We start from the raw sequence: 235,190 nt of genomic DNA, 5'->3' as shown, positions 1-235,190 counted from the left end.
GCAATGAGTGTATGTGGTATATGATGTCCATCCAGAGACAGATTGCTGTTGTGGCACCATGCAGACAGCCGTTCCACCTGCTCTCTGTACATCCCTGCTTACCAGTCCCAGCACAGTCGTATCATACGCAAATTTGATGATGTGGTTGGTGGTGTGTGTGGCTGTGCAGTCATGAGTCAGGGTTAAGAGCTGGGGACTAAGCACACATCCCTGTGGTGCTCCTGTGCTCAGTTTCATGATGGAAGAGGTGTGGTCACCCAGCCAAACTGCCTAGGTCCTGTTTGTGAGGAAGTCCAGGACCCAGTTGCAGAGAGTGGTGTTCAGGCCAAGCCCACTCAGTTCTACAACCAGCTTTTGAAGGATGATTGTGTTGAATGCAGAGCTGAAGTCTATGAATAGCATCCTGACATATGAGTCTTTCTAGTTAAGATGTGTTAAGGAGAGGTATAGGGCAGAGGATATGGCATCCTCAGTTGACCTGTTGGGATGGTATGCAAGTTGAAGTGGATCCAGAGAGGTGGGGAAGTTCTTCATGATGACTGGTTTGAGTGCAATGGGTCTGTAGTTGTTGTGGCACGTCACTGCAGACTTCTTCGGCACTGGTATGATGGTGGTGGTCTTGAAACATACCAGGACCAGTGACTGGCTCAGAGACATGTTGAGATGCCAACTGATCAGCACAATCTTTGAGCACCCGGCCAGGTATGTTGTCAGGTCCTGCGGCCTTGTGGGGGTTAACTCTGAGAAGAGTACTTGGTCATTGGGGGGAGGTGATTGCCCTTTGTTGTGTCCATCAAAACATGCAACAAAGTCGTTCAGTTTGTCTGGAGGGAGACATCGCTGTCGGTGATTTGTGGATTGGGTTTCCTTGCTTGCTGGACTTTCTTGGTGTTACATCCTGGTCTAGGTCAGGAACGTAAACAATCAGAAAGAGGGAGGGCTTTAGAAGTAAGAAGCATCTTTAACCGCCTCACTCCAACGGGAGCGCAAATCAGTGCCAGGTATGTCAGTCAAGTTTTGTAAATTACAGGCTCCTCCTACAAAAAGGAGAACACAGACAACACATCACACGACCACAAGACGTAACACCCCCACCACCAAGAATCAACATCACGTTTTGACATAAACTGGCTGACTACATCATAACCCTGGATAGCCTTTCTATCTCACCAAGTATTGAAGTAAAGGATCTAGGGGTCATCATTGATGCAGGTCTCTCATTCAATTCACATGTAGATAATGTCACTAGAATAGCATTCTTTCACCTTAGAAATATTGCGAAAATAAGAAATATAATTTCAATGCATGATGCAGAAAAGTTGTTCCATGCATTTATTACATCAAGGTTAGATTACTGCAATGCATTATTGTCTGGATGCTCTAGTAGGTGCATGAGTAAACTCCAGCTAGTACAGAATGCTGCAGCCAGAGTTGTAACTAGAACCAGGAAATTTGACCACATCACCCCAGTCTTACAATCACTGCACTGGTTACCCATCAAATTTAGGATTGACTACAAAATCCTACTTCTGACCTATAAAGCTCTAAATGTTTAGTTCTTTACGACACGCCACGCCTCCTTCGATCAACGGGAACGGGATGGTAGTAGCCTAGTGGGAAACACATTTGCCTATGAACCAGAAGACTACAGAGTCACAGGTTCAAATCCCACTTACTACCATTGTGTCCCTGACACTTAACCCTAAGTTGCTCCAGGGGGGACTGACCCTGTAACTACTGATTGTAAGTCGTCTGATAAATGCCATAAATGTAAATGTGCGGGGTCACTACTGGTACCCAAAGTACAGAAGGTCACAGCTGGGAGAAGATCCTTCTCATACAGAGCTCCCCGCAGTTGTGGAACGGCTTGCTGGTCAGTGTCTGAGTCCCGAACACTGTGTCAGTGTTTAAATCTAAACTGAATCTGTTTTCTCTAGACTTCTGTTAAAGTCCCAGACACAGTGTAAATTATTAAGTCCACTTTATCACACAGTCCCCCTGTTAGACACAGACTGTGTTAAATTCACCCTAGTTAGGCTGTCCTAGTTAGGGTACCGGGCCACTGTAGCACCAATATACCACTATAACCACATATTTCAGTATCGGTCGTACAGTGCAACCGTCTGCCGCTGCTTCTGTTTGTTTTTCTCAGAGACACGGAATCAAGCACCCAGACTACTGGCAGACCCCAGTGATCAGACCAGCAAATAAATCCTGAACTACACTGGACAACACTTTGGACCTCTCCAACCCTACAACTGTAGGACATTTTCTTCTATTTGACAATCCCCAGCCCTGCACTGACACCATTTGCAGGCTCACTCTACCCTGGAAGGGGGTCCCTCTCTGTATCACTCCTTCCCAACGTTTCTTCCTTTCTTTTTTTCTCTCTCCTAGAGTTTTTTGTGTGTGGAGTTTTTCCTTGTGTGCAGAAGGGTCAAGTGTGGGGGGTGTCAACTGCAGGACCTGTCAAAGCCCATTGAGACATACTGTATGTGATTCTGGGCTAAATAAGAAATAGAACTTGTTGTTGATGTCCTGGTATAGGTCAGGAACGTAAACAATCAGAAAGATTAACGCAAAATATGCTTTAACCATTTCATTTCATTAATAGTAAGAAGTATAATTGAAGCCTTGACACAAAGACAACACAGCAGTCAGGCCATGAAAAAGCACAGAGTAGATTACTGTGAACAGGGTATCTGTCTGGCCGTATTTCCCCCCACGCCATCTTTAACAGTCTCACTCCGACGGGAGCGCAAATCAGTGTCAGGTATGGTAGGATTTCCATAAATTACAGACTCCTCCTACAAAAGGAGAGGATCAATTCAATGATCTCAGCAGGTCCTTTTGTGGCAGGGCTGAAATACAGTGGAAATACAGGCTTTTGTGATGGCAAAGAGGGAAACATACTGAAGAGTTACCTACAGCAAGTTAGATCTGATTTGTTATTTTGGGTCTGATCAATACCATGTTTTGTAATGAATATATCTTTGCAAAAGTGAAAGTGATTAGTTGTCACATGACACACAGTGGGCAGCCATTACCCGCTAAGCCACCACTGCCCCCATCTGGGAATGCCCTGGGATGTGGACGAATCTTCGCGAGACGAATTCTGTAAGAAACAAATCTAGCTGTGGCCATAAGCACTAGATTATGAGAACTCCTGAGAGGAAAATAGTCAGTGATGTCAGCAAGGAGCCCTGGACACATCACACATCAGAGCCCGACTGAGCCCAGTCCGTAAACATTGAAAGTTTTGGAAGTCTGTGATTTGGTCTGATGAGACTGAAATGAAAATGCTGGCCACATGGATGTTTGGCAAAAAAAATGGAGAGGCCTTCCATTTACATTTACGGCATTTGGCAGACGCCCTTATCCAGAGCGACTTACAATGCTACCATCGATGAAGAGATCAATTCCGGTTCACTAGGACCCCCAACTATAAATACAATCTTTTTATTTACTCTGTTGTAGATTCTGCACACAAGTTCGACAACAAGAAAATTACAATTTAATCTAAATATTCTCTAAAGAGGAAGGTCTTGAGCTGCCGTGTGAAGGTTCTCAGTGACTGAGCTGGAAGTTCATTCCACCACCGAGGGGCCAAGACGGAGAAGAGTCTAGATGAGCGTCTTCCTCGTACCTTCAGAGATGGAGGGACCAGGCGAGCAGTACTGGAGGCTGAGTATACGAGGTGCAGTGCGAGGTGTAATAAGGGCTGTGAGGTAGGATGGTGCTACTCCATGTTTGGCTTTGTAGGCCAGCATCAGTATTTTGAATCTGATGCGTGCAGCTACTGGGAGCCAGTGGAGGGAACGTAGCAGAGGGGCGGTGTGGAGAACTTGGGAAGGTTGAAGATCAGTCGTGCTGCTGCATTTTGTATTTGTTGTAGGGCCTTCAACCCTAGGAACACTGTTCCCACAAATGGGGGTGGGGAGCATCATGCTGTGGGGCTGTTTTGCCGCCTCAGGAACATGAAGCCTTGTTTGGGTCCATGGCATCATGAAAAAAAAAAAAAATAATCTATATATATTTTGACATTTTGAGGGAGAATAAGGGGGGTAATAATTTTGGCCTCATTGTTGATAGGTAAAACAATGCATTTTAGAAATAATAAATGTCACAGAAAAAATCATGGGATACCCCACTATTGTCTTCATTTATGTTTTATCTACTTTGGGATGTGGGCTTGTCTAGGATTTCTAAAAACTGTACAATTAACCAGCATAAGCCACCATACATTTCTTTATAATATCTAAAAATAATCATATGAATCTATAGTACATTAGACAGAACATATACTACAATAGACATATTACAATACATTTTGTATTAGGAATAACAAATACATTTGTATTTGTTGTTAAAAGGATCGATAAAAATATTCCTCTGGATTGAAATCCACTGCCATAACACAAGTAGCAAATACAGATAGAGCAAATACAAACAGCACTGGATTTTATTTGTGCTTAAAATATAGGTCCGTTTTTTCCCCCCTAAACCCTATACAAAATGCAACTGGACTATCATTCTGAAATGACAGGTGAAGTTTTAGAGTCCAAAATAAGTTAATGGACTTACATCAGAAGTAACAAGTTTCAGAAATACATACAGTTTAGTATGGCATAGACACTAAAATCACTAACTAGAAACCAAGTTTATAGTCAAAGAAGTGGTAGGATAAAGGCTGGCACCTTCATACACCTTCCATCTGATTTGCAACTGTTTGGTTTGGTGATCCTGATGGTTGCACAGACTGGTCTTGTGTCTGTTGTAGAATACACAAACAGAGTTAGGTTGGTTTAGATGGGAATGGATGAAACAAAGAGACTGGTGTTTTGCTCAATGGCACCTGTACATTTACATTTTTACATTTACAGCATTTATCAGACGCCCTTATCCAGAGCGACTTACAATCAGTATTACAGGGACAGTCTCCCTGGAGCAATTTAGGGTTAAGTGTCTTGCTCAGGGACACAATGGTAGTAAGTGGGATTTGAACCCGGGTCTTCTGGTTCATAGGCGAGTGTGTTACCCACTAGGCTACTACCACCTCAGTGGAACCATGGGATTCGAATTGGATCGGGATTCGAACCGGTAACCTTCTGATTACAGGGCCGCTTCCTTAACTGCTAACTGCCCTTTTTATACTATCTCACTGCAAATACATTCAGTGGTGGGGCAGCGGTGGCCTAGCAGGTAAAGAAATGGACCAGTAATCAGAAGGTTGCCAGAAGTATCGATTCTTTTCCTGATCCCGGAACAACGAAGGTAACCAATAATTTCCAGAATGTTTGGCATGTATAACTTGGAGATTAGCTATATAGCTAATAAGATAATACACGGGGCAGTGGTGGCCTAGCGGTTAAGGAAGCGGCCCCGTAAACAGAAGGTTGCCGGTTCGAATCCCGATCCGCCAAGGTGCCACTGAGGTGCCACTGAGCAAAGCACCGTCCCCACACACTGCTCCCCGGGCGCCGGTCATGGCTGCCCACTGCTCACTCAGGGTGATGGGTTAAATGCAGAGGACAAATTTCACTGTGTGCACTGTGTGCTGTGCTGCTGTGTATCACATGTGACAATCACTTCACTTTGACTTTGACACCGGTGGAAAATTACAGGTATTTGCATTTCATGCTGGTGGATCATAACCAGGTTGCAAGGAAAAGTTCAAAATGCAAAAAGAGGAAAGAGGAACGAGAGGCAAATGAGGAGGAGGATGCTCCCCATATTTTGGTGCCCACCATATTAGGTTGTCCCATTCCAAATTTGTAGTATGGGAGGAGATTCTCTGTAAGGATTCCCAGTAAGATTAATGCAGGTCATTTTTTTCCAGATCTACCAGGACCCAAGAAATTTAACATGGCTGTCTTACAGTGCCCAACCCCGCCAGTGATGCCTTTGCCATCAGGAGGTCATGACAGTGTCAGACAGCCTGACAGAAAAAGCCAGAAAGACAGATTCTGAAAGACATTAGATTCTGTCTTTTAAAGGCTGTGGTGGAGGCAGTGGTGGCCTAGCGGTTAAGGAAGCGGCCCCGTAATCAGAAGGTTGCAGGTTCGAATCCCGATCCGCCAAGGTGCCACTGAGCAAAGCACCGTCCCCACACACTGCTCCCCGGGCCTCATGTTATAAGAATTTGATCAGCTGATGAACAGTATGTTTGAGTTTAAACACAGTTTTCAGTAAATTGCCTACTCTCTATTTTTTGCAATTTAATCTTGTACTTAAACCCTGGTTATGATCCACCAGCAAGAAATGCAAAAGGATTGTTCAGGATTGTATAATTAAGTTCAGTTTAAAGCCTTTCAATTCTCTCTTTCCATGAAATTTAGGAAAGATGTTAAGTACTTAAGAAAACTAGGATGCATGTGTGTCCAATTTAAGTATTAAGAGTATTAGAGTAAGAATTACATTGTACCATGTTCACTGTACTTATTGTACACATGACAAAACTGGACAGCTGAGTAATACCTCTTCTCTGTGAAATTTCTCGTGAATTTGAGCTTGGACCAGTTTTTCCATCAGCAATGCAACCTGTTAATAATCAAAAACATCAGTCAAAAAGAATGTACAACAACAACTACAACAAAAAAGATAAGCTCTCTTGATATCTCACACCTGCTTTTCTTTCTCATTCAGTTTACGTTCTGTCTGTTCCAGAGCATTCTGCAGACCAAGAGCTTTTTCCTCCAAGTCCTGTTTATGTTCCTTAAGGGCCAGAGCTAGCTGATGAATCTGAAAGAATAGAAGTAACATTAATTCACAAATGGAGCCACAAGCAGCAAACGCATCTGCTTGCACCTCCGGTTCACTGTGGCCTGTAACAATTCATCATCAGTGCACATATCAGAAGTGTTCATTAACATGTTGAAATCCAGTACAGGAAAAGCTGATATCCATAAAGAAAAGCAGGTGGTTTGCATTGGAATCACTGGGAATCACTATAAACATTCAGACTTTTTCTAGCTACTTCTTCTCATGCTTTTCTTACTTCTTTTGATTGGCCAGGTCTACTGGCAGAACCACAGCATCCAATGATGGAAAGCAACTGTGTCTGAATTCACACTGAACAGTAAGTTGAAGTTGAGATTTATTGTCTTTTCAGCTATATACATGTTAGACCGTACATAGTGAAATGAAATAATGTTTCTCCAGAACCTGGTGCTACATGTAACATTTGAACGATTAAACAAAGTTCCATACTGACATAAAGTACACGTGTGCAACACAGACAAACTGGGCGACAAAGTGCAAACGGGACACGGGCAGTGCAAGAATAACGTTTAACAAAAAACATGTAGACAACATTGAGACAGACAGCACTACACTAGTGAAATGAATAAGAAATGTGCAAATTAAAATACTGCGAATCTTACTGTGCAAAATGGAACAGTGCATTTATAGATGATATTACAGATAAATAATCATACAGTATAACAGATAAATGTGTTCCATTTCCATACAGTATAAATGTGTGTGTGTGAGTTTTCAGGTGTCTGATGGCCTGTATAATGAAGCTATTGCAGAGTCTGGCAGTGAGTCCCCAAAGGCTTCGGTACCTTTTTCCAGATGGTAGGAGGGTGAAAAGTGCTTCACAGCGCATTAAAATAAGCCCTTTGAGACATACTGTATAGGATTTTGGGCTATATAAGAAATAAATGTTGTTGTTGGTGGCTTTCTGATGCAGCATATGTGGTAATTGTCCATTACGGAGGGAAGAGAGACTCAGATTATCTTCTCAGCTGTCCTCACTATCCACTGTAAGGTCTTGTGGTCTGATCCGGTGCAGTTCCCAAACCAGACAGTGATGCAGCTGGTCAGAATGCTCTCAACGCTTCCTCTATAGAAGGTGTTGACGATGGGTGGTGGGAGCCTCCACAGGAAGTAGAGACGCTGCTGGGCTTTCTTAGCTGTTGAGCTGGTTTTGAGATTCCAGGAGAGATTCTCCTCTAGATGAACATCAAGGAAATTTGTGTTCTTGACTATCTCCACAAAAGAACCATCGATGTTCAGTGGAGAGTGGTCCCTACATTGTATTCTGAAGTTAACAATAATCTCCTTCGTTTTGTCCATGTTCAGAAATACATTGTTGTTCCTTGCACTGGCTTGGTCCAGTTTACCTTAGTAATTTACTAGTCTCATATAACCCACCACACAATGCCTTCATTTGACAGAAGCAGGCTTACTTGCTGTCCCACACATAGACAAAGCCACAGCTGGAAATAGTACCCCAAAACTATGGAGCAACCTTCCAATGAGTCAATATTTAAATCTAAACTAAAAATATATCTATACAGTTGAACTTTTAATCAACACTAACGTCACCCTTAGCAAAGCGTCACAAGTCATACGCTGATACCTGCATTAAAATGCTCTCATTTAATACTCAATGGACTTTAAATCTGGACACTGCTAATTTTTGACTCTCTGGACAACACCCAGATTCAGCTCACACTGCACTACATCTGTGACCTGACATGTACAGCCGAGGGTAGTCTAGTGCTGAGCAGAGGAGGATGGGTTCCACTTGCTGAGCCTTGGTTCCTCTCAAGGTTTTTCCTTTTCAGAGAGTTTTAACAGGCTGCTGTTGCCATTGGCTGCTCACTAGGGGCCTTCAGCACTGATCTAATGTGAGGCACTTTGTGTGCTGTACAAATAAAAATTAATTGATTGAATTGAAGAGCACATACAATGTGTTAAAGCTGGTAACCCGTGAGGTCATGGGCTAGCTGGTAGAGTTTGGCATAAAAATATTTAGTGTCAACTTTGGAAAATCTAGATGCAAGAAGTGAAATCTGTAGTGTCTGAGTGCTGGACAAATATGCTGATGAGCTTGATATCAGCTAAAGTTTGGTGTATAGAGGTCCAAATCAATGGAACAACCTTCCAAGGAATATTCAGGTATCAGACACAGATTCAATGTTTAACCCTATGATTACAACCTACGCATACAGTCAAGCTCTTCACCAACACTCCCTTCACACTATACTGGCAATTATTAGACATATTGCACACCTCACTACAACTGTGGCCTGACATGAGCAATCCAGGGTACCTTGCTCAAGGGGTCAGAGGACACACCAATCATTTTCACATGGTTTTGAAATACTAATCCTTGGTGCATGGTTGGATTCCATCCAAACATAACACATTAAAAAAAAAGTTCATAAGACAAAGTTGTGAAATAATTTGTGATCTCGTGTGGTCTTCAGGGCTCTAGATTGTGACCACTTTGTCACACATGCGACCAAATTTCTCAATGGTGTGACACCCAAGAATCGGAGGTCTCGCTGGTGCACCCAGCAATTCTCTGCAAACTCCATGTGGTTCAACGCATGGTCCAGATATTCCTGCACATTTGAAAGTGCATGTGCTGCAGTCAGACAGAGAGGTGAGTAGCCTGGACTCTTCAGATAGACAGAGTGGATGTAGCCATGGATTACAGCTTTAAATGGGCCTTACAAGTTAGACCAGAGCCCAAAATTATTGTGGCAGCAGATGTCAGCCAACATGACTGTACCAAAATACTTTGTGTGCATTATAAGTATTTTTCATGGTCAAAGTTTTTTTCCACACCTCAGACTAGTTTCCAGAAGCTAGCCTCCGTTTCACCGCATCAGCTTCTAATTTAGTGGTAATTGAATCGAATCACCTGACTGCCCAAGTAAAATGAAAAAACACAATAAATCTATAAAACACATGCAGCAATAAATGTACTGGCCCAGTGTCCCCTCTCCCTGCTTCCTTTCAGCAACAGGCAGCAGCAGCAAACCGATCATCAGACTGACATGATAATCAAGTTCAAGCCACAAAAACATTTTGCAACATCAAGCATGTTTTCCAAAATCTCCATGCATTCCTGTGAAAAAAAACAAAACCAAAACCCACAAAAAAAGAGAACTATTCAAGATTCAGAGAATCAGGGACGGCTCAACAAGCAACTGGTTACTTACAGTGTTCATTTCAGGCCCGAAAAGACTACCTACATCTCAATTTACTACTCTAAACTTAACCACAAAAAAACTGTCCTTCACTGTTTACCTAAATTCGCATCACATGGACAGTACACGATGAATATGTTTCTGTTACCAGCTGTGCTCTTTGCTGAAGCTCCCTTTCACATTCCTTCAATGCAGCAGCCATGGTGTAAAGTTCATTGTTTCGCTGCTCCAATTCTCTGTGGCTTTCACTAAAACACACAGACACAGGATACATGCATCACACATTTTAAATTCCCAAAGTACACATCCCATCCAAATTAAGAGATTTAATTCCTTAATCCCTGAGCTACTAGGGAATGGGTGCTGATTACGGATGCACCGATACCAGTTTTTCTGTGGCTGACTGTGGCCGGTCCGGGGCTTTTGTCCCTGGAGTCTCACCTGATCAGGTCTGTAAGATGTGCTGTCTGCTGTATGGCCACACCTGCTTCTGATATTTCTCTCTTTTGCTTCACTTCCTGCATTGAGGACCAGTGCCATACCTGAAATAATCACACAGAGAAATAAACGTAAAGGCATCATAATTACAAACTCTGGCACACACTGACACATTTGCATTTTATTCAGTGTACATACACTGCTCACCATAAAATTAGGTTCGACCATCTTTAACAATTTAGTACAGCATTATGGCATAAACTGATGTCACTACATTGAAGCACGTGATTACAATTAAAACCAGAGGAATCCTGGCAGAGGATGCCCATGCCATCCAGGGGAAAAAAAACATTGATGGAAAAGTGGTCATTTGGTATATTGACGCCTTACTATTACAGTTATCTTCACTAACACGTGGCAACTCACCGCGTCAGTTACAATTTAACAATACGTGTCCAGCTCAAACGAAGATAGGTAGGTAGGACACGGCCATGTGGAGGGATGTTTTACTGAAACATTTACGTTAGTAGACAATTCTGTGGTCAATTCTGTGGTCTCTGTTCACACGATTATACACCCAGCTATCTCCGGACCTTAAAGAAGATGCTATTGTGTTGCATAGAGAATATTTTTCAACTAGGTGGTGCTACAACTACTAGTGGGTAACACACTCGCCTATGAACCAGAAGTCCCAGGTTCAAATCCCACTTACCACCATTGTGTCCCTGAGCAAGACATTTAACCCTAAGTTGCTCCAAACTACTGTTTAAGTCACTCTAAACAAGGGTGTCTGGTGACAGACATAAATGTAAACTATTACATAATCTTAATGCAATAAGATTTAAGCCAGGACTATCAATATCAACCATATCAATCATATGATGTTTCGTTCAGATTGGATGTTGAATGTGGACAGAAACTTCCCATTACATTGTGAATCATCAAAATTGATTGGCCATAATGTATTGGGTGAGCAATACAATGTCTCAAATGTAATCTTAAGGATATCCAGATGAAATCTGAGATATCTATGAATCAGCTCATGTGGAACAATTTATTCAAATGTAAACCTGTTAACATTTTTGAGAAATATGGCACAGCAACCTCTTGTTATATGACGCATCATCAAATTCAAAGCACTTCCACGGGAAAGCCATGTTGTTAATTGTGTAACTCACCAATTTAAGATGATGTGGTTCTGATTGTTGGGTTAAGGACAATTTTTGTAGCATGAATTGACAATTTCCCTCAATCATTAGGTGACCAGAACATCCTGGAATGCCACTTCCAGCGGAGGAGTATGATACCTAGTCCAGAATGTCCTATCCCACTACAACCCGTGGGTTACACCAGAAACGGGAGTCAAAGTGGAACACACAAACAGAAGCATGTCACATCTGGATTTCTATGTGTCTGTCTGCGGATTGGGAAAGCTCCATAATTAATAAAATAAAAGTCAACCCATGATAATATTTACATTTACAGCATTTCTCAGACGCCCTTATCCAGATTGACTTACAATCAGTAGTTACAGGGACAGTCCCCCCCTGGAGCAACTTAGGGTTAAGTGTCTTGCTCAGGGACACAATGGTAGTAAGTGGGATTTGAACCTGGGTCTTCTGGTTCATAGGCAAGTGTGTTACCCAATAGGCTACTACCACCCTTGTTAACCTTGTATAACCCTGTACTGCCATATCAAGATAGATTTGGGAACAAAAACAATAATCACAAAATATCTCTTGAAATATTTATCGATCACATCGATAAGGTTGGTGGTTGCAGCGTAGCATGTGATGTGAATGGAGTAGAAAAAAAGTCTTTGAAACTACTAAATGAATGGCAAATTATTAATCATATACATTAAAAATTCATAAACATTCTAGAGATTTGACAAGAACAAAGCAGTAAAAATAAATCTAATACAAATGATACAGCTGAAAGAATCAAATTAATAAATGCATTAATACCATAAAAAAAAAAATAAAAAAAAACCTCACCATCTCATTCTCGATTTCTTTACACTTTTCAGTGTGTGCCTTCTTGACTTTCTCCAGATCTCTCTGAAATTCCTGCTGTCTTTTGTGCAACACAGCATGACAGTGCTGTAGACTGTTAGACCTCTCCTAGTAAATGATGAAGACCATGATGAAGTCGGAGTGTGCTAGTGTGAAAGAGTAAAAGAGTGAATAAGTGAGAGATACCAGAAGTTCTTTCTCTAGCTGGCTAATCCTTCTTAAAGCTCTTCTATCCCCCATCTGTTTGTCCAGGAGGGCAGTATGCGAGTTCTTCATTTTCCCCTGCAAACACACACTCAAACACACTATTACAATGTACAGATAGAAAAAAATTATATTTGATATTTCATTACAGCAATTAGCAGTGACTACAAGCTGCCTCATGTCCAGTTCTATTTCTGGGGAAGTATTAGCAAAGCACTCAAAGTATTCCAAATGTTAAATGTTATTCTGCACTGCCCGTGTCCCGTTTGCACTTTATGTCGCCCAGTTACATGTAGCACCAGGTTCCGAAGAAACGTTATTTTATTTCACTATGTACAGTCTAACATGTATATAGCTGAAATGACAATAAAGCTCAACTTCAATCACTTTACAATTTAGAACTGACTGGCCGCAGTAATTGGAGCTTTTTTCACTGTACACAAGGTCAGAATAAAGCCTGCAACATTTGACCAAGCAGAAAACATCCATGCTTTCACGTGGTACCCCACCGCTTGTTTCTTGTTTCAGACGAAAGGTTCTTTGGCTTAAATGCCTTTGAGTAGAGCTGGTTGTGATGATCTTGGTGATCAGCTTTGGCTATTTTTCATTATTTCTAAAGAGAGACATGTGGCTGCTGAGACACTGGAATACAGAAGCAATGCACAAAGTACCAAGTGACGTAGTAAAGCTAGCAAAGAGCGGAATGGCTGAAAAAAGAGTTGCAGTTACGTGGAGATATTGCTAACAGGAAAAGTTACATATAATTTGTTTGGAAATGGTTTGGTGGGTATGGTCAAAGCATTCACGAGAAGGAGGCATGCCCGGTCTGCCTGGGAAGAGTCTATACTAGACTGCCGTTATCCCAGCCGGGAAAGTTCTGAGCAAGTTCTGAGCAAGTTCTGTAGGCAGCTCAGATGAGCGACGCTTGAACGGCGCATGTGCTGGGCGATTCATGGTGGAGCATGATGACTCTCTGCTCTGTGACACTACTGGGCCTGCAGTTCCGGCCTGTTTGTGGACCTCTGTTGTAAGGGATGTTTTGGAGTGTGGTATAAAAACTGCAATAAACGGTTTTGCCATTTTGTCATCCGCTCCTGGGGGGACCATCTTCTTTGGGCTGCCTTGCTACCCAGCTGGTCAACTGGCGCACATGGGGACACACATTCACATTTGTACGATCCGGTGGTGATTGAAAGCGCAGCAGCAGATAGTAACTGTCGTGTCACACCTGCAGCTTTTGGGGTTTTGAGTGAATGTGAAAACATCTTGTCTGGGTCAGGAGATCTGTCCACGTTTATTTAAAAAAAAAAAAAAGTGAATTGATTGTCACATGTGATACACAGCAGCACAGCACACGATGCACACAGTGAAATTTGTCCTCTGCATTTAACCCATCACCCTGAGTGAGCAGTGGGCAGCCATGACAAGCGCCCGGGGAGCAGTGTGTGGGGACGGTGCTTTGCTCAGTGGCACCTCAGTGGCACCTTGGCGGATCGGGAATTGAACCTGCAACCTTCTGATTACAGGGCCGCTTCCTTAACTGCTAGGCCACCACTGCCCCAGAGTGGTTGCACTGCGTTACTGTCTCGCCCAGATTCAAACTGCGCTTTCAAATTTACCTGCATCTACTGGGTCTGCAATAGCAGTGGTTTCAGTACTGATGCTGTCCCACAGTTTAAATATTTATTCCTGATCAAATTGAAACTAGAACCATGAATTATTCATCAAATTCAAACAAGAAACCTGTTGACTGCAGAGTTGAAAGTGGTGGCTGTGCTTTGACGTTTTCTTCAAGTAAGATGTGGTCTTGTGGTGCACACGTGGAGGAATGTCTCATTTCAAAGTGTTAAAGTCCACCCCATGGACTTATTTTATAGTTTTAGCTGTAAAAGTGTCCTAAAGCTGCTGTGGGTATGTGTCTCTGTCTCTTTTTTCACTATGAATAAAATATGTTAGATTTTTTTTTAGAATCTTTAGCACCTCCACAAAGCACTTCCTCTCAGGTTGTCAGCAGAGGTAGGGAAACTCGTATTAATCTTACATTTTCATGATTGGGGACCTTTAAATGTTAATTATGGATAAAATGTTAATTTGATTTCTAATTCTTGATGATGTGTTTTAATTATAGTAAGAGAGATTTGAAAATACTGAGGAGGAGGAATGGAAGTTAGCCTCTGGCAATTTCTTATCGCTCTTAAGACTAGTCTCCATAGCATGTGCAAAGAAAGCAGACTTTTAAAAGATGTACTTGTTGGGTCGGGAGTTGTCAGACTTTCTTTCCTGAACGTCTGGTAGCACCGGTGCAACCTCAGATTTTTTTTGTCACACCATTGAGAAATTTGGTCACTCTAGAGCCCTGTGGGAGGAGGGTGAGTGGGCATGGAGGCAAGGAGCAAACTCATTTGGCCCGTTTCCGGTGGATTTTTCAGCTACTGTAGTAAATGTTGTAGTAGGTGCTGCCCCCTTTTGCCCCAGTCCCCATGGCAGGTAAATAGAGTCAGCAATGGAAATATTACATAAATATTATACACAGCTGAAATGAAACTATTCAGAGCTCTAATGCTTCCTCAACCAGGGAAGCCAGCATGAGGCCAGCCTCTGTTAAAGCAGCGTCATCTCCTTGACTTATAATAAAAGGGGACTAGTTATTAACACGTGCAGTCATGTGGCTAAACTTTGTGATGACACTAAGGTCATGGCCCACAACCCTTACACTTGGCCAATATCTCCAGGAATGTGGAACTTAAATAATGGCTGCAAAATGTGCTTACCAGCTGTGGTACTTTACAAGGACGAATTACTAAGTATTGTAAGTACTGATTATGTTAGGTACCCAAACCTTTATTTTGTATGTGTAATTGATTGATGTAAAAATGGAATCTTGCTGAAAATTTTAAAGATGCATCATCTTTAACATTTTTTGTCTTTTGTGATCAGCTTATTCAATAAATTACAGTATAGAAACATGACTGTAATAACCTGATCACATGCTACTTAACAATGAATGTCTATGTTTGCATTTCTTATTGAGTTACAACTGAAGCTATAAAGAAAGATGTATTCTCAGCTTAAATCAGAAAATGTAGTTTTCTTTTACATGAATGTATTGCTGATGTTCCAACCTGTTGGTGATGAAGGCTACTGAATTGCTGAATGTGCTTCTGTTGGTGAAACAACTCCTCCTGCAGTCTATGCACCTCTCCTTCAGCCTTCTGTAATCGTTCCTGTAGCTGTTTTGACTTCACATTGATGATCTCAGCACCACCACACAGTTCTTTCATCTGACTGAAGAGAAGAATATATTGAAATATCTAATCAAGTGTTTAAATATGTGAAGTGTGTATCTAATGAGGAACTTACTTCATGTCCTGGAACATGTCTTCTTTCTCTTTCTCTAATTGTAAACATGTTTTTTGTAAGTTTCTTTTTTCCTTATGACACGCTATGAGATTCTCCTTTAGTTTGCATTCACTCTCCATGAGCTATACAAATGGATTTATATATTAACAGGTATGAAATAGAAAAGTTACAACATCAATGATTTTGCATGATCTGACCTTTTGTAGTTTCTCAGTAATGGCTCTTCTGTATTCCATGAAAGTCATTGTCAGTTTCTTAGCACTAGACAGGGCCTGCTTTTTCTCCTCCTCAGCACTTTTTTGAAAACAGAAGAGACACCAAATCTGGTTACAAACTGTGAACAACCTGGATGAATATGCAGAATGCTCAATCTTTAACGTTACAGTGGAAAAAACACTACTCTCTCATGATGCATGGCCCACAACCTTCACTGGTGCTCTAATGAGGGATCAACAATTTTTCAGTCATCTAAAATGGATTCTGTTTGACCTTTCCTGATATAGCTGTTAGGAGGAGTACTTCCAGATATTAAAAACTGGAACCTAGATTAAAACAACAGTACCATTTAACCTGACAAGTTCTTTCAAAGAGTTCAGCTTTCACCACCAACAACTCTTCTTTTATTTCCTTCAACTGCTCACTGCTGTGAAGTGCTTCTTGCTCACTTTTCTTCTGCTGCTTTTCAGCTTTTCTGAGGAAAAGGTCACAACAAGTTAGATGTATTCAGATGACATGGAAGTAGGACACAGACAGTTTATCAAAAGAGCCTTACAGCAGAGCTCTCGTCTTGGAAGCAACTTCTGCCTTAAAAACCAATATCTGTTCCTCCATGGTGAACACATTCATGGAATTCAGTAAAGTAACCTAAGAGAACAAAGAAAAAGAATTAATGTTCATACTCACAATACACAACTCCTCTCAACAACAACAGTACATAGAACTCCAGCACTTTCACCTTCAATCACTCCGGACTCCTTGCACAAAATCACTCTGCGCTTTTTACTTTACTGCTCTTTTTTTTTTTTTATGGCTCTTTTCTTTAAATATTGTCTTTCACTCATTTCACCCTACCTGTTACACATATTTTATGTTAAAGACATAAAAGTGTAATATTTGGTTATGTTTGCAATATTTGCATATTGGTTCATTGTTTACTTGCAGCATTTGCAATACTGTGGTCTGTAGCAGTCGCAAAAAGCATTTCACTGCATAACATACCGTGTATGACTATGTATGCGACCAATAAAATTTGAATTTGAATTATATAAGGTAATAAAATAATTAGGATTTAACCTAATCACAGAAACCAGAATAAACTGAATGAAATGCATTTAATGTCTGCAGGTGTATCTACCATGTAGGGAGCACAGGAGCAGGGACAAATCAGGGTTTAACCTGACTGGTAGGGTGTACCTTAGGGCACAAACTTCACAGAATATTTTACAGGAATGTTATTTTACAAATTAGCTTACATTTCATTGCAACATTTTTTCTAGTTTCTCCAGACTTTTCTCCCAGCGTTAGAAAATATATATCGCCCAGCCCTTTAATGTGAGCGTTCAAAATAAATGAATGTCTGATTTAAAGAAGACCCACATAAACATTTATCGGCAGAAGGACACCGTAAAAATGTTACCCAAACCAATTCGAATGAAAAAGAAAGATTAAAAAGCTACGTCTTTCAGCGCTGATTCGTGTTTCCAGTCCGAAGTCATTTCTTTGAAAGTTGGTTAAGAAAGTTGTCCGTCTTTTGTTCCGGGGCGACGGCGACTGTTTACCTTCTTTTCCTGCTGATTCGACTTCAGCAGATTCGTCAAACACGTCCACGCGAAACAGCATGTCACACCAATATTGCGCTGTAAAACGGAGCATACGGTGAACTAATGTCGATCTTCATAACTAATCGTTCAACAGAAAAAATGTAAATGCAACAGAGTATGACACTGTTATTTTATTTCATATATATTAAATATATCGTTTATATGTCGTTAACATCCTTTAACTGTTGCTCATTACAAAGCGTCATTGCTCCTCTGCTTTTAACCATCACCCTGAGCTAGCAGTGGGCACCATGACAGGCACCCGGGGACCAGTGTGTGGGGACGGTGCTTTGCTCAGTGGCACCTTGGCAGATCGGGCAACCTTCTGATTACAAGGCCGCTTCCTTAACCGCTAGGCCACCACTGCCCATTAGTCAAGTGTAGACAAGTGTAAAGACTGTACAAAGCATCATAAAGCAAAAAAGCGACCTGCCTTGGATAATATCTGCCCCTCCCGTTGTCAGCAAGAGACACACAGCATCCTCAAGGATCTGTTAGATCTTTATTTGCTAGTTGTTAGAAGACTGTGGCACTAAACAACACAGTCAGATGCCTAAAAAGAGATGGCAAGGCAACTGAAGTGCTGCACAATGGGATCTGTAGTTTTTGTGTTATCAGCGCATCCCTGTGCCATTTTAATACATTTGTATAAAGTAAGATTGCACTTCTGAAATATTTTATAATTCATAGCAACGTTTTCATGAGTTTTGCTTGCTTACAGTAGTCTATTATTAACCAACAAGCCAACCAGCCCATATTTCGGGACGTCCCAGACGAATCGGGACGGCTGGCAAGCCTATGCACCACACCAAACCACCACACCACGTATCAGATACGAACTGAGGCATCACTTCTCCAAGAACCACTTCAGCCACTGTGAGGCGTGGAGCCCCAAGTGCCCGAAAATTGAATTTTCCTCCTGGTAATAATAATATCTGGTTGTGCTGCACTTATTAGCAACAACTGCAATCAAGCATTTGTGATAAGTCTTTTTCAGTGCATGAACTGCCTTTATAAGGTCAGGCCACAGCATCTCAATATCATTCAGGTCAGGACGTTGACTAGGCCACTACAAAGTATTTATTCTGTTTTTCTTCAGCCAACCAGAGGTGGACTTTCTGATGTGTTTTGGATCATTGTCCTGCTGCAGTTTGTTTCAGCTTGAGGTCACGAGCACTTGGCTGGACATTCAGGATTTTTTGGTAGACAGCAGAATAAATGGTGGAGTCATGAACACTTCTCATGTAAAAAAAAAATACTTAAGAGGAGAGAGGAGGAAAAGTGAATAGAATAAATAATCTGAAGTGAACCTTCATTCCCCAACATCTCAGTAGTTGTGGCTAGGGTTGCCAACTTTTCAAACAGCCAAACGTGTCCTCAGAATTCACCCTTGATCATTGGGCAGCCATGAAAGGCACAAGGGGAGCAGCGTTGGGGGACGGTACCTTCGTCAAGGGGACCTTCCAGTATCGAGTCCACTTCCTTACCTGTTAGGCCAAGACTGTACCAAGTGTAAAACAGACTCCAAAAACAAAGCCAAAATGGAGAAGCCTTGTCTGAAAAATGTTCATCTTTATGTGGCCGATAAATACCTTTAAGTAGCCATTTTTTTAAATTAATTTATAGTTTGGCCCACTGTTCTTTAAAACATTGCTTCAGTTCATTTTGGGTTTGCAGGCATTCATTTATTCCTCTGTTCTGGCGTACATAGGATCATTGTCCTGTTGCATGACCCAGTGCTGTCCAGCTGTCAGACTCCGGTCCTATAGCTGCAAACAAGCCCAAATCATTACCGCTTCCCCACTGTGCTTGACAGTTGCTATCATGTGGTTTAAAGGTCGCTTTTATAAATGCCTTGGTACCACGCTATTCAGAATGCCTCTTGCCAATAAAATATGAATGTTTATCGGATTGTACTTCATTTTTCAGACAAGGCTTCTCCATTTCAGCTCTGTTGTTCTAAAATAAATAATCACACAAAATCTGTTGCGTGTTTTTCGTACAGTTAGGGTTAGGTAATTTTTTTAATGTTAGATCACTTTAAAATCTGGTAAAGTGCTGATTTGTAAAACCGTATTATTGAAGGAGGGTGTGGTCTTTGTCCTATGACTGCATATACTTGAGTTATAAGCAGAATGCAGGAACTGTGGTTGTATTCTAAGAGGCTGTAATCGGAAGGTTGCCGGTTCGAAACCCACACACTGCTGTCATGGCTAGCCACTGCTCACCAAGGTGAGGGTTAAATACAGAGGACACATTTCGTTGTGTCACAATGACAACAAATTCACTTCAACTTTTTTAAAAATGCCCATCAGTTGTGGCACAATTTGGCTTTATGATGAATTGACTAGGTAAATAAATATTACAACCTTTTTTCAATAGGTATAAGAGGTCAACCAACTGTTTAAGTCTGGTAACCTTGATGGCCAGATAAATTCATATGAATGTGCTTTTTTATGTGGAAAAATATGGTTGCTAACACCCCTAATTATATAACAGTAGCAAATATCATCAAAGATTTGCTTCTTATTTTTTATTGATTTACTTATTGTAAGAACATAAATCAAATTGTGACATATCTTTCAAATATTTCAACATGTATGGCCCTAAACATGAGGGAAGAGGACAACTAAATAATATAACTAAAAGTTCTGTCACGTTTAGTTAAATGTATCAGGATTGGGGGCACCTGAGGACGCACCTGGGCCCAATCAGGACTGCCGTTATAAGGCGCTTTGGTTCTGCCCATCGGGAGCCTGCAACTGTTCTGTAGTGTTGGTTTTCACTTCTGACAATCGCCACATGCCTGCGGGTTTGTTTATGTTTTTCCCATTTTGTTTCCTGCTTTTGGCCCTCGTGCCGTTTAATTTGTATTTAATGAATCACTGTTCACAGTACGTCCCGCCGCTGGCTTCCTTCCCCTGCCAGCTTGCGGACATGACACGTTTATTGTAAATTTCCCACTTGTGTGACTAATAAAGGATCATCTCTTATCTTATTTTGCTTTGGTTCACTGCTACTGGATTTGTGAATGATTTGTGATTATGCCACAATCGTACTGCTGGACCTTAGAGCATTAAATATGGTTAATTTCCCAACTGGAGCATTGTGTGGGTATTAAATGGACTGTCCTTGAGTGGTTTATATCCTACCTCTCTGACAGAAGTTTTTCTGTCCTGGGCTCCTTTTAACTATGGGGTGCCCCAGGGCTCTTTACTTGTCCATTTGCTGTTTTCTTTATACACACTCCCACTAGGAACCATTTTAAGAAAGGAGGTCCACTGACTGACAGACTGGTGTAAGGTCAACAATCTATTTCTGAACGTGGAAAAAAAAAAAACAAAGGATATGATTGTTGACTTCAGAATACAACGTAGGAACATTGATGGATCTTGTGTGGAGATTGTCAAGAACACAAAGTTCCTCTATGTTCATCTAGAGGAGAACCTTTCCTTGGCTCTCAACACCAGCTCAACAGCCAAGAAAGCCCAGCAGCGTCTCTAATTCCTGCAGAGGCTGAGGAAAGACCATCTCCCACCATCCATCCTCACCACCTTCTATAGAGGGACCTTTGAGAGCATTCTGACCAGCTGCATCACTGTCTGGTTTGGGAACCTCACCATATCGGACCGCAAGACCCTACAGCGGACAGTGAGGACAGCTGAGAAGGTCGCCAGAAAGCCACCAGCATTGTGAAGGACTCTACATGCCCCTCACATGTACTCTTCACCCTCCTACCATCCAGAAAAAGGTACCGAAGAACTTGGGCCCTCACTGCCAGACTCTGCAACATCTTCATCCCACAGGCCATCAGACACCTGAACACTCTGGACTCTCTCTCTCTCACACACACACACTTGCACTACCTGTTATAGTATAATATTATCTATCTGTAATATTATCTATTAATGCACCATTTCATTTTTTCACAGCAATATTTGCACATTTATAATTCATTTCAGTAGTTTAGTGCTGTCTGTCTCAATGTTGTCTACATGTTTTATTGTTAAATGTTATTCTTGCACTGCCCGTGTCCCGTTTGCACTTTATGTCACCTCGTTTCACTATGTACTGTCTAACATGTATATAGCTGAAAAGACAATAAATCTCAACTCAATGACTGGCGAAGGAGAGAGGCAGGACTTGCTGTTTATTATATTATTCCTTATTCCTCAATGTATTGATTTTATTTATTTATATATTTGTCGAACTATAATTTAATAAACAGAGCCCATTTTGGAGCTTCCAATTGACAACCCTGCCACCATCACTGCTCCTCAGGTCTCCCTTACAAGATAGGACCTCATCCACAGCTCTGTCATGGTAAATGCTACCTTTTTAAACCGAGAGTTTCTGAAAGCACAGTATTGTACTCCATCCTCAGAAAGAGCGGTGGCCAGCTCCTTTACTTTATCACTGTTACACTCAGTCAGTGGTGGGCTGTGTCCCGATGTAGAGCCTTGCAGAGAGGAAGCATTTTGGAGGCGGTGACAGCTGAAAAAGAGAAAAAAGAAAATGTGAAAAAAAAAGATTTTGCAATGCAATACATTGCCTTTTTATAATTAATAAACCATTTATCTGTAATACATAGTATTTTCTATAAAGTAAAGTAAAAGATACCTTTCTGCACTTATCTCCACCAGTCACCTCCTCAAAGGGCTCTAGAATGGTGCAGTCCTCTTTCACAGTCTCCCATTCCTCTTGACTTAAAGTTTCAACAGGAGCGTTGATTACAGTCAGGGTGGAGATGATGGCTTCTTTTGACTCCAGGATGCGTTTCAACATATAACATGTCCTGTAAAGTCTGTATGTCAAATGGACCTTTGATTTTCATACCATTGGCAACATTCTGTGGTCTTCGGATGTCTTCATAATTACAATGGCCTAAAACCTCATGCCACGTCTGTATATCAAAACAACCATTACATTCATCATTCCATTCATGTACAGTGTCAGTGTAAAATAGTCTATTAAGTTCATGTATTGGGAATCTCGTCCCGTCTTTGTGTCTCAAAAAGTTGTCACCCTGCTTGAAGACCACAGTGGCCCCATTCCCGGTAGAAGCTTTCACAGAAAAAATGTCTTGTGGGTATGTGGGTATGTACAGTGCCTGTTTCAGTGTTACCTTATGATGGTGTCCCTTGCTGTCCATCACACATACCACTGCATCCCCTCGTTGCTTTGCTGCTCCTTCACTCCTCGTACCTTCAGCCAGCTCCACATAGTGAGTCTCGGGGTGAAAGGTGCTGTCGAACGTCTTAAACAACTCAATCTCCGTAATGATATGTGTCGTCGGTCCTGTGTCCACCAACAGCCCTCCAGCCACCTGTTGTTCATCTTGAATGTGTAGTCATGGCTGTCGTCCTCCTCCGTGATTCCTCGTGCAGGTTGTATCTCTGTGCGTGTTGCTTCTGCAGTAACCGCACACTTTATAGCGACACGTTCTCGCTGCCCGCACCTGAAGCATGTAATATCTGCAGCACTCGGTCCTCTGTCACCTGCCCTTGCTGTGGTGACACTCCGGCTAGGCTGCATTCGGGCCTTCATAACGTTGTCGTCTGACACAGCTGCTCGCATCTTCTCAGTATCTTCAGAACTCCGCAGCTTGGCTTTAAACTCGGAAAAAGAGATTGTGGTGTCACTTTGTGTCATGTGGACGATTAGAGGTGTAAATGTCTCTGGTAGGCCTTTCATAGTCATCGCTACGAGTAAACCGTCACTCTTCAGTGCCGTGATAATGCGCGTATAACGTAATCGGTCACACTTTCACCGCGCTCTTTCTAAAGTGACCACTTCTGTGTAAAGGCTTATGATTCGTGGTTTGCCTGTACCTGCATAATAACTAAAGGATTCTCAGAGCTTTCCGTCCCGCATTACCATCTAGGAACTGGATCATCTCTGCATATGCTTCCGCGTTCTTAGCACCTCCCTCTCCGTCATCGTCCTCTTCCTCCATAAGGATCGTACGCTTCAGTCCTTGCAACTGGAGATGGCCCAAAAACTTCAGTTCTCCCTCAGTTCATAATTCCTTTGGTCGCCGTCGAAAAGCCGACTCGGTAGGCCGTCTGCTCATGGTGCCGGAAACGCGGCTTCACCATATCCTAACAGTAAGTAACGCAGAACACCACTTTATCATTTACTTGCCATTCTTTTACCATTTAGTAGCTCATCTGCTAGGTTTTCTGCTGGATGTCTCTCAAAAAACCCAAAACAGTCAAGAAGGCAGGATGTCACCTTAAAGTTTTCAATAAGGCGACAAGTGACAAACATGTGTGAGCATGTTGTTCTGGATGTTCAGCAGTCAGTTGGAAGGCCTGGTCTTGCCAGAATGCACGCTCCTTGTTGTGTAGATAGTTGTGTAATAATAGTTAGGGAGAACATGCTGTAGGCCTGTAGAAAAGTTGTAAATCCTCTATCCTCCAATGGAAAATGGTTGAAAGTCACTAGCTATCATTTTAGCCAGCTCCTTGTTTGTCTGGCGTCATTAGTTTTGGAATATATGTGCTTATACATGGTAATCCATGGTCTGTACGGTGTTCTCCACACAGTAATGTTAATGTAGTCCATGACGGAGGTGACAAGGCTGTCGATGTCCTCCCCGTGGTCCCACACGTGGCTCGTACCCCAGGACAAGTTGTACCGGGTTGTGGTCTGGAGGGGTGATTAACAATATGCCTCTTTTGTTGGCATATACTAAGTCCAACGTTTTATTGTCTGCTTTAATGGTAAATGATAATGATGAAGGGTTCTTCAAAGTCAGTCAACTTTAATTTCATCTCACCATATAAAAGTGAAGAACTGGTTATAAGCAATGGATTCAGCGACATCACTGTAATATAAAATATTACAAGTATATAAATGGTAGGTGCAAATAAAAAAACTCTCAATAACAATATATATTACACATTGTACAGTACAATGATCATTGTTGAAATCTGACCTTGATGGCTCATTAAGCTCATTTGCACATCCACATTATTTACATCCTAGTTTTCTACACATCATACTGTAATTTCCTTGTCACTGTATTTGTTTTTATTTTTATCTCCACTTTAGTCTTCACCAACATTTTATCTTATTTATATTAAACTTAACTTGCCATTTGTATGTGTACAGCAAAGAAAGAACTTCATTCTACAGCGATATGTCATTTCTTCCATACACATGACCAACACAATCGTTGAATAATTCAGTTTAAGAAAATATGACCGTTTTGGGAATACATTAAACCTGGCTCTGCAGAATCTCTTCTTGGATGGGAGGATCTGAGGGGTGAGAATACTGCAGACCCTGCGAACACTGCTTACGGGATGGGTCCTGAAGTGAGGGGAGAGGCACTCCAATAATAATCTTCAGTAAAGAAATATAAGAAAACTAATTCTTCTGAATAATGAAATACAAAACATATTAGGAAACTGTCCTCTGCAATATAACTAACTTGACTACTTCTACTTGTTTTTCCCCAAATGCTGAAAAAAAAAAAAAACATTAGTTCATTGGCCAGTATCCCGGTAGACACCAAATTTGTTAAATTAACACTGTGTGACCTCTGAATTTGAACACTTTGCACAGTTCAGTGTCATTTAACAATACAGTACCTTACATTACCTACAGTAATAGCAGCATTGTGTTATTAGCATTTGTGCTGTTCATTTACTGTAAAAAGCCTGGCCAGGCAAGTCTATATGTCAGACACCAGTGGGTGCTGGGGGGAGTCTTCATCAGTCCACCACAACACCAACCTATATTTTCAGTAGTATGTGTGCAGAGCACCAGTGGATGAGTAATATTAAGTGACAGGTCATGCGCAATGAATGCGCCATGTGATCGGTCATTTGCCTGCTGAGCCAGACTAAAATGATAGCAATTGAGCCTGAACACACCAAGATTAGTATCCTGTATCCAAGCCAGCGCCATTTATTCCTTATGTCTTTATCGACATGTTTGGTGTCTTCCCTGGCTTTATAAACGTGCCAGTATGGTTAATACATTGGCAGATGGAGTGCCTGTACCATTTTGGCCAAGACCCAAAGCCCACCCCCTGCCATATATCTCATTGGTCTCTGAATGCACCTCTTATGCAAAACTTATTTAGGCCTACTTAAAAAAAAAAAAAAAAAAAAAAAGACATACCTGACAATAGCTAAACATCTTAACCCTTGTGCCCTCTTCAGGCATTTTTTTTTTTTTTTTTGCCAATCATTCTGGTTGTGTTAGAGCGTGTGGCATGAATTTCTCTACGAAATCATATTTCTAGCCAAATATTTGAAATCCAGTTTTTTTTTTTTTAAACTCTTACATGTCTCTGGGGATGCACACCTCTGGCACTCATGTACATGTATAAAATCATCAATATATATATATATTTTTTCCTAAATCACAACTTACCTTTCATAAATCACATAATGAACTTGAGCCATTTACAAAATGATCACATATTCAGTAACGTCAGGACTTTAATGAACAAGGGTTTACACTTACTTACAGCCCAGAAATTGAACAAACCCTTTGAGGTCTGAGGTATTATGTTGTTAGCACAATGACAGTATTTCGTGCCAAATGTAACGTTTTATTAAACACATTTAAAAAAACAAATCAAGTAGTATTGGTAGCATGTTGGTTCAAAGAGTTTAATGCTGCCACTTCACTCAAAAGAACACCCAATTTCCAGTTCTGGACTACTGAATTGTATGATAGGATGTGATTCTGAACTGGATTTAAAAAAATGCTATTTCAAATTATGAGTCACTACTCTAGAGAACAGTTCTGCTCTTTGTCTTTGGCCTCCTTGGACATAGAGGTCACTTCAACCATTACTGCTCCAGAATGGGGTAGACCAGTTTTCATTATATGCCTCTGCAAATGTTTTATCCAGTCCTCTTGAACAGAAAGTGGACCCTGAAACACCAAATCACAAAACCTGCACAGAAGAACAGGTCAATCAGAAAATCCATAATCCAACAGTTTTATGTAACCTTTTAAAATGAGCTATTTGAACATAGAGAATATTACTGACGTTATCTATAAACCAAAAATCCAGAAGAAATTGATGGGCCTGTTTGGGTTTCGGTCAGAGGAGCGAAATGTGTCCTCTGCTTTCAACCCAAAACCCTTAGTGAGCAGTGGAAAAGTGTGTGGGGACGGTGCTTTGCTCAGTGGCACCTCTGTGGCACCTTGGCGGCTCGGGATTCAAACCAGCAACCTTTTGATTATGGGGCCGCTTCCTTAACCACTAGATCATGGGGCAGGCCCATGGTGCATCGAGTGAAATTAGCTGACAATTGGGATTTTTTCACATATAAGCATGCTAAAGTGAACATGTTAGCATGCTAATGCTAGAACCAGAGGAGAGATCCAAATTTTTGCTAATGCTACAAGCAGGGGGTGTTTTAAAATGCTAACAACGCTAAAAGAAACTTTCCTATGGAGATTTGACCCTGTTTAAACATTAATAGCAGGGCTACTTGGATAGGTTATAAATGTAAAAGAACACATCATTAAGTATTACTTTTGATATATATCTTGTGTACGTGCTCCAGTATGAGCCACAATAAGTGCCAAAAAAGGGACTATAATTAAAACAAAGAACTAAAACCTTCTCACCATTGACAACCCAGGTGTAAATGTCGAGCTTGACAAGGTCTAGAAGTCGACATTAAATATAAACTGCTCAAAACACTAAAGGGAATACAAGAATAAGACATCCTAGATCTGAGTGAATGAAATATTCTTATGAAATACTTTGTTCTTTACACAGTTGAATGTGCTGACGAAATCCCACAAATTATCAATGGAAATCTAATTGATCACTTAACCATGGAGGTCTGGATTTGGAGTCACACTCGGTGAAAAACACACTACAGGATAATCCAACGGTCATGCTGCAGGAAACATCAGTCTTCTCCTGAGCTGGAAGTTATTCCACAGTCGGACACTAATGCTGGGTATGAGATGAATGAGGGACGAGATGACTCCATCATTTCGGAAACTGTCCGAAGGGACATAACGGTGGCTCTGGAAGTTTTTGATGGCAGGCTGGCTGCACAAGGAGAGACAATTGCTAATCTCAAATGTTCTGCGATTGATCATGGTGGTAAGATAACCGAGCTCCAAGCTAATGTTAGCATGCTAACAGGACAGGTCGATTACCTGTCCAGGAGATGTGAAGACCTGGAAAGTCGCTCCAGATGGAATAATGTTCGCTTGGTGGGACTACCCGAGGGTAACTGGGTGAGAAACCTGTACTGGATCGTGCCCACCATACCTTACATCCCAGATTTCTTCTTTGTTCAACCTTATATTGAAATTTAGATTTTGTGTGTAGTTATTTTTTATGAAGATATACTGTGCCAACTTTTAGGTATTGTGCATGTGAATTAATATTGCCGGTGTGTTCAAGTTGTAGGTTTATGTTTCGTTTACTAATCCGGTATTCCTACTGAGGGTTAGTGTCATTTGTTATTCAGGGTTAGTTTTATTATATTTATTTTTGTGCACGGTTATTGGATTTACAATTTGTTACTCTTCATTAGGAACATCTTGTAGTGATGGGCAGTTGGTTACTTGCTAAGAAGATGGTGTGTTATGGGGTGGGTGGTGCGCCTCCAGTTTTGGAAGAGGTGTACTGTAGTATCTGACCCTAATGGGAGATGTGTTATTGTTACTGGCCAAATTCATAATACTTGTGTGGCTCTAATCAATATATATGCCCCGAATTAAGACAATGAGCGTTTCTACAAACGTCTCTTTCAATGATTCCCGATTTGTCTTCACATTATCTAATATTAGGGGGTGACTTCAATTGCTGGCTTAATCCCCACTTGGACCGCTCTTCTTCTGCAGTTTGTGCTCCTTCTAGGTCGGCTATGGTTATTTTATCTTTTATGAAAGAATATGCTGTTTCTGATGTCTGGTGCTTCTTTAATCCTACTAAACGGGAATAGTCCTTTTTTCTCAAGTTCACCATACATTTACACGTATCGATCTTTTCTTGGTGGATAAATTACTCGCATCTATATCAGACCTTAAATATGATGCCATTGGCTTATCAGACCATGCATCAATCTCAATTAATATATTTTTCAAAAAACATAATTACACTAGAACACCGTGGCGACTTAATACTCCGCTTCATTTCACGACAGATTGACTCATTTGTTAGCTTGAATAAAACCCCTGACATATCAGCATCTCTGTTGTGGGAAACCCTGAAGGCTTATATAAGGGGGGAGATTATCTCTTACTGGACCAGATGGACTTCCTTGTGAATTTTTTAGAAAGTTCTGGGATAAACTCGCCCCATTATTAACATGTTTAATGAATCTTTTGACTGGCTGCCACCATTTCACTCCTTTCGTCCTAGCGCCCAATCAGCTTGTTGCTGATTTTAAACTGTTAGCAAAATTGTTGGCTTTAAGACTGGAACCTACCCTTCCGAGCATCATCTCTGCAGACCAGACAGGACTTATCCGAAATAGACACTCTCACCTTAGATGTCTGTTTAATACAATTTATAACACTCCGGATCCCGAATATCACTGGATGCTGAAAAGGCTTTTGATAGAGTGGAATGGCCCTATCTTTTTCATACACTGGTGGAGGTTTGGCTTTAAAACAAACTTCACATTTACATTTACATCATTTATCAGACGCCCTTATCCAGAGCGACTTACAATCAGTTGTTACAGGGACAGTCCCCCTGGAGCAACATAAGGTTAAGTGTCTTGCTCAGGGACACAATGGTAGTAAGTGGGATTTGAACCTGGGTCTTCTGGTTCATAGGCGAGTGTGTTACCCACTACCTCAATCTTTGGTTGATGATCTATTGTGGTCAAAAGCTGGCATTCACTGTTTTAAAGACCTATACATAGACAATGTCTTTGCCTCTTTCTCAAAACTGCTTCATAACTATTCTCTTCCTCAGCATCATTTCTTTAGATACTTGCAGGTGCATAGCTTTGCTCATCATACTTTTCCCACATTTCCCAGTCTACCCCCAGACTCTGTTTTAGATGACCTTCTTAAATTACCAACTCCATCTCTTAAAGGTTTCTTATATTTATAATCAAATTATTAATTCATGCACTAATCCACTAACCCCTCTGAAGACACTTTGGGAGGAGGATTTGGGACCGGAAATTCATGATGAGGTTTGGGAGGAGGACAAATTTCACTGTGTGCACCATGTGCTGTGCTGCTGTGTATCACAAGTGACAATCCCTTCACCTTAAGGTGTGGTTGTCACCAATCGATGAAGACGTCAGTCCATTGTGTGACCGATGTCAGCAGTCCTCGGCCAATATTATTCATATGTTCTGGCTTTGCCCTTCTTTACACCAGTACTGGACCGAGATATTTGACATGTCAGAAGTTTTGGAGGAAAAGAGTAGAGCCCAACCCGCTTGGGGCATTGTTTGGGGTTTTCTCCACACCTCCTTCATGGTCTGCTCATCAAAGGGACGTGCTGGCCTTTTCTACCTTACTGGTGAGATGATTAATTATGACAAACTGGACATTCTCTCAACCTCCCAGCCAAATTCACTGGATATGGGATAATCTTTATTACGTTAAACTGGAAAGGATAAGACTTTCACTTAGGGGTTCCCTTAAGACATTTAAATTTCCCTTCTGTTCCTGGGTGATAAAGTTAATGTGTGTGGGTGGAGCTCTGCAGTGGTGGTTTTCATTTTTATTGATTTATTTTGTATAGGTTGATTGCATCTGCCAACTCCTGGACAGTCTGTGGTGCACCATGGTGTTGGTGGAGTAAGACATGATGTCCCAGTGCTCAATTGGATTTAGGTCTGGGGAACAAATACCTTCGTCTTGCAGGTATTGCTGACACACTAGCATTGTCTTGCATAAAGGGGGCACCAAAGGGCCAATCGCACCAGCATATGCTTTCACAAGGGGTCTTAGGTCATCTCAGTACCTAATGGAAGTCAAGCTACCTCTGGCGAGCACATGGAGGGCTGTGTGGCCCCTCAAAGAAATGCCACCCCACACCATTACTGACCCACTGCCAAATCGGTCATGCTGGAGGATGTTCCAGGCAGCAGAATGTTCTCCATGTTGTCTCCAGGCTCTGTCACATGTGCTCAGTGTAAACCTGCTTTCATCTGTGAAGGGCACAGGACACCAAAGGCAAATTTGCCAGTCTTTGTGTTCTCTGGCAAATGCCAAATGTGCTGCACAGTGTTGGGCTTTAAGCACAACCCCTACCTGATGTTGGGCCCTAATACCACCCTCATGGAGTCTATTTCTGACCGTTTGAGCAGACACATGCACATTTGTGGCCTGCTGGAGGTAATTTTGCAGTTGTCCTCCTGTTCCTGCTAGGTTGTTGCCCTTCTACGGCCTCCTCCATGTCTCCTGATGTACTGACCTGTCTCCTGGTAGCGCCTACATGCTCTGGACACTACGCTGACAGACAACAGACCTTCTTGCCAATGCTCGCATTTCTGTGCCATCCTGGATGAGCTGCACAACTTGAGCCACTTGTGTGGGTTGTAGACTCTCATGCTACCACTAGAGTCTGGGGAACGAATATCTTCATCTTGCACCACCAGCATTCAAAAGTGACCAAAACATCAGCCAGAAAGTATAGGAACTGAGAAGTGGTCTGTGGTCACCACCTGCAGAACCACGCCTTTATTGGGGATGTCTTGCTAATTGTCTATAATTTCCACCTTATAATTTCTATTCCATTTGCACAACATATGAAATTGAGCGTCAATGTAGCTTCCTAAGTGGACAGTTTCTGTCTGAAATCAGTTTGATTTCACAGTAGTGTCTTTGACTTGGAGATACATGGTGTTGTCCCTTTATTTTTTGAGCAGTGTATCTTTGTATATCTAACAATCTGGCCATAAAAAAAAAAAAAAAAAACACCCCAAACCGAACTACAATAATAACACGTTCCGAATTTTTTTTTGGGGAATTGTCCACAACCTAGTAGACCCCATTGGGACAAGCCATGTGGAAAAGACATGGCAAGACATCCTGATCTGTGTCTCAACCATATAAGCGCAAAGAAACATGTTTCTTTACCCACTTTTCCAAATTTGGTTCCGATTTGTGGACAATTGTGTCACCTTCAGCCTGGTTTCTCCTATGTTTCTGTGTGTTACAAGTGCTTGGCATGGTGGACTTCAACGTAACTTTTTTTTTTTGTGCTTTTGTCTTGGTTTTCCAGACCCCTGTTGGTGACATTGACACATCCGCCTCGACCCCTGGCTCGCTGGATCCTTGCCAAGGGTCTCACAATACGATACATAGGTCATGATATAATGTGATACTGTACTGTATTCAACAGGTCACTGAGAATGCAATGTTTTGCAATTTCACTCTGCCTGAAATGCCAGGCAGTAACTCAAACCACCCTGTTGTACAGCGCCATCTACAGGAGTCACATGCACACTGAAGAAAACACTCAAAAGCACCACCCCGTGGACTATATTTGTAATGTCCCTGTACCAATACAATACCACTGCATTAAATATCGCAATATGTTGCTGTATTGCTATTTAACAGCTGCAACAGCTTTCCGCAGTGGGGTAAAAACATGTTCCCAGGACAATAGTAAGTGGCTCTGGTATACTGGCTGGTATACCCAATTATAATATTATATTATATAGCAAGGCAGATTTATTTGTATACTGTACCTGCAGGTCAATCGATAGAGTTCTTCAGGTGAATTTGATGAAAAGATCTTTTTCTTGGTCCCAGACCTGCACCTCTGCTTTCTTTGTTTACAATCATATCCTGAAATTAAGATAAAAAAAAAAAGACTTCTGACCATTGTATGGTCACTGGCATGACACCTTTTTTGGGGTAGAATGATTAAACATGAATGATTTGAGAAAAAAAAAGATTTTTAAGTTTTGTAAAATCCACCTAGGATCCAATTACACACTCAGGCCCAAATATATAGATAAAGATTTTATGAAAGCCATTCCAGCCAAGATCAGGTCTAAGAGATGCACCCTGAAAGAGATGAATCAAGGCCAAGGCAGTGATGTATGGGGGAGAAATCTAACTTAATTTCCATAGCACTTTTCATACCACATGATTTTCATACAGCAAGAATTTAAAATTATGGAGAAAAGAGCAGAGGAAGCGAAAGATTAGGGTCACAGAAAAGATCAAATTAAGTATTACATCTAAATATTATAAGTATAAATTATATAAAACTATAAATAATAGGATCAAACAAATCAAGAAACATTGTTTTAATGTGCAGACAGACCCCAGACTGTAAGAGATTTGAGATATTATAAATGAACAGATTTGTTCTACTCCCAAAATAAACTAAACACTGCAATTAATCAAATGTAGTTTCAACAATTTATTTCAAATATTAATTTATGGAAACCTACTTGCATATATTAACTTTTTTTTGGCTTTTTCCAATATGTGTGGATTTTGCCATTAAAAAATTGGGCACCATTTAATTGGGCACCATTGGGCACCATTTTCCAATCCCAGAAAAGGCATAGTTTTAGTAAATTACAATGACATTCATGCCTGAGTACGTAAACCTGGGACTGCAATCAACCAGTCATATACCAATGAATTAAGAGAGGATTGACTTACTTGTACCATTATGTATGGCAGCTCTTTTCCGTCGTTCATAAGCTCGGAGGTGATTGGACAAACTAATGCCACTGTGAAATGTTGTGTTACAATGGACACACACTTTTCCATTCAATTCTGCTTTTTCTGGACAGAGAAAGAGCACAAATTAAAGAGCAGCATCTCAATACAAGCATTACAAAACACTAGAGGTGTGAACCTTCACTGGTCTCACGATTTGATTACGATTATCAGTGCCTTGATATCGATGCATCGCAATGCATCCATGAAATACGACCTTCGTCTGCCCCAGACTTCGAGAATTGCCAGACCCCCTTGAAACCACGAAAAAACCCCGACTGGAACTTCCTGGCCATGACCTCTGCCTGCTCCTGACCTTGAGCCTGCCTGATCCTTCGGTTAAGACGTGAATCCATGCCCCCCTACCTTCCTGCCGACCAATACGTCCATTCCACAAGTCCAAAGATGTCGGACCACCCTATTAGAACCCTTCTTCAGAGCGACTTAAAATCAGTAGTTACAGGGACAGTCCCCCCTGGAGACACTCAGGGTTAAGTGTCTTGCTCAGGGACACAATGGTAGTAAGTGGGGTTTGAACCTGGGTATTCTGGTTCATATGCGAGTGTGTTACCCGCTAGGCTACTCCACCCTTTCGAACTAACGCTCCAAACCCCAGTCAGGGAATCGGACTGTTAATTCCTCCACAGCCAAAAACATGCAGGAGAATATGAAATCGCACAGAGCAGTTTAGTGAGTCCCTCAGAGGGAGATATTTTAAACAGTATTCTTTACAGAATTCCAATTTTTTTTTTCCAAATTCAACTGAATTAACTAAACATCCCATTTTACACGACTTATTTACAACTTTGGGACTGTGTACAGTTAAAGCGCGGCGCTGTTTTCCTAAATGTCGTGTCGTAGATCTCTGGACACTCAGAAGAGGGTCCGTTTCTCCTCCGTTCCCGCTTCGTGTGTGTGTGTGTGTGTGTGTTTCGAAGTGGCAGAAAGAAAACGCGGCCGCTGGGGTTCTGTTTGCTGCGCGGCGTGCTCTATAGATCAGGCCACCACAGTCACTACTGGCACTACTTTTTTAACGAGAACCTTTATGCCGCCGCCAGAAAATCCCCAAGCAACATCATTATGATGGGATCGATTATGTTCTGCACTGCATCGATGCAATGTGTGCACTGCGATGCATCGATTATACGATTATTTTCAACACCCCTACAAAACACTGTATTCCTGGAGTTTTAATTGTAGGACTATTTCTATCAGGGACCTGCACAACACACGATCATGCTGTAAAAATAATAATCAGAGTGTGAAAGTGTATCATTGTGTATATCATGTTAACCAGTGTTGGGCATGTAGGGATTGGTGATTTTGTTAATAGATCACATAGATTATTCTAAAAGTACTGTATTGTAAATACTTCTTTGTTTCCAAATAAAAGAAAAGTAATGAAAAGAAAAGTGTGTGCGCGCACATAGACAGGGGGGAAAAAAAAAAAAAAAAAAAAAAAAAGGAAAAAGTGGTGGCCTAGTGGGCAAGGAAGTGGAACAGTCCCCACACACTGCTTCCTGGGCACCTTTCAAAGCTGCCCACTGCTCACCAAGGTGATTGTTAAAAATGGACTACATATTTCATAGTGTCATCGTGTGTTGTGCTTCTCAAATCACTTCACAAATCCTGCGTTTGGTTTACTAGGGCCTGATGTAGATTTTTCTGTAGATTTGCTTAAATCAGAACCAAACGTTTTATATATAATAATAATAATAATAGCCCTAAATGTACATTGATTAAGGGGACCTTAGTGGCACTTCGGCGGTATGGAATTTAGAACGTGAAAGTGAAGTGATTGTCATTGTTAAACACAGCAGCACAGCACACAAAAAGAAATGAGTCCTCTGCATTTAAAAACCACCCTTAGTGAGCAGTGAACAGGCCCGGGGAGCAGTGTGTGGGGACTGTAATTTGCTCAGTGGCATCACAGTGGCAGCTTGGTGGTTCAGGATTAAAACTGCCAACCTTTCGATTACAGGTCACTGCCCTCGGATACAAGTACGCTTCCTTACCTGCTAGGCCCCAAGCATACATTGGTAGATAGCAGTCAATCTGCCCTTTACGTGGATGTGTGACATGTACAGGTCTGTACAGGAAGTGAATCCGGAAAGTATTCACAGCACAGAAAAGTTCATACGAAGTCAGAGAGACTAGATTGTACTTGTTTTGTGACCCCTAACGGGAGAACCAGGAAGCTCAGCCTATAAAGTTGAAATAAGAGAACCAGTCAAGTCAAACACATCTAGAATTGAATAAATGGACTCCTACCTTTTCCTGCTGCCTGACAAATACTTTTAACTTCATAACATTTCCTCTTCTTAAGCATTCCAATGAGATCACTGGAAGGGGAAAATTTTCCTACTTCCTTAGATGGTGTTGGGCTGTCCCATGCCTTGTCTCCCAAAAAGACCCTTTGATCTCTGGAACCTTGGAAACTGTTGAGGTGCTTTTTTCCATATGTTGAAATGGATGAGAGGAAGCGATCATTGCCAGTACTAATACGCTTTGAGGTCATGTGCTTCAGCTGAAATGCCTCTACTCTCTGATTAAACTCTTTTTTGTTACTCATCAACTGCTTTAGCATCTCCAGTGGAGATTTGATGGTTGAAGTGCATGCCTTTCCCAGTCTCATGAGATGTCCTCGTGCATGATTGGAAAGTCCTCTCCTTGATTCCAAGCAGTCCCCACACAGCGGACAAGTGAGATCAATTTGTAGATTGGCTTTCTGTGCTGTAAGAAATAAAAAAGTTTTAGGTTAGCAATGTTTTTTTAATTACCATTAGTCTAAAATGACTATGGCTAGGCAGCAGTTCAATGACTTATTTCAAACTTATTTCAAAGGTCTGTGCTGTAATTATGCATTTCCTTACCATTTACTGCTACTTACAATCAGTAGTTACAGGGACAGTCCCCCTGGAGCAACTTAGGGTTAAGTGTCTTGCTCAGGGACACAATGGTAGTAAGTGGGATTTGAACCTGTGACTCTGTAGTCTTCTGGTTCATAGGCAAGTGTGTTACCCACTAGGCTACTACCATCCCTATGGTGTATATGCGTAGTCTAAAGATTTCAAATACCAGACAACGGTCACTATCACTCCACTCGCAAAGTAGCACAAATTAAGAGAGACTGTAGATCTCTTTAGGTAGGGAGGACAGATGATTACCACAGTGGCTGGGAGGGAAAAAATAGAGCAGAATAACAAAAGATGTTGCAATTGCAATAGTCCAATTGGATGGACTATTGAGAGAAGCGCACTTTGGGCTTGATTTACAATGATTATCATGCAACCTAAGCATAAGGTTATCTTAACTTGTAAAATTTTTGTTTCTTGTTTGTACACTGAAATTAATTGATTGGAAAACATTACCTGGCGCATTTGGTGGTGCATTTTCAAGATGCATTCCATCACTCCTTTCATCTTTTTCTGCTTTCTGGCATGAACTTTCTCTTTCATGAGATCTCCGTTTCTTCAGCATTCCAATGAGATCAATTGTAAGGGCACATTTTCCTACTTCCTTAGTTGAAACCTGTTGGTCATGTAGTTCATCTCCTAGAAAGACTGTCTGCTCTCTTCTACTTTTGCAATGGTTCTGTAGCTTTGTAGCATATGCTGATATTGATGAGAGAAAGTGATCCTTGCCAGTCCTTATGCGTTTTGCAATCCCTGGTTTCTGGTAAAGTAACAGTACTCTCTTATGGAACTCTTCCTTGTTACTCATCAGCTGCTTAAGCATTTCCAGTGGAGATTTGATTGTTGCTGAAGTGCATGCCTTTCCTAGCCGTTTTAGATGACCCCGTGCATGATTGGACAGTCCTCTACTTGATTCCAAACAGTCCCCACACAATGGACAGGTGAGATCCATCTGTAAATCTCTGTTCTGTGCTGTAATAACCAAAAGAAAAATTTATTTTGAATAAAACAAAAAAAAAAAAAAAAAACTAGGGCTGAGCAGAGAAATTTAAACTGTAATCAGATTCTGCTATAAAAAATCGAATTATGAACAGTTAAACATTCAATATTTAATCAATGCAATATAAAAAGGACTTGCTTAAATAATATATAACAATATAATAACTGTCATGAAAAATTACAATCCTGATACCAACACACAAATACATGTATGTATGCATTATATGAATATGTATGAATGGTAGTTGTGAAAAAAGGTTTTGTGTGTCTAGTAGGTGGGATTTGAAAGTTATTAAAACTGTTAAAGGGGCTTTCCAACTTCAATGTTAAACAGTATAGTATAAAAAAAACAAAAAAAAAAACAGATTCTTTCACTAGTCTGTGTACCCTATCCTGCCTATGCTTATAAAAGCTTGTAGAAACCTCCATTATAAGGCAAAAAAAAAAAAAAAAAAAAAAAAATCCACAAAGAGCCCTAAACTAACACAAGATGAAAGGACTTATATGCTTTAATCTGCCAAACATATAAACTTTTTTCCAAATAAGGTGCCACCTGAGCTGCCAGAACAATAAATAATTTATAAAAAACAAAGAACACCACAAATCAGATAATTTCTCTCTTTCGCTCCCCCTCCCCCCCTTAGTGGTAACACACTCGCCTATGAACCAGAAGACCCAGGTTCGAACCCCACTTACTACCATCGTGTCCCCGAGCAGGACACTTAACCCTGAGTGTCCCCGGGGGGGGGGACTGTCCCTGTAACTACTGATTGTAAGTCGCTCTGGATAAAGGCGTCTGGTAAATGCTGTAAATGTTCAGACACTTTTCCTTGCAGTGCTCCTGGCTCTTTTCTTTAATGCTATGTTGCCTGCTGCAGAAAACAGCCGCTCAGACGGTGTTGATGTGGCAGGGATGCAGACGTAAGAAGTGAAGTGATTGTCATTGTGAAACACTGCAGCACACGGTGACAAGGAAATGTGTCCTTTTAACAATCCGGGGAGCAGTGTGTGGGGACAGCAACTTGGTGGATCGGGATTCGAAACGGCTTCCTGTCATGGCTGCCCACTGCTCACTAAAGGTGATTGGTTAAAAGCAGAGGACATTTCGTTGTGTGCATGTGTGCTGTGCTGCAGTGTTTCACAATGACAATCACTTGTCTTTTCACCAGCGCCCCACTTGGCTACGCGTGACGCCTAATCCAGAGCGAGCGCTGTAGACCAGGAGTCATGCAAAGTCTGTTTTAGCGCATAAAAAAAAAAAAACGTGTTTTTAAATCGATTTTTATTGATTTAATCCATTCGTAGTTTCAGCCCTACTTTATTAATCTGTTATTAGTCTGGCTCGCTGTACTTGTTTAAAATGCCTGGTTTATTAAAATTGGATAAAGTATGAGAAACGGGAGGTAGCATTACCCCACATGATGTCACCATTCCAGTTCAAGCCATCTGAGCTGTCCTTCTCTGAATGGCGGACGGAGCAGAGTGACCAAAGCACTCTTTACATCTATCATCATTTCTAGCCCGTGCAGGGGAACTCTCAGAACTCTCCCCGTGCAGGGGAACTCTCAGTAGGGTCAATAACGTGACATATGCTGTCGGCTGTATTTAAGTAAAAAACAAACAAATAAATTAAAACAAAAGGTTTAAATGTCCAGAAATAAACTATCTACATGTAGTATCTCTCCAACATATGTACGCACTTCAACTTTTGGAAAAAAAAAAAAATTATAATAAATTCTGTAACTATTCTGTAATTTCATGTGGTGATTCCATCCAGCCATGACTGCTGTTCTAAAAACTTTTCAAATAATTCAAAGTCTACTACAATTTAGTTTCTGCCATATTTGGCATAATTTACCAAGTATTTGCTGTTAGACACTGCTCAAAAAATTAAAGGAAACACTTAAACAACCCAACAAGCAACACTGATTGACACTCAAATTCATATGTTGTTGCGCAAATGTAACATTAATAATAAGGTGGAAATTAGACAATTAGCAAGACATCCCCAATAAAGGCGTGGTTCTGCAGACCACTTCTCAGTTCCTATACTTTCTGGCTGATGGTCACTTGTGAATGCTGCTGGTGCTTTCACTCTAGTGGTAGCATGAGAGTCTACAACCCACACAAGTGGCTCAAGTAGTGCAAATTTGAACCTGGGTCTTCTGGTTCATAGACGAGTGCATTACCCACTAGGCTACTACCAGCCACTACTGTTGAAATTAATCAGGGGAGCGCGGACTGAACACAGAATGTTCTGTTCATTGTAGCATAGCAGGTACAGAAGTGGACCTGTAATCAGAAGGTTTAGTTTTAATCACCGAACAATTAAGGTGCCACTGAGGCACAACTGAGCACAGGACCGTCAATGGACAATCACTTCACTTTCAAAGCGTCCATACAGCAGTACGAGACCTTAACTCTATTTGGAAAAAAAATCATCTGACCATGTTGAAAATGTATGGCATGCATTGTGATGCATCAATATCGAGGCACTGATAATTGTAATGGAATCGTGAGGCCAGTGAAGGTTCACACCTCTATATGCTACTACTACCCACTTGAAACGCTTGATCTAGTGGCTCCAGCCCTGGTTAAATGACATTATTAGTGCTGCCAGACATGAATGTAGGAGAGCAGAGTGCAGGCAGAAAAGGGATAAACTGCAGATGTCATTTGAATGATTGAGTGCTATCAAAACACTGTAAAAACTGAAAACAGTACGACCACTTATTAAAAAACATGGTCTGGACCCTTCAATTCACCCAAATTTTCATGTCAAACATTTAGAAGAACGTTGTTTTAAATTCAACTAACTGCATTTTTAGAAAATAATGATTGTCATTTCCAAGCCAAATGAAGCCAATCCTAATAAAATACTGTAGTCTAAAACAAGGTTTTTCAGATTCACTGTCATATCTGAACAAAATGATTTTAATATTAAGTAATTAACATACCCATCTAAGAACCAGAAGACACAAAGTCGCAGTAATTCCCTTACTACCTTTGTGTCCCTGAACAAGACACTTAACCCTGAGTGTCTCCAGAGGGACTGCAGCTGTCTGTACTGACTGTGAGGTCATCTGGATAAATATTGTTAATGTAAATTGTCCACCAAAACACTAACCTTCATGTGAAGCCAAAGATGAGTCTTTGGGTACAGTAGCCAGCCTCTGATTGACTTGTGCTACTGATGCAGGAGAGACATTTGGACTCTGTACCTCCTTGGTCAGATCTCCTGGTTCGGGACCTGATAGTCCAGCTCCTGACTCAACCCCTTTTGTGTAGTGAGGTAAGCAAATGCTGGAGTCAGAGTCTTCAAACAACTCTTCCTGAGAATCGCTTTCATTTTGTAAGCCAGAGTCTTCTGCACACATTTCAGAGGAAATTTGATTTGCCAGGTAATCAGGCAATCTTAAAGAATAGTTTTCCTGTGGTTCCAATGTGCCAAACCTTACAGATTCCATATTCATGTTATTGAGCAACCTGACGTTCTTTGTTCTAGGCTGATGAATTGGTACATCTGAAAATTCATCACGAGCCAGCAGGTTATTCTGCAAACCTGGCATATTCATTTTTAAATGAGACCGAGGGGCATCCTGCTTCAAAATGAAAAGGCTTTCTTCATCATGGTTCAAAGCATCACCAATGTGTTTTTTGGAGGATTCAGAACCTTCTGGAATGAGAGAGTTGTGTGTGGTATACTCACAAAAAATCTCTTCTGATTGGTATTCTTCACTATACACTGGGAGGTTTTTCAATCCAACAGATTCATCCTGGCAAGAATCTGGACTTCTTCTTGTGTAACCTTGCACAGAAATAAATGTCGACTGGCCCCCCTTGCTATTCTGTGTATTGCTCTTCTGTTCAAGTGAGTCAGAACAGATAAATGCTTTTTTTTCCTTAGACATTTCATTTGTGGCTTTCCACTTATACGTGTGTGGTTTTCCAACACGATTCTGCCCAGCTGGATGTGCAACCACTTTACGGTGTTTCTGACTTTTGTGGAAACCTTTGTACGACTGCCGAGAAGAGAATCCTGTACATACAAAGCCTGTCAAGTCAACTTCGGGTAGTCCTTTCATTTTCTGGTTTTTGGACATGTCATGCTCTGTAAATTGACGTTTCTTCAGGTCATCTTCAGTGTCTGCTACAAAGCCACACTTATTGGTGTCCTTTTGGTGAGCCTTTGCATTCTGGACTAGACTTCCAAGGCAGTTAGTTTTAAAAACACAGCAAGGACACAGCGACTCCAGCACCCTGCCTTCATATGTCTTATTGAGCCTATCCTGTCTTTCTTTGAGGACAGTCATTGGTCCTTCCTTGCATATTGATGAGTATGTACCCATTTGACACATTGGATCCAAATGACTATGCCTATGCAAATTAGCTTTCTCTTTAAATGTGACATTACATTTTGTGCAAGATAACAACAAGAACTCTTCACACCCAGAATCTGTTACTGGTGGTTCTTTCAGCAATGAATGCTCATCTGTCTCATGTATATTTGTATGTATTCTGCCATAACTACACCCCTCTCCCATTACTTCAGTTGTCATTTGTGCAGAACATTTCTCTTGGGACTGATCCCTTTCTGGAATAAGATTTAAATCAGATGAAGGATCATTTGAAATTCCTGCTAAAACAGGTTCATTAATGTCCTCCCAAAGAAACCTTCTGAACTCTTGCTGAGGATCCCACTTTAAATCCTCAGGATTGGGAAAATGTCCTAAAGCTTTAGATTCAATATTGCATCTCATTGTTTGGTCAGAGTGTCCATTTGTGGTGGTTACAGAGTGTGCCTCTGTGCTTTTCCTGGATTTTGGTCCATTCATTTGCCCTTTAGAAACACTGTAGGTCTTCAGCAATTTGGGTCTCAACCGTTTGAAAAGATCTTCTGATAGATCAGTCATAACAACCATATCCATTTTTCGTTTCCTTTTTCTTTCATTGTTTTTTTTAGGCACTTTTTTCCCCAAATCCTGGAAGGTACATTTTTGTCGCACTGGCCCCGGCACCACCTCATCATGTTTCAAATCTTCATTTATAATAACTGGTACTGAACTTGAAGCAATTATTCCCATCGAAGTGTCATCGCTCTTAACTAGTTTGCGTGACCTGGAGTTGTTTAGAAGCCTTTCCCCATCAGTCATGGGGAACTGAGACCGCTCAGGGCGCTTCTGGCTACTTTGTCCCTGAGAAAGGTCTATGCAGACTGATGTGGTCTCTTCATATTCTCCCACCTTCACATTCATTTGTAGATCTGTCATTTTCCTAGAGAAAAACAAAAAAAAATAAAAATTAATCTTGATATTGGCTTGTTGTGGAGTTTCCACCTTACATAATTCATACTGTTAAAATCATTCTGTTCAGTTTTAATCCTAAAATTTGGAAGATAAAATGCCATTCTTTCCATTAAAGGTTACGCACTAAAATGACACCACTATAGTTTATGAATACTTTACTTTATTTTGCAGACGCTTTTATCCAAAGCGACTTACAGGAGGAAGACACCAGCAATTCTCATTTGATTTCTATAGAATTTTCAGTTTACAAAACTAAGAGCCCTGATAAGGCCTAACTTGTCAGCAAAGAGCATGCTCGGAGATTAAGTGCTAGATGAAGAACTTTTTTTTTTCATGTATTTATTTTGTGCAGTGTGTGTGCATGTGCTTGTGTAAGTGTTAGATATGTCTGAAATACTTTTTGAATAAGTGGGTTTTCAACTGCTTCTTAAAGGTGGAAGTAGTCTCATAGATATAATGTTTGTGTGCGTAACAGGTCTGTACTGAAAAAAAACACACAACTTCAAGTTTAACAAGCAGTTTTAAAAAACCTTATAAAAAAAAAAAACTGAAGGTTTTGTAGACATTTGAAACACTGTTAGCGCTACCAATTTAAATGAAATTTAAGGCAAATTATTACCCAGACGGATATTTATGTTATATTGAAATTGCATCAGGCATAATTAAAATATTAATACAATGGGCCACATTTGAACTCTTAGTACTGGCTATTATATGTTTAACAGCATTCAGTGACATTCTTGTCCCGTGCATTACACCATCTTAGTCGCTTTAAATTATTTATTGCATTATATTTGGTGCAATAGTTTTGTTTGAATGCTTGTAGAGTTGACAGAATATTATTGTGGAAGTTTGTTTTAACAAGTGAGACTAGTTTTCTGGGTCCCGTGCATCACATGGCAAGTTTTCAAACTGCTTAAATGGTTGTCAGAACTTTATAATGAAGTACCCAGCAGTCAGGGACAAGTATTACACACAGGTCACACTTGTTCATAGTTCTGAACACTAGTTATGGGGATAACGCAACGTGTGTTATCAAAATGTCCAACACCTCATTACCGTCTTAGCAGGAGTTTAGAAAACCAACTGGCTTTTACTCCGCTGTACTTCCCCTCAGACTCCAGCATGTCTGCACATGCATCAGAGTCTGGGGTGGCAAATCTTGGTTCGATTTCGATATATCCTTCAGCTCTGATAAAGTTCGGTGCCAAATACCTGTCATTACAGCTCAGGTAAGAACTCAGACCTTTACAAAGAGGGGAAGAGTACAGTGGAGGACTAGCAGGTAAAGAAATGGACTCTTAATCGAAAGGTTGCCAGTTCGAATCCTGGACCAAGGTGCCACTGAGCAAAGTACCGTCCCCACACACTGCTCCCCGGGCGCCTGTCATGGCTGCCCACTGCTCACTCAGGGTGATGGGTTAAAAGCAGAGGACACATTTCAAGGTGTCACTGTGTGTTGTGCTGCAGTGTTTCAAAATGACAATCACTTCACTTTCACCTCATTTGGAAAAAGGGAAAGCCAACCTGGACTTCAGAAGACAGGGTAGATCCACCCCCATTCTACATCAAGCATGACTGTGTTGAGAGGATGCACATCCTCATCTTCCTGAGCACCACAATCTCTGCAGACCTCTCCTGAGATGCTAGCACCACAGCGGTCATTCAGAAGGCACGGCAGCATCTGCACTTCCTGAGTGCGCAGGAGAAATAACATCAGTGAGAAGCTGCTCAAGCTTCCTTCTACTAGAGGTGAACATTCACTGGGCTCATGAGTCGATTACAATAATCAATGAATCGTAATGCATCCCATACATTTTCATCACGTTTTCAAATACAGAGTGTAGTCATGAAAAACCCTCCCCTCATTGAAAGAAACTCACAACTTCCACTGCCTCAACAGAGCCGAGGAAATAATCAGAGACTCATGGCCTGTTCAACCTCCTGCCCTCAGGGGTCATCACTGCACTAAATACACACAAACTCATATCATTACCAGTGTCTGACATTGTCAAATAACTCATGCAGAGCAATAATCTAAACTATATAATACGCGATTCTAAATATTACTCTGTTCTATTGTACAGACACACACACACACACATAAGCACAATGATACGGACCTATAAACTGCATGTCATTGTTGTCTATAACTTCATGTTCAGTACTTACCCAATATAATGGGTTGTACTGTGTATACAGTGTATAAAGTCTGCATTGTCAAGTAGCCCCTACAGTTTTGTTGTATATGTAGCATCCTGCTTCAGTACAATGACAAAGGCATTCTAACATCAAGGTGTCAATCATCCAAATTATCCAATTCTGTGCCTTGTTATCCCTATGCAGAATCACTGTTCAACTGTTTTATAATAGGAGGAGATCTGCTTAATTTTCCCTTTCAATAATGTTATATTAATGGAATTGTAGCTATTACAATGATTTATGATTGTTAATTTGTCCCATTAAATTTGGGAAGAACTGATATGTTGGATGTAAATAACTTTTGTGGTGCTGTATATAGCCAATTAGAATTGTGTCTATGTCCCAATATTTATAGAATGTACACAGATAATGATATAAAATCATTCTATTATAGAATTATTAGATTGTAATCCCCAAAGCAGCTGTAACAGATGGAGTGAATAACTATGGTGAAAGGTTTAGGGAGCCTGCCTGGACATTCTCTTGGTTTCGATATCTTGGTCAAAATTCGCATGCACACGGCACAAAAAAATGTGTGAAAGGTTTACTTCAAAACAAATGGACAGTTTGATTGGCCGACTTTTAGACCAACTGAGAAAGCTGCCATCTGATGACATTTTTCACAGAACTGCTGAAGCTATAGCTGTGTGTTCTGCTGAAGGACATCTGAAACAGCAGAATGACAAGAACAGTTCAGAGGTGAATGGAATTCCCTCATATCACCTGGGTGACTGGCAAGTTTTGATTATACAGATTATGATTATATAGAGCTGCAATGTGTATTCGGCAAAACCCTGATCAAAAAACAGTACTGATCATATGCAATGATGCAAGCCATTATGAAACATTAACCATTGTCTGATTAAAACAGCTAGCTGTCTGTCTCTCCCTCTCTCTCCTCATGTAGAGACAGTGTATGGATTCAGGCGGTTTTCTGTGATAAAGTATTAAAAGGCTCTGGATTACTAAACGGACTACTGGAATTCTGTATCCTCTTGTGTCCTATATCTAAAAAAAAAACATGAAGTACCTTGCCGGATTGATTCAAACACAAATGAAAACGATGTCTACTGTACGTTTAATTGAAAAACCCTCAAACTGATTAAATAAGACAAAACTCACCCTTTTGTAAAATGCGAAGGCACGTTTCACATGCTACGTCGCCATCCTTTATGTGCCGCCATTTTGGTTGATGTCTTATGGAACGGACCATTTCATATTTTCATATGGGGGTGAGACATAAACCCACTAATAATAACTGGAATTACGAATGTATAGTCTTCATTTCCAAAACAGCTATGCAGTCTATAAACTTTAATGCCCCAAGGTAGTATTAAACATACAACAATTGTTGTAATTCAATATGTATTTTCATTCGCAATATAGATTATGCTGGTTTTAAACGGCAACGCCCTCTGCAGAACGTCACTTCCTGTGGCCGTTCTCCTGGCGCCAGTGTAAAGCGGAGTACGTTCTACTTCTGCACTTCCAAATCATCCAGCATGATAAAAATAAAAATTGTGCAAGCACTTCCAAATCATCCCAGCATGATAAAAATAAAAAAACTTCCAAATCACCCAGCATTTCTAACTATCATAAATGTGCAAGCGATATTCCGCAGAATGGGTGCAATTTTCTATGAATTTAACTACTCAATACTTGTACTGGTCAATCTCAGGCAGCTTCATCAGAATCAGAATCAGGATAATTCTTTAATTTTATACAAGGTTTTGAAACCAAAGAGGGTTGTATTTTCTCAGTCCTGTTGCAAAAACCTCTTTCTTTTGATTTTCAAATAAATAGTTGACTTCATGTTCAAAGGGTGATAGTAACATGGAAAGTACTCATAGCACATCACTTTTTACACATTTTGTTATGTTGGAGCCTTATTCCAAAATTGATTACATTACAGGGTGGTAGTAGCCTAGTGGGTAACACACTCGCCTATGAACCATAAGACCCAGATTCAAATCCCACTTACTACCATTGTGTCCCTGAGCAAGACACTAAATTGCTCCAGGGGGGGGGGGACTGTCCCTGTAACTACTGATTGTAAGTCGCTCTGGATAAGGGCGTCTGATAAATGCTGTAAATGTAATGCAACTGTCGATCATATTTTCACAGGTGGACGTCAGGCTGCTGGCCCACTCCTCACCACTTGGTGGCGGTAATGCACCATTTGGTTTTGGAGGACCCGCCAGTGGAAGCCATGGAAGAAGAAGCGGAGGCAGCAGCTGAATTGGAGGGAAATGGCTACCCCTGCTTGTTTGTCGTGTTGACTGGACACTGTCTCATGTCTTCATTAGTCTACTTACTGTTACTGGGACATTGCAGCCTTCCTCCTTCCTCAGGTGCTCGGATAACCGCGAAGCTGCTGTAATGGAAAGCAGGTTTTACAGCGCTAACGCCGACGGAAGACCTAAACGTGCCCGTGTGTTTCTGCATAACACCGCACTTGTGTACTTAGCTGGAATTGGAATTTGGGATGAATACTATATATTTTTTTATTTCCCCAGGAAATGTGCAGACCGATATAGAACACCTTTATGAAGCCGTGCCCGATTTAGCTCGAGTATTCTGCATAATCGACAAAATTGGCGAGGGTGAGTTTGTGAGGCTTTGTTTCGTTTATTGATTTAGAAAGCCTTAATGACTGAATCTCAGACTATGCCATAGTCTGAGTCTGCTATAAAAATACGCATCAGAAATTGGTATTACTAATATGTTGTTTTTGTCTAGTGAAAGTGAAGTGATTGTCATGAATCACAGCAAGCACAGCACACGGTCCTCTCTAACCCTTTACCCCTAGTGGGCAGTGGGCACTGCCCGGGCAGCAGTGTTGCTCAGTCGCACCTTATATTTACATTTACATCATTTATTAGACACCCTTATCCACAGCGACTTACAATCAGTGGTTACAGGGACAGTCCCCCTGGAGACACTCAGGGTTAAGTGTTCTTGCTCAGGGACACAATGGTAGTAAGTGGGATTTGAACCTGGTCTTCTGGTTCATAGGCGAGTGTGTTACCCACTAGGCTACTACCACCCTTGACGGACCAGGATTCAAACTGGCAACCTTCTGTTTATGGGGTCGCTTCCTTAACCGCTAGGCCACCACTGCCCCAGTCTTGCTCTCTTTCACACACAAATGCACATTACATCATTTGGGGGAAAAAAGCATGCAAGCTTGACATCAAAGCATAGGGATTTATTTACAGTAAAGAAGGCACATACATACAGCACAGGCCAAAAGTTTGGACACTTTCACACCATTTAAATTGGTAGATTTTCACTGAAGCTATCAAAACTATGAATGAACACATGTGGAGTTCTGTACTAAGTGAATAAGTGAAATAAGTGAAAACATGTTTTATATTCTAGTTTCTTTGCTCTGATTACTGCTTTGTACACTCTTGGCATTCTCTCCATGAGCTTCAAGAGGTCGTCACCTGAAATGCTTCTCCAACAGTCTTGAAGGAGTTCCCAGAGGTGTTTAGCACTTGTTGGGGTCCAGCTCACCCCAAACCATCTGGATTGGGTTCAGGTCCGGTGACTGTGGAGGTCAGGTCTCCACTTTTTGTTAAGTACATAACTCCACATGTGTTCATTCATAGTTTTGATGCCTTCAGTGAAAATCTACCAACGTAAATGGTCATGAAAATAAAGAAAAGACATTGAATGAGAAAGTGTCTCCAGACTTTTGGCCTGTACTGTATGCAAATAAGTGTTGTGGACAACAAATTAGTATATTGATATTATTTAATGTTTGAGTAAGTTACAGATTGTAATGCCTGCTTAGGAGATATGATGATGTCTGCTACCCTCTTTAAACATACTGCACGGTTCATGTTGCATTAGAAAAGCGGGAAGCATCTTAAAAGACCCATCACATGCCGCTTATGATCTATTTCAATTGCTGCCATCGAGTTAATGATTTATTAGTAGTGTTAGAACAAAGACCCACAGACTTGGGTAAGAAGTTTTTATCCTGTTGCCATCAGGGCACGTAATTCTACATAATCACTTTATATATTACACTCATACACTTTTCTTCCATATGTCCTTATGCACTTAGTTTTTATGTAGTATGTCTGATTTGTTAGTGTATTTATTCTTATGAGTAAGAGTTGCACCTAATTTTGTTGCACATTACAAGAATGACTAAGGATTCTGATTATCACTTTCGTAGATTATTTGTGTAATTTTACCTAAACAAATATTTAAAAATGAGTGGTAGTAAAGGTAACTAGAATGCTAGACAGGCTAACAGTGTTTTGTCTCTCTACTAGGAACGTTTAGTTCAGTCTACCTGGCTGAAGCTGAAGTCTCTGCAGGAGTCTGTCAGAAGTTTGCACTGAAACACCTCATCCCAACAAGTCATCCTCTGAGAATAGCCGCTGAGATTCAGTGTCTTATTGTTGCTGGGTAAGGTTTACTGTCACGTTTCTTTTACTGTAGTATGTACCGACATTTATGAAATGTAAGGTTTAAAAATAGGGCTGAACAAATCTGTTGAAATTTGTTGAATTGTGACTGCTGCGTGCCGTGACGCATTTTCGCTTTGCAGTGTTGAAGCAGGTAGTGCATGTTCTTCCCCTTCGAAACACACACAAAGTGGAAATGGAGGAAGAGCTGATCTTATCAGTCTCTGAGTGTCTAGAGATCTACTACACAACATTATCTAAACCCATCTAAAACAACGCCTATTTTTTTGTTGAGCGCCTCTTGCTGATCTTTGAGATGAAATGCAAGCCTTGCGTTGTCTGAACTTTATCTCCGCTTGATTTTTATATAGCATTTAGCTTTGTTAAAATTCATATAAATGTAAGTAATTATTCTATCATGATTTTTTTAAACTAATATTGCAATGATAACTGGAGTGAGTGAAAATATAAACTATACTATCATGATCTACCCACAAAGCGGAAGTGGATAAAAAATTATTAAAAAAATTATGCTAGCATCGTGTTTCAAATAGTTTGAATGTATTGTCTTTAATAACTATTCTGAACTAATGAATGTATGAATGACTAGTTGTATGCACATGGTGTACTGTACAGTGAGACAACGAAATGAGTCCTCTGCATTCGGATGATCCAAGATGCAGCGGCTGGATGCTTTCCCAATAAGAGTCTGTTTTTTCCTTACTTATTTCCCCCTCCATCCTGCCTGGATAAATACACTTATAGCTGGCAAAATATTTGATCTGCTGTCAGGCCATTTTTGCTCCACATGCCATCCGAGTTTCTGGTTGAAATCGCACGGATATCGGGCTCTCCATGGATTACCGTTGACTAGAACCCAAAGGGACCTCAGTGGAACCTTGACTGTTCGGGATAGGAACCCACAACCTAGAGTCCTACGCAGTGGAAATGTGGAATTGTGTATAATTCGTGTATAGTTTCTGCCCGCTTCCGCCCACTTCATGTGTTGAGGGGGGGCTTTCGCACATCAACGCAATGTAAACGCACGGTCAGCGATGGTGAAGAGGCTGTCAGGGTTGAATCTGGGCCACTTGCATGATCAATTCCGTGCACATTCGCAGTGGTTAAGGCTTTGCTTTCTAGAACACTGATGTTCTCAGAAAATTACAGAATTCGAATTACATGTCGAAGTTTAAAGTGGAATACTTTTTATGAATCAGAAGAACAACTCAGAAGAACAATTTTTTTTTTTTTTCTCTTCTCCAACTCAATAAATCGTATCAGAAACAGAGAAAAGAACCAAATTATGTGGCATAACTGAAAGTCTCACAAGTGAAAAGGAAAGAGCAGAATGTAAGCAAAAAAGTATGTTGTCAAAATTCCAGGCTCTAATTTTACATTTCGACATCATATTTCTGTTTGATATTAGGAAAGATTTTTGTTTCAATATTTTGAAAATAGAATCGGATAACATAAGGACATGGCCAGGAATGCTGTGCAATATGGCATAAAATTCATATTGTTATGTAAATTGAACAATAGACTGTAAATATATTTCAACTCTGGATATAAGGATTACTAGTCATTTAGTGATATTTTCCTGAACTAATGCCTTGTGTAGGCATGGGTTCGCGCAGGGGATTCCAGTGGAGCAGATATTTCTGCGGTAGGCCGTTACAACAGAATCTTCCAGTGGCCCCAGTGGCCTATTTAGGACAGCCTGGGTGAGATGAGCATCATAGTATTTGTGAGTTTTAACTGTTATAGTATGCGTGGCCAAACAGACCAGTAGCAGTGAGGACCAAGTTGTTGTGATTTTACAGATTTCTCGTATGACTACTTACTTACCTTGATAGAGAGTGAAAATCAAACCATTTCAAATGATTTTTGGCATATGATTGCCATGTGAACCAGACCCTCCATAACAGATGTAATGATTTTCTTTTTAAGAATGCTAGCATTTCCTGTGAATGTTTGGGTTATTCCTCCGTGATATGTTATTCTTTTTTTTACCCTCAATTGCAACCTAGCAGCATTATCATGTTTAGATTTGCTTTGTATTTCACTGTTCTTAACAATTTTTAATTATTTTTTCAGTAACAAAGAAAATGTAATAGGTGTGACTCAATGCTTCAGGAATGAACATCACGTGGTCATTGTGATGCCATATATGGAACATCAACCATTTGCAGTAAGTATTACAGTGGAAATGACACTACAGTAAATAATAATTTTCCACCATTTACATGACATAAACTGTGCAATTCAATTGAAAAACACACCCTTAAACTAATACTTTGTTGAAGGACCTTTTGATTTAATTACAGCATTCAGTAGTCTAAAGTTCACAGCAGTTCATTAATCAGATGCCTTTATCCAAAGCAACTTGCAATTAGTAGTGACAGGGTTAGTCCCCTGGAGCTGCTCAGGGACACAATGGTTTGTAAGTAGTAGGCTTTTTCTGACATCTGCTTGCATCTGCAGAAGCATGGTCTTTCAACTTAGTGAGCAGTGGGCAGCCACGAAAGGCACCCGGGGAGCACTGCAGCACAGTACACGGTGCACACAACAAAATGTGTCCTTTGCTTTTAACAATCACCCTTAATGCGCAGTGGTGCCTTTCATGGCTGGCAGCCATGAAAGGCACCAGCAGTGTGTGGGGACGGTGCTTTGCTCAGTGGCACCTTGGCAGATCAGGATTCTAACAGAAAACCTTCTGATTACAGGGCTGCTTAATAAAGATATTATTAAGGCCACCACTGCCCCTTCTTACCACAGCCTTGCCAGTAGGGTCTTTGTCCTGTCTGACAAACTAATGTTGTGTAGTTTTGTTTTATGAAATTTAGGTGATGGCTGTGTACATTTTGACATTCATGTCTTTTTGCAGAACACTTTCATGACCTCTCTGATCCCATGACTTCTAAATAAACTGTTCTGTCAATTAACATTATTTTATTCATCTTTAAGTATACATTGTAAACGGTTATCATAAAAATAATTTTATGCTGATGTTGCAAGCAGGGGACGTATTAGCCATGCTGGCCACCTTCCACTTAAATTATCAGATCGTTTGTTTTTCATTTTAACTGTACAGGTTATAGGTCACAATAAAAGTGTGAAAATGTTTGTTTATTGCGGTTTACATAACAAAAACGTGGGCAGGGCATATGTATATATGTATTAGAGGTGTGTAATGGGAAGGAATCACACTGTGTGTGTGTGTGTGTGTGTGTGTGTGTGTGTGTGTGTGTGTGTGTGTGTGTGTGTGTGTGTGTGTGTGTATATATACACACACACACACACACACACAAAAATCCACAATTGGACATGATTTGATTTATTTATTTCTTTATATCCTTCTAGGACATTGTTGGCTCATTAACATTTGCAGAAGTACGGCTATACATGCATCATCTGTTGAAAGCTCTTAACCACATCCACATGTTTGGGATCATTCACCGTGATATTAAGCCATCAAACTTTCTTTACAATCGCTCTCAAGGAACGTATGTAAATTTCCTCAGCTAATTCAAATCAGATTTATACTATTAATGTTATATTGTTCTGCATCTATGGTGTGAATTCTAAAGCCTTGCCTTAATGTTCTCTGCAGGTATGCCCTGGTGGATTTTGGTTTGGCGCAGGGCACACCAGATACGGCTGTTGAGCTTCTCAAGGTGCTAAAGCCTAAAGGGTTAAAAGGTGGAGGGAGTAGAGGGACAATAGAAGCTTCACAGTGGGAACAGAGCACCACCTTTCCAGTAGCACAAGTATCAGCCACACCTGCGCCACCTTGTTCAGCAACAAATTCAGCTGTTAAGAGAACAGTCATTTCAACAGGCAGCAAGGTTCCTCTATTAGGTTTTATTTGTGATCCACTGTTGGACACTGGTATACACATTGCCTGTCCACAGGCTTGTATGGTAAGAGCTAGGCATGATTGAATCACTTCATGCGCCTCTTTTCTGGCCCTGACGCGCCCATCGCTCATTAACAGGGTAAATCTGGTCTCATCAGACCACATGACCTTCAATCTTGGTCTCATTGGCATACAAATCATTTTGCCAGTACTGCTGTGCAGTATCATTGTTCCCTTTTGTAGTCTTTAGGTGTGCAGAAATGTTTTTAGTAAGGAGCAGCTTCCCTTGCGGTGTCCTGCCATGGACACCCTGCTTGTTCAATGTTTTACAAGCTGTAGTCTCATGAAGTCAGATGGGTGGTTTCTTTACCCCTTTGTCTTTAACCCTTTCCAGTTTTCTGCAACTCATAGTTCATGGCTCACATAGGTGTATTCGTGTGTGGCACAACCTCGAAAAGTGAATTTCATGTTGATCAAAGTAGCTCTTCCAAACTAATTTAACAAACGTTCAGGTATGCTAATAACTGACTCCCAATTAGCTTTTTGAGAAAATTAACTCAAGGGTTCTCACTTTTTCCACTATATGAGTTGTTTATGGTTGTTTTCAATAGGCACATTATATCAATAATCTTGACTTAGATCGCACTTAGTTAACTAATTTATGTAGAATCTTTTTTTGACTTTCGTTTTTGCCACTGTAACTTGTTGCTAGCTGAAACCATCATCCATGTAGTGCAATTTGAGTCTTTATTTCAATGTGACTGGCTGTATTTATATTAATCAGTACCTCTCAGGTAAGGAGTTTCGGCCATTCTAATTTTTTCCTAACGCACCATATTTGACTGTTCTTTTCCTATAGGAGATGACACTATGCAAATTTCCACGAAAGGTTTTTGGGGAAAGAAATGTAAACAGTACTAATACACACAAAAGCTTCACTGCTACAGTGGAGGTAGGAGGATTATGTACTACAAACATAGTTGGTGGGCATCATCTCATTGTATAGTCAATGCTTGGGTTCAAATTATGGCTGTGCATCCTTTTGGTACCTGACTGATGTATGTACCCACATGGGGAATGATACAATACATTGTAATATGGAACCATACAGATTTAATTGGCTCATTGAACATTTACTTCCATTGTGCGTCTAACTTTAAATTAAGAACATTTAAAATCAAGAAATATTAAACTTCAGGAAAAGATCATGTGATGTCAGAATTTGCTTTGTGTTTAATTGTTTAGTGTTTGGGTAGATGACACACAAAGGATGTCATTTTTCTTTTTTTAAGTTTTTGTCTGTCAGCATCAGGACCATAGCAAGTACTGGAAGCAGATGGTTTAACACAAGGCAGTTAGTAAAGCAGGGAAAATGATATCCAACTATTTCAACTTTGACAATATTTCTTATATGTTTGCCATTTGATATGCTGAAAAAAATTGTGATTTTTCTGCTTTTTTCATCAAACTTGTAAAGTGGCTTATCTTCTAATGAATCTAAATCACTAAAATATCAGTAAGTTTGGAGAGCCTTGAGGTGTTCTAATTTTTCCTTTGTTTTTTGGCAGTTTGTCAAGAAGAATGACTTCTCTTTGAGGACTTTACCAGTAAGTGGCCAGAAACATAAAGGCCTTGATCACATGTGCAGTTGCTACAGAATGGATCGGATCTGCAACATATGCCTATCAAGGTGTGTATATATGCTCACATGGCACAAACAGCACCCCTATTGCTTTCCTTTTACATTTTCCCTATTGTTAAATTCGTGACAGGAAATCTCAGTTTGCCCCCAGAGCTGGTACTCCTGGCTTCAGAGCACCTGAAGTTCTCACCAAATGTCCCAACCAGGGAACAGGTACTGCTGACTTATTTTAAGTAATTACAAAGTCTTGCAAAAATATACACCCACCACCTTGGCATATTTTCTATTTTGTTCCCATAAAACCTGGAATTTGGGGTGGGGTATTTATCTTTTAATTTATTTATCAAATACAACTTTTTAATTTGTGAAACAAGCAAGCCCCTCTCAGACACCATTTTGGCAGGTATTTTTGATCATTCTTCATGGCAAAACTGCTCTTGCTACTTCAAGCTGGATGGGTACCATTAGTGAACAGAAATCTTTAAATCAACTGCATTGAGGTCTGAGCTTTGACTGGGCTATTCCAGGACATTTACCTGATTCACTGTAAAGTATTGCTTTAGCATTGTGAATTTCTCTTTATTTTCCATACAGTCAATTTTCAAAATGTCTTAATTGTTTGGGCATTCTAAAATGAAGCTCAGTTCTGTGCAAGGTCCTACGGGCAGTTAGTCCCATCTCTACCTTCAGGGTTATCTTTGTCCACTTGGGTGCTGCTATGATTAATGCACTGTGGACAGCCCTCTCTTAGAAGTAGGGCTGAAACGAGTACTTGAGTAACTCCAAAGATTCCTCGAGGCTTTGTTTAATTTGTCACCAACATCCATCTATTATGGAGCAGCAGGAGAGCAAATGCACTAAGCTCTCACTCATGTAAGTCATCCCTCCTCATCTCTCCCCACAACATGCTGCACACACACATACTGTTAAATTGATCAATTATAATAATGTTAATTAATGTATTTAAAGTAGTTTGCATGTAGTACTGTATAAGGTGAACACTTACAGGTTACAAAACTGGAACAATATAGAGAGAATGCCAAGGGGGTGGGAATACTTTCACAAGACACCGTATTAAACACGACACTAAGTAAACATATTTAAAACATTTTAAACATTAGGAAAGCATATTTCTAAAAGTTTTTTTGACAATTTTCACCAATAGTAGAAACCAGTTCAATCCACATAAATTATGCTTAATTAATGTGTAATATACATAATGAATGGACATGGTTTTATTTCCTTGTGTTTATTGGATGGGTTGTTACTCTGGTTCTCTAGTCAATACCACCCATAGAAATATATTTACTTCGAAACCTGTGTTAAATACTTATTTTACATACTGTATAAATGGGACAAAATATATAGTTTTTGCATTTTAATGTTTTGTTCCTGTTCTCTTCCAACACCCCCCCTCCCCCTTTACAGCAATTGACATTTGGTCAGCAGGTGTAATACTGCTCTCTCTACTCAGTACAAGATACCCATTATTCAAAGCTAATGATGATCTTGAGGCTTTAACACAGATCATGGCCATACGAGGGTCCAGGGAGACAATACAGGCAGCAAAACAGTTTGGTATGAGTGTAATATTTCTATAAAAAGTGCTTTCCATATACTTCTACATTTTCACAATTTTTGAAATTAATTTTGCATAGGTAAAGCAGTGGTGTGCAGTCATGAACTTCCCCACCTAGACTTAAGGATATTTTGCGAAGCATTACGGGGACAGCAGCCTTGTCAGCACCAGGCAACACCTCCCAGCCTCCCTGCTCCAGAAGAGCCCTCTCAGACAGGATGGGATAACGTTCCTGATGAGGCTTATGACCTGTTAGACAAACTGCTGGACCTGAACCCTGACACCAGAATATCAGCATCTATGGCTCTGCGGCACCCACTTTTTAAAGATCTGCATGTATGAAGCAATGTACTCTGGAGTATTAAGCCTCAACTTGTGTAAATGGGTAGAAGTTCAAATGACTTTCATTGTTTTCTTTAGTAATGACTGATTTTTACAATTCAAGATTTCAGATATGTTGAGAGAAACATGTTCCTATGAAGCATCAAAAATCATTTGAATACTTAACTGATGTTTTTAAAATGCACTGAATAATAAATGCAATGAATAAAATGACACCCACTGTGTGAAGCTTCCAGTTTTTATTTTCCCCATGCCCGACCATTTTCAAATGTATATAGTACATCTACAGTGGGGGAAAAAATGCATTGTGATATTCTAGAGCTCAGTTATTCAGTGTTTTTGAATGATCACATAATGCACTGAATGAGATTCATGTCAGAGGTTTAGCTTTTGCCTCAATTAGTTCCTCAATTCGGACCAGAACACTCTCCATCATGTCAAACATAGTCAGGGCAGCATGAAAAACCTGATGGAAAAAAGTATGAAAGTAACTTGATTTGTTATCATACTGTGTGTGTGTGTATGTGTATTTATCTAATATATATGTGTACGTGTGCATGTCGTGTGTGTGTGTGTATATATATATATATATATATTTATTACACACACATATACATACCTCAACTTGTGTTACCTCTGTGGTAACATCTTGCAATTTCTTGTTTGACACAGTCACTGTGGGGGGAAAACATTATGTCATAAGAATTGCAGTATATAATATTGTAATAATTTTCATAAACTTTGCTTTCAGTCTGGCAAATAATACATTTCTGGGCTTTATGCATTCAATTTAAGAATTTAAGATTACCCACTAGGCCACTACCACCAATATGCCAATTGCAGTTTATTGGTCACTGTCCTGTATTTTAGGAAAATGACTCAACTTATTCATTTTTATTAATTTATTGTTAAGTCTGTGATTAAGACAAAAATTGTACTGCATATGGCCTTAGATTAAAGTAACTTTCTTGTTGTCGAACTTGTGTACAGAATCTACAACAGAGTGAATAAAATAGATGCATTCATAGTTGGGGGTCCTAGTGAACCGGAATTGATCTCTTCATCGATGGTAACTTGAAAGCACGTTGTAAGTCGCTCTGGATAAGGGCGTCTGCCAAATGCCGTAAATGTGTCTAAAACAGTGGAATTACTTGCCGTTTCATCTGTATTCCAATAAAAAAGAGCTAATCAATAATACTGATCTGTCCAACTCTGAAATGAACCATTAATTACCATTTTTAAACCTGCATTATTAAAGTAAAATGGTACCTGTGGTCTCCTTGTTTTCTTTGAAGTTGTTCAGCTCTACCTCATAGTGGGCTTTTGACATATTCAAACCCACACGCAATGGCATTATGAACTTCTCCTTAATCTCACTGATTTCAGTCCACATGCCATTCTAAACAAATGAGAAGCTCCTGTAAGATTTTTGTAACATAACATATAATTTTGATTAGTTGCATCTGAATTTTACCTCACGGTCCTTATCTCGAATCAGCAGATATCTCACAAGGTTCAGTGTCTCCATGATTCTAGAATGCAAATGTATCAGCAGCTGGATATTAGATTGGGAAATATGCAGAAAGTTCTGATAGAATCTTCCATACCGGTCTAGGTACTGCAGCAGATCGGTCTCGGGACCTTGAGGAAGGCACAGAACCAGACGGAGTAAAGACAGAAATTGCTTTCCTTGAAACCACTCATTTTCATCCCCTGTCTGAAAGGTACAGGAGGAGTAATTAGAAAATTAGTCAGATGGATTTATTCCCATGCCCGTGAAGAGTGGAATGCTGTAGTACCTTCGAAGAGAAGTGAATCTGATTTTTTATATTCTTGATAATCACACCCTCTACTCCAGAATGGTGGCTAGTCTTGAGCATGCAGCTGCAAAGAGAAAAAAAATGATGAGAAACTGATCTATAGAAGAAGAGAATAAACAAATGACTCCATGTGAGGGAACTTAAAAAGGAAATTGCAAAAAAAAAAAATTGTGTAAATGCATTAAAAATATTAATAGTAATTTTGTCCTATGTCCCATGTTTAAATGCATGGAACTAATTCACTAATTATTTTTGAATAGCCGGATGAGGTATTAAAATTTTGTGGAAGCATAAATGATGTTTCTGTTAAAAAGAACAGATATTTCAGATAAATTTGCCAGTTGAAGGACATTTAAGTAAATGGTGAATATTTGAAATTGATGTTGAAATTGACTCATGGACATGAACATTGTGGGAATTTGGGTCTTTAAGTGAAAAATTCATTTTTCTATGTGGAGTGAACAAAATGTGATTTTTTTTTGTTTTCTAAATCTCTCACAGGGCCAACATTATACATAATGTATATATGGTTATATATAATGTAGGAACATTATATATAAACATGTAATATTTTGTGTAATATGTCTGTGGACATTACAATATTCTGAGATTCGTAGAGAAAATTAATGTCTACATGCTTTTGTATGTAACTAACACAATTTTTTTTATCAGTCATGAGAAGTTTTTGCTTGACAGTCAGAAAGTTAAGAATGGTATTTGCTTGACATAAATGTGAATAAAGCGGAACCCAGCATTGCTAACTATCCAATCAGTTTGAAAAAGCCCCGTAGTAGCTTCAACCGTTGTAGCTTTTGCTGCTGAATTAGCCAATCAAAAGAGATGCATTAGCATGTTTTGAAATTTGTGCTGTTTTTTCAAACTGGATTTCATGATTACAGATGATAAACTCACATAAAAAACTTGTACTTGGCCTCTGTGCAGAACCTATTTATGCTCATCTGGAACACCTGAAATCCTTTTGTTCTCTGTCAAAAGATGTCATTTTGTCAGAGTTCAACCATGGAACGTGTAACATTAAGCTAATTGCCATTAAGGCCATGTTCTGAAATATCACAATAGTATTACACATGCAACATTTGACTCATGCAAAATTTGATTATCAATAATCAGTACCACAAAGAGAGCAATCAGTCCTAACTGCATTCACTGTTGAAGAAATAACATGATCTGATAACAACAAACTTACCAAATGCTGAAAAGGGCACATGGTCATAACTTTGACCAAATTCTGGAAAAGCACACAAATATAAAAACACAAGTAAGCTATACACAAAAACTTGAACCTTTTGTAACTTAATTCTAAAAAGTAAACCTTAAACCCTCCAGTCTCAATCAGGTATTGTTATATATATTTAAATTTAATATAACCTGCTTTAGAGTACTATGAAAATTGAATTAAATGAATCACATTCTCACTTTGCCATTTGGTGTAGATTTTGCAAAGAATATCCAACTATAGATTTGAATATAATAAGGCTTTAATGTAACAAAATAATTTTGAATATTTTAATAGCATTTCTGGAAAGTTCACACCATATTTCCTTCATTCATGTTCCTTCTTCACCACGGTAGCACTGAAAGTACTTGAGTATGTAGATAATTAATTTAAAAATAAATGTTAATGTCCTCAGTATTCAGGTGAAAAATTTTCCCCTTGCAGCTCATTACAGGGAAATGATCATTGTTACCTGTGGGACACTGAAGAAGGTGTTCAGCTCCAGGAGGTCTACTGGTAAGCTGCCATCTTCCACTCTCTCCAGGCTTTTTTCATACAAGTCCTAAAAGCAATAATGTGACATTATGCATTTAGAAAAAACACATAGCAGAACCTTCCAATTGTATGACACATAAATGAGGCTTACAAGACCCTTTTGCAGATGAGTTTCTTCTGTCCTGTTATTAAAAAAAATAGAATTGAACTCTTAAACACAAACAGTTGGTCAGTTCTACTGTAAAGCAGAAAGAAGAAATACCTGCTTAGCAGTAGTTGTACATGCTCCATGTTACACTGAAGAAGAAAGATGGGACTAAAAACAGAACAGAAATATGCACTGATTTCACTATATACTAACTTCTCTGCCAAATCACACACTGGAGAACATAAAAAATACCTGAGAACAGCTGGGACATTTTCAAAGGCCATGTGCTGCACAAAAAGCAGATATGCCAGGCTGGCCAGAGAATCCTTGGGGAATCGAACCTCCTCTTCGAGAAAGTCAGATACCCCACGTTTCTTCAGCAAGTTATGGCTCAAGAGGTCTGTGAATGACTCTCCAATATGACTCAGGATGGCCTGTAAATGCATTCAAGTTCAACAAGACCTAAGTCAATTTCATTGGAATGAAAATATTCTGCTTGCTTGATGCCAAAAAACCATTCCATGTTCTTGTCTGTAGTGTAATGGATTGTGGCACGACTCTCATCTGTACCACCATAAAAAGCCCTACAATTCTGTACATATGCTCACATCTTCATTTTCTAGTCCACCTAAACAATATTTAGTCTGAGAACACAAAAACCCCCTTACCACAACTTCCAGGGCAAATTCTCTTAGGGGGGAATTATCTAGCGTGTCTGGACTTGCCAGTTGCACATCCAGAAGAGGCTGTCTTAAACTCTTCATGCAGCTGCAAAGCAAATCACACTCATGACACCAGAAAAAAACATTCTTTATACTTTGTAATTACAAATGAAAAAACTTGCAACTTCAGGATTTCTGCTCTCAGTTCTTCAATACAAGCATTTGCCACATTGTTTTTTGCAGCCTCCTCCACAAAGGGCTGAAGAAAAGTGAGCAAGCCAGAGCAGCAGCGGCACACTCCATGAGCATCGACCAGCTCCTGCTCTCGGCCACAGGGCACTGGGAGTCGGCTGACTTGGTTTAGCAGGGCAGATAGGGTCATGCCAACGGACGACGCCTTCTTCTCACCAAGCTTCAGCAGAACTGAAACACATGTCCATTAGCTCATCTGCATGTCACCTGATCTCATTCCAGCAGATGGGGACAGTCACCTGTTTTTAATGGTTGGAGCAGAAGTAGAACTGTGTCTGCAATAGCGTCTGTATGAGCCTCCTCCACTTGTTCCAGCAAACCCACCAGCAGCTCTTTTGGGTGACAAATCTAGACAAATAAAGACAACTTTCAAATTCAGTATTTAATGAACTTAAAGAAAACACATAAATGATCTTTGTCCTGGCATTCAATTTTCTCCTTTTCAGATATTCCAATTGACCTGCATAAGTGTAATTTTTGTGCAATTCCACCAAATATTATTTTGAGGTTAATAAATCTTAAATGTAAAGATGATTGCCCATCACACTATTGTCAGTGTACAAGAAATCTATTGTGATACCTGATATTAGAGATCATGTTAATTGATAAAGGAAAATATTTAGGGCTGAGTGATTTTACAGTTTCCCAACAAGTGTTCCTTTTTCTGTGCCACATCATTTGAGACTGTACACTGCTCAGACAGTACCGTACAAAAACTTTCTGCACATGATGCAAAGTGATATAATATAGTTGGGCGGAGGATGACATCTCACAGTGTACATGTGAGCACAGACCCTAACCTAAGAAAGCTAGAAAAAAGCATAATGACTGAAAAAGAAAGTACTGTTGAACATTAGTGCAAGCTATTAGTAATAATTTGTCATTTTATCTGCCAGCCTTTTTGGCATTTATAAGGGTTTGATTTGTTATTGCAACTTTTACAACCCAAAATGATAAAGACTGACCTCCAACAAATGTGTAAGAATGGCAAAGCACTGTGAAAGATTCTTGTCCTCCTTTTTCTGAAGAACTTGCACAAGTGGTGCCAAGAGATTCCAGCCCATGCATCGCACTATGTTCTGAGGGATGGCAGAGGTCATTTTCTTACAACAGAAACTTCACATACAGATTCATTGCCTTTTTGTCGTACTGTGATTCACCTTGTTTTCCTCATCTGCAATCATGCTGAGAAGCTGGGCCCATTCTCCTTGTTGTATGCATGTGGTTCCTGCTGACTGAAACAAGTCATAGTCTTCTGGACAGTAGGACTCATCCTGAATTGCGTGCTGAAAAACGTACTAAATTTTATTACAGGAATACACAGCAACCCACTGTAGTAAAAGCCCTCGTACTCACACATCTCTGCATGAGCTCAATAAGCTGCTCTAAAGCCATCATTCCTGCAGCTCCAGAACCTGTGTGGCTTTAAATGAGAGGCGTTTAGCTTCTTTTACACGTCATCTATTTAAACCAGAAAGGGAACAAAGGGATGTAAAACCAGTCATTAAAACTACATGCGAGCTATGACACTTTCATAATAACATTCTTTAAATGATAACGTTCATACATAATCACACTTCCTCACCTCCAGACACGTTCGCGTACTGAGCTGGTTTGGCACAAGCCGGCTGCCGTTCTGTAACCGGTACGCATGCGCGCGCATGCGCAGAAACAACCACCAACCGTTGCGCATGCGCGTCCGTCGAGTAGCCGCCGGCATTGACAGCCACAACCAAGCATGGAGAACCGCAGTGGGAAAGCGCACCAAAAAGGTCTGTTGTATTCCAGTTAGGTTAACTCCGCTTGTTATCTTTGGCTTTGCTACCGATGAAGCTACAGCTCAAATATTCTATTAACGATTCTATTCCATGGTTAAATGATGTTTCGACCTGTTAAAGTAAGTTTGGGAACCGGATGGTCGCTGTGTTGGTCCAAACTCGTGAATAAGTGATGGCTTTTAGTAACACATGCAGCCTGGCTACTTTGTGACCTTTGTTTCTAACATTTTGACGCATTGGGCTTTCACATTCTGGTTCGTTAGGACTCGGTCTACGTAAACAACAATTTGATTCATCGTTGCCCTTTGGCTTCATACGTCAGCGTATCCGCCATATTGCGAGTGGCAGGTCCACCAAGTACACCAATATAAACACTACACTAACTGTAGTTACTCAAATGTATACTAATGTTTACATTTTTATTTTTATAACTTTAATAAATATAACTTAACATTGTGAATATTTGGATAAATAAAATTTCCATTGCTTTTTGCTACTATCATTCAAACGCATTTTTTGTCTTAATTGTCTTAACTTCTTTAAAAAACCAGCACTGGAAATTACAATTGTTAGTTAATGCAAGGTGTGCAATACTTGACCTGTAATTTCCACATATGTAGTAAATTAAGGGGGATAGTAAGGAATGGTTTTCAACACGTTTTTCTGTGCCAGCTTCTATCAGGGCTGAGTAGCTTTTTGGCCTGTACAATTGTTTGAGATGTGAAGCTATTTCATACACATTGAATTGAATAGCAAATTATGTTTAATTTGTATGAATTATATCTGTGTTTCTTACCATATTCAAATGAATTGTTTTATAGGTTGTAATCTAGCCAACAAAGGAATTGCAGAAGATGAAGCTAAAAGGTATGTTTCCTCAATATTCCATTTGTTTGAATTCGATTTTATTAAAATCCTAGTGCTGCATGATTTAAGGAAAGTCATATTGCAATTATTGAGGTTAGAACTGTGACATAGGATTGCAATTTGATAAATGGTATAATGATTCACCATGGTTGATTATCTAGAAAAATGCACACAGAAATGTTTGTATATATATATTTTTTTAATTATCAAAAAACTGAAAATGTGCTTTTTGCAATACTTATAGTATCTCACATTAGAGTCTACACCCTACACAAATGTTTTATTAATTCTTGCCTTGTGACACTGAAAGTTCAACATGGCTATTCATGGAACTCTCTGAGGATCTCAAAAAAGGAATTACTGCTTTAACTAAAGATAAGGCCTCAGCTATTAGAAGCTACCAACACCCTGAAACTGAGCTGTAGCACAGTGGCCTAGACCATACAGCGGTTTAACTCAGAACAGACCTCGCTATGGTCCACCAAAGAAGTTGAGAGCACGTGGCTCAGCGTCATATCCAAAGGGCAGGGTATCCGCCACTGTCTTAATTTGGATTTAAATTAAAAATTACTAGTATGTGGCACAATGGGTTTTGACAGGCCCAACATTTGACACCCCCACAATTGATCCTTTCTGAGAGTGGGTGTGCAATGAGAGCAGGGTTTGTACGGTTTGTCCATCATGATTCATTAAAGACACGGTCTGTCCATATTTTCAGGTAGTGCAAAGTAGGTATCCATAGTATATGGATATACACTATGATGAAATTGCTTCATGGTGATGTCCCTTTAACTTCAGCACCATTGATGGTGTGTTTTGGCACCAGCTTGCTGTCTGGATCCAGAGAATCTGGATGGGAAGGGGGAGTGACAGATTAGGAGTGTCTTTATCTCAGACTGCATTTGACTACCGAACATTAGCAGTTCCAAAGCAGGAAGCTCGTCCACCTGCTGAGAATTTGTTAATTCTCTTGTGTAGGGCAGTACTCTGTTAACAAGTCAACAGTAACAGTTTTATCAGTTAGAATTCTTATGCAGGGCTTCCAATAAGTAGAGCAGTAGTGGATTCTTGACATTACAAATGCATGTGCCGGTTTCATCTCACCTTTAAATGTTACGTAGATGAAAGAATGCAGTCTTACAAATGTTGCATATAGATCTCTGTGAAGTCATTGGCGGTTGTACATATGATGGTGTCCCATCAATATTGACTGTGAGGTCGGGTAGATTCCTTCTGTCAGCTTTAGGTTCAAGTACCAGTATTTCTGTTTTTCAAATTTAACATGTTCAGCCACTTTTTAATGTCCAGTATACAATTCTCGATTTTATTTGAATGTGTTCTCCACGTCTGGGGGAGATGTACAGTTGTCATCTGCATAACAGCAGGGGGCAAAAAAAGAAATAAAAAATGCAGAGGAGACACAATGAGTGTTTTAGCAGGCAAGCAGAAAAGAGGAAGCTCTAGTAGGAGGATTATGGATGTGCTGAGAGAGGACATGCAGGTGGTTGGTGTGGACACCAGGAAGACAGTCGTCTGGACAGGCAAATGGAGACTGTTGATCTGCTGTGGCCACCCCTAATGGGAGTAGCCCAGAAAAAGAAGGTCCACTCCTTTGATTTATTTTAAGTATGTCAAGAACCAAAAACTGGCAGAGATGAAATGGCTTTTACGCTGTTCTTCTTGAAAAAAATTCAAATGAAATAGAATAGGCTTGGATCCCAGCGTATTGGAAAGCGCACATTTTAATAATCAGCTGTCACATAAAACCCCAAAAAGTATTAATGAAATAATATGCCAATCAATACACACATACAATCAATTTTTTTTAATGCCATCTGTAGTCTGAATGTGCATTAGTAGTCAGTTCCAATATGGTATCCTAATGCAATTATTTAACTGGGGACAGTTTGGCACAGCATTATAAACCCCAAAAAACATACGCAATCAGTATGTAAAGTTTGTCCATATGTGGTTTTATTTATGCAGTGGGAATGCCAAGAGGGACAGACTGGAGTCAGAACGAAGAGCATTGCAAGTAGTGGAGCACCTGCTGGATGACTGTGTGTCAGATGAGGTCCTGATTGACTGTGTAAGTACTAGTACTGGTGGAAATTGGAGCGGACTTCATTGGGCATATTGGTAAAGGAAATGGAGGTGATTGTAAGATATGGTATCAATTAGGAAAGCAGAAGGTCAGGTGCTGCTAGATCTTGCAGAAGGGATAGAAATGGCTGTTGTGAACAGATTTCACAACAGAATAGGGTGGTAGTAGCCTAGTGGGTAACACACTCACCTATGAACCAGGTGACCCAGGTTCGAATCCCACTTACTACCATTGTGTCCCTGAGAAAGGCACTTAACCCTGAGAGTCTCCAGGGGGGACTGTCCCTATAACTACTGATTGTAAGTTGCTCTGGATAAGGGCGTCTGGTAAATGTAAATACATTTAAAAAAAAAAGAGGAATGCAGGGTGACATATAAGAGTGGATCAGCATTACCACCAAAAATCTGAATCAAAAATGAATAGTTAAAATAAAAAATGTGTTTAACTTAAGATAATGAATGATTGTGATTAATAATTATGATTCCAATATTGATAAAAAATAATCTGATTATCATTTTGGTGTTGCCCAAAGACGAAATTAGGACTTCAGCATGCACCTTGATTCAGAATAGGTCACTGTGTAGCACTGTACTTAGTGCCAGTTGAAAATAGAGCCATTTGTGTCACTGTTACTAAAGAATAGCTGTGTTTTGTACAACTTTTAATACAATGATTAAGTTTAATATAGTAATTAATGTCTGTCTTTTTTTTAAGGCATGGTTAATTACTCCTGCCAACTATAAGGACACTGTAGAAGAGCGATCAATCACAAGGCATTGTGGATATCCTGTTTGTCCAAATAAAGTTGAAAATGTAAGCACAGTTTTTTTTTTTTTTTCATATTTCATAATTACGCTAAGTGACTGCTGTTTTTACTGTAATTTTTCTTATAGTTGATAAAGATTTTCCAAAACAGCATTTTTTTGTTTTCCATTACTGCACCAATTTTATGATCATTATTATTATGACATAACCTACATCGTGCTATAATTTATTTATTTTTTTTGCATGCAAATCATTTTAAAAAGCAATTTGTTGGATTCTTCTGCTTTTCATGTTCACACCAGGCAGAAAAAGTATTTGGAACAGTTCATGAATGTTCAGTTCAACCTACTTGGAACTGCTTCCAGCCAGGACCAGACCATTCATTTTCTGACACTGGGCACCCAACATTTCATGTTCCGTTTTTATGTACTTATAACAGTGTGCTTCTTTCAAAGGTACTGAAACAAAGATATAAAATCTCAACCAAGGCAAATAAAGTGTACGACATCACTGAGCGGAAGGTACTAAAACATATACTAAACATAGTATATATTCTATGTATATACATATACTAAAACATAGATATAGATGCTGATCAATGTCTATCTCGTTTAAAAAAAAAAAAATCCTGTATGTTTCAGTACTTTTGCTCAAATTTCTGCTTCAAAGCATCAAAATTTTTTGAAGTTCAAATATCAAAGACTCCCTTATGGTTGCGGAAAGAAGAGAGGTATTGTAATGCCATTTTTTTACTTTGTTGTTCATACATGAACTTAAATGATGTGAAATAATTTAAATGTATTAGAATAAATAGAATTAATAATGTTTTCTCTTTTTCTATTTCTTTTTAGGCCTCCAGATATTAAACTACTGAAGAAAGGGCATGGGTATGCCTTTTGGGGTTTCTTGAAGCATATAGGCACACTTGAGAATAAGAATGATCAATGCTTATTCTTATTTAAGTGTTAGGATTGCATAGAATCTATTTTTTGTTAATTGCCTTAATGCAGATCAGATTTCAGTGATTTAAAGTTATGTTTGACTACAGTGATCTTCTTGTCTTGGATGGTAATTCATGGACATAAATTAAGTCTAAAGATTAATTATTCCCCCTTCCACCTTTAGAGGCATTGCTGGTTTGGAGTTAAAGTTGACCGACCCACCAGTCAGACAGGCTGACATTGAGGAGCCACGCCCTTCAGATGCCCTTGAAAACCACAGCCAGTCTTCCACAGACAGTGACAGTGCTGATGATGATGAGCAAGAATTTGTTTCTAGTTTGGTGGCTAAGTCAACAGCTCGAGTGCATTGGGGGGAAACAACCCAGGACCTGAAATACATGGAGGACAAATCTGAGTTTGATGCTATGATGAGCTCCATGGTGAATACAGCAGGATGCAAGGCTCTGGAAGACACCAGTCAGCTGCTCAGTCAGTGCAAAGTAAATGTTCAAAGCTCAGAGTGTGCACAGGGCTCTGAACAAGCTGACTGTAGCCACCAAACTCCTGATGGTTGTCTGAATATCACCCAGGTCTGTATGAGCAGGAGGTGTGGAGTGGAACTCTGCAGAAAAATGAAAGGCCATGGAACATTGGCAAATAATGTCAGACAAGACCTGCTACACAACCTAAAAGTCACTTTTACAGAGTGGAAGACAGAGGAGACCATGATGTTTCTCTATGGTACTGATGAAACAATATCTACCTTATGCACTCTGCCACAGTATGAGGAAGATTTGAAGATCAATACAATACAAAAATACAAAGATCGAGCAACTGAGAGAAAGGAGATGGAGCTCAGACTCTACTGCAAGAGCAACAGAAGTGCTGAAGAGGAGAATCAAGAGGAACCTTCAAAGGTCAGTCACCTGTTATAGTTAGAGTACTTATTTGATTACGTTGCCAAATTGTGGTGTTTGCAAGATATTCACTGGATAAAATTTGATAAGATGGTTGATCAACTTCTATTTTTAGTATATTAGCAGTAGTCTAACAACCACTGCTACTTACAGCTAGTTTAGATCCTGTGTCTCTCCCATGAGTTACATATTTTTTATCCACAATACCCTAGGATGTTAAGGACCTCCCTCTACCACCAGTGGACCCAGTGGCTCAACATGTCCGGAAGCGCATAGTTGTGGACAAACTGAACAGATGGTTAGTATTTGTAGGGGTTCACAAATCCTCTGATTTGGTTTGTGTTATGATTTATGGAATCTCCTTTTGGTTCATTTATACAAGATCATTTATAAGAAAAACAGCATTTTTAGTAATACTATTTAAACAGATTGCCATGTGGTTGAATAATATTGTTTTAGCCTCTGGAACCTAGTGTCTTGCTAAATGTAGTCTGCAAGCAGAAGTCCAGAATTACTCTACTCTGGCATTGACCAGAGTGTTAGAAAATTAAACCAACGTAAGAAGTGTTCAAAGCTGTAACGTTTAAATTGTGGGGCAAATAAAACACATCAGGCTGTGCTGCATATGGCATGAAGTTAGATGGCTTATATATGAAGTTGTTTTAACAGTTTCATATGTATATAAAAATGTATAAAACATGCAAAAAATCAAACCACAGATGTTCATTATGTTACGTGTCATTAAATGGAATGATTCTGGGGGGAAAAGTAGTGAACATGTGATGAAAGAAAGGTGCCAAAAGTCATGGAAATTCACAAAACCAGCTGAAATGTACCAGTAACTAGAAGGTGATCCTTCATATTGGTTCAGTTTCAAATTATGGTTCATGAGAATATAGTCTGGTCATGAGACCAAAATTGAACTCTGTGGATGCCATAATACAATAATAATAACAATCCCACTTAAAATGGTTAAAATCCCACATATGATCAATACATTGTTACCCAGCATTGTAAAGGAGTCTTGCCCTGGTTAAACCTCAGATTTGTTCGGTGTGCTCCTGACTGTTAAAGTGTTGAAGTGAGCACCATGGTGAGATCTAAAGAGCTGTCTGATGCCCTCAGAAAGAAGATTGTGGCCACTATGAGACTGGTAAGGGATTTAAAAAGATCTCAAAAGAATTTCACATCAGCCATTCCACCATCTGAAAAATTGTTTACATTTGGAGGACGTTCAAAACAACTGCCACCATGCCCAGGTCTGGCCGTCCAAGCAAATTGACCCCTAGAGCAGACCGTAAGATGCTCAAAGAAGTCATCAAAAATCCTAAAATGTCATCACGGGCCCTACAGCAGGCTCTGGCTACTGTCAATGTGAAAGGTTTGGTTTGGGGATGCTTTGCTGCAACAGGACCTGGCCAGCTCATTATCATCATGAATTCTACTGTGTATCAGAGGGTGCTCTAAGAACATGTGAAACCATCTGCAAAAAAATTAAAGCGGAACTGGATACTGCAACATGACAATGACCCAAAGCATAGCAGCAAATCCACCAAGGACTGGCTAAAAACTAAGACGTGGAGAGTCCTGGAGTGGCCAAGTCAAAGCCCTGATCTTAATCCCATTGAGATGCTGTGGGGTGACTTGAAATTGGCCCTCAAACATATGACCGTTGAAAGAATTCTGTGTTGATGAGTGGGGCAAACTTTCTTCTGATCAATGTCAGAGCCTCGTAAAAGGCTACCAAAGGCATCTCACCGAAGTTATATCAGCCAAAGAGGGCAACACTAGTTATTAGGGGGTAGGGTGTCCTCATTTTTTCCTCCATTAAAATATACATTTTTGTTCACATTTTGTTGATGTGTAAAAAAAAAAAAATTTGTTTAATTGTAATTAAGTCAATTTCTTTTCCAGACATACATAAAAACATGATTGGACATTGATATGTGAACATTTCCTAAAAAGAGCTTATTATTTAATGGGGTGTCCTAATTTTGTCACATGACTATATATTACTGGCAACCTCTAGAAGTGTAGAATGTGAACACGTTTTGGGATTTGAACGGCAACCTTTTGATTACGGGCCCGCTGCCCCAAATCATTACATTTTCAGTCAGGCAAGCAAGAACCATTTATCGTATCACATATTGCAATATTGATTCCTGTGATCACAATATGATTTTTTGCTGAAGTACAGGTAATATGAACCATTTGGAAAAAAAAAAGAATCTGAAAGGAAACTTAATCTATCAAAAAACATATGACTTAAGATAAAATTCTATTGTATTTTAAGAGTATCTGGCCCTCACAGTGTCTTCTGAGGAAAACTCTGGCCCTTGGAGAAATGTAGTTGATGACCCTGATGAGGGGTCTGAAATGTCCTTAATTTGGCTTCCTTAAACCTGCAGAAACCCAGAGTGAATAAAAAAACAGCCATACTCCGTTGCTTTCAGAGAAAGAAAATAAAGCTGCTAGAATCATATAGAAAAATTATGGAAAGAACTAAAGCTTGTAGAAGGAGCCCATAGAACCCACGGAACAATCAGGATTTGAAGACTGTATGTCAACAACAACATTTATTTCTTATTTAGCCGAGAATCACATACAGTATGTCTCAATGGGCTTTGACAGGCCCTACAGTTGACACCCCCCACACTTGACCCTTCTGCACACAAGGAAAAACTCCCCACAAAAAAACTCTAGGAGAGAGAAAAAAAAGAAAGGAAGAAACGTTGGGAAGGAGTGATACAGAGAGGGACCCCCTTCCAGGGTAGAGTGAGCCTGCAATTGGTGTCAGTGCAGGGTTGGGGATGATTTGTCCAATAGGAGAAAAAGGCCTACAGTTGTAGTGGTGGAGAAGTCCAAATTGTAGTCCTGTGTCATGGTCTACATTATGTGTCCATTATGATGCTACTGATACTGAAATATGTGGTTATTGTGCAACAAAAATATATGGAATATGTGTGGAAACAAACCTGAGCAAGACTTTTGTGTAGTTTCTTCATACATGAGGCACGTTCAAGCAGTAATCACAAGAAAGGGTTTTGTTTCAAGCATTGACTTTTCCCCTGTCTCATTCCATTTTTACCAGACATTGAGGCTGAAAATGCTAGACCCAGAATACTCATTTTAAAAATAGAGGTGGTAGACATTTAAAGAAAAGTTATGATGTTGACTGAATTTTAAAAAGTGTAGACCACATTGTTGGAAAATGTTGGTAAATGTTGGTGGGTAAGACTAGTAATATTATCCACAAATTAAGCTTTTATTGAAATGTCAAAAGATTCAGACATGGTACATTGTTTAGTCCACATTATCTCTGAGCAAAGATTTGACTTTTTTTTTTTTTTTTCTTTGGGGAAAACAAAGCCTAAAGAACATTGTGGGACCTTTGAGAATTTCCATGAGTGAGATCACCAAAGATCTTTACTGCTTGGTTAGAACTTTCAGGTGAGTAACATCATTTCATAAATCTGCACACAAAAATTCCTCATATATTCATAACAATTGTGCCCAAAACAAAAACTCCTTTTACTAGGGTATCCGCAGATCCTTAAGTCTTAAATAGTTTAAGCCTTAAATATAATTTAAAATGACAAGTAATGCTTAAATCCATAGTTAAAGGTCATAAATAAAAATACTGCACACCCAATACATTTATTTACTGGCAACCTATAAATAATTTGGCAAATTTCTATATGGTTTTGTGTACTTTAATCTGACCTTGCCAATGATTTACATCTTGTGGTCTTTTGGTGTTGGTGTTGAGCCAAATTACCCAGCTCAATTAGCCATTTTATAAATATAAAATAAGCAGCCAGTAAAACATCTTTTTATGACAAGAATTGTGTTTCAGTCGTATTAAGACATCGGAGACCTGGACCTTTTTTTTTTTTTTTTTTCTTTAATCTTTTACAGGTTCTCAAGCACAAACATAGTTCACAAAAGCAATGAATGGACCCTTATTGCAGTGGTACTTCTCATATTGTAAGTCTTTGTTTCTTTTGCTTGCTTGTATGAGGGACTTCAGTTATGTTGAGTTATGTGTTATGTGTTGAGTAATTGTTTTAGATTGTGAATTGTTTATATTAAAACCTGAGCATTAGATAGCTGGATACTTTCTTTATCCCAGAGGGGAATCCGTACTTTCCAGCAGTTTAAAATTAAAAGTAGACTAAGTGCTTGAAAGTAGTTCACTGCCACTTGGGCATTAACTCTGATTCATATCTTGCCCCCTAAACCTAATAACTAGTTGGGTCGCCCTTACTAGCAACAACTGTAATCAAGCTTTTGCGAAAACATTCTGCCAACCAGAGGTGGACTTGAGGTCACGAGCAACATTCTCCTTCAGGACTTTTTTTTTTTTTTTTTGTAGACAGCAGAATTCATGGTTCCATTTATCACAGCAATTCTTCCAGGTCCTGAAGCAGCAAAACAGCCCCAGACCATCACACTACCACCACCATATTTTACTGTTGCTATGATGTTCTTTTTCTGAACTGGAGTGTTACTTCTATGCCAAAATGTAATGGGACACACACCTTCCAAAACGTTCAGCTTTTATCTCGTCAGTCCAGAGTATTTTTCCAATTTTCCAAAAGATTCTTAATGTTTTTTTGCTCAGCAATTGTTTTCATCTTGACACACTGCCATGCAGGCCAGTTTTTACCCAGTCATTTTCTTCTGATGGAGTTATGAACACTGAGCTGAGGCCTGAAGTTCTTTGGATGTTGTTGTCGGGTCTTTTGTGATTAAGTCGTCTCTGGGCTCTTGGGGTAATTTTGGTCAGCCGGCCACTTCTGGGAAGGTTCACCACTGTTCCATATTTTGGTTATTTGTGTATAATGGCTTTGTGTATAATGGCTGTAGAAATAGCTTTATAACCTTTGCCAGACTGACAGATCTCAATTACTTTCTCATTTGTTCCTGAATTTCTCTGGATCTCTGCATGATGTTGAGCTTTTGAGGATCTTTTGGTCTACATGATTTTGTCAGGCAGGTCTTATTTAAGTGATTTTTTGATTTGAGAAGAGGTGTGGCATTAATCAGGCCTGGGTGGGGCTCAGGTGTGATGAACCACTATTTAGCTATGTCTATGAGAAGGGGCAATCACTTTATCACACAGTGCCATGTAAAATCCTTAATAAAAAAATAGTACTTAATGGTGTTGTCTTTGACATGTAACATTTATTGTGCTGTAACATTTAAATGTGATTAAGATGGAAAAAGTAAGAAAGAAGAGAGGGGTAAATACTTTTTCGCACCACTGTATTTTATAATGTATTCATGTATACAACTTACATTGAATGAAATGGAATTTGGACCAGTCCAGTTCTAACATTAAGCAGGTGATCAAGGACTCTGGTTTACACTCAAGGCTTCTTCAGCTTTAATTATGGTGAAACAAAGCTGACTAGCTGCTATGTAGTCTAATCAACAACCTGCTTATGGACTTCTAAAGCCAATCACAATATAGGCCAAATTTTAATGGTGTATATTTGAGTTGATTAAATCTATAAAAGTCGGTTACTAAAAGATTATTTAAAAAAAACTTGAGTTGAGCGCGGAGCACATTGAACACACTCGGCCTCTCTCGCGCACTGATGCCTGCAGAGTTTGGTGCCTCATAGACAGGGCGGACTAGCAGGTCTACATGACATGACCTGCTAGATTTCTTATTGGCTATTCGGTGGTGCAGCTTTGTTGGGTCACAGCTTTGTTGGGGCTGCTGCATCCATGATATGTAACACTGGCATACACTTCCCCTGTTTTCTCCCAGACTGGCAGAACTGGCATTAACATAGAAATTAGTTTTACTCTTGATTACTTTTCCTCACGATCCTGTATAGTCTCATTAAACATAAACTGAATTGGGAGAAGTGAAAATGTAAGTATAGAGCATTACATGTTTAGGTGTAATAAATACCATTTCAATTCAGAACCAAGTAAATACATTTAGATTCACATTAATTTCCTAGTGGCACAGATATCAATCAATTCTCCAATTCTTTTTTGATGTCCATTGTCAGATTTGGTTCTTTTCTGTACTTAAAGACTGGCAGCCTTTGAATCAAAATGCAAATTTGGGTGAGTAATAAATGTTTTCCTGCAAGACTGAAATGGAGGAAGTATAAAAGAAACCTACTGACCAGAGAACTGTTTAGTCTGGGTATTGTGGAGTAAAGAACTGCTTGGGTGACCATGCTGAAAAAATCTTGTTTTGTCAGACTTGGGGAGGTCTTGCCATTCTTGAAGGAAAGTCTCAACAGCCCATCTGCAGTTGAATATATCTCATCGCTGATCAAGATGATGCACCTAAGTTCCCAGAACTTCTACAGCCTCATTTTGATCTTCAAGCCACTGAGGTCAATATGTTAATGGTAATTAGGTTGATATATCTTTGACTTGCCTGTCAAATATTCTACCACATGCTCTCAGTTATCAGAAGTGAGTTCTTTTTGTGATAAGTCAAGCTGAACACAAAAACACATTTTGGCATAATTTGTGATCTGTATAATCTGTATATAAAATGTAATGTACCTCATGAATGAATAAAAAATAATTATTCACTGGTGTAAACAGGTTGATCTCTCTTGCTCATGTCTATTTCTTCTCTAACACTTAGAAGGATTCTAATCCTACTCTGATACTTGTCTAATTTTTGGTCATTTCTAAACTGGACTACTTTAATTAATTCCTGGCTGATCTTCTTAGCACCACTCGACCTCTCCAGCTAATCCACACCTTCCCATTGCTGAGCTCCCTCCACTGGCTTCCTGTAGCTGCCTGCATCAGTTTCAAAATACAGAAAGCCAACGAAGGGTCAGACCCTCCTACCTCAATCACTCATCACCTTGATCTCTCCGATCCTTCAGCACTTCTCCACTGAAGTCACGATTCCTTGGAGCATTTGTGCCTTTGAGCAATAGGAAGTGGCTGGTGGAGACAGTGTGAACACCCTGAAACACAATGGCCGACCTCTTACATGTGGGCCCACCATTGTGCCATTAATTCTATTCATCTATTTAAATTTTTTAAATTCATTTCAGGCACTGCCCTACCAAAAAATGTGCTTTTATTGCAGTATGTATTCACCTGCTTCAATAAACTTACAAACCCTTCTGGTCTGGGGTCAAGGGGGAACAAGGGTGGAATGGCAGTGCTGATTGTAGTGGGAGGAAACCAGTAGACCCAATTTGGTGCAAAAAACGGCTATTTACTCACAGTTCTAGACAACGTCTAGATAGAGTGGGGCAAAAAAGTATTAAAAAAGATGAGAGAGAGCTGTAATTCTCATCATAGGTACACTTCAACTGTGAGACAGAATCTAGGAAATCAAATTGTATGTGTGAGGCAGGAACATCCACGTCCTGTCTACAATGGGTGCTTCCACCAATAAAAAAAAAGTCACTCACCAGGTGCCTGCATCAGTTTCAAAATACAGAAAGCCAACGAAGGGTCAGACCCTCCTACCTCAATCACTCATCACCTTGATCTCTCCGATCCTTCAGCACTTCTCCACTGAAGTCACGATTCCTTGGAGCATTTGTGCCTTTGAGCAATAGGAAGTGGCTGGTGGAGACAGTGTGAACACCCTGAAACACAATGGCCGACCTCTTACATGTGGGCCCACCATTGTGCCATTAATTCTATTCATCTATTTAAATTTTTTAAATTCATTTCAGGCACTGCCCTACCAAAAAATGTGCTTTTATTGCAGTATGTATTCACCTGCTTCAATAAACTTACAAACCCTTCTGGTCTGGGGTCAAGGGGGAACAAGGGTGGAATGGCAGTGCTGATTGTAGTGGGAGGAAACCAGTAGACCCAATTTGGTGCAAAAAACGGCTATTTACTCACAGTGTGTATAGTAGTGAAATGGCGAGGATCATGGATGACGCTAAAACAAAGAAATAAATGTACCGCCCAAACAGAACCATACACTATACTGAAGAAAAAAAAAAACGTACGAATGCCACAAAGCAGTGCACCAAGGATGTCTGCAAGATAGCTGGTCGCCACCATCCTCTTAAATGTAAAAACTCCATCCTTCTCCACTGCAGCCTAACTCAAAGTCTGGGAGAGGAGCCTAAAAGACAACAAGAATATGACAAATCTTCCCCAAAATGATCCAGGTATATGTGGTCTCATGCTCCCTGAAGTATTCTTTTACAGTTAGAGCCATAGGAGTCTTGGCATAGTCATCTTGAAATGCATCTGTGCCATCAGAAAAGAACAAAAAAAATAAAGTATAGATGGGAAAAGCCTTGACCAGTTGAACCCCCCACTCAGAACGTAGGGACGTTTTCAAGATGGAAGCGCACACAATCGCAGGGGCTCAGGCTCTCCTCCACACTACAAATGACAATCATTACTGTGCATGTAAATAAGGCAATATTTATTTTACACGTACAACCCCAAATCAGAAAAAGGCTGGAAAATGTGAATTAAAAAAGGGAACTTTCTTTGCAGACAGTATGAACACAAAATAATTCATGTTTTTTCTTGTCAACATCATTTGATTTGTAAATAAATATCCACTCTTGCCATTCAGGCCTGCAACACATTCCAAAAAAGTTGGGACAATACAGCATTTACCACAGTGTTGCAGATGTTAGTTTGTCCCATTCGTCCTGCAAACAACGTTTTACGTGCACAACAGTACGGGGTCTTTGTTGATGCATTTTTCGTTTCAAAATCCGCCAAAAATTCCCTATAGGAGAATCAGGGCTGCAGGCAGGCCAGTCGAGCATCCGCACCCTCTTCTTACGCAGCTACGCCTTTATTATGCACGCAGTATGTGGTTTGGCATTGTCTTGCTGAAATGTACCTGGAAAAGACGTCTTGAAGGCAGCATGTGTTCCTCCAAAACTGAGATATACTTCTCAGCATTGATGGTGCCATCGCAGAAGTGCAGGTTACCGAAGGCACTGACACATACCATGACAGACCCTGGCATTTGGACTTGTATCTGGTAACAGTCTGAATGGTCGTTTTCACACGGCGTCCATTTCTTCCAAAAAGTAAGTGAAAAAACGATTCATCTGAACACAATACATGTTTCCAGACATGGAACCATCCCAGATGCCTCCAAGCCCAGAGAAGTGGACGGTGCTGCTGGACACTATTTATGTAGGGCTTCTTTCTGGCACAGTACAGTTTTAGCTGCGTTTCCTTAAGTAACTACATACAGTAGTGCTTCCTGAAGTTGTCCTGAGCCCACGCAGTTATATCACTTATGGATAAATGACTGTTTTTAACGCAGTGCCGTCTGAGGGCTCGGAGATCACGGCCGTTCAGTTTAGGCTTGGCACCCTTGGCATTTACGTATGGTAATTTCTCCAGATACCCTGATTTATTTCACTACGTTATGCACTGTAGAGGGACGAATGGCCAAATATCTGCCTGTCTTTCTTTGAGAAACATTTTTCTTCAGCATTTCAAAGATTTTTGCCCGCACTTGGTGGCAAACTAGTGATCCTCTGCCCTAAGGGAGTAGGCCTTTCGTACCAAATCATGACGGCAATCAGATGTTAACATCAAATCACATCATTATTTAGTTGTTATACCGCATTACTACCCCTGAATTGCCCCCATCCCAACTTTTTTTGGAATGTGTTGCAAGCCTGAATGTCAAGAATGGATATTTATTTACAAATCAGATGTTTACAAAAAAAACATAACATTTGTCCTACATGATAACGTGAAGTGATTGTCATTTGTGATACACAGCACATGGTGCACACAGTGAAATTTGTCCTCTGCATTTAACCATCACCCTGAGCTAGCAGTGGGCACCATGACAGGTGCCCGGGGAGCAGAGTGTGGGGACGGTGTTTTGCTCAGGGGTACCTTGGAGGATCGGGATTCGAACTGGCAACCTTCTGATTACATTAACCGCTAGGCCCCCACTGCCCCATGTCTGCACTAGAGGAAATGCTTTCAATCTTATTGTACATGTGTATATCTCATTCATTCATTCATTCCACCACAGTCCAATCTTTGTGTTTCCTGAATATCACACCTATCCTCACTGCGCTGGTTAAACACCGTTCATCCAGACCCCTGATGACCTTGATCGCAGTCACATTGGAACTGTAGCCCAGCGGCTGCGATGTAGACGTCATCATAGCCCCGAGACAGCGCTGGGTAGAGTGGTTTATTACATCTCGCTGCTTGTGACTGATAAATTGTGTTAGCTGGTTCTTACTAAACTTTGGCATTAAGTTGCTCACTTGCTCACTTTTTGGATACAAATGATTTAGTTTCATTATGAGAACTGTAGAAATATGGTCTCATACTCTATAAGCAGTTTAAAGCATTGAACATGTTTTATTGTAAAGGTGTGAACTGATTTATGTATTTCAGCTTTACAAAAACGAATCATTTGGGAAGACAATAAACATCAGAAGGAAGAAGCTTGTCTCTCATTAGAAGAAAGTGTTAAGCTGTCTGCCAAACTCAACACAACGCTCAGGGAAGGCAGAATGTTGGGACTGAACTGTTTCATAAAATAATGCTGTTTTGAGTCAATCTCAATCAAAAGTAAAAAAGAAAATCATTTCAAATTGCACTCAGCAAAAAAAAAAAAAGGTCATTTTTGACAGAAAACCCAATAACAACAATTAATATTTTTCTTTATAATTGGCACAAATAGTATTGTCTATGACACCTGTGAGTACATCGTATGTTTTAAAAAGAATGTATTTTATTAAATTCCCAAGATGCAGACCAGATGTTAAATGATGAGAAGGATCCTTCTCTTGCCCTTGCCATCCAAGCATCTCTTGAAGACTCTGAAATACACTTTGGACCTATTTATGGTGAAAACGGTGATGATCAAGACTTGACCCTTCCCTGGAATCCACATGACTTCAACAGTCCTGACATTTATAGCCAAACATATCCAAAACAAACTGTATTCATTGTATTGTGATACACTGAATATACAGAATAATCATAATATTTGCATGATACATAACTTAATTGATATATGATATTTCATAATCATAACTAATTCAAGTGTATGCTTAAATCTTGTAGCATTCAACACAGAATAACGGACATTTACCAAGCAATCTTCCAAGAAGAAAAAGATCTTCTCTTTGTGCAGTTAAGATGAGCAAACATAGTCAATGATAATCTGAGAAAGCTGTGGACAGTGAAGGTGTGTCAAGAGAAGCAGTGCGAGGGAGAAGATGACAGAGTGCCCGGACCACGTCCAGATTATTCTGAGAAGGAATGGCCAGGTGGTCAGGAGAGTGTGGTTGAATGTGCTGAGAGTGTGTGCTGTGCTGCTGTGTATCACATGTGACAAATCACTTCACTTTCGAATGGATCACAACATCATACCAGTCCGACTTCCACCTGCTTTTATTCTTGCCTGTTGCAGAGGAGTTCGTTCAGTGGACGAGCGAGCATCGATTGCAGAGGTGACAGCAGGTGACAGCAGGTGACAGCAGGTAACAGCAGGTGGCAGCAGGTGACAGCAGGTGACAGCAGGTGGCAGCAGGTGACAGCAGGTAACAGCAGGTGGCAGCAGGTAACAGCAGGTAACAGCAGGTAACAGCAGGTAACAGCAGGTGGCAGCAGGTAACAGCAGGTAACAGCAGGTAACAGCAGGTAACAGCAGGTGGCAGCAGGTGACAGCAGGTAACAGCAGGTGGCAGCAGGTAACAGCAGGTAACAGCAGGTGGCAGCAGGTAACAGCAGGTGGCAGCAGGTGGCAGCAGGTAACAGCAGGTAACAGCAGGTGGCAGCAGGTAACAGCAGGTAACAGCAGGTAACAGCAGGTGGCAGCAGGTAACAGCAGGTAACAGCAGGTGGCAGCAGGTGGCAGCAGGTAACAGCAGGTGACAGCAGGTAACAGCAGGTGGCAGCAGGTGACAGCAGGTAACAGCAGGTGGCAGCAGGTGACAGCAGGTAACAGCAGGTAACAGCAGGTAACAGCAGGTAACAGCAGGTGACAGCAGGTGGCAGCAGGTAACAGCAGGTAACAGCAGGTGGCAGCAGGTGACAGCAGGTAACAGCAGGTAACAGCAGGTAACAGCAGGTGACAGCAGGTAACAGCAGGTGGCAGCAGGTAACAGCAGGTGGCAGCAGGTGGCAGCAGGTAACAGCAGGTGGCAGCAGGTAACAGCAGGTAACAGCAGGTGGCAGCAGGTAACAGCAGGTAACAGCAGGTAACAGCAGGTGGCAGCAGGTAACAGCAGGTAACAGCAGGTAACAGCAGGTGGCAGCAGGTAACAGCAGGTAACAGCAGGTAACAGCAGGTAACAGCAGGTGGCAGCAGGTGACAGCAGGTGACAGCAGGTGACAGCAGGTAACAGCAGGTGGCAGCAGGTGACAGCAGGTAACAGCAGGTGGCAGCAGGTAACAGCAGGTAACAGCAGGTGGCAGCAGGTAACAGCAGGTAACAGCAGGTAACAGCAGGTGGCAGCAGGTAACAGCAGGTAACAGCAGGTAACAGCAGGTGGCAGCAGGTAACAGCAGGTAACAGCAGGTAACAGCAGGTAACAGCAGGTGGCAGCAGGTAACAGCAGGTGGCAGCAGGTGTGAAACTCAGCGATCTGATTGGCTGACGGACGGCCTGGACGCGGAAGCTGCAGATCTGCAGCTTGACGCTGGAGGAAATGGCCATCGCTCATGTGGCTACAGAGTTCGTGTTCTCGGACTTCGTCCTGAAGGATCCGCCGGACGCGGCGCGTTACAGGACGGTCCGTCTGGAGCTGTCGCTGGACAAACTGACGTCGTGCGTCGCGGTCGCGCTGCCGCTCGTCCTGATCAGCCTGGCGTTCGCGCAGGAGGTGTCTGTCGGTCAGTATCCGTCTTCCTGCTGCTCCACTTCTTCTAATGAGCATTAATGACCTGATACATCACAATCATATGTGATGGATCCGCACTTATCTATCAACCCAGGCCACTGGACTACTGTAACTCCCTTCTAGCAGGTCTACTACTATGTTCCATCCGACCTCTACAACTCATACAAAATGCTCTTCAACCTTCCCAAGTTCTCCACACCGCCCCTCTGCTACGTTCCCTCCACTGGCTCCCAGTAGCTGCACCATCAGGTTCAAAATACTGATGCTGGCCTACAAAGCCAAACATGGAGTAGCACCATCCTACCTCACAGCCCTTATTACACCTCGCACTGCACCTCGTATACTCAGCCTCCAGTACTGCTCGCCTGGTCCCTCCATCTCTGAAGGTAAAAGGAAGACGCTCATCTAGACTCTTCTCCGTCTTGGCCCCTCGGTGGTGGAATGAACTTCCAGCTCAGTCACTGAGCACCTTCACACGGCAGCTCAAGACCTTCCTCTTTAGAGAATATTTAGAGAACTTGTAACCTTCTTCTTGTCTGACTTCTGTATAGAAACTAGAACAGAGTGAATAAAAAGATTGTATTCATAGTTGGGGGTCCTAGTGAACCAGAATTGATCTCTTCATCCATGGTAAGTCGCGCTGAATAAGGGTGTCTGCCAAATGCCTTAAATGTAAACGAACCCCCCAGAAGGGTGGAAAATGCCTTTCAAATGATATATGGTAAGGAATCATATTTTGGATAGAATAGAATAAAAAATGTTCATTCTGATTTTACTACTTCCCACCAGATGCTCTGTTCTTTACTGAAGAAAACCATTTCAAATCCTTCTTTTAACTCCAATTTAAGAATCTTTCATGATCAGAACATTAAGATCACATTCTTAATACTGAGCAGATCCTTGTTTGCTGCCAAAACTGCCCAAATTGTGAGGTTATATCTTGATGGATCATGCATAGCCCACATAAGATCAATAGGATTAAGATCTGGAAAATGTGGATACCAGCTCTACACCTTAAACAACCCGGCTTGAGCCATCGAATGAGGCATGATCTGCCATCAGGGAACGCCATTTCCAATGAGGAGTGGATTCCAGGAACATCCACATGAATGGCAAAAAGCATCACACAAGTTCTACCCATAGTGCCTCCTGGGGCCATGACGTCCCCTGATAGGGGACACATGCTGATTCTTCCTCTGTGTTGGTTGCTCATGTGCAGATAGCAGGACGAATGTGTTCTGCAGCCAGATACACACCAAACCAGCAGTAATATTTTCAGCTATTCTGAACCCTAAACTTTGCTGGTCTGGTCCCGAGAACCTGTGATGTCAGTAGGTGGAGTCTGAATTGTCAATAAGCACAAATTGAATTGTCAATAAGCACAAAAAAAATAGAAGAACAAAAAGAAGAGGCTGTGGAAAGATTTCTAGTACAATGTGATTGATTTCTGTTTAGAGGGCGTGACCTGAGCTCCTGTCTAATGTTAATGCAGACCGCTTCTTGGTTGGTGTAACGTGGCCTGTTAGATCCTTACTAGACTCTAGCCACATGGATCAGGGATCTGTGGCCATTTCTGACCTTGTGGTGGAACACTTTTTGAAGGTCTTTCTTGGTTTTCGTCTGTATACAGAATGTGCCTGTAAATCTCTGTATCTGTTTAGGAACCCAGATCAGTTGTTTCTCTCCCTCAAATTTCTCATGGAGGCAAGCAATGTATGTGGATTCTTTCTGTTGGGCTGCGGTGCAGACACAGCACCTTACAAGTGGAGATGTGGCAGGCCTTCCCCTGTGGTTGCATAAGGTGCCCACTAACTCACTCACATTCAGATATGAGGTCTCTCTCAGTTCTGGTTTGATCCGTATCGTCTTCTCTAGTTTTTCCCGTATGTGCTGTTGCTGGTGGCGGTGTGTGTTTACTCTCCTGCCCTGTTGTGGCGTTTGTTGGCGGCACCAGCACTCTTCTCTGACCTCACCTTCATCCTGCAAGAACTTGACAGATGTTACAACCGTGCCATCAACCTTGCTTCCAAAGTTGTGACGTCAGACACATATGGGTAAGACACATGCACTAGCCTCACCTACATATATTAAATACAACCCCACATATATCAAATTCAATCACAAAGAACTTGGCATTTGAATCTGCAAAAAGGAAAACAAATTGTGGCAAAATGTAAAGAAATAGAAAATCTCATATCATCATCAAAAGATGAAGAGATTGTGGTCAATCTGTGAAAACCAAATTGCTTTCAATTAGGAGAAGTTCTCAACTGGCCTCTCTGTTCAACATCATTTATTTCTTACTTAGCCGAGAATCACATACAGTATGTCTCAATGGGCTTTGACAGGCCCTACAGTTGACACCCCCCACACTTGACCCTTCTGCACACAAGGAAAAACTCCACACAAAAAAAAACTCTAGGAGAGAGAAAAAAAAGAGAGGAAGAAACCTTGGGAAGGAGTGATACAGAGAGGGACCCCCTTCCAGGGTAGAGTGAGCCTGCAAATGGTGTCAGTGCAGGGTTGGATATGATATAATGAGTCCTACAGTTGTAGGGTTGGAGAAGTCCAGGATGTAGTCAGTGTCATGGTCTAGATTACGTGTCCATGATGATGCTACTGGTCCACTTGAAGATCCCTGAAGCTGTAGTTGTAACGGTGGTGTTAGTGATTGTTATTGTGATACAGTGCAGCACAACAAATTGTGTCCTCTGCTTTTAACTCATCACCCTGAGTGAGCAGTGGGCACCATGACAGGCACCCGGGGACCAGTGTGTGGGGACGGTACTTTGCTCAGTGGCACCTCAGTGGCTCGGGATTGAAACCGGCAACCTTCTGATTATGGGGCCGCTTAATTAATCGCTAGGCCACCACTGCCCCTTTGTGTAGTAGTATTTGTACAGTACAGGCCAAAAATTGGACGCACCTTCTCATTCATCGTGTTTCCTTTATCTTCATGACCATTTACGTTGGTAGATTCTCACTGAAGGCATCAAAACTATGAATGAACACATGTGGAGTTCTGTACTTAACAAAAAAGGTGAAATAAGTGAAAACATGTTTTATATTCTAGTTTCTTTGCTCTGATTACTGCTTTGCACACTCTTGGCATTCTCTCGATGCGTGTACATAGTACATAAATACATAACTCCACATGTGTTCATTCATAGTCTACTTCATAGCTTGGTTTGTTCTCTGACCATCTATATAGAAATGTGTGTGAATTTGCCGCCGGTGGACTCCAGTCAGGTTGTAGACGTGGTGATCAATGGAAACAGGAGGAAGCTGAGCTCACTTGCAAAGTGTCAGCAAAGGCTGTGAATAGACCAAAGACCAAACTCTTTTCACTGTCATTTTGAGGAGTTGTATGTAGAATTTTGAATGGATTTATTTTTTAAATTAATTTAATTATGTATAACAAAGGTCTGTAAAATACATTTAAAAGTATCTAATAAATGTTTGAATAACTGCAGAATGTGAAATGCTATGAATACTTGCTGGATGTAGTGTATATGTTAAAGGTGCTCAATGAATAAAATGAATCAGTGGAATCAATTTTCAGTAAATTGGTCACTTTTTTTTCTAATGTGTAAAAGTTTTGTGTTGGATGCATTTTTTTACATGTTCTTTGTCTTTTTTTATTTGCAGTTCAGTACCAGACCTGAGTGACAGATTTAAGTACCCATTGGTGGAGCAGTATCTGATGACGAAGCGCTTGTCCTGCTCCATGCTGGTTTTTTACCTGATCTGCCGCAGCCTCACCTTGCTTTTCCTCATCCTGGCCTGCCTGTACCTGGGATATTATATTCGACTCGCATCACTAGCTGACGAGTTTGCCTGCAGCATCAACACAGGAATCTTACAAAATGACACAAGTTTTCCACCCAGTTTCCAGTGTAAACTTGTAGCAGTGGGCGTGTTCCAGCTGCTCAGCTACATTAATCTGGGTGTCTATGTGGCGCTGGTGCCTGCATGTGTGTATGCAGCTCTGGTCCCAATGCGGCAGAGCCAGGACTTCCTGCGGCCATACCAGCTCCTGCCCACCCTGGGCGTCCTGGACTTCAGCCGCAGGGCCTGGGACGACCTGGGACTCTACCTGCTGTTCTTGCAGGAGAACCTCACTGAACTGAAGTCCTATAAATGTCTTAAGGTAAATACCTTGATCAGTTTTCTGTCCTTGGAAGCATGGAAGTATTAGTCTTTAGATCAATGTCTCTTGGGATTTATGTTTAAAATGGAAAGATTGCCAATAACTGCAACACCAGTCACTTATTAATGATGGTGATAAAATTCAACTATTTCAGAACGAAATCTCTGGGAGCTACATGTTCACCTCTTATCAAGTTGACATTCTGCCCCAGTTTTACACACATACAGGGGTGTGAGAAAGTATTTACTTCTTTTCCATGTTGGTCACATTTAAATGTTTCAGATATTAGTCAAAGACAACACAGGACGTTGATTTGGCATTGGTGGACTAGCTGTTAAGGAAGTGGCCCCGTAATCAGAAGGTTGCCGATCCACCAAGGTGCCACTGAGCAAAGCACCGTCCCCACACACTGCTCCCCGGGCGCCTGTCATGGCTGCCCACTGCTCACTATGGGTGATGGGTTAAATGCAGAGGACACATTTTGATGTGTACACATGTGCTGTGTTGCTGTGTAAACACCAAATGTGGTTAAGTGAAGTATTAAGTGTGGAGGAGTAGCCTAGTGGGTAACACACTCGCCTATGAACCAGAAGACCCAGGTTCAAATCCCACTTACTACCATTGTGTCCCTGAGCAAGACACTTAACCCTAAATTGCTCCTGGGGGGGACTGTCCCTGTAACTACTGATTGTATGTCGCTCTGGATAAGGGCGTCTGATAAATGCCATAAATGTAAATGTAAATTTGGGCCCACTCATCCTTGCAGAATTGTTGTAGTTCGGCCACATTGGAGGGTTTTCGAGCATGAACCACCTTTATAAGGTCAGGCCACAGCATGTCAATAGGATTCAGGTCAGGACGTTGACTAGGCCACTACAAAGTATTCATTCTGTTTTTCTTCAGCCAATCAGAGGTGGACTTGCTGGTGTGTTTTTGATCATTGTCCTGCTGCAGAATCTAAGTTCGTTTCAGCTTGTGGTCACGATGGCTGGACATTCTCCTTCATTTTTTGTAGACAGCAGAATTCATGGTTCCATTTATCACAGCAAGTCTTCCAGGTCCTGAAGCAGCAAAACAGCCCCAGACCATCACACTACCACCACCATATTTTACTGTTGATGTTCTTTTACTCCAAAATGTTCCAATGAACAGAGTATTTTTCCAACAGTCTTTAAAAAAAAAGTAATTGATTGTCATTGTGAAACACTGCATGTGTGACACAACGAAATGTGTCCTCTGTATTTAACCATTTACATTTACATTTACATTTACGGCATTTGGCAGACGCCCTTATCCAGAGCGACTTACAACGTGCTTTCAAGTTACCATCGATGAAGAGATCAATTCCGGTTCACTAGGACCCCAACTATGAATACATCTATTTAATTCACTCTGTTGTAGATTCTGTACACAAAGTTTGACAAGAAAATTACAATTTAATCTAAATATTCTTTAAAGAGGAAGGTCTTGAGCTGTCGTTTGAAGGTGCTCAGTGACTGAGCTGTTCTGACCTCGAGGGGAAGTTCATTCCACCACTGAGGGGCCAAGATGGAGAAGAGTCTAGATGAATGTTTTCCTTTTACCTTCAGAGATGGAGGGCTGTGGGCAGCCATGACTGGCACTCTGGGAGCAGTGTGTGGGGATGGTGCTTTAATCAAGGGGACCTCAGTGGCACCTTGCTGGTTCGGGATTCGAACACACAACCTTCTGATTATGGGTCAGCTTACTTACCTGCTACATCACGATTGCCCCAACCACTGTCTTGAAGATTTTTTTCTGATGAAATAGAGACAACCCAGTCATTTTCTTCTGATGGAGTTATGAACACTGAGCTGAGGCCTGAAGTTCTTTGGATGTTGTTGTCGGGTCTTTTGTGATTAAGTCGTCTCTGGGCTCTTGGGGTAATTTTGGTCAGCCGGCCACTTCTGGGAAGGTTCACCACTGTTCCATATTTTGGTTATTTGTGTATAATGGCTTTGTGTATAATGGCTGTAGAAATAGCTTTATAACCTTTGCCAGACTGACAGATCTCAATTACTTTCTCATTTGTTCCTGAATTTCTCTGGATCTCTGCATGATGTTGAGCTTTTGAGGATCTTTTGGTCTACATGATTTTGTCAGGCAGGTCTAAGTGATTTTTTGATTGAGAAGAGGTGTGGCATTAATCAGGCCTGGGTGGGGCTAGAGATATCGATATTCTTTTTCACACCATTGTATCGCTATAGCGACACCATGCTTTCAGGTTTGTGCACACAATTTGGTGAAGGGCCTTTTCTATTCCAGCATTGATTATGCCACAATGCACAAAACAAAGATTTGTAAAGACAGGGTTGACTGAATTTGGTGTGGAAGAGGCCTAAACCATCAAACTCATCTTGAATGGAGAGTGTGAGCCAGAAGTTCTTTTCCAACATTAGTGCTGGACCTCATAAATTCTCTCCAGAATGGATTGGGGCTGAACAAGGAAAAATGTGAGTATCACCATTGCAATTAGATTTGTGATTTTAAACTACATTTCCCATGCATGGCTCTATTCTGAGTAGAACACTGGTTATTTATTTTAAAATGGACTTAGGTCGAAATCGATTGTTGGCCATACACCAGCCTGTCAGTCGTTGTACCTCCTCTCTGTAGGCTGACTCGTCGTTCTTGCTGATGAGAGCCACCACGGTTGTCATCAGCGAACTTGATTATGTGGTTGGAGCTGTGCATTACTGCGCAGTCGTGGGATATTGGACTGAGCACACAGCCCTGAGGAGCTCCAGTGCTCAGTGGGGTGGTGCTGGAGATGCTGTTCCAGGTGCAGAGGGAGATGTTCAGGCCCAGCAGGTTAAGTTGTACACGCCCTATAAAAGTGGGTTTCAGACTACAGCACCATGCTCGCCAAGTTCAGTCTGCAACCGGCCTCAAAGGGATGGTTTCCAACAGACCTGAAGGTTCATGCTGAACAATTTTTCTTATCATTCACTCATGTTAATGAGCACCTTTTCAAGCGGCTCTTGATGATGAGAATAGTGAACAAAGCCGCCATCAAGCGGCTGAAAAAAGTGATTCATCACTTCACTTTCTCCTTTTGACTGGTAGTGCATAACTGTGACCGTGGAATGTTCATGCATCATGAAATGTGAAGTCCGTATTTGTTGTATATTTGGGTTGTTTCAGGTGCTGGAAATGCTGAAAGAGCGTGATGATGGCTGTGACACGATGCTGCTGCTACAGACACTTGGCCAGGTGAAAACTGACACAGTTGATGGGAATTTGGCTCCATCCTCCACTTTCTCAGGCAAAAAAGCTCAAAATGGCACAGAGATGAAAGGTGCGTATTTCTTCTGGTGTTTCTCACTCATTTCAATTCTTCACACTTTCATTTAGATAAAAGTTGGCAGAATGTTCCTTTTAAATCATTTGAATGTCCTTGATACCTGAGGAATTGGGCTGGAGTAAAAGTTTCTGCTAGGAAATAGTGTATTTCCTTTTTTTTTCTTTCTTTTTTCAGAAATGTCCCCTCTATTGCAAACTGGAGATGCTGCCAACAGTCATTATTTGTCATGATTGATGTCCATGGTTTCAACGTTTTGACCTCTTGGAACAATGTGTAGGACATTTTCTGATTGGCACCGGGCCTATGAGGGAGTTGATTATCAGTTATTTGGCAATGTGTCATTCAGTCACCTGTCTGTACGTTCTTGTCTTTTTATTCATTTATTCCATGTTTTATCTGACTGTTTTGTTGGTTCTTCTTTAGACTGTATTTTTCTATAATCAAGGACCCCAGTTACCTGTAATAAAGTGTTTTATTCAGAACCATTTTTTCCTGCCTTAAAACCATTCAATCATTTTATGAAAATCAGATTTATTCTCCACATAATTTCATCCTCCTTTCAAATCATTTAAAGCAAGATATGAAATAGTGGAATTTCCTAAGCTTATGGACTGCTTTATTGGTTTCGAAAAAACAACTGGTGGGAATATGTCTGTGAAGGTTCTCAGTCATCCAGGTGAATTTGTCTGAAAGGACAAGGCAGGAGTGAGGTGAAACCAACCTGGAGGATACATTTGTGGGCACAAGCCAACTTCCCTGAAGATTGACAAAGTTCTGTGGATGCAGAATGAAACGTCTCTACATTAAAGAAAGTCCAGTTGCCACGACTCAACTTTCAGACAAACTGGTGGGAAGCAAGTCACTATGATAGTAATACCAAACGCTCCATGATGGCCTGAGTTATGTCTACGTGGCATATCACAGGTGACTAGAACATGCAGCACGTAATCTTTACATACATACATGCATACATTTCTTGCCACGTTATTCTCTTCAGGGCTGCAACTATTATTTTAATAATAATAATAATAATATATATTTTTTGATTAATCAGAGAATCTGATGAAAAAATAAAAACACAAGAAAAGCATTCATTTCCAACCCTTTATTCAAAAACAGAACTAAAATCTTTAGAAAGTGCACAAAGATGTTGTTCCTTGAGCTGTTATTATAATAATAAAAAATAATAAATATTATTATAAAAAGGAATAACACACACACACATCATTTTATTTCTCTAAATGTGTGCTTTGTCTTATTTTCTGGATGAGAGGGAATTATAGTGACAATCTGAAGGTTTAATTAATTGTAGAATATCTAAGTATGTTAGTGTTTCTGGTTATGTCAAATACGTATTTTTTATTTGTTCAATTCATGGTTATTGTAAAAAGTTATGTGAGTTATAAAGCTCTGATCACCCCACAACAATTGTATGGCAGCGGCCGTGCCCTTGAGTTAGTGGGTCGGGGACCCGGTTCCGTTCTCTTGAACACATGGCGTGGGCTGTAAGAGGTACGTGGGGTTGGTGCACAGAATGTTGTTTTTTATTATGAATTATGTACATATTAGGAAAATTTTGTATGTGCATGTTCTTATAATGTAGAGAGAGGCGCAGGAAGGAGAAGTGATATGTGACACGATGTTATGATGCGACTTTGCTTTTTGTGGTAGTAGCCTAGTGCGTAAAACGCTCAACTATGAACCAGAAGACCCAGGTTCAAACCCCACTTACTACCATTATGTCCCTGAGCAGGACACTTAACCCTGAGTGTCTCCAGGGGGGGACTGTCCCTGTAACTACTGACTGTAAGTCACTGTGGATAAGGGCGTCTGGTAAATAATGTAAATGTAAAAATGTAAATGTTGTGCAGAATACACGTGGTTAAGCAAATCTCTAGGTGTCATTTGCTGTTTGATGAGCAAAATAAAAAAAATACACAACGCAGAAGAAGAATCGCTACACATCTGCCAAATATAAAATTCCAACAAATAATTTATAAAAAAAAATTAAAAAACAATACAGATAGACAGAGTATGTTGTGGAGATGCAGAAGAAAGAAATCAGCAAACCAATCACAAACAATACAAAACTTCTTTTATTCTTTTAGGTGTAGAGCAATCCAAAATGGAGAAGGGAACTATTCAATTTACAATGTTGACCCAGTAAGCACCCAGTTCTCCAGGCTATCTGCGGCCACCAGCAGCTTTAAATGGATCAAACTCATCCTGACAGAGGGAAGAGAGGCAAAAAAGCATCAAGACCTACGACACTAGTGACTACTAAATAAAGCCCATTAAAAGAAAGCCTAAGTGTTTTCTTGCTGTCAGTGGAAATTTTTTTTTAATGGAAGTTAACACAAGTGTGAGCAGATGTTGGGTGTGTCATTTGAAACTGAGGGGTACAATCGACACTCGATGACCTTGAAACATTTTAAGTAAAGTGTGTCTAAAGTGTGTAGGCATTTTAGAGTGTACATGCCCAACCAGGGGGTGTAATAGAGAACTTTCTTTGATTTACTTACCTCATCCACATCAATTCTATGACATGACTGGCTCTGTGAAGCCCTTACATTGGATGATGAAGTGCTGGCCCTGAAAATGAAACCACACTGTTGTGAACCATTTCATCTGATAACTCTGGACAACACTGAATATGACTCCAGAAAAGAATGAGGAAATGAGAGTACAGGGACTGGTTGTCCAACAACCTGGAGGATATGGCAGGGACTACTCTGTCCAAGGAGCTCCATTTATGGAAACACTGCCAGATGTTGCACACCACAGATGACCTTGTGAGCTTTAGGAGGGTGAATACACAAAGTGCCAAACCTAATGGTATTGTGAACATCAAAGTCAAAGTCAGCTTTATTGTCAATTCTGCCACATGTACAGGACATGCAGAGAATTGAAATTACGTTACTCTCAGACCCATGGTGCTTACAAGTAACATTAAATACAAAACAGTAACATTACATACGAAGGTATAAATACAATTAAAAAAACACCATATACAAATAAGGGCACATGGTGGAGAGTGCAAAACCATGTAGTGCAACAGAGGTAAGTTTAAAGTAACAAAGTGACAAGTGAGGTAGTTGGCAGACCAGAGCTGCACAGAGTGACTGGTGCATGGTCAGTTTAAGTGTGTATGTGTGTGTGTGTGTGTGTGTTAGAGTTCAGAAAGTTTGTGGAGCAGAAGAGGGGAGTGAGGGGAGTGAGGGCAGAGCTGGGAGGGAGTTGAGTTTCCTGACAGCCTGATGGGTGAAGCTGTCCTTCAGTCTGCTGGTCCTGGCCTGGAGACTCCGCAGTCTCCTCCCTGATGGCAGCAGGCTGAAGAAGGTTTGCATTGGGTGGGTGGGGTCGGCTGCTATGCAGAGGGCTTTCTTGGTGAGGCGTGTACTGTAGATGTCTTGGAGGGAGGGGAGAGGGACACCGATGATTCTCTCAGCTGCTCTGACTATGCGTTGGAGAGTTTTTTGGCAGGACGCATTGCAGGCTCCAAACCACACAGTGATGCAGCTAGACAGGATGCTCTCGATGGTTCCTCGGTAGAATGTGTACATGATGGGGGCTGGTGCTCTTGCTCTTCTAAGTTTGCGGAGGAAGTAGAGACGCTGCTGTGCTTTCTTGGCCAATGCAGTGGTGTTATTTGTCCAGGAGAGATCCTCAGTAATGTGCACACCCAGGAACTTGGTGCTGCTCACTCTCTCCACAGATGCACCGTTGATGGTCAGAGGAGCATGCTGAGTGTTTCCTCTCCTGAAGTCAACAACTCTTTCGTCTTCTCCACATTCAGGGAGAGATTGTTGTCTCCGCACCACGTGGCCAGGCGGCTCACCTCGCTTCTGTAGTTAGACTCATCCCTGTTATTAATGAGTCCCACCACAGTCGTGTCATCCGCAAACTTGATTAAGAGGTTGGAGCAGTGTGACTGAGTGCAGTTGTGGGTCAGCAGAGTGAAGAGTAGGGGGCTCAGCACACATCCCTGAGGAGCCCCCGTGTTTAGAACGATGGTGCAGGATGTGCTACTGCCAACCCGTACTGCTTGTGGTCTTCCTGTGAGGAAGTCCAACAGCCAGTTACACAGTGAGGTGTTGAGCCCCAGCTGGATCAGTTGGATCAACATGTCCACAAGTCAGGTGCAGCTCAGCTGGAGTATATTTGAGCTTCAACTCTCCCTGTTTGTTACCTACTTCAAATCAGCCATCATCATACCTAAATCTTCAACTGTCTCAACTCGAAATAAATGCTTTAAGAGGCTGGTCAGGGAAAGCTGTAGATTACAGTTCAGCATCCAACACCATTGTTGCCTTAAGACTGAGTCTTTGTGCAGCTGGATCTTCAACTTCCAGTCAGACAGACACTAGGTAGGTCCTGAGCCCTGTTCTTTACTCACTCTACACTCGCCACTGCATGCAACACGACCATGAACGGTCATGTGTCTCAAGGCAGTGTCTCTTCTTTCTCAGAAGAATGAAGAGGTTTGTCATGAACCCCAGCATCCTCAGGACATTTCCTATCTGGTGACCTCCCTGCAGAGTAGTGCAGTGCTCTGAGAAGACCAACCAGGACTAATATAACTATGTATTTATTGTATATCCCTCATTCTTGAGAATAGGGGCAAAACCTTTGTATGGGAGAATTATTTTATTTTCATCTTCAATAGTGCTTGGAAAATACATTTTAAAGTCTTTGCACACAAGAATTTCACTTACATGCACTGCACTACCTGTGACAAAAAAGTGATTTGATTAGGTCACTATTTGTTCACTATTGTCCTCATCATGAGATGCTCATTAAAAAGAGTGAATGATAACGATTTATTTACTGATTTATTTAATTAATTACATAACATCACAATACATAGTCCTGTATTTTCAGTTTTGTTCGATTATGAAAAAAATGCAAGACCCATAAATGAGTAGGTGCTTAAGAACTTATGACTGGTAATGTACATAGTCTGTAAACACATAAAAGAATACACACCTCTGTGATGGTTTTGACCTCAGGAAACACTTCTCTTCATCTGAGTCATCTTCAATGACAACCTGAATGAGTCCAGATGCATGTGAATAAGCATGATGTTCGTGTATCTGTGTGTGCAGAGGTTCTTAAGAGTTGTTTGATGTATTAATGTGTGTGTGTGTGTTTCTGAGAAAGAGCAAAAGATGTACCTGGTCATGCTGTGCTTTCGTATTTCCTACCGATCTAAAGGCTGCAAAGGAACATGAAAATGAAGTATTGCAGCAAGCAGTGTATGTTTATGTGTATGATGTGTACGGCTCACCATCCATGATGTTCCTGGTTTTGACAGGGCTCTGAAGAGGAGGCTTTTTGGGGCCCCGGGTTGTTGATCTCTGTTCAGACTGGGCGATACCTGAACAGAAGAATTTTACTGTAAAATGCCACAGAAAGTGTTGAGACTAAAAGCAACAAATCAAAATGTTGCAGTGGTCAAGGAAGGAACATGACTGCAGACAATTTCAAACACAGAAACTGCCAATGCAAATGAAGTAATAACTAATTAAATGAGCATGAGAGATGAGAATTTGTGATGTATGTGAAATTACCTCTCCCTCTCTTTCCTCTAGCTTTTGAAGGTTGACCTCTGCCTCTTGAACCCCGTCCACGAGTAGCTGGGGCTTTATAATCATCATCTGACTCCATGGCAATATCAGATGGTTCATCAGAGAGGTCAAGCTCATCCTCTCTTGCAGACCTACTCTGACCCTGGATCCGGTGGGCTTGAGCCCGACTGATGGCCTGATGCACACAGTTACAACACACACTGGAGCATAAGATATTGTTACATATGAAAATGTACCACAGACTAGACCTACTGTGAATCAACACCATCATCATGAGTGTTTTGCAGTTAAATGCAGTTTTCAATAAATTATCTACTTTCTATTTTTTGTTATCTTGTCATCTGACCTAGACCAGGTGGCATAACACTCCTGTTTCTTCACTTTGCATTTTGATCCTCTACTGTCGGATTGGTATGCATAGCTGCTGTGTGAGGTGCTTAACTCACCTCTCTTAGCTCTTCATCCTCTTCCACAGAGTTTTTCTTAGATTCTCTAAAACGCTGGATCTGAGACACACAAATTCATACATATGGGGTTGCTAACTGGTTGCAACTGTACATTGAAGAGGATTTCACAGTATACACAATATGAAATAAAAACAGACCCTAGTTACCCCCCTAGTTAACTAGTATTAACTGGTTTTATACCATAGACAAACAAGTCACCACGCTCTCTGGTCTTTTTTACCTGACTATATTTGAATTTAACAGCTTCAGTAAGTGAATCACTGCATGGGAGGGGGAATATTTAATATGCCATGAAGTTATTTTATTGTGTTTGTGACTGCCTCTATGCAAGTCTGGTTTGCAAAAGTAGTGTACAGTTAAATAGCATCATAAAAACACCTTTTGGTTTTTGAATGCATTTTTTAATGAATTGGGCTTATGATTTATTTAGTCTATTTCAATTATTAGAATAATTAATAACAATTCTCAAAATTCTCAATTACAAAAATTCATTCATGAAATGTATTGAGGCACTTTTGGAACGTCCCATGCCCACTTCTTCTGCTTATTTTACAGATCCACTGTAAATATCAGGGTGTGTACCTCCTCATCAATTCTCTCCTCCGTTGGTTCGGTGTGTTTCTCTCTCAGATGTCTCTGTGTTTTCTCCAACTGATATTTGATGAGTTCCTCTATGGCATCTTTCTCTTCCTTGTCAACAAACTCCTGCACTGCCTTCCCCATAGCCTGCTCTGTCAACAACGAGAGACTCTACACACACACACACACACACACACACACACACACACACACACACACACACACACACACACACACACACACACACACACACACACACACACACACACACACACACACACACACACCAGAGAAAATATGAATGCCTACAGAATTCTACAGTCCAGGGCAATACTCAGTTGCTTTCACTATTTGGTTTTGTCTGCCAGTGTGTTAAATTATATCTGTCTGGATAGCAGCAGGCTGAGCTGACCAGACCAAACATCTGGGCCTTCAGCAGCATCTCACCCAGCAGGACTTGTCCAAAAAAGCAGCAATGACAACCTTTCCTTATTACGGCCTAAAATTACTAGATGTTGAAGAAACTGTGCCTGCTCCACAAAAGACACTCTGTATATTGCACATTTTCTTCACATCTGGAAAGTAATACAAATCTAATTCCATTATACATAGAGACGCATACACACCTTTTCAGCTGTCTGAAAATACTCTTTCACCAGGTCTTCCACTCTCAGTGTAAGCACATCAGATGAAGGTCTGCTGAGTAGTGCATCAAAATCCATATGATCTGCTTCACCTGAAACACATTACATTTACAGCATTTATTAGACACCCTTATCCAGAGCGACTTACAATCAGTAGTTACAGGGACAGTCCCCCCTGGAGACACTCAGGGTTAAGTGTCTTGCTCAGGGACATGATGGTAGTAAGTGGGATTTGAACCTGGGTCTTCTGGTTCATAGGCGAGTGTGTTACCCACTAGGCTACTACCACCCTAACACATGCCATTTCATTCAAATCTCCACAGACTGAGGAATATATGTTTCTCTTCTCTGCCTGCTGAATTATCCTGTGTTTGGGATGCCTGCAGTATGGCACTATCCTAGATTCAAACCCTTGCAAATTTGGTGTACTTACTGCCATACTTTCTAATATGCTTTGCTCTGTCTTGCTTCTCCTTCTGGGTACAAACCGTACACAGTTTGCCAGCAGGTTTAGGCCTTTCAATTTGACTTCTAACAAATGCTGGGTAATATTTGCATGCATTTTTAGTAGTTTAACAAAAGACTGAATGATTTAAAACATTCTGGGAATAAAATGTGTTTAAAATACACACTCCAAGTTTCATTTCATATTGCTATTAGCACACGCTATCATTAGTGCAATCAATCACTAAACAGTGTATTTGTGTTTAAATATGTGAGCTTGACCTTTAACACCGTCCTTAGTTTCTTTGTGTCTCAAGAAGTGGAGGATATCTTTGGGGTTGGCCACCCGCTCCACAAATCTCTGACTGAAGCGCATGCTGTTGAACACCTCAAAACCACCACTGTAGTCCACCTGAGGAGAAATGTGAAGCATTAATAATGAAATATTCTATAAACAAATTTTTTATGTCCATTTGTTTCAATTCACAAGTCAATGAACTAATTGTGCACATTACTAAATGAAAGTGAAGTGATTGTCATTGTGAAACACTGCAGCACAGCACACAATGAAATTTGTCCTCTGCATTTAACCATCACCCTTGGTGAGCAGTGGGCAGACATGACAGGCACCCGGGGAGCAGTGTGTGAGGACGATGCTTGGATCAGTGGCACATTTACATTTACGCATTTATCAGACGCTCTTATCCAGAGTGACTTACAATCAGTAGTTACAGGGACAGTCCCCCCCTGGAGCAACTCAGGGTTAAGTGTCTTGCTCGGGGACACAATGGTAGTAAGTGGGATTTGAACCTGGGTCACCTGGTTCATAGGCGAGTGTGTTACCCACTAGGTTACTACCACCCCCACCTTGGCAGATCGGGATTAGAACCAGCAAGCTTCTCATTACGGGGCTGCTTCTTTAACCACTAGGCCACCACTGCCCCTATATACTATATATCTAGAAATTCCAGACTAAAAGCAAGGCTTGAGAACAGCATTTTTTACGACAATGCAGCAAATTAATTTTTATAGGCAAACTAGCTTCCTTCCACCAATGCATTTAACCGTGGCAGCACGCTCTCTTCCAAGCCAGACAATCTAAATATGGTCTGGCTGCAGATCCACTGTGGTGGCGGATGAACCAAAATCTTTAGAAAGTGCACAAACATGTTGCTCCTTGAGCTATTATAATAATAATACAATAAAATAAAAATTGACTAACACAAAAAACATACACATGTATGCTGCCAAATATAGACTTTAAAAAAAAAAAAAAAAAACAAAGTGCCACCTGAGCTGCCAGAACGATAAATAATTTATAAAAAAAAATAAAGAACAATACAAATCAGAAAATTTTACAGGATTTGTTTGAATGTCAGAACTTGTTTTCTACACTACACTGCAGATGCACACTCACAAACTCTCACACTGACACACACACACTTTACACAAACTTAGTAGTTTTGTCCTGATTTCAGTCCAAATCTCTAAAAAAATCTTAAATCAAGATACATTTACTAGACACATGAAATAGCATAAGAAATGATGTCTTGTTTTCTGATAAAACATCTCAAAATTAAGTGATTGTTTGTTTAGCAAAATTATCTGCCAATGGGGTAAGAAAACTAATCTTAATGAGATATAATCTCAAACAGAAGTTTTAAACATCACTTAATTTTCTCATGCCATTTTTCTTGTCTAGTAATCTTGATTTAAGATTTTTTAGATATTTGGACTGGAAACGAGACAAAATTACTAGGTAAGAAAAGCTTTTTTTGCAGAGTAGCTATACATGACAACAGCAACTTCCCCTGCTGCTGAACTCCCTTCCTCCTCATCAAACACGCGTTTCAGGTGCTGGATCATTACCGTGGTGCTCCCGTGCCGTGCCATGTCGCTTTTGCATATTTTCGCGCAGATTTCTGTGCCTCCGCCATGTATCTGTCCTCTATACCTCCGCGTTTTTTTTTTTTTTGCTCCGTGCTGTCTATGAAGCGCCAAACTCTGCTAGTATCTGTGCGCGAGAGAGACCGAGTGTGTTCACTCCGCTCCGCGCTCAAATAAAGTTTTTTATTTAATAATCAAACGTCTCCGCCTCGCGCGACATAACGAATCGATTAGGAAATTCGTCGCCAACTTTTTTAGTAATCGATTTTTATCGATTCAATCGATTCGTTGTTGCAGCCCTAGGTGAGACCGTAGAATCCTTTTTGTCAGACCATGCCTCTTCCCACTGTGAGTCTTCAATATTAATACCAGGATCCCGCTCCCAGGGCTGTTTAGTAGATTAAAGGCATAAATGAAGGGATAACATTTTAGAAAAAGGCACTGACATGTTTACTAGACAATTGGGAAGACACAGCCCTCTCCGCATGAGAGATGGTGTTGTGAGAAAGTAGCGTTGTATCTTTGGATATTAAATGTCTCACTAAAAAAAATAATCTTTCTCCAGTCTAATTTTTTGTTGCAGCTGTTGAAAGGATAGTAGGGTTTGACCATCCAGCAGATCTCCTGGCCTCGAAAGTCCCATATTGTACCACATCTTAAAGCCATAATCCATACAACCTGGCAGAAATTCTGGATGATTTAAAATGGGGGTAAGGGGAGATGTTGTGTTAGAACGGCCCTCCAAAACTCGAATAGACTTGCACGCTCGGACGGAAGCTAAAGTAATAGGGTTACTTAGCAATGTCTGAGTTATTTACAAGTTCCATTGGGGTATTTGGACGGGGAGTACTCAATATCCAACCAGATATAACTTGGATCAGATATGAACCAATCTGTTATCACCCTGATATGTACAGCAAGTTGATTGTGTAACATTAGGAACCTCAAGGCCTCCCTGCGACCAAATCATCTGTAATTTTGCCATTTTCTTCTTGTTCTTAATACATGAACTCAGCTCCCAGAGCCTTAATGACCTTACTGAATAAACAACATAGGGATCATTTGTAGTGGATAGAGTAGGCTAGGTAGCACATTCATTTTAACAAGAGCAATTCTGCCAAGCCAAGACAGAGGAAATAAAGCCCAGCGATCCAGGTCGGCCTTATTGCATCAAGAAGGGGAGGAAAATTAGATTTAAATACCTGGTCGAGATGTTGTTATGACTTTTAAACAACCTGAAGCTGCAGTCAGACAGGACGTTACAGTCAATTAAAGGAGACATTGACAATTAAATTGTCTGAATACTTTAATACAAACTTTTTAAAGCAACAGCGTGTCAACCATGCCCACAGTGAGTACAAGCTCATCTGAAGTAGACAATGGACCAATGGATGAAGTTGTGTGGACATATGGACAGTTGGGTGGCCTGCAGTGCATAATGTCCCCTGCCACGGTGCAAAAAAGTTTTCTAAAGTGTCGGTTGATGTTGTAACAAACTAAATGTGACCTTCATTTAATGTGTCCATCCGAACTACACTTAACACCCCTCTTTAGGCAGAGTAGCTGCTATTAACATTACTAACAGCTGATCTGAAGCTGTGAGTTACTTTACTGAATAGTGCAAGATATATACAGAAAAAGTTCTATAAATGAAAGCTGCCCACTGTGCCCTGAATGGAAGTCTTACTTACTCGCAGGCGAATGAGGGGTTTGTCTGGAGTTTGGGGACTCCCAAGACGCTGGCGCTGTGCCTCATCTAACATTTCCTCCACCTGTAGGTGTGTTCACAAAAACATTCAGACAAACAAAGGAGACAGACAGTGACAAACCAGTGAAATGAACGTAATATAAGGTGCCAAATACTTTAAATGTTACAGGAGCACCAGATTCTGGAGAAATATTGTTTCACTATGTACAGTCTTACATGTACGTAGCTGAAATGGCAATAAAGCTCAACTTGAACCAGTTTCAATTAAGAAAAAATGTAACGTGTAAATGAATGCATTGGTCAAGCTGGTCTTTTACTTACTCTTCCTGTTCTACCGATAATCAAAGCAGATTGTTATGTCTGATGTAAATACCCTTCATAGAAACATGAACCATTAGGATAGGATATGAACGGCCCATACAAATATAGTGTTATGGTTAGTCTCAGTACCGAAGCAATCTTTCTGTTTATCCACCATCACCCATCTGCTACATTATGAATGCTGTAAAATAGTCACCATGCAACACCAAATCCTAGCATGAAAACCTGTTAGTCTAATTTATATGTATATTGTTTAATATTCCAGGCAAAATCAAGGACAAAAGAATTGGCTGTACAGTCAGGGAAAAAATATTTGCAAATCCCTGCTGATTATATAAATTTGCCCCTTAGAAAGAAAGACATGATACATTTTCAATGGTAGGTTTATTTACACAGTGAGAGACAGAACAATAATTTGCATTTTCATGAATGAATAAGTATTTTTTCACCTTTAAATTAGCAAGATTTCTGGCTCCCAGTTGTAATTCATACAGGTAAGGAACAGACATTGAAAGTGACGTGATTGTCATTGTGATGCACAGCACATGGTGCACACAATGAAATGTGTTCTCTGCTTTGAGCAGTGGGCAGCCATGACAGGCGCCCGGGGAGTAGTGTGTGGGGACGGTGCTTTCCTCAGTGGCACCATGGTACATCGGGATCTGAACCGACAACCTTCTGATTACAGGGCCGCTTCCTTAACTGCTAGATCAGCACTTCCCCTAGGATTGGGAGCTTCTCAACTCGTTACCTGTATACTCGTCACCTCTATGGACACCAGTCCATAGAAGCAATCAATCTTTCCAGAGCTCCACGCAATATCTCACCTTGTGAAGTCTCAATCATAATGAATACGCCGGGGAACCAGCACAGAACTACTCGGGAGGAACTTGTCAATGATCTAGAGACAATTAGGACCATGAAAACGCTAACACAGCGGGCGGTGAAGGACTGAAATCCTCCAGCCTGCAAGTTCCTCCTGCTCAAGAAAGCATGTGTACAGGTTTACCACTGAACATCGAAACGATCCAGAGGAGGACTGGGTGAAAGTGTTGTGGTCAGATGAGACAAAAACCAAGCTCTTTGGCATCAACTCAACTCATTGTGTTGGAGGAGGCGGAATGCTGCTAATGAGGAAGTGGAAGGCTGCCAAGAACACCATCTCCACCATCAAGTATGGAGGTGGAAACATTATGCATTGGGGTCAAGACAACTGCACCACGTTGTCTTGGGGAGGATGGACGGGGTGGGACCAAATCTTTAGTTTAGTCCCTAAGCCAGGGTATTGAAAATGGGTTGGAGAGAATGTGCAAAGAGGAGTGGGACCAAATCCCCCCTGAGATGCATGCACCTTGTGGCCGACTACAAGAAACATCTGACCTCTGTGATTGGCAAGAACAGTTTTGCCATTTTGAAATGGTTTTCCTGGATTGTTTTGTTGTTGTTTACTCTCTCACTGTTCAAATCATAGAATGATCATTTCTGTGTTAGTGGACAAACATACAAAATCAGCAGGGCATCAAATATTATTTCCCTCACTGTACTGAGAACAACATGATTGGTCAGTTCTTTTATTGGACTGAAGGAATCCAGAGAATATTAAGAAGGTTGTTTTATGGTCAGTGTAAGTCATTTGCTCATTCAGATTTGCTGCATCCAATCCACGTTACTCTGTAGTGCAGATGAGATCCATATGTCTGAAGAACAAGCTCAACATAGAAAATGCCATTCTGTCTGTGTGCACACTAGCATGTACCTTTTCCTGGCAATAGGCCTGAATCTTCTGGTTGACCATTGGCTGGTCTGGGGTAAAAAGATGACTAAGTTCAGAAAGACAGATGTCCTCAATGTACAGTGGTCGAACAGACTGCAGTGGAATCTTCTGGAGCTGCATCTTACGTCCCTTAACACGCAGTAAACCAATGTGCCTATACAAACACATACACACGTATATTACACATTTATACAGCTATACCTGTAAAGGTCAAATAAACATGGTGTGCTTTTAAAAACAATTCGACATTTTGAATTTGACCCATAATGTTCAGTTGTACTAAACAGAGCATACACAATGCTAACTCAATGTTGGCTGAAGCCCAACCAACACCTACAGCAACATAGGAACGGGACAGAGTATCTCAAGTGGTGAAATCTATCACCAGCAGTTCAACTAAAAACACAATAATACAGGCCAGGAGTTAGGAAATTGCTTTGACCATTTGGGGGAACTGCATCTATGCATTGTCTATATCTTGTATACCTGGATCATGTCATCCATTAATATGCTGTGCTACAGAATAAACACATTCATCTCAGTTACCCTCTGCATGTAAATGCCAGGAATTATTCTTGTAGCCATGCACTGAACCCCTTCAATAGTGGTGTCCTTTTTCAATTAACATTTATTTCCTTCCAGAGTTGCATTCATTTCATGCTAAAACCTGGACAATCAAATTCTTCTCCAGCATGTTCAATCCATGTGCGAAAATGATGTCTCATGCTCCCTGAACCACTTTCTCACTATTGGGAGTCTGATTAATCCTGGCATTTTCTTTTTGGAATCAGAGAAGAAGGAATTCACTGATGGAATTACCTGGTCATTCAGTGTATATTCCCTTCACATTGTGTGTGTAGAATTTTTCATACCGTCACTGTCCAACATAGCCATGAGTTCAGCTGTTCATTTTGTTTTTGGGATTTGATTTCACCAAAAGCGTCAGTGATCGCAAAGAAGATGATGGTTCCCCACTATCCTTCTAGTTTCTAATAGTTCGTAGAACAGTTCTTAACCATGGTACAGTGTGATAACATCCCAAAATTTGAACAGCACTGTACTGTCAGACAGGTATCACAGATCAGGCATTTACTCACATCTCACATTTACTATCAAAAAATGCTAAAGACAGTGCTTCTTTTATTCTAAATGAAGGAATTTTGAATGAATTAAAACTAGGCACTTTGTGCCAAAAAATCAGTGAAGTCTTGGAGGGACTGATGAAAAGAAGAAACGAAGAAAAAAAAAAAAAAAAAGAGTGAGCAGTGGGCAGCCATGACAGGCGCCGGGAGCAGTGTGTGGGGACGGTGCTTTGCTGTACCTATAGGGCATCCCTGCATAGTTCAGCTGTTCTTTAAAAGTGATTGTCACTTGTGATACACAGCAGCACAGCACACGGTGCACACAGTGAAATTTGTCCTCTGCATTTAACCCATCACCCTGAGTGAGCAGTGGGCAGCCCGGGGAGCACAGGCACCCGGGGAGCAGTGTGTGGGGACTGTGCTTTACTCAGTGGCACTTCAGTGGCATCTTGACAGATCGGGATCCAAACCGGCAACGGGGCTGCTTCCTTAACCGCTAGGCCACCACTGCCCCGTTCTACCCTACGTTAGTCAGTGGTTAATTCAGTTTTAAATTAGGGTAAACCCAGGTGCCCTTCCAGGACAAGAGACACCACACTGTCATGCAATTCCATGCAGTACATACTTTTTAATGGCCTCTCCAGGTGACAGTGATGTCACCACAGTACTGCCAGGTTGTGTGATGTAAAACAACTGCTGCTCATTTCTTTCTGGCACAATCCGGCACTCGTGTTCATGGCCCCACACAACCAGATCCAGGAAATCAGAGAGAAATTTTTCTGGGATGTAGTTAGTTGCTCCATGTTTACTCCTGTAACACACATATGAACACACATACTAAAAAACATAGAAAATACGTGGTTATTAAGTGGTTTTCACCCATTCAGAGCTTAATGGCTGAAGGCAAGGTTTAGATTGAACAACACGTTCATTAGTATCCTTGGAAGGCCTGCCAAAAATTCTCACACAGCGTAAACATAAACCGAGGCGGAGCTACTAAAAAAACAGCAGTGGAAACGAGAAGCAGAAATGAACAACTTTACTTTATTTACTTTACTTTATTTGGCAGACGCTTTTATCCAAAGCGACTTACAATGGGAAGACACCAGCAATTCTCGTTCGATTTCTATAGAATATCAAGTATACAAACTAAGAGCCCTGATAAGGCTTAGACTTGTCATTGAAGAACATGCTCGGAGAGTGTTGGGTGCTAGACTAAGAAAAATTATAATGTATTTATACATTATACACCACAAGAGCAAGATGTAAGCAAAATTCCAGCCTCTTATTTTACATTTCAACATTATATGTCTGATTGATATTAGGAAAGGTCCATAGATTTGACCCTACCTCTAATATTTTGTATACAAATTTAGTCCACCAGGTGATGCTGTTCCGTGTTTTATTTGGTGAGATCAGCAGCAGTTAGACTGACATTGGAACAGACGGGAGAAGAGGATGAAGATGGTCCATATTACACTGGTGATGCATCAGGGGCAAAGATTGGCAAGGGCCCTCTTTTAACCAGGTAAATAAAGATGGAAGAGAGAAGAAAGAGGGCTTGTGTAGGATTTAAGCATATTCAGGGAAATCATTAAAGGCATCCCAGAATTTAAAAAAAGTTAGTTTCGGGGGAAAATAAAAAGGGTAACACTGGTGACAAATGGCAGATACTGTGTGCACAGAGTACTCTCGCGACCAAAGCCAGATCATCTTTGAAACTGACATCGAGAGATCCTCCTTTTTACACACTCTTTCACAGATTGGAGAGCATCTGCCATTCTAAGACATCAATTTATAGCTCATCATATTACATATTAGTCCTAATGTAAGATAACTCAAATAGTTGCTAGATGAATCTTTTAAAACTTTTTTCCAGTTGTGTCAACTTTTTTGGGACCTGTACCTGGCAGCAGATTTGATTTGAGCTTATTTATTGGATAAAGGTGTACAATTTCCCAGATTGAACATCTGTTATGAATAAAATATTGGCTCATGTGATTGGAAAGTCTGAACTAATGTGAATAAAATGAGAACTAAGGAATGTCCCAGCTTTTCTGGAATTGGGTTGTACAAGAATTTGATGCAAAAGTTTAAATAATTTTGGTTATTTTTACACATACAGAATGAAATATATATATCCACGAAACTAATATTTGTTTGAACGTCCCTTAATGAGCACTTCAATCAGAGGCTTTGGGCAGCCATCATCAAGCTTAATTATTCTGGCTGGAAGTTTGAGCACACTTTTCAGTAGAATTTATAAGGAGTCTGATAAATGTTCTGAAAGTATATGTAAAGTACTGGTGAATCTTAACGAAATATGAGAATATTTAATACTGACAGCTGTGATGTAATGAAAGTGTGTGTGCATGTACCTGTTTTGATGAATGACAAACATGTTGAACCAGTCGCTGTCGTGTTCTAGAGGGCGGAGCATGGACACTTGATTGTTAATGAACATCCTGTAAAGCCGCTCATCAGGGATGGAACCTATCAACAAAAAGTAGCACATCAAATCCCATGAACTTGCCTTACTGTAACTTGCCTTTAAAATATAAAAAAATTATGCAATTATTCATGTAGGGGACACACAAGGATGTAATAATGTTTGAGCATTCTTTGTTCATAAAGCTAGGAACGTCAGCAAGTCAAAGGAGTTGATAGATGACTTTAGTACCAAGTAGGGCTGCAACAACGAATCGATTGAATCGATAAAAATCGATTACTAAAAGAGTTGGCAACGAATTTCCTAAGCGATTCGTTATGTCGCGCAAGGCGGAGACGCTTGATTATTAAATAAAAAACTTTATTTGAGCGCGGAGCGGAGTGAACACACTCGGTCTCTCTCGCGCACAGATACTAGCAGAGTTTGGCGCCTCATAGACAGCGCGGAGCAAAAAGAAAACGCGGAGGTATAGAGGACAGATACATGGCGGAGGCACAGAAATCTGCACGAAAATATGCAAAAGCGACATGGCACGGCACGGGAGCACCACGGTAATGATCCTGCACCTGAAACGCGTGTTTGATGAGGAGGAAGGGAGTTCAGCAGCAGGGGAAGTCGCTACAGAATCCTACTTTAGTTCCGTTTTGAAGTGAGGAACGTAATATCCCTGGTGCTGGTGTTTAACTCGCCGCGGAGAAGAACTAGACGGGGACTTACAGCGCCACCTACAGGTGTGGAGGGGGGATGAAACAGCGTTCGGTCTGTTCTCTGCGTCTCCGCGTGGACGACTCGCCTATTGTGTCCCTGAGCAAGACACTTAACCCTAAGTTGCTCCAGGGGGACTGTCCCTGTAACTACTGATTGTAAGTCGCTCTGGATAAGGGCGTCTGATAAATGCTGTAAATGTAAATGTTTACCCGTCATCCATCTTGACAGGCATGACAAGTTAATAACAGTAGTAAAGCAGGGGTGCTATAGTTACTTTGCATTAAAAGACTAAAGACATGTTTTTATTCACTAGCCTTTTTTGGACCATTCGTTTTTCAATCTGTTGTCATGTATAGCTACACTGCAAAAAAAGCTTTTCTTGCCTAGTAATTTTGTCTCGTTTCCAGTCCAAATATCTAAAAAATCTTAAATCAAGATTACTAGACAAGAAAAATGGCATGAGAAAATTAAGTGATGCTTAAAACTTCTGTTTGAGATTATATCTCATTAAGATTAGTTTTCGTACCCCATTGGCAGATAATTTTGCTTGTTTTAAACAAACAATCACTTAATTTTGAGATGTTTTATCAGAAAACAAGACATCATTTCTTATGCTATTTCATGTGTCTAGTAAATGTATCTTGATTTAAGATTTTTTAGAGATTTGGACTGAAATCAGGACAAAACTACTAAGTTTGTGTAAAGTGTGTGTGTGTCAGTGTGAGAGTTTGTGAGTGTGTGCGTCTGCGAGTGTGTGCATCTGCAGTGTAGTGTAGAAAACAAGTTCTGACATTCAAACAAATCCTGTAAAATTTTCTGATTTGTATTGTTCTTTATTTTTTTATAAATTATTTATCATTCTGGCAGCTCAGGTGGCACTTTATTGTAAAGCATACATGTGTATGTTTTTTGTGTTAGTCAATTTTTATTTTATTGTATTATTATTATTATAGCAGCTCAAGGAGCAACATGTTTGTGCACTTTCTAAAGATTTTGGTTCTGTTTTTGAATAAAGGGTTGGAAATGAATGCTTTTCTTGTTTATTTTTGTTTTTTATTTAAAATCTGATTCAAGGATTAATAAAAAAAAAAATCGACAGGTTAATCGATTATTAAAATAATCGTTAGTTGCAGCCCTAGTACCAAGCAGGAGAGGACCTACCAGACTCCTGTCATCAACAGGAGCCCAGTGGAGAGAGTGGACAGGTTCCGATACCTCAATGTTAATAACACGCAGGACCTGTCATGGTCGTGTCACACCAACACCGTGATGAAAAAGGCCCGGCAGCGTCTCTACCACCTCAGACGCCTGAGAGACTTTAGACTGCCCTCCAAGGTGCTCAGGAACTTCTACTCCTGCACCATAGAGAGCATCCTGACGGGAAACATCTCAACCTGGTTCGGGAACAGCACCATGCAGGACAGGCGAGCCCTACAGAGGGTGGTTCAATCAGTCGAACGAATCATCCGTACCAAGCTCCCTGACCTTCAATCTATCTACAGCAAACGGTGCTGTACCAGGGCCAGGAAGATAGTGAAGGACCTCACCCACCCCAACAATGGACTCTTCTCTCTGCTGCGATCAGGGAAGTCCAACACAGAGAGAATGAGGAGGAGCTTCTTCCCGCAGGCTATCCAAGCTCTCAACAACAACAGTACATACAACTCCAATACACTCCAGCACTTCACCTTCAATAACTTCTGGACTCGACCCCAACAGAATTTTGCACAAATTTTCACTTTACTTTCACTTTACAACCTCTGTTTTTTAACTGAACATTAACCATTAACTGATCAGATTAGAATATTGTCACGGCCAGCATACCACCTCCAGCCCACCAGAGTGAGCAAGATCAGCCGGGGAGACAGCGACCCGGAAGTGGAAGTGAGCGGAAGTGGCCTGTACTGTCTGCAACGGTGTCCCCGAACTTGCACACTGACAAATATTAAATTAGAATTGAATTATTTTTTTCTGCTTTATTTTAACATGTGCGAACAGCACAATATCAAGAACAATATTTGCAATTTTGAGGTCTATAGCAGTCGCTAAAGCATTTCACTGCATATCATACCGTGTATGACTATGTACGTGACAAAGTGCTCCATTGCATGACATCCTGTCCAGGTGTAAACCAAGATAACTCTGACCTTTCCCTAAAACACAGGTCACAGTCTCTTCACACTGGAATCAGTCATAAACTCAGAAACAAAGCAAATTTGTCAGGACTGAGCAACCATCCAGCATGCATCCAACCATCATGTTTTTTTTTTTAAGTGAAAGTGAAGTGATTGTCATTGTGATACACAGCAGCACAGCACACGGTGCACACAGTGAAATGAGTGCACCAGCAAATAAATCCTGGTTCCTGACAACTGCTTTACAAGGACAAAACATGAAACAAACCAGAGGGTCACCACAGCCACCACCACCGTTACAACTACAGCTTCAGGGATCTTCAAATGGACCAGTAACATAATTATGGACACGTAATCTAGACCATGACACTGACTACATCCTGGACTTCTCCAACCCTACAACCTTAGGACTTATCATTATATCATATCCAACCCTGCACTGACATTTGCAGGCTCACTCTACCCTGGAAGGGGGTCCCTCTCTGTATCACACCTTCCCAAGGTTTCTTCCTCTCTTTTTTTTTCTCTCTCCTAGAGTTTTTTTTGTGTGTGGAGTTTTTCCTTGTGTGCAGAAGGGTCAAGTGTGGGGGGTGTCAACTGTAGGGCCTGTCAAAGCCCATTGAGACATACTGTATGTGATTTTGGGCTATATAAGAAATAAATGTTGTTCTTGTTGATGAAATGTGTCCTCTGTATTTTTAACTATCACCCTTGGTGAGCAGTGGGCAGCCATGATAGGCACCCGGGGAGCAGTGTGTGGGGACGGTGGCACCTCAGTGGCGGATCGGGATTCGAACCAACAACCTTCAGATTACTGGGCTGCTAGGTTACCACTGGCCCTTTTTTATTTAAATATATTGGTAAAATGTATTTTATGCTGTGTACAAAACACTAAATATTTTAATGTGTAATAATCAGGGTTCTTCCCCTAGTGCATTGGCCTAGCCCCAAAATGCAAACTCCACCTAACATCTCTCGCCATCTGTCCAACACCAGCCCTGAGGCAGTAACCAATGCTGAAGATATAAAAGATGCAAACAACTAAGTTCTCCAAATCTTCTTCGAGCTGCAAGATTCTTTTTCCTGGTTGGCCAAGTGGGTACGAAAACAGACTCGTAACCGGCAGGTTGCCGGCTTGAAGGCACAGCATGCAGTGGGCAGCCATGACAGGCGCCCAGGGAGCAGTGTGTGGGGACGGTGCTTTGCTCAGTGGCACCTCAGTAACACCTTCACAGTTCAGGATTCGAACCGGCAACCTTCCGATTATGGGTTCACTTCCTTACCCGCTAGGCCACCACTGCCTAACAAGGACAAACCGACTTTTCTCCAAAAGACATAACCACTCTAAACTTATAGATGCACTGACTAGACAGATGAACCCACGAGTCCCTGTTTTAGACATTTGAAATGATGAAAAGAATTCACACCCCTTTTGCAACCATTTGCCATGCCTAATGCTAAAAATATGTAAATTCAAAATTCTACACTCTGTACTCTATTCTATACTCAGAAAATTCCCAAATAAAAGTGTGCTCAAAAAGCACATCCCAAAAAATGTGCTTCTACTAAGTATTTCAGAGTTGTTTTTTTTTATATTAATTTGCAAATAATTCTAAATTCTGTGTACTGTCATTGACTGTACTGAGTGTAAATTCATGAGGAACAAAAATGTATGCACATTTGATGCACACTAGAAAACTCAGCAGTGACTTACCAATGCCATACAGGGCTATGCGGGTGTTTCCTTTCTGCAGTAAAAGTGGACTGATCTCCACTCGTTCCACAGACTGACTCCGGCCAAAGTGGTTCAACAGCCCAGCAACGCTTAGGACATCAAGAGCACACAGCCCATCTACCTGTTAAGTAAACACGGTGCTGAGTGAACACACTATTTCAATTGCAGAAATGAAATAAATCGCCCCGCCCACTTAATACTAGAGCATGAGACTGTAACGCTCTTGATCAGTTTGTAATGTAATGTTTGGGATACACAGGCTACTCTACTTAGCACCCCTCTGTCTGACAGAGCTGGCACATTTTGCATTGCATGATGACGTTTTTGGCTTGCATTTGAAGACAAAGAGCTGTATGCATTGTTGAGAGCACAGGACAGGTTCTCTTCTAGATGAAATTGGAGGAGCTTTGTATTCTCCATGATCTCCACACTAGATCCGTTGATGTTCAGTAGAGAGTGGTCCCTCCATTGTCTTCTGAAGTCAACAATCATCTCCTTGCACCTCCTCTCTGTAGGCTGACTCGTCGTTCTTGCTGATGAGAGCCACCACGGTTGCGTGATCGGTGAACTTGATGATGTGGTTGGAGCTGTGCATCACTGCACAGTCGTGGGTCAGCAGGGTGAACAGCATTGGACTGAGCACACAGCCCTGAGGAGCTCCAGTGCTCAGTGTGGTGGTGCTGGAGATGCTGGTCCTAATCTGGGCAGACTGAGGTCTCTCAGACAGGAAGTCCAAGATCAAGTTGCAGAGGGAGTTTTTAGGCCCAGCAGGCTCAGCTTCTCGACCAGGTGCTGAGGAATGATGGTGTTGAATGTTGAACTGATGTCTATGAACAGTCGTTGAGGAGCGTGATAATATTTCTATTGATCAATACATATATTAAGAAGGCTAGAGTCTCTGAGAATTAACCTGGCCACCTGACTTTAATTCTGGATGCTGACCCCGCTCACTTCCGCTTCCAGGTCACTGTCTCCCTGGCTGATCTTGCTTCCTCTGGGGGGCTAGAGGTGGTATGTTGGCCGTGACAAATATGTATAGTATCACAATATACTATGATATAATCAAATTGCGATCCATGTTGTGCACTGTGATGTCCTGGGAAATTCCCACCCCTAATGTTAAGCTATCATTAAATTAATTACCAGCAGCTATGGAAAATAATTACAATTTTTATTAAATGTGAGAGGAAAGATTACCAGTCCTGCCCATATGTCATGTTAATAGACAGTTTTGAACAAGCTAGCACATTTCTCTTATTATTTTTGCCATATCTTATCATTTTAAGCAACATATTAAAGATTAAACGATCATAACACATTATTTAGTATATCATTTATAAAGTGGCTGGAGACCATTCCTGTTGTAAGAGATGTCTGGTCTGACCAGCTCAGCCCACTGGCTCCACGACAAGCGAGTGGAAACTGATTAACTGACTGATCAGTGTGTGTAACATCCATTATTATCCATAATTAAACACTACTTAAAATTTCACATGCAACATGATCCATGCATCAAGTTAATCCACACACATTAATATACTTGTAATATTCACATAACTTACTCCAGTGGGATCATCATGATTTCCATGGACACTGAAAATGGGGATTGAGATGTTGAGATTCTCATCCTGGTAGTTCACCCATGGGAACCTATAACCACAGACAAACAGAACAATTTACAAACTACACACAAGCGGCAGGGCGCTGACAGCATTGTTCTATGCAGGGATGCAACAAAGCCTAGTTTTTTTACACTTACATTTATGGCGTTTAGCATTTTTCAAGCAGTATCCTAACCAGATGCTAACAATTCACATGCAAACAGTTCCGAAAAAGGTCCTCTGATTAAGTAGGGGTAAACTGGGTTAATGTGCACATTTTCATTATGGACCATATAAATAAATAAAAAAGGTAAAAAAGGCTTAATTCAAAATTCTTTTTCAGTACTTTAAGGCGCTTGCCAAAAACTGTTAGAAAGCACTGGGCATTTTCATTTTTCATTTTGAACATTATAAAAACAAGTATGTTTTGTGAAACAATGTGAAATCCGGTGGCCGCTTCCTTAACCACTAGGCCACCACTACTTTCCATTTTCAATAAATTCTCAGCATGGGACAAGAAAGTAGGCTGTTTGGTGCCCTGTGCAGAAAAAGTCATTATAATTTTAAAAATCACAAAATTACATTTTGGAATTCTAGAGGGAATGCATGATAATATATGAACAAGCAGTGTTTAAAGCATTTAAATATTTTCTGACAATGTTTTTCATGTAAATTCCACAGCTGAAAATAGAAAGTCCTAAAATGCTATAAAATCACTTGCATCATACAAATACCTGGTATTTCACTGGCTTTTATGGTGTGACAGAAAGTTCACTTTCAGTTTAATTGACCAGATATTCTTTTATCTGGTATATGTCATGATGCGATCCTAAAGGGGCAACTCCGGGTCCCGGATTCGGACCAGAGTTTCATGTTCGTCCTGTGTTATGTTTCATGATTGTATTATGTTTCCTGATCGTTTTCACCGGTGTCTGATTGTATAAAGTCACCATGTTCATGTCTGTTGGCCTTTGGGTCATTGCAATGTCTCCCCTGTCCTGTTCACCATGTATAAGACCCCTGTTTTGTGACGTCATGCATATGCGTCCTCGTTCCTCGCCATGTCCAGCCATCGTTCCAGATCTACTGCCTCGCCATGTCAAACCAGCGTGACAGTATATGCTTATGCTACATGTTCATGTGTCTGCTATTATACAACTACCTGCTGCAGTGCCTTTGCTATGGACATGTTAGAAAGTTAACAGGAAGTGGTATATTAATGACAAGCGGTGTGTGGTGTGCCCTTATATACTGTATATGAAGGGCTCCCTCAGGTGGGTGGGAGTAGGGGTGTTGAAATGAATCGTATAATTGATGCACCGCAATGCAGACGTGGACAATATTGCATGATGCAGTGCACAACATAACCAATTACCTCATAATGACTTTGCTTGGCGATGTTCTGGTGGCGGTATAAAAATTTGCATTACAAAGTAGAGACGGTAGTGACTGTGGCAGCCTGATCTGAGTACAGCGCCACTCCGGGTCGGACTTTCACGCTGCACGACCCCCTGCGGCCGTGATGTATTTTTGTGCAACCAATACAATCCGAGCGAGAAAGTGTTCTTTCTACCACTTCGAAACACACACATGAAGTGGGAATGAAAGAAAATCTGATCTTTCTCTGAGTGTCCACAGATCAACACAACATCGTCTTACGGGAAGTTTAAAAAAAACATGCATATTTTTGGTAAGTGCGGCATGTTCAGTCTGAAAGCAACTTTAGATTTTTTACAATGAGCAAAAAAAATCCGCGCTCACCTTATGCCACGGATATCTGAACCAGGTGTTTTTTCTGCTGTTTGTGGTGTCAGGGGAGCGCGCACTGAACACAGACCGTTTTTCTGCTCATTGTAGAAAATCAAAGCATCCACACAGGTGTACGAGACCTTGACTCTTGTATTTGAAAGCATCCTGTGACCATGTAGAATATGTATTGCATGCATCGTGATGCATCGAAATATCACACTGACGATCGTAATCGAATCAAACCAGTGAAGGTTCACACCTCTAGCTGGGAGTACCAAGCTAAATAATGGTTGTGTATTAATAACAGACAGATTAAAATATTTGGTCACTTAAATTCATATATATTTTTAAGTTAGTAAGACTTTGCAAGGACAGAAACCAAGCTGGCAGGCATATTATGGTGATTTGTAGTATGTAGTATACCCACTTGCTGTTGCTAAAGTTGACAGCCTGGTCACTAAGGATCTGGAAGGTGACTGGCTTATTCCCCATACAGTGCTGCCTTATAACTTCAATGCAGCTGTGCAGGGCTTTACGAGTTGGTTTATTCTCATGGAAGAGATCTCCACCTAATAACACAAAGTCCACCTGTAGAGAAAACAGACAAGTTACTGATTTTCGATACTCACATATCTAACAATACCATACATTTAAAAAAACAAACCTAACACATTCCTGTTATCACTACAGCAGCACAAAAAGTCCATTTAAGACAAAATTGTTGACTCAATAGATCTTTCCATCTTTTAAATCTGAGAGGGTCTTTTAGATTTTAACATGATGGTGCCTGTGATTGTAGTCACACTGCCAATCTTCTTCCTGTCTTTGTATTATTCTATGCTTTTTTTTTGTTTAATCCCAGGTTTGTGAAGTCGATTTTTTACATATGACAGAGGTCTTACAACACATAACATGGAACAGGAAGAGTTTTCAATCTCCGGGATTTCAAACACCCCCGGATGAAAAGCGGCGAGAACTACAGTCTGTGCTACAGTTAAAGTACAGTGCACATAGACATGCAGACAGGAAGGGGGTGGGTGGCTGGGTTTTTAGGTCTTTGTCCCTTGCCTGTCTGCATGTCTGTGCACTGTACTTTAGCTGTAGCACAAACTGTTTAATATTATATCATCCATACTTCATTCATGCAGTCATGTGTGAAGAGGAAGTAGAGAGGGATGAGCACACAGCCCCGACGTCATGAAGTAGGGTGGTAGTAGGGTGGTAGTAGCCTAGTGGGTAACACACTCGCCTATGAACCAGAAGACCCGGGTTCGAATCCCACTTACTACCATTGTGTCCCTGAGTAAGACGCTTAACCCTAAATTGCTCCAGGGAGACTGTCCCTGTAACTACTGATTGTAAGTCGCTCTGGATAAGGGCGTCTGGTAAATGCTGTAAATGTAATGTAAATGAAGTATTAAAAACCAGTAAGCATGTTAAATACTTATAGCTGTGACATTGCATTTTATTACACATAACTTAATTTAAGGACATCTGTAAATAGATTTTTTTCAAGTATGGGTTGGATGGGTTGTTATTTCATGTCAATTAGTACTATGCAGCATAAACAGTATGCAATATAAATTTAGCCAACGGGAGAGATTTTGATTATACCTGCAATATCTGCATCACGTGCAAAGCCACGCCTATTTGCAGCATTACTATTGGATAATGGATAAGAGCACAGAGCCCACAGAGGAGCAGGATGTTAAAAAGAGTGGTGCGCCATTGATAATCTGATAATCTAGTAATTTTAACAGTTGGTCCTGTATTCGACAGACATTCAAAGAATTTTACTGGATGTTCTCTTACTCATTAGACTAAAAATCTCCACTATCACAAAGTCATGTATGTCTGTGATGCGCGCTCCCCTGACACCACAAACAGCAGAAAAAACACCTGGTTCAGATATCCATGGCATAAGCAGACGCTTTGGATAAAAGCGTCTGCTAAATAAAGTAAAGTAAAGTAAAGTCTGTGAAATTACACACACATGTTGGTTTTTCAAATGCTGCTCCTGATAAATTGTGAAATTGCTAAATAATACAGCATTCAGAAGTACATACAGAATGAATACTCATTAACCAGGTTTTATGATGTAGTCAAACCCATATTTTCTATTGCAGTAAATATTGTAATAATGAAGAATTTTATTGCTTCTTCAATCAGTAAAACTGTTTTTCTAAAATTCAATGACGCTTTTAGTGACGCACTTAAATTAACGAACACAGCATTACATTATCAGTCAAGAATAATTGTCCCCTCTACATTAATTAATAGCGATTTCAACATGGACTCTGGACTGGAGGTTTGATCATTCAATGTCTTTTAGAGCACCAAACAATTTTATCCCATCAAAAACTAGAATAGTTGTAAATGACCCTAAACTTTTGAATGGTAGTATGTGTATATTAATACATTGTTGTTCCTAAAACAAGGAAAAAGCTTAGGAGTGACCGCACTTTTGCCTCAACAGGCCCGAGATTATGGAATGCATTGTCATTGTGCATTAGGCAGGCAGAATCACTTTCTGCTTTTAAGAGTTCTCTTAAAACTCATCCTTTTTTCTTGGCTTTTATTCTGATTTGAGATGTTGGGATGACCATTATTTGGTCGACTGTGTTGTTTTTAAAGTGCTTTAGAAATAAAATTGATTGATTGATTGATTGATACATACGTAAAATAATTTCTTCTACTCCTTACAAAAGCTTTGGAGAAGCCCTTAAAGAGAAGCACTTTCATAAACTTTGGCGGATGGCAGAAAGACATTAACAACATCAGCAGAATCCTGAGCACAACAAAGCAAAATGTATTACAGTGTTTTATTTTTTTTTTTTTTTCTATTTGTACTGAAACGTTTTTCATGTTGAATTTTGAAACTTTATTGTAATTGTACATTTTAAGCTCCGCTAATCTCCATAACTAAAGTATTGTCCAAATTCCAGTAGTAACACCCTCTGCCTTTTTTGTGCTACTTCTTTATGCAATTGCATTCCATCTATTTTTTGCAATGGAATAGCTATATACTGCAATATACTGCATTTTACTATAAACATAACTCTCTCAGCCAGCAGCCATCACACTGAAGAATTGATCAAATCACAAACACTGGTATTATGATCATGGTTTTCCTAATTCAGTCAGTTCATGACATATATCACTGAAATTTCACTAAGTTACTTTGATCAGTAATATTTGTAGTATATTTGAATGATACTAAAATGCACGGGACTTTGCTTTCTCAAGAAGTATATGTCCTTTTACCTAAATCAAGTAAACTGGTGGCAGCAGCCAGCAGCATGTTTTCTCATGGTGGTAGATGACTTTACCTCTTTCTCTTTAGCACACTTCATGATTTCCTGGAAAGTGTTGAAGGTGTCATTTCCTCGGACAGCATCCTTCTCCATGTAACCCAGGTGAATGTCTGTGGCGATAAGGATCTTGAACGTGTCCTCATCATCCCTGTGGAAACAAGAACAACATCACACACTGGACTAGGAAACAGGATGATATTGCACCTACATAGCCTGACTACTTACACAGTTTCTGACGAGCTCATTCTTGTTGACAACTATTGGATTCTGGAAAAAAGAATCCAACATTAGATTTAATAATAGCTCCAATTTCTGGCCACGTATCGACACCAAACACTTATCACTTACATGTGAGCTACAGAGAGTGTCCTAAGGGACTTAGATGGTCGTGAATTTCCCTCCTGCGGAAGTCCCGGAGATGGGAAGTGACGCAATAGACACGTTTATAGAAAAACGACTACATTTCCCAGCAGCCACTGCGTGCAGAACGCGGGCGGGACAAAACATTCACGCACTGCTTCCTGGTGCATTTGTCCAGTGCAACTGCCTTGACAACATTTAGCTAATCATAATGACTCCAAAAGGGAGATGGTAGAGAAAAAACGGGGATGTGGTACAATCAGCTATCAGACTTTTTAACTCACCCCTCATGCAACTCACCCCTCTGTGCAGTTGTGGCATAAGCAATTTCCTTTGGGATTAATAAAGTTTTCTGATTTTGATCATATTTTCCTTCCTGGGTATGATACAAGTACATGAATTTCATAACTTAACTGACATGTTAATGTTAAAAATGCATGACTGGCCATCTTACAAAATATGCTGTATTTAAATGATGACGTACACAGATGTGGAATATTCATAAGATGTTAACTCATGCTTTCTGTCCACAGGATGAACTGGACGCTACCAAGGATTCGTGGAATAGTCAACTTATTCGGCCCTCAGGAAATCACCACGTGCCCCACAGACGCCCTGATGCCAGAAGTATACAACACACAAGACTATTTGTTCCAGATTCCAGAGGAAGAAGTCAACCACTGTGAAAATGACATGATACCTCGGTGTTAACATCACGCAGGACCTGTCATGGTCGTTTCACATCAACACCGTGGTGAAAAATGCCCGGTAGCGTCTCTACCACCTCAGACGCCTGAGAGACTTGAGACTGCCCTCCAAGGTGCTCAGGACCTGCTACTCCTGCACCATAGAGAGCATCCTGATGAAACCTGGTTCGGGAACAGCACCATGCAGGACAGGCGAGCCCTACAGAGGGTGGTTCCATCAGCCGAACGCATCATCCGTACCAAGCTCCCTGACCTTCAATCTATCTACAGCAAACGGTGCTGCACCAGGGCCAGGAAGATAGTGAAGGATCTGTTCTGGACGCGACTTTTTACTTTCACTTTACTCATTTACACCTTCACCCTACCTGTTACACATATTTTATATTAAAGACATAAAAGTGTAATATTTGGTTATGTTTGCAATATTTCGAAAGTGAGGTGCACGCAGTGAAATTTGCTCTGTATTTAACCCATCACCCTGAGTGAGCAGTGGGCACCATGAAATTCTTTAGTGACTGATACAGACCACAGTATTGTAAATATTGCAAGTGTACAATGAACCAATACTTGGCCTAGCAGTTAAGGAAGCGGACCCATAAATCAGAAGGTTGCCGGTTCGAATCCTGATCTGCCAAGGTGCCACTGAGCAAAGCACCGTCCCCACACACTGCTCCCTGGGCTCCATGGAAGCCCACTGCTCACCAAGGGTGATGGGTTACAAGCAGAGGACACATTTCGTTGTGTGCACCCTGTGCTGTGCTCTGTATCACAATGAAACTGACTTCAGGTTGAATTATACAACAATGCTCGACAACACGTATCTTAAAATGGAATACACATTTGTCAGTGAATATCATGGTGGTCTAGCAAGTAAGGAAGCTGACCCGTAATCAGAAGGTTGTGGGTTCAAATCCTTGTGTGTTGCAGTGTATCACAATGAAATATACTTCCAGAATTATGCCAATATAAAAGAAATAATGGCTACACATTTTTTCACAATTGAGCACAACTTGATGCTAATAGAGCGATTGTAGACAAATCTAAATATATTTATGCAGAACGTGTAAGATCAAGTGCTGCTGATATGAACTGTGAACTGGTCACAACCATGGCCCTAAATTCAGAAATAAATGCTTAAATGCTCAATCACTTAGTGGATATGCGTACCCTGAAGGTTATGTACAGATAAAAATAATGTATTGTGAACTGATGTAACACCAAACATTAACCAGTCTACTGACCTAGTCGTCAATTGTTCTGTGGATGCAGAATGAAACGTCTCTACATTAAAGACTCAGTTGCCACAACTCAACGTTCAGACAAATTCACCTGGATGACTGAGAATCTTCACAGACATATCTCTACTGACCTAGGTCAGAAGGCACTGAAGGTTATGGCCTACATCTCCAACTTGCCCAGACATGCTTAGCAGTATTCCAAGGACAGCAAATGCATTCAACTTAACCAAGTGTATAAATTGAACATATTCAAACTGTTCTTTTAACTTAACTGTACCATACAGTGATTCTGGTCAATGACGCTGTCAAAATGAGGATGTCCTTGAGAAACCTAAAGAAAAGAAAAGCAATGTATATATAAATACATACAGTATGGGTCACAGATATGCCACAAAAGCATAAAATAAAAATGAATGGAAATGTAAAATTAGTACACTTGTGAAATCTTCAGCAAGCTCAAGGTATGATCCATAGTTGTTGGGCACCTCAAACACACAACCACATGTGTGGAACTGTGGACTTCTTGTAGAGGAGCTCTTTGTTCACTCTCTTTGATTTCCTGGTGAAGATAGTAAAAGACAAAGGGCTTGGCCAATGTCACAATGTTCTGTGCCGTGTTGTAGCCTAACACCATCACTTTGGCCACATTCTTTCACCTCCCTTTTTTTCCCCTACCACCTCCCTGTTTTTTTCTACCACTTGACCGTTTTTTTTCTACCCCCTCTTTTTTCCGCTACTTCCTGAACATTTTTCTACCACCTCCCTTTTTTTACCACCTGCTTTTCTTCTATCACCTCCCCCCTTTTTTTATACCACCTCCCTGTTTTTTTTTTACCACCTGTCAGATTTTTTACCACCTCCCCGGTTTTTTCTACCTCCTGACCAACTTTTTTCTATCACCTCCCCGTTTTTTTAATACCACCTGCTTTTTTTCTATCACCTTCCCCCTTTTTTTATACCACCTCCCTGTTTTTTTTTCCTATCACCTTCCCCCCTTTTTTTTATACCACCTCACCGTTTTTTTTGTACCACCTCCCCGTTTTTTTTCTACCACCTGCTTTTTTTTCTATCACCTCCCCGTTTTTTTCTACCACCTCCCCATTTTTTTCTACCACCTCCCCGTTTTTTTTCTTCTACCACCTCCTTTTTTTCTATCACCTCCCCGTTTTTTTCTACCACCTCCCCGTTTTTTTTCTACCACCTCCCCGTTTTTTTTCTATCACCTCCCCGTTTTTTTCTACCACCTCCCCGTTTTTTTTCTATCACCTCCCCGTTTTTTTCTACCACCTCCCCGTTTTTTTTCTATCACCTCCCCGTTTTTTTCTACCACCTCCCCGTTTTTTTTCTACCACCTGCTTTTTTTCTATCACCTTCCCCCTTTTTTCTATCACCTACCCGTTTTTTCTACCACCTCCCCGTTTTTTTTCTATCACCTCCCCGTTTTTTCTACCACCTCCCCGTTTTTTTTATATCACCTCCCCGTTTTTTTCTACCACCTCCCCGTTTTTTTATATCACCTCCCCGTTTTTTTCTACCACCTCCCCTTTTTTTATATCACCTCCCCATTTTTGTTGTCCCCCAGAATGTTGTGGGGATTAAGGGAATAGCCCTCTCCTAGTTCAGGTCACATTTGGCTGATAGGTATCTGTTTGTGGACATTAATGGGGAGTCGTCTTCACATAGGAAATTGGAGTTTGGTGTTCCACAAGGTTCTACTTAGGTCCCTTTCTATTTTCCTGATACATATTACCTTTAAAATCAAGTTATTCATAAACACAATATGGTATTAACTTTCTCTGCAATCAATTCAATTTAAAGACACACAGTAGTATTGATCAGCAATGCCAGATCAGAGGCAGCAGCTGAACAAAATAGAGAATTGTCTGAAGGACATTAGACAGTGGATGCTCAACAACTTTCTCCTGTTAAACCCTGACAAGACATAAGCTCTCGTACTTGGGCCTCAAGCATCCAGACATAAGCTGGCTGACTACATCATAACCCTGGATAGCCTTTCTATTTCTTTCTACTACTGCTGCTTAATCCAAGATGATCAATCCAACCATTCAAGCATTTTAAAATTGCTTTAAAAAGACGTGGAAGGCTTACATCCTTTCACAGTTCTTACTGACAATGTGACCATATGGGCCAATTCCAATAACTGCATTCGTGAGAAAATTTACCCCTATATTCTCCCCTCCTCATTGGTTACCCTCATTCCGCCCTCATAATACACCAGTGGCAGTGGCGTTAAAAGTTTTGAATCCAGCTGTGCGGATGCGCGTGCCTGTCATGTGGGTCGCGGTGGCAGTGGCGGTGACAGTGACAGTGCTCTTGTTAAAAAGTGCGGTTTGAATCCCGCTGTGCGCATGCGCGTGACAGTCATGTGGGACGCGGTGACAGGCGCGTGTGCGGAATGGGAAGAATTCGGTCCTGATGATTAGTTTCATTCATAGTTTCACTTTTTCTTCAGTGCAGTAATGTGTTCCCGGGGTGTCGCGTTTCTGTCCTTAATGTTCCTCGCTGTCGGTTACGGCGACGGCGCCACGAGAGTTTACTTTCTAGGCATCCGAGAGGAGGAGTGGGACTATGCACCGGGACACATGAAGCTAAACGAGTAAGGGACATGAAACATAGATTTATTATACATGAGGGCTGAGGCCTAGATAAATGACAAAGTCACATTACAGTTTCTTTAATCAAATCGCGTTTACATTAATTGCATTGCTCGATAATTTGTTTTTCATTACGTATTCGTTTTAACCGTTCTGTTTCGTTTCACATGAATCTTATTTGCCTAATAAAATCTAGCATAATTATAATGTTATTGTGGTTATTAGCTTATTTGTACCATGTTTTTAGGAAAACTTTTATTTAGAGCCAGTAATAAGGGAAGGCACCGTAAGTGATCATGCCTAGTATGGACTAACTCAAATGGACTTCAGTTCTATCCTGTTTGTCCTTGATCTGTCCAACATGGCTCACAGGATGGTGTTGGGCTATTCTCACTTTCACTTTCTGTTTGTAGTCATTCACAATGGGGGTATTTCTGAATAGAGAAGAAAAGTGGATCTTCCCATCATGGTGTGATGTTGGGTGGTGGGCTCTCTGGATGGCTAATGGGGGTCTAGACACACTCTGAGCTGTCCCGATTTAATTTCATTTATTTCTCCCAGTAAGTGGTCTATACCGGCCCATTGTGGATAAAACTGTAGTTTTATAGGTGTAATTCTAGATTTTTAGGAAGTATTACACATTGTGTAGGTCTATTGTTATTACACAGTAATATTACACAGTGTTATTACACAGGCTTTTTCATTTACTCCAGTTAAAAAAAGCCTCATTCAAGTGTTTGGTCCATGGCTGGCAAATGCTTTATCGAAAAGGAATCCTGGTTGCCCGTATGGCTATTCAGGCCATGTGCACAGCTCAAAGTCATGTTTAGATTGCTTCCCATTGACAATGACTGCTTGTGGATTTTTTTCTCTCTCTCTCTCTCTCTCTGTGTGTGTGTGTGTGTGTGTGTCTGTTTATTAGAGATTCATCAGTGTTTCTGGAACATGGACCTGACCGCGTCGGCAGCATATATAAAAAGGCTGTGTTCAGGCAGTACACAGATTCCAGTTACTCATCTGAGATCCCCAAACCCTCCTGGCTGGGTTTCCTTGGTCCAGTTATACGGGCAGAGGTTAATGATGTCATTCAGGTGAACCTAATGAACTTTGCCAGCAGGAACTATTCCATACACCCACATGGAGTTTTCTACGAGAAGCACTCAGAAGGTAAAGCAGAAATGGTGCATATGGCTCATATGCACCATCAATCGGACTGGTATATATTTATAACAAATAACTGATATATATTTAAAAACAATGATATGCAGGGTATGCAGACAAATATGTCTTACTGGTGCAGGCATTTAAATATTAACCTTACTGAAGGGATTCAAACTGCCCTAATGTAAGATAAGATTACCCACTAGGTTTCTACCACCCAGTTGTATAGACAGAAGATATAGAATAAGTTCAGTGGTTATCATCTGCAGTGCCTGGCCAGTGCACCAGGAACATGTACACCTAGTTTGGGATTAAGTGCTCTTTACATCATGGATTTAGGTGTGTTTAGAAAACTCTTAGTTAAAAATGTTAGTAGCATTACTCCAAAATAATAAAACTCATACAAAAAATTACTCAAGTAATAGTACAAAAGTATGTAGTGATAATACTAATCAAGAATGGAGTAACTGTTGGATCATAATATCTCATTTATTTTTAATTATTACAACATATTAAAGTATAATTACTTGTCATTAATCTGAGCTAAACAGTAATTCTAATGGTCATGTGACTGCATGGCTACGTCTGAATGGTGAAAGATACACAATTATTTGTTGGGTTAACTTAATTCAATTATGACACCTACAGTACAGGCCAAAAGTTTGGACACCTTCTGTGTCCAAAACAATGTGTTTTCTTTATGTTCATGACCATTTATGATTCTCACTGAAGGCATCAAAACTATGAATGAACACATGTGGAGTTCTGTACTTAACAAAAAAAGGTGAAATAAGTGGAAACATGTTTTATATTCTAGTTTCTTTGCTCTGATTACTGCTTTGCACACTCTTGGCATTCTCTCCATGAGCTTCAAGAGGTCGTCACCTGAAATGCTTCTCCAACAGTCTTGAAGGAGTTCCCAGAGGTGTTTAGCACTTATTGGTCCAGCTCACCCCAAACCATCTGGATTGGGTTCAGGTCCGGTGACTGTGGAGGTCAGGTCTCCACTTTTTGTTAAGTACATAACTCCACATGTGTTCATTCATAGTTTTGATGCCTTCAGTGAGAATCTACCAACGTAAATGGTCATGAAAATAAAGAAAACACATATAGATAAATAGAAGGGTCATATTTGCCTGCCTTAGTTTCAAATAGCAGAATTCAAATGTGTGGAAATAGGTGTTATTATTGAATTACGTTAACCCAACACATGTGAGTGTAGACATGTGTGAGATATACCAGAGTTTCACTGAAACACTTTTTTTTGGTTTTTGCTCCCATTTTTGAGCTGAACTCTTTATTTTCTATACTCTCAAATATTGTTCACATATCTGTCGAAATCTGTGTTAGTGAGCACTTCTCCTTAGCCAAGATAATCCATCCCATCTCACAGTTGTGGCATATAAAGGTGCTGATTAGACAGCATGAATATTGCACAAGTGTGCCTTAGACTGCCCACAATAAAAGGGCAATAAAAGGAGGTTGGAGGGGATGTTCTCAGCTTCTAGGAATTGTGTACAGATCCTTGCAATATGGGGCCGTGCATTATCATGCGGCAACATGATGGTCATAGATGAATGGCACCTCAATGGGCCTCAGAATCTTGTCATGATATCTCTGTGCATTTACATTAAAAATCAAATCAATAAAATGCACCTGTGTTCATCATCCATAATATACACCTGCCCATACATAACCCTACCTCCACCAATGGCCAATCAATCTACAATGTCGCTGGTGGTAGTAGTGGTAGTAGCCTAGTGGTTAAAACACTCGCCTATGAACCAGAAGACCCAGGTTCAAACCCCACTTACTACCATTGTGTCCCAGAGCAAGACACTTAACCCTGAGTGTCTCCAGGGGGACTGTCCCTGTAACCACTGATTGTAAGTCGCTCTTGATAAGGGCGTCTGATAAATGCTGTAAATGTAAATGTAAATGTCGCTAACCCACACAATGCCACACATGCTCTCTGCCATCTGCCCTGAACAGTGAAAACCGGAACTCATTCGTGAACAGAACGCCTTTCCAAAATGCCAGACACCATCTAATGTGAGCATTTGCCCACTCAAGTTGATGTCCAGTCCAGTCAGGTCCAGACCCAGATGAGGATGACAAGCATGCAGATGAGCTTCCCTGAGATGGTTCCTGACAGTTTATGCAGAAATTCTTTGGTTATGCAGCTGTTCGAGTGGCTGGTCTCAGATGACCATGGAGATGAACATGCTATATCTGAAGGTCCTGGGGTGGTGTGGTTACATGTGATCTGCTGTAGTGTTATGTTTATATTTTTGTTCAGTGTGGTTCACAAATGTACTCAAGTAAAACTAAAAAGTATTGTAAATGTACTCTTAATGTAACTCTAAACGTAAAAGAGTAAATGTATTGATCACTGCTGGTTTTGTGCAGGTGCCTGGTATCCTGATAATACAACTGATGCACTGAAAGCTGATGATGCAGTTCCTCCTGGCCAAAGCCACAGCTACACCTGGATTGTCAAACCAGAATTTGCTCCAGCAGATGGAGATCCCCAGTGCCTCACCTGGGCCTACCACTCGCATGTTGATGCCCCCAAGGACATTTCTTCTGGCCTTATTGGTGCTCTACTCACCTGCAAGAGAGGTAACCAATAACAACAACTGTGGTGACATATTTAGCCCAAAATTACACACACTTTGTCTCAATGGGTGTTGACAGGCTCCTACAGTTCAAATTTTATTTGTCACATACACAGCCATACATGGTATGATATGCAGTGAAATGCTTTAATGCTTTAATTAAATGCAGTAAAGCATTTAATGAAATGCTTTACTGTTACCCTTTTTGCACACAAGTGTGTGTTTGTATTAAAATAATACAAAAAAGTAATGGAATTTGAAACTAGAATTTTCCAGGCATTGAAAGGTTTTGGAATATGAAATAAACATTTAAAGTCGTTGAAAAGTCATGAAAATCTGATTAAAAGTCATGGAAATCATGTTATACATGAATGTAAAACAGTACATAGTTCCCATAAGACTGCTTCAGAAAGGTTTTTCTATGTTTACAACTACAACTACTAGAGCGGTCTTTAGTGTCTTTGCTGGCTTTATGTAGTGAACCATCATATGGTACTACATGCATGTGGTATTCCAGCACCTCCTTTACTTTACTTTACTTTACTTTACCTCCGCAGCACCAGCAAAGGCAGGTAAATTACAGCTGATGATTTATATTGGAACTTGATGGGGGCCAGTTTGACTTGGGTTGGAAGAAGAAATTCTGTTAAGTTAAGCTTTTAAGGGTTGTCATACTTTAGTTCAACAATTTTTGGGTATATCTTTGGACTTTTTGTGATTTTTATTTTTTTTTACATTTGCACAGAAATTTCACAGAACATATGCCTTTAAGTTCCCTGGAGTAGGCTTCAACCAGTATTATGATGAAGCTGAGCCATTTGAAGATGGTTTTGGTGGCTGTGGTGACCCTCTGGTACATTTCATGATGCTATCTAATCATCTCATCAGCAGTTCAATGCCAGGATCCAGGATCTAGAGTAGCTCAGTGAGAGACAGATTAGACTCTGGTGGCTGGGACTGAGTGGTTATGGTAGATACCTTTGTTCATGTTCAGTGCAACAATGGCCCCGGTGTCTATCTAGGATAGATAGTCTGGATGAAACATTTGTCATAGTACAACAACAACAACATCAATTTACATTTATGTAATCATATACAGTACAAAATCACATACAGTATGTCTCAATGGGCTTTGACAGGCCGTACAGTTGTCAGGCCCTACAGTTGTCAGTGCAGGATTGGTGATGATCAGTATCAGAATCATATTTATATTAAGTAAGTGCAGCACATACAAGGAATTTGATTCCAGTAGATGGTGTCTCTCAAGTACAATGAAGGAAAAAAAACAACAACAATGTGCAAGGGTGTGGTGTTATTGTACAAATTGTGGATTGTTTGTGATTTATAAATAACTATATCTACTTTTTATGAATAAATAGGCAAAAAACAAACTAAATCTTATATACAGAGTACATAAAGTGCAGTGTGCAATGATGGAGGTGATTTACAGTATCAGCTGTTTAGGAGGGAGATGGCGAGGGGGAAGAAGCTGGTCCTGGTCTGCAGGCTTCTATAACGTCTGCCAGAGGGCAGCAGGTCAAAGAGCCTGTGACCAGGGTGTGAGGGGTCTGAGATGATTTTCCCTGCCCTTTTCCTGGATTCCTGAATGGAGGGCAGGGGGGCACCGGTGATCCTTTCTGCTGACCGTACAGTCCGCTGCAGTCTGATCCTGTCCTGTTTAGTGGCTGCTCCATACCAGACAGTGATGGAGGAGCGCAGGACAGACTCAATGACCGCAGTGTAGAACTGGATCAGCAGCTCCTGTGAAAGACTGTACTTCCCCAGTTGCCTCAGGAAGTACATCCTCTGCTGGGTCTTTTTGAGGATGGAGGAGATGTTGGTCTCCCACTTCAGGTCCTGGGAAATGGTGGTGCCCAGGAACTTGAAGGTCTCCACAATAGACACCGGGTTGTCTGATATGGTGAGGGGGAGAAATGTTGAGGGATGTCTCCTGAAGTCCACTGTCATCTCCACAGTCTTGAGCGTGTTCAGCTCCACGTTGTGTTGACTGCACCAGAGTACCAGCCGCTCAACTTCCTGTCGGTATGTCCAAGAAAAGAAAAAGTCCAACAGGTGAAGTGGTCGAAAAGTCAAAATTGTAGTATAGAGCATCTGTCCATGTTTGGAGGTACTGGATAGTCCAGAGTAGGCTTTATTCTAGTGTCAATGTGTCCATTTACATTTATGGCATTTATCAGACGCCCTTATCCAGAGCGATCAGTAGTTACAGGGACAGTCCCCCCCTGGATCAACCTAATGGGTTTGGACTTGTTCAGCAGTCTGGGCTTTTCACTGATTGATGTGGATGGTGGCACTATTCTCACGGTGGGCTCACCCTGGCAGCAGCGCTGGCCTTCTCTGTTCACTGGCCTGGGCTGTATCACCGCATTTAACCACCAGCCCCTGCTCAAACCAGACGTGCAACCAGATGTGTGGCGCCTTCCTCTGGCTCTTCGCGATGCAGTCACTGCGGAACTCAACAACCTGCTCAAGCTGGGCATAATTGAGCGGATCGAGGCTTTACCCTGGGTCTTCAACCTGGTGCTGGCACGGAAGAAGTCCGGGACTCTCCGGCCGTGCGTGGATCTAAGGTCAGTCAACACAGCTGTTGTCCCTGACAAGTACCCGCTGCCTACTGTGGAGGAACTGGCCGCAAAATTACATGGCTCTACTGTCTTCTCCAAACTAGACCTCCGACGGGGCTATCTCCAAGTTCCGCTGCATCCCGAGAGCCGCAACCTGACCGCTTTTGTCACACACATGGGCGTCTTCCGCTATACTAGGATGGCTTTCTAACTTAGCTCTGCCCCTATCTGCTTCCAGAAAATCATGTCCACCGTCTTTGCTGCAGTTTCGGGGGTAGTGATTTATCTGGATGACATTGTGGTGCATGGTCCAACCCTCGCATCACATGATGAGCACCTGGATCACATGCTCAAGATCCTGGCAGGTCACAATCTTACGTTTAATGGGGACAAATGTGTCTGCACTGTGCCAGCGGTCGATTTTGTGGGCTTTCGGCTGTCTGGAGAGGGTACCACACCTTTAAATTCTAACGTGGAGGCTGTTCTTCGTCTCCCTGAGCCCTCCAGCCCAGCCCAGCTCGCATCCTTTCTGGGAATGACTGCATACTACTTGCGTTTTCTCCCTCAATACTCTGCCACTACAGACCCATGGGCCTGGTCCTCAGCCTGCTCCTCAGCCATCCCTCAGCTAAAGGCCCAGCTTACCTCCCCACCGGTGCTTGCTCACTTTTCTGACCTCTGATGCTTCTGGTGTAGCGCTAGGTGCCGTCCTTTCTCAGTGCCAACATGGTTCTGAGCGGCCCATTGCTTTTGCCTCCCGGTGTCTGACGCTGGCTGAGCAGAAGTATTCAGTTGGGGAGCGGGAGGCACTGGCCTGTGTCTGGGCATGTGAGTGGTGGCATATATCTTCACTTCACTCTCTGCACAGACCATCAGGCCCTAATGACCCTACTCGCATCTTCAGGCTCAGGGCACAGACTGCTCCGGCTCCACCGCTGGTCGGAGAGGCTCCTCCAATATAATTTCACTCCGTTGTTTACCCCCGGCCGGGACAATGTTGTGGCAGACCTCCTTTCCAGGGCCACTCCAGACACTCCTCCAGGCCCAGCCACGGTTACACTGGAGCCAGAGCTTATAGACATGCTTCATGGGCCTACAGGACCTCCAACTGGCTTCAGTGCAAGACTCAGTGCTGTCACAGCTTTCTGGTGCCATTTCACCAGATTAAAGATGAGCTTTAATCTGGTGAAATGGCACTCTAATGGCTCTAAATGGTCTCGCCCCACAGTACCTGAGTGAACTTTTGGTTCTTTACGAACTGCCATGCCCCCTTCGATCAATGGGTGCGGGGTCACTACTGGTACCAAAGGTGCAGAAGGTCACAGCTGGGAGCAGATCCTTCTCCTATAGAGCTCCGCAGTTGTGGAACAGCTTGCCTGTCAGTGTCCGGGATTCAGACACAGTCTCAGTGTTTAAATCCAATCTCAAAACCTATCTGTTTTCTCTGGCTTTTTGCTAAAGTCCTAGACCCTCATTTCACTTGATTTTGACGCAGTGTCAATTATATAGTCCAGTTTATCACAGAGTCCCCCTGTTAGACACAGACAAAGTTAAATTCACCCTAGTTAGGCTGTCCTAGTTAGGGTACCGGGCCACTGTAGCACCAATATACCACTATAACCACATATTTCAGTATCGGTCGTACAGTGCAACCGTCTGCTGCTGCTTCTGTTTGTTTTTCTCCGAGACACGGAATCAAGCGCCCAGACTACTGGCAGATCCCAGTGATCAGACCAGCAAATAAATCCTGGTTCCTGACAACTGCTTTACAAGGACATAACATGAAACAAACCAAAGGGTCACCACAGCCACCACCACCATTACAACTACAGCTTCAGGGATCTTCAAGTGGACCAGTAACATAATTATGGACACGTAATCTAGACCATGACACTGACTACATCCTGGACTTCTCCAACCCTACAACCGTAGGACTTATCATTATATCATATCCAACCCTGCACTGACACCATTTGCAGGCTCACTCTACCCTGGAAGGGGGTCCCTCTCTGTATCACTCCTTCCCAAGGTTTCTTCTTTTCTTTTTTTCTCTCTCCTAGAGTTTTTTTTTGTGTGGAGTTTTTCCTTGTGTGCAGAAGGGTCAAGTGTGGGGGGTGTCAACTGTAGGGCCTGTCAAAGCCCATTGAGACATACTGTATGTGATTTTGGGCTATATAAGAAATAAATGTTGTTGTTGTTGTCTCTCCTGCTGGAATGAGGTCTGTGTGGCGAGAGGACTGTGGGTAGTCATTCCTGGCAGCCTACAACCTCGTATCCTGGCCATGGCTCATGAGGGACACCTAGGCATCGTAAAAAATCAAGCAGCACTGCCGTGACAGGGTAATGGTGGCCTGGGATCGACAGGGATAATGAATTTGTGGTGAAGGACTTCTCAGCCTGCCTAGTCAGTGGAAAGACGGTTCCTCCCACACCTGTGCAGTGGCTGGACGGGCCATGGCAGCACGTTCAGATGGATATCTGTGGGCCATTCCAGGGGGTCCCATATCATCAGCGCTTTATAGTGGTTGCCTATGACCTGTACTCAATATGGCCCAAGATCTCCTCTACAGGCTCGGTCACGTCTCAGGCGGCCATGGAGTTCCTCGACTGTCTGTTCTCAAGGTGGGGCCTTCCCAACACCATTACAACAGACAGTGGGCCTCACTTCACCTCCATGAACTTTCAGACATTCCTCGGGGACAGATGGATTCGACACACACACACTGCTTTCTACCACCCAGAGGCTGTCGGTGGCGTGGAAAGATTTAACCAGACCATGAAGAACGGTGTTCTGGCTCACCTGGCCGATGGCTTGGCCTTTTGCTCAGCCCTGCAGCGCACCCTGCTTCATTACAGATCATCTCTTCATTCCACCACTGGCGTCTCCCCAGCTCTCCTCATGCTGGGTAGGGAGCTGCAGCTTCCATTAGACCGGCTGCGGCCGCAGCCTCCTCTGCTTACTGCAGCGGCCCAGCGCTGCAGGGTTTCGGCTTCTCAGCGCCGGAAGAAGCAGTCTTTTGATCGCTGATGGAAGATGACACCTTCCTGTCTGGCAGGGTCAGGGTTCGTCGGCCTCACCGGGACAACAAGCTCCTTTCCTTTTGGCCAGTGCAGATTACGGGGTGGCTGGGCTTGGCCACTTTCCGCCTGGCTGATGGTATGAAGTGGCATTTGAGCCGGCTCAAGAAGATGTCACCGCCCACCCCCCTAGACCCTTACTCCATGGCTAGTGACTTGGACCTAGTGGAGGACCTACCCGGTGATACAGGGAACCGTCCAGTGGAGGCTGGAGGCCGGGGGAGCGCAGTTTCACCACGCCCTGTCCGTGTCCGCTGTAGACCGGCTTACCTCAAGGACTATGTGACTGAATGTGACACCATGTAGTTAGCCCGTCACGTGGCAGAATAACCCACATGTCTATTCTGGCATTCCGGGTAGTCGACCCCGGTCGCCTAGTTATATTGTGCTGTTTGTGTTCCTCCTGGGGGGGAGAAAATGCTACATATGGTCATGGGCAGTGTTGGGCAGTGTACGTTTTTGCGTGTGTTCCAGGTTGTGGGTGTTGCTGTAAGGTATTGTGGGTCAGCGCTGCTTTGTGTTAGCCGCCAACAGCATTAATTGTTGCGATTCCTGGAGTGACTGATTTATAGAATTTTAACCAAAACCATGATTTAAATAAATGTGATTATTTTTACAACCCCATCCGTCAGAATCAAGACATTGGAGAGAGTCAGGGTACAGGTGAAGATCAGTCCACCTGAAGAAACACCAGTAGCCATTTGGAATTATGAACAAACATCTTTTTATTCTGTCCTCTTCGCTTTTCTTCATGGCAGCTGCCTGGCACAAGGGTGCCCGTGTTCCCCCTGGGAAGCTTCACCATTGTTCCATATTTTCACCATTTGTGTATAGGGGCTGTCACTGTGGTTCGCCGGATCCAAGTTCTTTGGATCTCTGCATGATGTTTAGCTTTTGAGGATCTTTTGGTCTACATGATTTTGTTTAAGTGATTTTTTGATTGATAAGAGGTGTGGCATTAGTCAGGCCTGGTGTGTGGCTAGAGACATTGTACTCAGGTGTGATGACCCACTGTTAAAGTTAAGTTTTAATAGAAGGATGCAATGAGTCACACAGTGCCACATACAGCCATGGCCAAAGGTTTTGAGAATATAATACTGGTTTCACAAGGTTTGCTGCTTGCATGTTTATTATGGCAGATTGCATATACTCCAGAATGTTATGAAGAGTGATCAGATGAATTGCAATGTCTCTTTGCCATGAATTTAATCCAAAATAAAAACATTTCCAGAGGAGAGTCAGAGGAGATGCCTTTACATGCCTTCATTTCTGTGATTCCTGTTCTGGTTGGTGCAAATAACCAGAATGTTTGCTTTTTCTGGTGCTTCCGAATTACATGTATTGTTGTCATCTGTTTGAATTGGTCCCATCCCGTCTTTGTCTGTGTGAGGGGCCATGTGTTTGTGAGTGTGTTTGCATCCTCTCCTGTCCAACTTGACAGAATGGTTGAACCAGAATGACAGGAACATTACACAACCCTCACACTCATGTACACTTGTGGGCGACACAATGCAAGCACTACTGTTATGTCATAGAAAGCTCCCTATTAGTGCTGCACGATTAATGTAATCGCAATCGTAATCGCGATGTCAGTCTGTGCGATTACACAAATGCAAAAAGCTGTGATTTAAATGATTAGTACATGGATTGGATCGGCAACATGTCCGATCCATTCTCTCATTCTCTCAAAGTTTGCGAGCTGACTGAAGTCTCACTTCAGTCAGATGTGACGTGTTTGGTCACATGACTTTCGATTCGGAGACATATGGTTAGACGGCGCATGACGCACTGCATCGTACGTCAACGTCGCCGCCATATTGCGATAGGCTCTGCTGTGGCGTGAAGCATGTACATGTCTATGGAGAGAAGTGCATAAAAATGCCTCACTCTTGTGCTGCTTGGGGCTGTACAAACCGCTGTACGCTCCAAACCAGATCTCAGGGGATTACATTTCATAGGTAATTGTTTTGAATATATTTGGCCATTATAAAATCCCGTTTTATAAGTCTTAACCTTAGCTAAGCTAGGCTAGCGAAGATATGCATTCCTGTGTTCAAGTCAGCCTCCAAACAACGTTTTGGCTAAACGTAGGCATTAACTATTTAGACTGTTCTTAGCTGTTTAGTTAACTTTTCTCAAACTTTGAAGGTTTCCTAAAGAAATTCACCTCAGTTTACAAATCTTAACCCTAGCTAAGCTAGCAAAGCTATGCATCCCTGTGTTCAAGTCAGTTCAAAACAACGTTTTGGTTAAAGGTAAGAACTATAATACGGAATTTTATAATGGCCAAATATTATGAGAGGCCGTTTAGGAAATATTTCAGAGTCGTGACGTCGCTCTCCCTTCCTGACGGAAGATTCTCTGTCTCCCGAGCGCCGCCGCGCTACCAGCCACATTTGTTTTTTACTTAGCTCATGGAGCAGTGGTGGCCTAGCGGTTAAGGAAGTGGCCAGGTAATCAGAAGGTTGCCATTTTCGAATACCGATCCGCCAAGGTTTTTTTTTTTTTCAACTAACCCATTATTTAATATTACAAATTACAAGGCACATTTCACATATTAAGGAATAGCTTCAGAGCATTGTAAACTGAGCAAAAATAGTACAAAATATTACAACATATATCACCACAACAAGAAATTAAAATAAATTAAAAAAATAAACAAACAAACTGATCGTTGTTACTTACAAGAGGACTTCCAGTTCTTATATTAAGTTGTCTATATACTGGTATAATGATTGGGTTTTAGTATTTTTACAGTGACTTAGCACTTCCTTGAATAAATTTATTTCATTTGCAAAAATCTTGAAAATGGGGGTGATTTTTAGAAATCGAGACTTATGAATAAAAAAATTTGCCATAAGCATTAAGTTATTATTACAGTATTCTGATTCTTCATCTGATGAGTCTTCATCATCTCCTATCAGACCAACCCTTATTATCTCAAAGCTCAAAGGTGGAATTGAGTTTTTACACATTATCCAATTTTGAAAATCATTCCAAAAAATATGTGTGACATTGCAAGCAAAAAAGAGGTGTTCAATCCGATCCGCCAAGGTGCCACTGAGCAAAGCACCGTCCCCACACACTGCTCCCCGGGCACCTGTCATAGCTGCCCACTGCTCACCAAGTGTGAGGTTAAATTTAGAGGACACATATGTGTGTGCTTTTCACCTGTATCTGTGAGCATTTCATATGTGTGTGTGCGTGCTTTTTACCTGTATCTGTATGAGTGTTTCATATGTGTGTGTGTGAGTTTTCAGTAGTATAAATGCATGCTTGTTAGTTTCATATGTGAATGTGTGTGTGTTTCACATGTGTTTGTGTAACAAAATCTGAAATATTTCCTAAACGGCCCCTCATAAAATATAATCAAAACAGTTGTTTAGCCTTACCAGAGTTTGTTGTTCGACAGTAATGTAATGAGTTTTTTGTGATTATTTAATTTTGTAGAACATTGTATTTTGAAAGCACTGGGCATTTCAGATTGTTATAAGTAGTTTGTATGTTTCACTTTGAAATGAAACATTTCACTATTAGTAATTTCTATGCGACTTTTCATTGATATACAAGCAAGTGTCCTTTATCATATCGAAAATCGCATATCGCAATATTGATCTCAATAATCGCAATATGTCTTTTTCCCCAAATCGTGCAGCCCTACTCCCTATACACTATAACAATCCTCCTAATAGAATACAGTGATCTCCAGCATGTCTTCAGCAAACTAGCCACATGGCGCACTTCTCACCAGCACTGGGATTGCTGTATAGATCCTGGGAACACATCCTATCGGGAGCGCATTTACTGTCTGTGATCAGAGCACCAGCGATTGAAGAAACCCTCCAACACACATTTATTCTCTGTTCCACCTCCTTCTTCTCTGTGCCTATTGTTAATAGAATTAGAAATGTTATTTGATAACTGTTGGTAAGCATGTGTGTAAACCATGTGGGTATGTGTGCAAGAGAGTAACATTTGCAATCTTTCCTTTCTGTGCTGTTAGGTGTGCTGTTGGACTCAAAAAATATGCGCTCTGATGTGGATCAGGATTTTTTCTTCATGTTCAGCATTATGGATGAGAACCTCAGCTGGTACCTGGAGGAGAACATTTCAAAATTTTGTTCTGAATCATCTAAAGTCGACCGCTTTGAGGAGAGCTTTCAGAAGTCGAATAAAATGCACTGTGAGCTGATTACTTTTCACATTTAATCACACTGTGAAATTGAAAAGATAATATACACTGAGCAGCCACAACTTTAAGACCGATGACATCTATCAAGGCCTGAGATTTACTATGCTTGAACATAGTTGATGGTATTATCCACTGTGATCCAAAACGGTACACCCCTCGCAATTTTGTATATATTTTTGCTATTTTATTTCTTTGGGAAAAGACTGAAGATATGACATTCGATACAGCTTCTCTTAGGGGTCGCTACAGTGGACCAACCGGTCTGGTTGTCCACACAGTGTCAGGATTGGCTACAGCTGATGTTGCCAGGTGTAGCCAATCAGGACATCTTTTAAAAAGACGGCGATTTCCGCCCCTCTGGAGCTCCAAAAAACACAAACTTGATTGTCAGAACTCAAAATACATACATAAGCGACCAGGTTCGCACCAGAGTTCACAAAAATGTTGGAGCTCCAGAGGGGCGGAAATCACCGGCTTTTTAAAAGATGTCCTGATTGGCTACACCTGGCAACATCAGCTGTGGCCAATCCTACCACACAGACACTTGGCAAAAGCTTGACAAATTGTGGGATGCCTTTCCCACAATTTTCCCACCACAGGGTGGTAGTAGCCTAGTGGGTAACACACTCGCCTATGAACCAGAAGACCCAGGTTCAAATCCCGCTTACCATTGTGTCCCCGAGCAAGACACTTAACCCTGAGTTGCTCCAGGGGGGGGACTGTCCCTGTAACTACTGATTGTAAGTCGCTCTGGATAAGGGCGTCTGATAAATGCTGTAAATGTAAATGAACCCAATGAATGCATGGTCACTTGCATCCCCAGTGGCTGAGTTAGTGTACCGCTTGTGTAACAAAATAACTAACACCAGTAGTCCAGTTGTAAACGCAATTCAGGGGGATGGTGATTTTATTGTTTATCAGACATATTTTGTGCTGATGACAGTGTTCCCTTTTTAGCAAAAATATAATGAATATATTCCACTTTCCTAAAACAACATGCATGGTGTGGATGTCAAATAATCAGATTTACTCCCAAAATTCTGGTGTGTGCATTGCACTCTGATTGTAACCTACTGTTATGGCTACAAATTGTCTCTGCTGCAGTAGACTACTATGTGAGCGCGTGTTGGACAAAAGGAGAAAGAAACGAAACGTGAGCCGCAACCCCACACGGATGTTGTCGTTGGCATTTTAGGTTGAATTGGGGACGGGGCAGAATGAGAGGGAAGAGGAGAGGGGTGACGAGATGATCAGGATACTGGTTGGAGGTGAAGAAGGAGCCGAGTCGAGTTGACTGATGCCAATCAATGACTGAGCGGCTGGCAGTGGCCATCTTGCCAATTTATTGAGTCACGTTACCTCATCTCTGTATTGCTCCCAGTCACATGGATGGAATCATGTGACACTATCCGGGTGACACTTGACGCTGTAAAATGCATAATTGAGGGCGTGTTCAGAACAGCGCTTAAACGTGGCTAAGAGGCCGTTTTTCTTGAAACAAAATACATTTTTTTACAGCATTATCTTTAAAAATGCGTTGTGAACCTGAGCTCTGTTGGCATGCCGTAGTGGAGGGGGAAGGGGAGGGAGGGCCTAATAGGAAATTTACATATGCACCTGATTGTGGTGCCCTGATCCATCCAAGGTGGATGGGCTTAATGGATTGGGACTCCATAAAATTGCAGCTGGGCTGCTACATTAAAGTGGACTCTGTTACTTACGTTATGTATGTGTTCAGTTCCTGGAAATTGCCACACGCCTGTGGGTTAGTTTGTGTTTGTTCCTTGGTTAATTCCCTGGCTTTGGCCCTTGAGCCATTTTTCTTTTTTTTGTTATTAATAAATCCCTTTGTCCAGATGTCCAGTCTCTGCACTTCCTTCTGCCATCAGCCCGGGGTCGTGACATATTACTACTACTACTTAATAGGGGGGGGGGTTACATCCCTCCTCATCCACCCTCAACTCGAGTGCTGCTAACCTGCTGGCAATGAATATGAGTGCACTCCAAATTGTCCAAATTTTACAATGTCACCAAGTGGCTTACATCAGTGCTGAAGGCCCCTAGTGGGCAGACATAGACAACAGTTGCAATGAAAAACTCCCTGAAAAGGGAAGGAACTTTGAGAGGAACCAAGGCTCAGTGAGTGAAACCCATCCTCACAGATGTAACCTATCAGGTCACAGATCTAGTGCAGTGTCAACAGCATCCAGGGATTGTCCGGAAAGTCTAAAATTAGCAGTGTCCACTGGTAAAGTCCATTTAGTAGTCATATGCTAATATCAGGTATCCATCCAGAAATGTACAACCCACACTGGAGTGAATGAAAAAGAGGAAGTGAGTATAAAGTTAATAAGATGTAAATATATAAAGAAATGAGGTAAGGGACTATGTTTCTGGCAGCAATAACTAATGCAGCTTTACTGATGGTGAAGGTAGTGTTGACTAAAAGCTTTAAAGTATAGATAAGTTATTAGTTTAGATTTAAATATCAAGACTGTATCTGATGCCTGAATACTCATTGTTCCATAGTTTTGGGGCTCTATTTCCAGCTGTGGCTATGCAGGACAAGAAGCAAGCCTGCTCTGGCTGAATAAAGGGATTGTGATACAAGACTACTAAGTTATTAAGGTAAACTGGACCATGACCGGGCAAGGTTTTATAAGTAAGAAGAACGATCTCAGTATTATTTTTGGTAATCTCAGATGAACACATCCAAAAGTCATTAGTGCCAATGTGAATTGTGATTTTACAATATCTATGTTTATTTCATTTACATTATTTACATTTACATTTAAGGCATTTGGCAGATGCCCTTATCCAGAGCGACTTACAACGTGCTTCCATGTTACCATGGATGAAGTGATCAATTCTGGTTCACTAGGACCCCCAACTATGAATACAATCTTTTTATTCACTCTGTTGTAGTTTCTATACATAAGTCAGACAAGAAGAAGGTTACAAGTTCATCTAAATATTCTCTAAAGAGGAAGGTCTTGAGCTGTCATTTGAAGGTGCTCAGTGACTGAGCTGTTCTGACCTCGAGGGGACGTTCATTCCACCACCGAGGGGCCAAGATGGAGAAGAGTCTAGATAAGTGTCTTCCTTTTACCTTCAGAGATGGAAGGAGCAGGTGAGCAGTACTGGAGGCTCGGAGTATACGAGGTGCAGTGCGAGGTGTAATAAGGGCTGTGAGGTAGGATGGTGCTACATGTTTGGCTTTGTAGGCCAGCATCAGTATTTTGAACCTGATGCGTGCAGCTACTGGAAGCCAGTGGAGGGAACGTAGCAGAGGGGCGGTGTGGGAGAATTTGGGAAGGTTGAAGATTAGTCATGCTGCTGCATTTTGTATGAGTTGTAGAGGTTGGATGGTACATAGAGGTAGACCAGCTAGAACGGAGTTACAGTAGTCCAGTCGTGAGATTACTAAGGACTGAACCAGTAGTTGGGTGGCCTGGGTTGACAGATAAGGGCGGATTCGTCTGATATTGTAGAGAAGGAATCTACATGAGCGTGAAAGGTTGCTGATGTGTGTAGAGAAGGAGAGTTGGTTGTCTATTGTTACTCCCAGGTTGAGGGCTGTTGTAGAAGGAGAGAGCTGTGAGTTGTCCAGGTAAATAGCAAGATCCTGATGTGGTGAAGAATCTGCTGGAATCAATATTAGTTCAGTTTTGGTGGGATTGAGTTGGAGGTGATGGGCTGCCATCCAAGATGAGATGTCGGTTAGACATGCAGAGATTTTGGAAGCAGCATGTAGATCAGAGGGAGGAAAAGAGAAAATGAGTTGTGTACCATCGACATAGCATTGGTAGGATACTCCATGTGAGGAAATGACCTCACCAAGTGATCTCGTGTAGAGGGAGAAAAGAAGAGGACAGAGTACTGAACCTTGAGGTATGCCAGTGGCGAGTCTATGTGAGGTAGAGGTGGATCCTTTTCAAGTCATTTGGTAAGATTGCTCATCAAGGTAGGAAGCAAACCACTGCCATGCTGAGCCCCGAATTCCAATCCTCTTCAGGATAGACAAGAGAGTATTGTGGTTAACTGTCAAATGCTGCAGAGAGGTCGAGGACAATACGAACTGATGACAGTTTTGCTGATCTGGCGCATGTATATTCTCAGAAACAGCCAGAAGGGCCGTCTCAGCAGAGGAGGGAAACTGGTCTGTAATTGTTGATATCTGTAGGATCAGCGGTGGGTTTCTTTAGGACTGGAAGAACCCTGTCTGTTTTAAAGGCGGATGGTACATGGTCAGATGAGATTGAGCTGTTTATGATATAAGAAATGAAAGGGATGAGGTCAGGAGAGATGGTTTGGAGCACTGCAGAAGGGATTGGATCTAGTGGACAGGTGGTTGGATTGCCTGTATTATATGAATGATTTCATCCGATGTGAGCTTAGAAAACTGATTTAGTGCAATTGTAGAATCTTCAGAGGGTAAAGTAGGATTTGTGGTGGATCATTTTTACATTTTTACATTTCTTAAAATAGTATCACCAGAATTCAAGAGCGTGTTTTTCAGTGTGAGTTGCGTGTGAGTGGTGTCTGTTATGAACATGACTAGGTCATCGTTCAGTAACCCGGATGGACTCATGCTAACGCTCTGAAGCTGCCGGAGATCTACACAATAATGTCAGAACTACCTACAATATGCACTGTCTAGTGTGTGACACACTCTGTCATTTAAATTTAGGAATCTTAAGAATGCCTCAGCCTCACTAACCATAGAGTTCGAATGCTTGCAATTCGTCTTCAGACTAATCACTAACCCACATCTTTCTCAAGCAAACACGGCTTTACTGCTAGTGAATGCAGAAGCATAACTAGAGATGATAAACATTCTGTAGTAAGAGCATAAGAAGGTAGAAGAATTCATAACTTACGAGCGTGATCTGTAGTGTTACCACCTTACCACCAGGAGTCAGTGTCAAGGCCAGCATATTATATTTCTTCCTTCACACTAACGAACCACATCATGGAGGATGGCTGATTGGGCACAGTTTGGAAATATTCACTTTTGTACTCACTTTTGTTGTCAGTGGTTTAGACATTAAAATGTGTGTTTAGTCATTTTAAGGGGATGGCACATTTACACAAGTTGTACACAAACTACTTTGTATCAAAGTATCATGTCTTCAGTGTCATTCTAAGGAAAGATATAATAATATTTTTACTAAAATATCAGGGGTGTACCTTTTTTCTTCAGTCAATGAAAATGCAAATTGGAAATACAGTATGTGTTCATTTATCATTTGCTGGGGTGGCAAAACAATGGTGCATTACAATAATTTTTTTCAAAATTCTAATACATTTATATAAAAATGCCTAATTGTGCAGGACTCTAAGACATCTAAGAAATCAATGCCTTAATTGGTAAGGATAGCTTTGGCTGTCTGACCGGGAGGTGTTTTTAATGTTGTGGCTGATTGGTGTATATATATTCACTAGCACATTTGCCTCACATCAGTTTTTCTCTCAATAGCAATAAATGGCTTTGTGTTTGGCACCCTGCCCGATGTTTCGCTGTGTGTTGGTCAGCCTGTATCTTGGCATCTCTTTGGAATGGGAAATGAGGTTGACATTCACTCTGCAAACTTCCGTGGCCACACAGTCCTTGAACAAGGTCACCGTAGTGATGTCATCAGCCTGTTCCCTGCCTCATTTGCCACAGCAAAAATGGTTCCTTCAACAACAGGCCGGTGGTTACTGAGCTGCCAAGTCAATGATCACCTTAAAGGTATGCCCATAGCCATTATCACTTCATGGTCAAAGTCAATAATCATAAAGGATTGTGGAGCATTCATAAACCACCTATTAATTAAAGCTTGTTCTCATGCTTGTCTTGTACTTTAGTGTGTATGATCGCTCTCTCTTTCCTGTCCCCCACCCAGCGGGCATGTGGGGCTTCTTCAATGTGTCTTTATGTGGATCCAGACCTGATATTCAAATTGAGAGTTCAGGACGTGAGCGCCATTATTACATCAGTGCAGAAGAGGAGGAATGGAATTATGCTCCATATGGTGTGAACAGAAAAACGAACATACCCTTAACTGCCCCAGACAGGTAAATACACACTCTCATATCCGGCTGCAGTAAAAATTACATTACAGTGACTTTCATTGTCATGAATGCAAATGTACTCTCTGCAGTGACTCTGCAGTCTTCTTTAATCGGGAGAACGGTCATCTTGGGGGAAAGTACTGGAAGGTTCGATATGTGGCATACACTGATCACACATTCACCAAACGGCAAGGGCTGCATAGCTCAGAAGAGTACCTTGGAATCCTCGGTATGTCCATTAAGTTTCTGTTTGGTTATAGGTTAAAATATTCTCTCTGATTAACACACAAACACACACACCCAAACAATGTCATGGAGACATGTCCAACCATGGGCACATTTGTCCGTAGCTACCCAATAGGCGTGTCTCTGACCTGCTGGCCAGGTTCCAAACCGCCAACGGTTGCTCTTAGTTCTGAGGAAACCACCACCTCTCGCCCCCTTGGGGGTAGCTTTACTCGATACACAACCTCTCCTAGATGCTCCTGGACAGGGCATGGCCTCATGCAGTCACTGTCCAATGTTCCACGCAAAATGTCTTTCCCCTGGCCAGTATGTCCTTTTCTGACACTGTGCAGCCTCCTCAGAGCATATTCGTGAAGCTGGCTCCGCCACAACTGATCCCTCACCTGGGATGGGTGTCCAAAGGCCATTTCTGCAGGTGTCCTCAACTTCTCAATAGCTTGAGAAGGACAGGAGTAAATCATGATGAGTCTTGAACTGCTGTGCGGCAGGCCATTAAGACTCCTACTAGAGGGGACAGCTGCACCCCCAAAGTGGCGCTCTGTGCATGGAAGCAGACCTATAACATCCTCCCCCACCCATTGCATCAGTTCCCCAACCTGAAACTGCTGCAACTATGCTGGAGGACTGACCTTATGGTCCCTTCCAAGCTGCGCAGAGGTGGCAGCATGGACAAATATTCTCCGCACCCATGTAAAGAGCAGTCACTTCAAGTTAAAGTGAAGTGAAAGTGAAAGTGAAGTCACTTGTGATACACAGCAGCACAGTACACAGTGAAATTTCTCCTCTGCATTTAACCCATCACCCTGAGTGTGCAATGGGCAGCCCAGGGAGCAGTGTGTGGGGACCTCAGTGGCACCTCAGTGGCACCTTGGCGGATCAGGATTCGAACCGGCAACCTTCTGATTATGGGGCCGCTTCCTTAACCGCTAGGCCACCACTGCCACTATGTAATCCCCCTGTCACTTGGGTCCAGAAGCATCAGGCAAGACAGCGCATCCTCAGCCAAACAGAGCCAGCTCTAACACTTTCTGGTCTTCTGACAGTCCGCTTGCTTTAGCTAACAGTTCGATTTGAGCATGGATACCAAATAAAACATTTGAGACAGTAGGCATTAGCTTAGATATAGTACATTTACATTTACAGCATTTATCAGACCCCTTTATCCAGAGCGCCTTACAGTCAGTAGTTACAGGGACAGTCCCTCCCTGGAGATGCTCAGGGTTAAGTGTCTTGCTCAGCGACACAAAGGTAGTAAGTGGGGGTAGTAATGTTTTTCCCTTTATCCTTTTGTCTTCTCCCTCTGTGGATAGGTCCTATCATCCGTGCAGAGGCTGGAGATGTTGTGGTGGTAACATTTCTCAACAATGCAACAGAGACCTTCAGCATTCAGCCTCATGGACTTCAGTATGAGAAACAATATGAGGGAGCATTATACTATGATGGTTCGAAAAGATGCACTCAAACATTTATTCATATTTCAGAATGGCCAATTGCCTTCCCATCCCATCATTAAAGACACTCTTTGTACCTTAATACGGCTTGTGATGGTAGATAACTTACAATACCAATGATAAGTACAAGATAAAGAGTGTGTACATAGTTATGGGAAAAGAACCTGGTTATGATTTATTAGTGTAAAATGTGAATAATTTCCCCCAGATCTGAAGATTTTGTTCAGAAGTAATTTTAGACAAATATAATGAATGAATGAAATGATGTTGAAATAATCAATTTTCAGTACCAATGTTTATTACCACACCAAATCATTATGTTATTATTGGTGCCATGTGGTATAACACCATCATTTATATTTGTACAATTATTAGTTAATACAAATACAGAACTACTTCAGGTCTGGGTCTCTGCAGAAGCCATGCTTCTGTGCAGAACTTGGATGAATGAAAGAAATGAAGTTCATGTCATTGTATATGCTCTGTGTTTCAGGCTCTATTACGAGCGCAGACAGTGTTGGGCCAGGGGAGCGCTTCACCTACCGTTGGAAAGTGCTTGAAGGGCCCTCTCTCTCAGATCCGGCCTGTCTGTCGTACCTGTATTACTCTTCCCATGATCCTCTCCGTGACACAACCTCTGGCTTGATTGGACCTTTACAGGTGTGCAAGAGAGGAGCGCTGGATGACAGTGGAATGCAGGCAAGACACACATCCGACAGATACATACATACACAACTACATTTACAGGAAAGGAGCGAAGTGGTCAGATGACGCATCAATGCATTAAGATTTCGGGCTCTTAACTTCATCCTGGGCTAAGGCACTAGGCGCATATTGTAAAGCTTGCAACACTGAAAAACAGTGAACATAAGCTGCTGGACCAGTTCTAGGTTTGGAAGGAGTGGCTTGAATAGCAAAAGCAGTAGATGAGAAGACCAGAGACAGAACCTTGAATTTTAAAGCTGTCAGTTTACTGGAATTACACATACAATAACACACAGCTACACATACACACTCACAACAGTAGCAAAATGAGTTTGACTCAACGTCCCCTTTTTTTCTCGTCACAGTGCATTACAGTCTTTTTTCCTCTGAATTCTACACACAACACCCCTTAATGACAATGTGAGTTGTTTTTGAGAAGGCACATATATGTAAGTATTCACAACCTTTGCCATGTAGGGTCCATCCTGTTTCTCCTGGTCATGTCTCCTGAGATGTTTCTGCAGCTTAATTGTGGAAAAAAATGTTTATTGGACCTGATTTGCAAAGACACAAACCCATCCATATAAGGTCCTACAGTTGACAGTTCATGTCACAAACCAAGTATGAAGTCAAAGGAATTGGCTTTAGACCTCAAAGACAGGATTGTCTCAAGGCACAAATCTGAGGAAAGTTACAGAAAAAGTTCTCCTGCTTTGAAGGTCCCAATGAGTACAGTGCCCTCTATCATCCAAAGGGGAAGAAGTTCAAAACCACCAGGACTCTTCCTAGAGCTGGTTGGCCACCTAAACTGAGCAAATGGGGGAGAAGGGCCTTAGTCAGGGAGGTGACCAAGAACCCGATGGTCACTTTGTCAGAGCTCCTGAGGTCTGACAGAGGAGAACCTTTTAGAATGACAACCATCTCTGCAGCAATCCACCAATCATTCCTGTATAGTAGAGAATGCCAGGCGTGAAACCAGGCACCGCTCATCACAAGGCCAGTACCATCCCTACAGTGAAGCATGGTGGTGGCAGCATTATGCTGGGGGATGTTTTTCAGCTGCAAGAACTGGGAGACTAGTCAGGAAAGAGGGAAAGATGACTTCAGCTATGAGACATCCTGGATGAAAACCTACTCCAGAGTGCTCTTGAACTCAGACTGGGGTGACGGTTCATCTTTCAGCAGGACAATGACCCTAAGCACCCAGCCAATATATCAACAACAACATTTATTTCTTATATAGCCCATAATCGCATACAGTATGTCTCAATGGCTTTAATATATCAACAGAGTGGCTTCATGACAACTCTGTGAATGTTTTTGAGTGGCCCAGCCAGAGCCCAGACTTGAATTCGATTGAACATCTCTGGAGAGATCTTAAAATGGCTGCAACCAACCTAATGGAGCTGAAGAGTCAGAGCTCTTTCCTGAGAGGTGCTACAGAAAAGAATAGGCAAAACTGGCCAAGGATAGTTTAGCCAAACCTGTAACATTATATTCAAAATGACTTGAGGCTGTAATTGCTGCCAAAGGTGCATCAACAAAGTGTTGAGCAAAGGCATTGAATACATATGTACATGTGATTTCTCAGTTTTTTTATTTTTCATGAATTAGCCAAAACTTTTAAGTAAACTTTTTTCATGTTGTCATTATGGGGTGTTGTGTGTAGAATTCTGGGGGGAAAATGAATTGAATCTATTATGGAATAAGGCTTGTAACATAACACAATGAAAAAGTGAAGTGATTGTCATTGTGATACACATTGTTTAACCCATCACTTAGTCAGCAGTGGGCAGCCATGAAAGGCACCCAGGAAGCAGTGTGTAGGGACGGTGCTTTGCTCAGTGGCATCTCAGGGCCACAGCTGCCCCGCGGTGGAATACTTTGTGGCTGCACTGTAGGTTCAGGATAATTTCTGAAAATATCTGTCCTAATTATTGTCAACTAGGTGTTTCCTTCTAAGACCTGTCTGTATAATTACTTTTAGGTTTCTAAACTGTTTACATCCCTTTTTCCTTTTTATGACTCTTTTGCAGAAGAGTGCAAATCTTGCTATAGCACCCTTTTTTACTGACCCTTTAAATCCCTTTAGTGTTCACACAGCAATAAAGTTGGCAGGTTATTATCTCATCAGCTTAAGCAAATTCAGGCTAGCCACATGATATCTGAGATCCACACGACGCATGGCACAGTATCAAACCAGCCAACCACCATAAATGAACAATTCAAGGAATTTTATAGGTATAAAGGTACATTTGAATTGTTCATTTATGGTTGTTGGTCGTGTGAATCTCAGATATCGTGTGGTCCACTTCTCAGGTCCATGTCAGTTCATCTGAAATACATACATTTCTTGATCAGTTAGAATATTACCTGTGAAGACTGGTCACGTTTGGACCTTGGAATATCTTGCGAAGATATAGAACAAGCTATTAATTCCATGCAAAATTCACCTGGTCCAGATGGATTCCCAATTGAGTTTTGTAAAGTTTTTTTCATCCAAGGTGACCCTCTTTTAAGTAAACTTTTTGAGGAAATTCTCTCCCAAAAGAAACTGCCCTGTACAATGACCCAGGCAGTCATAGTGGCTTTACTACAAAAAGATCCACGTAAATGTGGTTCATATCGACCAATAAGTCTCCTTTCATGTGATTATAAAATTCTTTCAAAGGTCCTGTCCTGCCACCTGGATTCAGTGATACCTAAAATAATTGACTTGGACCAAACAGGTTTTATACCAGGCAGGCAACGCTGTTTGTTCAATATATTATATTTTTTCCACTCAACTCTCCAGCCTGAAATCGTTATCTCTTTAGATGCTGAAAAGGCGTTTGACCAGGTTGAGTGGGACTATTTATTTGAGGTCTTGGAAAGATTTGGTTTTGGTCCAACATTTATATCATGGGTTAAAATAATGTATAATTCACCACTGGCCTCTGTACGATTATTTCCCTTTGCATCGTGGTACAAGACAGGGTTGCTGTCTGTCACCTTTCCTTTTTGATTTAGCTATAGAGCCTTTGGCGATGAGAGGATTACAGGTGTAACCAGGTTCAATAAGGTGTCACTTTATGCAGATGACCTTCTAATACATCTGTCTAACCCTTTAGAATTCATACCAGTCCTCATGGAACTATTACGGTCATATAGTTTAATTTCAGCCTAACTGGGAATTAATGTCCCCCGTTCTTATAAGGACCTTTATGCGCGCAATTTTAAAACAATTTACTTGAGCGCACAGAAAACGATTTCTCACAATGGTCTTCATTGCCCATTTCTTTCGCTGGAAGAGTGAAATTTATTCCAAATTATTCCTATTTTCCTAAAGCAGCAGGTGGTATGTATTACTATTGGGCAGCAAACATCAGTAAATTAATATACCAGATCTTTGCGTGGCGTGATAATCCTGGCCCTGCTTGGGCAGACATGGAATTGCGGGGTGATTCAGGGCTTTGTCCTATTTGGCTCCAGTTTAGGAAACATTTTTGTATAAAGCAACTAAGCTTATTTTCTCCCCTTTTGAATAACCATCTTTTCTTACCATCTCAAACGGATGCAGCATTTCAAACCTGGCACAACAATGGCTTGATCTTTATCAAAGACCTTTTCACTGAAGGAACACTTATGACATTCGAAACATTGCAAAAATGTTACAATTTTTCCAAATCTCATTTCTGTAGATTCCTACAGATTAGAAGTTTTGTGAGCAAACACTTTAGATCTTTACATTCACCAGCTAAAAATGCTGCAGATGAAATTCTTGCTCTGGACCCCTTCATGAGAAGCAGTTTTTAAAAATGATGTACTCTGATCCAGAACATTTATTCACCCTCATGGGAGAAAACTAAAGTGGCATGGGAACAGGATCTTAACATTGTAGTTACGGGTGAGAGCTGGCAACAGTGCCTAGAAGCTATTCATACCTCCTCGGTCTGTATTAGACAATGTTTGATCCAGTTTAAAGTACTACATCGTCTACACTACTCATTAGATAAACTAGCAAAAATGTTTCCTAATACCAGCTCGGAGTGCCTACGATGTCACCAAGGGCCAGCTACTTTAGGCCACATGTTCTGGAACTGCCAGTCATTGTCCAACTTCTGGGAAAATATTTGCATAGTCTTGTCATCTTTATGTAATAGAACGATTGAACCTACACCATACATCTCTATTTTTGGGATCCCCCCTCCAGATATAATTCTTACGATATCTCAAGCAAAGGTGGTAGCTTTCGCCTTATTAATGGCCAGAAGACTTGTTCTGCTGTTGTGGAAAGCCGCCCTCTTTCAATGGTTGGATCAAGTGAAAGTGACGTGATGCAGCACAGCACACGGTGCACACAGTGAAATCTGTCCTCTGCATTTAACCCATCACCCTGACTGAGCAGTGATCCACCAAGGTGCCACTGAGCAAAGCACCTTCCCCACACACTGCTCCCCGGGCACCTGTCATGGCTGCCAAGGTTAAATGCAGAGGAAAAATTTCACTGTGTGCACCGTGTGCTGTGCTGCTGTGTGTCACAAGTGACAATCACTTCATTTCATGTTGCATGAGTATGACTGTGGATGAATATGTATATATGTTTGTTTGTTTCAGAGTGAAGTTGACAGAGAATTTTTCCTGTTCTTCTCTGTGATCGATGAGAATCTCAGTTTTTATCTGGACAAAAATATTGAAAGTTTTGGAAATGAGGAGAGCAAAGTACATGATGAGGAATTCATTGAGAGCAACAAGATGCATGGTACAGTGTTTTTCTGAGGAAGCATATTTTGGATACATTAAACATGTACACACCCCTAATAAAATGTCAGGCGTTTATGATTGAAAAAATAAACCACAATAATTAAATACAATCTTTTCAGAGATTTGATGTGACCTTAAATAAATATTATAATTAATAATCTAAAAAGCGGAGAAAATATGGAGCAAAGAAAATAGACTGCTGAGAGACCTACAACAGCCCTGAACGAGCTGTAGGAATTTCTGAATCTGTGAATGTATGTCACATGTCTGGATTATGGTGTTGAGTTACAAGATAGAGGCCTTGTCTTACAAAGACAAACATTCAGAATCATGTACAATGTGTTGTGGTCTGATGAAAGGTTGAACTTTTTGACCACAAATCCAAAAAGTAAACTGTAAAAAACAGCACTCAGCATTACCAAAAGAACTCTGTACCTCTGCTGGATCTGGGACTTTAGGGGGAATTATCAAAAATCTGTCACATTTGCCTAAAACCTTCAGCGTGCTAGGAAGATAAAGATTACAATGGCCAATTCCCTCTTCTACTCATCTCACTTTTCCAAACTCTCATGCTCGTGTTGATTTGCTCTCCACGATATTAGAAGGATTCGTCCATTTTTATCAACACAGGCTACTCAGATACTTGTCTCATTTCCCAAATGGACTACTGTAACTCAGTCCTGGTTGGTCTTCCTTGATCTCTCCAGCTGAGCCACAACACTGCATCACATCACTTCACAGCCACATTCCATCCAAGAAAGGCCTAATACCCTCCTACCTCAGATCCCTCATCACTGGGATCATTATATTATGTTAAAGGGATGAGGCAGTAGTGTAAGCAAAATATATGAAACTATGTGATGAATCAGCTAAAGTCTGAATAAGATAAGATAATTTTTATTAGTCCCACAAGTAGGACATTTGCAGTGCTGTAGCTACAGACGAAAGAACCACAGCCAAGCAGGTCTGGCATTCACTGTCTCTGGCAATGTACAAAACACGGATCTAGTATGATGTACCTAAATATATTTATTTTAAAGAAGAGACTATGGAACATTTTCACTTATTAGGTATGTTAGGTATCCTGTTCTAGGGTCAGGAATGTAGACAAAAGGAAAAGGGAACCAGCTGCAGTGACAAAACAACAAAAGTTGAATCTATTATAGAAGTGCATTTACAATAAAGGAAGGTTAGAGCTGGTAAAGAGAGAAGATATCACAATGAGAATGCAGCTAGTTGTTCAAGAGCAAGTATTGAGCTTTTTATTGCTCAGCTTTTGCTAAGTGGACCTAACAAGCATCTGCAGCATTAGTGACTAATTTGTTTCTTTCTCTTGCAGCGGTCAATGGTTATGTCTATGGGAACCTTCCTGGGTTAGATCTGTGTGAGGGTGAGCATGTTGTGTGGCACATGTTGGCTGCAGGGACAGAAGTGGACATCCATGGAATTTACTTCCAGGGCAATACTTTCCGGAGGCACAACACAACTCGTGACGTACTGAGCCTGTTCCCTCACACCACAGCAACTGTTGACATGACTCCGGACAATGTTGGTAAGAAACACACGTCTACTATGAAACTGGATTTTGTCAGAAATGATAGGCAACACAAAGTAAATCTGTGGACAATGGCTATGGGAATTATAAAGGACAGGCCAAAAGTTTGGACACACCTTCTCATTCAATGTCTTTTCTTTATCTTCATGCCATTTACAATGGTAGATTCTCACTGAAGGCATCAAAACTATGAATGAACACATGTGGAGTTCTGTACTTAACAAAAAAAGGTGAAATAAGTGAAAACATGTTTTATATTCTAGTTTCTTTGCTCTGATTACTGCTTTACACACTCTTGGCATTCTCTCGATGAGCTTCAAGAGGTTATCACCTGAAATGCTCTTCCAACAGTCTTGAAGGAGTTCCCAGAGGTGTTTAGCACTTGTTGGTCCAGCTCACCCAAAACCATCTGGATTGGGTTCAGGTCCGGTGACTGTGGAGGCCAGGTCTCCACTTTTTGTTAAGTACATAAGTACATTAAGTACATAACTTCATTCATAGTTTTGATGCCTTCAGTGAGAATCTACCAACGTACATGGTCATGAAAATAAAGAACACACGTTGAACAAGAAGGTGTGTCCAAACGTTTGGCCTGTACAGTATATAACATCAACAGCAGTAGTTTAAAGGCCTCAGATGAGGAACAGTGTCCATGACTTGAATACTATAAAGATGAACATTACTTGATGACCAGTATCATATAATTGGTCTGCAAGGTGTGTCCCACCAAGAACATTTTCACATGCTTGTGAATGGGGAATGCTTGGTGCCTTGTGAGTATGTGGCGGCTTAGGCACATGCAAAAATTGGTTTATACCAATGATTGTATTCAGTGCAACAATCATGATTCTGGGAGATGACCAAGGACATAGTGAAATTGAAGTAAATAAAATTGTGTTTGTCAATATGTGGCTGTGGAAAATGCAGCTTGAAACAATGCATTTATATGTTAGTAAAGATACTACATGCACTGCTCCAAAAAATAAATGGAACACAACACAACATAACTCCACGTCAATCACACTTCTGGGAAATCAAACTGTCCACTTAGGAAGCAACACTGATTTGACAATCAACTTCATATGCTGTTGTGCAAATGGAATAGACAACAGGTGGAAATTATAGGCAAATGAGCAAGACATCTCCAATAAAGGCGTGGTTCTGAAGGTGGTGACCATCATTTACATTTAGGGCATTTACCAGACTCCCTTATCCTTACAATCAGTCATTACAGGGACAGTCCCCCCCTGGAGCAACTTGGGGTTAAGTGTCTTGCTCAGGGACAATATGGTAGTAAGTGGGATTTGAACCCACTTTTGGTTCAAAGGCGAGTGTGTTACCCACTAGGCTACTACCACCCGACCACAGACCACTTCTCAGTTCCTATACTTTCTGGCTAATGCTGTGGTCACTTTTGAATTCTTGCGGTGCTTTCAGTCTAGTGATAGCATGAGATAAAGTCTACAAGCCACACAAGTGGCTCAGGTAGTCCAGCTCATCGAGGATGACACACCAATGCAAACTGGGGTGGCATTTCTTTGGGGGACCACACAGCCCTCCATGTGCTTCCATTAGGTATCCTCAGATCCCTTGTGAGACCATATGCTCGTGTGTTTGGCTTTGGGTTCCTCGTAATGCAAGATGATGCTAGACCTCATATAGCTGGTGTGTGTCAGTTTCAGTTTCAGCAAGATGAAGGCATTGATGCTATGGACTGGCCTGTCCGTTCCCCAGACCTGAATCCAATTAAGCACATCTGGGACATCATTTCTCACTCCATCCACCAGTCTGCACCTCAGACTGTCCAGGGTTGGCGGATGCTTTAGTCCAGGTCTGGGAGGAGATCTCCTCCTCAGGAGCATGTCTTGACTTGGAAAAAAATTACTTTTCTGTATTTTGGCTGTGTGCTTAAGGTTGTTGTCCTGCTGAAATATGAACAGTCGTCCCAGTTCAAGAGCACTCTGGAACAGGTTTTTATCCAGGATTTTGATTGAGTGATCGTTCCCTCTACCCTGACTAGTCTCCCAGTTCTTTCAGCTGAGGAACATCCCACAGCATGATGTTGTCACCACCATGCTTCACTGGTATTGGCCTGATGATCAGTGGTGCCTGGTTTCCTCCAAACGTGATGGCTGGCATTCACACCAAAAAGTTAAATCTTTTTCTCATCAGACCAGAGAATTTCCTTCAGGTTCCTTTTGGCAAACTCCAGACAGGTTGCATTGTGCCTTTTACTAAGAAGTGACTTCCATCTGGCCACTCTACCATACAGGCCTGAATGGTGGATTGCTGCAGAAATGGCTGGTCTTACTCAAGGTTCTCTTCAGTCCACAGAGGACCTCTGAAGCTCTGATAGAGGGACCTTTGGGTTCTTGGTCACCTTTTTGACCAAGGCCCTTCTTCCTTGATTGCTCAGCTTTGGTAACCGGCCAACTCTAGGTCGTGGTGGAGTCCTGGTGGTTTTGAAATTCTTCCACTTACAGATGATGGGAGGCCACTGTGCTCATTGGGACCTTCAAAGCTGCAGAAATTCATCTGTAACCTTCCCCAGATTTGTGCCTATAGACAATCCTGTCTCGAAGGTCTACAGACAATTCCTTTGACTTCATGCTTGGTTTGTGCTCTGACATGAACCGTCAACTGTGAGACCTTATATAGACAGCAGTGTGCCTTTCCAAATGGAATGTGCCTTGGAATAAGGCTGTAACATAACAAAATGTGGAAAAGTGAAGTGCTTTCTGGATGCAGTTTATACTCTGTTGACATATATAGTTTTTATTGTCCTGCTTTTGTTAAATTGCAGGTTACATTTTACTCCTTCTCATTTACATTTGTGTGAAAACAATACTTCTAGTTCCTTACATTTGGCTATATGACTATTTTCACTTGGCCTGTGCTTGTAGATAGATAAAAGTTGTGTAGTCTTGCAATTGTTACTAGAATTTTGAATTGCTGAATTGTACCCACCAATAATTTTGGTAATTAAATGTGTCAACGTACAGAAAGTGTTGAATTGTGTCCCACCTCCCAAACACACACAGTGACCTTTTCAACGAGTCATTGCAGCACTATTGGGGTTATTTTGACCTGCCGGCAACTCCTGGGAAGGTTCACCAATCTTCTATGCTTTCACCATTTATTGATAATGTCATGGTGGTTTGTTGGAGTCTCAATGCTTTATAATTGGATATATTACCTTTTCTAGACTGACAGATCTGAATTATTTTCTTTCTCATTTGATCCTGAATTTCTTTGGATCTCAGCATGATATCACTTCGACATCACTTTGTCAGGCAGGTCTTATTTAAGCCATTTCTTGATTGAGAACAGGGCCATATAGGTGAGATTTTTTTATCCATTAATAATAACATCCTTCACTTAAAAACACACTTAGTATTTTCTTGTGTTGTCTTTGACGAATATTGATTATTTTTTAATGATCTGTAAATTTTAAATGTGACTAACGTGGAAAAAAGTAAGAAAGCAGAGAAGGGGCACATGAACACATGAACCCCGTAGCTTACAACTACAATAAGTTTTGTTGGAGTTCACGACATACATACAATTATCTTACATAACATCCCGGCCACACTAGGTGTCAGTGTGATGTGTTGCCGCTGGTGCCCTGGTAATATCCCAGTCATGTAGTATGCACTTGGCGGTACTACATTCACACTTTTGGAATGTGGATTCCTGTCACTTTCCCGTCTAGGGGGAAGGAATTTGGACAGTGTGAATGTGGTGGACGGGGACAAGGAGGAAAACACGGGAAAAAGACAAATAAATAAATAAGAAATACTTTATAAATAATACAAATTATAATGAATAACAGAAAACAAAAATGGGAAAAAAGAGAAAACCAAACAAGCAGCCAGACACAAAAAGTTGCGTTTCCTCTCAGGGGAAGCGCAGGGCAAACCGGAAGTAAAGCAAACAGGAAATGCTGGGGAGGCACAGCCCCGGAAAAGGAAACCGAGGGTCCTTTTATACTGGCTGTCCACAGCAGAAACAGGAGGGCTCAGCTGACAATGACCAGGCATCCATAAAACACAGAACAAAAATACACCAGAACACCAGGACGTAACACCCCCACCACCAACATTCATTGGTACGATCATGACAAGCCAGCCACCAAAATCAGAGCCCTTTTTGTACCTGATTAATCTCTAGAATAAACCCTTGTAGGGACCAGCACATAAGATGTGGTTTTCATTCTGGTGAAGAAGACAAGAGGGTTATGACAGGCACAGAAGTTGACCCAACATAACTTCAAAATGTTGCAAAGACTGCCAAGGTTTCCTTCTCAATGGTGCTGTAATAGAGAAAAATGTTGAATGTGATGATCAAATCCTGCAGAATCTTCCTGTAACAGTACAGCACCAGCTCCAGTAGTGCTTGCATCTACCTCCTGGAGGAATGGCAGGTGAAATTTTGGATCAGCAAGAACTGGAAAGTTACAAAGCTAGGCCTTGGCATGTCCAAACACCTTCTGGCAATCTAGTCAAAGGCAACACTACATCAGACAGGTTTTTACAGAACCTACGGTAGTACCCAATCAGAGATGGCTACTACTTTAGCTGCAAGAGGTCGAACAATCATTCTTTTGTTTGTGACCAATCAACACCTTATCTACGGCTAGCAGCAATTTGCCAGCAGCTGCAGCACCACCTGACACGGACAGCACCTCAGGGACATGCGCAAATGCGTGGTAATGGTGAAACAGAGACCATGGTGTCCATGGCGTCTTTTATAGTAGCCAGTTCTAATTGTAACTTTTTCAAAACAAAGTCACTGACACTCATTTTCCTACTTCCGCTCCCTCTTGCGCTGCTTGGAGTCTAGCCCTCTTACCTCCAATTCAATCTCCAATTTGCAACTCCAGTTTCCTTTTCCCACAGAGCATGATTGTCACGTTCACGTTCAAATGTCCACTTGGCTGCTTCATATTGCATCTGATGCTCCCGAAAGGAATACTCCGAGACACCTTACCCTCCGTCCCAATAAACCCGGTTCTACTGCCTTAAACAAGGATTCCTTCAACTTCTTATCCTCGCTGGTTAACCCAATCGTGTACTTGTCTGCAATTTGAACAGAGGCGGGTCTGCTGGAGTTCGGGTTATTAGTAAAAATGTGTTTTTAATAAAACTTGTGTTGTCATGTGTTGTATTTAAAATATCATGAGAGAGAGAGGCAATACTTGATGCTGAGGACGTGAAACGGAGCAAATTTCCTTTCCCTCTTAGTCTAGCACACGTATTGCATGCAAAAAAAGCTGTTTATTTAAAGCTGTAAATGGCTAGGTCATGGCTAGAATTTGTTTTAGTGGAGTTTTTCCTTGTGTGCAGAAGGGTCAAGTGTGGGGGTGTCAACTGTAGGGCCTGTCAAAGCCCATTGAGACAAACCTTTTAGGGATAATTACAGCCTACCTATAAAGATAGAAACTCCAATTTTTCTGAAATTTGTTCTGTTTAACATGTGAACTTTAAAGAGAACATTTTGTGTTTTCAGGTGTTTTTGGGGTGAGCTGTCGGACATTTGACCACTTCTTGGCGGGCATGTGGCAACTATACACTGTGAAGCCTTGCAGCTCCAGCCTTCATCAACAGCCAGTCATAAAACAGCCAGTTGTTCAGTTCTTCCTGTCAGCAGAGGAAGTGGAGTGGGACTATGCTCCCAGTAGGGACTGGGAGACAGAGAAACACAGAACTACAAAAGAAGACAGGTAGACACAGTCCATAACACAATAAACCATTGACCTGTGAAGTGATTTTTTTCCCCACCTGTCAGTAACACAGTTGACACATGAAAGTGTGTATGTGTATGTGTGCTGTCATCTTTTTTCTTTTTCATTAAATTATAATATTTAAATTTTCTTATGTTACTTGCTTTAATTACGACTGGGGGACAGGAAAAGGAGAGAGAAGTCAAAATATAAAAAGGGAGGGGGGTGTTGAGGAGGATAGAGAATAAAGCCTAGTGGGTAACACACTCGACTATGAACCAGAAGACCCGGGTTCAAACCCCACCTACTACCATTGTGTCCCTGAGCAAGACACTTAACCCTAAGTTGCTCCAGGGGGGGACTGTCCCTGTAACTACTGATTGTAAGTTGCTCTGGATAAGGGCATCTGGTAAATGCTGTAAAATGTAATGTAAAAATGTAGTTCATTATTTTTAAAGTAGTTTTCTGTCTAAAACAAAACATCACAGTTGCACATCCTGTGGCTACACATCCTACTATTCAGTTGTTGAATAGCCTGTCTATGGTCCTGCAGTGTCGAGAAATGCTGATAGGTGTAAAGCGTGCTTTGGCCATTTTGCTTTACCATTCAGGAATCTCTGGAATGTCTCCCCATATGTCATCATAACAGGGAAAGGTTACCTCCCCTTTTTCTGCCCAGAGAATTCCCCACCCCTCCCCTAAAAAATTGTAAGATGGGAAATTCCAGGTCCATAAAGACCCCCAACTTTATCATCAAGCTGTGACCTTTCAGTCACAAGAGGTATCACCAGGGTGCCAAGAGGCAAGCAAATGGCCTGAGGTGCCATGATGGGAAAGTTGTGTGGGGGGCTGGATGACCACAGTATTCCTGTTTCAGGACTTCTTTTTGGACAAAGAAAAATTAGAGGACTATCTGATTGGTGTGGGCCAATTTTTTTGGGAGTCACTGCATTCTGCATTCTGTATTTATTAAGAATTCTGTTACCAGTCTTTTATCTAGGGCGGTGTGTAACATTTGTATGTATGTTGGATTGATGTTGGGCAGTGGTGGCCTAGTGGTTAAGGAAGCGGCCCTGTAATCAAAAGGTTGCCGGTTCGAATCCTGATGCGCCAAAGTGCCACTGAGGTGCCACTGAGCAAAGTACCGTCCCCACACACTGCTCCCTGGGTGCCTGTCATGGCTGCCCACTGCTCACCAAGGGTGATAGTTAAATGCAGAAGACAAATTTCGTTGTGGTACCGTGTGATGTGTTGCAGTGTTTCACAATCACTTCACTTTCACATATGTTTGATTGATTTCTTATCATTCCTTATAGTTTTCTGGGAATGTGTAAGCTCTTCTGTTTGGATATTTAGGAAATTATATTTACCATCACTGTAAAAGCTGTGAAGATTATGTATTATAATATTACCTCTAATCTCAAGTTTAAAAAAATATAGTGATTGTGAAACACTGCAGCACAGCACACACAACGAAATGTGTCTGCTTTAACCCATCACCCTTGGTGAGCAGTGGGCAGCCATGATAGGCACCCGGGTGCTTTGCACAGAGGCACCTTGGCGGTTTTGGACCAGCAACCTTTTGGTTACAGGTCTGCTTCCTTACCTGCTAGGCCACCACTGGTCCCTAGTCGTAATATAGAAGATCTTTTAACTAAAGTTATTGGTTATAGCGGGAACTTTCTGATCATATGGCAACATGCTGGAATTATGTATATTAAAGAACTTCTTGATCCTATAGCACGTTAACAGACCTATCAGATTGTCCTTTTTTCTGCCTTTCAGAAGTCCTGAAACAGGAATACTGTGGTCATCCTGCCCCCCACAAGACTTTACTGTCATGGCACCTTACATTTACATTTAAGGCATTTGGCAGACGCCCTTATTCTGAGCGACTTACAACGTGCTTTCAATTCACCATCGATGAAGAGATCAATTCTGGTTCACTAGGACCCCCAACTATGAATACAATCTTTTTATTCACTCTGTTGTAGATTCTATACATAAGTTAGACAATAAGAAGGTTACAAGTTCATCTAAATCTTCTCTAAAGAGGAAGGTCTTGAGCTGCCGTGTGAAGGTTCTCAGTGACTGAGCTGGAAGTTCATTCCACCACCGAGGGGCCAAGACAGAGAAGAGTCTAGATGAGTGTCTTCCTTTTACCTTCAGAGATGGAGGGACCAGGCGAGCAGTACTGGAGGCTCGGAGTATACGAGGTGCAGTGTGAGGTGTAATAAGGGCTGTGAGGTAGGATGGTGCTACTCCATGTTTGGCTTTGTAGGCCAGCATCAGTATTTAGAATCTGATGTGTGCAGCTACTGGGAGCCAGTGGAGGAACGTAGCAGAGGGGTGGTGTGGGAGAACTTGGGAAGGTTGAAGATCAGTCGTGCTGCTGCATTTTGTATGAGTTGTAGAGTTCGGATGGTACATAGAGGTAGACCAGCTAGAAGGGAGTTGCATTAATCCAGTCCAGTCAGGCCATTTGCTTGAATTTTGGCACCCTGGTGATACTTCTTGTGAATGGACCTCGTGATTTGAGGCTGTTGTTTGTCCTGCTCCTTCCTGGTCAGTTGGAAATTCAAATGAAGCTGATGAGGCATGTTCTGTGTCCTTTACAATCTCCAGGTGTCTGAAAGCACACTCTAATGGAGGCTCCATGTTGCAGGGAATCTGCCTTTTTGATAGAAATAAAATACAACAGCATACTGAGCTTATCAAACTTAATCTTTATACAGACTTTATACAGTTGATGGGACTCATTGTCTGGAGTTCGATGAAGTCATAGGATTGTAGATTTGGAAACAGATTGGACATGTAGATATGTCCAGAAGAACAAAGTAATGACAACAATGCCGATCAGATATTTCAATGCAAAGACATGTAAATATTGAGTGAGAAGATCTTAAACTGATATCAAGGAATTAATAACTGCAGATTTTCGTTGATTTACTGAGTCTAATTGACAACACAGGCCAATTAATAAAATATATATAATAAATACAATAATTTACCACCATGCAGGTTTGCACTGACTGAGAGGTTGATCACACAAGGGGCAGGTTAGTTAGAACTCCATATGGTTCACAAAATTCCTGCATAGATGCTATGGGATTAAGAATTTCTTCAAGAAATAAAATTACAGCTTGTTGCCATAAACCTTTTCCATCTTTTAACCAATAAAAGTTACTATTTAGGGAAAATCTATTTCACACAAATGTGGATTTTTGCTGTTTTTATACAGATTATGGTAGAAACACTCACACAGTTAAATGCGTGTGTCAGGGTTGGGTGCACCTGGAGACGCACCTGCCACCAATCCGGAGGGCAGTTATAAGGCGCTGCTGAGCAGCCCATTGGCAGCTGCGATATTTTATGTGGACCGTGCAGCGTGTTGTTTTCAGTTCTGGCAATCGCCACATGTCTGTGGGTTGGTTTTTGTTCTCCGCCTTTCCCCCCTGTTTGATTTGTGTGTTTAATAAGTCATTGTTACCAGCATGTCCCGCCTCGGCCCTTCCTTCCCCCATCAGCTCACGGGCGTGACAGTGTGGAGGCACAACAGCCTATGGAGTATTCTCACAAAAAACTTGAAGAGCCTAGGTGCTTCAGACACAATAACCTGCGAGTTCGGGACTGTCTGTAGAGGACAACAGACATTCCATTTCCATCTATTATCCTAAACATGTTGATCATACTGAACAGAAATGTAAATGATTTAGTTTTTGTTCACTGTGGGCAGCTTGCTGATGCGGTACTTGCTGCTTCTTACAAAGTAAGATCATTACAGCAGCCATGGAACGTAGTTTACTTGGTTTATGATGTTCAATGTAGTATCTAAAATGTCACAAATCCTAGTTTTATCAGTTACAGTTTGGTCTGTGAATTCATGTGTTGTGCCAGCCATATCTAAATACCACGTTAAGTGGTAAGTGATACAGTCTTTAGTCCCTGTTCATTTTATATCTTGTGGGAGTGAATCTGGATTAAGAAATGCCTCAGTTTCTACGGCCCCGGGCCTTTTAGGAATTGTCAATCCTTTTTATTTAAATTAAAGCACAGAGATTCTATTCTTCACTATGCAGTAAAATTCAGATAAAAAGACTTAAAGACTAAAAAGGTCACAGATCCACAGCCACGTTGGGGGTCACCATTTGTAAAAAGCACTGTGTTTAAACTCATTGATGTTACCTGGACATAAAGAGGTATGGTTCAATAGAAGTTACGAGAATAAACAGCCTTCAGAATAACAGCCTGGCCCTGGAGAAACGGGGAGAGAGAAGCCCCCGATGGAGGAGAAAAACAGACAGTAACCATGAAGAGAACCTCTTTTATACTCGCCGTTTGACTCACAAAAACATTGCCACAGACCAATCAGATTGTCCTTTGATTTTTCTGCCTGTCCAGTCTGTCCAAATCGTCAGTCAAAGATAGAAGTCTGTAAGCAGGCAGAGGTCCATTACCGTGTGAATCTGTGTGCTGGATGCGTGGTTGGGATCGGGAACTGGGAAATTGAATGTGTTGAATCGATGGTAATGTGTTACTTAAGAGCTGCTAACATTATGAAGCTCAAAGTGGCAAATTGGAGGTTCAGGTGGCCGATAGTGTGTTGCCTACTGCATATAAAGTAAAAGCAAAGTATGTGTGATTGTCACGGGTGGGCTGGACATGGCGATGAAGGAGGACGCATTCGCACGATTTCACATGACAGGGGTTTAATACAAACTTCACACGACAAGGGAACATTAACACGCAGTGACCCGACGGCGAACAGACACGAACAGGATAGTTTTATACAATTATATAAATATACACCAGGTGAACACGATCAGGGAACAATACACCAGACTAACATGAAACTCCGGATCCGGAGTCACCCCTGCCGGTCCGGATCATGACAGTGATGAATCAGTTTTTTCAGAGTCATCTCTTTCTAAATAATCTTAATCTTTTGAATGGCTTTGTGGCTTTGTGGAATTTTCTCTGACTGAAGGCTTTTTTTCTGTCCACATAGTCCTGGTGATGTGTTTTTGAAGAAAACGGACAGATTCATTGGTTCCCGCTATAAGAAGGTTGTGTTCCAGGAATACACAGATGCCACATTCACCCTGCAAAAAAAACGGACCAGACGTGATGAGCATCTTGGCATTTTGGGTATTAACTTAATGCTGCATCAATGTTCAAAACACTGCACAAAACACTTAAATAAGTCTACCAAAGTGCGGTTTAAACATACATTCATAAACCAGCAGCAATATCTGTCTGTTTGTGTTTGTGCATGTAGGTCCCATCCTCAGAGTACAAGTAGGGGAGGAAATTCAAATAACCTTTAGGAATAATGCCAGTCATCTATACTCTATTCATGCCCACGGAGTGCAACATTTCCATCACAACCAATCTGCTGTTTCCCCAGGTACGTGCTCACAGCAGAATTCATAAAATGAATACCTACATTTTAAATTTCTGTGTTAAATGATTTAATCGTGATTAATTACATGTTATATGGATAATTCAGTACTAAATTCAAAATTTCTTTTTTTGGTGCATTGCAGAAAAATAAAATAAAAACTAAACGCAATTACTAAAGGTAACTTTAGTATTTGCACTTATTCCTTATCCATCCGAGTTCTCGGTGGGACCTTTACTGAATGGCATAAAGCAATTCACTCAAAATTAATTACCTATGTCTGGGGCAGCGGTGGCCTAGCAGTTAAGGAAGCGGCCCCGTAATCAGAATGTTGCCGGTTTGAATCCCGATCCACTGAGGTGCCACTGAGCAAAGCACCGTCCCCACACACTGCTCCCTGGGCGCCTGTCATGGTGCCCACTGCTCTCTCAGGGTGATGGTTAAAAGCACTTTCAGTGTTAACATAGACGTCAGTCAGCTCTACAAGATGTAGGAAAAACTAGTAATATTAGTGCACTGAAGCAGTCCTGCTTGGATTTCTGTATGTCCATTTTTTAGTTTTCTGTCTTCCAATTGTTAAATACTAAAATAATAATAAAAGATGTGGAGAAGTGGAACCTTTACAATGCACAATAAAGTTATTGTCAGTATTAGTTAAATAATGCGTTTACATGATATTAACGCCTTAACTTGTCCGACACAAATATTTATTAGGATACTTAATGACCTCAGTTGTTTTGGTGCTCAGTTGTCAATGCAGACTAGAGTAGTTACTAAATATCCAATAAACAACTATATAAGGCTATTTTGATAAAACAAGGAAGGATACTTTGATAGCAAAATGTATATGTTCTGTATGTGTGTGCATGCATTAGGCTCTGCGAAGGAATACATCTGGAAAATTCCGGAAAGATCTGGCCCAGGACCCTCGGATCCAAACTGCATCACTTTTGCATATTACTCTATAGCAAATTATGTCAAGGTAAGAAAAACACAAGATCAACCACTAAGAAAGGTCAATCAAAATGATCTCAGGTACATAACCAATATCTAAAAAACATTTTCCTTAAGGTACACATTTAGAAACTGTACAACACAAATATTTATTCTAAATATTAACTTTAAACTATTTGCTCAAAATTTTATTTTTGTAACATCGCCATTATCAATACATAAAAGGTGGTGGGGCCTGAGTGTGAACATTGAAATTAGAAGTAGAAGACATTTCTGTGATCCTAATCAGACTGTGAATTGTGTGATGTACAGAAACAGTTTATGTCAAAGGTCAAATGTTTCCTGTAGGTGGTCTCCAGGTTTGCACATACTGGTTTTTTGGCCAATTCTTCCATGCAGATCTTTTCAAGAACTGTGATGTTTTGGGGTTGTTGTTGGGCACATATTCTCTTTTGGATTGAGGTCTGAAGACTGGCTAGGCCTTGTAATGCTATGCCTTCATAGCCACGTTCCATCTTCAATGCTCTCACTGGAATGAGGTTTCTGCCCAAAATCTCTTTCTTAATACGGATCAGTCGCCATGTCCCTTAAGATGCCCCAAAGCATAATGTTCCCACCCCCCCTGCTTCACATTGGGTATAGTGTGCTTGGTACGCAATTCAACATTTTCCCCCCTACAGACATGTCATATGGTCACCAGTTGCGATTTGAAGAGTGCGTCAAACAGGCCAAGCCTAAAATCCGTGAGGTCATTCCTACCGAGGGTCGTACAGTCGATAAAGCCAGGCTGTGTTCAGAACCGAGGGTCAATCCACCAAATCCAAAAATCAGTGGTGGCCTATCGGTTAAGGAAGCGGCCCCGTAATCAGAAGGTTGCTGAATGCCGTTGAGGTGCCACTGAGCAAAGCACAGAGGACACATTTCGTTCTGTGCACGATGTGCTGTGCTGCAGTGACAGTGTCACAATGACAATCAATTCACTTTCACTTTCAAAAGGGGTAGTCCAAAAAACCAAAATGGGTCTTACACAAGTAGGCAGTCTGGGAATCACCCCACTGTACACACAATGGAGTGAAAAAGCCTCATTTAAATGCCATGCCATGGCAGGGTGAGAAGGGTGCCAAAACATACACTAACTAAATAGAAGCTAAATACAAAGCAGCGTAACACTTCAGAAACCACATTTAAAGTGACAAAGTACTGTTATGCTGAATGAAAGTCCCTGGAGTTGGCAGGGCCACACACCGGACTCCAGTGTTGCCTGTCTTGGCTTCATCAGGGGTCATCGTCTCTGGGACCCTCAGGAAACCTCCCTCTTTGCTTCTGGGAGGGAGGCGGGCCGGACACTCAGATGCTACCTCCCCCTATCCAGCATGGAGGTGGGCCTGGAAACTCTGTAGGCCCCCCCCCGGCTTGATGAGGGGACACATTAGTTGACTGTGCAGCCAGATGAAAACAGAGATCTGTACCTTGTCAGCCTAATGAAACGAAGAGGTAAAATTATCGTACATTGTGGGATTTTGGGAATTATTGGTCATACAGAGGGTAAAATTATGATTCAAATATGATCATTATAGTACGTCTGGCTATGTAGACCAAAAGAGTCTGACAACCTAGACATCATACAGACATCCAAAGAAATTCAGATGCAGGGTGGTGGAAATACCATTTTGGATTTACTTCATCCAAGGTTTTTTATAAGAGTGTAATTGCCCAAATATGCAGTCCAGATCTGAATGAGTACATTTTTATAGTATACTATAGTAAAATCAGGGAGTTTATATAAAAACTCAATAGTGGTGGATGGTGTAATTGGCATATTTTCATCTGAGGTGTTAATGTAGCAGTGTGAGAGTTTTACTGCACATGTGATCAGAAAGTGATCTGAAATATTATTTACAGTGCCAAGTACCAAATCTAGAGTGTGGTTGTGGCAGTGAGTGGGTCCAACAATATTTTGTACAATACTCCAAACGACTCCAGAATTGAATAAAACATAAATAATAAATATTATTTACACGCACAGTGGGCACAGAAAGTATTCAGACCACCTTAAAAATTTCACTGTTATATTGCAATCATTTCCTCATGAATGTACACACAGCACCCCACATTGAATGAAACACACTTGTTGACATTTTTGCAGATTCCTTAACAAAGATAAACTGAAATATCACATGGTCCTACGTATTAAGACCCTTTGCCCTTTGCTAGAAGCAACCTCTTGATCTAATACAGCCATGAGTTTCGGGAAAGATGCAACAATTTTTCACACCAGGATTTGGGCATCCATTCCTCCTAGCAGATCCTCTCCAGTTCTGGCAGGTTGGATGGTAAACGTTGGTGGACAGATATTTTTAGGTCTCTCCAGAGATGCTCAATTGGGTTTAAGTCAGGGCTCCGACTGGGCCATTCAAGAACAGTCACAGAGTTGTTGTGAAGCCACTTCTTCATTATTTTAGCTGTGTGCTTAGGGTCAGTGTCTTGTTGGAAGGTAAACCTTCAGCCCAGTCTGAGGTCCTGACCACTCACTCTGGAGAAGGTTTTCTTCCTGGATATCCCTGTACTTGTCCGCATTCATCGATTACAACCAGCTGTCCTGACCCTGCAGCTGCCAAACACCCCCAAGCGTCTGCTAAATAAAGTAAAGTAAAGTAAAGTAAAGTAGATTAAGCACGTACCAAACAAATACAGTCTTAGAAGCAAGGGATCTTACATTTAACAATTCTCAGACTCAAGTGCTAGAATCAGGTTGGGTCATTTTTCTTATACCTTTATTTATCTTGAAATTTGGGTATATAATGGTTGTGAGATTAGGATGAAGACATGACAAATACAGCATTGCTCTAGTGTATTTTTCTAACTGGCCATATTATTCATCTGGCCATGCCTCATACAAGAACAATATTTGCTGTGTTGATATGCCTTGGATATGGATATGGCTTAAAATAATATTGTAATTATCAGTTGAAATCACTGCAATATGGAAATATAATTGCAATGAGATATTTTCTTAAAAAGGTTCTGCCTATAGTGTATTGTGCTATGAGTTTTGAATGTGTAATGTTGTACAATTTGTGTCTCTCAGGATCTGGCAAGTGGCCTAGTTGGGCCATTGGTTGTGTGTCGGCCAGGAACGCTGAACAAGGATCGCCTTCGTATGGATGTAGAGCGCGACTTTGCTCTGCTCTTCATGGTGTTTGATGAGAATGACTCGTGGTATCTGCAGGAAAACATTGACGCAAATCTGCATTCGGTTAAGGATATTGGGGACCCCGATTTCATGGAGAGCAACCTAATGCATGGTGAGCAAGTTATGTTTCTGAATTTTGTTAGTATAAGTTCTAAAAAGAAGCTAAGACTAAATGTATTAGGATATTCAGTAATATATCACAAACCACCAGTGATCAAGCCTGCCATGAACAAGAAAGTGCTGGAACACCAGAGTCATTTTTTATATTTAAGCAGCCCACATGGATGAGACAAAGACAAACTTTTACAGCCTGAATTCTGGAAAAGATGGGACGTTCCTTGAATATAAAAAAATCACACAAGCCAACATTTTATTCATAAAAGAACATAGATAACACAACAAACTGGGAAAATGTACACCTCACTAAATGAGCTCATTTTAAATGTGATGCTTGCTACAGGTAACATGATTGTCTATAAAAGGGACATCTTAGCGGGGCAGAGTCTCCAATCTGTGAAACAGGTCATAAAAAGATTTTGGAATACTTCCTCAATGTAAAATTGTAAAGGCTTTGCAAATCTCATCATGTACAGTGTATAACATCATCGAATTTATTAAGAAAAACTGGAGATATTTCTGTGTGTAAGGGACATGGCTGAAGAACAACACTGCATCCCTCATCAGCATGACTGTGTCAGTGACATTATTAAATGGGCACAGGAATACTTCTGTAAACCCAATCTACTGTGCCATCTGCAGATGCCATCAAAAGCTCTACCATGCAAAAAGGAAGCTTTAATAGAACAGAAGAGCTGTTGTGTCCCGTGGGCCAAGACTCATTAGAAACAGAATCACGTTTATTGGCCAAGTATGTGAGTGAACATAACATAACGTATCTTAAACATAATGATATAAAGAACAATAATATACATTATAGTATAAATCTTATTTTATATACAGAAAAATACAAAGATAACAGATTACATCATTAAAACAATTGTAAATAAAATGTATTTGCAATGCTGTAGGAAATGGACTGTTTCAAATTGGGAAGTAGCTTGACGTGTTCAAATTTAACCTTCTTGTTGATAACCACATCCTCAGGGGTAAAGAGCATGATATCAGCATTCAGCGCTGATGCTATATGGCTGCATAAGTACATATTGTATGGACAGCATGCATATTTTAGCAGGAACTATGAATGGTATATAAAGATCCCCTCCACGTCTGTTTCAGCAGGATAATTCAAAACCACAAACTGCAGTTATTACAACAACATTGCTTTGTGAGAGAAGAATCGGTGGATTGGGCTTCCTGCAGATCTTTCACCTATAGAGAACATTTGGAGCATCATTAAATTAAATTAAATACAAACCACAAACTCTTCAGCAAATGGAAACTTATATCAGGCAAGAAATTTGTAATGAGCTCAAAAACAAACACTGTACCAACATTTTGGATGCATCTACTCTGTGGCGCTTATGGCGACTAAGATGGAGCCATTTTGAAAAATACAATGCAAGAAACAAAAAGTCAAGTATCTTTGATAAATTCGATTTTTCACAGTAGCATCATTTTACCTTCACGATTGCTTTGTTCATTACTGTCATCATCAAAATATGAGGAAATTATAAGTGTTCAGCACAAGTATTTGGGACTGTTAGAAAACCATCTCTGTTGAACTGAAGGTGGTGGAGAGCAGCCATGAGTGTGAAATGCTGACATCACAGCAAAAGCTTCCTGCTTTGGATAGACTCAAATTTTCAACCTTTTTTGCTTTTCATCAAATGTTCTATTTCAAAGTCCTGTGTCTTCAGTTTTGTTCTACAATGTAAAAGCAGCAAGGCCCATAAATGACAACGTGTGTCCAAACCTTTGACTGGTGGTGTAGATGGTTGAAACTTGATGAACCATATGAAATGGCCCATTCCCAAATCCTGACTCCACCAGTTGGGCTGGAGATTCATTGGTCCTGATTATGAGCAGATGTTGTGAGTGTTTAAATGTCGCCTCTTGAATGAGGTTCGGGGGAACAGTAAAGAAAAGCAAAGCAGTCCAAACTGTAACCAGAACAAGGAACAAGCACGCAGTATCAAGTCATTCAGTGCACTGGGCACGAGGGCTGCTATCATGCAATATGTGCTTAACAATAAATGGACCCTGATGACAATACCTTCAGCATTCATGGTATCTTTTTGTAGTGTTGACTGTTCGTTTTAATGAAATCTAGTCTATGTATGACTTCAAATGCAAGACTGAAGTAATTTACAAGTCTAGGTTACTCTTAATTCTAATCTTTTTACTTTCTTCTCTGCTTTCATATATTTCCCCTCTCCTTTCGATCCTTCATTTTTGCAGCAATTAACGGCAGGTTGTATGGGACGCTATCAGGGTTGGAGATGGTGCAGGGGGAGAGAGTTGAGTGGTACCTGCTAGGCTTGGGAAATGAGGTGGATATGCACACTGTCCACTTTCATGCACTAAGCTTTGTATATAAGGTAAAAATATTACAGTATAACATGCCCACAATGTCTGACCTACTGCCATGTTCTACTTCTATTTCTTTCACTTCTAATACCCCGATTTCCCTCTGTTTTTCAGACTGACCGCACACACACTGCAGATGTGTTTGACCTTTTTCCTGGAACCTTCCAGACTGTATCAATGACTGCAGGGAATCCAGGGACTTGGCTGCTGCACTGTCATGTGAGTGATCATGTGCACGCTGGAATGGAGACTACATTTGTTATCTTCACTAAAGGTCAGTGTTCACAATTTCATTAAAAGCTTACTCACTAAATATAATGCAATTAGGCCTACAGTGCAATACTAAACTGAACATCTACATTTACAAACTACATTTTTAATTTAGTGGTCACCAAAAGTGTGGTAATGGCTGGGAGGCCTCCACTGCAAATTCAATAATTCAAAGCTGAATGTTTCATTGTAAGTTTAATTTTGCTAAAATGATACCAGTAGAAACTATTGATCTATACTTGTACAGAGTATGAAATCGCCACCTGGTGGATGAAAAGAGGGGAAGTGGGGGTGACATCCGGACACATAGCAGACACGCACACAGACTGAAGAGCAGGTCATCTGGCTCCGACACTGGTCTCTCTGTGGTCTCCTCAGGAGGCGGGGTCTGGATAGGGGTAGCTGGGCCCCTCAAACAAATCCCTGCTGGTTAGTTGATACGGAGGCAATTCAAGACAAGTGGACCGCACAACTTCGGCGATGCTTAAACAGGGTCAGATCTATTGGTGGCGATTATTAACAACATGACCATGATTGTCCACTTGCTCTGTACTCCATGACCCAGGGGCGCAGAGAGCTGATAAAGGGGTGGTTCTGGAGAAGAAGTAGTATGTTGAAGTAGTACGTTATTTAATTGTCAGATGGAGATGCACCCCTGCTGAGGCACCCCTGCTGAAATGTGTCCTCTGCATTTAACCATCACCCTGAGTGAGCAGTGGGCAGCCATGACAGGCGCCGGGGGAGCAGTGTGTGGGGACGGAGCTTTGCTCAATGGCACCTCAGTGGCACCTTGGCAGATCGGGATTCGAACCGGCAACCTACTGATTAGGAGGCCGCTTCCTTAACCGCTAGGCCACCGCCCTACACTGAGAAGTGATGGAAAGTGGATAAAAGGCCAAAATTGTTTTATAGAAATGCGTCTAATAAAGTGGGGGGGTGGAGTGGCGATACGACTATTCTTCACCTGACGTTTGATGGCGTGGGGCTTGAGTGGTAACGGCTAGCTTGAATGGAGGTTGGTTTCTACAGAGACTTACAGTGGTTGGTTTTGAGCCACTGACTTGGGTGCCTCCAGAATTGCTGTTCTGGAAGACATTCCAATCCCCCTCCACATGGGGGAGCGGATGACTAGTGCAAGAGCTACATCATCAATAAAATAATTACCATCATTAGGCTGCTTGTAGTACCAGTAACAGACCTTAGCTTTGTTACAACACCTATCGCCATTCCTAGCCACTGCAGGACCATAGACAGACTAGGGAAACTCAAATTAATGTTAAATTATCTCACAAAAAATACTTGAATTAACTGGAAGCCAATGCAGGGTTGACAATACTGTAGTCCACAAGGTTCTGTCTCAGGTTTGTTGCATGTAATATGTATGTACCAGCAATGCCAGATGAGAACAGAATAGAGAATTGTCACAGAATTAGACAGTAGATGCTCACTACCTTTTTTCTGCTAAATTCTGATAAGACAGAAGTGCTTGTACTTGGGTCCAGTGAGACAGCTGAACAAGCAGAAAATGGAGTAATAATCCAGTCTAGAGGTTATAAAAGCACATACCAATTTCTCCGCATCAGTTGTATAGAGAAATGTCTTGTGATTTGTGAAAATATGCAGTCCTGGAAATATTCTGAATATGATAATCAAATAACATATCAGCATCAAAGGTCACTCCCATTTTCTTTGCTGAGTAATTGTTGTGAAAGCAGTCCATCTCATCTTGAACCTTAAAATGCTGATCCATGTATGCCAACTAGATTCTGTAGTTGCTTTATTAGGATGTGGTCTAGAAAATAAAAAGTACAGAGATACTGTGGTTTTGTCTAAAGTAAGACTGTTACTATTATTTACCGAGTTGCTTTACTACCACAGTTTAATCAATGGTTAAACCTTGAGAGCAGTCAGAACCTTATGATCAATTTTTATTTCTATACTATATGCTTACTTTCATTTTATGCTTAATCATTTTGGTGGTTATTTGGATCTGTCAAGATCACCTTTAACAATGACATTGTTGTGTTTGTAAGTATTTTTCTTCAGTATATGAATTTTTTGTGTGTATTTTGCTAGCAGCAGCTGCTCCTGCTAAAACATCCGTGACATCTATTGGATTTGTTCTTCTGCTTCTGCTATATGTTCTTCTGGAGGGCTTTCAAGTGTGAAACGATGACCCTGAACTGCCATTTTCAGGAGCCTACAATCAGATCTGGACCACGACATTTGTTTTCAGTGGGATAAATGTGAGACATTACTGCTTCAATATATTTACCTATATAAAATATAGGTAATATGCTCATATGCTCATGACTTATAAGCATGTAACTGTTCAAATATTTGTTGTAATCTGCATATAAGTCTGTAAAGTGTATGAATTAAAATGGCACAGATTTTTTATTTCTGACAAAATACAATACTGGTAGATGGCAGCATAAATACAATATATTGTATTTGAAGTGTTTTAAATGGTCTTGAAAAATGAGTTATATATGGGTTTGTATATTGCTGACTCTGTATAACTACCTTGTGTCTTATTGCTGTGTACGGTCTTGTCATGAAACTGTCTTCCACAACCTCAGTTTGGTAGCAGAGTATTACGTTTCCTACACAGCTGTTTTAACTGATATGTGATTTTTTACACCTATTTGGTATAATTTATACATCTGAAGTGAAAAAAGTGGATGTCATTGTGAAACACTGCAGCACAGCACACAGTCCACAAAACAAAACGTGTCCTCTGCATTTAACCATTACCTTGGTGAGCAGTGGGCAGCCATGTGCCCAGGGAGCAGTGTGTGGGGTTGGTGATTTGCTCAGTGGAACCTCAGTGGCACCTTGGCGAGTTGAGATTTAAACCCACAACATTGCGTTGTGTGAACCGTGTGCTGTGCTGAAGTGTATTGCAATGACAATCGCTTCACTTTTACATGGTCACAACATCAGACCTCCCCATTTACCTGGACTTGGGACCGGCACTACGAAAACCACTGTCACCTGCAACTGGATGAGATAGTCGTATTAATATGTACAGTATGTAAAGAATAACTAGAATGCCTGCTCCAAGATAGCAAAGTATGTGATGGTAAACTACCAGGTTACTGAGATACTCTGGATCTTTCTATATTATACTGATGAAAGTATTGGGACACCCCTCTAAATCTTTGAAATTGTGCATGCCAAACACTGATTCTCCAAGCTTTTGTGAAAGAATGAAACTAGGAATGGAATGGAATGGAATGGAGAACCCTTGGGAAGGAGTAACTCAGAGAGGGATACCATCAAGGTAGCGTTAATTAACACTCGGTTTATAAAAAGTTCATGTTGATGATGCTCAGAGTCCATTTTGAGGTCTGTGGGATCTGGGTTCGTGATGGGCCAGCAGTCCATGTTCACCCCTATTTTCTGGATAACACACCTCTTTCTGGCAAGCCAATGGATGAGTCTGGATGTGCTAGAAGAATGGTACTTGCCTGACTATTGTGCCAAGTTTAAAGTTGGTTGTGTAGCGCTGTATTTAAGGGGCTGGGCCTGGCCGCTTTGCTCAAGTAATTTAAACTCTGAATGCTTCGCTTTATGGAAACAGTTCCTGTTCCACCATGACAGCACACCAGTGCACAAAGCTCTGTCCTGTTCAGACCCCTGACCTTAACCCCATGGAACAATTGCAGGAATTAACAGCAGAAATCAGCCATGACATGTTGTGCTCATTGTCCTGGATGAGAGACTGAAGACGGACGCTGAGTAGATTTCGGTCACTGCAGGGTTGCGTGGTTAAAGACTTGCTAATTAGCGCTGAATTATCTGGTTTAATTAAATTAAAATTGATCAAGTTTACGTTACGTCTCTGATTGATGAAGAAAACATTAAAATATATTTCATGTCTCTACGTAGCGATCTTCAAGTCCGACCATTTTTTTTTACCCCTACTGTATTTAATTCAACTAAGCAAAAGTTAAACCTGCTGAACACATTACTATAAAAACTGCATCATTATAACACAGCTGCTTCTATACACACAGTTTATCACCCTCTTTATTCTGCGTTTTTAACAGCATCATTTTATTCCTCTCCACCTGAACCCATTTCCATTTCCAGCATTTACCAGACGCCCTTATCCAGAGCGACTTACAATCAGTAGTTACAGGGACAGTCCCCCCCCCTGGAGACACTCAGGGTTAAGTGTCTCGACTTGTAATAGTTCCCTTGTTGTACAGTAATCCTGCGTGATTTCTTTGTTGGTATAGAAATGAATAGTACTAGAAGGGCAAAATGTATTATAAGGCAATTTATTGGACAAATTCACAATTTTGAATATGTAAAAATGAAAAATGTAGGTAGAAAAATTTACTTTGAGACTCATTTATCACAACAAGCATATATTTGGGTCTAGAAATCACAATATGCCAGGTTTCACACATGATTCATGAAACAGTGTACCTGTGTTGCACACTTGCATGTGGATAAATCCAGCGGCTGAAACATGTATAGTGGGTACAGAATGTTTTCAGACCCCCTGACATTTTTACTCTTTGTTATATTGCAGCCATTTGCTAAAATAAGTTCATTAATATTCGATTAGGTGCTGTCTATTTCTTCTGATCAACCTTGATATGGTTCTACACATTCATTTAAATCCGGCTGTGTTTGATTATACTGATTGGACTTGATTAGGAAAGCCACACCCCTGTCTATATAAGACCTTACAGCTCACAATGCATGTCAGAGCAAATCAGAATCATGAGGTCAAAGGAGCTGCCTGTAGAGTTCAGAGACAGAATTGTGGCAAGGCACAAATCTGGCCATGGTTACAAAAACAATTCTGCTGCACTTAATGTTCCTAAGAGCACAGTGACCTCCATAATACTTAAGTGGAAGATGTTTGGGAGACCACAACCCTTCCTAGAGCTGGCTGTGCAGGCAAACTGCGCTATCAGGGAAGAAGTACAACAGTATACATAGTATACAGTGTATTGAAATAATGTTTCATACTGCAGACAACAGTGCAATCATAAAAGAATCATACACAAAATATATATGCATATTCACACTATACAAACTATACAAATATAAAGCATATATACTGTACAGGTTTCTCTACAGGAGAAAAGTAGAACTTTTCTGTACAATGAACAGGTTGAACAGGAGTAGATATTTCAAAGACAAGACAAACGTGCAAAATGTGCAAAAAGAGCAGAGATGTCCAAAATGAGATGTGTAAAAATCAGGTGCATAAGGCTGGAAGTGAATTGTTGAGATATTGTTGGGCCCTTTTCATTTAGTGATTTATTCTTGGGAACGATTTGGCTGGAGGGAAAGTCATCGATAACCCTACGGTTCCGTCCTCTTCAGTGGTGCCGGGTTGTGGGTCTGTTTTTCCTGCTTGTGTCGGCAGAGTACAGCTGATTTGTGTGATACGTTTATGGCTGTTTCTGACCCTCTGGTCTCCCGTGCAGCGCCATCAGACGGCGGCGTGGTGAAGGGAGCGCCGCGGACGCTAGCTGTTACTGTCCAGGGTGATGAGACAATGTCGCTGCCTGTAAGTAAAACGCTTATATCCCAGGAGCAGCGAAAAGACTCTACTTTAACGCAGTGTCGTTCGGCTGTTGTTGACAAGGCCAACATAACTGCAAATTCGGAAGCCTTTTTCTGGGATAAAGGGATCTTGATGAGGAAGTGGAATCCTCCAACTGCTGATGACGTAGGTTGGAATTCAGTATATCAAGTGGTGGTTCCTCGTAAGTTTCGGTCTGAGGTACTGTGTTTAGGGCATGACAACGTGATGTCTGGACACTTAGGAGTAACAAAAACATATAACCGGATTTTGCACCATTTCTTTTGGCCTGGGTTGAAATCCGATGTTGCTCAATATTGTCATGTTTGTCAGTTGGCTGGTAAACTCTGTCCTGGTCCTGTCCAAACCCTTTTCTAAAATAATTTGAGATTGTGTTGGTCCACTTCCTCGTACCAAAACAGGTTTTAAATGTGTAGTGGCCCACGTTTCCGTTACGCTTACTAAAGGCTAAGTATATAGTGAGGGCCTTAGTGAAGTTTCTTCTACTTTTGGACTTCCAAATTGGTCCATAAGTGCATTTGGAGTTTCTGACCCTAGACCAGAGACGTAACAAGTGGTCATAAGTGGATCCCGTCTGTGCAGTCAAAACAGGGCAGAGATGGCCCCCTGGGGCCACGTTCTCAACCCTCTGATGGCTGGTCTGAACTGCTTGATGATGGGTCTGTAGGCTGGAGTGAGAAGTATATAGGTGTGGACTGATTGTCCAAGGTAGGGGAGGGGTGTGGCAGTGGTGGCCTAGGGGGGGCAATGGTGGCCTAGCGGTTAAGGAAGCGGCCCCGTAATCAGAAGGTTGCCGGTTTGAGTCCTGATCCGCCAAGGTGCCACTGAGTTGTGTTGCTCTGAAGGAGCACTGCTCCCCGGGCGCCTGTCATGGCTGCCCACTGCTCACTCAGGGTGATGGGTTAAATGCAGAGGACAAATTTCACTGTGTGCACCGTGTGCTGTGCTGCTGTGTATCACATTGACAATTCACTTGAAAGCCAGCATGGAATTAAAAAAAATATATGAGGGGCCGTTTAGCGAAACACACACACACATATGAAACACTCACACAGATACATGTGAAAACCACGCACACACACATATCCGGAAGTCGGTTCTATGGATTCTATTTTGGCGACCTGATTAAAAAAGCGGTAATTGTATTTTGCGCGTGCGCAGTCCAAACCGAGTCGTGACGTCGCTCTCCCTTCCTGACGGAAGATTCTCTGTCTCCCGAGCGCCGCCGCGCTACCAGCCGCATTTGTTTTTTACTTAGCTCATGGAGCAGTGGTGGCCTAGCGGTTAAGGAAGTGGCCAGGTAATCAGAAGGTTGCCAAGGTGCCACTGAGCAAAGTACCGTCCCCACACAGTGCTCCCCGGGCGCCTGTTATAGCTGCCCACTAATGGTTAAATTTAGAGGATACATTTCACTGTGTGCACCATGTGCTGTGCTGATGTGTATCACAATGACATTCACATTACTTTTTATGGGCCTTTAACACAGTTTAAGTTTATTTTTTGTTTGTTACATAAGAGACCTTTTTACCTGTATCTGTGTGAGCATTTCATATGTGTGTGTGCGTGTTTTTCACCTGTAACTGTGTGAGTGTGTGTGAGTTTTCAGTAGTATAAATGCATGCTTGTCAGTTTCATATGTGAATGTGTGTGTGTTTCACATGTGTTCGTGTAACAAAAGTCTGAAATATTTCCTAAACGGCCCCTCATAAAAAAAAAAAAATCTTATGAGACCAAGATTGAAACTTAATTCTAAGCAGTGTGTTTATCACAAGCACAGTCACATACAGTCCCAACAGTGAAGCACGGAGGTGGCAGAATCAGGACGACTGGCTGTAATCAAGGGAAAGTACAGGAAGAAAACCTTCTCCAGAGAGAGTGGTCAGACCTCCAACAAGACACTGACCCTAAGCACACAGCTAAAATAATGAAGAAGTGGCTTCACAACAACTCTGTGACTGTTCTTGAATGGCCCAGTCGGAGCCCTGACTTAAACCCAATTGAGCATCTCTGGAGAGACCTAAAAATATCTGTCCACCAACGTTTACCATCCAACCTGCCAGAACTGGAGAGGATCTGCTAGGAGGAATGGATGCCCAAATCCTGGTGTGAAAAATTGTTGCATCTTTCCCGAAACTCATGGCTGTATTAGATCAAGAGGTTGCTTCTAGCAAAGGGCAAAGGGTCTTAATACGTAGGACCATGTGATATTTCAGTTTATCTTTGTTAAGGAATCTGCAAAAATGTCAACAATTCTGTGTGTTTCAGTCAATATGGGGTGCATTAATGAGGGGGAAAAACCAAATGGCTGCTTTCCGTACCGACTGTATGCAATGCCAGATGAGAAACAGCTGCTGAGCAGAAAAGAGAATTGTCTGAAGTGCATTAAAAACTAATGCTCAACAAACGTTCTTCTGTTTAACCCTGATCAGACGGGAGCTCTTGTACTTGGGCTCCATGCAGGCAGACGTAGGCTCACCATGTACTGAAGTAAAGGATCGAGGTGTCCTCATTGACGCAGGTCCCTCACTCGGGAGCAGACCGTGGGCCACCACGGCCCCAGCTATAGAACCGAGCTATTTAAGTAAATATTAATTCACTGATCATGTTAATGCACATGTTAACAAAATATCATTTCCTAAAAACTATGATATGAAACCACCCACCAAACCAAATTTAGCGGCAGTACCTGCAGGCAGTCTGTTCAGTAACCGGCAGGGCGGTTACACACCAGGCCGCTAGTGGGCAGAAGCGGACTAAAACGCGTACTGACCGCCCACCACAGAGGAAGACGAGGAGGAAGGAAGAAAGGAACGACATGGCGTCGACGAGTCGGTTCGTATTTTATTCATTTGTTCTACACATTTTGTCCATATGGTGTGCGTTTCTTGTTTAAGCGTTTAATTAAGTTCCATGGCCCATATTGGCCCATCTTGGTGGGCCGTGAGAAAGAGAAACTGAACGCTACGTGTTTGTACAGTGAGCGTGTGAGATGAAGCAGTTCAGTGCTGCGTAAATGGAAAACGAATTAAGGTTAAATTGTCGAAGTCAGGGATTGAATAAATAGCGGATTACTTTAGAATAAATGTAGTTTTATAAATAATTGAGGGCCAGTCTTTGTTAAAGACCAGGTTCTGCTCATAACAACGCCAGTGGACGTGTTTGGCATATTCATGTACACATTGACCAGTTTATTAATAGCAATATTAAAATGTAGTTTGCTGGTGTAATGCCCAGAATTACAAGCGTCTCGGCACACGTAAAGCGGAAAACGCCATTTGCTCCATTTTCACGATTCCCTGAAACTTCATGACGTTCAGGCTTCGGGAAATTACATACGTGGCATTAAAAAAAACCATTTTGATAAGCCTGAATAAAAGTTCCTGAGATATCAAGCATATTGATTTTTAATTACTTTGATGGTGTGTAGTTTGCTACTCTGTAGTGACTGTCAGATTAAATACAATTCTAACATGGGTTGTAGGGGAAAGAGATTTGTTTTAGTTATTTAAAAAAAATGCAATGTGCAAATCCATAATCTGTATATAATATCTACAATTACTGATAAAGGGAAGACAAATACACAGACTATCAAGTATTAATTCATTAATGTGCTACTGTTTGATTTGTAAATTGGAATGATCAACTTTGTATGTAATGCTTTAAAAAGACTTCTTGTTGAAAGTATTAAAAGTACTTTTGTTGCAGTGGAGACATTCTTCCAAAGGTACAATGCCCTAATCATCCTGATGCTCTGCTCGTTGAGGACTACAGAGCTGGGGACATGATTTGTCCGGAATGTGGACTTGTTGTAGGTATGACCTGTTTATTGTCTCATTTTGAATGAAAACATAGCTGGGTATCAAATGGGACCATTTTTCAGAAGCAATAGTAGATCCATTTTAATGCAGACAGGCAGCCAATGTAGAGACATTTGAAATTGTTGTAATATGAGCTTTTTTCTGGTCTTTGTTGGCAGCTGAGAGTTGCATCTGAACTGAAATTTGCAAACATTAAACCTATTAAGTAAAATAACAAGATGCATAGAGAATAAAAAGAACATATATTTATTCGCATCAACAGAAATGGCACAGAAAATGGTAATTTTGCCATGTGTGACTGAGTAAATATTCCTAAAGCTGATCATTGGAATCAATGTGAATTTTATCGTGATAATGTGGACCAAGCTGGCAGATTCTTTAAGGGCTACAAAGCATTTAAGTTCAAGTAATTTATTGTCATATGTACAGAGTCAAAATTTTCTAGCACAATGAAATTCTTACTTTAATACAATCTTTACTGACACATAGGACATCTAACAGGACACAAGGTATACTAGTGCAACAATATAAAAACTAAATATCTAAAAATATACAGGCAATTGTTGGTGAACGCGTCAAAGCAACTGAGAAGAACTATCATATTACCATTATTGTGGTATTATTTAGTAGTGAACCCTCTGATCGCATACATTTACATTTTAAGGCATTTATCAGATGCCCTTATCCAGAGCCCCTTACAATCAGAAGTTACAGGGCTAAGTGTCTTGCTCAGGGACGATGGTTGTGGGGTTTGAACCTGGGACTTTGTGGTCTTCTGGTTCATATGCGAATGTTTATGGGTTCTACTACCCATATCAAATCTAGGTCTTGCACAGTAAACCTAGAAAGTGATTTTAAGTACGTGATATGTTTAATTTCACTTTTTTGTTAATATTGAACCACAGGTGATCGGGTGATTGATGTGGGTTCTGAATGGAGGACGTTCACCAATGAGAAAGCCACAAAAGACCCGTCACGTGTGGGTGATGCTCAGAATCCGCTCTTGAATGGGGGAGATCTAACTACAATGATAAGTAAGGTAAGAAGTCTCACCTAATTCATTCAAGAACCCTCCACTTAATTATGCTTTAATAAAAGCAGTGAAGCAGATAAATGGGCAAAGAGAAAAGGAAGCGTTTAAGATTGTTATTACATCACATTGAAGCAGAGTCTCTCATTTAAACTAAAGCAGTAGCAAAAGAACCGCATACCTTTGGTGTTTTTAACTGTAAAATAGATGCAGCACCATGTGGGGTCCAGAGATGGTTCCGGGTGCAACTGCTCATTGGTCAGAATGTGGAGAGGTCATCCCATTAGAATGGTGACCCCTGAAGAATGCAGTTTTTATGTTTTATAATGCATTATGAACAAACAGGTTTCGGTTTTTACCTGTTTCTAGTTAAATAACATAGTCTCCTTTCGGCTGCTTCCATAAAGAGTCGCACAGCAGATGAACTGTTCCGGAATAAATTGGTGGATTGCTTGAGGTTTTGCAGCTAGCACAGCTAATCTATAGCACAGCTAATCACTGTAAAGATTTACAATGCAGTCATGAAATTATTCATTCTGCGTTCATCTTCATTTTCTTTGAACTAGGAACACAGGCTAATAAACTGTCTAATATGTTGTGGGTGGGGTCATGCTTAGCGCTGTCTTCACTGTATCATGGAACCATTTACAGTGGAAGAAATAATTATTTTATTGCCTACTGGTTTTGTAAGTGGATGAACATTGAGAGTCAGAATAACAATCCAGAAATTTCATTTCAAAATAGTTACAAATAAATTTTCAGTAATAAAGTAAGTATTTGATCGCCTTTCAATCAGCAAGATTTCTGTCTCCCAGTTATATTTTATACAGGTAAGGAGCTGACATTGGGAGCTTCTCAATTCATTACCTGTATAAAAGGTCCATAGAAGCAATCAATCTATCCAGATTCCAAACTTTGAACCATGGCCAAGACCAAAGAGCTTTCCAAGGATGCCAGGGACGAGATTGTGGACCTACACAAGGCTAGAATGAGCTAGACCATCGTCAAGCAGCTGGGTGAGAAGGTGACAACAGTTGGTGCGTTTATTCGTAAAATGGAAGAACAATGAAATAACTTCCAGTCTCCCTCGGTCTGGAGATCCACACAAGATCTCAGCTTGTGGAGTCTCAATGATAATGAGAACAGTGTGGAACCATCCCGGAACTTCTCGGGAGGAACTTTATTAATACTTATTAGTCAGTTATTTCAAGACCATAGAAAAGATTTGGTAACACACTACACCGTGAAGGACTGAAATCCTGCAGCCTGCAAGGCCTCCCTGATCCCTGATTCAGCCCAATCAAATACTAAAGCATGTTCTGCAAAAGGCATCAAATACTTGAAAATGCTAATGAATTTATAACTATTTTGAAATGCATTTTTTTTTGTGTTATTCTGTCTCATTGTTCAAATAAACCTACCATTGAAGTTATAGACTGATCATTATTCTGTTACTACTTACAAAATCAGCAAGGAATTAAATAATTTTCCACCACTGTGGATATATATATCTGAATTTACTTTACACAGTCTTAAATGGATTGAATTTAATTTAGCAAATTAATGTGTACATTAATATTTAGATTTATATTCCTATGTTCATTCACTGCATTTTGTTAATGGAAAATACTGTTAATTTTCTTTCATTCTAAGTGTGTAGCATATTTTCCACACCAGCCTAAAATTTAAACAATACTTTAGATGTTTAATCTGTAGTAGGTTGTGCCTGTAATGTAATGTTGCAGATATCAGGTGAGTTTGACCTTGTGTAGTGGCTCTGTTTTTAATGTTTTATACGTTTTAAACTTCTAGATCATGCCATGCATCTTTTTTGTATCTGGCCTTGAACTTATCACTTCATTTGTCTAATGGATGAATACACAGGGAACTGGTGCAGCTAGTTTTGATGAGTTTGGCAACTCGAAATATCAGAACCGGAGGACCATGAGCAGCTCAGACCGTGCAATGCTTAATGCTTTCAAAGAGATTACTACAATGGCAGACCGTATCAACCTCCCCAGAAATATCATTGTAAGTATGCTGTGTTTTTCAATTGGTATCTTTCATAAACTGTAATGGAGGCAATGGTGGTCCAGCGGGTAAGGAATCGGACCCGTAATCTGAAGGTTGTTGGTATAAATCCTGAATCCCGCCAATGTGCCACTGAGCAAAGCACCTACCCCACCCAATGCTCCCTGGGCACCTTTCATGATAGGTTAAATGGCACATTTCATTATGTGCACTGTGCTGAGGTGTCACATGTGACAACTAATCACTTTCTAACGGTGTCCCCCATCATTCATCAGGATCGAACAAATAATCTTTTTAAACAAGTTTATGAGCAGAAGAGTTTGAAGGGCAGGAGTAATGATGCTATTGCCTCAGCCTGTCTCTACATTGCTTGCAGACAAGAAGGAGTGCCAAGGACTTTCAAAGGTGAGCTCAACTATCTAGATTTTCTTTTACAGAAAATACTGTGGACAGTGACTGTTCCACCTTCTCATTGGCATTTCATTTCTTTGCAGAAATTTGTGCGGTGTCCCGTATATCTAAGAAGGAAATTGGTCGCTGCTTCAAGCTCATCCTCAAGGCTCTGGAGACAAGTGTAGACCTCATCACCACTGGTGATTTTATGTCACGGTTCTGCTCCAACTTGGGACTCCCCAAACAAGTGCAGATGGCTGCCACTTATATTGCTCGCAAAGCAGTTGAACTCGATTTGGTGCCAGGACGCAGCCCTATTTCAGTGGCAGCAGCTGCTATATACATGGCCTCCCAGGCCTCTGCTGAGAAAAAGACTCAGAAAGGTAGGTGTTTTACTAGGGAAAAAAGACCATATTCAAAACATTTAGTAGTTCATCTGTTCTTGGTGACCTCACATGGAGCCCAGGTGAAGAAATGGTTGAAAAGTTCACAATGTTTTGTTTCAAACATGATTAGATTTCCTAAATTATAACTGATGATCAATAACTGATGTTTAATTTTATTTTCTGTAAATTCTGGATTATAGAGCAAAAGAAAAAAGAAATTGTACATAAGGTATACTCGGGTGTCCATGTTGAAACGTGAGATATTAACAAAGCTAAATGTTACAGGAAAGATTTTTAACTTTTAATATCCACAACTACATACATTCCACAAAAACAGTGCTTTTAACAGTACTAACAGTTTTAGTCTTCAGTATCGCAATTATGTCAGGAAGCTAGTTAGCCTATAAAATCCAAAAGTTAGCTGCACTGTTGTAAAATTTTCAAAGTGCATTAAAAAAGTAGCGGCTTATATGCCGGAATTTACGGTACACACACTCAGCCAAATACTGGCAGCCATTTCATCACCTCTGTTCTTTTTTTTTCCAAATGTTTCTGGCTTTTTGTGTTGTGTGTATATATAACCTATTAGCGAGTAAAGTATATAACTTATAAGGTGCCACTGAGCAAAGTGCCGTCCCCACTGCTCACTAAGGGTGATGGTTAAATGCAGAAGACACATTTCTTTGTGTGCATCACAATGACAATCACTTTTTTAAAATTATTTTTATTTTATAATTGCTAGTCTATTGTTTGTGTTTTTACATCCTTTTTTATCTCCTGCTCTTTGGTCACTTGTACATGAGTTTATTCCATTTTTCTCCTACCAGAAATTGGTGACATTGCAGGAGTGGCAGATGTCACTATCAGACAGTCCTACAGGCTCATCTACCCAAGAGCAGCAGATCTCTTCCCACCAGACTTCAAATTTGACACCCCTGTGGACAAGCTGCCTCAACTGTAAAATGAGGAGCTCATAACAAGTGCTTCTCTTTTAGTTGTTCTTTTATAGCATTTTGAGTTATTTTCCTTAAATTTAGCTTTTCATATGGCTTTCACTGAAATGCAGCAAGTGTAGGAAAACATTCCAAAAGTGAGCTGCAGACTGTACTTGAACTGCATTTGTGTTTGTATGTGTGCACATTAGTATGAGCTTCAGTTAAATACTATTCATTTTCTAATAATGAATGAAAGAATTAGATGTATTTTGTTGGCTTATTTCCGTATTATGAATAATTTAAACAATAAATGCTTTTTTGGAAAGCATTGTTGGGATTGAATTGTTTATTACTAGCGGTCTTTGAAGCACAGTTCTGAGATGAACTGTAATGTTTAGGTCGAGGTCCTGAAGGTCCATACAATACACACAATGGTAAACTCAAGTACAGCGATAAAAACAAATACACACTGCCCTTTACTGTTATTAGTAATAAGGGTCTGTATTGAAAGAAGAGCAAATCTTTATAAAAAAAAAAAAAAAAAGTAATTAATCACATTTGGGTATTTTAGATTTTATAATACAGAGCGGGGCATCTGAGACTATTCTCCTTTACAGAATATCCAATTGTCAATTTTTTTGCACATTTACGGTATTTGGCAGACACCCTTATCCAGAGCGATTTGCAACATGCTTTCATGTTACAATCAGTGAAGAGATCAGTTCTGGTTCACTAGGACCCCCAACTATGAATACAATCTTTTTATTCACTCTGTTCTAGTTTTTCCTTGCAGAAGTCAGACAATAAGAAAGTTACAAGATAGACTAAATATTCTCTAAAGAGGAAGATCTTGAGCTGCCGTTTGAAGATACTCAGCAACTGTGCTGTTCTGACCTCGAAGGGAAGTTCATTCCACCACCGAGGGGCCGAGACTGTTTCAATTAAAAGTTTTTCTCAGTGTGCCCCAGACAACTGTGACATTTTTTATAATGTTTCTAATGTTTTTTGCTAACTTTTACTGGGGTGCCAGTAATAGTGGTTGGTGCTGTATATAGGTTGGTCTGAAAATTGGCCGCCCAGGAGCTCTAGGCTCCATCAGGCTACAATGCCACCATTCTTGCAGTTATTAATCCACTTAATACTTCGTGTTCATTTTGCTTTCTCTGTGGCCTCATTCTTGCCTTGACAAGATTAAACAGTTATTCCACTAGTTCTTCTGTGTCCAATAGGGTGGTAGTAGCCTAGTGGGTAACACACTTGCCTATGAACCAGAAGACCCAGGTTCAAATCCCACTTACTACTATCGTGTCCCTGAGCAAGACACTTAACCCTAAGTTGCTCCAGGGGGGGGCTGTCCCTGTAACTACTGATTGTAAGTCGCTCTGGATAAGGGCGTCTGGTAAATGCTGTAAATGTAATGTAAAATGTCCAAAAAGCCCATTGAGTGCTTAAATGCAAATGTATTCAAACTGAGTTCACATTGAGTTGTACAAAGTACTAAATTCAGCAAACTGAAATGTTCATTTTTATTATATGAATGTTTAACACAGTAATATATAAGTGTAATATACAGCAAATGATTCAGGTTGAGACAGTGTTGCAGGCATCAGTTATCTCAAAGAGGTGGAAGTGTTTGCTGCTTCTACAGGCAATGGTATAAGCAGTCTCGCCACTGTTATTGCATAAGCCTGCCTGGAGCTGGCGGTGCATTAGCATCAGTTCTAGAGTCTTTCCTGCCCCTGCATTTCCTGCTGCCAGGTGCAGAGGTGTGACTTTGCCATGTGAATGACTGTTTACCAAAGCCCCTGCCCACAGGAGGCACGAGGCTACAGCCACTTTATCCCAGCGACAGGCACAGTGGAGTGGGGTCCAGCCGTCCGCTGTGCGGGCTTCCAGCTCTGCCCCTGCGTCCATCAGAACCTGGACCATGCCAGCATGTCCCTCATAAGATGCTCTGTGCAAGGCAGTGTAACCATCCGAATCACAACAACCAATCAGGGAAGAGTCCAATGATAGGAGGCGGGGCACGACAGAGAGCTGAAAGAATAGAGGGGGTAGTGTAAGTCCAGTCCAAACTGTAAAAGAAATCAAATAAGTACTGATTCATACTGGAAAAGTAGGGCTCTTCATTCATGTAATTCTCCTGTGCATATATGGTGTCCAAATTCTGTAGTATAAACATTTAAAAAAAAACATTTAAAATGCAAAAAACGCCATAAAGCATGTGTTGAGTCAGCTCTGGATTTTTTTGCCTTTTTTTTTTCTCCCCAGGTGAAAATCTCCCCAGAGTTTTTTCTTGTTAGAATAATTGTGGGGGTGTCAACTGTAGGGCCTTTCAGAGCCCACTGAGACATACTGTATGTGATTTTGAACTAAATGAGAAATAAATAATCTTAAGTTTGTCCAGTGATACTATTCAGAAGATATTTGGTATTATTTGTGTGTGTGTGTGAGGATGATGAAGGTTTGCTTACCCTGTTATTTTCAGCAGCCCACAGCATGAAATCTGCAGGGCAGCATGTCTCCTGCATCCTACACTCCTCCTGAAGGTACCACTCCTCTGTGTGCTCTTCCTTATTCTCTTCCTCCTCCTCCTCCTCATTCCAAGGACCAGTTGTTCCCCTGGGAATGAGGTGGCAATGTGTCTGCAGCAACTCCAACTGATTAAAATCTCCAGGGAACTCCATCTACAAGTAAAATGACAGATGCCATCTTGCTACTCCTCAGTGCATTTTTACATCACAATACGTTTTAAACAAGAAACTATTATCTGTAATAAAGATATAGTCCCTAATCTACCCATCTGAGGAATATCAAAGCAAATATTGCCAGCGTTACAATGGCTGAAACAACCACTCAGTCGACACTGAATAAGAAAAAAACACTGTTTTAAACATACGAGACTAACGACCTAAGAGCTACAATAAAAGTAATATAACCGCAAGTGGTGATGAAGTGGTGGTTACTGATTTGACCAAATGTAGTATTCAGTCTGGTTCCTCTTCTCTATCTGCTCTGCTGACAGGAATTTGGAGTCCACAACCTCTCACAGCATGTTGTAGGACTGTCGCTTTTTTCACGCAGTCATGCGTGTATGAGGAGGTTTGCAAGGAACAAGCTGAAGTGCAGCGAGCTCTTTACCAACTACATTTCTCGCACATCGACAAAAAGCGACTCTTTCACGCTTTATTGGATTTGGAGCGTCGCAGAAACATGACGTCACGCGTCCTGTTCTGTGCTCGAGTACGGCTGGCGCTCACATTACATACGAAAAACGCGCCCGTGTCCAGCTGCACCGTGTTTTGCCACGCCCCTTCCACAGCGGGTCAGGGACGTCTTCTGCCACGCCCCTTCCACAGCGGGTCATGGACGTCTTCTGCCACGCCCCTTCCAAGCGGGTCAGGGACGTCTTCTGCCACGCCCCTTCCACAGCGGGTCAGGGACGTGTCATGCCACGCCCCTTCCACAGCGGGTCATGGTCGTCTTCTGCCACGCCCCTTCCAAGCGGGTCATGGACGTCTTCTGCCACGCCCCTTCCACAGCGGGTCATGGACGTCTTCTGCCACGCCCCTTCCACAGCGGGTCAGGGACGTGTCATGCCACGCCCCTTCCACAGCGGGTCATGGACGTGTCATGCCACGCCCCTTCCACAGCGGGTCATGGACGTCTTCTGCCACGCCCTTCCACAGCGGGTCATGGACGTCTTCTGCCACGCCCCTTCCACAGCGGGTCATGGACGTCTTCTGCCACGCCCCTTCCAAGCGGGTCAGGGACGTGTCATGCCACGCCCCTTCCACAGCGGGTCATGGACGTCTTCTGCCACGCCCCTTCCACAGCTGGTCATGGACGTCTTCTGCCACGCCCCTTCCAAGCGGGTCAGGGACGTGTCATGCCACACCCCTTCCACAGCGGGTCAGGGACGTCTTCTGCCACGCCCCTTCCAAACGGGTCAGGGGCGTGTTCAGGGGCTACACAAACCGCGAGGCTCAGATCGGGGTTATGTGATGTACCAGTGAGAAAACGTACTAATTGTAGGCGACCTAGCAATCAATTACAAGTCAAGGCGGGACGTAATGAAAGCGTGAATCCTTGTTTCCAAATTTAGTTTGGATAGAACTGGCTTGAGTTTGGTCAGGCGCCTCAGCTAAAGAAAAACACGATTTTACAATATTGATAACCTCTGCATCCATTTTCAGTTTAGTCCATTGTAGGTTTGTAATCAATGATTTTTCACAAGGGGCTAGTGAAGCGAGGTCAATACGGGGGTCACCACTACCAAAAAGCATACATTCTGTCTTACTCTCATTTACTTTACATTTAAGGCCATCCACCTCTCGGCATCAGTCAGACAGTCGAGGAGAGGTTGCAGGTTTCTTCAAAACAGCCACCCAGCAAGCGCTAAACACCTGTGGGAACTCCTTCAAGACCTCTTGAAGCTCATCGAGAGAATGCCAAGAGTGTGTAAAGCAGTAATCAGAGCAAAGAAACTAGAATATAAAACATGTTTTCACTTATTTCACCTTTTTTGTTAAGTCCAGAACTCCACATGTGTTCATTCATAGTTTTGATGCCTTCAGTGAGAATCTACCAACGTAAATGGTCATGAAAATAAGAAAACACGTTGAATGAGAAGGTGTCCAAACTTTTGGGCTGTACTGTATATCTCTCTAAAGTGAAGGTGAAGTGATTGTCATCATGATACACAGCACACAGTGAAATGTGTCCTCTGCTTTTAACCATCACCCTTGGTGACAGTGGGCACCATGACAGGCGCCGGGGAGCAGTGTGTGGGGACGGGGCTTTGCTCAGTGGCACCGCGGCGGATCGGGATTCAAACCTTCCGAATTAGGCAGTGCCAGTGCTCTCTCTCTCATATATATATATATATGAGAGAGAGAGAGAGTCTAAATGGTATTCACTGGAACAGATACAAGAATTTAGTTATCTATTCCACCAAAAAAGTAGAAAATAGAACACAGTAGACCACTGTGTCATGAACGTTTTGGAAATGGTTATCTACTATTTTAAAGGAAAAATTAGAATAGTCACATGATGGTGCTCCTCAGTCCACAGGAAACACATTTTATGCAAGTTTAATATGTTTCCTGAACATTTATCAAACTGATTAAATATTGATAACATGGATGGTATGGATGTTTTGGGACGTGACCGATGATCAAATCCCAAACACACACACGGTTTTACCCTCATTTCACAAACATGATTCAAGCTAGACCCGTCTCTTCTACTTTCTTCTTCTCACAATACAGCATGTTCCCAGCAGAGTGGATGGACATCACAAACGCGATCTTTGTTCCAGTCACCTCTGAACCACACCCACTATCAAACAACAGAGCTGCTTTTTAAGCACTCTGGCGAACTGCTGAATAGTCGGTTCTAGATGTGTCAACCTCGGTCACATCCCGCGAGAACATCCCACATCCCGCGAGAACACTTTATATGGATCTATTATTATGACGCGCTGAAACCACACAAACTACAGATCCCACAATTCAGTGCGACTTTGCAGACAAACCGAGCGCCCTACGCACATCGCTTTAGTGAATTTGAAACGTGAAAAAAGAATCTCAAGCTGCTTCATAACCCATTTGCCAGCACTGTATTATATGATCTGTAGTTTGTGTGTTATCAGCGCTTCATATCACGGGTTTGACACCCCTGTTATAGAGAATGCACTGCTTTGTTTATTTATCTTTTAATAGTTATAAAAAAGAACCACATAGCGGAGTCATAATCGGGTCAGCTCTTGTCGACCTGCTATTAGACCATTTGGCAACAAGGCATGTTTAATCCCGTAAGCGACGCCGTTACTGGTGCAAATGCTTTTATTTTAGCTCCAAGCTCCAGCTAGTAGCGCTTCCTGTTCTAATACTTAGACCAAATAGCCGAGGGTAATATGTCGTGTAAATTTTCCATGTTTAAGGTTGTTTAATGGATATTTAAATATTTCATTACTTACCGGAAAAATGTGTGACGTGCGTCAGCGGCGCAAAAAAAAGACCCGTATTTCCGGATTCGGGTGAAAGGGCGGAGCTTGGATTGACCATAAGGTGCTAGAGACAGCGGGCTTTACCAAGAGAATTTTAGAACAGCCTTTGTGACAAGCTACCTTGTTAAATTGACGATGGTATTAACTTTTTAACAGTTTATGTCCGGGTTGTAATATGACCGGAGGAATTCCAGGATAGTGTGCATGGAGACTCTGAAAGCAACTATAATTGAGATGTTAGTTTTTTCTCCTTTTTGTGTGCGTATTTGATGACGGGGATTGGGTGTTATACGTGCTTTAAGCACTCTGTTTAACTGTTTGCAGAAACTAGCTCGAAACACACGATTTGTATTGTTAGAAATGTTTTTCTTACTGATTTCACAGTGGTAGATTGGTGAAATATTCACGAGAAAGTTATTTGAGGAGAAAAAAACATTAAGAACTTCAACCAAGTTTAAAAAGAAACAAAGTTTAAATGTCGATCCCCTTACAAATTCATTTTCATGAACATCCCTTTCCTCCCCCACTTTTTGCCTTTTTGCACATGCGCAAAAATGAAATTAGGAATATGCTGTGCAACGTGATTTAAGATTTGCACACACTGAATATGCCTTCCACAAATTTTGTTTATGATAACTCACAATTATCACAATGGCACAAAGGCAGAAGCCGGTATGACTGTACGTGACAAATAAATTGGAATTTGAGAAGCGTTTTACACAGTCAGCCCACCCTTGACAAAATGAGACATGATCCGTGCATGGCAGTAGGTGGCGCTAAAGGCCAGTCAGTACACATGCACCTGTATGAAGTGATATTTGTTCTTATTTTCATTATTTTACACGATTTAAAAACTATGCTAAAATACCAACATAAAAACTCTTTACATAACAGCAAATAATAACACATAATCATGCATTGTGAACAGTTTTGGACAATATAATGGATTACATTTTGTTCATTTTTGAGCAAATATTTTCACAACAATAATATACCAACTGGACTAAAATAAATGACACTGACATTTACACTGACTAACAGTGTATAATAAAATGCCCTTTTACATTGTTACAAATTGTGCAGAACTCTGCATGAATTCTAATTGTTATTCATTATTTTTAAAATTAATTTTCATTCATATAATTAATTATTATTGTTAAACCCATAAAAGCAATTGTCGTGCATTTTATGACAATAAAACAGAAAAGCATTGTGGAAATAGTTAAATGCATGTGTATGGTGGCATTAAATTGTGTTACAGCCTAGGAGAATAGGTGCATTAAATAATAACAGGAAGGCAATAGCTTTACATAGTAAGTACAGCATCAGCACATAATGTAGCTCTCTCTCCTCCTTCTCTGGTTTTTGCTCACATTTATCTGCAGTACAAACAAGAAAGAATGAAGTAATGATGCAGTATTTTTAAATTACAACAATTCAATGTGTTTTTATTTAACCCATAGCAAGACTAATGATGCAGTTTACAGCAATGAAGCAAAATGTGTTTACCATCAATGTGGATAAGAAGAGGTGGACTCATGGCATCTAATGGATTTGTTTTGCACTCATAATTCCCATTGTTTAAATATGTTGCTCCATTAAAAAGTAGGACAATGGTGCTGTTAGGCGATGTTGTACTCTCTTCTAGTAAAACAATTTCATTTCTCCACAGCTGAATCTTGTGAGACTCCGACAGACAGATGAATTGACATGAAAGAATAAAGTTGTCCCCCTTGCACAATGTTTTTGGCACTGGACTAGTGAGAACAATGTCAGGAACGCAGGAACCTTTATAGAAGAAAACAAAGTGTAAGTACTTTAATACAATCAATCAAATGAATTAACAAAGAAAGGACAGTATTTCACCTTGAGCATCTTCAATAAGGAGCAACCACAGGTTCAGAAGGATCCAGTACATCGTGTACATACATTTCAAAGTCGTTTGAAGTGGCCCATGTTACTTATACTACTTGTCTTTCCATTTCCTCTAAAATCTTGATTCCGCCTCATTTGATATTTTTGGTATTTCCTTTGTATGAAAGGAAATTGTTGACCACATCCAAACAGAAATCTGATTCTGGAGATAGCGAAATCTTCCCTGCTGACACAGGAAGTCAGATGAAGTCAGATGTTCAGTTGAAAAGATTCATACAGTTTTACTTTGAGTGTAAATTTGCAATTAACAAATTACAACCAAAAAAATACAGTAAGTTATTAACAATTTTAATCTCTTGAATTTCTGCAAAATTACAGCTTTGACCCAGTCTTACAATGAGATTTCCCCAGAATGCGGAGTGTCTGTAGCTTTAAATGCTAATGAGGAGGAGAGACGAGGAGCAGAGTGGCCAATCGAAGTTGTGAAATCTGTCCTCAGCATTTAACCATCACCCTGAGTGAGCAGTGGGCACCATGACAGGCGCCTGGGGAGCAGTGTGTGGGGACGGTGCTTTGCTCAGTGGCACCTTGGCGGATCGGGATTCCACCCGACAACCTTCTGATTACAGGGCTGTTTCCTTAACCACTTGCCCACCACTGCCCCTCTGTTTTTTTTTTTTTTATGTGATGAACACCATTCACATTTACATTTACAGCATTTACCAGACGCCCTTATCCAGAGCGACTTACAATCAGTAGTTACAAGGACAGTCCCCCCCTGGAGACACTCAGGGTTATGTGTCTTGCTCAGGGACACAATGGTAGTAAGTGGGGTTTGAACCTGGGTCTTCTGGTTCATAGGCGAGTGTGTTACCCACTAGGCTAATACCACCAACCACCAATGTTGGGCGCAGACATGAAGTCGTGTCTGCATTTTTCCAAAAAAAAAAAAATTTTTAGGATGAGGCAGTGCAAAACTCCCCCCTTTCCTTTCCCATGTCATGAGGTTTTGAGTTTGAATATGGTACTTAGCTATAAGCCAGTACTAACCCTAGCAACAGTTCTAAGGTGCCGGTACGCCATTCTGGAAATATTTTAAATATGACAGTCAAAAAGCAGATCAGCGTCAAAGGTCATACCCATATTTATCTATATTCTGTATATAAACACCCGAGAGTGTTTATGTAATCCACACCATGGATTTCCATGGACGGTGGGTAAATCAGGAGCAACTTTTGTTCCTCATATGGGTTTGATAATGAAAAACTATTTAATACTTTTAAGAAGCAATCTTCAGGTCCAACCATTTTTATGAACAGTGGGTACGGAAAGTATTCAGACACCCTTAAAATTTTCACTCTTTGTTATATTGCATCCATTTGCTAAAAAATATTTTTTTTACTCATTAATGTACACACAGAAAAACACAGAATTGTTGACAAAAGTCCTAAGTATTCAGACCCTTTGCTGTGACACTCATATATTTAACTCAGGTGGTGTCCATTTCTTCTGATCAACCTTGAGATGGTTCTACGCCTTCATTTGAGTCCAGCTGGATTTGATTATTCTAATTGGACAGCCACCTACACCAGCTCCTCCGACAGGACCCCAAGGTGGTCCCAGATCAGACTGAAGAGATATTGACCTGGGGGCCTCCTGCTGGCAGGACATGCCCAAAACACCTCCCCAGGGAAGCCTCCAGGAGGCATCCTGACGAGTTGCCCGAACCACCTCAACTGGTTCCTCTCAATGTCCTCTCTACTCTGAGTCCCTCCTGAATGTCCGAGCTCCTCACCCTATCTCTAAGACTGCGCCCGGCCACCCTACGGAGGAAACTCATTTCGGCCGCTTGTATCTTGTATTTCGTCCTTTCGGTCATTACCCAAAGTTCATGACCATAGATGAGGATTGTAGAGGACGTAGATAGACCAGTAAATCGAGAGCCTTGCTTTCTGTCTCAGCCCCCTCTTCTCCACAACAGACCGGTTCAGCGTCCGCATCACTGCCCCAATCTGCCTGTCGATCTCCTGCTCTCCTTCTTCCCTCACTCGTGAACAAGACCCCGAGATACTTAAACTCCTCCACTTGAGGCAGGATCTCTCTCCCGACCCTCAGTTGGCAAGCCACCCTTTTCCGGTCGAGAACCATGGTCTTAGATTTAAAGGTGCTGATCCTCATCCCAGCTGCTTCACACTCAGCTATGAACCTACCCAGCAAGAGCTGAAGGTCAGAGCCTGATGAAGCTAGGAGGACCACATAATCTGCAAAAAGCAGAGACAAGATTCTCCTGCCACTAAACTCGACACCCTCCACACGCCACCCACCACGGCTGCGCTTAGAAATTCTGTCCATATAGGTTATGAACAGACAGTACTGACAAAGGGCAGCCATGGCGGAGTCCAACCCGCACCAGGAACAGGTCTGACTTACTGCTGGCTATGCGGACCAAGCTCACGCACTTCTGGTACAGGGACTGAATGGCCCTTAACAAAAGCCCATCCACCCCATACTCCTGGAACGCCCCCCAAAGGGTGCCCCTGGGGACACGGCAAATTTTGCAAAAAAAGCCAAATATGAGCTGCTATATTTGGTTGTAAAGTTCCATTATCAGAATAAATATTTGAATTTAGCTTTACAAAGCTTGCATATGACATGAGCTCTATCAATCTGTTTCTTGCCACCGATGTTGGTAGTAGGTGGTAGTAGCCTAGTGGGTAACACACTCGCCTATGAACCAGAAGACCCAGGTTTGAATCCCACTTACTACCATTGTGTCCCTGAGCAAGACACTTAACCTTAAGTTGCTCCAGGGAGACTGTCCCTGTAAATACTGATTGTAAGTCGCTCTGGATGAGGGTGTCTGATAAATGCTGTAAATGTAAATGTTGTAGAATCCAAAATGTGCCCAAATGTCTGCCTTAAATGAAGACGGGGCGGGTTGAATTTTCTTTTCCATGGCGCGTCCATCCATTGTTCGCACGTGCGCTCACCCACTTTCTTCTTATTCACACAAAGGATTACTATCTGAGCAGAAACCAGCGTAGCGCCATTATACCCAATTGACCTAATTAGTGTTAATTGGTCTTCCAGCTCTTCATTATGCTCAAATTTACATTTTCCAGCCTCTTATTGCTACTTGTCCCAACTTTTTGGGGGATTTGTTGACACTGAAATTTTGAATAAACATTTTTCTTTTAAAATGATACATTTACTCTGATTAAACGTTTGAGCAGTCATCTATGTTCGAAAAATATTGAAATTGACATTTGACATCTCCACCATCATTGCATTCGGTATTTACAATGACGTGAAAAACTATTTGCCCCCTTCCTGATTTCTTATTCTTTTGCATGTTTGTCACACAAAATGTTTCTGATCATCAAACACATTTAACTATTTGTCAAAGATAACACAAGTAAACACAAAATGCAGTTTTTAAATAATTGTTTTTATTATTCATGGAGAAAAAAAAAAAAAAAAAAAAAAAAACAAACCTACATGGCCCTGTGTGAAAAAGTAATTGCCCCCTGAACCTAATAGCTGGTTGGCCACCCTTAGCAGCAATAACTGCAATCAAGCGTTTGTGATAACTTGCAACAAGTCTTTTACAGCGCTCGAGGAATTTTGGCCCACTCATCTTTGCAGAATTGTTGTAATTCAGCTTTTTTTGAGGGTTTTGTAGCATGAACCGCCTTTTTAAGGTCATGCCACAACATCTCAGTGGAGTGGAATACCACTCCAAAGTATTAATTTAGTTTTTTCAGCCATTCAGAGGTGGATTTGCTGGTGTGTTTTGGGTCATTGTCCTGCTGCAGCACCCAAGATCGCTTCAGCTTGAGTTGACGAACAGATGGCCGGACATTCTCCTTCAGGATTTTTTGGTAGACAGTAGAATTCATGGTTCCATCTATCACAGCAAGCCTTCCAGTCCCTGAAGCAGCAAAACAACCCCAGACCATTACACTACCAAAAAGTAGGTCGGTCCACAAGGTATTTTTCACAAAAGTCTTGGCAATCATTGAGGGTTTTTTTTTTAGCAAAATTGAGACGAGCCTTAAATGTTATTTTTGCTTAAAAGGGGTTTGCGCCTCGGAAATCTGTCATGCAGGCCGTTTTTGCCCAGTCTCTTTCTTATGGTGAAGTCGTGAACACTGACCTTAATTGAGGCAAGTGAGGCCTGCGGTTCTTTAGATGTTGTCCTGGGGTCTTTTGTGGCCTCTCGGATGAGTTGTCTGCACTCTTGGGGTAATTCTGGTGGGCCGGCCACTCCTGGGAAGGTTCACCACTGTTCCATGTTTTTGCCATTTGAGGCTAATGGCTCTCACTGTGGTTCGCTGGAGTCCCAAAGCTTTAGAAATGGCTTTATAACCTTTACCAGACTGATAGATCTCAATTACTTTTGTTCTCATTTGTTCCTGAATCTCGGCATGATGTCTAGCTTTTAAGGAGCTTTTGGTCTACTTCTCTGTGTCAGGTAGCTCCTATTTAAGTGATTTCTTGATTGAAACCGGCGTGGCAGCAATCAGGCCTGGGGGTGACTACAGAAATTGAACTCAGGTGTGATAAACCACAGTTACTTATTTCACAAGGGGTGCAATCACTTTTTCACACAGGGCCATGTAGATTAGATATTTTTTCTCCCTTAATAACGTAAACCATCATTTAAAAACTGCATTTTGTGTTCAATTATGTTATCTTTGACTAATAGTTAACAATTTTTGATGAGCTGAAACATTTAAGTGTGACAAACATGCAAAAGAATAAGAAATCAGGAAGGGGGCAAATAGTTTTTCACACCACTGTATTCACAATTTGTTTAGTGTCCCAATGTTTTTGGAATCCGGTTAGTACATATAGACATATAGGACCTTGGGGGTGGGCGCACTGAATGGTATCCAGAGGGCCTTCTCTGTTGCCAGTGCCCACTTTTCAATTATAATTGCATTGACATTGAGGGTTCTTGGGAGGGGCTGAGCTGACACCAACTGCTGTTTGGCTCCATACCCCTGGGAACATATGATTGTGTATGTGGGTGCCTGCTTGTGTATGACTATAGACTGGCTCACTCAAGGGGGCTACATGGCAGGTCCTGGCACTCCTGGATCTGTTGGGTCCCTTGCGGGGGTTAGGGTCCTAGGGTCTGCCCAGGTGCATCCGGTCCACAAAACAGCTCACACAGGTGCACAAACTGTCTGGACAGTCTGAACATGTATTCTGCCCTCCCTGAATGTGGTGTTGAGTTTGGCAGATTAACAATTTCTTCAAATGAGGGAAATACATGAAACAAAGTAACCAGTTAACACCTTTACAATAAACCATGTCCATGACTGTAAACAGCATGAGGCGATTTCTACAATATTCAATGTATTTGTTAACACAAAAGGAACTAAAGCTGAACTTCCCACCACTAGTTCTGAGGAACGGCACTGTCACTCAAATACCTGCTGGCGCGGCTAGATTCACTGCATTGTGGTCAACCACCAAAGGCGCCTGGGGAGCAGTGTATTGGGAACCCTATCACTGCGAGATACATGCGCTCAGCAGCTATTTGCAATCATATATGGAATGAGATTTGTGCACACGATCAACTGCACGATTAACCAGTTGTAAGTATTGATTATGATGATTATGATGTGATCCATATGTAATGGCTTATAGCTGTTGCTGCTGTGCATGTTCTTGAAGCCCACATATCTCCAGTTTCGAGGAACAGAGTTTCACACAAATACCTGCTGGCCAATGAGGCGAAGCCCTGACCACATGAGAGAATTGTGACAAAAGTTCAACTGAATCCTCAGGCAGCATGAACATAAAACAGGGCAGAGCAACTGAAAAGCCAGCAGTGAAACTGTAAAAACGAGCAGTGTAACTGAAAGTCTCACAAGCGAAAATGAAAGAGTGCGATGTAAGCAAAAAACTATAGTCAAAAATCCAACCTTTTATTTTATATTTCAACGTCATATTTTGTTAAGTGTAGTAAGTGGGATTTGAACGTGGGTCTTCTAGTTCGTAGGCGAGTGTGTTACCCACTAGTCTACTACCACCCACCCATTACATAATACCACAACTGACGTATCTGTCTTGCTGGTGAATTTTTTTGGTTTCTTCCAACTCACTTATGGCTGCTCTGGCTCAGTCCTGAAACACTGGCAGCAAAAAACAGCTCCCTAAAACAATGTCTCCTGCTCGCAACATGCCTACTAGGTGAAACTGTTTGGCACATGTGTTCTGATTATGCTCTAAATTAATCAAATAACCATCAAACAAATGGAGGCTAAAATAAAAAATTACAAACTGAATAATTATGTAATCTGGTGATGGCTGTGTGCTAACACATCAAATCTTATTCAGCTTGACCCAGTTCCACATAAGACACACTGATAAGAGCAAGAATGAAATATTAGATTATATTTTGTGTCTGAAACAGGAAGCAAATCAAGATTGATCTCTGATTAACAATCTGCATGTAATGTGCACAGCCATGTAACCTGACCTATTTCCTGGTCATTCTTAGCTTATCCATTAAATGTAGAGGCACAATAAGCACAAGGCAAAGAGCTTCTTAAATATTTAAATAGTTAATTTTAGACAAAGTAAGTTAATGTTAATGATAGATTTTTTGGAGTTAATGACATTTCAATGAACACTGTTGGAAATGGCTGTTATGGAAGTGTAATTTTGTTGCTTCAACATTAACTACAAATTGATTTAATGCTATATCTATTTAAAGTAGTGAAAAGGATTAAGTTAAGAGCTAAGGTTATGGTTAGGTTTAGGATGATGTGTGGTGAATTCACACACGGCATGATCACAACACAAAGCATCCTCCAAAATGACACTTCCCATCCTCCAATCACACTTTCCACGAAAAATCTTATCTCCCTTTTAAATGTCACACACCCGCATGTTTTCAAATCAACTCGAGGGCCTCTCAAATTTCTGAATTTCAAATGGGGGCATAGGGTTTCAGCTCCACCGTGACCATAATACCACTCCTTGGTTGTATTAATGCCACTCCAGATAAGAACCTGAGATTTTTCTATCCTCTCCTCTTCTTTCATTCACATTTATCTAGCTCATTTGAATTGATGTCAGGCTCCATAGTGGACTCACAATAATATCTCACTCATTTTAGAGTTACATGCAGTGTGCAACAAACACACATCTATGGGCACATTAAGGTTTGTCACATGGAATGTGCATGGAGCTGGCTCCAGAGAGAAGGGGTTAAAGATATTTAGCCAACTTTAAAGAACTACAGGCAGATGGACAGCTGGAACTCAGCGTAATTGGGAATCTATAAATCTACCTAAACAGTACATGAGTGAATATGGACTTTATGATGCATGGCGTTCTTTTCACCCTAACCGCAAGGAATATGCTTTCTTCTCACATGTCCTATTCTCGATTGGATTATTTCCTAGTCAGCAGCTCACTGATAAGTGACATGTCAGACTCTGAGATACACCCCATAGCTGTCAGTGATCATGCATCTGTGTCTTTAAGATCATTCCACCAAATAAAAACGGGATATTTAACACATAACTGCTTAAAATAGAGCAATAAATGGTCTCGCTCCGCAGTACCTCAGTAAACTCTTAGTTATTTATGACCCGTCACGCCCCCTGCGTTCGAAGGGTGCGGGGTCACTACTGGTACCCCAAGTACAGAAGATCACAGCTGGGAGCAGATCCTTCTCATATAGAACTCTGCATTTGTGGAACGGCTTGCCAGTCAGTGTCCGGGACTCAGACTCAGTCTCAGTGTTTAAATCCAAACTGAAAATACATCTGTTTTCTCTGGCCTTCTGTCAAAAGCCCAGACACAGTGTAAATGATTAAGTCCACTTTATCAAACAGTGTCCCTGTTAGACACAGACAGTGTTAAATTCACCCTAGTTAGGCTGTCCTAGTTAGGGTACCGGGCCACTGTAGCACCAATATACCACTATTACCACATCTTTCAGTACCAGTCGTACAATGACACCGTCTGCCACTGCTTCTGTTTGTTCTCTCCGAGACACTGAATCAAGCACCCAGACTACTGGCAGACCCCAGTGAAGAGACCATCAGATAAATCCTGGTTCCTGGCAACTGCTAAACGACGACCCAGCATGAAACGAACCAGAGGGTCACCACAGCCACCACCACCGTTACAACTACAGCTTCAGATATCTTCAAATGGACCAATAGCATAATAATGGACATGTAATGTCCATGACACTACTCTGCACTGTCCAGTATCTCCAAATATGGACAGATGCTCCATAATACACTTTGGACTTTTCCACCACTTCACCTGATGGATTTTTTCTTTTCTTGGACAAATCCTCACCAACCCTGCACTGACACCAATTGCAAGCTCACTCTTCCTCAGAAGGGGGTTCCTCTCCATATCACTCCTTCCCAACGTTTCTACCTTACGTTTTTTTTCTCTTTTCTCGTTTTACATTGCGTGCAGAAGGCCATTGAGACATACTGTATGTGATTATGGGCTAAATAAGAAAGAAATGTTGTTGTAAAAACAAAGATTTTATCAGATATTTAAAAAATGAATGGACTTCATATTTATGACTGTAATGACCAGCCTGGAACATCAGCATCTGTTCGCTGGGAAGGAGGCAAAGATGTAATGAGAGGTACAATAATTTAATTTGCATGGCATAAAAAGTAAAGAGAAAACAAATGTACTCAGGAATTAAAAGAAACCATTAAATTCTTAGAAGAAAATATTCCCTAATATGGAAATACTGAGTAAAGCGGTACCATTTCCCAAAGAATGCAATACTAATGATGCGGGGATCAGTATTGCCTTCTTGGGGCAGTGGTGGCACAAGAATGAATAGAAGCAGCCCAGAATCAGAAAGTTGCCATTTCGAATCCCGGCAACTGCCTCCACCTCAGGGTAAAAGGAGACAGTCTCCTGGGTCTGGGGTAGACTGCCCCTCTGGGGATGGTGGTCCCAGGATCTGTGAGATTAGGGTAGTTATGGGGAGAGTAAATGTGTATGTGAATAAGATCAGTTTAGATTTGATTTATTAACCAGCCACTGCCGATCAAGACTTATAAAAGTCGGTTCTTTGGTTCCTCATAACCATTTTCTGCATTCCTATTGTCCTCTTCATTTCAAATATCTGCTTAAATGAATAACCTAGGTAGCTATATTTCAGTCAGATAATACAGGTCAAAAGTTACTTAATTTTGTTGTTTAATTTAGAAATAACGACCGTCTATTTCAGTCTTTTGTTCATTGCATATATGGGCGAGAAAACATTATCCAATGTCTGTTCTGTGGACAATAAACTTCAGCAGACTACCAATTTTAATATAAAAAGTGCTGTGTCTTTGGTTGAGTCTGTGGTTTCATCGCATCTTCTAACACCTCATTCATCCCCGAGGAAAAAAAGCTTGTTGACCATGTATTTGGCACACGGTATTCCAGTACCAGTACACCAAGGTCAGTGCAACTCCTCTCAGCCTGCCACACTTCCACAAGTTACCAGGAGAAGCCAGAGTCTTCATTGCTTCTCAGAACCCAGAAGACTAGGGATCTTGATCATAAGATGTCAATATTCTGATTTAAAAAGCAGAGGACACATTTTGTTGTGTGCATCGTGTGCTGTGCTGCTGTGTATCACAAGTGACCATTGCAGTTAAGGAAGCGGCCCCGTAATCAGAACGGTTTGCTGGTTCGAATCCCGATCCGCCAAGGTTCCACTGAGGTGCCACTGAGCAAAGTACCGTCCCCACACACTGCTCCCCGGGCGCCTGTCATGGCTGCCCACTGCTTACTCAGGGTGATGGGTTAAATGCAGAGGACAAATTTCATTGTGTGCACCGTGTGCTGTGTATCACAATGACAATCACTTCACTTCACTTCACTTTGAACTACTGGGGAGCCTGTGCCGGTGGACGTATGCCGGTGGAAGTAGTGTCAAGAAAATCTATAGATTGCAGACTGTAAGTAGATTTTAATTGTATGGAGGGATTGTGGTTATTGAGAAGAGATAAAAATTGTTGATAGTCTTGAGGTGAGTGGGTCCAAACTCCCCAAATGTCATCAAGGTATCTGAAGTAGTGGAGAGACCGTTTGTCACATTTGGACAAAGCGGCCGCTTCCCATTCTGCCATAAAAATGTTCGCATAAGCCGGGCCGAATTTTTTTCCCATGGCTGTCACTTTAATCTGCAAAAAGAAGTCCCTGTTAAATCGGAGGTCATTTCTATTAAGATTAATCTCTAATAATTTTATTAATTGTTTATCAGGTCTCTTAGAGTCAGGGTATTTACGAAAAATGCCCCCTATAGTGTCAATATTAGTATACAAACTATTAATGTCCATTGAAAATAACAGGGAAATTTGTGGAATGATGAGACTTTTAACTATTTCTACAAAGATTTAAGTGTCCTTGTTATAGCTCGGGTGCCTGGTGGAAAGTGGATTCAGGTAATGGTTCAAATATTCTGCTGTATAGTAGGTTTCGCTCTCACAGTCATAAACTATAGGTCTCCCTGGGGGAATTTTGTGGGGCTTACTCCATTTAGCAGTGTCTTTATGAATTTTAGGGCGTAAATAGGTTCTTTGTTTCCCAAAAGGTAGGTCTTTTGTTTTGCATTGATAAATTTGTTATCGTACAGGGATTGGAGGATTCTCTTGATCTAAATATCTACAGTATCTAAATATATTGGTTTGTCCAATTTTTTAGAATATTGTATGTCATACAATTGTCTGTTTGATTTTGGAAGTCTGTTTGATTTTGGAAGTCTGATTTCAGTTTTAGTCTTCTGTGGAACTGGTCTAGATCTAATTCCGTCTGCATTGTTGTTTTGTGTTTATTTCAATGGATGTTGCAAAAGTCAAACCCTTGCTGAGAAGTCTAAGTTGTGCTGGGGTGATGTTGAACTTTTTGGAAAGTATGATAAAAAAATGTGCCCCTCCTGAAATTGCAGGCTTCTGGGGATATTTACTTTAAATAATTGATCCAGTGCCTCAACATCTTCTCACCTGTCCCTATGTGCCGTGTAAAAGTCTTGCTCCAATAGGGCCGGGATATATTTCACGTGTTGACAAATATGTGCATTCAGTTCTTTTAAAGGACTGTTAAAAGACCTGTTGTGGGAGGAGGTCAGAGAAATTGATCTTAGGTACCCAAAGGGAATGTTTGTGTAGCTACATTGAGTGTCCCTTGTATCTCTTTGATAGTCTCCTTAGTACTCTGATGCCAATGATTGATCCCAAGTGCCAAGATCACATCCTCAGCTACATGGGTGGCCTCAGTTTTACCAATCATGATTTCCATGTGTTGGAACATGGAACCTGAGTCGAGTCCCCAATAATCACACTTATGTTTAACCAACAGTGTCCAATTGTACTTGTGTTTTGCACATTGGGTTGGTTTAGTTGCGGTACAGGCATTGTACCACTTAATGGTGTTATGTTCAAACGAGCTTGTGAGAGCGTTTCAAGGCTGCTAATTTTAGCAGGGTTTAGAGGTTACTTTTGGGAGTCAGACTGACTCCCCCCGACCTTGTCTTTTGCCTCCAATATATCATTACTCAATAATTGCATCCTCCGGCGCTGTGTGTCGATGAGGTGCACGTTGTGGGCAAGGGGGTTAACCTAATTGGATGAGCGAAGTCATTTGGTTGTCTACCGAATCTTTGTCTGAATCATTACCATGTTCACTGAAGTTATAGGACTCGCTGTCTGAGCCTTGGTCTTTGATGGGCGACAAATCATTAATTGATGGGCGAGCAATTAATTGATGGGCAACCAATCATTAATTGGGTCCATCATAGTTGACACTGTGACTCCAATTTTACTTGCCACAGCTGTTGCCGGTTTGGATTGTGTCCCCTGTTCAGCATAAAACTCTGCCTGGATCAAAACACGTTCAATTGTATCTTGTGGGGTGGGAAGAATCACACAGGCATTTTGAGTGGAGGTGTATTCCTCCGTGTGTGTTGGTGGTGGGTTTAGACCAGTTATCACCCACCAATTGATGGGCCTCATACACAAGTCTTTTGCCAACACTTCGTTTTGCCAACAGAATGGCTGTGGCAAAGCAGTCTTGCCAGTTGTGTGAGTCATATTGTAGCAAATTTGTCATTTCAGTATGCAATGCCTCCTCATAATGATCTCTGAGGAGGTGTAGGCCCACTGTTTTGCATTGCCCTTTATGAAATTTAGTGTTGTTGGGTTCAGGAGCGGCGGTGTAATCACCTTCTCCAAGTGTTTTTCAATCTTGTCAATGGCTGGGGGTTGTTGTTCCTGCATTACATTAGTCTTGTGATGCAGGTGTTTAATGAATTTAAAAATGGTCTTTGTTTTTTCAGTAAATTCCAGATCAGAATCCTGTCTAAGTTCCAGGAATTGTGGTCTACCACAATGTTGCTGGACATTGGTCCTTGGTCCATCCTTGGACCACTCTATTTCACAGCTTGTGCATATGTTTTTCTCTGTTCTCCATGTATTGGGTGAGTTGTATAGTAGGTGGTACGAGGTTCAGGCCAGCTAGGTTCCTGATAGACACGTCTATGTTTCCAGGTCTCTTATCAAACTTTCATAATCTGGAAGGATCATGATATTACTTTTAACAGTGCATAAAATAAGAAAATAGTACTTCTAGGCCATCCAGACCTCCTTAAAAAGTGCAAGACATACCAGATGACATAATATCAGGAGTCTTATAAAGTCTATGCAATCAAAGAATAAAAATAACTATTTTTGTTTTGTCTTTTATAAAAGTGCTTTTTTTTTTTTTTTTTTTACAACTCAATGTTTTATAATTCCACATTTTTCAAGACTTGTTTTTCTGCTACGTTAAAGTGTTCAAGTTCAAACTTATTGTGCCATTCCTTTATTTAGTGTAAAAAAAAAAAAAAAAAAAAACAGGTTACACGCTTAACAAACTTAAATAATTTTATAGTGACATTTGTCTTAATAAAAACCAATAACAAATCAAATTCCCAAGTCTATGTTGGATTAATAAGAAACGTGTGTTTTATTAAACAAGTCAGGAATGAAACAAGCTGAAAAAAATGACTAGATCCAAAATGGAAAAAGCTCAGTAAATAGATTGCACAAAGTCCAGTAAATAGATTGCACAAAGACCTTGGTAAAACATCTGCTGGGTGTCCTGGTACAACTCCTTTCGGATGCCCTTATACAACTTCTGCTGGACACCCTGGTACAACAAAAAAGCTGGAAAGAAAACTATCACCCCAAAAACCAGACATGCTCATGCAGGGGGGTCCCCAACAATACAGGACCTCTTATGAGGCAAGTCTGGTGCCAGCAGCCATGGTAGTTTCAGCTCTAATAGTGTATATTAAAGTTGCTTCAGTTAAAAAGGTCGTAGTTGGATCTCAGGAGTAGGCTGGCGGACAGCCATGAGGCCAGCCACCACTTGTTCTGGACCCTGCCTCCCGCCGGCCCTCAGATGCCCTTGGCTGGGTGTCCGGCAGGGCCTGGAGCATTTACTTTGAAAAAAATTGAGTGTTTAAAGCAGACAGCCTCACCTGAATACTGCAGCTATGAATAATGGAATAGGACTCTGGTTCTATTTTGTGGGTTTCCAGAACCAGGGCCATGATTAAGAGGGACGGCCGGGGCATTCGTATTGCGCCGCTAGAGGTGAAATTCTTGGAAAGGAGTTACAGTTCTCGATTCCGTGGGTGGGGGTGCATGTTAGTTGGTAGAGCGATTTGTCTGGTTAATTCCGATAATGAAGGAGACTCAAAAATAGAAATACATACAAAATATGCAGTCGGCGTACAGTTTCACAAGTGGTGTTCAGCCACGCAATTCTTAGTAAGCGCGGGTCATAAGGTCACATTGATTAAGTCCCTGTCCTTTGTACACACCGTCCATCGCTACCGATTGGATGGTTTAGTGAGGTCCTCAGATCCGCCCCACCCAGCCTCCTCACAGGCCCTGGTGGCGATGCCTAGAAGCAGACTTAGAACTGGTGCAGACCAGGGTAATCTAAAAGTTTAATTAAAACAAAGCATTGTGAAGGCCTGTGGTGGGTGTTGACGAGATGTGATTTCTGCCCAGTGCCCTGAATGTCAAAGGGAAGAAATTCAATTAAGCGCAGGTAAACAGTTGTCCCCTGGACAAAGAGACAGAGTCATAGTGAGGGCCCTATCTCCCTGCAGTTCCTGTTGGTAATGGCAGAGATGTGTCTCTGCCAGCTAAGAGGGTCTATAATTCCCTGTATGGTGATGACCTCACACCATATCAGACTTGAAGGTCCAACAACCATGGAAAGTTTAAATCTAAAGTCATACCAGATGGCACAGGATGCGAGTTACTAACATGCTATAGGCGTATCTCAGGAGGCCGAATCATTGCCCATTCAAATTATGCCTCCACAAAATCTGATGATAGCAAGGGTGCTTTTTGTTTCAATTGGGACTCAGATTATGAAGATGCCAAGACCATTGATACGTCCTGGTCTAGGTCAGGAACGTGAACAATTAGAAAGAGGGAGGGAAACGTCACAACCGTTTGAACAAGGTGATTTTTAATAATAATAAACAATACAAGGTGAGGTGAACACAGTTCTAATTCATTTATGTCCTTCGGTTGAGACATCAGGCTGTAGCTGTAGGTTGTATGCAGTACACACTGCTGTAGACAGATGTTAATATTTTGATGACTGGTAGACAGATATGATCATTTAGGGAAAATGAGGCCGCTGGTTTCCACATGAGGAGAACACTACAGAACACCCCTCCACTTGATTGAAGACGGGGAGGTGCGTGAGGATGGCGTTGCAGGTATGTGTGGAGAACAACATTTGGACGGGTTATATGTGTGTGTACTGTGGAACTGCCTGATTGAGGACCTGCCACTTCCTGGAGAAGCTCACAGTCAGCAACAGACAGGTAGGTGAGCAGCGAAAGTAATTTCACGTAGAGGCTGGCCAAGTACCTGGTAATGCCCTTAGTCTTCCACTTGTCCCCCTCCCGGATGCACGCCCCGGAGAAGAAATCAAAAGCAGTGTTGAGGAGTGGGAGGGGGTAATGGTTCTTTCTTGTGATGTACTTGAGTTGTTGTAAGTTGGGAGGAGTTTAATGTCCAGATTGTACGGTGGGGTGGGCGATGTGGGACGATCTATCGAACACTGCCAAAAGGTGCTGGTGCTGGTGGCCCAATGGATGGCATGGCCATCAGTAAAAACACAGTGGTGGATTCGTGCTGGAGGTCGACAGACAACTGAAGGGGTGCATTTTTGAAGAGCACCTGACCTGATTCCATTAAGGTGCATGGAGGTTTGCAGTGACTGGTGGGCAGGCCAAGGCAGGTGGACAGGTCCACGTCCATCAGATTTATGGCCGCCTGGTAATCCACCAGTGCATGCCTCTCGTGTTGGCCAGGGGTGGGTTTTGAGGTGTACTGTGCACCTGGTGGCTGAGCAGGGGGGTTCAGAAGTCACCAGGAGGCTCCGTGACCTTGGCAAGTTTTCTGTTGGTTCTTTCAATTGTCATTTTGGACAAGATGAGCTAAAGTGGTTGCTGCCCCCACAGTAGTTACAGAGGGGACCGCGGGTTCCCCGCCCTGTGCTGCCGTAGTGGGTCGCGGAGATTTGGTAGCACGCATGGGTTGAGGTGGTTGCCTCCATCTCTCATGCTGTTGTTGTCTGTTGACGACTGTGCGGTCATGCTGTTCAGGGTTCACCATCTCTTCTCTGAGGTTTTCACAAAGACCTTGGTAGAAGGTGATAGGAAGCAGCTGTGAGGGTGTGGAGGCTTACAGCTTACAAGTGCAAGGGTTAGCAGCGTACGAGTCCACCATGTGTTGTTTGTTGTGCTCCATTGTGCTCCTGGTGGCCACGCGGTGTGTCTGTGGCCATGACAGTGCTTGTTGTTGTGTGTGTGTGTGTGTGTGTGTGTGTGTGTGTGCGTGCGTGTGCTACCAGGATGAGCTGATGTACATGCTGAGGAAGCTGCTCCTCGATATTGGAGATCTACCTGCCCAGACATCCATCACACATCCTCTTTAACTACCTGCTAAGTCCACGCCCTCAACTGGGAGCTCAGTAAACAACATGATGTAGGGAAAATCCAGCCCAAATATGGGGTTATCAATCGATTTGTGAATTGATTCATAAGCATGTGATTTTTAGCAAATTATTACTAATTCCACATGTTTGATGACTCATAAGTCTTGTGGTAATTTTAATAATAATGTTCTTATAACAATGCCTGGACAGAAGGGGAACCCCAGAGGTCATCCACAATTATTATCAGATAACTCACATTAGAGTAGGTCTGATCATTATCAGTGTAGGGACCCTCGATTTTAATGCAGATATTCAACATTTTATTATATACAAATTCTAAAACTATTACAAACAATATAAAAGAAGTATTTTTCATTCACACACATTCATACAGCTGTCTTGATAAATGTTACGTGCTGGATTTGTAGCTGGGATTTTGGACTTGTGTCGACTTATGAGGGCAAGGTGTCACTGAAGCTGAAGGCTGGAGAAGATGCTGCTTGTTCTTCTTCTGTTCTGCTTGTTCAGTTGTTTTTTTCTGCTTCTTTTCCTTCTCTGCTTTACTGCCAACGTTATCTGCAGTAAGACCACACCCCAGGTTGAGGCCTTAGCCAATGGTGTGATGCTGCAGGGAGGGTTGGCATTGCTTCTCCCCTTGACCAGAGATGAGTTCAGTTTGATGCTCATTATAATAAAGTGATGTAAGTTGATGGGGGAGAGAAGCGCAGAGGGGGGACATTCTGGGATTTTATTCAGAAAACACAAATAAACAGCATGGTGGCCAAAAACAGGGAATAACGGGGAAAATACAAACTGTCCCGCAGGCGTGTGGCGATTGCCAGAACTCAAAATGTACCCATACACTGTTGCCAGGTCAAGTTCACGAAAGAGTTCACTAAAATGCTGCTGCTGCAGAGGGGCGGAGCCACAGGCTTTTAATAGCCATCCGGATTGGGTACAGGTGATGTGTCCAGGTGCCGTCAATCCTGACAAAGCCCCACCTCCAAGGGCTACATGCTCGGAGCCCCACCAGCACCATCAGTGGAGGCGACGGGGCGGACGACAGCAAACACAGGGCTCCTGCCCTGCTGGGTCCTCCCACTGGGCGGGCTCCCTGGCTTGGTCCCGCATGGTGGCCCCGGACCCCTCGGGCTGGCTCCCCGGCGTGGTCCCACATGGTGGCCCCGGACCCTCCAACCTGCACATATAAATCAGGGTCGACCCTTCCGAGTAGGTGCGGGCTCTGTCTCCGCACGTCCCCTCTGATGCGTCTTGCGTCGTTCTCTGCATCACGCAGAGAGGCGGTCCCGGAGCCTCCGCCAACCATTCAGCCCCTCTCGCTGCACGTCCCTGGTTCCCAGGTGGGGGCTTTGCCAGACCATCCGGCTAGCCCCTGCTGCGTCCGTTGGGACAAGCAGGCCCTCTTCCTGCGTGTCCCAGCTGGGTCCTCATGCCATCCAGAAGGGAAGTATTCTCCGTCAGTGGGTTTGACAGTATTTTCAGTCAACCAGTCACTGCGACCCACAGTTAAACGCACACCAAGTACAGCCTTGAAATGCACTTACATTTTGTCATGCTGGTGAGCTGACAGGGGAAGGAAGCGCAGATGCGGGACATACTGGGGATAAGGATTTATTAAAATACACAATAAAATAAACAAGGCGCGATGGCCTAAATCATTGAAACAAAAACGGGGAAGAATATAAATGAGCCCGCAGGCGTTTGGCAATTGCCAGAACTCAAAATACACATACGACGTTGCCAAGTCAAGTTCACCTACAGGTTCATGAACAAGTTCACAAAAATGCCATCCCTGCAGAGGGGCAGAGTCAGAGGCTTTTAACAGCTGTCAGAATTGACCCCAGCTGGCAACCACACTTGGAGCCAATCCTGACATGTTTACACGCATACAGAGACATTGACCCTAATACTCAGGGAGCGTGTCGCGGACATGACAGTTGATAAGTGACTTTTGATAAGTGAGTTGTTTGCACATTTTGAAGTAGGTGACAACTTTGCATGGGTTGATATAAAATATATATATTATATATTTACTGAGTTGATTTGCAGTCAGGCAGCTCCATCCAATGCTGCATGTTTATACAGCACTGAAAAGCTTTTGCAAACTCACGCTCTGCGGAGTTCAGCAATGAGCTCAAGATCCTCAAAGAAGCTGTACATAGTGGATCTGGTGAGTAAGCATATATATATATATATATATATATATATACACACACACACACTCACATACATAAGGACACACACACATACATATAAAGGCCACATAAATGTAATACTGCATTTTACAATTGATGGTTTAGGATATATTGTAATACATTCAAAACAGTTACAGTAACAGATGGCATTTTCCCACAATAACACATTGAACATTTTTAAAAATTAAACTTTTGTAACAATAGGAACAAAAACACGAAAATACTGAATACTGAGACTTTTCAATCAGATAACTCAGATAAATAATAATGTTTATATATCTGACATCTGGAAGTGATATGCATCATACTGATTGATGTTGGATTTTGTTAAATGTGTTTTATTGGTTCATTACCTTTCTGTGTTTCATATGTGTCTTTGCAGCATATCAGGGAAAAACTTCCATCAGCACAGTTGGCACCTCCACCTCTGTGTACCGCTTGAATTTGGCTATGATGTCTTGCTCCAACACTGAAGTGCAGTGAAGTGATGGTCACACGTGATACACAGCAGCACAGCACATGGTGCACACAGTGAAATTTATCCTCTGCATTTAACCCATCACCCTGCAACCTTCTGATTACAGGGCCACTTCCTTAACCGCTAGGCCACCACTGCCCAACACTGTCACTGGCACCGTCACGCCAGACCTCCCAGGACACACTCAGCACCACTGATGAAGAGAATTAGGAAGCTCCTTCTGTTTCTCCATCTCCATCCATCTTGACCCTCAGCAGCTGCTCTCTCTCTTTCTCTCTATAAGCATTCCCAGTGTCGTTAGTGAGCATGAGCCCTTTTCCCCCAACATCATTGCTCACCCCCGCTTCTCCAGCCATGCCACTGGAGCTGACATCCCACCAGACCCCAACATCAGCACCATGCTGCCCAGCCACAGGTACGACAGCAGGACTGCACACACACTGCCCTGCATGGACATGTTTATATCTGTTCAGGTGTCAGTCCAGGTGTCTGTCGGTCTCTCTCCTCCCTCCTAACATTTCTCCTGCCCTTCAGTGTGTGTTGGGGTCTCACAATCATCACATCTAATCAGTCTCCCATGATGCTGCTCCCTGTTTCACTCTCTTCCTGTTTTGGGACAGTGTGCGCTGTGTTTGTCACTCATCTTCAGCCGTCCACTCTGCCCCGTAGCTGCTGTGAAGATCTGGATGTTGTGTTCGGGGGGGTTTTGTGTGTGTGTTGTGAGAGTGGTCCTGGACGTGGCCGTAAATAGCGACGAGGACACTGAGGTCTCTCAGTGGCTCTCCTCTGTCTCCATAGTTCATCTGTCTCACTGCTTCTCTCTTCACTCTGCTCAAATTGGAGTTCCAGTTGGGGATGCCAATCTGCGGGGTCGGGGCATCAGGAGTGGCAACGTCAGGACGCTTTAGAATTACAGAGGGATGCAAAAGTTTAGCATAAAACTAAAAACTTAAAAGCATAAAGTTAAAGATTACAAATAGCTATTTCAGGATTTAATACAAATATTGAGTTTTTATTATGCAGAGTTAGAGTGAAAAAGAAAATGACCCTTCATGAGTAGCCTAGTGGGTAACACACTATGAACCAGAAGACCCAGGTTCAAATCCCACTTACTACCATTAAGTGTCTCCAGGGGGGGACTGTCCCTGTAACTACTGACTGTAAGTCGCTCTGGATAAGGGCATCTGGTAAATGCTGGAAATGTAAATGTAATGCAATGGTTTTGAAACCAGATCTTGATTAGCTTGTTGCACTTATTCAAATTATTGATTTATGACTGTACTGATGGGTTCTAGTGCTTTGCTATTAGTCCTTTAATTAATACACAGAAAGATTGTATCATCACTGTTGTGTTCCCTGGTTCCCCAGCAGTTCCTGTTTGCCTAATTAAGTGCCAGCAGCACTTAATTAGACAGGACATGGAGCTGAAGCAGAGAGTCACCGCATAGGTATCAGCGGTTTGGAGTTAATAATTGACGTTATGAGGTTTTGCACCTTGGTTGGAAATTATATACAGTGTTGGGGAGTAACGGAATACTTGTACCGACGTTACGTATTTAGAATACAAAATATGAGGAACTGTATTTCGTTACAGTTACCGTTTAAATGAGTGATAATCAGAATAGTTACTTTTTTTTTTTTTTTAAATAAATGGATTACAAGGCGGTCATTTCCTGTTTCATATGTTAGGCTATCCCCTCTCTATCTCCTCTCTAATTTTGGTAATTCCACGCTGCGTGGACCACGCATAAGACATGCGCTCTGTTTCAGCGGCCATAAATCCATGCTACCCCTGAAATTGTAAATAAATATGATTTAATGGACTATTACACCAGGATCTTTATACTTTTACAGTGCACATGGACTGAGTGTGTGTAAGGTGACACGCCATCACCCGGTTTAACCTCGCAGTGCGGAACGGAGATGGCTGAAATTGGCCGCTTTCCGCCACAAGGAAGGTCAAAAATGTTTCTTGTGCAAGGCTACTTTTTATTTTAAGTGATGGAATATGTTGGTGACCACAACAGTAGATACTTTTCAATGGCATATTTTATGTTTGTCTTCCACTTTTCAGCTTTATAAATAAAGAAATGGTTAGGGAAAAAACGGGGCTTTTTTATTACATGTGATTGCTACATTCATGTAGTTGTAAAAAACATGACAACATCTTAAGTAATTCAAAGTATTCAGAATACGTTACTCACACTAAGTAACTTAATGGAATACGTTACAAACTACATTTTGGGGCATGTATTCTGTAATCTGTAACGGAATACATTTTAAAAGTAACCTTCCCAACACCGAATATATATGCAGCAATTCGACCATCAGGCCTGTATGGTAGAGTGGCCAGATGGAAGCTACTCCTTAGTAAAAGGCGCACGGCAGCTCACCTGGAGTTTGCCAGGAAGCACCTTTATCATCCAAATGTTGTACCTTCCTCTTAATTATCCATTTTCTCCTGCCACCATGTGTCTAAAACCTCTCAGAAACTATCTCTTAGAGGCTTAGGAGAACATATTCATGTTACAAAGGCTCTGTTACAAGCAACCTCATCTAGCCCATTTTGTCATCTACTTCTGTGGTTGGTGGGCTCTGGAACTCCCAGTCTGCTGTTAAAAAAGCTGACTTCTGGTCTGGCTATCTATCTTCCCCTCCACCACGTAACGTCCCAGAATCCCTCCCCCGCAGTCTGCTATAATATTTTTGTTTAATAGTATGTTTATAACTGAGATTCAGTTGTAGTCGTGACCGTTTACAAAATGTAGAATGGTTACCTCATGGTTTGTATTTACCATTTTGTATTTGTAAATTAAGACCTTGAAAACGTTCTAAATTTTGTTCTCAGGTCTTAAATTTTTTCCATTAAGGCAGGTTAATAAACAGATTAATTAACATTAATAAACACCGCAATACAACATTATTCATCCAATTCTAACGAACCGGGCGGCATTTGCACTTCTTTGCAGCACTGTCACATACCCATAATTCGAGAATAACATTACATTTACATTTACGGCATTTATCAGACGCTCTTATCCAGAGCGACTTACAATCAGTAGTTACAGGAACAGTCCCCCTGGAGCAACTTAGGGTTAAGTGTCTTGCTCAGGGACACAATGGTAGTAAGTGGGATTTGAACCTGTGACTCTGTAGTCTTCTGGTTCATAGGCAAGTGTGTTACCCACTAGGCTACTACCATCCCATAAGGCCAAGTATTTTTTTAAAGGCACTTTGTGAGATTATTTAACATTAATTCAAGTTCCCCCAGCCTGTCTGTGGTCCTGCAGTGGCTAGAAATGGTGATGGGTGTAAATTCTGCCTCGCCATTCACAGAGTGGACGCTCAGACAGCCGTATTTGAAATTTGTTCCCTTATGTCATCACAAGGGGAATTTTTTTATTATAGAAAAATGCAGACATGACTTCCTGTATGCTTACCTTGATTCTTACTGGTGTTTACTGCAGCAGTTACTATGCAAATGAAAAAGGGCAGGGAAGATCATCACAGATCCCTCATCTAGACGCCTACAGACTAGGGTTTAGTTCCTCTCATTGTCACCCACCTAAAGAGCTGATCTGTCACATACATTGCAGCTGCACTTTATGTACACTTTTGATATTATTTCGGCAATCTTTGTATGTTCGGTATACAATATCTTAGACTATATCGTTGTTTTATGCTGCTGCGCACGAGAGACACTACAGAATCTAATTCCGCTCACATACTTGGTCAATAAACATGATTCTAGTTCTGAAATGCCAGCACCACATACCTGATTTTTGAGGGCGGGCCTGTCCCTCCTGTCCTGGCTGGAGGGACTTCACATACGTGTCTTTACAGTATATCGATTTCTAATATTTTTAACATGGTATTTCAGAATCAGAATCAGAATCGTATTTATTGGCCAAGTAAGTGCAAGCACATACAAGGAATTTGATTCCGGTAGATGGTGTCTCTCAAGTACAATGTAGGAAAAAAACCAACAACAACGTGCAATGATGTTGGATTGTTTGTGATTTATAAATAACTATATCTACTTTTTATGAATAAATAGGCAAAAAACAAACTGTGCAATGATGGAGGTGATTTACAGTATCAGCTGTTTAGGAGGGAGATGGCGAGGGGGAAGAAGCTGGTCCTGGTCTGCAGGCTTCTATAACGTCTGCCAGAGGGCAGCAGGTCAAAGAGCCTGTGACCAGGGTGTGAGGGGTCTGAGATGATTTTCCCTGCCCTTTTCGTGGCTGCTCAGGCGGTGATGGAGGAGCACAGGACAGACTCAATGACCGCAGTGTAGAACTGGATCAGCAGCTCCTGTGAAAGACTGGACTTCCCCAGTTGCCTCAGGAAGTACATCCTCTGCTGGGTCTTTTTGAGGATGGAGGAGATGTTGGTCTCCCACTTCAGGTCCTGGGAAATGGTGGTGCCCAGGAACTAGAAGGTCTCCACAATAGACACCGGGTTGTCTGATATGGTGAGGGGGAGCAATGTTGAGGGATGTCTCCTGAAGTCCACTGTCATCTCCACAGTCTTGAGCATGTTCAGCTCCAGGCTGTGTGCATTGGTCCACTTCTTCACAGTTTTGACCACAGGCTTGGCCCGTTTGAGGTGCTGCACTGTTTGGTGTGTTTGGCGCGAGCCTGTATTACGTCCAAGGACTTCCTGAACCACCTCAGAATTAATAACGTAAGTTATGGCTCCTTCGCTAATTCCGTGTGCAGTGTGTGAGATGTACAGCTTGACGAACTCCGTCAGTAGTGAGGATTTCACCTGTGGGAAGTGTAGGAGACTAGTGGAAATGACGGAGAGAATAGCCGAGCTAGAGGAGCGCATCCGAAATGTACATTTAATTAGGGAAACAGAAGTCTTAATTGACTCTTTTCTAGTCCCGGACGCGCACCAGCCCAGTCAGCCGGTGAGTGTGTCTACCCCGGCGCCGGTACCAGTAGCGCCCTCCGGACAGCAGGGCAGTTGGGTGACGGCTCGGCGTAAATCACGCAAGCGAGCTTCCGTGGCGACCCGCCAAGCTCCCCCACCACCTGGGCACCACACACCGGTTCGCGTTCAGAACCGCTTCTCCCCCCTCAGCGAGGCATCCGCTGGGTCCTACAGTCCACCGGCTCTAGTCATTGGCGACTCTATAGTCAGAAACGTGAGGATACCGGCACCAGCGAATAAAACCCTGTGTTTTCCTGGAGCCAGAGCGCCCGACATCCGCGCAAATTTAAAAGTGCTGGCAAAAAATAACCGCAGGTACTCTAGTATAGCGATTCACGTCGGCGCTAACGACGTCCGGCTACGCCAGTCGGAAATAACTAAAGATAATTTTATAGAGATGCTTGAACTGGCTAAAACGATGTCGGATACAGTAATCTGCTCTGGCCCATTACCGCAGTTTCGGCGTAGCGACGAGACCTGTAGCTGCTCCTCGATATAAATCGCTGGTTGTCGGAGTGGTGTCCAAAAAATAAAGTGGGCTTTATTATTAACTGGCCAACATTTAGGGGGAAGCCTGGTCTTTTTGGGCGAGACGGCATCCACCCCAACTGGGCGGGTGCCACTCAGTTGTCTAAAAAATTGGCTCATAGTCTTAGAACCAAAAAACAAAACTGACTCGCCAGAGCCGAGACCAGGCAGCAGACAGACCGGCTAAACCGAGCATCTGCCATTTGCGTAGAGCCGCCACCCAGCGTGTACAATATTGACACTGTGTCTTTACATCGCTCTATTAAAACAAGAGATTATACAAGAAACATTAATAAAACTCATAAATATGCTGACACTGTGTCTATTCCACGGACTGGACGGGGTGTCTGTTTCGGGAACTTACTACCCGTTACTATCACTCCTTCTGAACGTACCACCAGCACCCCCGACATAAGAATAGGATTATTAAATGTTAGATCCCTTACACCTAAAACGCTCATTGTCAATGAAATGATTACAGATCAGGGGTTCGATGTACTGTGCCTGACCGAAACTTGGTTAAAACAAAACGAATTTGTAGCATTGAACGAGTCTAGTCCTCCTGGATACAGCTATGTACACCAACCTCGCTTAACTGGAAGAGGAGGTGGCGTCGCAGTAATTTATAAGGATAACCTCGGTATTACTTATAAACCCGGACAAGGATTTAACTCTTTTGAGATTCTACATACCAATATAACTCATGTAGTCTCACAAAATAAAAATCCTAAATTCATTCCATTGATTATTATTTATAGACCCCCTGGACCTTATTCTGAGTTTCTTAGTGAATTTACAGATTTTGTCTCCAACTTAGTTGTATCTGTGGATAAAGCCCTAATTGTCGGCAACTTTGACATCCACTGTGATAAATCAGAAGACTCACTAAGAACAGCATTCCTGTCTTTATTAGACTCAGTTGGAGTTAACCAACATGTAACAGGACCTACTCACGAAGGTGGTCACACGCTCGATCTTGTGTTGACCTTCGGTTTAAATATAGAAAATATAGTTACTCTTCCGCAATCTGAAATGGTCTCAGATCATTTCCTCATCGCTTTTAAAATATGTCTCAGACACAACAAACTCAATCCCCGTTGTTATAGAGACAAACGGACAATTACATCAAGTACGGCACAGAGGTTTATTAATACCTTACCAGATTTATCAACGCTGATAAACTCACCGTCAGACCCCGCTGAACTTGACCAAGCGACCAAATGTCTAGAATTAACACTGCGTAGTACGTTAGATATAGTCGCTCCCCTCAAAAGGAAGATAGTAAGAGATAAAAACTTAATTCCTTGGTATAATGATCACACGCGCTCGCTTAAGAACACCGCACGGAAATTAGAACGCAAATGGCGTCTAAGTAAATTAAACATATTCCGAATAGCGTGGAAGGAGAGCCTACTTAACTATAAGAAGGCACTTAGCGCGGCTCGATCAACGTATCTGTCCTCGTTAATAGACAAAAACAAAAATAATCCCGGATTCCTGTTTAAAACTATAGCCAAACTAACCAGGAATAAGACAGAAACGGATGCGACCACTCAATATAATCATAGTAGCGATGATTTTATGAATTTCTTTAATACGAAAATTGTCGCAAATAGAGAGAAGATTAAAAGCACAACAAATAGCTCCGCCGATATTTCCATGGAAAATAATCTTCTAATTGACCACCGATTAGAACGATTCAACCCTATTAAAGAGCATGAATTAATCAAATTAATCTCATCATCAAATCAATGTACTTGCGCTTTGGATCCGATTCCAACAAGACTCCTTAAGCAAATAGCACCCAATGTTATAAATTCTATCCTCAAAATTGATAACTCGTCGCTTAGCACCGGCCACATACCAAGTTCGTTCAAGGTAGCAGTCATTACACCCCTGATTAAAAAGCCGGATCTTGATCGCAGTCAGCTGTCAAATTATAGACCGATATCCAACCTTCCGTTCATATCAAAAATCTTAGAAAAAGTTGTAGCCCAGCAGCTGAGCACATACCTAGACTGTAACAATATCCACGAAGTATATCAATCAGGATTTAGACCTCATAGTAGCACTGAGACAGCGCTGGTTAAAGTGGTTAATGACCTGCTGTTGGCCTCTGATCAGGGGCGCATCTCGCTGCTTGTCCTGCTTGATCTGAGTGCAGCGTTTGACACTATTGATCACGCTATTCTCCTTGCCAGGTTAGAGAATGTTATCGGGATTAAGGGAACAGCCCTTGAATGGTTCAGATCATATTTGACCAACCGATATCAGTTTGTGGACATCAATGGTGTTTCGTCTTCACACAGTAAAGTAGAATTTGGTGTTCCACAAGGTTCTGTCCTAGGTCCGTTACTTTTTTCTCTATACATGTTACCTTTAGGCGACGTCATCCGCAAACATGGTATTAGCTTTCATTGCTACGCTGACGACACACAGCTGTATCTGTCAGCAATGCCAGACCAGAGGCAGCAGCTGAACAAAATAGAGAATTGTCTGAAGGACATTAGACAGTGGATGCTCACCAACTTTCTCCTGTTAAACCCTGACAAGACAGAAGCGCTTGTAATCGGGCCTCAAGCAGCCAGGCATAAACTGGCTGACTACACAATAACCCTGGATATCCTTTCTATCTCACCGAGTATTGAATTGAAGGATCTAGGTGTCATCATTGATGCAGGTCTCTCATTCAGTTCGCACGTAGATAATGTCACTAGAATAGCATTCTTTCACCTTAGAAATATTGCGAAAATAAGAAATATCATTTCAATGCATGATGCAGAAAAGTTGGTCCATGCATTTATTACATCAAGGTTAGATTACTGCAATGCATTATTGTCTGGATGCTCTAGTAGGTGCATGAGTAAACTCCAGCTAGTACAGAATGCTGCAGCCAGAATTCTAACCAGAACCAGGAAATTTGACCACATCACCCCAGTCTTACAATCACTGCACTGGTTACCCATCAAATTTAGGATTGACTACAAAATCCTACTTTTAACCTATAAAGCTCTAAATGGTCTTGCCCCACAGTACCTGAGTGAACTTTTGGTTCCTTACGAACCGCCACGCCCCCTTCGATCAATGGGTGCGGGGTCACTACTGATACCAAAGGTGCAGAAGGTCACAGCTGGGAGCAGATCCTTCTCCTATAGAGCTCCGCAGTTGTGGAACAGCTTGCCTGTCAGTGTCCGGGATTCAGACACAGTCTCAGAGTTTAAATCCAATCTCAAAACCTATCTGTTTTCTCTGGCTTTTTGCTAAAGTCCTAGACCCTCATTTCACTTGATTTTGACGCAGTGTCAATTATAAAGTCCAGTTGATCACAGAGTCCCCCTGTTAGACACAGACAAAGTTAAATTCACCAGTTAGGCTGTCCTAGTTAGGGTACCGGGCCACTGTAGCACCAATATACCACTATAACCACATATTTCAGTATCGGTCGTACAGTGCAACCGTCTGCCGCTGCTTCTGTTTGTTTTTCTCCGAGACACGGAATCAAGCACCCAGACTACTGGCAGACCCCAGTGATCAGACCAGCAAATAAATCCTGGTTCCTGACAACTGCTTTACAAGGACAAAACATGAAACAAACCAGAGGGTCACCACAGCCACCACCACCATTACAACTACAGCTCCAGGGATCTTCAAATGGACCAGTAACATCGTTACAGACACCTTATCTAGACCATGACACTTAATACATCCTGGACTTCTCCAACCCTACAACCGTAGGACTTATTATTATATCATATCCAACCCTGCACTGACACCGTTTGCAGGCTCACTCTACCCTGGAAGGGGGTCCCTCTCTGTATCACTCCTTCCCAAGGTTTCTTCCTTTCTTTTTTTTCTCTCTCCCTAGAGTTTTTTTGTGTGGAGTTTTTCCTTGTGTGCAGAAGGGTCAAGTGTGGGGGGGGTCAACTGTAGGGCCTGTCAAAGCCCATTGAGACATACTGTATGTGATTTTGGGCTATATAAGAAATAAATGTTGTTGTTGTTGTATTTTCTTTCTTTGATATGTTTTCCCGCCTTTTTTCTTTTTTTTTTTTTTTTTAAACTTCTCTTCAGGTTTCTTTGTCTGTGTGTGCTCTACAACGATCATTCACAGGCTTTGAGCTGAATCGATTAGGTGGGGTTTTCCAGCCCTCGGCCTTCAGGTGCTACGCACCCTGATGTCAATTTAATATCTGATATGTCATATTAAGCGGATTTTTAGAACAGGGAGTCGGCAATAGGGCCTGCTCCATCCGCTCCATTCATCGACCCAGTATTGCATTGCCTCTAGAAGGTGTGCACTTTATTTGTTGTATTGCAAATAAAAGCTTACCACTCCAACTTTTTGCCTTTTCTCCATCATAATTTGACAGTAAAGCGGGAGTTTTCACTCTTTGATATGTGTTCAAGCCCCTTTGGTTTAAAGTTCAAGATTTTCAAGCAGAGTTTGTGTACGGACAAACCAGCTGAAGAATGCCCAATCTTGTCTGATCTCAGAAGGTAAGAAGGCTTCGGCCTGGTTAGTACTTGGATGGGAGACTACCTGGGAATACCAGGTGCTGTAAGCTTTAATTATTGAAAAACTTTTAAAATGAAAGTATTTACATGGCTTTGTTAGCTTTTTTTGTCTTTTCTCCATCATAATTTGACAGTAAAGCGGGAGTTTTCGCACTTTATAATGTTTTCAAAGCCCTTTTGGTTTAAAGTTCAAGATTTTCAAGCAGAGTTTGTGTATGGACAAACCAGCTAAAGAATGCCCAAGCTTGTCTGATCTCAGAAGCTAAGAAGGCTTGGGCCTGGTTAGTACTTGGATGGGAGACTTCCTGGGAATACCAAGTGCTGTATGCTTTAACTATTGAAAAACTTTTAAAATGAAAGTATTTACATGGCTTTGTTAGCTTTTTTTTGCCTTTTCTCCATCATAATTTGACAGTAAAGCGGGAGTTTTCGCACTTTATAATGTTTTCAAAGCCCTTTTGTTTAAAGTCCAAGATTTTCAAGCAGAGTTTGCTTACAGACATGCCAGCTGAAGATTGCCCAATCTTGTCTGATCTCAGAAGCTAAGAAGGCTTGGGCCTGGTTAGTACTTGGATGGGAGACTACGTGGGAATGCCAGGTGCTGTAAGCTTTAACTATTGTTAGACTTTTAAAATGAAAGTATTTACATCACTTTGTTACCTTTTTTTAAGTAAGTTAAGGGGTATTTTCTTTCTTTGATATGTTTTCCCGCCTTTTTTCTTTTTTTTTTTTTTTTAAACTTCTCTTCAGGTTTCTTTGTCTGTGTGTGCTCTACAACGATCATTCACAGGCTTGGAGCTGAATCGATTAGGTGGGATTTTCCAGCCCTCGGCCTTCAGGTGCTACGCACCCTGATGTCAATGTAATATCTGATATGTCATATTAAGCGGATTTTTAGAACAGGGAGTCGGCAATAGGGCCTGCTCCATCCGCTCCATTCATCGACCCAGTATTGCATTGCCTCTAGAAGGTGTGCACTTTATTTGTTGTATTGCAAATAAAAGCTTACCACTCCAACTTTTTGCCTTTTCTCCATCATAATTTGACAGTAAAGCGGGAGTTTTCACTCTTTGATATGTGTTCAAGCCTCTTTGGTTTAAAGTTCAAGATTTTCAAGCAGAGTTTGTGTACGGACAAACCAGCTGAAGAATGCCAAATCTTATCTGATCTCAGAAGCTAAGAAGGCTTGGGCCTGGTTAGTACTTGGATGGGAGACCACCTGGGAATACCAGGTGCTGTAAGCTTTAACTATTGAAAAACTTTTAAAATGAAAGTATTTACATGGCTTTGTTAGCTTTTTTTGCCTTTTCTCCATCATAATTTGACAGTAAAGCGGGAGCTTTCGCACTTTATAATGTTTTCTAAGCCCTTTTGGTTTAAAGTTCAAGATTTTCAAGCAGAGTTTGTGTACGGACAAACCAGCTAAAGAATGCCCAATCTTGTCTGATCTCAGAAGCTAAGAAGGCTTGGGCCTGGTTAGTACTTGGATGGGAGACTACCTGGGAATACCAAGTGCTGTATGCTTTAACTATTGAAAAACTTTTAAAATGAAAGTATTTACATGGCTTTGTTAGCTTTTTTTGCCTTTTCTCCATCATAATTTGACAGTAAAGCGGGAGTTTTCACACTTTATAATGTTTTCAAAGCCCTTTTGCTTAAAGTCCAAGATTTTCAAGCAGAGTTTGCTTACAGACATGCCAGCTGAAGATTGCCCAATCTTGTCTGATCTCAGAAGCTAAGAAGGCTTGGGCCTGGTTAGTACTTGGATGGGAGACTACGTGGGAATGCCAGGTGCTGTAAGCTTTAACTATTGTTAAACTTTTAAAATGAAAGTATTTACATCACTTTGTTACCTTTTTTTAAAGTAAGTTAAGGGGTATTTTCTTTCTTTGATATGTTTTCCCGCCTTTTTTCTTTTTTTTTTTTTAAACTTCTCTTCAGGTTTCTTTGTCTGTGTGTGCTCTACAACGATCATTCACAGGCTTGGAGCTGAATCGATTAGGTGGGGTTTTCCAGCCCTCGGCCTTCAGGTGCTACGCACCCTGATGTCAATTTAATATCTGATATGTCATATTAAGCGGATTTTTAGAACAGGGAGTCGGCAATAGGGCCTGCTCCATCCGCTCCATTCATCGACCCAGTATTGCATTGCCTCTAGAAGGTGTGCACTTTATTTGTTGTATTGCAAATAAAAGCTTACCACTCCAACTTTTTGCCTTTTCTCCATCATAATTTGACAGTAAAGCGGGAGTTTTCACTCTTTGATATGTGTTCAAGCCCCTTTGGTTTAAAGTTCAAGATTTTCAAGCAGAGTTTGTGTACGGACAAACCAGCTGAAGAATGCCCAATCTTGTCTGATCTCAGAAGGTAAGAAGGCTTCGGCCTGGTTAGTACTTGGATGGGAGACTACCTGGGAATACCAGGTGCTGTAAGCTTAAACTATTGAAAAACTTTTAAAATGAAAGTATTTCCATGGCTTTGTTAGCTTTTTTTGCCTTTTCTCCATCATAATTTGACAGTAAAGCGGGAGTTTTCACTCTTTGATATGTGTTCAAGCCTCTTTGGTTTAAAGTTCAAGATTTTCAAGTAGAGTTTGTGTACGGACAAACCAGCTGAAGAATGCCCAATCTTGTTTGATCTCAGAAGCTAAGAAGGCTTGGGCCTGGTTAGTACTTGGATGGGAGACTACCTGGGAATACCAGGTGCTGTAAGCTTAAACTATTGAAAAACTTTTAAAATGAAAGTATTTCCATGGCTTTGTTAGCTTTTTTTGCCTTTTCTCCATCATAATTTGACAGTAAAGCGAGAGTTTTCGCACTTTGTAATGTTTTCTAAGCCCTTTTGGTTTAAAGTTCAAGATTTTCAAGCAGAGTTTGTGTACGGACAAACCAGCTAAAGAATGCCCAATCTTGTCTGATCTCAGAAGCTAAGAAGGCTTGGGCCTGGTTAGTACTTGAATGGGAGACTACCTGGGAATACCAGGTGCTGTATGCTTTAACTATTGAAAAACTTTTAAAATGAAAGTATTTACATGGCTTTTGTTAGCTTTTTTTGCCTTTTCTCCATCATAATTTGACAGTAAAGTGGGAGTTTTCGCACTTTATAATGTTTTCAAAGCCCTTTTGTTTAAAGTCCAAGATTTTCAAGCAGAGTTTGCTTACAGACATGCCAGCTGAAGATTGCCCAATCTTGTCTGATCTCAGAAGCTAAGAAGGCTTGGGCCTGGTTAGTACTTGGATGGGAGACTACGTGGGAATGCCAGGTGCTGTAAGCTTTAACTATTGTTAAACTTTTAAAATGAAAGTATTTACATCACTTTGTTACCTTTTTTAAGTAAGTTAAGGGGTATTTTCTTTCTTTGATATGTTTTCCCGCCTTTTTTCTTTTTTTTTTTTTTTTTAAACTTCTCTTCAGGTTTCTTTGTCTGTGTGTGCTCTACAACGATCATTCACAGGCTTGGAGCTGAATCGATTAGGTGGGATTTTCCAGCCCTCGGCCTTCAGGTGCTACGCACCCTGATGTCAATGTAATATCTGATATGTCATATTAAGCGGATTTTTAGAACAGGGAGTCGGCAATAGGGCCTGCTCCATCCGCTCCATTCATCGACCCAGTATTGCATTGCCTCTAGAAGGTGTGCACTTTATTTTTTGTATTGCAAATAAAAGCTTACCACTACAACTTTTTGCCTTTTCTCCATCATAATTTGACAGTAAAGCGGGAGTTTTCACTCTTTGATATGTGTTCAAGCCTCTTTGGTTTAAAGTTCAAGATTTTCAAGCAGAGTTTGTGTACGGACAAACCAGCTGAAGAATGCCAAATCTTATCTGATCTCAGAAGCTAAGAAGGCTTGCGCCTGGTTAGTACTTGGATGGGAGACCACCTGGGAATACCAGGTGCTGTAAGCTTTAACTATTGAAAAACTTTTAAAATGAAAGTATTTACATGGCTTTGTTAGCTTTTTTTGCCTTTTCTCCATCATAATTTGACAGTAAAGCGGGAGTTTTCGCACTTTATAATGTTTTCTAAGCCCTTTTGGTTTAAAGTTCAAGATTTTCAAGCAGAGTTTGTGTACGGACAAACCAGCTAAAGAATGCCCAATCTTGTCTGATCTCAGAAGCTAAGAAGGCTTGGGCCTGGTTAGTACTTGGATGGGAGACTACCTGGGAATACCAAGTGCTGTATGCTTTACCTATTGAAAAACTTTTAAAATGAAAGTATTTACATGGCTTTGTTAGCTTTTTTTGCCTTTTCTCCATCATAATTTGACAGTAAAGCGGGAGTTTTCGCACTTTATAATGTTTTCAAAGCCCTTTTGTTTAAAGTCCAAGATTTTCAAGCAGAGTTTGCTTACAGACATGCCAGCTGAAGATTGCCCAATCTTGTCTGATCTCAGAAGCTAAGAAGGCTTGGGCCTGGTTAGTACTTGGATGGGAGACTAAGTAGGAATGCCAGGTGCTGTAAGCTTTAACTATTGTAAAACTTTTAAAATGAAAGTATTTACATCACTTTGTTACCTTTTTTTAAAGTAAGTTAAGGGGTATTTTCTTTCTTTGATATGTTTTCCCGCCTTTTTTCTTTTTTTTTTTTTTTTTTAAACTTCTCTTCAGGTTTCTTTGTCTGTGTGTGCTCTACAACGATCATTCACAGGCTTGGAGCTGAATCGATTAGGTGGGGTTTTCCAGCCCTCGGCCTTCAGGTGCTACGCACCCTGATGTCAATTTAATATCTGATATGTCATATTAAGCGGATTTTTAGAACAGGGAGTCGGCAATAGGGCCTGCTCCATCCGCTCCATTCATCGACCCAGTATTGCATTGCCTCTAGAAGGTGTGCACTTTATTTGTTGTATTGCAAATAAAAGCTTACCACTCCAACTTTTTGCCTTTTCTCCATCATAATTTGACAGTAAAGCGGGAGTTTTCACTCTTTGATATGTGTTCAAGCCCCTTTGGTTTAAAGTTCAAGATTTTCAAGCAGAGTTTGTGTACGGACAAACCAGCTGAAGAATGCCCAATCTTGTCTGATCTCAGAAGGCTAAGAAGGCTTCGGCCTGGTTAGTACTTGGATGGGAGACTACCTGGGAATACCAGGTGCTGTAAGCTTTAATTATTGAAAAACTTTTAAAATGAAAGTATTTACATGGCTTTGTTAGCTTTTTTGTCTTTTCTCCATCATAATTTGACAGTAAAGCGGGAGTTTTCGCACTTTATAATGTTTTCAAAGCCCTTTTGGTTTAAAGTCCAAGATTTTCAAGCAGAGTTTGCTTACAGACATGACAGCTGAAGATTGCCCAATCTTGTCTGATCTCAGAAGCTAAGAAGGCTTGGGCCTGGTTAGTACTTGGATGGGAGACTAAGTAGGAATGCCAGGTGCTGTAAGCTTTAACTATTGTAAAACTTTTAAAATGAAAGTATTTACATCACTTTGTTACCTTTTTTTAAAGTAAGTTAAGGGGTATTTTCTTTCTTTGATATGTTTTCCCGCCTTTTTCTTTTTTTTTTTTTTTTTTTTTTAAACTTCTCTTCAGGTTTCTTTGTCTGTGTGTGCTCTACAACGATCATTCACAGGCTTGGAGCTGAATCGATTAGGTGGGGATTTTCCAGCCCTCGGCCTTCAGGTGCTACGCACCCTGATGTCAATTTAATATCTGATATGTCATATTAAGCGGATTTTTAGAACAGGGAGTCGGCAATAGGGCCTGCTCCATCCGCTCCATTCATCGACCCAGTATTGCATTGCCTCTAGAAGGTGTGCACTTTATTTTTTGTATTGCAAATAAAAGCTTACCACTCCAACTTTTTGCCTTTTCTCCATCATAATTTGACAGTAAAGCGGGAGTTTTCACTCTTTGATATGTGTTCAAGCCTCTTTGGTTTAAAGTTCAAGATTTTCAAGCAGAGTTTGTGTACGGACAAACCAGCTGAAGAATGCCAAATCTTGTCTGATCTCAGAAGCTAAGAAGGCTTGGGCCTGGTTAGTACTTGGATGGGAGACCACCTGGGAATACCAGGTGCTGTAAGCTTTAACTATTGAAAAACTTTTAAAATGAAAGTATTTACATGGCTTTGTTAGCTTTTTTTGCCTTTTCTCCATCATAATTTGACAGTAAAGCGGGAGTTTTCGCACTTTATAATGTTTTCTAAGCCCTTTTGGTTTAAAGTTCAAGATTTTCAAGCAGAGTTTGTGTATGGACAAACCAGCTAAAGAATGCCCAAGCTTGTCTGATCTCAGAAGCTAAGAAGGCTTGGGCCTGGTTAGTACTTGGATGGGAGACTACCTGGGAATACCAAGTGCTGTATGCTTTAACTATTGAAAAACTTTTAAAATGAAAGTATTTACATGGCTTTGTTAGCTTTTTTTGCCTTTTCTCCATCATAATTTGACAGTAAAGCGGGAGTTTTCGCACTTTATAATGTTTTCAAAGCCCTTTTGTTTAAAGTCCAAGATTTTCAAGCAGAGTTTGCTTACAGACATGCCAGCTGAAGATTGCCCAATCTTGTCTGATCTCAGAAGCTAAGAAGGCTTGGGCCTGGTTAGTACTTGGATGGGAGACTACGTGGGAATGCCAGGTGCTGTAAGCTTTAACTATTGTAAATACTTTCAATTTAAAAGTCTAACATCACTTTGTTACCTTTTTTTAAGTAAGTTAAGGGGTATTTTCTTTCTTTGATATGTTTTCCCGCCTTTTTTCTTTTTTTTTTTTTTTTTTTTAACTTCTCTTCAGGTTTCTTTGTCTGTGTGTGCTCTACAACGATCATTCACAGGCTTGGAGCTGAATCGATTAGGTGGGATTTTCCAGCCCTCGGCCTTCAGGTGCTACGCACCCTGATGTCAATTTAATATCTGATATGTCATATTAAGCGGATTTTTAGAACAGGGAGTCGGCAATAGGGCCTGCTCCATCCGCTCCATTCATCGACCCAGTATTGCATTGCCTCTAGAAGGTGTGCACTTTATTTGTTGTATTGCAAATAAAAGCTTACCACTCCAACTTTTTGCCTTTTCTCCATCATAATTTGACAGTAAAGCGGGAGTTTTCACTCTTTGATATGTGTTCAAGCCCCTTTGGTTTAAAGTTCAAGATTTTCAAGCAGAGTTTGTGTACGGACAAACCAGCTGAAGAATGCCCATTCTTGTCTGATCTCAGAAGCTAAGAAGGCTTGGGCCTGGTTAGTACTTGGATGGGAGACTAAGTAGGAATGCCAGGTGCTGTAAGCTTTAACTATTGTAAACTTTTAAAATGAAAGTATTTACATCACTTTGTTACCTTTTTTAAAGTAAGTTAAGGGGTATTTTCTTTCTTTGATATGTTTTCCCGCCTTTTTTCTTTTTTTTTTTTTTTTTTTAACTTCTCTTCAGGTTTCTTTGTCTGTGTGTGCTCTACAACGATCATTCACAGGCTTGGAGCTGAATCGATTAGGTGGGATTTTCCAGCCCTCGGCCTTCAGGTGCTACGCACCCTGATGTCAATTTAATATCTGATATGTCATATTAAGCGGATTTTTAGAACAGGGAGTCGGCAATAGGGCCTGCTCCATCCGCTCCATTCATCGACCCAGTATTGCATTGCCTCTAGAAGGTGTGCACTTTATTTGTTGTATTGCAAATAAAAGCTTACCACTCCAACTTTTTGCCTTTTCTCCATCATAATTTGACAGTAAAGCGGGAGTTTTCACTCTTTGATATGTGTTCAAGCCCCTTTGGTTTAAAGTTCAAGATTTTCAAGCAGAGTTTGTGTACGGACAAACCAGCTGAAGAATGCCCAATCTTGTCTGATCTCAGAAGCTAAGAAGGCTTGGGCCTGGTTAGTACTTGGATGGGAGACTACCTGGGAATACCAGGTGCTGTAAGCTTTAACTATTGAAAAACTTTTAAAATGAAAGTATTTACATGGCTTTGTTAGCTTTTTTTGCCTTTTCTCCATCATAATTTGACAGTAAAGCGGGAGTTTTCACTCTTTGATATGTGTTCAAGCCCCTTTGGTTTAAAGTTCAAGATTTTCAAGCAGAGTTTGTGTACGGACAAACCAGCTGAAGAATGCCCATTCTTGTCTGATCTCAGAAGCTAAGAAGGCTTGGGCCTGGTTAGTACTTGGATGGGAGACTACGTGGGAATGCCAGGTGCTGTAAGCTTTAACTATTGTTAAACTTTTAAAATGAAAGTATTTACATCACTTTGTTACCTTTTTTTAAGTAAGTTAAGGGGTATTTTCTTTCTTTGATATGTTTTCCCGCCTTTTTTCTTTTTTTTTTTTTTTTTTTTAAACTTCTCTTCAGGTTTCTTTGTCTGTGTGTGCTCTACAACGATCATTCACAGGCTTGGAGCTGAATCGATTAGGTGGGGATTTTCCAGCCCTCGGCCTTCAGGTGCTACGCACCCTGATGTCAATTTAATATCTGATATGTCATATTAAGCGGATTTTTAGAACAGGGAGTCGGCAATAGGGCCTGCTCCATCCGCTCCATTCATCGACCCAGTATTGCATTGCCTCTAGAAGGTAAGCACTTTATTTGTTGTATTGCAAATAAAAGCTTACCACTCCAACTTTTTGCCTTTTCTCCATCATAATTTGACAGTAAAGCGGGAGTTTTCACTCTTTGATATGTGTTCAAGCCCCTTTGGTTTAAAGTTCAAGATTTTCAAGCAGAGTTTGTGTACGGACAAACCAGCTGAAGAATGCCCAATCTTGTCTGATCTCAGAAGCTAAGAAGGCTTGGGCCTGGTTAGTACTTGGATGGGAGACTACCTGGGAATACCAGGTGCTGTAAGCTTTAACTATTGAAAAACTTTTAAAATGAAAGTATTTACATGGCTTTGTTAGCTTTTTTTGCCTTTTCTCCATCATAATTTGACAGTAAAGCGGGAGTTTTCGCACTTTATAATGTTTTCAAAGCCCTTTTGTTTAAAGTCCAAGATTTTCAAGCAGAGTTTGCTTACAGACATGCCAGCTGAAGATTGCCCAATCTTGTCTGATCTCAGAAGCTAAGAAGGCTTGGGCCTGGTTAGTACTTGGATGGGAGACTACCTGGGAATACCAGGTGCTGTAAGCTTTAACTATTGAAAAACTTTTAAAATGAAAGTATTTACATGGCTTTGTTAGCTTTTTTTGCCTTTTCTCCATCATAATTTGACAGTAAAGCGGGAGTTTTCGCACTTTATAATGTTTTCTAAGCCCTTTTGGTTTAAAGTTCAAGATTTTCAAGCAGAGTTTGTGTACGGACAAACCAGCTGAAGAATGCCCAATCTTGTCTGATCTCAGAAGCTAAGAAGGCTTGGGCCTGGTTAGTACTTGGATGGGAGACTACCTGGGAATACCAAGTGCTGTATGCTTTAACTATTGAAAAACTTTTAAAATGAAAGTATTTACATGGCTTTGTTAGCTTTTTTTGCCTTTTCTCCATCATAATTTGACAGTAAAGCGGGAGTTTTCACACTTTATAATGTTTTCAAAGCCCTTTTGTTTAAAGTCCAAGATTTTCAAGCAGAGTTTGCTTACAGACATGCCAGCTGAAGATTGCCCAATCTTGTCTGATCTCAGAAGCTAAGAAGGCTTGGGCCTGGTTAGTACTTGGATGGGAGACTAAGTGGAATGCCAGGTGCTGTAAGCTTTAACTATTGTAAAACTTTTAAAATGAAAGTATTTACATCACTTTGTTACCTTTTTTTAAAGTAAGTTAAGGGGTATTTTCTTTCTTTGATATGTTTTCCCGCCTTTTTTCTTTTTTTTTTTTTTTTTTTTTTTAAACTTCTCTTCAGGTTTCTTTGTCTGTGTGTGCTCTACAACGATCATTCACAGGCTTGGAGCTGAATCGATTAGGTGGGATTTTCCAGCCCTCGGCCTTCAGGTGCTACGCACCCTGATGTCAATTTAATATCTGATATGTCATATTAAGCGGATTTTTAGAACAGGGAGTCGGCAATAGGGCCTGCTCCATCCGCTCCATTCATCGACCCAGTATTGCATTGCCTCTAGAAGGTGTGCACTTTATTTGTTGTATTGCAAATAAAAGCTTACCACTCCAACTTTTTGCCTTTTCTCCATCATAATTTGACAGTAAAGCGGGAGTTTTCACTCTTTGATATGTGTTCAAGCCCCTTTGGTTTAAAGTTCAAGATTTTCAAGCAGAGTTTGTGTACGGACAAACCAGCTGAAGAATGCCCAATCTTGTCTGATCTCAGAAGCTAAGAAGGCTTGGGCCTGGTTAGTACTTGGATGGGAGACTACCTGGGAATACCAGGTGCTGTAAGCTTTAACTATTGAAAAACTTTTAAAATGAAAGTATTTACATGGCTTTGTTAGCTTTTTTTGCCTTTTCTCCATCATAATTTGACAGTAAAGCGGGAGTTTTCCACTCTTTGATATGTGTTCAAGCCCCTTTGGTTTAAAGTTCAAGATTTTCAAGCAGAGTTTGTGTACGGACAAACCAGCTGAAGAATGCCCATTCTTGTCTGATCTCAGAAGCTAAGAAGGCTTGGGCCTGGTTAGTACTTGGATAAAAGAGACTAAGTAGGAATACCAGGTGCTGTAAGCTTTAACTATTGTAAAACTTTTAAAATGAAAGTATTTACATCACTTTGTCACCTTTTTTTAAAGTAAGTTAAGGGGTATTTTCTTTCTTTGATATGTTTTCCCGCCTTTTTTCTTTTTTTTTTTTTTTTTTTTTTAAACTTCTCTTCAGGTTTCTTTGTCTGTGTGTGCTCTACAACGATCATTCACAGGCTTGGAGCTGAATCGATTAGGTGGGGTTTTCCAGCCCTCGGCCTTCAGGTGCTACGCACCCTGATGTCAATTTAATATCTGATATGTCATATTAAGCGGATTTTTAGAACAGGGAGTCGGCAATAGGGCCTGCTCCATCCGCTCCATTCATCGACCCAGTATTGCATTGCCTCTAGAAGGTAAGCACTTTATTTGTTGTATTGCAAATAAAAGCTTACCACTCCAACTTTTTGCCTTTTCTCCATCATAATTTGACAGTAAAGCGGGAGTTTTCACTCTTTGATATGTGTTCAAGCCCCTTTGGTTTAAAGTTCAAGATTTTCAAGCAGAGTTTGTGTACGGACAAACCAGCTGAAGAATGCCCAATCTTGTCTGATCTCAGAAGCTAAGAAGGCTTGGGCCTGGTTAGTACTTGGATGGGAGACCACCTGGGAATACCAGGTGCTGTAAGCTTTAACTATTGAAAAACTTTTAAAATGAAAGTATTTACATGGCTTTGTTAGCTTTTTTTGCATTTTCTCCATCATAATTTGACAGTAAAGCGGGAGTTTTCGCACTTTATAATGTTTTCTAAGCCCTTTTGGTTTAAAGTTCAAGATTTTCAAGCAGAGTTTGTGTACGGACAAACCAGCTAAAGAATGCCCAATCTTGTCTGATCTCAGAAGCTAAGAAGGCTTGGGCCTGGTTAGTACTTGGATGGGAGACTAACTGGGAATACCAAGTGCTGTATGCTTTAACTATTGAAAAACTTTTAAAATGAAAGTATTTACATGGCTTTGTTAGCTTTTTTTGCCTTTTCTCCATCATAATTTGACAGTAAAGCGGGAGTTTTCGCACTTTATAATGTTTTCAAAGCCCTTTTGTTTAAAGTCCAAGATTTTCAAGCAGAGTTTGCTTACAGACATGCCAGCTGAAGATTGCCCAATCTTGTCTGATCTCAGAAGCTAAGAAGGCTTGGGCCTGGTTAGTACTTAGATGGGAGACTACCTGGGAATACCAGGTGCTGTAAGCTTTAACTATTGAAAAACTTTTAAAATGAAAGTATTTACATGGCTTTGTTAGCTTTTTTTGCCTTTTCTCCATCATAATTTGACAGTAAAGCGGGAGCTTTCGCACTTTATAATGTTTTCTAAGCCCTTTTGGTTTAAAGTTCAAGATTTTCAAGCAGAGTTTGTGTACGGACAAACCAGCTAAAGAATGCCCAATCTTGTCTGATCTCAGAAGCTAAGAAGGCTTGGGCCTGGTTAGTACTTGGATGGGAGACTACCTGGGAATACCAAGTGCTGTATGCTTTAACTATTGAAAAACTTTTAAAATGAAAGTATTTACATGGCTTTGTTAGCTTTTTTTGCCTTTTCTCCATCATAATTTGACAGTAAAGCGGGAGTTTTCACACTTTATAATGTTTTCAAAGCCCTTTTGTTTAAAGTCCAAGATTTTCAAGCAGAGTTTGCTTACAGACATGCCAGCTGAAGATTGCCCAATCTTGTCTGATCTCAGAAGCTAAGAAGGCCTGGGCCTGGTTAGTATTTGGATGGGAGACTACGTGGGAATGCCAGGTGCTGTAAGCTTTAACTATTGTTAAACTGTTAAAATGAAAGTATTTACATCACTTTGTTACCTTTTTTTAAGTAAGTTAAGGGGTATTTTCTTTCTTTGATATGTTTTCCCGCCTTTTTTTTTTTTTTTTTTTTTTTTTAAACTTCTCTTCAGGTTTTTTTGTCTGTGTGTGCTCTACAACGATCATTCACAGGCTTGGAGCTGAATCGATTAGGTGGGGTTTTCCAGCCCTCGGCCTTCAGGTGCTACGCACCCTGATGTCAATTTAATATCTGATATGTCATATTAAGCGGATTTTTAGAACAGGGAGTCGGCAATAGGGCCTGCTCCATCCGCTCCATTCATCGACCCAGTATTGCATTGCCTCTAGAAGGTGTGCACTTCATTTGTTGTATTGCAAATAAAAGCTTACCACTCCAACTTTTTGCCTTTTCTCCATCATAATTTGACAGTAAAGCGGGAGTTTTGCACTTTATAATGTTTCAAAGCCCTTTGGTTTAAAGTTCAAGATTTTCAAGCAGAGTTTGTGTACGGACAAACCAGCTGAAGAATGCCCAATCTTGTCTGATCTCAGAAGCTAAGAAGGCTTGGGCCTGGTTAGTACTTGGATTGGAGACTACCTGGGGATACCAGGTGCTGTAAGCTTTAACTATTGAAAAACTTTTAAAATGAAAGTATTTATATGGCTTTGTTAGCTTTTTTTGCCTTTTCTCCATCATAATTTGACAGTAAAGCGGGAGTTTTCGCACTTTATAATGTGTTCAAGCCCCTTTGGTTTAAAGTTCAAGATTTTCAAGCAGAGTTTGTGTACGGACAAACCAGCTGAAGAATGCCCAATCTTGTCTGATCGCAGAAGCTAAGAAGGCTTGGGCCTGGTTAGTACTTGGATGGGAGACTACCTGGGAATACCAGGTGCTGTAAGCTTTAACTATTGAAAAACTTTTAAAATGAAAGTATTTACATGGCTTTGTTAGCTTTTTTTGCCTTTTCTCCATCATAATTTGACAGTAAAGAGGGAGTTCTAGCACTTTATAATGTTTTCAAAGCCCTTTTGGTTTAAAGTTCAAGATTTTCAAGCAGAGTTTGTGTACGGACAAACCAGCTGAAGAATGCGCATTCTTGTCTGATCTCAGAAGCCAAGAAGGGCTTGGGCCTGGTTAGTACTTGGATGGGAGACTACCTGGGAATACCAGGTGCTGTAAGCTTTAACTATTGAAAAACTTTTAAAATGAAAGTATTTACATGGCTTGGTTAGCTTTTTTTGCCTTTTCTCCATCATAATTTGACAGTAAAGCGGGAGTTTTCGCACTTTATAATGTTTTCAAAGCCCTTTTGGTTTAAAGTTCAAGATTTTCAAGCAGAGTTTGTGTACGGACAAACCAGCTGAAGAATGCCCAATCTTGTTTGATCTCAGAAGCTAAGAAGGCTTGGGCCTGGTTAGTACTTGGATGGAGCCTACCTGGGAATACCAGGTGCTGTAAGCTTTAACTATTGAAAAACTTTTAAAACGAAAGTATTTACATGGCTTTGTTAGCTTTTTTTGCCTTTTCTCCATCATAATTTGACAGTAAAGCGGGAGTTTTCACTCTTTGATATGTGTTCAAGCCCCTTTGGTTTAAAGTTCAAGATTTTCAAGCAGAGTTTGTGTACGGACAAACCAGCTGAAGAATGCCCAATCTTGTTTGATCTCAGAAGCTAAGAAGGCTTGGGCCTGGTTAGTACTTGGATGGGAGACTACCTGGGAATACCAGGTGCTGTAAGCTTTAACTATTGAAAAACTTTTAAAATGAAAGTATTTACATGGCTTTGTTAGCTTTTTTTTGCCTTTTCTCCATCATAATTTGACAGTAAAGCGGAAGTTTTCACTCTTTGATATGTGTTCAAGCTCCTTTGGTTTAAAGTTCAAGATTTTCAAGCAGAGTTTGCGTTTGGACAAACCAGCTGAAGAATGCCCATTCTTGTCTGATCTCAGAAGCTAAGAAGGCTTGGGCCTGGTTAGTACTTGGATGGGAAACTACCTGGGAATACCGGGAGCTGTAAGCTTTAACTATTGAAAAACTTTTAAAATGAAAGTATTTACATGGCTTTGTTAGCTTTTTTTGCCTTTTCTCCATCATAATTTGACAGTAAAGCGGGAGTTTTCGTACTTTATAATGTTTTCAAAGCCCTTTTGGTTTAAAGTTCAAGATTTTCAAGCAGAAGTTTGTGTACGGACAAACCAGCTGAAGAATGCCCAATCTTGTTTGATCTCAGAAGCTAAGAAGGCTTAGGCCTGGTTAGTACTTGGATGGGAGACTACCTGGGAATACCAGGTGCTGTATGCTTTAACTATTGAAAAACTTTTAAAATGAAAGTATTTACATGGCTATGTTAGCTTTTTTTGCCTTTTCTCCATCATAATTTGACAGTAAAGCGTGAGTTTTCACTCTTTGATATGTGTTCAAGCCCCTTTTGGTTAAAAGTTAAAGATTTTCAAGCAGAGTTTGTGTACAGACAAACCAGCTGAAGAATGCCCATTCTTGTCTGATCTCAGAAGCTAAGAAGGCTTGGGCCTGGTTAGTACTTGGATGGGAGACTAAGTAGGAATGCCAGGTGCTGTAAGCTTTAAGTATTGTAAAACTTTTAAAATGAAAGTATTTACATCACTTTGTTACCTTTTTTTAAAGTAAGTTAAGGGGTATTTTCTTTCTTTGATATGTTTTCCCGCCTTTTTTCTTTTTTTTTTTTTTTTTTTTTAAACTTCTCTTCAGGTTTTTTTGTCTGTGTGTGCTCTACAACGATCATTCACAGGCTTGGAGCTGAATCGATTAGGTGGGGTTTTCCAGCCCTCGGCCTTCAGGTGCTACGCACCCTGATGTCAATTTAATATCTGAAATGTCATATTAAGCGGATTTTTAGAACAGGGAGTCGGCAATAGGGCCTGCTCCATCCGCTCCATTCATCGACCCAGTATTGCATTGCCTCTAGAAGGTGTGCACTTTATTTGTTGTATTGCAAATAAAAGCTTACCACTCCAACTTTTTGCCTTTTCTCCATCATAATTTGACAGTAAAGCGGGAGTTTTCACTCTTTGATATGTGTTCAAGCCCCTTTGGTTTAAAGTTCAAGATTTTCAAGCAGAGTTTGTGTACGGACAAACCAGCTGAAGAATGCCCAATCTTGTTTGATCTCAGAAGCTAAGAAGGCTTGGGCCTGGTTAGTACTTGGATGGGAGACTACCTGGGAATACCAGGTGCTGTAAGCTTTAACTATTGAAAAACTTTTAAAACGAAAGTATTTACATGGCTTTGTTAGCTTTTTTTGCCTTTTCTCCATCATAATTTGACAGTAAAGCGGGAGTTTTCACTCTTTGATATGTGTTCAAGCCCCTTTGGTTTAAAGTTCAAGATTTTCAAGCAGAGTTTGTGTACGGACAAACCAGCTGAAGAATGCCCATTCTTGTCTCATCTCAGAAGCTAAGAAGGCTTGGGCCTGGTTAGTACTTGGATAAAAGAGACTAAGTAGGAATACCAGGTGCTGTAAGCTTTAACTATTGTAAAACTTTTAAAATGAAAGTATTTACATCACTTTGTTACCTTTTGTTAAAGTATGTTAAGGGGTATTTTCTTTCTTTGATATGTTTTCCCGTCTCTTTTCTTTTTTTCTTTTTTTTTTTTTTTT

At 41.2% G+C, this 235,190-nt stretch overlaps 10 protein-coding genes, 2 long non-coding RNA genes and 21 pseudogenes across 33 annotated transcripts; 27 read left to right on the top strand and 6 right to left on the bottom strand.

Moving 5' to 3' along the window:
* Positions 1–3,774: 3,774 nt before the first annotated feature.
* ccdc18 (coiled-coil domain containing 18) lies at positions 3,775–18,115 on the bottom strand. Of its 7 annotated transcripts, none has more exons than XM_028962043.1 (14): positions 17,743–18,115; positions 16,737–16,828; positions 16,527–16,655; positions 16,162–16,258; positions 15,965–16,086; positions 15,727–15,889; positions 12,587–12,682; positions 12,383–12,508; positions 10,389–10,489; positions 10,096–10,195; positions 6,625–6,741; positions 6,478–6,540; positions 4,698–4,771; positions 3,775–3,984 (listed from the first exon to the last, which is right to left on the bottom strand). In XM_028962043.1, the coding sequence occupies exons 2-13, from the start codon at positions 16,808–16,810 to the stop codon at positions 4,700–4,702; spliced, it is 1,260 nt and encodes a 419-aa protein (XP_028817876.1). In that variant the 5' UTR covers positions 16,811–16,828; positions 17,743–18,115; the 3' UTR covers positions 3,775–3,984; positions 4,698–4,699. The 7 variants fall into 7 exon arrangements, with proteins under 7 accessions (XP_028817876.1, XP_028817873.1, XP_028817874.1 ...); XM_028962040.1 differs by lacking the exon at positions 17,743–18,115 and adding an exon at positions 17,319–17,736; XM_028962041.1 differs by lacking the exon at positions 17,743–18,115 and adding an exon at positions 17,437–17,736.
* A 7,846-nt stretch (positions 18,116–25,961) lies between these two features.
* On the bottom strand, positions 25,962–46,099 carry LOC114768851 (uncharacterized). 2 transcript variants are annotated; one of them, XM_028961236.1, is made up of 8 exons: positions 45,983–46,055; positions 44,186–44,351; positions 40,480–42,626; positions 36,810–37,325; positions 35,710–36,171; positions 33,379–33,504; positions 32,448–32,547; positions 25,962–26,704 (listed from the first exon to the last, which is right to left on the bottom strand). In XM_028961236.1, the coding sequence occupies exons 2-8, from the start codon at positions 44,218–44,220 to the stop codon at positions 26,533–26,535; spliced, it is 3,558 nt and encodes a 1,185-aa protein (XP_028817069.1). In that variant the 5' UTR covers positions 44,221–44,351; positions 45,983–46,055; the 3' UTR covers positions 25,962–26,532. The 2 variants fall into 2 exon arrangements, with proteins under 2 accessions (XP_028817069.1, XP_028817070.1); XM_028961237.1 differs by lacking the exon at positions 44,186–44,351 and having other exon boundaries at positions 45,983–46,099.
* Positions 46,100–47,056: 957 nt separating this feature from the next.
* cdc7 (cell division cycle 7 homolog (S. cerevisiae)) lies at positions 47,057–56,921 on the top strand. The gene is made up of 11 exons (XM_028961242.1): positions 47,057–47,291; positions 47,377–47,463; positions 49,150–49,285; positions 51,382–51,475; positions 52,648–52,790; positions 52,898–52,961; positions 54,003–54,095; positions 54,712–54,833; positions 54,916–54,998; positions 56,214–56,363; positions 56,444–56,921. Exons 1-11 carry the CDS (start codon positions 47,240–47,242, stop codon positions 56,704–56,706), a joined length of 1,287 nt encoding a protein of 428 aa, XP_028817075.1. The 5' UTR covers positions 47,057–47,239; the 3' UTR covers positions 56,707–56,921.
* Positions 56,922–56,930: 9 nt separating this feature from the next.
* On the bottom strand, positions 56,931–62,964 carry glmna (glomulin, FKBP associated protein a). Of its 4 annotated transcripts, XR_003743150.1 has the most exons (20): positions 62,906–62,964; positions 62,677–62,781; positions 62,481–62,606; positions 62,286–62,399; positions 61,560–61,668; positions 61,251–61,491; positions 61,075–61,174; positions 60,659–60,840; positions 60,521–60,574; positions 60,410–60,440; positions 60,236–60,325; positions 59,734–59,775; positions 59,439–59,512; positions 58,506–58,590; positions 58,314–58,423; positions 58,181–58,238; positions 57,976–58,105; positions 57,862–57,869; positions 57,326–57,381; positions 57,099–57,172 (listed from the first exon to the last, which is right to left on the bottom strand). XR_003743150.1 is itself a non-coding variant. In XM_028961239.1 (19 exons), the coding sequence occupies exons 2-19, from the start codon at positions 62,716–62,718 to the stop codon at positions 57,077–57,079; spliced, it is 1,740 nt and encodes a 579-aa protein (XP_028817072.1). In that variant the 5' UTR covers positions 62,719–62,781; positions 62,906–62,964; the 3' UTR covers positions 56,931–57,076. The 4 variants fall into 4 exon arrangements, 3 of the variants coding, with proteins under 3 accessions (XP_028817072.1, XP_028817074.1, XP_028817073.1); XM_028961239.1 differs by lacking the exon at positions 57,862–57,869 and having other exon boundaries at positions 56,931–57,172; XM_028961241.1 differs by lacking the exon at positions 57,862–57,869 and having other exon boundaries at positions 56,931–57,172; positions 62,677–62,743; positions 62,906–62,943.
* Positions 62,965–62,986: 22 nt separating this feature from the next.
* On the top strand, positions 62,987–75,271 carry rpap2 (RNA polymerase II associated protein 2). Of its 2 annotated transcripts, none has more exons than XM_028961914.1 (12): positions 62,987–63,092; positions 63,920–63,965; positions 65,952–66,054; positions 66,784–66,882; positions 67,290–67,355; positions 67,476–67,564; positions 67,686–67,721; positions 67,960–68,692; positions 68,905–68,990; positions 72,062–72,142; positions 72,611–72,679; positions 74,920–75,271. In XM_028961914.1, the coding sequence occupies exons 1-12, from the start codon at positions 63,059–63,061 to the stop codon at positions 75,068–75,070; spliced, it is 1,593 nt and encodes a 530-aa protein (XP_028817747.1). In that variant the 5' UTR covers positions 62,987–63,058; the 3' UTR covers positions 75,071–75,271. The 2 variants fall into 2 exon arrangements, with proteins under 2 accessions (XP_028817747.1, XP_028817746.1); XM_028961913.1 differs by having other exon boundaries at positions 67,137–67,355.
* A 5,987-nt stretch (positions 75,272–81,258) lies between these two features.
* On the top strand, positions 81,259–89,475 carry LOC114769303 (pannexin-1-like). The gene is made up of 6 exons (XM_028962194.1): positions 81,259–81,508; positions 83,178–83,317; positions 83,392–83,570; positions 85,165–85,666; positions 88,829–88,982; positions 89,163–89,475. Exons 1-6 carry the CDS (start codon positions 81,325–81,327, stop codon positions 89,216–89,218), a joined length of 1,215 nt encoding a protein of 404 aa, XP_028818027.1. The 5' UTR covers positions 81,259–81,324; the 3' UTR covers positions 89,219–89,475.
* Positions 89,476–91,061: 1,586 nt separating this feature from the next.
* On the bottom strand, positions 91,062–117,599 carry mre11a (MRE11 homolog A, double strand break repair nuclease). 2 transcript variants are annotated; one of them, XM_028961624.1, is made up of 20 exons: positions 117,522–117,599; positions 117,399–117,440; positions 117,189–117,321; positions 114,287–114,447; positions 112,072–112,159; positions 110,489–110,630; positions 105,861–105,975; positions 104,108–104,293; positions 102,383–102,554; positions 100,289–100,369; positions 96,993–97,122; positions 96,249–96,358; positions 95,626–95,793; positions 95,023–95,082; positions 94,559–94,751; positions 94,276–94,365; positions 94,163–94,203; positions 93,975–94,036; positions 91,511–91,580; positions 91,062–91,214 (listed from the first exon to the last, which is right to left on the bottom strand). In XM_028961624.1, exons 2-20 carry the CDS (start codon positions 117,416–117,418, stop codon positions 91,173–91,175), a joined length of 2,064 nt encoding a protein of 687 aa, XP_028817457.1. In that variant the 5' UTR covers positions 117,419–117,440; positions 117,522–117,599; the 3' UTR covers positions 91,062–91,172. The 2 variants fall into 2 exon arrangements, with proteins under 2 accessions (XP_028817457.1, XP_028817456.1); XM_028961623.1 differs by lacking the exon at positions 91,062–91,214 and having other exon boundaries at positions 91,270–91,580.
* Positions 117,600–121,865: 4,266 nt separating this feature from the next.
* LOC114768990 (hephaestin-like protein 1) lies at positions 121,866–172,972 on the top strand. Of its 6 annotated transcripts, none has more exons than XM_028961621.1 (19): positions 121,866–122,095; positions 123,016–123,260; positions 125,664–125,876; positions 135,539–135,718; positions 141,263–141,461; positions 141,616–141,787; positions 141,874–142,013; positions 143,341–143,472; positions 143,975–144,180; positions 148,783–148,927; positions 150,269–150,481; positions 155,993–156,206; positions 161,215–161,354; positions 161,485–161,613; positions 162,483–162,589; positions 165,650–165,866; positions 168,113–168,252; positions 168,356–168,515; positions 170,588–172,972. In XM_028961621.1, the coding sequence occupies exons 3-19, from the start codon at positions 125,706–125,708 to the stop codon at positions 170,677–170,679; spliced, it is 2,757 nt and encodes a 918-aa protein (XP_028817454.1). In that variant the 5' UTR covers positions 121,866–122,095; positions 123,016–123,260; positions 125,664–125,705; the 3' UTR covers positions 170,680–172,972. The 6 variants fall into 6 exon arrangements, with proteins under 6 accessions (XP_028817454.1, XP_028817453.1, XP_028817452.1 ...); XM_028961620.1 differs by having other exon boundaries at positions 141,207–141,461; XM_028961619.1 differs by having other exon boundaries at positions 141,192–141,461; positions 170,594–172,972.
* Positions 172,973–176,806: 3,834 nt separating this feature from the next.
* On the top strand, positions 176,807–183,007 carry gtf2b (general transcription factor IIB). The gene is made up of 7 exons (XM_028962722.1): positions 176,807–176,918; positions 177,792–177,898; positions 178,810–178,943; positions 180,819–180,965; positions 181,241–181,370; positions 181,460–181,741; positions 182,572–183,007. The coding sequence occupies exons 1-7, from the start codon at positions 176,902–176,904 to the stop codon at positions 182,703–182,705; spliced, it is 951 nt and encodes a 316-aa protein (XP_028818555.1). The 5' UTR covers positions 176,807–176,901; the 3' UTR covers positions 182,706–183,007.
* A 1,112-nt stretch (positions 183,008–184,119) lies between these two features.
* On the bottom strand, positions 184,120–188,707 carry ankrd49 (ankyrin repeat domain 49). 5 transcript variants are annotated; one of them, XM_028962033.1, is made up of 3 exons: positions 188,660–188,707; positions 185,154–185,366; positions 184,120–184,716 (listed from the first exon to the last, which is right to left on the bottom strand). In XM_028962033.1, the coding sequence occupies exons 2-3, from the start codon at positions 185,364–185,366 to the stop codon at positions 184,261–184,263; spliced, it is 669 nt and encodes a 222-aa protein (XP_028817866.1). In that variant the 5' UTR covers positions 188,660–188,707; the 3' UTR covers positions 184,120–184,260. The 5 variants fall into 5 exon arrangements, with proteins under 5 accessions (XP_028817866.1, XP_028817865.1, XP_028817869.1 ...); XM_028962032.1 differs by lacking the exon at positions 188,660–188,707 and adding an exon at positions 186,995–187,203; XM_028962036.1 differs by lacking the exon at positions 188,660–188,707 and adding an exon at positions 185,940–186,185.
* Positions 188,708–188,804: 97 nt separating this feature from the next.
* LOC114769217 (uncharacterized) lies at positions 188,805–209,670 on the top strand. Its single transcript, XR_003743197.1, has 3 exons — positions 188,805–188,925; positions 190,362–190,498; positions 209,550–209,670. It is a non-coding gene; the product is annotated as an uncharacterized LOC114769217 (long non-coding RNA).
* Positions 189,750–190,651, bottom strand: LOC114769215 (uncharacterized). The gene is made up of 3 exons (XR_003743196.1): positions 190,556–190,651; positions 190,199–190,477; positions 189,750–190,068 (listed from the first exon to the last, which is right to left on the bottom strand). It is a non-coding gene; the product is annotated as an uncharacterized LOC114769215 (long non-coding RNA).
* A 10,068-nt stretch (positions 209,671–219,738) lies between the features above and the next one.
* Positions 219,739–219,857, top strand: LOC114769821 (uncharacterized; annotated as a pseudogene).
* Positions 219,858–220,372: 515 nt separating this feature from the next.
* Positions 220,373–220,491, top strand: LOC114769835 (uncharacterized; annotated as a pseudogene).
* Positions 220,492–220,652: 161 nt separating this feature from the next.
* Positions 220,653–220,771, top strand: LOC114769833 (uncharacterized; annotated as a pseudogene).
* Positions 220,772–220,931: 160 nt separating this feature from the next.
* LOC114769820 (uncharacterized) lies at positions 220,932–221,050 on the top strand (annotated as a pseudogene).
* A 792-nt stretch (positions 221,051–221,842) lies between these two features.
* Positions 221,843–221,961, top strand: LOC114769829 (uncharacterized; annotated as a pseudogene).
* A 161-nt stretch (positions 221,962–222,122) lies between these two features.
* Positions 222,123–222,241, top strand: LOC114769826 (uncharacterized; annotated as a pseudogene).
* Positions 222,242–222,402: 161 nt separating this feature from the next.
* LOC114769819 (uncharacterized) lies at positions 222,403–222,521 on the top strand (annotated as a pseudogene).
* A 515-nt stretch (positions 222,522–223,036) lies between these two features.
* LOC114769830 (uncharacterized) lies at positions 223,037–223,155 on the top strand (annotated as a pseudogene).
* Positions 223,156–223,316: 161 nt separating this feature from the next.
* LOC114769832 (uncharacterized) lies at positions 223,317–223,435 on the top strand (annotated as a pseudogene).
* Positions 223,436–225,153: 1,718 nt separating this feature from the next.
* LOC114769796 (uncharacterized) lies at positions 225,154–225,272 on the top strand (annotated as a pseudogene).
* Positions 225,273–225,712: 440 nt separating this feature from the next.
* LOC114769818 (uncharacterized) lies at positions 225,713–225,831 on the top strand (annotated as a pseudogene).
* Positions 225,832–226,984: 1,153 nt separating this feature from the next.
* LOC114769825 (uncharacterized) lies at positions 226,985–227,103 on the top strand (annotated as a pseudogene).
* A 799-nt stretch (positions 227,104–227,902) lies between these two features.
* LOC114769823 (uncharacterized) lies at positions 227,903–228,021 on the top strand (annotated as a pseudogene).
* A 160-nt stretch (positions 228,022–228,181) lies between these two features.
* On the top strand, positions 228,182–228,300 carry LOC114769836 (uncharacterized; annotated as a pseudogene).
* Positions 228,301–228,461: 161 nt separating this feature from the next.
* LOC114769834 (uncharacterized) lies at positions 228,462–228,580 on the top strand (annotated as a pseudogene).
* An 801-nt stretch (positions 228,581–229,381) lies between these two features.
* LOC114769822 (uncharacterized) lies at positions 229,382–229,500 on the top strand (annotated as a pseudogene).
* An 804-nt stretch (positions 229,501–230,304) lies between these two features.
* Positions 230,305–230,423, top strand: LOC114769837 (uncharacterized; annotated as a pseudogene).
* A 440-nt stretch (positions 230,424–230,863) lies between these two features.
* On the top strand, positions 230,864–230,982 carry LOC114769816 (uncharacterized; annotated as a pseudogene).
* Positions 230,983–231,143: 161 nt separating this feature from the next.
* LOC114769831 (uncharacterized) lies at positions 231,144–231,262 on the top strand (annotated as a pseudogene).
* Positions 231,263–233,174: 1,912 nt separating this feature from the next.
* Positions 233,175–233,293, top strand: LOC114769828 (uncharacterized; annotated as a pseudogene).
* Positions 233,294–234,655: 1,362 nt separating this feature from the next.
* On the top strand, positions 234,656–234,774 carry LOC114769827 (uncharacterized; annotated as a pseudogene).
* The last annotated feature ends 416 nt before the right edge of the window (positions 234,775–235,190 follow it).

Source organism: Denticeps clupeoides, chromosome 19 (genome assembly GCF_900700375.1).
Source record: "Denticeps clupeoides chromosome 19, fDenClu1.1, whole genome shotgun sequence".
Taxonomy (NCBI): domain Eukaryota; kingdom Metazoa; phylum Chordata; class Actinopteri; order Clupeiformes; family Denticipitidae; genus Denticeps; species Denticeps clupeoides.
This window is presented reverse-complemented; position numbering and strand designations above follow the sequence as displayed.

Bases quoted from the DNA above. Each gene is read 5' to 3' on its own strand.
- gtf2b (XM_028962722.1), top strand. The intron at 177,899-178,809 runs GTATGACCTGTT...ATTGAACCACAG, and splicing joins GGAATGTGGACTTGTTGTAG to GTGATCGGGTGATTGATGTG. The intron at 181,371-181,459 runs GTGAGCTCAACT...ATTTCTTTGCAG, and splicing joins AGTGCCAAGGACTTTCAAAG to AAATTTGTGCGGTGTCCCGT.
- LOC114769303 (XM_028962194.1), top strand. From the start codon at position 81,325: ATGGCCATCGCTCATGTGGCTACAGAGTTCGTGTTCTCGGACTTCGTC. The intron at 81,509-83,177 runs GTCAGTATCCGT...GTATCTGTTTAG, and splicing joins CGCGCAGGAGGTGTCTGTCG to GAACCCAGATCAGTTGTTTC. The intron at 85,667-88,828 runs GTAAATACCTTG...GGGTTGTTTCAG, and splicing joins AGTCCTATAAATGTCTTAAG to GTGCTGGAAATGCTGAAAGA.
- LOC114768990 (XM_028961616.1), top strand. From the start codon at position 121,959: ATGTGTTCCCGGGGTGTCGCGTTTCTGTCCTTAATGTTCCTCGCTGTC. The intron at 141,462-141,615 runs GTATGCCCATAG...TCCCCCACCCAG, and splicing joins AGTCAATGATCACCTTAAAG to CGGGCATGTGGGGCTTCTTC. The intron at 162,590-165,649 runs GTAAGAAAAACA...TGTGTCTCTCAG, and splicing joins CTATAGCAAATTATGTCAAG to GATCTGGCAAGTGGCCTAGT.
- LOC114768851 (XM_028961236.1), bottom strand. From the start codon at position 44,220: ATGGGGGTGGATCTACCCTGTCTTCTGAAGTCCAG. The intron at 36,172-36,809 runs GTAATGTTTTCC...TATTTCTTACAG, and splicing joins TGCACCACCAAATGCGCCAG to CACAGAAAGCCAATCTACAA. The intron at 26,705-32,447 runs GTACAGTATACA...TCTTCTGTGCAG, and splicing joins CTCTATCGATTGACCTGCAG to GTTTTGTGATTTGGTGTTTC.
- ccdc18 (XM_028962038.1), bottom strand. From the start codon at position 17,679: ATGACTTCGGACTGGAAACACGAATCAGCGCTGAAAGAC. The intron at 16,087-16,161 runs GTCAGATCATGC...CCATTTGTATAG, and splicing joins TTACTGAGAAACTACAAAAG to CTCATGGAGAGTGAATGCAA. The intron at 12,509-12,586 runs GTATCTCTCACT...ATCATTTACTAG, and splicing joins AGCTAGAGAAAGAACTTCTG to GAGAGGTCTAACAGTCTACA.
- cdc7 (XM_028961242.1), top strand. From the start codon at position 47,240: ATGGAAAGCAGGTTTTACAGCGCTAACGCCGACGGAAGACCTAAACGT. The intron at 54,834-54,915 runs GTGTGTATATAT...AATTCGTGACAG, and splicing joins TGCAACATATGCCTATCAAG to GAAATCTCAGTTTGCCCCCA. The intron at 54,999-56,213 runs GTACTGCTGACT...CCCCCTTTACAG, and splicing joins ATGTCCCAACCAGGGAACAG to CAATTGACATTTGGTCAGCA.
- glmna (XM_028961239.1), bottom strand. From the start codon at position 62,718: ATGATGGCTTTAGAGCAGCTTATTGAGCTCATGCAGAGATGT. The intron at 62,607-62,676 runs GTGAGTACGAGG...TACGTTTTTCAG, and splicing joins TTGAGCTCATGCAGAGATGT to CACGCAATTCAGGATGAGTC. The intron at 60,575-60,658 runs GTATTTTTTATG...TTCTGTTTTTAG, and splicing joins AATGTCCCAGCTGTTCTCAG to TCCCATCTTTCTTCTTCAGT.
- mre11a (XM_028961623.1), bottom strand. From the start codon at position 117,418: ATGAGCTCGTCAGAAACTGT. The intron at 100,370-102,382 runs GTACATGCTAGT...ACACACCTACAG, and splicing joins AGGCCTATTGCCAGGAAAAG to GTGGAGGAAATGTTAGATGA. The intron at 94,366-94,558 runs GTAATTTCACAT...TCTTCTGTTCAG, and splicing joins TAGAGGAAAGAGAGGGAGAG to GTATCGCCCAGTCTGAACAG.
- rpap2 (XM_028961913.1), top strand. From the start codon at position 63,059: ATGGAGAACCGCAGTGGGAAAGCGCACCAAAAAG. The intron at 67,565-67,685 runs GTATTGTAATGC...ATTTCTTTTTAG, and splicing joins TGGTTGCGGAAAGAAGAGAG to GCCTCCAGATATTAAACTAC. The intron at 67,722-67,959 runs GTATGCCTTTTG...TTCCACCTTTAG, and splicing joins CTACTGAAGAAAGGGCATGG to AGGCATTGCTGGTTTGGAGT.
- ankrd49 (XM_028962032.1), bottom strand. The intron at 184,717-185,153 runs GTAAGCAAACCT...CTATTCTTTCAG, and splicing joins GGGCTGCTGAAAATAACAGG to CTCTCTGTCGTGCCCCGCCT.